Source organism: Gopherus flavomarginatus, chromosome 15 (genome assembly GCF_025201925.1).
Source record: "Gopherus flavomarginatus isolate rGopFla2 chromosome 15, rGopFla2.mat.asm, whole genome shotgun sequence".
NCBI lineage: Eukaryota > Metazoa > Chordata > Testudines > Testudinidae > Gopherus > Gopherus flavomarginatus.
In genome coordinates, this window is record NC_066631.1 from 4,246,663 (window position 1) to 4,505,359 (window position 258,697).

The 258,697-nt window shown below is 51.0% G+C and overlaps 3 protein-coding genes and 1 long non-coding RNA gene across 7 annotated transcripts; 3 read left to right on the top strand and 1 right to left on the bottom strand.

Annotated features, from left to right (window-relative positions):
• Nucleotides 1-4,175: 4,175 nt before the first annotated feature.
• On the top strand, nt 4,176-17,082 carry LOC127034947 (zinc finger protein 454-like). The gene is made up of 5 exons (XM_050924367.1): nt 4,176-4,215; nt 6,070-6,473; nt 11,027-11,153; nt 12,407-12,514; nt 15,512-17,082. The coding sequence occupies exons 1-5, from the start codon at nt 4,176-4,178 to the stop codon at nt 17,080-17,082; spliced, it is 2,250 nt and encodes a 749-aa protein (XP_050780324.1).
• A 65,438-nt stretch (nt 17,083-82,520) lies between these two features.
• On the top strand, nt 82,521-83,955 carry LOC127034692 (apelin receptor-like). The gene has a single exon (XM_050923851.1). The coding sequence runs from the start codon at nt 82,537-82,539 to the stop codon at nt 83,620-83,622; it is 1,086 nt and encodes a 361-aa protein (XP_050779808.1). The 5' UTR covers nt 82,521-82,536; the 3' UTR covers nt 83,623-83,955.
• A 14,816-nt stretch (nt 83,956-98,771) lies between these two features.
• MORC2 (MORC family CW-type zinc finger 2) lies at nt 98,772-206,232 on the bottom strand. 4 transcript variants are annotated; one of them, XM_050923703.1, is made up of 26 exons: nt 205,896-206,230; nt 196,908-196,961; nt 195,777-195,811; nt 193,180-193,248; nt 179,317-179,407; nt 171,747-171,855; nt 171,195-171,354; nt 170,979-171,090; nt 168,756-168,881; nt 145,990-146,069; nt 141,127-141,209; nt 140,016-140,101; nt 128,134-128,274; nt 126,993-127,147; nt 126,712-126,840; nt 125,701-125,806; nt 121,387-121,519; nt 120,445-120,519; nt 119,951-120,340; nt 119,244-119,387; nt 119,092-119,146; nt 111,034-111,175; nt 110,333-110,524; nt 110,137-110,230; nt 109,035-109,223; nt 98,772-99,203 (listed from the first exon to the last, which is right to left on the bottom strand). In XM_050923703.1, exons 1-26 carry the CDS (start codon nt 205,961-205,963, stop codon nt 99,135-99,137), a joined length of 3,087 nt encoding a protein of 1,028 aa, XP_050779660.1. In that variant the 5' UTR covers nt 205,964-206,230; the 3' UTR covers nt 98,772-99,134. The 4 variants fall into 4 exon arrangements, with proteins under 4 accessions (XP_050779660.1, XP_050779659.1, XP_050779661.1 ...); XM_050923702.1 differs by having other exon boundaries at nt 119,244-119,390; XM_050923705.1 differs by lacking the exons at nt 98,772-99,203; nt 109,035-109,223; nt 110,137-110,230 and having other exon boundaries at nt 110,381-110,474; nt 119,244-119,390; nt 205,896-206,232.
• A 384-nt stretch (nt 206,233-206,616) lies between these two features.
• LOC127034721 (uncharacterized) lies at nt 206,617-208,411 on the top strand. The gene is made up of 2 exons (XR_007769469.1): nt 206,617-206,758; nt 207,455-208,411. It is a non-coding gene; the product is annotated as an uncharacterized LOC127034721 (long non-coding RNA).
• Nucleotides 208,412-258,697: the final 50,286 nt, after the last annotated feature.

Genomic DNA, 258,697 nt, shown 5'->3' on the forward strand with positions numbered 1-258,697 from the left:
TATTCCACCAATTCTCCGAATCGGGCCCCGCGCCTAAGAAGGCCCCGAGCCCAGTGAGAATCCCTTCCCTGGCTAGAGGTGCCTTTTTAATCTTTACTCACCTGGCAGCCCTTTGGGTCTTCAGTGGCACTTCGGCGGCAGGTCCTTTGCTCGCTCTGGGTCTTCGGCAGCACTTTGGCGGTGGGTCCTTCAGTGCTGCCGAAGACCTGGAGTGAGTGAAGGACTCGCTGCCGAAGTGCCGCCAAAGACTCAGAGCACCGCCCGATGAGTACAAGCCCCAAGTGTTTTTTTACGTGTGTTTTTTTTTTTTAAGTCATCCCTACTGGGGCCCCATCGAAACTGTTCAAATTGGTCCCCGCACTTCCTAAAGCTGGCCCTGAGGGCAGGGAGAGCATTTCCCCTGTGCGTGAAGCCCACACCCAGAACACAGAGTCCAGCTGGTGCATCCGGGGTGGAAATCCCATCCTGACAGCTCACCCGTCACCACCAGGCAAACCTAATTTGGGATGTCCCTAGAGATTTCCCACCAAGATGAAACCAGTCCCACCTCCAGCCCTTTTACATGAACAACGTTTAAATGGTATGACTATTGTCTGACAGGTGAGGAGCCCCAGCCATTGAGCAGGACCTCACTGTGCACGGTGCTGGACAAACAGGGAACAAAGAGATGGGTCCCCATCCCCAGGGTCTTACAGTCTAGGTCAGTTCCCATATGTAGACCCATTCGACCTGATCCAGGCCTTAAGACAAGAGCGCGTTTACTACCTTTTTATTCCCACCATGACACAGCTCTGGGAGAGAACTGCTTTCTAGAGGTGTTCAAGCATCATCAGTAGAATTGTTAAGTAAGTTCCAAGTTCATTGCCGAGGATCACGTACTGGGTATCATATAAAGAGCCCAACCTAATGTTCAGCTCCCAGTGAGAGCCCAGCCTGACGCTCAGCTCCCAGGCAGTGTCTGCAGGCACGAACACAACATCTTTGTTCCATGTCAGTGGAGTGCGGAGCAGGGCGGGGAGTCATTATCAGCCAACACAGACGGACACCATGATGCACCGTTGCAGAGAGGAATGGACCTTGAACGGCATTTGTGTGAGAGAGGAAAGCTTTGCTTAGAGGCCCCGGAAAGGACCCATTCCTTCCCCCTTCTGCTCCTAATCAATAGGACCCCTGCCTCTCTCTCCACTCCTGATCTCCCCATCCCCCTTGCCGCATCATGGGACCCCTCTCATCTCCAAGAGCCAGCTCCTCATCAGCCGGGTGGTCTGATGGTCCCTATCCTCCAGACCTGCCTTCTTCTGGTTGAAGTTGCTTGTTGGCTATGCCCAGGCTGGGCTCCTAGTGCAACTCACCTGCCCCTGCTGGTTCCCAGTCTGAAGGCAATACCGGGGGGAAAGCAAGACTGGGGAGTGAGGCAGAAGGGACCACAGACCAGGGGAGGAGTGGAACATCCTGTGAGGGGAAAGGGCTGCATCATCCCAATTGGTCCCACCTCCAAATAGTGAGAAACTCTACCTCTTGTCCATCACAGGGTGCTCCACCAGTGACCTAGGAGCACATTGTCCCCAGTGTGACGCTGCTGAGATCAGGAAATTGCAACAGGGTAGGTGTGTCTCCTGGGGATGAACAGGTGTCTTACAGGTTAATGAAGACAGGCTCTGGGCTGAGAATATGTTACACTCCCTGCAGAAATCTGGTGAAGTTAAACTGTTGTTTGTAACTCTGTTGCCAACCCCCAGGGGTCAGAAAACATGAGTCTGACCCCGCAAGATTCTGAGACTAGCTTACAGATCCTGAATTTTTAGAAAATCAATTTTAGTTCCCTTTTAGCATTTAATTAATTATCATAATGTTTAGGAGTCCCAGTTATTAACCCATACCCCATGGTGTCAGATGCTGTACAATTTTATTCATCTTCTTGTTTCTGAATCTTTAGAGGACACTGGGGTCATGTTTTCAGCCTTTTCTCTGCAACCACAAAGGCTGAAACTTAAAATGCTAGCGGAGAGTCTCACATGATCACCTGACTCCAGGAGTTGGGGCTTTGCAGAAAACACCAACTGTCTTGAGGCTCATGATCAAATCACTAGCATTGGCAACATTGATTTGAGGAAAGGTGGGGTTTGTTCGTGTGAAGCATTATTGCTGTATAGCTCATGATAAACAGGGCCATGCTATTCAGTCTACCCACAGGCAAAAGCCTAAGAAATTCAGTGACAAAACCCGATGTGAGCAGACCCTGCTCCAGCATTGCTCTTTGTGATTGTCCTCAGCTTGTTCCTTAGCTGTAGCTCAATAGCCCTGGAGGAATCCATGCCTCTTGCTGGAACTGTCACAGTAGAACATGTTTCACACTGGTGTATCCCCTTCTTCAAGAAGCCATTTCTCTTCTAATGGATAACGCTCTAATTGTCCTAAATCTCACACACCTACACACTACCATTTGCACCTGTAGATTCGCCCACACGGGAGAAGCAAATAACCCCCTTTGGTGCTAATGCCAGCTGAGCTAAAGCAGTGTTAGCGCTGGGGGCAGAGCGACGGTAGCCAGCCCTTTTCTTGCCTCTTAGTTGACTGGACTTGTTTACCGCAGGTTTAACTAATAAAGTGGTAAAAATGAAGCCTCAGCTGAACCTACAATAGACCTCTTTGTAAATTCCTTAGTGTAGACAGGCCCTAAGTGAATATTTAAACTGGCACACAACATATGTTCAAAGTGTGTCTTACAAGAACGTGTCAGATCCTGGCAGAAATATGAATCCAGAAACTCAAATGACATTTAAAATAATGTTTGCCCAATTTCTATCCCAAGCAGCATGCACCTGTGCCTCAGTTTCCCCATCTAACAAAAGAGAATAATGGCACTGACCTCCTTTATAAAGCACTTGATGAACAGTGCTATGAAGGAAGTGGGTATTATTATTAGGTGTCTGACACTCACAAGCCAGGCTCCTGGTTCTCCAGGTGGCTTAGACCTGATTTGGATTGGAAGGATCATTTTATGATCCTCTAGTCAAGATGCTACAGCCAGTGACAAACTGATGTCTAGAAAGACAGTAGGTGTCTATGGTTCAGCTGACAAAATTCCCTACTCAGAGGGGAGAATTCCTGAGCCCAGCAGGACTTTATTCAGCATCTCACAGAAGCTTCCTCTCCCTTGATTGCTGGTTGGAGACTCTTACACTCTCTATATCTGAAATCGCACTAGGCAGTATGGAAAATGGCCTTTGTTTATCAGGCAGTCACTGAAATGATGGGAAGTCCTGCTAGCTCTTCCGCCACGAGGTTTAGTACTTTTGTCATTTGGGTGAGGCATCAAACCAAGGAAACAGCCACTGTGGTCATTATAAAATCCTATTGCACTTTTCACAAGAAGGAGAGTGTTAACCCTTGCGATCAATTCCAATTCTGCCGATCCTACAATAACTCCTCCTTCCCCCACAATTTCAGCTGGACATGGTATCTTCACTTCCTGTTGCCTACTGTATATAAGCCATTAATTAGCTATTGTATTTCATTCCAGTGGCTGGTGAAATTGATTCCTGTATAATTTGTAGTTTGTTAGTCAAATGAGTTTGAAGTCCATTTGGATGAAAGGAGCTATCTATTGAAATGTATGATCATTACATAGTTACAGACCTACTGGCAGGGCCGGCTCCAGCGTTTTAGCCACACCCCCCCCCACAAAAAAATAAAAAAAGCTGTGATTGACGGCACTTCAGTGGCAGGTCCTTCCCTCCAAGAGGGACTGAGGGACCCGCTGCTGAATTACCACCAAAGACCCAGACGTGCCGCCCCTTCCCGTTGGCCGCCCCAGGCAGCTGCTTGCTGCGCTAGTGCCTGGAGTTGGCCCTGCCTACTGGATCTTCCAGAGACAGGGCCTTACTCCTATGCATTCTCCTCCCTCCAGAAGATGGATCCTGCCACCAAGTGCAGGGGCTGTAATGAGGAAGAGAGGGACACAAAGAAGCAGTGCCAGGATTTATGTAGCATGAAGAATCCCAGGCTCTTTTCTGCTCAAGTAGCATGACAGAAAAATGCTGCTTTAGAAAACACAGAGGCCCAGCCCCATTGAGAAGTGGGAACAGCAGAACGTTCTGCGTTAACTTGTTCTGCTTAATATCATCAGCTTTCTCCTTCTCTTCCCTGGGCTCAAAGCTCAGCATTTACTTGGAATGGAGGCAAGTGTGGGGCAGACATCCACTAAGGACCCTGGTGAGCGGAAGACAAGTTCCAGCAGGGCTCTATTGTGCGTGGCTTTGTGGCACAAAGGGCTAAGAAACAGATTTCCATTTTAAATGAGAGTTCTGCAAAACCTGGTGGAAAAGATTCTACAGCTCTAGTCTGTGGGTGTTGGTGTTTGCCTTCTAATCTAGCAGCAGAATATACAGTACGGGAGTTGGTAACATTTAACTCTTATTGAACATGACAAAGTTATTCTCTGCCAGGTTTACTGATCAGTATAACTAGCAACAGTTTCACACGATAGATAGAGGGGGTGTATGGAGACAGATAGATAGATAGATACTGGGTATATGTATATATACACCTTTCCATGTCTGTATAAATAATTCTGTGTGTGCTTGTAAAGATATATTAAAGACTATCAGTCAGCTGTACAATTTGTCTCTGGCAAACCAACGATTCATTTAACTCTCTGCTCTCACATACACCACCACATTTCTTGCTCATCATGCACTCAGAACAGTTTTCCTCCCAACAAAGCAGTGCCACTATTTTATTGCCCCTTTAAAAGAGCAGATGCTACTTCACCCATGAATGCACTGCCCCTGTTCCACCCAGGATCCCTCCCATTCTGCCCCCCCCCTCCACAGCCCCCAAACTCATTTGCTCCTTTTTGCCCACCCCCATAGGCCCCAAGACCAGAACAGCTCTTCCCCCTCCCCCTCAGCCCTGAGACCTCAGCGGGGAGCAAAAGCCCCTCCTGTCCCAGGGCCGCAACAGGGGTCCAGGTGCTGGGTTTCCCCTGCCACCCCCAGCACTTCTGCGGGGGACCAGGGTCAGGGAGCTACGGCTTACCCTGCCCCTCCTGCCCAGCACTTCTCTTGGAAAGTGGGGTCAGGCACGGGGGCTTCCCCTGCCTCCTCACAGCTTCTGGCAGGGATGGGGTCAGGGTGCTGGGGCCTCCCCCATTCTGTAGCTTTTACCGGGTATGGGGTTGGAGGTTGCTGGGGCTTCTCCTGTCCTGCCCTGCCCACTTGGCGCTGCTACCTGGGAGCAGGATTTGGGTGTGGGGGCTTCCCCTGCCCCACCCAACAGTGGATTTTTTCCAGAGACTCCCAGCTGGCCGGGACCCCTGGATTCCATCCGCCACTGTGCACAGCACTGGAGATATCAGCCCATGGTTTCTGCCTCACTCTGGCTGCACTGAGATCCATGGGGCCCGGATTTCACCCTGTGCCTGACCGAGACCAGCTCAGAATGTCTTGTTTGGATGGTGGCCCAGGGCTGCCCTGCTGCATTAAACCCGGTTCCTCTCCCTCATCAGCATCACTAGGCCATGGGCTGCCCTCCCTGACCTGTGCTAGGCCAGCTGAGCGGCACTGCCGGGGCAATGCCCAAATCGCTCACTAGCCAGAGCACCGGGAAAGAGGGAGGCAGGGGCCTCAGGGGGCTCTGAGCTCAGGAGCAACTCCTGGGCGACAGAAGGGCAGGAAGATCCAGTGCTTACAGCGGTCTGAAGAAAGGGGGGGTCTCTCACTCTGTGCGGGGGGACTTAGCTGGGCGGGTGCTGCCAGTTCTGCCCTCAGTGACCCAGATCAGAATTTGGGTGTTTGCTTGTTGCCAGGTCCGCTCGCCCTTCCCCCCGCCATCCTCTTTAAGCACCGAGAAGGCCCCGGGAAGAGCTGTGCTAGGTGGAGCGAGCAGCCCCCCAGCAGCAGGTCCCCCGCCCCGCCCTGCCCAGCCCCCTGCCAGCTGGCGAGCTCCCCTAGACAGGTGCTCCCCCCCGGGCTCCGCAGCCGCCGGGCACCCCGTGAGCAAGGCCAGTCCCGCTCTGCGGCTCCCGCGCTCCCCGGGGCCCCTGGACCGGCGGTGACTCGCCCCCAGGCCACGTTCGCTCCCAACACACCCAGCGGCAGCTGGGCCCGCGGAGCCGGAGGGCGGCGCACCCCAGCGGGGGAAGGTGGCTCCGGCTGGGCGCCAGGACGCGGCTGGCAGAGGCGGGCGGGCTCCCGGGAAGACGCGCGGCCCGCGGAGGGGCGGAACTGCTGCCTCGGGAGCCTCCGGCGCGGCGGCTGCAAACGCGCCTCGCTCGCCTGAGCCCGGGGCAGCTGCGGCCTTTGTGCGTCTGCAGCGGGCTCGGCTCGGCTGGGCTAGTCCCTCCTGCGCGGCGGCCAGGCCGGGCCGGGCTCCGTGGCGAGGGGCCCGATAGCGGGGAGGCTGCAGCCGAGAGAGCGAAGCTGCCGCTGCCCGATGCCGGCCGGGGCATGGCTGGGGCGCGCTGCGCTCAGGTAGGGCTTTGCCATGGGACCTGCAGCGGGGCCGGGGCTGCGCGCCCCGCACTGGTTCTGGGGGCCATTTCCTGCCGTGCCACGGACTTTCCGGGTCCTGGGGCCGAGTCCCTACCTCGCTGGGCCTCAGTTGTTATCTGTACAATGGGCTCATCCACCACGCCGCACCACCAGCGGGCTCAGGGGCGGGGCTGGCTGTCAGGATAATACACTAACCTAGGGATTCTCACAGGTCTGTACCTGTGACCCCTTTCACATACCGAGCCATTGAGTCTGACCCCCTTATACAGTAAAACACTTTTAACTATATTTAACACCCTTATAAATGCTGGATGCAAAGCAGGGTCTGGGGTGGTGGCTGACAGCTCATGATCCCCCCATGTAATAACCTCACGGCCCCCAGAGGGGTCCTGACCCCCAGTTTGAGAACCTCCGCACTAACAGTTGTGAAGCGCTTGGAGATCTCCTTTTGAAAAGTGTTGTAGAGGAGGGAGGGTTATTAGTTATTATTAATGTGTCATCTCCTTATGTTCCCCATGCAGCATAGGCTCCTCTGCCAACGTTCCTTCTGTAAGTGCCCTCTGAGCCCCACGCCAGTCTTCCCCATCCCACCCCAGCTCATTCAAGGCATTATTCAGTGCTGGCTAAAATGCTCCCCCATTCCTCTCTCCCCCCCAAAAAATACTGGAGGATAGTTTGCACCTGAGTAGATGTTTGTACACCAATACAAGGAGCCTAGGTAACAAAATGGAGGCACTAGAACTACTGATGCAGGAAGTGAAACCAGATATTATTGGGATAACAGAAACATGGTGGAATAGTAGTCATGACTGGAGTACAGGTATTGAAGGTTATGTGCTGTTTAGGAAAGACAGAAATAAAGGCAAAGGTGGTGGAGTAGCATTGTATGTCAATGATGAGGTTAACTGTAAAGAAATAAGAAGTGATGGAATGGATAAGACAGAGTCTTGGGCAAAAATCACATTGGGGAAGAAAGCTACTAGAGCCTCCCCTGAGATACTGCTTGGGGTGTGCTACAGACCACTGGGATTTGATTTGGATATGGATAGAAACCTCTTTAATGTTTTTAATGAAGTAAACACTAATGGGAATTGTGTGATCATGGGAGACTTTAACTTCCCAGATATAGACTGGAGGAGAAATGCTAGTAACAATAATAGGGCTCAGATTTTCCTGGATGCGATAGCTGATGGATTTCTTCACCAAGTAGTTGAAGAACTAACAAGAGGGGATGCCATTTTAGATTTGGTTTTGGTGAGTAGAAGAAATGGTTGTAGGGGACAACCTTGGTTTGAGTGATCATGAGCTAATTCAGTTCAAACTAGGTGGAAGGATAAACTAAAATAGATCTGGGACTAGGGTTTTTTATTTCAAAAGGGCTAACTTTAAAGAATTAAGGAAATTAGTTAGGAAAGTGGATTGGACTGAAGAACTTGTGGATCTAGAGGCAGAGGAGGCCTGGAATTACTTCAAGTCAAAGTTGCCGAAACTATCAGAAGCCTGCATCCCAAGAAAGGGGGAAAAAATCATAGGCAGGAGTTGTAGACCAAGCTGGATGAGCAAGCATCTCAGAGAGGTGATTAAGAAAAAGCAGAAAGCCTACAAGGAGTGGAAGATGGACGGGATTAGCAAGAAAGGCTACCTTATTGAGATCAGAACATGTAGGGACAAAGTGAGAAAGGCCAAAAGCCATGTAGAGTTGGACCTTACAAAGGGAATTAAAACCAATAGTAAAAGGTTCTATAGCCATATAAATAAGAAGAAAACAAAGAAAGAAGAAGTGGGACTACTAAACACTGAGGATGGAAAGGAGGTTAAGGATAACCTAGGCATGGCCCAATATCTAAACAAATACTTTGCCTCAGTCTTTAATGAGGCTAATGAGGAGCTTAGGGATAATGGTAGGATGACAAATAGGAATGAGGCTATGGAGGTAGATATTACCACATCCGAGGTAGAAGCCAAACTCGAACAGCTTAATGGGACTCAATCAGGGGCCCAGATAATCTTCATCCAAGAATATTAAAGGAACTGGCACATGAAATTGCAAGCCCATTAGCAAGATTTTTTAAGGAATCTGTAAACCCCGTATGACTGGAGAATTTCTAACATAATTCCTATTTTTAAGAAAGGAAAAAAAAAGTGATCCAGGTAACTACTGGCCTGTTAGTTTGACATCTGTAGTATGCAAGGTCGTGAAAAAAATTTTGAAGGAGAAAGTGGTTAAGGACATTGAGATCAATGGTAATTGGGACAAAATACAACATGGTTTTACAAAAAGTAGATCATGCCAAACCAACCTGATCTCCTTCTTTGAGAAAGTAAAAGAATTTTTAGACAAAGGAAATGCAGTGGATCTCGATTTCAGTAAGGCATTTGATCTGGTTCCACACGGGGAATTATTAGTTAAGTTGGAAAAGATGGGGATCAATATGAAAACTGAAAGGTGGATAAGGAACTGGTTAAAGGGGAGACTACAACGGGTTGTACTGAAAGGTGAACTGTCAGGCTGGAAGGAGGTTACTAGTGGAGTTCCTCAGGGATCAGTTTTGGGACCAATCTTATTTAATCTTTTTATTACTGATCTTGGTACAAAAAGTGGGAATGTGCTAATAATGTTTGTGGATGACACAAAGCTGGGGGGTATTGCTAACACAGAGAAGGACCGGGATATCCTACAGGAAATCTGGATGACCTTGTAAACTGGAGTAATAGTAAAAGGATGAAATTTAATAGTGAAAAGTGCAAGGTCATACATTTAGGGATTAATAACAAGAATTTTTGTTATAAATTGGGGACTCATCAGTTAGAAGTAAGGAGAGGAAGAGAAGGACCTTGGAGTATTGGTTGATCACAGGATGACTATGAGCCACTAATGTGATATGGCCATGGAAAAAGCTAATGTGGTCTTGGGATGCATCAGGCAAGGTATTTCCAGTAGAGAGAAGGAGGTGTTAGTACTGTTACACAAGGCACTGGTGAGACCTCATCTGGAATACTGTGTGCAGTTCTGGTCTCCCATGTTTAAGAAGGATGAATTCAAACTGGAACAGGTACAGAGAAGGGCTACTAGGATGATCCGAGGAATGGAAAACCTGTCTTATGAAAGGAGACTCAAAGAGTTTGGCCTGTTTAGCATAACCAAAAGAAGGCTGAGGGGAGATATGATTGCTCTCTACAAATGTATCAGAGGGATAAATACCAGGGAGGGAGAGGAATTATTTAAGCTCAGTACCAATGTGGACACAAGAACAAATGGATATAAACTGGCCATCAGGAAATTTAGACTTGAAATTAGATGAGGGTTTCTAACCACCAAAGACTCAAGTTCTGGAACAGCCTTCCAAGGGGAGCAGTGGGGGCAAAAGACATATCTGGCTTCAAGACTAAGCTTGATAAGTTTATGGAGGGGATGGTATGATGATGAGCCTAATTTTGGCAATTAATTGATCTTTGATTACTAGCAGTAAATATGCCCACTGGCCTGTGATGGGATGTTAGATGGGGTGGGATCTGAGTTACTACAGAGAATTCTTTCCTGGGTGCTGGCTGATGAGTCTTGCCCACATGCTCAGGGTTTAGCTGATCGCCATATTTGGGGTCGGGAAGGAATTTTCCTCCAGGGCAGATTAGCAGAGGCCCTGGGGGGGGGGGTTCGCCTTCCTCTGCAGCATGGGGCATGGGTCACTTGCTGGAAGATTTTCTGCACTTTGAAGTCTTTACACCACAATTTGAGGACTTCAATAGCTCAGACATAGGTTAGGAGTTTGATACAGGAGTGGGTGGGCGAGTGAGATTCTATGACCTGCATTGTGCAGGAGGTCATACAAGATGATCATATTGGTCCCTTCTGATCTTAAAGTCTATTTATCTATGACACGACAGAAAATGCACTGAAGACTGAATTATAATGCAGGCTACGTGTATCATGAATGCTCTACACCTGCGTTAATGAATCACAGCATCTTTCATGTGAACAGCTCCCTGGCTGCTGGCTGTGAGGAGCTGTTGATGTTCCTAGCCAGACCTCATCCCATGAGTCACGGTGAAATGTTCCATCTTGGCCCTAACAAACGATGGGCCAGACCCAGCCGTATGCAACTTGCATTTTCCAGGCAAGTCTCTGGGACACGCTCGGGAGTGATGTAAACGCTGGTGTGAGTTACAGGTTGGATTTGCTGGTCAGTGGGGCCTAACAAACAGCTGACGTCTCTAATCCAAACACATGGCTACGGCAGCTAGGCGGGGAGGCACTGGGTACTGCTTCAGCAGGAAATCACCACCGAGACAAAGGCCAGGCTGCTGCTCCCCGTCCCTGCATCCACTGCACACTGTTCCCGTCAGAGCCCTGCGGTGACAAGTGTGAGCTGTCCCAGGGGATTCACATCCTGCAGGCACCAGCAGCAACGTGTGTTGTCAGCGTGTGTTACACACGCAGGAAACGCTCTCCCTGCCCTGCCAGACCCAGGGCTGCTGCTGTCAGGGTGTGACTGAAGCAGATGTTGCTGATCATGGTTTATTTGCTGTTTCAGGCTCCAGTCACATTTGACGACGTCGCTGTCTATTTCTCCGCGGAGGAGTGGGAGGAGCTAGTGGAGTGGCAGAAGGAGCTGTACAAGGACGTGATGAGGGACAACTACGAGGCTTTGATCTCCCTGGGTAATGATTAGTGGTCACTCATTCATTAGAACAGGGGTCCCCAACGCTGCGCCTGTGGGCGCCATGGCATCTTAATGCGCCCACGTCCTGGCCCCCGGGAGAGCACCTGCCGAAATGCCACCGAATTTCAGCAGCATTTCTGCAGGGATGCCTCTTGATGACAACCTTGTCACCAACACGTGATGTCATCGAGAGGCTTCGCCCCCGAAATTTGGGAGCGACACCTCTCACTGACACCGCTTTCCATTGACAGATGACGTCATCGAGAGGCGTCCCTCCCGATTTTTGGCGTCGACGCCTCTTGATTATGTCACTTGTTGACGGTAAGCGGCATAATCGAGAGGCGTCGCCACCGAAATTCGGCGGCATTTCGGCGGGTGCTCCACCGCTGCAGTGGTCCTTCCTCTGGCGCCTGACAGAGGAAAAGGTTGGGGACCACTGCATTAGAAGCTGCAGCCCCCAAATAAGAGAGCTTCAGGCCATGCTCTGTAGTGTGATTACATGAAACAAGGAGCCCTGCCTTAAGCACCAACCAGAGAACTCCCTGACTGGGAAGTTCTTCCATTTATTAAACTCCCCCTGCAACACATCCTGGTCCTCGCTGGCGACTGTGAAGGATCAGGGAGCCTATAACCACTGCACACGCTGTGCACGCTCTGCCCAAGGCAGGGCTCCATAGAGAGCGCTCCCTGCGTGCTCCGTGGTACCATTGTGGGAGCAGAATGGAGACGTTTCCTGTGTTTAGGGAGAAGTTCGGATGTAAGTGGGCTGGTGGCTGAGGCCATGGGGCACATCGTGTATCGTTCATGCCTCTACAGGAAGTGCAGGTACCTGAGTCTTGCAGGAGTTTTTCAGCTCATCTCAATCCATAAAGCTTTTTTGCCTCTGGAGCTTCACTCTCTTCCCGGGTAGTTCATACACTGAGCTGGGGTTAAATCAGGAGTGTCATTCTAAAATGCTGACAGGACAGTGAGTAATTGCTGAGCTACGCATTAGGTGGGATGGATGGTCCAGTGGTCAGAGCGCTCGTTAGAATGTGAGAGACTTGAGTTCAGTTCCCTGCTCCACCACAGATTGTCTGGGGGACCTTGGGCAAGTCACAGGGTGCTGTGGGCCTCAGTTCCCCACCTGTAAAATGAGGATAACTGCCTTGCGCGGCTGCACAGGGGCTCGTGAGGATAAACACATCAATGATTGTAAGGGGCCAGCTAAGTACCTAGGATCCATAGATCATTCTCTTCTCCCATTACCAGGACATGCTGCTGCTAAACCTGACATTATCTGGCTGATTGAACGTGGGGAAGAGCCATGTGTCAAGGGTCACAAGGACTCGGGGAGTGGAAAAGCTTTTAACTTCATCTGTGAGTAACAATTTCCAAAGCGTTCGGAAACAATGAGTGTGTGGGACCCAGCCGCCCCTTCCTGCGGCTGGCCATTGCCTCTTTGCTCCCAGTAACAAACGCAGTAACTGTTGTTACTGGCGCATCATTTTGGCCGGTGTCAGCCATGCATACCCACCGTTGTATTTCCAACAGGGGGTCTTCATTTTCCCTTGCTATGGGTGACCGGCTCTGGGGAGCAAAGTGGAGCAAAACAGAGGCTGCTAAGGTGGACTTTGAAGTGCAGTGGAGAGGGCATTCTCTTGCTGGGAGCAAAAGGTCACAGAGAACAGCCACCCCTTTCCCAAGCTGATCTAGAATTGACAGAATCGCCAGATTGGTACAGTCTGAGAGCTCCTCCCCTTCCTAGCAGAGGACAGAGGCTCTCAATCAGTGCCCTGTCTGACTGCTATTTATTTGCTGCAAGCAAATGGAAACCCTTTAACAAACCTCTGTCTGTCTCCTTCCACTTTGTTACACTGTATTGACTTTCTGATTAGCTATGACATAATATCAGAGGAATCCAATTAGCAGGTCGGCAGTGATATCTAGAATGAAATTCTGGCCTCACTGCAGTCAATAGCAAAATTCCTATTGACTTCCATAGGACCAAGACTTCACCCTTAAAGCTTAGCGAATGATTTCAGAAACATTTGTGAGCTGTATTGACCCAAGAAGGCCAAAGGCAGACCTTGTGTAAGCAGCTGAAGCTGCTTTAATGTTAATGAAGTTGACTCACATCCAGCAGATCTGATCTGGGCCCTCTGCTTGCAGGTTGCCAAGTAGGATGTAGTTCTAGGGTAAGAGCCTGACCCCTCTGAAGTCAATGGCAAAATTCTCATTGACTTTAATGGAACCAGGATTTTGCTCATAATTTCTACATAAAACTGGACAGGAGTTTTCCAGCTGGTGCGTGGCTGAAAGTCCAATCTCATGGGAATGCTATAGAAACAAAATGTTAATGTCATTGAAATAAACTGGGGCTGTCAAGCGATTAAAAAAAATAATCATGATAAATTGCACAATTAAAAAAATCGCGATTAATCACTCTGTTAAACAACAATAGAATACCATTTATTTAAATATTTAGGATGTTTTTTACATTTTCAAATATTGATTTCAATTGTAACACAGAATACAAAGTGTACAGTGCTCTCTTTATATTTATTTTTATTACAAATATTTGCACTGTAAAAACCAAGTATAGAAAATAGTATTTTTCAATTCACCTAATACAAGTACTGTAGTGCAATCTCTTTATCATGAAAGTTAAACTTACAAATGTAGAATTATGTAAAAAAACCCAAAACCCTGCATTCAACAAAAAAACAATATAAAACTTTAGCGCCTACAAGTCCACTCAGTCCTACTTCTTGTTCAGCTAGCTGCTCAGACAAACAAGTTCATTTACATTTGCAGGAGATAATGCTCCCACTTCTTGTTCACAGTGTCACCTGAAAGTGAGAACAGGTGTTCACATGGCACTTTTGTAGCCAGTGCCACAAGATATTTACATGCCAGATGCGCTAAAGATTCATATGGCCCTTCATGCTTCAACCACCATTCCAGAGGACATGCTTCCATGCTGATGATGGTTTCTGCTCGATAACAATCCAAAGCAGTGTGGACTGACCCATGTTCATTTTCATCATCTGAGTCAGATGGCACCAGCAGAAGGTTGATTTTCGTTTTTGGTGGTTTGGGTTCTGTAGTTTCCGCATGAGAGTATTGCTCTTAAGATTTCTGAAAGCATGCACCACACCTCATCCCTCTCAAGACTTTGGAAGGCACTTCAGATTCTTAAATCTTCATTCCAGTATTGTAGCTATTTTTAGAAATCTCACCTTGGTACCCTCTTTTGCGGTTTGTCAAATCTGCAGTGAAAGTGTTCTTAAAATAAACAACGTGCTAAGTCGTCATCTGAGACTGCTGTGACATGAAATATATGGCAGAATGCGTGTAAAATAGAGCCGGAGACATACAGTTCTCCCCCAAGGAGTTCAGCCACAAATGTAATTAACGCATTATTTTTGTAATGAGCGTCATCAACTTGGAAGCATGTCCTCCGGAATGGTGGCCGAAGCATGAAGGGACATACGAATGTTTAGCATATCTGGCACATAGATACCTTGCAATGATGGCTATAAAAGTCCCATGTGAATGCCCGTTCTCACTTTCTGGTGACATTGTAAATAAGAAGTGGGCAGCATTATCTCCTGTAAATGTAAACAAACTTGTTTGTCTTAGAGATTGGCTGAACAAGAAGTAGGACTGAGTGGACTTGTAGGCTCTAAAGTTTTACATTGTTTTGTTTTTGAGTGTAGTTATGTATAGCTCAGTGGTTTAAGCATTGGCCTGCTAAACCCAGGGTTGTGAGTTCAATCCTTGAGGGGACCATTTGGGGAACTGGGGAAAAAAATCTGTCTGGGGATTGGTCCTGCTTTTGAGCAGGGGGTTGGACTAGATGACTTCCTGAGGTCCCTTCCAACCCTATGAGTCTATGAACAAAAAAATCTACATTCGTAAATTGCACTTTCATGCTAAAGAGATTGCACTATAGTACTTGTATGAGGTGAACTGAAAAATACTATTTCTTTTGTTTATCATTTTTACAGTGCACATATTTGTAATCAAAAGTAATAATATAAAGTGGGCACTGTACACTTGGTATTCTGTGTTGTAATTGAAATCAGTATATTTGAAAATGTAGAAAAACATCCAAAATATTGAATACATTTAACTGGTATTCTCTTGTTGAACAGTGCAATTAAAACTGCGATTAATCACAATTAATGTTTTTGAGTTAATCGCGTGAGTTAACTGTGATTAATTGACAGCCCTAAAATAAACCCATGATGTCGTTGACTGCTGCTCTGTAATTATGTTAACTGCACTATAGGCTGAACGTATTCACAGAAGCTTTCCATTTTCTCCAGCCCATGCAATAAATAACATCTAGATTCTCTCTCTCCATTGCAGCAGTTGCTGAGATCAGGGCGAAGAAGGAGACTCATCCACAGGAGACTCTCAGGGAATTGGAAGTGCCCAGGCTGTTAGCAGGGGGAGCCACAGAACGTGGCCTCCAGAGCTCGGACAGGGAATTAGCCTGTCAGGTTCAGTCCAGCTCAGAAGATCATCGGGGAAACTCTGCCAGAAGTGGAGTGGAGCCACCTCCTCCTTGGCAAAGCGGGCTCACTGCAACCACCTGGCAACGCCGCTGCCTGGGATGTGAGCAGGCGGCTCCTTTTGAGCTCTCTGGGGGATGCCTGCGTGAGGCTGAGGACAGGTTCTGGCCCTTGGATGTCCTGGCTCCCCAGCCATTCACTCCTGCAGAGACTCTGTATAAATGCATCCAGTGTGAGAAATGGTTCACTCACCTGCCAGCTGCAGGCGGTCACAGCGGGAACCCCGTGGGAGCAGAGCCCTCCATGTTCCCCAAGTGCAAGGGGAGCCGTGGGGAGAGCTCTCATCTTAGTGCATGTCAGAGAATCCCCCTAGGAAAGACCCCCTGTCTGTGCGCTCGGTGTGAGCAAAGCCCAGCCCAGCCCCTGTCCCAGAGAATCCCCCCACGAGAGACCCCCTGTCTGTGCACTCGCTGTGAGCAAAGCCCAGCCCAGCCCCTGCCCCAGAGAATCCCCCCAGGAGAGACCCCTTGTCTATGCGCTCGCTGTGAGCAAAGCCCAACCCGGCCTGCACCCCAGGAAATCCCCCCAGGAGAGATCCTCTGTCTGTGCACTCGCTGTGAGCAAAGCCCAGTCCGGCCTGTGCCCCAGAGAATCCCCCCAGAAGAGCGACTGTATAGGTGCCCCGAGTGCGAAAAAAGCTTCTGCTACAAGCAGGAATACACGTGGCACCAGAGAGCCCACCTTGGTGGTAGGCTCCATAAATGTAGTGGGTGCGAGAAAAGCTTCCGCTCCAAGCAGGAGCTGGTTTGGCACCAGCGGGCCCACGCAGCGGAGAGGCCATACAAGTGCAGTGAGTGTGAGAAGAGCTTCCACTACAAGCAAGAATTTGCCTGGCACCAGAGAGCTCACCTGGGCAACAGGCCGTACAAATGCCCCACCTGCGATAAGCACTTCCGCTACCAGCAAGAGTTCACATGGCACCAGCGGAGCCATGCTGGGGAAAAGAGCTACAAGTGCCTGGGCTGTGAGAAGAGCTTCCGCTACAAGCAGGAATTCATGTGGCACCAGAGGATCCACGCGGGGGAGAACTCCTACCGATGCCTCACGTGCCAGAGGACCTTCCGCTGCAAGCAGCAGTATACGAGCCACCAGAGGGTCCACAGTGGGGAGAGGCCCCATAGATGCTCCGAGTGTGGTAAGAGCTTCAGCCGGAATTCAGCTCTTCTTAAGCACCAGCGACTCCACACCGGGGAGGGACCTTACCGCTGTCCTGACTGCGAGAAAAGCTTCAGCCAGAGCACAAACCTTCTCCAACACCAGAGATCCCACGCACGCAGGAGAGCCCGGCTGGATGAGCAGAAGCCTTCCGAGGGGAGGCAACCCCAGCAAGGCCCAAACAAGGCTGCGGGCAGAGAGACCCTGTAAGCCCCCCAAGCCTGCAGCACGTTTCAGGGGAGGCACTCGCATCTGGGAGCCCGAAGCAAGAGAGGTGCTCAGCTGATGAACCCAGCATGCGAGAGCCTCACACACAGGCTGAAGTTGTAGTGCCACGCAGGAAAGGCCTGGGAAGGAGCTGAACGGGTGGAAAGGGCTGTAGAGTCTGAGTCCCTTGGGGAGCCCAGGAAGGACACACACACGGCAACGAGTTTGCAGTAGGTCCAGTAGGACGTCTCTTCCTGAAGGTGCTCAGATACTTCAGTGATGGGCAGCAGGCTAGAACCCTGGAATCCAGTGCCCCGTCTGGCTGCTGACTCTGTGCCTTCTTATTGCTAAATGAGCAGCTGCTCCACTGCCTCTGGGACTAAGCTGCTCACGTGCTCTGGTCCTGCTCCCCTCACACTGCATTGTCAGACTTAAATATGCCAGGTGATCTCCATTGCCAGGGGGAAGCCAACATGTTCATGCAACATTGTGGTGGAGGATGTCAGTGCCATGGAGTCAGGACAGTTGAAGTGCTGGGACTCGCAGCAGCCCTTAGCTGAGCCCTCTGGACAGCGATAACTCACAGCTGCAGGTAGGGTACAGGAGTGATGATGCTCTTCTGGCTTTCACCCCTGCCCCAGATACTCAGATCAAACCAAACCAGTTTTGCTGCCACCCTGCATCACACAGAGTAAAGGAGGAGCTATGTGGATACCTTGCTTACTGGTACTTTGCACAAGCAAGGTAACAGCGCCACCTCTAGAGGGCGTTCTCATACTAACATCATGGGGCATTTCTGGTCGTTGCCGTTATTTGACCCACCTGTACCCACTGCTGCAAAGACCCCTGTGTGGGGAGGTCCTGAGCATTGCAGAGGGCTGTGAGAGCTCAAAGCACAGCTTCCCTTGTTCCTCAGAGTACAACTGCCTTTCTCACCAGCTCTCTCTGCAGCTTCGGCCCCGTGTTCCTGTGCAGACTGATCTGGGAGCTGCGCTTCCCTAAGCGCCACCCTTTCAGAGGGCACTGCATGCACACACTGTGCATCTCTGTCAGCTCGCAGGGGCTCGGCTGTGATCTCTCCCTTGGCCTACCCCCTTTGGGGAAATTGAGTGCTGGAGCTAGAGTCACAGTCCATCGGCTCGTTCCTGGAAGTGCGGCTGGTGCTGTGCAGAGGCGTTTTGGCTCCCTCTCACCATGCACAACCAGCCCCATCAGGCGTTTTTCTCTACGACCTCTCAAACCCTCTTTTCCTGCCATAGTCAGAATTTTTCCTGGAGCTAAGTTCTGTTACACGGATGTAAATCCAGAGCAACTCCATTGAATTCAGTGGTGTTTACGCTGCTGTAACTGGAAGCAGAATCTGGCCCTTGACTTCAGATCTCGTTCCTCCATAGTGTTGCTCCAGGGCAGTGGGAGCGGTAGCCACCTCCACTCCTCATTCTGTTTCCACCATCTTGCGGAGCATGAGAGATACCTGTAGGAAATGGGATCTGCCACATGTGGGGGGGTTGGACTGTCCCTTGTCCTGATATGGGCTGAAATCCATTTGATGTATCCAAATCACGGACCCAGTGGCTCCAGCTGCCCCATTGTGTGTTTCCCCCACACCCGGGCTCTAGAAGAGTGCTCCTCTCTTTGGCTTTATTAATTAGAGGACTGTGGGACGGTGAGTAGGGGTGGGGGGGGTCAAGGCACTGGCATGGGGGTCCATGAGACCTGGACTCAGTTCCTAGCTCTGCTGCAGACTCTGTGTGGGCCCTTGGGCCAGTGTCTGGCTGTAGGTCCCAGCTGCATAGGGGGATAAGGGCAGGGCCCTGCTGCGTGGGGTGGTTGTGAGGCCCAATCTGCGCACCGTTCTGAGGTACTTCGATTTTGCAGTGATGGGGGCAGGTCAGTACCTAGCCAGATATTCTCCGTGATTTGCTGGGCCGTTCCACTGTGCTTGCACGACACCAGCCACGGGACCTGCTGACTTTAGAGCATTTCATCTCCCCGTGCCCGGTAGGGTCTGCTGAATGGGGTTGCTCAGGGCAGAGGCCAGTCCGCTGGGCGGATCAATCACTGGGGTTACCTCAGGTATAAATACATGCGACAAGCATCCCTAATGCCACTTCTCTCACTGAAAGCATCGTTCCATTCTTAATGCTCCCTCCATGCTGCTCCTCTTGGAGCTGGGAGTGTCTGGCCTCTCCACTCCCCCCAAAAAAGACAGCTGGACTTCAGAAGTGCTTGACCCTGCTCCACGGCACCCACCTGCTGGCAGCGCCATGCTGTTGCTGCTGCCATGAGCAGGGGTGAAAGTAACTTAAAGGACTTACCGGACTCCTTAGGAGGGGGCAGGGCCTCAACCGGAAGAGGCGTGGCCTCTAGTGGAAGAGGTGGGTCCTTTAAATCATCAGGCACTTTAAATCAGGATTTAAAGGAGCCAGGACTGAGGCTGTGGTAGCAAATGCTGGGAGCCCCGGGCCCTTTAAATCATCCCCGAGTTACAGGCTGCAGAGGTGGCTGGGAGTCCCGGGGGTGATTTAAAGGGCCCGGGGCTCCAGCTGCTGCTACCACAGCCCCAGGCCCTTTAAATCACTATTGGAGGGGGCCTGGCCTCTGGCGGAGCTTTAAAGGGCCCAGGGCTCTGCTGCAGCAGCGGGGCTCAGGCGGTGATTTAAAGGGCCTGGGGCATGAAAGATTCCTGTAGGAAATGAGATCTGCCACATGGGGGGGGTACCACTACCACCTCGGACACTTTAAATCATCCCCAGAGCCCTGCTGCTGGAGCCCTGGGGAGGCGGCGGCGGGGCTTTGGCAGCTAGTTATGTACAGGTGTGACTACCTGCCCTTTCCTGGTTGCTCTAAGTGGCCAGTCCGCATCCAAATCCAGTGAAAAATAAAATAATTTGAAATAGGATATAGTCCATTTATTAAGTATTTATAGTAAGTATTTAAAACATTCTATAAGGGGACAGATAGTAAATAGCAATGAATATAGAGGTATTAAAAACCAACAATCCAAAGTTTAAAATATGGAAACAATAGCTGAAATTTAGTTTTAGTAAGATACACAGAATGGGAGCTCCAGGATCTTTACCGCTCACTGAACATAGCTATCATGTCGACTGTGGAATATAAAACAAATCTACAAATACTCTCCTTAAAATTTTTGCCTCTCTCAGTTCCTAATATTTTCAACAGATCAATGTTTCCATCGCTTCACTTGCCATACACCCCAAGCACAAAGCCAAAAGTGGATATTTTTACCACCTGTTAAGTTTTTGATCTCTTCCTCTAATTCGAGGTAATAAGCCACTTTCTCTCTATGGGCTTGCTCCAAATTCCCGGCATTATCCTTGCAGCGCACTGTTACATCTACCACCACTACCATATCACCCTTAGTAAATATAATATCTGGTTTTCTCAGCTCTCCCCTGCTATTTCTTAAATGGGGTTCTGCTAATGCTTTCCATACAGTTTAACAACCTTATCTATAACTGCAGATACTACTCTATTCTGTCTTTTAATTCTTGCACCCTTGGTTTTATAACATTGACCAGATATGTGGGGTATTATCTCTCGTACCTTACCACACTGCCTACAAAAACCATTTACTCCCCCTCTTCCTCTCACTAACGTTTCCCTTATGGGGTAAATATTTGCTCTGAGTTGAAGTGCTGCAATATCTGAAGACGACTTACTCTTATTAGAATTTTTAAAAATTGAATTGCTAATTGTGTCATTTTAAAAATACTTTTCCTACTCCCTGACACCAACTCACACCATCTTAAAAATTCTTCTTTCCATTTTTTAGGATGGGGTGTTGCTGCACTAATCATCAATATCTTATCAGTTAGATTTTTTCCGGCATATAAATAAGATAGCTCTATCCAATTATCTTTGGAGATAATGTCTCTTCCGTTTTCAAATTAACATATTTGGAATCTGTATACTAAACCTCGTGAGTGCAAGACCTCCATCCCTCCCTCTTGAATAAAATAATCCATCGGTGCATTGCAGTAGATGTAAAATTTGTTTGGCTATTTTTCTGACTGAAATATCCAAATCATTTAAAAGATAAAAAGGAGGTTCTATTAAAAGTAGATTATAAAATAGCCTTGGTAAAATGAATGTTTGTAAAATCAATAATTTCTGAGCCGGTTTCAAGGGGGCCTTAAACTCTCACTCCAATTTCTTCCTGAGTGACAACCCTCTTATCCCTATCCAGGGATCTATTCTTGCACCTAGATATTTTTCAAATTCCCCTGGTTGAAAGTACTCAATTTTCTCAGTCCCTATATTCCAATGATCTTTTGGATTCACTACAGAAGTTTTGTATTTTGATAAAATACAAACCTTTCATCTTCACATTAATATGAAGATTAGTATTGCGACAGAAGCACTCGAAAGTACCCACATTTTTAACCATCCCTTGATATGAATTACTTAAAATTGCCAAATCATCGGCAAATGTCAGCGATGTGACGCTACTACTCTGAGCATAAAATCCACTTCCTTCTAATTCTAACCTGGTTAAAAGGGGATCTATAGCAATATTAAATAAAATAGGAGACAAGAGGTCACCCTGTTTGACCCCACTCCTAATTAATTAAAATAGGCTCAGTACATTTATCACCCACCCATACCCTCGTGATACAATTATCATACAAGTCCCTTATACTTCCAATAAAATGCTCAGCTATTCCAAATCTAAGATCAGCCATAATATGTCCATGTCCCACGGAATTGAATGCTTTAGCGAAATCTACAAATACTATCGCTAATTTGTCCCCATTACGTTTTGCACCTTTTATCAAATGATCTAGAATAGCAATATTCGCCTCACAACCAGGGGCAGAAACAAATCCTTTTTGCCTATTGCATAGTTTAACTGTGGCCATTAAATCTTTTTGCTAAAATCTTGGTATATAATTTTATCTATACTGATCTAATTGTTAATGGTCTCCAAGAGGCTAACTTTTTCAATTCCTCCTCATTTTGCATTTTTGGAATTAAAATTGTTCTATTTTCTTTAAAATCATCAGGGACTTGTCCACTTCAAAACCATATGTTAAAAAATTTAGTGAGAATCAAGGAGTCTAAATTAAAAATATCCCATAGATCACTCACTTTCATTGTATCTGGGCCAGGGATACTATCTTAACGAATTTCCCTTAATGCTTCTCTAATTTCATCCACCGAGATTGGATTCATTAATAGATCAGTATCCACGTTCTCCATGGGTGAAGGCCGTCCTGCAGTATTGCCATGTCCAGTTTTACCCAATAGATCAGCTTAATGCCTCTTGATTTCTTTCATGGGGATTTTCCACTTAGCTCTGTCCAACTCCCCCATTATAATCTGGGTTAACCTTCTGTCCTAATCACATAACTGTTGATAAAACTTAAGTTTTGCCTTCTTGGTGGTGTATTTTCTAATAGCACTGGACTGTTTCTGTCTCCCTTTCCTATCTTCCCTCTCTCCCCCTTATTTCTCAGCTCTAGTTGTTCCTCATTCCTGCTAACGTTTTCCCCAACTGATGAATGACATGGCTTTTCTAACATAGCCTATCCAAGTGCTTTTGTTAGATTCTCCTTTAATAGTCTCCCCTAGGCTATTTACTATCTCCCGTTCCTTCCTACTTTAAAAAAATAAAATAAAATAAAACAGTACTTGTGGCACCTTAGAGACTAACAAATTTATTTGAGCATAAGCTTTCGTGGGCAACAGCCCACTTCATCAGACGCATAGACTGGGACATATAAGAAGAGTATGTTTCCCCTGCTTACAGATTTTTTCCACTTGATCCATATTTGGATCCTTTCAATGGTAAGATCCTTTCTCTTGGGGGAGGGGTTTCTAATATATTTTCTTTAAATTTCTCCACCTCTCTCACTTCATCCTTACACCCAACTATCACCACTTCCTTCTTTGCCAGTTCTCGTCTTTTATCTGAGATTTGTTTGTTAGTTTTAGTCCTTAACTCACTTTCTATACATTTATTTCTAATTGTATAAGCTGCTTGATCTCCTCATTAGTCCAGATACGAGATAGAGAAGATACCTCTCTATTCTTACTTTTTGCTGCTCTCTCTTCCTTCTTTTGTTTGTTACTAATGGCGGGGTGCCTGTGTCTGCAGTGTTGGCTTAATCCTGATTTGGTATGGAATGCCAGCCCACAGATAGAGCAGGTACAGCTTTTTACCATGGTATCTACCTCCCTGGGCTTGCACTTGGGGTAGTTGCAAGTTATGATATTGAGAGGACTTTCCACACTTTTGACATATTACTCTTATGGCCTGTAAATGGGCGGCCTCACCCCGTGGCACCTCCTACTGGTCGTCCTCGGGAATTAGCTCAAACTCCAATTCAGAGCGCCCTCTGCAGGCTGGTGATCCACCTTGTTCTCAGCTACTGGCCCCATGTCCCTCCCTGGACCCCAGTGCCCCTTTTACATGGGGTTCTGCTCCCCTGGCAGTGACCCCTTCCTCCTTGGGGTTTCCCCCTCCTGGGAACCCCCCCACCCTCTATCCCCACTTTGCTTCAGTATTGGCTACTGCCAGTCATTGTCTAGCCCCACGCCCTGGGGCAAACTGCAGTATCAGCCACTCATCATCAGCAAAGGGGTTTGGACCTGCTGCCTTGGCCTACCCCTGGGTTGCACCCTGCAACCCCAGTACCTCCTGGCCTAATCCTAGGCCGCAGCCTGGGGCTTTCCAGGCAGGAGCTCCCCAGCTCCATTGCCTTTCCCCAGCCCTGCTCCACGCTAGGTACCTTGTCTGGTTTCTCGGCAGCCAGGCCCTTCTCCCTCTACAGACAGAGGGAGACTGTCTGTGCTCCTGGCTTCTCTACCTTATAGAAGGGCCTGTTGCTCAGTTTGGGGCATGGCCCCAGCTGCTGCCACTTCCCCCAATCAGCCCAGCCTAAAAGGCTGCTTTCTTAGGCCCCAGCCCCTTATCCAGGGCTGTTTTAACCCCTTCAGAACCAGAGCAGAGATCCACTCTGCTACACACCTCCCCCCTTAAAACCCCCACCCTGGGGAATTAAGGGGCCTTCTGGCCTGTGTGACCCAGAGGTGTCCCGCCAGCTGCGCCCACTTCTCCTCACTGTCTCGCAGTTTGGAGGCCAGGGCTTCCTTCTCCTGGCAGGCTTTTTGGAGCCCTGCCTGTGCCGCCTGCCGGGTCTGCTCCGCAGCCTCTAGCCGTGCCCACAGATCCTAGTCCCCCAGGCAGTTTTCCTGACCCTTTACACTCAGGGTCTGGGTCCCACTGTCACCTTGTCCACCCCCACCTGGATCCCAGCCTCCTGCTGGGCCCAGTCCCTTTGGTTCTCCTTATCGATTACCTCCCTGGTGATGGTCTGGGTCCCACCCTCTCGCAGGGTCCCCACCATCCCAGTTACGGTCTTCACCACCTCCCCTGGGTGGCCCACTGGCCGGTCAGCCACTCCGTCGGCTGCCTCCGGCTGCGTTTCCCTCCCCACTAGGGGGCAATCTTTCCTCAGGTGGCCCCAGCTCCTGGCAATGCCAACAGGCTCCCCGCCTCCATGTTGCCCGGGCCTCCTGCTTCTTCCCATTGCCCCTCCATGGACCAACCCTTCCTGGGTTGCCCTGAGTTGTGTTCCTTGGGGCCAGGCAGTCCCACCAAAGATGGGCTCGCCTTCCACAGGCCCAACACGCTCGCTGCTGCCAGGGCTCCCTTACCCAGTGCACCCTCTGAGGGACTGGGTACTGTCCCAATCCGGGGTGAGGCACCCTGCCCCCAGCCCCATAGGGACAGTCCCGTTTTACATGCCCGCTCCTGGCACAAACATAACAAGTCCTTTGTTCTGCTCCAGGCCTCCTGGCCCTAGGGCCAGGCTCCTCCCTTGGCGGTTCTTCCTGAACACCTGCCACAGGAACTTCCTCCAGGCCCGCTGTTCCTCCACCAGCTGGGCCATCTGTCCTTGGAGGGCCCATTGCACCTCCCGCAGTCCTGGTGGGTTCTCAGTCCCCTTCCACTGGGGTGCTGACTCCAAACCCCATCCATGGGGTCTACGCCTGGAGTCTCCGCAAACAAGACCCCGGTATAACAGGGATCCGTCACCCCTTGCCTCAGTTTCTCCACCTTCTCCATTTCTCAGTCACTTAGTCTCACAACGTGGCACAATCTGCCTAGTCCTCGCTCTTGCCCCTTGTATAAGGGACGGACCGCATGTGCCCGCATTCTCCACCACGTGTAAATGGGCGGCCTCACCCCCACGGTGCCTCCTACTGGTTGTCCTCAGGAATTAGCTCCAACTCCAATTCGGAGCACCCTTTGCAGGCCGGTGATCCGCCTTGTTCTCAGCTACTGGCCCCATGTCCCTCCCTGGACCCCGGTGCCCCTTTTACATGGCATTCTGCCCCCCCAGCAGTGACCCCTTTCTCCTTGGGGTTTCCCCCTCCTGGGAACCCCCCCCCACCCTCTATCCCCACCTTGCTTCAGTATTGGCTACTGCCAGTCATTGTCTAGCCCCACGCCCTGGGGCAGACTGCAGTATCAGCCACTCATCATCAGCAAAGGGGTTTGGACCTGCTGCCTTGGCCTACCCCTGGGTTGCACCCTGCAACCTCAGTACCTCCTGGCCTAATCCTAGGCCGCAGCCTGGGGCTTTCCAGGCAGGAGCTCCCCAGCTCCACTGCCTTTCCCCAGCCCTGCTCCACACTAGGTACCTTGTCTGGTTTCTCAACAGCCAGGCCCTTCTCCCTCTACAGGCAGAGGGAGACTGTCTGTGCTCCTGGCTTCTCTACCTTATGTAAGAGCCTGTTGCTCAGTTTAGGGTGTGGCCCCAGCTGCTGCCACTTCACCCAATCAGCCCAGCCTAAAAGGCTGCTTTCTCGGGCCCCAGCCCCTTATCCAGGGCTGTTTTAACCCCTTCAGGGCCGGAGCAGAGATCCACTCTGCTACATGGCCTTATGTTTATGAACAATATTAATATGTTTCGCCCATTTACCAAATGCTGCTAAGATCTGAGGTCAAATGGGACAATTAAAACTATCAACAGGGTATTCCAAATAGAAAACCCCATCTTTCTATGAACTCCTTTTGATATATTTGAGTTATTTCCAGTACTGTCATTAAAATCCATATTGGAGGTAAGAGAAATTGATGAATCAATATTAATATTAAAATTAAAAATGATTAATTAATCTTAAAATGCCCAAGTTCTTTAAAATACAGATCGTCAAATGTACTTAAATACTCAAAATCTGGATTAAAATTGTCCTTAGATAAATTATTAGAAGTATCCTTTGTAAAAAACAAAGGTAAAATAGATCAAATCTCCTCACCTTGGTCCTTACCTATAATCTCATCTTCCTCAACTCCCTTTTTCTGTTCCATTGAGAGGTTTCAAATCTCATTCTCCCGAGGTATCGTTGTCACGGAGTGTGGGGGAGTCCGGCCCTGCACCCCTCTTCCTGGGACCCACAGTGACTCTCAGCCAGCCAGTAAAACAGAAGGTTTATTGGACAACAGGAACACCGGTTACAGCAGAGCTTGCAGGCACAGTCAGGACCCCTCCATCGAGTCCTTCTGGGCTTTCAGGGTGCTTGGATCCTAGCTAGGATACCCTGAATTCCCCCCACACAGCCCCAAGCCCAAACTCAAACTGCTTCCCTCCTGCCACTTCCTTCCTTTGTCCCCTTCCCGGGCAAAGGTGTTTGACCTTTCCCCTCCCTTACCTAGCTCAGGTTACAGGCCCTGGCATCGTCCATCCCCTAAAGTCCTCCCCTGCTCTCCCACTCCCACACAGACAGTCCCTACTGCATCACATCTCTCCCCCCTTTGAGACTGAACTGAGCGGGGTCACTCTGCCCAGTGACCTGGGGAAGTTCAGGGCCCCCTCTCCGGGACAACGCATCCGCTGTCAGGTTGGCACTTCCTTTCACATGGACCACGTCCATGTCATAGTCCTGCAGGAGCAGGCTCCACCTCAGGAGCTTGGCGTTGGCTCCTTTCATCTGGTGCAGCCAGGTCAGGGGAGAGTGGTCGGTGTACACGGTGAAGTGTCGCCCAAAGAGATATGGCTCTAGTTTCTTAAGGGCCCACACCATGGCCAGGCATTCCTTCTCGATGGCTGCGTAGCTTTGTTCCCGGGGTAGCAGCTTCTTACTCAGGTACACGATGGGGTGTCTCTCCCCCTTTTCATCCTCCTGCATTAACACTGCCCCCAGTCCCGTGTCTGAGGCATCAGTGAACACCATAAAGGGTTTGTCAAAATCTGGGTTTGCCAGAACTGGGCCACTAACCAGAGCCTCCTTCAGCGCCCGGAAAGCCTCCTGGCACTGCTCAGTCCAGATCACCTTGTCTGGCTTCCCCTTTTTGCATAGTTCAGTGATGGGGACGGCTATGGCACTAAAGTGGGGCACGAACCTTCGATAGTACCCCGCCATCCCAATAAAGGCCTGGACCTGCTTTTTGGTTTGGGGAGCAGGCCAGTCTCTGATCACCTCCACCTTGGCTGGTTCCGGCTTCAGGCAGCCGCTCCCCACCCGATGGCCCAGGTAAGATACTTCGGCCATCCCCACCTTGCACTTCTCAGCCTTTACGGTTAACCCAGCCTTTCGGAGTCGGTCTAGGACTTGTTTAACCTGGGACATGTGGTCCTCCCAGGTCTGGCTGAAGATGCAGATGTCGTCAATATACGCCACGGCAAAACTCTCCATCCCCCTCAGTAGCTGATCCACCAGGCGCTGGAAGGTGGCTGGCGCTCCCTTGAGGCCGAAGGGCAGGGTCAGAAACTCATAGAGCCCCAGAGGGGTGATAAAGGCTGATTTCAGCCTGGCATCTGCGTCCAGCGGCACTTGCCAGTAGCCTTTGGTAAGATCCATAGTGGTGAGGTACCGAGCACCTCCTAGCTTGTCTAGGAGCTCGTCAGGCCTGGGCATAGGGTAGGCATCAGATACGGTGATGGCATTGAGCTTTCGATAGTCCACACAGAACCGGATTGACCCATCCTTCTTGGGGACTAGCACCACTGGCGAGGCCCAAGGGCTGGAAGACGGCTGGATCACCCCCAAAGCCAGCATGTCCCTGACCTCTCTTTCAAGATCCTGGGCAGTTTTACCAGTGACCCGAAAAGGGGAGCATCTTATAGGGGGATGTGACCCAGTCTCCACCCGGTGGACAGTCAAATTAGTGCGTCCAGGCTGGTTGGAAAACAGCTGTCGGTACAGATGCAGCACCCCTCTGATCTCAGCGTGCTGGCCCGGGGTCAGTTGCTCAGAGAGGGGAATCGCCTCCAGGGGGGAACCAGCTTTTGTCCCAGGGAATAGATCCACTAAGGGGTCATCTCCCTGCCCCTCCCAATGTCCACACACGGCCAACACCACATTCCCCCTGTCATAGTATGGTTTCATCATGTTCACATGGTACACCCGACGGTGATGTGCCCGGTTTGACAGCTCCACCACATAGTTTACCTCATTCAGTTGCTTGATAACCTTGAAGGGCCCTTCCCAGGCGGCCTGGAGTTTGTTTCTCCTCACGGGGATAAGAACCATCACCTGATCCCCGGTGGCGAAGGTACGGGGTTCGTGCTGTGCGGTCATACCAGACCTTCTGCCTCCTCTGGGCTCGGGCCAGATTCTCCCTGGCCAGGCCCATGAGCTCGGCCAGTCTTTCCCGGAAGATCAGGACATACTCCACCACTGACTCTCCCTCGGGAGAGGCCTTCCCCTCCCATTCGTCCCTCATCAGGTCTAGGGGCCCCCTCACCTGCCTTCCATACAACAGTTCGAAAGGTGAAAACCCAGTAGATTCCTGGGGTACCTCCCTGTACGCAAACAGCAGGTGAGGTAAGTACTTGTCCCAATCTTGCGGATGCTGGTTCATAAATGTTTTTAGCATCATCTTCAGCGTCCCGTTGAACCTTTCTACCAGCCCGTTGGACTGGGGGTGATACGCTGAGGCCCAGTTGTGCTGGACCCCACATTTCTGCCATAAGGACCGGAGCAGGGCCGACATGAAGTTGGACCCCTGGTCCGTTAAGACCTCCTTGGGGAACCCCACCCGGCTGAAAATTGTCAGCAGCGCATCTGCCACTGTGTCTGCTTCGATAGAGGACAAGGCCACCGCCTCGGGGTAGCGAGTGGCAAAATCCACGACCACCAGGATGTATTTCTTCCCTGACCGGGTCGTCTTGCTGAGAGGTCCCACTATGTCCATGGCTACCTTCTGGAAAGGTTCTTCTATGATGGGTAAAGGCCTCAAAGCCGCTTTCCCCTTGTCCCGGGCCTTCCCCACCCTCTGGCAGGGGTCACAGGATTGGCAGTACTGTCGGACATGGGTAAAGACCCCAGGCCAGTAAAAGTTCTGTAGCAGCCTCTGCCTGGTGCGCCGGATTCCCTGGTGCCCTGCGAGAGGGATGTCATGGGCCAGGTACAACAGCTTGTGACGGAACTTCTGGGGAACCACCAGCTGCCTCCTGATCCCCCATGACTCTACTTCCCCTGGGGGAGCCCATTCTCGGTACAGGAACCCCTTCTCCCACAGGAACCTCTCCTTGCAACCTCTCCTCATGGTCTGTACCGCACTAAGGTCAGCCCGGTCCCTGTGCTTCCGCAAGGAGGGATCTTTCTGCAACTCGGCCTGGAACTCAGCAGCTGGGACAGGAATGGGGACCGGCTCTCTCTTGCTGGCTGGGTCTGAGGCCGCAGCCTCTCTGCACCGTGCCCCTGGGCGTTCCCCGCTCCCTGAGTTAGGGTCCTGCACCTCAGGTCGAGTACCTTCCCCGTTGTCGGGGAGCAGTGCCATTTGCCGACTCTGACTACGAGTCACGACCAGGGCACTCTGGGTGTTACTAGGCCAGTCCTCAAGGTCCCCTCCCATTAACACGTCAGTGGGCAAATATTGGTGTACCCCCACATCCTTGGGGCCCTCCTTGGCCCCCCATTTCAGGTGTACCCTTGCCACGGGTACCTTGAATGGGGTCCCGCCCACGCCCATCAGGGTCAGGTAGGTGTCGGGCACCATCCGATCTGAGGCCACCACCTCGGGCCGGGCCAGCGTCACCTCTGCGCCCGTGTCCCAGTACCCAGTGACCTTCCTCCCATCCACTTCCAGGGAAACAATGCACTCTTTCCGGAGGGGCAGCCCCGCGCCCACCCGGTAAACCAAAAACCCGGAACCGGGAGCATCAACAGGTGGTATGTTGCCAACCCCCCTTTCCTGGGAACGTAGCCCCTCCTCCGATTGGGTTTTTACCCAGTCCACCCTCTGCGGGTTGGGTCTGCTTGGTCTGTCCCTGAGCTTGGGGCACTGGGCCCGTATGTGACCTCGTTGGCCACAGCGATAGCAGCCCATATCTCGTGGGTCCCCTTGCGTGGGTCGGAGGGACCTGCCGCTGGATGTTCCCCTTTTGGGGGGGTTCTCCATAAGCCCCCTTTGGGAGGTCCCATGATGACTCTCTCTCTGCGTTGAGGCAGGCCTGCTCCTTCGAGACTCCTCCCTGCCATCCCCTGCCCGACTGTCCACAAATTGGTCGGCCAGCTGGCCTGCGTGCTGCGGGTTCTCCGGCTTCTGGTCCATCAACCACAGCCTCAGGTCGGACGGGCACTGCTCGTACAGGTGCTCCAGTATGAATAGGTCAAGCAGGTCCTCTTTAGTTTGGGCCCCAGCTGTCCACTTGCGGGCATACCCCTGCGCCCGGTTGACCAGTTGCAGGTATGTAACCTCACGGGTTTTACGCTGGCTCCGGAACTTTTTCCGGTACATCTCAGGAGTCAGCCCAAACTCGCGGAGCAGGGCCTGTTTGAACAGTTCGTAGTCCCCTGCCTCCGCCCCTTTCAGTCGGCTGTACACCTCCACGGCTGTGGAGTCCAGTAAGGGGGTGAGAACTGCGATCCTGTCTGCAGGGTCAACCCTGTGCAGCTCGCAGGCATTCTCAAAAGCCGTCAGGAAGGTATCTATGTCCTCCCCCTCCTTACGCCGGGGCAGCAAGTGCTTATCAAAGCTCTTTGTAGGCTTGGGTCCCCCCTCACTCACCGCAGCCGGGGCCTCACTGCTCCTCAGCCGGGCCAGGTCCAGCTCATGTTTACGCTGTTTCTCCTTCTCCTCCCACTCACGCTGGCGCTGGTTCTCCTCATGTTTACGCTGGTTCTCCTCATGTTCACGCTGTTTCGCCTTCTCCTCCAGCTCATGTTCACGTTGTTTCGCCTTCTCCTCCAGCTCTCGCCTCTTTAACTCGAGCTCCTCCCGTCTCAGCTCCCTTTCATATTCCAGCCGCATCCGCTCCACGGATGCCGAGCGTTGCCGGGAGGATCCCCTGCTGGGGGGTGAGCTTCGCCGTGAAGCTCCCCTGCTGGCCGGGGGTGTCACGGTGCCCTCGGTATACACTGGGCTCCTCCCCGCCCTTCCTCTACGCCTAGGAAGGGGGGGTCTCGGGAAGCCCTCGTCCGCTGGCTGACCACTCCCAGCAGGGACAGTCACTGGTGCCTGCGCTGCATCTGCTCGGCTGCTTCCCTCAGAGACAGGGCTCCGTTCATTCATGCGGTCTCCCTGCTCCAGCTGGGCAATCAGCTGGTCCTTGCTGAGCCTCCCTGGGGGCAGCCCCCTCTGCTTGCACAGCTCCACCAGGTCACACTTGCGCCGCTTGGCATACATCTTCCTGCTGGCCACTCACAGGCCGGGGTGCTCGCCGCTCCCCACGGTTTCCAGGGGGACCCCTAGTGCACCAGCCCTTCGTGAGGTCACCACCTCTCTGCCAGGGTCAAGCTGCAGACTCCTCCGCCCCTGGGACCGCTCGCTGCAATCCCCCGGGGGACCCTGTTACTGCAAAGTCCTTCTCACTGGGCGCACACTCCCAGGGGTTAACCACCCCTTCGTTAACCTGCTCCCCAGTCACTTACTGCAGGAAGCGCCGTCCACGGGGTGCAGTATCTCCCGCCGCTGCCACCAGTTGTCACGGAGTGTGGGGGAGTCTGGCCCTGCACCCCTCTTCCTGGGACCCACAGTGACTCTCAGCCAGCCAGTAAAACAGAAGGTTTATTGGACAACAGGAACACCGGTTACAGCAGAGCTTGCAGGCACAGTCAGGACCCCTCCATCGAGTCCTTCTGGGCTTTCAGGGTGCTTGGATCCTAGCTAGGATACCCTGAATTCCCCCCACACAGCCCCAAGCCCAAACTCAAACTGCTTTCCTCCTGCCACTTCCTTCCTTTGTCCCCTTCCCGGGCAAAGGTGTTTGACCTTTCCCCTCCCTTACCTAGCTCAGGTTACAGGCCCTGGCATCGTCCATCCCCTAAAGTCCTCCCCTGCTCTCCCACTCCCACACAGACAGTCCCTACTGCATCACAATCGTCTCATTCCAAACCATCTTATCCATGGGTCCAGCAACCCTAATCACACCCCTAATATATTGACACTGTCAGTCGGGGCATCGAAGCTGACAGACGGGGTGGTGTTAACCTGGTCCAGCGCTACTCTGGTATTAAAAATATAAATTACTTTTTTCCATATTTAAAAGATATACCCTTCTCAGGGGAAAATTAACCCTTGCTGGGGGAAGCTAACCCATACCTGGGGGAAAGCTAAACTTACCAGAGAGGCAGCTACGTTGGGGCTGCCCAACCCCATCCTCCACCCCAAAAGGGATGGGGATTTGCCCTCCACAATCTGCCTGGCTATTTAAGCCTATTACCGACTCTCACCACAAGGCTTTCTTCAGTGAGGGGTCCCAAACAGCATAAAGTCGAGCCCTAACGGGTGTGTGAGAAAGGGCTCAGATCTTGGTGGGGATTGCCCCTACTGGCCGGGCTCGCGCCCTTCCCTGCCTTACTGATAACTGTTCCCCCATGACCCTCAGGCAATGGAACTGGCTGGGCTCCAGAGACGCATGGAAAGCCATTAAGAGAATTGGGGTGGTAGCGGCTGCTGCAGCCCCAGACCCTTTAAATAGCTGCTGGAGCCCCACTGCCACTACTCCAGGGATGATTTAAAAGGCCCAGGGCTTCAGCCGCTGCTGGGAGCCCCAGGCCCTTTAAATTGGCACCAGGAGAAGCTGATCCGCCTTTGTACGGGGCACTGGCTCTTGCCAGTACATCATACTGGGGTGTACTGGCTTACTTTCACCTCTGGCCATGAGGTACTAGGGGCCTCCCACTTCGGTATCATAGCAACTCTTAATGAACGAGTGCCACGAAGCCTTGTGTGCCTGCCCCAGTGACAGGCAGAATAGGGTTATGCACTGGCCTTTGCCCAAGCATCGTGTACTGCGGACTCCTCTCAGGGGTGGAGCTGTGGCCTCTGCTGTGTGTTAGCTTGTACACTCGTGGGAGCAGGGGCCTTATCTTCTTGTTTGCCTGTAAAGTGCCTAGCACAGTGTGGAAGCTACAAAAATCAATCGTAATATGTAAAAAATGTGCCCACAGTATGAAATGTACTTGGGCACAAAGCTACTTCTCTCTGTCTCTTTAGCAAGCTCGCTGTGCTGGCAGGAGGAGTGGCAGGTGCATTTTCCTCTGTACGCAGCATTGGTGAGGCCGTGGCTGGGTGCTGTGTCAGTGCTGGAACCTGTATTTTCCCAGAGATGTTGGAAAATTGGAAAGGGTTGAGAGATAAGGCACTAGAATGATCCGAAGTCTGGAAATCCTGCCTTATAGTGAGAGACATAAGGAGCTTGATCAATGTAGTTTATTACTGAAGAGATTATTATTATTAAAGGTTAAGAGGTGACTTGATCATGGTCAGTAGGCAGAGTCATCCCTGGGCGGGGGGGGGGGGGGCAAGTGACGAATCCATCACTTCCAGGACTGACCGTGCCAGCCAATCGGATCGGTTCAGCCTGCAGCAGTTGCCCCAATTCACTGTACCTAAGGGACGGCTCTGTCAGTAGGTACATAGGTGGGGAGCAGATATCAGATTTTAGGGGGCTCTTTATTCGAGCAAGCAAAGGCAGAATGGAGAACCACTGACTGGAAGTTGTAGATCGTGTGACAAAGTTCCTCCTCTATCCTGCACTTATTGGCGGATTTGTTCACCTCAGAGCTTCACCATGCGGATCAGGGAACAGCCCAGAGACCTTCCCCTCTGGTAGAAGCCACTGTCCAGGTCAACTCCTCCTGTTCTGATCAGGAGTTGGGAGGTTTGGGGGGAACCAGGGCCCATCCTCTACTCCGGGTTCCTGCCCAGGGCCCTGTGAACTGCAGCTGTCCAGAGTGCCTCCTTGTATAGTTGTGCGACAGCTACAACTCCCTGGGCTACTGTTGTACAGACAAAACAACACAGGATCATTTTAGGGGTCAAGACAAAGATGCCACATTTATTATGATCTATGACTACTAGCAAATACCTTAATACTTACACACACACCCCCTAGATGTTCTGCAGCTGCTGGATAGTTACCAGTCCCGATTGTAGCTTGAGTTCATGGCTTAAGTTCGCAGCTGGGGATCGTAGCTCGTGGCAGCTAACTGGCCAGGAAAGCTGGGCACGAGAAGGAGCCGGGTCTCTGTCGGGGGCGCACCGATGCCCCTCGATGCTGATAGCAGAACGTTACCCAAAGGCCTTGGCTACACTGGCGCTTTACAGCGCTGCAACTTTCTCGCTCAGGGGTGTGAAAAAAACACCCCCCCGAGAGCTGTAAGATACAGTGCTGCAAAGCACCAGTGTAAACAATGCCCCAGCGCAGGGACCGCGGCTCCCAGTGCTGCAAGCTATTCCCCATGGGGAGGTGGAGTACCTGCAGCGCTGGGAGAGCTCTCTCCCAGCGCTGGCACCGCGACCACACTCGCACTTCAAAGTGCTGCCACGGGAGCGCTTTGAAGTTTTGAGTGTAGCCAAGCCCAAAGTCTCTCATCTCACCCTTCCTTTTTATAGGCTTTTAGTTTGGATTCAAAGTCTATAGGTCTTGCTGAGTCACGCTGCCTCTGAGTTTGGTGATTGATCACCCGTCAATTGCAGGTGTGACTTTCAGCCTTGAACCTGGCTTTGATCTTCCTTCTGTTGTTTCTTTTGTCCTTTTCCTTTTAGGGTGGATGCTTCTTACTCTGTTTAGGGCTGTTGTCTGCGTCTTCAGCCGTTGGTATTTGAACTTTATCTCATCAGGACAGGCTGGAGGTTGATTCTATCACCCATATATACCTCATTCACACATCTAAACTAAACTAATAAAATTACAGCAGGGCTTGCAAAAATGAAGGCTGCAGCACAAGCCTTCCACAAAATGGAGTAAGCATTTTAAAATGGGTTTTGAATTACAACAGTGCACAGAAGTTACAATGTAGGCAAAATGGCAAGTGTAATGAAATGGTGAACAGAAGTTACAATGATACAGTGAATAACTAAAAACAATTTCATTCACATCAGTTCTACACTACTTCCTCAGGGTCTCCTCCCAACATCTTCTTTATCCTCACCACCAGACCTTCCTCCTGGTGTCTGATAACGCTTGTACTTCTCAATCCTCCAGCAATACGCCTTCCCACTCTCAGCTCCCCGTGCCTCTTGCTCCCAGCTCTTCGCGGGCACACGACAAACTGAAGTGAGGTTCTTTTTAAACTTAAGTGCCCTGATTAGCCAGCTTGTCTTAATTGATTCTAGCAGTTTCTTCTTAATTGGCTCCAGGTGTCCTAATTAGCCTGCCTGCCTTAATTGGTTCCAGCAAGTTCCTGCTTGTTCTGGAACTGCCCCGTCATCGTACCCAGGGAAAAGGGATCTACTTAAACTGGGACTAATATATCTGCCTTCTAACACTCTCCTGTAGCCATCTGGCCTGATCCTGTCAGGATAGAAAACTTCAAACTGGAAGTAAGATGCAACTTTTTGACAGTGAGGGGAATTAACCTTTGGAACTGCTTAACCTGGAAGGTGGTAAAGTTCTCCATCACTTGGAGACTTTAAATCAAGACTGCATGACTCTAAGAGATGTGCTGTGGTTTGACCATCAATCATTGGGTGCTATCCAGTCACTTACAGAGTGGGGAAAAAGAGTTGCTTTAACTGCCAGAGTCCTTGGGTAAGAGTCTGCGGCTTGTGTATACAGAAAGTCAGACTAGAAAGATGATCATAATGGCGCCTTCTGGCCTTAAAATCTATCTAATCTATTGGCTTCCCCCTCTCATTAGCTAGTGACTGTGGTGTTTAGGTGCCAAGCACAGGAACGTTAACTCTAGTTTAGTTTTGGCAGGATTGTAGACTCTGCTCTCCCCTATGTGAGGTTGCATTTCATAAGCGACTTTCTTCATTAGAAGTTCAAGGGGGAAGGAGGGCTCCGAAGCCAAAATGCCATTGCCTTCATTGAGGCAAAGATATGTTCTTAAGAAGGCAAGACATGGTTTCCTCCTGATTTCATGTGGTAAGGCGTTCTACAGCCAGAAATAATCACATTGGGAGAAGTAGTGGCACTCACCTTGTCTACACATTTTCCTTTAATCTCGTAAGTATTGCAAGATACTTACAGAACTGTTCTCTTGGAACAAGATAGATCCATCATGAATACATTGTTTCACTGCTGCAATTCAGACATCTTCCATTTTACCTGATCTACCAGCTCCAGCTTCTCTTAGAGTCAGTTACAAGCCTCGCATCAATTCCAACACAGGTGAGATCAGGCCCTGTATAAATACCACAGTAGGAGTGCAGAGTAAGTGATCGGAAAAGCCAGGTCAAAGAGAGACGTTTAAAGAAAGAGGACAGGTGATTATTCCCTAAACTGTAACTAGGAAGTTGCAGCAGCAAAGAAAGAACTTGGAAAAGTCCAGCAGGAAAACTCTTAACGTGCCATTTCCAGCCAGTTCCCAGGAAGAAAAATGCAAATCAATTGGTAAAGTTGCAGGGACTCTGGTCAAGTGGGAGTTTCAAATGCTACAGTGGGGCAAAAAGATGCGCATCTATGTTTGATGCTTAGTATGATACATATTGGACGGGATTGTCATAAGAGCCTCAGGAAGTTAGCTGCCCATCTCCCGTTGAATTGCTGTGACCCAAAAGGAGAGCTGAGGGCTGAACCTATGGTGATTTCTTTGTTCATTTCACTTCATATCGGTCCACCTGCCAGGTGCTCTGGACACATGTGAGTATAAAAAAATGCATAAACCAAACTACAGCAACATGCCTGCAGTGGTCAAAAAATAATCCTGGCACTCTCCCAACCCTCCCGGGCCGGCTTTCCAGGAAAACTCCTTGATTGCCGGTTATCTCCTGGTCCATTTCCCTCGATCCCCATCTGAGGGAGAAATATGGGCCCTGTAGCACTGATAGATCACCGTAACCTTGGTGGGTCAGATTTCAGTCACGATGGAAGGTTTGGAGCTAGATAAGGTTGAGTTGTTCAGGACTTTTCAAAATCTTATTTCAGTGCCTAAATATGGACTTAGGAGGCTAGCGTTAGGCCTCCATTTTTTCTTGCACTTTGAGCATATCTGTGTGTATTTGCACATCTAGTAGATCAATACAACCTGCTGGGGGAAATCAGCTACACACATTTGCATGCACCAGTATAATTGGAATTTAATTTCCCGCAGCTCTCAGGTCCCACCAGTAGATGGTGGCCAAACACTCTCAGACTGCAGAATCGGCTCCTTTACATATCTGCTTCTTCACAATTTAACAACCAGGCCTTGGTTTCAACGTCTGAAGCAGCAGCAGCAGCTGCTTCCTGGGGTAGGGTGACCAGATGTCCTGATTTTATAGGCACAGTCCAGATATTTGGGGCTTTTTCTTATATAGGCTCCTATTACCCCCCACCCGTCCCGATTTTTCACACTTGCTATCTGGCCACCTGATCCTGGGGGGCCAGGAAAACCTCACCCCGCAGCTTGCGAGGCCCTTTGATCTCCTCCATTCCCAGAGGAAGAGAGCAGCCAAAAGCTGGAAGAGCACAGATGTTCTTGGTTTGGGGACTAAAGGCTCATGGTCTTCTCAGGGCTGGTTGGTGGCTAAACACAAAGCTAATAAACCACATAGCACCTTCTCCTCATTTGTGTCACCTTACGGGGCTCCAGGGGAGGCTGGTGGATGTTAGTGGAGAGATGACGATTGTTCTCTTTGCCAGGGGGTGGCCACACTTGGTCTCCCCATCTGGCGACCTCACTGAAAAGAGCTGTAACTTCAGACGTGTAGCCGGCACCAAGACCACAGCCCTCCACTGCCTGAGCTAAAGGCACAGCCCTTCCTAGTGTGAACCAGCAGCAGGCTGGTATTTATTTGGTGGATGCAATCTGGTCAAGCCAAGCCACCTCCAGGAAGTTGTCATTTTGCCACAGCCAGCCACTAGGGGGAGCCACAGCCACATGGACTAAGCCCATGTTTTCTATCCCCAGCTACCCATGACTCTGCTAGGGCCATGTAGTTCAAAGCAAAGCTCTGTAATTTCCACAGTAACTTGTATTGAAATTCTGCTGTTTGGTCCCTGGATTCTGCCGCGCTCCCTGTGGGGATTCTGGCCAGTCTGCTTAAAATTCTGTCTAAAACATTTAATTAAAATGATAGTGAATACTCCCAACCGTAGAGTTGTCCACGGGGACTGAGGAGTTTGAAGCATAGTTGCTGGATTTTTTTTTTGCTGGATAGTGGAAATACACCTCTACCCTGATATAACACAGTGCTCGGGAGCCAAAAAATCTCAGCGCCTTATAGGTGAAACTGTTATATCGGGTTTGGTCTGGTACGGCATACGGACTGGACCGGCTTCCCTGGAGGTGATTTAAAGGGCACAGCGCTCCGGCCGCTGTGGGGAGCCCCAGGCCCTTTAAATCACCGCTGGAGCTCTGGCAGCAGGGCTCAGGCACTGATTTAAAGGGCCCGGGGCTCCACATGAATTCGGATATAACGCAGTAAAGCAGCAGGGCTTGGGTGGCGCTTTAAAGGGCCAGGGGCTCCCCGCTGCTTTACTGCGTTATATCTGAATTCGTGTTATAGCGGGTCGCGTTCTATCAGGGTAGACGTGTAGTTCTCAGTGTTGCCACTGAAATTAGGTTTCAGAGTTGACTACCCATTGAGATGAATGGGCGGGTCCCAGCTCTTAGCTATTGTCTCAGCTGTCCACAGACTCATGTAGACACCAATTTATCGATTAGCAGTCGGGTCCCATTTTGAAAGCTCTCCTTGCTACCATAAGGGCTAGGTTTTTCTAGGGCCTGCTTAGCTCCCGGGGCACACCCCAGATCCGAAATTGCTGAATACACAGGGTCCCAATCCCAGGCCCTCGGGCAGGGGCAGCCTCTGGTGTGTGCAGTGTTGAGTGCATGGCTGGCACTTAACTAATCATAACACATCTGCAGTGGCTATCGGGGGACGGGGGGGTTACCTCATGCTGAAGAAAATGTGTTAATCAAAAAGAAAATACAACAGCTGTTCCCAGGATTGTTTATTTGCCCAATTAACTAGCAACTTTATCAGTGCTATTAAAACGCTAGGGCAGGACCCAGAACACTTCCTCTTCGATCTTGCATTTTGCTGCTACCGCTGGGCTCCTGGCTTTGCTGACAGCAGCTGGTCTGCCAGCACTGAGAGTGTTACTTGGCCAGGCGGGCTCATGGTAATGCGAGCTAATGATACTGCAGTACAATTCTGTTACTCAGGCACTTGGTTCTAATCAGAAAAGAAATGCCTTAAAAACAAACCCAGCGCACTCAAAACCCGTGTATCTCACTCTTACTGCAGTAGCTTCAGTCATGGCCCAGGACTCTATAGTGCTAGACGCTGTACATTATTGATTAGGTTCATTACGGTAGTGTCGAGGAGCCCCAGTCATGGCCCACAACCCCCTTGTGCTAGGGGCATAGGTCATGACCGGGGCTCCTCGGCACTACCGTGGGTACTGGGAGCACCCACAGGAAAAAATTGGTGGGTGCTAGCAGCTCCCTGTGGCCCCGCCCCTCCTCCCCTGCCCCTGCTTACCTCCGCTGCCACCGCCTCCTCTGCGAGTGCCGCTGTGTCCTACTTCTCCCCCTCCCTCCCAGCTTGCTCCATGACACAGCTGATTCACGGGGCAGGGAGGGAGGTGGGAGGGGGATGCGGCTGGGGGAAGAGGCGGGGCAGGGGCAGGGATTTGGGGAAGGGGTCCAATAGGGTCAGGGAGGGGCGGAGTTAGGGCGGGGACTTTGGGGATGGGGTTGGAATGGGGGTAGGGCCAGGGGTGGGGATGGGTGGAGTCAGGGTGGGGCCAGAGGCGGGGAGGCATGGGCACCCACCAGCGCTGGGAAAGTTGGCACCTATGGGTAGGGGCTGGACAAACAGAACAAAGCCAGTCCCTGCCCCAGTGTCAATACAGGGTTGTCAACTCTCTTGTCATGTTTGCAAGGCTCACAATATTTGGTGTTTCTCTTCAAACCCCAGCTCCTGGAGTCATGTGAATAGCTGAGAATCTCAGCTTTTGTTAAGGAAATACATTTCTAGCTCTCATAATTATGGAGAAAAGCCTGAAAATATGACCCTTAATGGCTCAGAAAGCAATTACACTGATCATTGTCTTAAAATCTCATGATTTTAAAGGCAATCTCCTAATTTGGGGCAGGGGTACTGACTCATGATTTCTGAACACTTGGCTTTATCCAACTGCAAATCTAGTTGTTTGTGGTACTGACAAACCCAAAATTCAATTCTTTCTGCCCTGCAGTGTCAATACAGTGACGGGAAAGGGAGCAGAAATCTGTTCTTTTTGGCCCAGTAGCAATGAAATTGTTCAATGGATCCTGTTTGCAGACCCTGTGCCTGAAGATGGCGTAGTTAGACTCATAGACTCTAGGACTGGAAGGGACCTCGAGAGGTCATCGAGTCCAGTCCCCTGCCCTCACGGCAGGACCAAATACTGTCTAGACCATCCCTAACAGACATTTATCTAACCTACTCTTAAATATCTCCAGAGATGGAGATTCCACAACTTCCCTAGGCAATCTATTCCAGTGTTTAACTACCCTGACAGTTAGGAACTTTTTCCTAATGTCCAACCTAAATCTCCCTTGCTGCAGTTTAAGCCCATTGCTTCTTGTTCTATCATTGGAGGCTAAGGTGAACAAGTTTTCTCCCTCCTCCCGATGACACCCTTTTAGATACCTGAAAACTGCTATCATGTCCCCTCTCAGTCTTCTCTTTTCCAAACTAAACAAACCCAATTCCTTCAGCCTTCCTTCATAGGTCATGTTCTCAAGACCTTTAATCATTCTTGTTGCTCTTATCTGGACCCTCTGCAATTTCTCCACATCTTTCTTGAAATGCGGTGCCCAGAACTGGACACAATACTCCAGTTGAGGCCTAACCAGTGCAGAGTAAAGCGGAAGAATCCAGCTAGATTTTCAGATCCCAGGTTAGCCTGCAGGGCTGGGATTTCAAAGTCCCTTTTAGTTTCTAACTGAACCAGTCTGACCGGCAGTGGAGAACATCACTTGCAGATGGTTTTCATTGTGGAATCGATGAGTTCTTGAGATGTACCAGCTCGTGGATGTTAAGGCAGGAAGGGACTGGCGCGATCAGCCTGACAAGACACAGGACACAAGCTAAATTTAATGCCAACAAAACAATGCCATGCACATTGGAAAAGGAGGGAAAGCTGTAAACTGCTTGTGCACCGTACAGAGTTCTAACTTGTACACAGCTCCATGCAAACCTCTGCTCAATGCCCAGCTGCTGTTGAAAAAGCTAATGAAGCCATACAAGGAATGGGATGGAGAAAATCTGGAGAATATTGCCATGCCTTAAGAAAAAACACTGCTGGATGCTGTGTGCAGTACTAGCCACCCCAGCTCGAGAAGGATAGCGCAGGTCTGGAGGGAGTTCAGAGAAAAGCGATGAAAATGATCAAAGGCCTGGAAAAACTCTCCTCTGAAGAGAGATTACCAACCCTGGGTTGTTTACCCTGGAGAGGAGACAGATAAGAAGGGAGGTGATGAAAAATCTATGAAGTAATGAATTGAATAGAGATGATAGATCGGGAGCTTCTGTTTTTCCTGTCTCATACCACAAGAACAAAGGGACAGTCAATGAAGTTAAACTGTGTAAGATTCAAACTAGATAAAGGAAATACTTTGTCACACAATGGGTAATTAGCCCATGGAACTCATTGCCACAGGAAGTCATTGAGACCAAGAGCATAACATGGTTCACAGAGGGACTGAACATGTATATAGCTATCAAGAATATCCAAAGTTGCCATAATTACTGATAACACATTTCAGAAGGGATATTAAACCTTCTGTTTCAGGGCTCCAGCCAATCTCTGACTAATCGAGGTCAGGCTGAGAACTAAAATGGCTGCAGATTGTCCTACATCTGCTGCTGCAGGGTTCTTCCCCCTTCCTTGGTTAGTGTCAGAGACAGGACGCTGGGCTATGTGGGCCTTGACTCTGCCTGGCAGTTCCCGTGTTTCTGTGCCAGAGGCGCTCACTCAGCGAACCCTACACCATGCCTGAGCGTCTGCTTCAGCTGGCTGATGGACTGTCTCATTAGCCCCATTGTACAGATAAGGCAGTTGAGACACACAGGGATGAAGCATCTTGCCCACGGTCGCACAGCAGATCAATGAGTAACCCAGGTCCAGCTCTCAGCTGTCCCCACACCTGGCCACACCCACAGGTCCAGCTGCCTCCCACCAGCTTTCACAAGTGCACTGAAGGCTTGGGTGGGATTTGAACCTGCCTGAAGTGGGCTCCATACCTGCGGGCCAACAAGAATGCCAGCAGCAGCACCTGTTCCATGGCCACAGGAGCTGTATTTTGCCTATGTATTTGCTAATCGACGGTAACTAACACAGGTGAACCTCCTCGTGGAGATGTTGTTTTAACACATGTGAACTAGCAGAGGTATAAACCCCAGTGGGGAACCTCAGGTTCACCTCGGTCAGCTCACGCTTGCTTAAACTACAGTTAGTCTCGTCCACACTAGGATTTTAACACCTGCGAGTTCCCTGTAAACATCCCAGTTTCTTACTGAGAGGTTCTTGCTTTACAGCCATTTATTATTTTTTATTCTCTTGATTAACGTGTTCCTCCCCCCTCCGCCCCCTTCAGTTTCAGCTCAAAATGAATTTCCTTCAGCGTGTGACCCCTCAAGGCTGGGCAGCCCCCAGAACAATGGGGCCATTTATAACACAAACAGTTTGCTGAACTCAGAAATCATTTGTTACAAAACAAAACACGAGGCCGGGTCAACAGCAAGTTCTGGGCCAGAGAGCTGCTCTGATAAGACACTTTGCTGGCTATTGGCAGCGTGAAATGCCAAGATCCGCGGAATTATAGGGCCCAATCCTGAGACATACTGAGCACCCCTCCACTCTCATTGCGTCAATTGGGAGTGAGGGAAACTCACAGCAGCAGGCCCATAGGCTTCATATAGGGCTGATCCAAACCTCATTGGAGTCAATGGAAATCTTTCCATTGATGCTGAATCAGCCCCAGAGGGTAGTAGGCTTGTGTCAGAAGGAAGGGCCAGTGCTTGAGACAGGCAGGGAATCCTTTGTGTTATGATGGGCTCAGGGAGCACCAACAATAATTATAAATGTTATTAAAATTAATGTTTAAAATTAAATAGACACAAGTGAAGAGGGAAAGTACTGTACATCTGGGGTCAGGCTTGAGTTCTGAGGGCATACGGGTATCAGTTGCAAGGATGAAAAGATACATACATATCACATAACCGGCATAGACCCAGATTGAGGTGCAGGAGTTTTTAAAGTGTCAGTGGATAAGTGAGCTTGGGTACCCACCCATGCAATGTATAAGGAGTCCAAGTCAGTATCGGTGGAGCAAATGAGTACATGGGGGCGGGTGCGTCCCTTGGTTCGTCAGGGAAGGAAGTGGGTTATTTCCCTGGTCGGTGGTCTCGATTACTCATTGTGGTATTGACAGTGTCCTGTGATGTGTTCCATATAAATGTCTCTGGACCACCTGATGGTGTCGGACACCATGAGCTGTCGCATGAGCTGGGCGTAGCGTCAACCAACTCCACACGCTCTCAGAACCGGGTCATTGTGGGGGGGTCCCACAAGCCCACGGCTCCCACGATCAAGGTGTGTATCTGGACCTCATAGCCTTGGGCTCTCAGGGTCTTGGCCAGTGGGGGGTGTGCTTGACTCCTTCTGGGCTCGGGCCTTGTGGAAGGCTGGTGACCTGTTTTCAAAGGGCACCGTGACATCTACCATGAGGACCTTCTTTTCTATGTCCATCACATTCTATCCATATATCCTATGTTCCAAAGGGTTCCGGGCTGGCTAAGTGACATCCCCTAGTGCAAATCCTACAAAGCAAGAAAAGGCCAAGTGATGGGATGTTGTCACAGCCCATTTCCCCCCATCAGCGACAGGCCTCACATCATCACGCGGCCCTGCGCTCTGCTGCCAGCTGATAAGGACACACAAGGCACACAACAGCTGAATCTCCCACATGGCATAACGCAACCCCGCAGTCAGGGTGCTCCCCCCACAGCCAACTGGCGCCCGCCCAGCCAACTCACTGGGGCTGAGGTTGTTTTCCACTGTGACTGTGCATGGGGACTGTGCTGCTTTCTGACTAGCAGGGAATCCCCCTTTCCCTTGGGATTAGCCCTGGGACATGGTGCTGGCATGCAGGAGGGGCAGGGACCCCAGATGGAGAGGGCACCTTTTCACCTGAGCAGCCCCCACCAGAAAGCAAGAATGAGTGAGGGGAGCAGAACCACAACTGTGTGGGGAGGAACTTGAGCCCCTTGGCCTGCTTTGGGGCTAGCCCCTTTGAGGGACATGCAGTAGACCAGTGCACAGGGTCCTAGCATGCTGGATCCCTGTATTCTCTTCCCGCTCGGCTGCTGGCCTTCAAAGAATTGGAAGGGACCTCAGGAGGTATCTAGTCCAACCCCCTGCTCAAAGCAGGACCAATCTCCAAACAGAATCTTACCCGAGTTCCCTAAATGGCTCCCTCAAGGATTGAGCTCACAACCCTGGGTTTAGCAGGCTAGTGCTCAAACCACTGAGCTAGCCCTCCTCCTCTGGTCTCTTTGCACTGCAAGCTCTCTGGGGCAGAGACCATCCCTGGCTACACAGCTGGGAGGTGTAATGCCCAGCTCTGGCAGCCAGTCACAGGCTAGCTCTGCTTGGGGTAATGGGCTAAAAATAGCAATGTGGCTGTGGCATCACAGGTGGCAGCTCTGGCTAACTCCCCAGGGGCAAACCTTCCCCCGCCCCGCCCGGGGTGCGTCCTCAGACATTAGCCACCTGCTGCCCGCCTCACCATGGCCACACTGCCTTGAGCAGAGCTAGTGCACGTCTGTCTGCCCAAGCCGGGAACCACGCTTCCCAGCTGCCATGTAGACAGATCGGAAGTGTCAATGTACATCTACGCTGCACCCAGCACAACGGGCCCCTGGTCTGCCCCGATGCCTCTAGGTGCTACTGAACGACAGATCATCATTTTCCGACTCCTATGCGGCTACCCCGGTCCATGTGGTATCCGCACATGGATGGATTCGGTGAGGCATTTTCTCATATAATTCGCAATGTTCGCACTCCTCCGTGGCCTGCACTTGCTGGGGATCTGTCTGTATTGCCCTGGACGCCAGGCTGAGCAGATGTGATCACAGCCTGGGATTCAGCTGGTGTCACTGGAGATGGGATGGGGGAACGCAGGCTCCGCTGTGGGGGGTTGGGGCACTTCTCTGGGACATGTTGCTGCCTGGGCAGTTCTAGGGGCACAGATGTTGCTCTTCAGAGGTATTTTTACAAGCCCCGGGGATAGGTCAGCTCTGGCAGGCATGAGATAGCAAGCTCCAGGGAGGGGGCGGGGGTTGTTATCAGGGAATTCTCCTCCCCCCATCCTTCTTCCTAATTGGCAGCGCACTGCAGCCATCTCCTGCCCGCTGCAGTGGGATGAAGGATGTGGGCAGACACAGTAACAAGCTCTCTGTGCTTTTTGGCCCTTTGTGGGAAGCTGAAGCTGTGGGCTTTTCAGAGGCACAAGGGGGTTTCAGGCTCCAGCCTGCCCCAGCGGTCACCCAGCCCAGCGCTCACACCTCTCCAAAGGCGTGTTCCCATCCAGCTGGCTCTGCACTGACTAGCCAAGAGCCTCCCGTGGGAATCCCAAGAATGTGCCGCTCTGCTCCTTAATCTGCTGGAGTGGGCTCAGCTCGGCTTTGGAATGCAGCCCCCTGGGAGGGGCTCTTTGCCCTTTGCAATGGGAGGGGTCCCCTGTGGCTTACGCGTCTCCCAGGACCCAAGGGCTCCCTGAAGAACAACAGTCCTCCCCGATCCCAAAGCACTTTACAGCGCACCATCCTCAGGTTCCAGCTGGGGAAACTGAGGCAGAAGGATTTACCCACACAGCGGGAAAGTGCTTCCATTACAGAATCCTCCATCTCCCCAGGGGCTAACTGGGAGCTCATCAGAGAAACTGCAGACTGTCTGAGTCATGGGGCCCAGATTCCTCTCTGAGCCCTGAGGGTGTCCGTTTCACCAGGGCTGAGACATGGGCAGGGAGCAGTAGGGGTGGGAAGCTTGTACCATGCTATCCCTGCTCTGTACCTCCACCTCCAGGGCCCCGTCCCCCAGCATTAGATAAACCTGAAAGCCCAGAAAATAGAAACCTGGGGGGAGCTGCCGTCCCAGGAACTCTGGCCAGGTGCTGCTGGCCTGTATCATTCTAGCTCCTGGCCTGATTGCATGTGGCAGCTCCCTGGCCCTGGCTGAGCAGAGCCCCCAGGCCAGATCCCGCTAAGCCCTCTGCCAGGGGATGGCCTGGGAGGCAGCGATCCCTTGGTTTATCTTCAGTAAATAAACCTTCTCTTCCAGGAATTGTTTTTTGCCCCCTCGAGCTCCCCCTCCCAGAGCCAAGGCTCCTCCACCCCTGTTTATAAACAGCCAGCTTCCCAGCCCCCACTCTCTCTGAGCGGAGCAGGGGAAAGGTTCTTTCTGGCTCCCTTAAATAGCTACGGTGGACCCTGGGAGCCAGGTTTATTCCTCATCCTCTGTTTAACTGACACTTTCCTCCCTCTGCTCCACCAGGAACGTGCACCCGCCAGACCGTTATCAAGCTGGCCAGCTCCATAGGCCTGGGAGAGTGGGTGGAGCACACGGGGATGGGGGCTGAATGAGCAGGCATGGGCGGGGGAAGGGCTGCAAATGGGGGACCTGGGACAGGCTGAAGAGGACTGGTGGGGGGGCGGAAATGCAAGGATGTTAAACCACAGAGACCGTAGCACAGCTAGCGGTGTTTAAATAGAGGGGCCCTGGCGCTGCAAGCCACATGTCACGGACATTAAACCAAGGAAAGTGTGGCTGGCACTGCCAGGAAGTTAAACCAGGGCCACTGGCACTGCCAGGAAGTTACACCAGGGGCACTGGCACTGGTGGGGCTGTGATACGGAAAGACACACTAGCACCTTTAGAGATGAAAATCAACAAATCAGTTGTGCTGCAATTTCCTTGATTTAGCAAAGCCAGATAAGATAATTGCAGAGCACACACCAACCTCCATCTGCATGTGCTTATCAGAAAAACATATGATCCCTCCCCACCCCTGAGCCTTGGCCTCAATTCACAGATATACTAGTAACCTCCCTTGGCTCGGGGTGTCACTTCCTTCCCATTGTGCTGTGTCTTTGTGGCAGAAGCTGGTTACTCTGGTCATTGAGCCAATCTAGGGCCTCACACTGGGTTGTTCCATGTCTAACTATCTGGACACTCTTCTGGTCACCCCATCTCAAAAAAGATGTGGTGGAACTGAAAAAGCTTCCGAGAATTACAAAGATAATCAAGGGTCTGGAACAGCTTCCCTAGGAGGAGAGACTAGAAAGGTGAGGATTGTTCATCTTAGAAAAGAACTGACTATGGGGAATCTGATAGAGGTCTATGCAATCAGGAATGGTGTGGAAAACATGGCTAGGGACATGTTATTTGCCCTTTCCCACAGTACGAAAACCAGGGGTCACCCAATGAAATTAAGAGGCAGCAGGTTTAATGCAGACAAGAGGAAGTACTTTTTCATACAACACAGAGTCAACCTGTGGAACTCATTGTCATGGGATGTTGTGATGGCCAAAAGTACAATGGAGTTCAAAAAAGAGCCAGATAAGCTAACAGAAGATAGACTAGCCTGGTCCTGATCTGGGAAAGACCTATCTCCATCCAGCCACAGAAGCTTAGGGAGCCAGTGGGTTTCTGTGATCTTCTTGTGCATTCTGAGTCGCACTTGACTTCCCCATGCAGCTGGGCTGCTGCCCGCCACACTAGCAGCTCTTAGAGGAGGCTCCCATTCTCCTTGCCATAACTTGGCCGTGTCTTGTGCCCACAGATCATCTTCGCTTAAGGAAGATCCTTAAGGGTCAGGGCAGCTGGCAGTGGAGACTGGAGATATCAAGGGAGTCATCTGAACTTTCATTGTCTTCTGCACAAGGTCTCCATGCAGCCTGAGAGCTTTGTTTCTATATGATGTAACTGCCTGTTATCCATCCATTGCAGATATATCGATCTAATCATCAAAACATCCCGGGGAAGATACAACAGTGATGTCTCAGCATTGCCCCAGTAGGACCATCTTCTCCATTCCCCCTTGGTGGGGGTTCTTACAGGGTCCTCCTGTGAGGGGATGTGTGTATAGGAGGAAGAAAGCTCCCCAGTTGACATGCTGCTTTGCCACCACTGTGGGACCAGGTAGATCTTGCATTATACTCTAAAAGACATGAGCTCATCCTGCTCTCCTGAGGCAGGGAGTTCCATAGCTAGGAATATTTCCCTGGAAATGCTTCGTGCACAAACCTATGGGTTTTGTCCTTGGGATGATGTTATTCTTGGAGATGTGCAGAGGGAGAGAGGCCACAGAAACTGTCCAGCAGAACTCATCAGGGTAGTGCCCCATCTGATTAGCATGGGCTGCCTCGCTACATTAGTAGTTCCTTCAAACGAGTGGCTCTGGCCTGGTCTTTCCAGTCTTTTACATGTGAGAATGGACTCCTGGCTGAACTCAGTGTGATTTCTCATCATAATGCCCATAGGCTTCTGGGTACCCTAGCTCCCCCAGCTGGCGAGAGCCAGTGGCACGACATTTGGGCCATTATTGGCAGGCATTAGTAGTGCCTTGCTTTTCTAAGGATGGTTCCAGCCGTCCTCTCACATGCTGAGGCCTGCGCATTCTCAGGTGCCAGAGTCCTCGCCATGAGCCCAACCTTCAGCTGCTAGGAGAAGTGGTGGCTCTGCAGCTCCAAAGCATTAGAGCACCAACCACAGCCTGGGCAGCTCCACTCTGGATCTGGGTTTTCTTTTGGGCTAGGGCCTGAGGTGGGACAGCACCAGGTATTGTTAGATGGGGTCCGCTGGCCATGCTCAGTGTCTCAGCAGGGGCTGTGGGTTTGACAGCCAGTGTGCCGGCTCTGGAAATACCTGCCTGTGGCTCCATGCATGCCTAGAAGACAGGATTTGATTTAACCACTCACTGGGGGACAGGCAAGCCAGCATCCCTGAGGGATGGAGCCTACTGGTCATATTGTTCAAGGGATGGGTGTGCCACAGCGTATCATTGCTGCGCTGATGGGATGTGATTGGGCAGGTTTGGCCAGCACACCCTGCTAGCTCACTCTTTTCCCTGGAGGGTGCTGGCATGAGATGGCTGTCCCAAGGCCTCTGAGCAGTCTCGTCCCAGCACTGGGGAGGCAGAAATGGAGTAGGCCTCTCCCCACTCACTGGCACATTTAGAAAGAGCAAGCCAGGCTAAGAACCATAGTGTTGTTTCTGATCCCCTGGATCAAGACAATATTTTCAGCCAGGCAGTTTGCACGCCCTGGGCAGCTATCACCACAGCCCAACAGCAACACGTGCCCTGGCAGCCATAATCATCCAGGGCCATCCCCTGGCAATGGGGCTATCGGCATATTGCTCCCTTGCTGGTCATGTTCAGGACACCGCATGTTTGTTCCCAGGATAGAGCAGCAGCCGCTATGGTCACAATGTGCATGCCCTGCCTTTAACGTTGTGGATCGATTTTAAGCAAGCCCCGTGTGTTGTTGTTAATTAGTATTATAAGAGTGTCATTGTGTTAGACCTTAAGTTGTTGCAGAACTCCCCGTGTGTGTGTGTGTATTTTAATTAAAATAAATGGTTATTAATTGCTACACAAGGCCCTCGAGTGCCCACAGCAGCAGCCCCAGGGCAGCGCACTGTGTCTCTGAGCTCAGGCAGTGTAAAAGCTAGCGAGAGAAGCAGGTAACCCTGGGGCCCAGCTGAGCAGCAGAGCTGCTGATGGGAGAAGAGCATCCTGTGCAGAGCCATATGGGTTATCACAAAATCCATCCTGATCAGGCCATGGTTAGAGGTGTTGAGCTTCAAAGCCATTTACAATGGCAAAGCATCTGAAAAGAACCAGGCCAACGCCAGAGCGAGTCTGTGTCAGTCTGATACCAGCTGCATCTCCCACTGAGGGTTCATATTCTGCCCTGAGCAAGGGGTGGCTCCTTAGCCTCGAAGGTAACTAATCTCTCCTATCTCGTACTATTGTGATCCAGCAGCCTCCACAACACTGGCAGAGAGAGAACTGTCTATTGGCTAACGCACTGCTTTTAGATGGTGCTTGGTCGTCTCAGAAACCACTAGAATAAATTACATTATGTTTAATTCCAGCATATATTGGGGGTCCAGAGTTCTGAGTCCTGTCCCATCTCTGGCACAGACTTCCTGTAACCATGTCATTGGGCAACTAATGTCACCACTCTGTGCCTTAGTTTCCCCATCTGCAAAAGACAATCACAACGAGTAGGGATGTGATGCTAGTGAATTGATGTTTGTCAAGTTAGCATCTGTAGGCTATTTAGGCAGTGAAACTGAGGCACGCCACAAAGAAGCCAGGTCCCCATGACTCCCTGCCCTGTGCGGCACTAGGAGGCACTCTGCCCATCCATGAACTAGCCGGTAAGGGTGTGCTGGGCTGGGCTGAGCCTTTCTGAAATGTGACCAGTGACACAGGGCACACACATAGGCACCAACTTTTCCTGGCACTGGTGGGTGCTAGCATCCTCCTGCCCCCAGCCCTGCCCTGACTCCACCCCAGCTCTGCCCCCATTCCAACCCCTTCCCCAAAGTCCCCAGCCCAACTCCACCCCCTCTCAGCCTCTATTGGACCCCCCCCCCAAATCCCCTCCCTGGCCCTGCCTCTTCCCCCGAGTGCGCCGCGTTCCCCCTCCCCTCCTCCCTTCTAGCGTTTGCTGCCATGAGACAGCTGTTTCGCAGCGCAAGCGCTGGGAGCCAGGGGGAAAAGGGGGCACGCGGCGCACTCAGGGGAGGAGGCGGCACAGAGGCAGAGGTGAGCTGGACAGGGGGATGGGGAGCTGCCGGTGGGTGCAGAGCACCAACCAATTTTTTCCTGGGGGTGCTCCAGCCCCGGAGCACCCACGGAGTCAGTGCCTATGCCGTTCATGCCTCTCCCGTTTGTCCAGCTCCAGCAGGCTGCAGTGCCAGAACAGTTCCTTTTCTGCACCTGCCTTGGCATCACTGCCCTGTTGCGACTGGATTTCAGTTCCCATGCCCTGCCCCATCTCCCAAAGCAACACAGAGACCGACCCTGGGGAACCTGAGCAAACAGGCCTGCTGCATGTTGACCAGAGCAGGAGAATGGCTCCCCAACAGCTCAATGTCAGGCCAGTTTGGGGGTCAGCAAGGTCTGGGGTCCCAAGTCCATCCCTCCCTCCTGCCTGGCTTTCCCCTGAGCATGCAACACATCCTGCTGATTTGCTGACTCTTGGAGCCTCTGAGCCAGATAATACACTGTTGCTTTCCTCAGAAAAGCCAGCTTCCCCTTCTCCTCCCTCTAGCATTTTCCTAACTTGAATCTCCAGTTTCAAGAACCATGTCAGCAAAATATTGGCAGTCCAAGTGGGGCTAGTGATGGAGAGATCCGGACAAATTTGGTTGAACTCTACGGTGCAGTAAAGTTAGGGGGAGGGATAGCTCAGTGGTTTGAGCATTGGCCTGCTAAACCCAGGATTGTGAGTTCAATCCTTGAAGTGGTCACCCAGGGATCTGGGGCAAAATCAGTACTTGGTCCTGCTAGTGAAAGCAGGGGGTTGGATGCAAGGTCCTTTCTAGAAGATAGGTGTATCTCCATTAATTTTAATTTAGGGTGATACCCCAAGCTATCCCCACCACATCTCTAAGGCTGGTCCTGGTGATGAAGGATCACGCTGCTGAGGTGGCCAAAATGAGGGGTTGTTCTCCCTTAAGCGTTAGCAGAGGGCCCCTCTCCCCCGCCTGGCTGGGGACTCACTGAGGGCAACCTCAGCCTGGCTGACCCAGTAGGAGCTCCACGAAGATGCTCCCTCCCTGCTAGGAGCCTCTTTCTCTTCATCATGGCTTGGACCTCAGGCAGCCTGCAACTCATGGTGCTGGGCTTTATTCCAGCAGCTGGGCCTAGAGCTCCTGCCCTGCCCAGCGTTCCACACACTGGAGTCCTCCACAGCCCAGAGGCAACATGGGCAGTGGGTGCATCTCTGGATCTGGATAGCCTGGACAGGCCGCCTTTAGGGGCAAGAGAGACGGCTCTGCCTCCAGGGCCCACTCACTCTCCAGCCTCGCGGCTGAGATGGCTCCCAGGGGCAATGGTGGGTTTCGGAAGTTGTTGACTTCCTCTCTGAGACCTGTGAACTCCATTCACAGAGGCCACAGTTTCTCTTGTGTGGAATCCTAGCGAGATCCCTAGATCTCTGCATACAAAGCAAGAGATGCTGGCAGTGGAGCCGTTAGACGCTGAGCACCATCAAACATGAAAGCTACAGGTCTTGTTCCATCCCCATCACACAGATCTCTGACCCATCTGTCTTCTTGAACATGTAACTGACGTCACAGAGAACTCTTGGGCCCAGCACTAACCCACTCTGGGACCCTGGGTCCCAAGACACTCCCCATATGAGCATTACCAGTTAGGGAACTAGTCTCCCCAGGCCTGGACTCGGCATAGGTCTCCTGCCCAGGTCCAACCTTCCCTCTCTAGTTCATGACACAAGTCGCCTGCTCAACCTTCACCCATCGGGTCTGGCCCAGTGCAAGTCTGGGCTTGCATTCTCTGCTGCCTTATTACCTTGTCCATAATGCTCATTGCCCCATCTAGTGCCATTCACACCAGCAGACTGTCCATTCTCAACTGCCTGCTGGGCATGCAGAGCAATTAGCATGATAAAGATCTCCCAGGGCTGAGGGTTACCAGGTGTGAAACCTCTTCTGCTGCCTTTGAAATGGTCTGTTTACATCTGGGATGGGTCCCTTTGAAGCCTGGGATCTCTCCAGAATAGCTGCATGTTGTTGAGGGGTTTTAATTAAAACAAGGCCAGGGGAAGGCAGTGATTTTGTCATTTCCCCTGCTGGAGCACTGCTGATGGGTCTCTCAGGTCAAGATGAGGATGCATCACCTTCAGGGGACAGGGAAGCTGTTTCTTGCTGCAAGGGGCACGCAGGTGTCTGCAGGGTGAAGTGAACTCGAGCCACTTAGACAGTGACCTCTGTAGGAAGAGGAGGCCTTGAGATATAAACCTTGGTATCAGAGGCCTGGTATGAGGCCTAAGGCCTGAACTAAAGTAATGGTCAAGACTTTGCTAACATAAAGTAAAGTGAAGCTGTGAGCCAGAGGCAGGACCTGCTCACAGGAGTTGGCAAGGAAAGGGCTGATGCTGCGAAAAGAGACATACCTAAGAGGTACTGGACACCAGATATCAGAACAGTCACATACTCATACACTCCCCATGGATAACAAGGAACAGGCTGACCCATCCCAATGACGGAGCCAAAAGGGTAATATGATGGATGGAATTGTTTTGTTTGAACCAACATGTACAAGGTGAGAGGCAGCACCTTGCTACGTAGAGGGGTTATACGTCAGGAGTGATGTGTAACGTGTTTGTACCTCTATATAAGACTGCACCTCTGAGTGATGTCTTTGTCCGGCCTAGGGGGCAGTGGAAAGTCCCGCCAATGATTGAGCTGAGTCCATTGTCAGGGAGCACATAAGTACTAGCTAGCTGCACCTCAGCAGCACCTTGGACTTCGTTTGCCAGGGAGCTGGAGACTGTGTTTCTCTTTGACAATAAGCCTGGCCGACGTGCCTTCGTACCTTACTAGAGTGTGTGGTCATTGGGGGTTCTCTCGGGGTCTGCTGCGTCAGTGAGCTGCGCAGAGCCAGGGCAGCATTCGGAGGGAACACACGTACGCAGCCAACTGTGAGCAACATTGAACAGAGCAGAGCACCACACTGGTAGTGTCTGACAACAACCTCAACGCAGCAACGGAGCCATACATCACACAGGCTGATCCACGGCTGTGCTACTCCAGAGTCACTCCGGTGTGACTCCAGTGGAGCGCCCAGTGCCTGGCACGTTCATGGCAGCTACTGTGAGTAGCCCAGAATCTTGTGCCCAGCTGAGGTGAGTCAGGAGCAGGGCATTGGTAGGTGCGGAGAGGGCTTTGTCCACACTGACTCGGGGGCCCTCTGCCCCATGTCTGCTACCCATGGAGATGCCAGCCTCCCCCCATGCCAGAACCCTGCAGGCTTGTCCCTGTCTCAAGGCCAATAAGAGGACAAATCCATGCTAAGTGTGATGCGCTTGTTGCCCAGTGGGAATTATGCAAAGTGCCCCAATTCCTTGCACAGAGACTGTGCTGGACACCAGATGGCAGCCACTAGAGCTGGGCACAGGGAAATTGACAGGCGTTTAAAACTTGTCCTGATGTTCTGGTACAAACCTGAAATTTCACTGCAGTTAGCAGCATTGTGACCAACTCCACAACATTCACTCGCCTCTGGCAGAGCTGGGCAGACCCCAGCTCCCCCAGTGTGGGTAGCAGTGCTTCCAGCTCTCAGTTTAACATGGTCAGCCCACCGTGTAGGGCCAGGCCCGACGTGATACAAGATGGAGTGTGGGTAGCCAGAGCCCAGCTTCCTCCCTGCCTCATGGAGATGGGAAAACCCTCCTTGCTGCCCGTAGGTCACATCAAGCAGGCGATATGGGCGCCTTGGTCACAGTGGGCCAGATCCTGACCTGATGTAAGGAGAGGAGGAGCAGATCCATAGGTGCTGCACCTGAACAGCAAACCCAGACACCGATGAACGGACCCTAAGGCTCGCGTCTCACACACGAGGCAGCTCTGCTGCAGGCCCGAGACTCGCAATGGCCCTAGATCACAGGGCATGCCTGCCGGAGGCATCATCAGCCCATATTTATCATGCTGAAAACAGCCCACAATCTGCCAGATTAACCCTCTGGTGCCTGAGGACTCATCCCAGCCCTCCCAGTAATGACCATGTGGCTTTTCCCGAATGTTAGGGCCTAGTGTATTGCAGTGTATTTGCCGCCCAGGGGATTTGAACTCTCAACGGAGAAGCGGGGCATTCAAATCACTTGGGTGCCTCTTTAAAAAAAAAAGGGGAGAGGAGAAGAGCCCACCCATAACTGCTGAACAACAACATTGATCTAAGAGCAACTGCTAGTCCAGATGGCGGTCCAGTGACTCGGGTGAGGCACAGGCATGCAGGAGCCCTGACTTCTATGCCTGGTGTGCTACGTCTCCTTTGTCTGCCTTATCTGTTTAGACTGGAAGCTCTGCAAGGTAGGGGCTGGCTCCTTCTGGGTCTGTGCAGGGCCTTGATTTCACTAAGCTAACGCAAACAAGAATTGTGTGACCACTAACGCTGGAATGGAAACGTGTTTGAAAAATCTCTTCTGCAAGTTGAGATCTGCTCTGGGAATGAAACCGTCCCTTCTACACAAAGCCCTGGTGAATAGCCCTGGCCTCTTGTTCGGGACCTGCCTGGCAAAGTTATGTGACTAATGATTTTTGAGAACGTCTCAACTCTTTTTCTCCTGATTAACTGAAACTAAGGTTTAAAATTAGGACGGAAACATGATTGAACAAGGAGGATCTAAGTGTTTAACAAAAGGAAGCAGACGCCGTCTGCTCTGGAGACAAGACAGAAATAGAGTGTGACGGACAGATGGATGAAGAAAGGGGGACAAACGGAAAGGCTGAGTTTTTTTAAAAGGTGGAAACAAGACAGGGCAGTGTCTACTGAACCCTTTTCTGAGGCCAGACCAGGCACTGGGGAAAGCTGCTGGATTTCAGTTTCACAGGAGGAGGAAGTGAGATCTGGCCTGATGTTTTCCCTTAAAAGGCATCTCCAGTTGGGCTGTCTTTGAAGTGGGATCCACACACATTCGGGAAGTTTGCTTGGCAGGGGAGAGACCTGCAGACAATTTGTTTTTGTTGCAGGATCTAATTCCAAACAGAGCCTGCCACGGTTGCCCATCTCTGGCTGGCATCCCTTCCTGCCTCTGGCCTGGGAGCTGTCCCTGGGACTAGGGTGACCAGATGTCCTGATTTTATAGGGACAGTCTCGATTTTTGTGTTGTTTTCTTATAAAGGCACCTATTACTCCCCACCCCCATCCTGATTTTTCACACTTGCTGTCTGGTCACCATACCTGGGACATAGCCCAAAGGAGGAATTGTGGTGGGGTTAGGAGCAGGGGCCTTCCTTGAATGCAGGGATGGGTTTAGGGAACTGCAGGCTGTCGGCTAAAGGAGTCAGAGCCATGAGAGGTGTATTCAATTGGGGGTAGATTGGGATTAAAGCCAGTCATGGAAGGGAAATCCCCAGCTCCTGGGGCTTTGCCATTATGATGGGATTTGGTTTAGGGAAGCCAGCATGAAAGCAAAGCAGGAATGCTGCACCCCAGGAGAGGGAGGTGAGAGTTCTCCTAGGGGCTACAACATAAGCCAGCAGCAGCAGCTGGGCAGCGTCAGTCAGTGGGAGCAGAGTGTCCCAGGGGAGTGGGGCTGCAGATCAAAGGGGGCTCAGATTGATCTGGTGCTGACTGGTGTTACACAGGTGGGAATGGGAGCAGGGGGTCATTAGGCCCAGGCTGCCCTGCAACTGGAGCTGTGTTGAAATAGCCCCTCATTTGGGATCTAATCAGAGGTGCGAGCTGAGCCTGGCAGGCCCTTCCTCTCCCCTGCAGGGCTCTGCAGGAGAGCAGCCTGCACTGCCGGGATCAGGGCAGCTTTGAGCCAGCCAGCCCACACATGGGAGAACTCTGGGGCTCAGTCTGGTGTAAATCCGGTGTGATGCCACTGCAGGCAATAGCTTTCGATGGTGTCAATCCAGGGTAAGCGAGATCACAGTCAGACTCAGGGCCCTGCCTGCACAGGGGATCTGCCCATCTGCATTGCTGATATCATTGATGGCAACTACTGGAGCACTCAGGAAACCCTTTTCTGGACCAGACCCCCACTGCGCTAGGTGCTGCACAAACACAGAACAAAGTGGCTGTGCCTGCCCCAGAAAGCGCTTGAGGGCTGTAGCCAGGCTGCTACTCTGCTGGGCTGACGGAAAAGGCACCATTACAACAATGACGGGCAAGACCCTGGGGAATGCAGACCAGGAGGATGGACCCAACGCTGCTCTCTAAGCCTCAAAATAAAGCTGCCCCAGGCCCTCCAGAGGCTGAAGGTCACACACATGCTGTGTTTTCCTAGTAGCCGGGGTCAGTTTATAGTCTGCGTTTCCTCCTCCACCTCCACAGAGAGTACAGTAATCGCCAAGTCTTCCTCTGCCTGAGTGCTCCCCTTTCCTACCCTGATTGCGCCTTTATGAGGGCGTCTTCCTGAAGACAGCCTGCGGAAGGCAAGGTAACAGAGCTGGTTCCTGTTTGCTGGCTGCAGCCGTGACCTCTGTGCTCCAGGACTATGGGCAGCCCCTGGGATGGCTCCACCACAGGCCCCAGAACAGTCCCCTGTGCTGCGAAACAGCCACAGCAAACCGGAGATGCTTTCCACTGACTCACAGTGTCCTGCCCTGACACCGACTGGAGAAAGAGCTCTTACCAGCTATCTATGGTACTTATCTGGCCCACGTCTCTGGGACACCGAGGGTATGTCCACACAGCAACCAGACACCCATTACTGGCCTGGCCCACGCCAGCCGACTCTGCTGTGTAGACATCTGGGCTCGAGCTGAGGCCCAGTTTCTAGGACCCTGAGAGGTGGGAGGGTCCCAGAGCCCAGACACGTACACAGCAGTGAAACAGTCCTGCAGCCTGAGCCCTGTGAGCCCAAGGCAGCTGGCGTGGGCCAGCCATGGGTTTCTGTTTGCTGTGAAGACTTACCGTGAGTGCCTCACAGTCTTTAGCATAACTAGCCTCAGTCAGAAGCCCCTTGTGAGGCAGAGCTGTGCCCTTACACCCATTGTACAGACAGAGAGCCCTGGCACGGAGAAGCTAAGTGATTTGCCCATGGTCACACATGAAGTCAATGGGAGTTGGGGGTGAGGAGGAGCAAATCTGGGTCTGCTACCCTAGGCTAGTGTCCTAACCACAGGGTCATCCTTCCGTCTCCTGCCCGGCTGGCTTTTTCCATCCATCCGCTGCCGTTGAGCCAGTGCCGCTGCCCATGGAATGAAGTGAGGCCAATACTGGGTAACAAAGCCCTAGGTTGGGTCAATTGCAGGGATTCAACTTGGGAGTCTCTGGAGCTAAAAAAATCCTGGAATCTGGTATCACAGGACTGTGTCCGCTAGTGCACAGACAACAGCCACCTCAGAAACCTCTCCCGAGCTGGGCTGCTTTGATATAGCTCAGACCCTGCCACAGGGAAACCCCCCCACTGTGTGCAGGGGTGATAGGAACACAAGTCAGCTGGGGACGGAGGCCAAGGCCCAGACGGGAGGGACAGCTGCCATAGCAGGGATTGAACAGGAGGTCTCCAGAACTAAAGCGTGAGCTGCTAAAGCTGTCTAGTTAGCCACTGTAACAAGCCATATCTGCTGTGGAGGGGGCTGTAACACACTCACCAGTGGGCTCCATGAGCACAACTTGTCAGCTGCTAACATGACCATCCTGTCGTGGGGACGCAGCCTAGTGCCATGTCACAGCCCTCGAGAGCCGTTAGTCCTCCCGGGCCTTCCCTCAGCTCCCCAGGGGCCATCCCACATTGCCATCTACCTCCCACCTGCTTCCGGAGCAGAAATCACCTACCAATTCATAGAGGCCAGTTCGGCATTTGAACCCCAGGTTCTGGTGGATCACTGCTGTGAGGCCAGCAGGGGCCATAGACTCATAGGTCAGAAGGGACCATCGTGATCATCTAGTCTGACCTCCTGCACACCGCAGGCCACAGAACCTCCCCTATCCACTCCTGTACTTAGACCCCTGAGCTCTGGCTGAGTCACTGAAGTCCTGGTTTAAAAACTTCAAGTTACAGAGAATTCATTTACATAGTTAAACCTGCAAGTGACCCCACCCTACGCTGCAGAGGAAGCAAAAAACCCAGGATCTCTGCCAATCTGACCCAGAGGAAAATTCCTTCCCAGTCAGTTAGACTCTGAACATGTGGGCAAGATCCACCAGGCAGATACGTGGGAGAGAATTAATTCTCTGTAGTAACTCAGAGCTCTCCCCATCTAGTGTCCCACCTCTGGTCATAGGAGATATTTGCTACTGGCCAATACGACTGATTTGGGGACAAACAGCCACACGCTGGGAGTCAGGGCTCCCGCTGCCCTCCATAGATGGCGGCTGGTTGGTGCATGGTGACAAAGACTGCACTGGGCCTGGACACCCGCAGGGCGCAAGTGGGATGAAGTGGTGCCTAGGCCTTGTGGAAGTGCCCCCTATAAACTGGATCTGTATTGTACCCAGAGGGTGAGACCCTAGGCGGGGGGTCACTGAGAAGGCAGTTCCCCCTCCACCCCCCAGTGTGCAGGGTCTCACAGGCTTTTTAACCAGATGCTTCCCCCACATTTGCCATTCAGGGTGCTCCATTCAACTTTGGTTTCCTGGCTCAGGTGGGCTCCTGCAGCCAGGCAATGGCAGGAGATAGAGCTCCCTGATATGCAAGTGCTGTTGCTGGGATGAGGGAGCAGCAGAGAGGCCTGCAGATTTTAGCCCCCCCAAAGAGGGACAGCACAAGGCCTTTGCACTACTGGCTTGTTATTTCTCTGAAGTGCAGTCGCGGGCCAGGACCCCATGGTACTAGGTGCCAACTCAGAACAGAAAGATGGGCCCTGCCCCAAAGAGCTGGCCCACTAAAGGTCATGTGTGTGATCCCTCAGGCCAGGGGTGAACCCCACACACTGGAAGTCTCTTCCTACCCTTGTGCTAGCACGGTCAGGCCCGTCTTCCACTCAGTGACACTTTCTTCCTGTACCATTTGCAGATTTTAAGCTCACAAGGGATCATGGGACCGTCCAGTCTGGCCCCGTGTGGAGTTCCAGAGCCCAGGCTCCAGCCAGTGGCCAGACATCTACACGGTGGTATTATAGGCCCACGAGCCCAAATCTGCTGGCACTGGCTGGCCACAGGTGTTTTATTGCAGTGTAGAGGTACACGGAGTCCCACCTCCCAGGACCAGTCTCCAAAGGGGTTTTCACCACCAGCTGTTCCAGAAACATTTGCCCCTAGTTCACACATTGAAAACGGACTCAGAACATGGCCTAGTTCAGCTCTGGGCTTTCTTCTCCAAGGGCCGTAGGAAAATCAGGGCTCCCGGTGTCTTCAGTCCCAGCCAGCAGAGAACCTAGGTGCCAGCCGGATTGTTGCCTAACCTTTGATTTTGTGATGAAATGCTTTATTGCCCCCCATTGTCTTCGCTGTGCCCTGCCCTGCCTCTGAGATCTCTGCTGTCTGCCCCTTCTCACGAGGCCCCATGCAGCCACACAGCCAGCTCTTTCCCTCCCCTTTATTGCCCCCTGCCCCATTGTTGTAGCAAGTTGGAGGATTTCTTAATCTGATCCGAGAGTCACAATGTGCTGCCTGCTCTGATGACTCACCCTGGGGCTCAGCCAAGGGGCAGTGGCGTCTGCCTGCCAAACGCTCCCGTTTCAGATAATATGCAGCAACGCAGTTATCAGGGGCACCCGTGAAGGGATCCAGCTGCCAAAGAGACACTCGCCTTCCCCTCTTAAGTTACCTGATCCTAAGGGCAAGTGAGGGGCTCCAGTGAAAACTTACCTAAACTTTCCTGAGATGATTAAAAAGAACCATGTCCTTTGAAGAACTAACCGAATAAGGGAACAATACCCAGATCACAGCCAGACCATCATCCTTAGGTTGAGCTAGCAATTAGTATTTACAGCTAATGGCACTGTCTGCTTAATACCACCCATCAGCTCAGACACGAGATACCTTCGGCCCCACACAAGCACCAATAGAGGAAGGTGATCACGAGATGGCTTCAGAGCGCCAGAAACGGAGCAATTCAGTTTTCAGTCCGTACGACAGCTGAAACCAACTGGAGAGGAAAATAGCTACAACGGGATTCACTAAAGTGGAATTTATCCTCACCTAAAATTACTACTGTTGGGCAGTTGTACAGTGTGTTGTCTGACAACACTTTGATTCATTATGAAATATACCCAAGAGCCCAACTAACCAGGGTCAGTCAGGTCGATTGCTCTAAGCCAGTAACGCTGTAGCACAGGACACAGGTTCTATCCGGTAGCAGTCTCTGGGAAGCTGTCTTGTGCAGCGTCCATTACACTGACCTTATGCAGAAGCTGGGTCCCTGCTAAGCTCCACCCCATAAGCCAGCTTTATATCCCCTGCCGGCTTACAAGTACCAGGTACTGGGTACGTCATCTGAAACCACTCCACTTTCTGCCTTGTATTTCTGGTACCATGGTGCACCCCTTCCCCCTTCGCTCTGGACACAGGCATTCCAGGTCCCATGATGGCACCTCCTAGGTTTGCACTAGGATAGAACAATCCTACGTCTTGTCATTTTCCTCTGGGACTTTCCAGTGCTGGCCTGTGAGAGCAGCTCCCCTTCTGCTGCTAGCTCTCATCTGGCCTGAGCGTGACAACTTCCCTATTTGCTCAAGCCCAAACTTACATCAGGAGGTCTGGGATACTTAGCACACGTGAGCTGGAGTATATAAAAACCATAGGCCTTTTAACTGCTATAATATTTGTGTTTAGTGTTTGCAACAGGGTGCTGTGCTCACCACCGGAGCGCCTCCTTGTGGTAGCATCTGGGGATTAGCTCTGCACGTCTGACACCTTTTCCTGTGGGCAGGGCTGGTGCAACATATTTGGCCACCTAGGTGGTCACCTAGGGCACTGAGATTTGGGGGGGGCGGCATTTTCTTTGGTGGCAACCGCAGCAGCTGGATCTTCGGCCGCCCCAGTCGCTGCCGGCATTTAGGCGGAGGAAGCTGGGGCAGGGGGGCGCGGGGAGGGCCGCTTGCAGCAAGTAAGGAGGCGGAGGCGGCACACAGGGGAACTCCCCACTTCAGCTCACCCCTGCCCCATCTCCTCCCTGAGCACGCTGTGGCTGCTTCACTTCTCCCGCCTCCCAGGCTTGCGGTACCTAAGCTGATTGGAGCCGCAAGCCTTGGAGGCGTGAGAAGTGAAGCGGCGATGGCGTGCTCCGGGAGGAGGCAGAGCAGGGGTGAGATGGGGCGGAGCTGCTACGGGGGGGGCGGGAGTGCCTCAGGGCGGACAGGGGGTGGGGAGCTGTCGCAGGGCTCGGGGAGGGGGTGGAGCAAAGGTGAGCTGGGGTGGGGAGCTGCTGCACGGCTCCCCGGAGGGGGGAGCTGCCATGGGGGGGGTGCCTCAGGATGGAGTGGGGAGCTGCTGCAAAGGGGGCACTTCAGGGCAGGGGGGGGCAGGGAGCTGCCGCAGGGCTCAGGGACAGGGGAGGGTGCAAGGTAGAAGTTTCGCCTAGGGCACAAAACATCCTTGCACCCGCCCTGGCTGCGGGTGCTCACTCTGTCTCTCTCAGGACTCGTGTGCTCCCTCTGCGGTATGGTTGCTCCCTCTGCGGTATGGTCTCCTGGCCAGTCACTGAGTTTTCCCCTTCCGGGGGTGGGGTCTGTGTGGGTACAAAAGTCTCTCCGTACCCACTCTTCCAATGCACCTCCCCTCAGTGGCTGGTAGGGGAACCCAGGCCTGCCCTCTACTCCGGGTTCCAGCCCAGGGACCCTGTGACCAGCAGCTAAGCTCTGCACTGTCCCACACCTTGCTGCTGTTTCTCTGGGCTGCTTCCTATGTTGCTGCTATCAGGCTCCTTCTCCACTGGGTATGTGCCCTTCCCTCTGGGCCAGCTCCCTTTTCTCCACAGCCTTTTAGAGAGGGACCCTGGACCTCCCCACTGCAGCCCCCTTCTGCTCCCAGCTACTGGGCTTTAGACAAGCCCCACCTGTTCCTGTCCAGGTGAACCTCAACCCTTATTTAGTCCTCAGTGCTCCCTGGCTTCTCCTCCAGGAGCAGCCTAGGCAGTTAACTGACCAGCCTAGCTACCTTCACCCCTCCAGGGCCTGGGGTGGGGTGGACATCCCATAACAATGCTATTTCTGCTTAATGCATGGGTGGATAATGCATCGTATTAATACGATATGTGCAAATACTAGCCAGCAAATATTAGTCAACAACTACCCAACTTTGCGCAGATTTTGCCTTACCAGTTCTCACAACAAAATGCAAAACTGCCCTTTGCAGCCTTCCAGCAGCTGCTGGCACATCCTTTCCTTCCCCACACACTGCTCCCCATGGCAGATCAGGGACACTCTTCATAGCACAAGAAGCCCGTTATTTTTACAAACCACACCTTTTCTTTGACCTCCAGTAACCCCATCATGTGCGTTTTCCCTCTTTCCCCAGGCAGTGCTGCTGGACAGAACGGCATTTACCTCTGGGCATCAGTCATCGAGAATTATTGCAAACAACAGTAACATTCAAAAATGGAGTTTTGACATATGTTGATTGCTCCCCCATGTCCCTGGGTGCCTGCTGCGGCAATGCCCATGCTCGGTGCGCCCGTAGGCAAGGAGCCAGCCCAGGGAGTGTTTGAAAAGAAAGCAAAGCATCACTTTCGGGGAGCTACCCGGTCATCCATGCTCAGAGAAAGGGCATGATCCTGAGATGCTGGGATCCCCCCATTTCCTGCTGGAGCCACAGCAAGGCAAGGGCTTCTCAGTATCTCATGAAGTGGGTAGAGGGAGGGCAGCAGCCAGTACGCAGCACTCGAATGAGGGGGAGGAGAAATTCTGGCCAAGGACACTGAAGCAAACCCCACTCTGAAATGCCAGGAGAGCGTTTGAGGTGGAGAGCAAGTGGGAGCTGGGTTTTTAAGAGCTCATCCTGCCTGGAGCACAATTTATTTCCCTTGGGAGGATGAGGGGCTCCCTAAACCAGCAACGCAGGGGGTTCTGGGTATTTCCTGCCTGCCTGGTGCTTAGCTCACTGGATCGCCCTGTGGCTGGAGAGGCTGGACAGAGACGAAGCTGGGGAGTCACAGATTTTACTGGCCAGAAAAGCCCTTTCGTGCACCACTTGAGCCAGATCCTCTTTCTTTGCTGAACGTCTGACTCCTGCTTCAGGCCTCTGGACCTTTCAGGCAGGAGCCGAGAGGGAAGTGCCCCGGGGTCTGGCGGAAGCGGCAGATCTCTGGACACCCCTCACCGCCCCAGGCGTGGTGCAGGGCCATCGCCTTCCTGCTCGTAAAACTGCCGCTCCTCAGATGCAATCTTCCTTTTGTCTCAAAACCTAAAATAAGCCCAAGCCCACATGGGCAGACAGGGGGGTTCCCAATTCCTGGGTCTGAACAGCCAGCCCTGGGGTGATCATGACTGTCACATGAGCCCAGAACAATATGGGGAGACGAGGGGCTACCACAGAGCTGCTAGGTCCCTGAGGCTTCTCCTATCAGACCACAGTGCCTGGGACACGGGCCTTCTGGATGGTGGCAGAGTGCGTCATGGAGGGATGCTTGTGATTCCTTTTGGGATGCATTGGGTGGAGCGGGGATAGAAACCAATATCTAGCTCGGTGCCCCATACTCATTCAGCAAGGGCGGCTCCTGTCCTGCAGGGCTGAGCCTGGCTCCCGGCCCTGTTGTTGCAAGGCTGCTCAGATTTAGCCCAGCCACCTCTAGCAGAGGAGAAATGCTTTTATCAGGAGACACTGCGCTAACCTGGCCTAAAAGAGAAGTCACCTATTTTGTTTGTTGATTTTCAAACCCCTATACCCTCCGGCAATAGGGAATGGTTAGACCAGGGACTTCAATAGCAAGAATGAATGTTGGGTCACACTATTATTATGCATTTTAATTGCAATAGGGCCTAGGAGACCTTTTCATGGTCCAGGTCCCTACAGTGCTAGGAGCTGTACAAATTCTCTCTCTGTAAATAAAGAATGGAGATAATCCCAAGCCATGACACTTGGATCCAGATCTGGGTGGGAAATGTTCCCATAATTCAAAGGGTGTTTGGATCAGAGGTGTTGGGACATTAATAAAGAACAATCTATTCAGCTGAATCTGGGACTTCATTAGTTGAGCGAGTTTGCTTTGCAGAGGCTATTTTTATTGATAATTTTTTGTGCTGTTCTGTTGCCTCTTACCCCCAAGAGCATTGGGCTGGGGAGCAGATGTGAGCAGGAACACGGGTCTGAGAACAGAGCAGTGCTGGATGACCCACAAAAAGTTCAGCGATTCTGTCTGAATAAGGACCCAGAAGTCTGGCTATTTATCTGGATCTTAGTCAAGCTCCTTGGGTCGGCAGGAATGTCATGAGAACAGGTTGAGAGCTGCAGTTCTTGGCTGCCACTAGCTGGGACCGAAGCTCCATGCGAATGGCCTTTCTCATGGTATTTTGGCTTTTCCTTTCCCAGTGGAACAGAATAGGGGGAGGAGGGGACAAGAGAAAGTGAACGGAACTATTCAGAACTGAAACAGTCAGAACTCAGGTAAGGGTCAGTCTGGGGGTCATAGGAAGGTTTGGGAGTGGGTGATGCTTATTTTATTCAAACCTGTTTTCCCACCAGTAGCAGCCTTACTGGTACATTTCCAGACTGAGATTTTCAGGTGGACTAAGGGATTTGAATGCCTAGTTGCCATTAAAATGAATGGGAACCAGGAATCCAAATCCCTCAGCAGCTTTGAAAACCTTCCCCTTAAAGCTGTTATTTCCAAAGAAGACCACCCAAGACACTTTAAAAGCCCAACACACAAGGGATGGTTCATTGATAGAAGACTAGGGTCAGAAGGTATCTAGTCCAACCCCCACACTCAAAGCAGGACCAATCCCTAGACAGATTTTCACCCTATTTCCGTAAATGGCTCCCTCAAGGATTAAACTCACAATGCTGGGTATAGTAGGCCAAATGCTTAAACCACTGAGCTATCTCTCCCTCCCCACACTTTGGCACTGAAATGCAACCACCTCTGGGGTGAAACATGGCAGCTGCTCAAAAGAGAGCAGACCCAGAGCAGTTTGGGGAAATGAGTGAAGCATGCGTTAAAGGAATTCTCTTTCCACAGAGATATGGCAGAGCCAGAGTTTTGCCACTTTTAGCAGGTGATGCATGATGGATCTCTAAATTCCAGCTTTCTCCTAAACAGGCCCTGTGCATTCCCCTTGGGGAATTAATGCATGTCCATTCACCCCCACCCCAGCAAAGAGCTGCTTGAGGTTACCAAGAGGAGTGGAATAAAGTTCCTTATTTTGGAGCATTCTCTTAACTGTATTAACTTTGCTATGGAAAGGTCACCCAGGATCTTCTCTGACGGGTGCTATTGCGTCCAGTTGAAACACCTGGGAAGGTACAAAGTAATTGCCCAAGTTAGCACCTGGCCAGGGTTAATACTGCTACACCTCTGAAAAGTGCCAGGGTCATGGGGGGCCAGGCCTTGGATTTACTCACATTCTGAAAGCTGTGGAGGATTTTTCCCCTTTGATGGACTCATCAGCAAAGAGAGCCGGCTTTCCCTTCTTCACAAGAGACCTCCCAGCCTTCAGCAGGCACCAGTGAGCCCCCAGCCAGCTCTGGGCTTGGAGTGAGGCAAGCGGGTGCGTGATAGCTGGTGGTGGTGTGCCTGGGGCATGTGCCTTTGGGCAGGGGATAGAGTGCGTTGGAGTCCATCAGGGCTGAGCCTGAACTGACTCAGACCCTGCTCCTGCAATGAGACCTGCTAGCATGGCCCCTTGGCACTAATGCAGAGCAGCTCTCTGGGAAGGTGCCATGCTGGAGAAGACCTCGGGGTGAGCAGGTACCGTGCAAGCTGGGCCTGGGAAAGCGGATGTGGTTTGGGGCTGCCAATGCAGAGGCATCAGATTCCAGGGGAGAGGTGGAGCAGCTCTGATGAAGCCGCAGCGAAGACACATCCCTCCTGTGTGCAGCGCAAGGGGTGCCCAAGCACAGTCACTGGCACTGGAGAAGAGCAGTACGTGGGAAAAAAGGGTTGACGGGCTGACTGATGAGGAAGCGTAAACAATGGCTGATGCAGGGCATGACAACCATCGACACATGTCTGCGGCCGTCAGTGCCAAGGAGGGAGAGGAGCTGTATAGGGTGGCCCTTAGGGACCAGGAGCAATGGGGCAATGCTCTGGCAGCCAGATCTACGAAGTTCCAAGCAGTGTCCAAGAGAAGCTCCCTTGTGTGGGACATTTGGCCAAAGCCCTGGAGATGAGATATCGGCCCCTGGTGCGTGTGTGTGACAGGTCCTCTCTGGGCTGGATCTGCGCAGAATGTGAGTCTGTTGCAGACTCTGGTGCAGGGTGTTAGCTCAAGCAACGCAGCTCACACTTCTGGCTTTGGGGCTGCCCCATCAGTCGCTGGTGTAGAGACAAGATGGCGGCCGTCACTTACACAGCAGAGAACAGTCCCGCACGGGCCAGCCAGGGGAGCTAACAGCACTTCTCGGGGGTACTTAGCGTAGGGCTGCCACCTGGCCGGGTTTTCCCAGGACTGTCCCTTGTTTGAGGTGACTGCTCAGTGCACGCTGCCAGCTGGCTGGTGTTACGGGCTTAGGATCAGCCCAGCTGTCCTGGGTTTTTGTACTTCGGCAGCAGCATCGCTTCTGTGGCTCCCATCCCGGCACTATCTGTGCACCTTCCAGCTTTCATTTCTGTTCCCAGACAAGTGCCTTTGGTAATGGAGAGAGCAGGGGCTGCTTCTCCCTTGGGCCTCCCTTCCGCAGAGTTATTTCAGTGCCTAGACTTGCTCCCATGGCAGCTGCCTTTTCAAGACCCTTTTAAATATCCAGGCTTTGCCCGTCATCCCATTTCCACTTTGTAACCTCAAAGGTAACATCACATGTAGGCGGGTTTTGTCATGGCACGGTCCCATAGCAACCTTACTGGGCACTAAACCCAGTTATTTGGCTGGGTGTGTCCTAATCGTTTGCAAATGAGAACTGTTCAGCAGTGTCGGCTGCCTGGGAAGATGCTGGAGACTAGATTGTGTCCTGCCCCTGGGCAGGTGGATACAGGGTCATAATGCAGATCTCTCGCCCTCCTTTGCTTTCCCTATTCGGAGGTCAGGCACAGCCACAGTCCTCACACCGGGCTGAGCACCAAGTCTGTGAAGTTAGGAGTGCTAACGGGAGCGGCTCTAGCCACCTATAGGGGGCAGGGAGAGATGCAGCCCGAGATGGGACCATGGCTCTGCCCTAACACACCCCCCACAATCACGGGCTAGCAAAGCGATTTCTCTATAGCCCAGGGGTGGTGCATGACCCCTGCGGAGCTGCTGGAAGTTTTGCACTGGAGTGTTACTCTGGCTGCGCACAAGCCTTCGTGTGGAGCAGTGCCCAGAGCCCCCTTGCTTAATGGAAAAACGCAGAGGAACCTTTCATGACAGACACCCCCCACCCCCACCAGTACCCCAGAGGCAGGACCCGGTGTTTCTATACACAGTTGGGGCGTGGCACCATGCTCCGCCAGAGCTGGTGCCTAGAATGGCTGCTTTGTCCATGTCAAACCAATCAACTCTTCTCTTCCCACGAATGCCCTTTCCTCCCACCTGGCCCTTCCTGGTCAGTGCATGAGAGGGAGGCCTTGTAAGCCCATGGCCAGGGGAGTCCCAGCTAATGGACTCTGAGACCAGAGCACACAGCCATTGCTGCCCATGGATAGCGGGGGATGGGATTATAGTGACATCTAATTGCAAAAACTTCGGCGGCGGGAAAGGGATGTCATTAAAACCCAAAAAAGGGCAAGACACAGATTAGATACAAAAAAATAACTTGGGGAAAACATCCCCTCTGGAGTTCATTGCTTCCTGCCATTGTGCTGCAGGAGGGTCGGGTGAGGCTAGCGCTGCACGGACACGTGGGCAAGCCCTTCGCCCCAGCCAACGCCAGCACCTTTTATAGAAGCAAGACGGGAGGTTTGCTCCAAGGAGCCGGGTTGCAGCCTCCTTGGTGAGCAGCCAGCCCCCTCACTTCATTGTCCTAATCTCCAGAGGCAGCCGCTGGCCTGGCCCAGCAGTGAGCTCAGTGCACTCACATCCCGTTGTGATGCAGTAGGGACTGTCTGTGGGGGGAGTGGGAGAGCAGGGGAGGACTTTAGGGGATGGACGATGCCAGGGCTGTAACCTGAGCTAGGTAAGGGAGGGGAAAGGTCAACACCTTTGCCCGGGAAGGGGACAAAGGAAGGGAGTGGCAGGAGGGAAGCAGTTTGAGTTTGGGCTTGGGGCTGTGTGGGCGGAATTCAGGGGATCCTAGCTGGGATCCAAGCACCCTGAAAGCCCAGAAGGACTCGGTGGAGGGGTCCTGACTGTGCCTGCAAGCTCTGCTGTAACCTGTGTTCCTATTGTCCAATAAATCTTCTGTTTTACTGGCTGGCTGAGAGTCACTGTGGGTCCCAGGAAGAGGGGTGCAGGGCCGGACTCCCCACACTCCGTGACAACTGGTGGCAGCGGTGGGAGATACTGCACCCCGTGGACGGCGCTTCCTGCAGTAAGTGACTGGGGAGCAGTAAAACGAAGGGGTGGTTAACCCCTGGGAGTGTGTGCCCAGTGAGAAGGACTTTGCAGTAACAGGGTCCCCCGGGGGATTGCAGCGAGCGGTCCCAGGGGCGGAGGAGTCTGCAGCTCGACCCTGGCAGAGAGGTGGTGACCTCAAGAAGGGCTGGTGCACTAGGGGTCCCCCTGGAAACCGTGGGGAGCGGCGAGCACCCCGGCCTGTGAGTGGTCAGCAGGAAGATGTATGCCAAGTGGCGCAAGTGTGACCTGCTAGAGCTGTGCAAGCAGAGGGGGCTGCACCCAGGGAGACGCACCAAGGACCAGCTGATTGCCCAGCTGGAGGAGGGAGACCGCATGAATGAACGGAGCCCTGTCTCTGAGGGAAGCAGCCGAGCAGATGCAGCGCAGGCACCAGTGTCTGTTCCCGCTGGGAGTGGTCAGCCGGCGGACGAGGGCTTCCCAAGACCCCCCCTTCCTAGGCGTAGAGGAAGGGCGGGGAGGAGCCCAGTGTATACCGAGGGCACCGTGACACCCCCGGCCAGCAGGGGAGCCTCACGGCGAAGCTCACCCCCCAGCAGGGGATCCTCCCGGCGACGCTCGGCATCCAGTGGAGCGGATGCGGCTGGAATATGAAAGGGAGCTGAGATGGGAGGAGCTCGAGTTAAAGAGGCGAGAGCTGGAGGAGAAGGCGAAACAGCGTGAACATGAGGAGAACCCGCAGCATGCAGGCCAGCTGGCCGACCAATTTGTGGACAGTCGGGCAGGGGATGGCAGGGAGGAGTCTCGAAGGAGCAGGCCTGCCTCAACGCAGAAAGAGAGTCAACATGGGACCTCCCAAAGGGGGCCTATGGAGAACCCCCCCAAAAGGGGAACATCCAGCGGCAGGTCCCTCCGACCCACTCAAGGGGACCCACGAGATATGGGCTGCTATCGCTGTGGCCAACGAGGTCACATACGGGCCCAGTGCCCCAAGCTCAGGGACAGACCAAGCAGACCCAACCCGCAGAGGGTGGACTGGGTAAAAACCCAATCGGAGGAGGGGCTACATTCCCAGGAAAGGGGGGTTGGCAACATACCACCTATGGATGCTCCCGGTTCCGGGTTTTTGGTTTACCGGGTGGGCGCGGGGCTGCCCCTCCGGAAAGAGTGCATTGTTTCCCTGGAAGTGGATGGGAGGAAGGTCACTGGGTACTGGGACACGGGCGCAGAGGTGACGCTGGCCCAGCCCGAGGTGGTGGCCTCAGATCGGATGGTGCCCGACACCTACCTGACCCTGATGGGCGTGGGCGGGACCCCATTCAAGGTACCCGTGGCAAGGGTACACCTGAAATGGGGGGCCAAGGAGGGCCCCAAAGATGTGGGGGTACACCAATATTTGCCCACTGACGTGTTAATGGGAGGGGACCTTGAGGACTGGCCTAGTAACACCCAGAGTGCCCTGGTCGTGACTCGTAGTCAGAGTCGGCAAATGGCACTGCACCCCGAAAACGGGGAAGGTACTCGACCTGAGGTGCAGGACCCTAACTCAGGGAGCGGGGAACGCCCAGGGGCACGGTGCAGAGAGGCTGCGGCCTCAGACCCAGCCAGCAAGAGAGAGCCGGTCCCCATTCCTGTCCCAGCTGCTGAGTTCCAGGCCGAGTTGCAGAAAGACCCCTCCTTGCGGAAGCACAGGGACCGGGCTGACCTTAGTGCGGTACAGACCATGAGGAGAGGTTGCAAGGAGAGGTTCCTGTGGGAGAAGGGGTTCCTGTACCGAGAATGGGCTCCCCCAGGGGAAGTAGAGTCATGGGGGATCAGGAGGCAGCTGGTGGTTCCCCAGAAGTTCCGTCACAAGCTGTTTGTACCTGGCCCATGACATCCCTCTCGCAGGGCACCAGGGAATCCGGCGCACCAGGCAGAGGCTGCTACAGAACTTTTACTGGCCTGGGGTCTTTACCCATGTCCGACAGTACTGCCAATCCTGTGACCCCTGCCAGAGGGTGGGGAAGGCCCGGGACAAGGGGAAAGCGGCTTTGAGGCCTTTACCCATCATAGAAGAACCTTTCCAGAAGGTGGCCATGGACATAGTGGGACCTCTCAGCAAGACGACCCGGTCAGGGAAGAAATACATCCTGGTGGTCGTGGATTTTGCCACTCGCTACCCCGAGGCGGTGGCCTTGTCCTCTATCGAAGCAGACACAGTGGCAGATGCGCTGCTGACAATTTTCAGCCGGGTGGGGTTCCCCAAGGAGGTCTTAACGGACCAGGGGTCCAACTTCATGTCGGCCCTGCTCCGGTCCTTATGGCAGAAATGTGGGGTCCAGCACAACTGGGCCTCAGCGTATCACCCCCAGTCCAACGGGCTGGTAGAAAGGTTCAACGGGACGCTGAAGATGATGCTAAAAACATTTATGAACCAGCATCCGCAAGATTGGGACAAGTACTTACCTCACCTGCTGTTTGCGTACAGGGAGGTACCCCAGGAATCTACCGGGTTTTCACCTTTCGAACTGTTGTATGGAAGGCGGGTGAGGGGGCCCCTAGACCTGATGAGGGACGAATGGGAGGGGAAGGCCTCTCCCGAGGGAGAGTCAGTGGTGGAGTATGTCCTGACCTTCCGGGAAAGACTGGCTGAGCTCATGGGCCTGGCCAGGGAGAATCTGGCCCGAGCCCAGAGGAGGCAGAAGGTCTGGTATGACCGCACAGCACGAGCCCGTGCCTTCGCCACCGGGGATCAGGTGATGGTTCTTATCCCCGTGAGGAGAAACAAACTCCAGGCCGCCTGGGAAGGGCCCTTCAAGGTTATCAAGCAACTGAATGAGGTAAACTATGTGGTGGAGCTGTCAAACCGGGCACATCACCGTCGGGTGTACCATGTGAACATGATGAAACCATACTATGACAGGGGGAATGTGGTGTTGGCCGTGTGTGGACATTGGGAGGGGCAGGGAGATGACCCCTTAGTGGATCTATTCCCTGGGACAAAAGCTGGTTCCCCCCTGGAGGCGATTCCCCTCTCTGAGCAACTGACCCCGGGCCAGCACGCTGAGATCAGAGGGGTGCTGCATCTGTACCGACAGCTGTTTTCCAACCAGCCTGGACGCACTAATTTGACTGTCCACCGGGTGGAGACGGGGTCACACCCCCCTATAAGATGCTCCCCTTTTCGGGACACTGGTAAAACTGCCCAGGATCTTGAAAGAGAGGTCAGGGACATGCTGGCTTTGGGGGTGATCCAGCCGTCTTCCAGCCCTTGGGCCTCGCCAGTAGTGCTGGTTCCCAAGAAGGATGGGTCAATCCGGTTCTGTGTGGACTATCGAAAGCTCAATGCCATCACCGTATCTGATGCCTACCCTATGCCCAGGCCTGACGAGCTCCTAGACAAGCTGGGAGGTGCACGGTACCTCACCACTATGGATCTTACCAAAGGCTACTGGCAAGTGCCGCTGGACGCAGATGCCAGGCTGAAATCGGCCTTTATCACCCCTCTGGGGCTCTATGAGTTTTTGACCCTGCCCTTCGGCCTCAAGGGAGCGCCGGCCACCTTCCAGCGCCTGGTGGATCAGCTACTGAGGGGGATGGAGAGTTTTGCCGTGGCGTATATTGACGACATCTGCGTCTTCAGCCAGACCTGGGAGGACCACGTGTCCCAGGTTAAACAAGTCCTGGACCGACTCCGAAAGGCTGGGTTAACAGTAAAGGCTGAGAAGTGCAAGGTGGGGATGGCTGAAGTATCTTACCTGGGCCATCGGGTGGGGAGCGGCTGCCTGAAGCCGGAACCAGCCAAGGTGGAGGTGATCAGAGACTGGCCTGCTCCCCAAACCAAAAAGCAGGTCCAGGCCTTTATTGGGATGGCGGGGTACTATCGAAGGTTCGTGCCCCACTTCAGTGCCATAGCCGGCCCCATCACTGAACTGTGCAAAAAGGGGAAGCCAGACAAGGTGATCTGGACTGAGCAGTGCCAGGAGGCTTTCCGGGCGCTGAAGGAGGCTCTGGTTAGCGACCCAGTTCTGGCAAACCCAGATTTTGACAAACCCTTTATGGTGTTCACCGATGCCTCAGACACGGGACTGGGGGCGGTGTTAATGCAGGAGGATGAAAAGGGGGAGAGACACCCCATCGTGTACCTGAGTAAGAAGCTGCTACCCCGGGAACAAAGCTTCGCGGCCATCGAGAAGGAATGCCTGGCCATGGTGTGGGCCCTTAAGAAGCTAGAGCCATATCTCTTTGGGCGACACTTCACCGTGTACACCGACCACTCTCCCCTGACCTGGCTGCACCAGATGAAAGGAGTCAACGCCAAGCTCCTGAGGTGGAGCCTGCTCCTGCAGGACTATGACATGGACGTGGTCCATGTGAAGGGAAGTGCCAACCTGACAGCGGATGCGTTGTCCTGGAGAGGGGACCCTGAACTTCCCCAGGTCACTGGGCAGAGTGACCCCGCTCAGTTCAGTCTCGAAGGGGGGAGAGATGTGATGCAGTAGGGACTGTCTGTGTGGGGAGTGGGAGAGCAGGGGAGGACTTTAGGGGATGGACGATGCCAGGGCTGTAACCTGAGCTAGGTAAGGGAGGGGAAAGGTCAACACCTTTGCCCGGGAAGGGGACAAAGGAAGGGAGTGGCAGGAGGGAAGCAGTTTGAGTTTGGGCTTGGGGCTGTGTGGGCGGAATTCAGGGGATCCTAGCTAGGATCCAAGCACCCTGAAAGCCCAGAAGGACTCGGTGGAGGGGTCCTGACTGTGCCTGCAAGCTCTGCTGTAACCTGTGTTCCTATTGTCCAATAAATCTTCTGTTTTACTGGCTGGCTGAGAGTCACTGTGGGTCCCAGGAAGAGGGGTGCAGGGCCGGACTCCCCACACTCCGTGACACCCGTGAGGCCTTGGTCTTTCTTTCCAGGACAGTCTCAGACCTTCACGGAGAGCCCCAGAGGCCCCCTGCCTGGGCGCAGCAGCTGGAGAAGCTGACAGGCCACTGGCTCATGTGCGCCTGAGTGTAGTCCCATGTCTGCCACTCGCTCAGCATGCGGCCTTGGCTACCACATGTTCTTCAGCTGGGAAAAGGGGGTGATGCGCCCCCGGGGCTGAAGGGGAAGGCCTACAGTGCCTCGCATAGGGGCTGACCCTATGGGTGTCCCACTCCCACTCTGTCCTGAGGCCCTGCCCCCTCTCCAGGCCCTGCCCCTGCTCCACTCCTCCCCCAATGCCTCTCCCATCCACCACTCGCTGTTCTCCACTCTCCTGCCCAGGGGCTCCCACCTGTGGCCGAACAGCTGTGGCTGACGGGTGCTAAACACCCACTATTTTTTTTCTGTGGGTGCTTGAGCCCCGGAGCACCCATGGAGTCAGCGCCTATGGTGCCTTGTGTTATGAATGATCCCTGAGCTCTCCTGCGCTGGGCGGGAGGCACGTCCCTGGGCCGTGCCTCTCCTAGCGAGCGCCTCCCAACTCAAACGCTCTCCCGTTGTGAGCTGGGACTGTACTGTCAGGGCGAGGGGGGGAAGTGCCTTTGGCGGGTGACTCGGTTTGATGTCTTTCTCCTTCTGCAGAGCATGGTGCTCTGGTGGCAGAACAGTCCCTACCCTGGAGGGAACCCAGGAGCCCAGCTCACACCCAGTGGGGCCCCTAAGGGAAGGGGCCGGAGCAGGAATCCATCCTCGTTCTCATGACTCTGCGTCTCCCCTCCCCCTAGCATAGGCTTGCTTGGAGGTGGTGACTGGAGCAACTTCCATTGTCCCATTGACCCCCTCTATGCCCTTCCTCTCCCTAAGCCCCTCAGCAACACCCAAAGGCTAGAGCTGGGGGATGAAGCCCCCTAGCACCCCCAGCCTGAATGGACACACGCTCCAGAGCCTCGCTGATGCTGAGCATCTAGAGTGGGTTAAAGCCACGGCCCACGGTGCACCATGAGGACACAGCCATGTGCAGTGTTCGCGTGTTAGCAGGTCCAGGGGAATGCGAGACTGCCCCATAGGCTGTAACAATCTTGGCTATTTGGAGGTAAGTGCAGCTTTGTCCTGGTGTCGGCAAGGCCATTGTGTGGCCAGGGGTGAGCAGCTCCCATGATACAAATGTGGTGTCCTCCTTGCTCCTGGGCTGACTCCCCTGTGAGCCGTGTGCCCATGGGTGATCCTCACCCCCCATTCTCCCTAAGGCCTGTATTCTGGATTTAAACATAGCTGCTCTGGTACTCTGCCCCCTTCCCTGAGGCATGGCTGCTTGGCTCCCCCGCCTGTGCCTGGGCACTTTATTTCTTCTTCCTGGACCTTTTATTAAGATGGAATTTCCCCTTTCTGCCCGCAGAGCCCTTTGCTCTGCCCCCTCTCCCTCCCCCCAGCCACTGGCAGCCTGGCTCAGCCCCTGAGCAGTTCCTATACCACCGCCAGCTGTGGCGTCCTCATTTGCTCGTAATTGAGTTTACACCAATGAAGCACCCAGCCAGTGGGCCTGAGCTGCTTCAGGGGACAGCAGAACTTTTGATGCCACAGCACAGGACAGATTTACAGTGGTTGTTACAGAGCAGCTGACGTTTCAAGGCAAACCTTCCAGCCCAGACTCTGCTCTCTGGTTTTACCTCATCCCTTCAGTGCAGTTACTCCTGGTTTACCCCAGCATGAGTAGAGAATCAGGCCTCGGTTTAGATAAATACCAACATCTCCTTGTTTACCATGTTTCCCACCCTTTCACACCATGTGCTTCATTGCTAATCACATTTGCATGAAAATAGTGTCATTGGCCATTAAGAGGTTCCCAGACGCCTCTGCTTGCTCCCTGCTTGACATCACGTTGCACTGACATCATCCTCTCCTGGAGATGTCCCAGCGAGTTGCTCTGTAGATGACCAAGCGATCAGCAGCCAAGGATTGTCACATGAGATGGGGAACAAGCCCTTAGCAGCGGGTGACACCTCCTCCTCCCCGACAGATCCATGGACGGTGAGGGACGGCGGAAAGAGCTGAGATTAAACAATAAGCTACAGCGCTCTCTTGCCACCCCCATGTCTGAGTCCCTTGCCCAAAAGGCGGCCAGGCCCTGCAGCCTGCCTATGGGAACAAGTCCTCAGGCAGCTGGGGAGTCATATGTCCCCCCTTCCACCTGGGATGGGCTGCAGAGCCAGCACAATGGAATAGACTCTGCAAACAGCCCACGCCTTCCCCTCTGGGCACGAAAGGATAGGAAAGGACCATCTTCCTGCAGACAGGCCTGATCCTGCTGCCCAGGAAGCAGGATCAGTGTCAGCCCACTTCCCCTGCAGGGTTGGGAGGTCACTGTTCCAGCCAGGCCCAGGCTTCCATGGGGAGTTGCCACTGGCCTGCAGCCCAGCATCCCTGATCCGTGTCATAGTCTCAGGGGAAGCCAGAGGACATGGCCCCAGGAGTGACAGCTGGCCCCAGGGAGGCACTGTTCACTGAGGGTCCTGCTGACTCCGGGGAGCCAGGGCTGTGATTGATTCGGGGCCCGGGTTATCTTTCCCCTTCAGACCTGGATAAAAAGTGCAGGCTCAGCAGGAGCGCAGCAGGGCTTCCTCCGAAGGGCAACACGTGATAAAATAAACCGCTCCCAGCCATGAGAGCAGGGAACATCTCAGCAAATAGCTAGAATCCTGCCAAGAGCCCGGCCCTCTCCCCCGGGCCCTCCCTGAGGAGCTGCAGCTGGGGACGCGCCACCTGGAGACTCAGGAAGGGAAGCATCTTTCGCAGGGCTGTCTTTGAACAAGCCTGGTTTTGTTGGGTGTATGGGAAAAAAACCACTGAGCCCATCATGTGTGCGAAACAAGCCCAAGGGAGGGAGACGCTGCTTCCGGAGGCCTCCGAGATCCTGCTGGCTTTGGGGTCCCAGACTATAATGCCCAGGGCTTCATGTCCATCAGAATGATGCTGGCTACAATGCTCAGCACTCAGCAGCCATTGCTGGGCGGGGGGCAGGTTTTCTAACGAGCTCAACTCCCGTGTGGGCATCTCAATAAGTGGCCTATGCTCAGGGCCTCCACTGGATAGAGGAGGAGAGATGGGTTTAAGGAAAGAGAGAGAAACTACAAGGAACTAAGGATGTCGGGTACTGAGCTCTGCTCCCATAGCTAGGTTGTGCACGGCGCTGCACGGACTCAAAAGGTCCTGCCCCCAGAATCCCCTAATCCAAGACAGATGGCAAACCACCCTGAGATGCCCATGATGGGCAGGGGTCCAGGAGGGAGGGAAGGGGCTCTCAGCCTTTCAGGGCGAATGTGTCAGTGAAGTCAACTTGTTTAGAGAAGGTTAGCAAAGCTCCTCCGAGCAGGAATAAAGGGGCCATAATAACCCCACGCTGTTCCGGTCGGCTCAAAGGCAGTAGGAGCATGTGGCTTTCACTCCAGGCTTGCTGCAGGCCTGGGCTGGAGTCTGGATTTTCATTGCTCCCTACAGCCGGGGTAAAAAAACACGAGTGTCTGCTTTTACACAGCAATGCATTCACTGAATTCAAAACTAGATGTGAAACGTTCCCCCAGGACAATTAATACATGGAGTGTGACAGCCGCACTGCGCTTGAGGAAACGGGATGCTAAGAATTGCTTGTGGGAGGGGGGGGGGCAGTGATAACACTAAATGACTCCAGGCCGTGCCCTGTTCTCAGACAAGGCAGCACATACAGGCCCCGGTCCTGCCAGCAGAGACACATGGCTGGCAGGATCATCCCACATGAATCCGATGGCAGGGTCGGGGCTGAGTTTCACAGGGGCTGAGCTCTGGCGGCTGCCCTTGGAAGTATAGAAAAGCCAGCAGTGCTGCGCATCAGGTCACATTTTGCACGAGTGCCTTCAAGGCTAATTCTCGACCCACTGCAAACCTCACAATTTAAAATTTACAACTAATTCAAATCTTGACTGCAAAGGCAATTACATCCACAGCCAGGTCAACCACCAACCCATCTCCTGCCCCTGCCCCCAGTGTCCCAAACCAACCTAGCCATTTGAACTCCAGCAGCCAGGTACAAGGCATACCAGATTCCTCTGCTCCAGGGCCACGCCTTGCAGAGCGCCCCCTAGGGCTGCCTAGCACAGTAACAAGGAGAAGGCTCCACCCAGCCTTCACTAACCATTGGCTCTAATCCTCAGGAGAAAGGCTCCAGAAAGAGATTTATCTTCTCGCCAGCCATCTTCCCCTTATCACCCGGATCCGGGGCTGCAGGCCCCAGCAAAACACTGACCCAGGAAGGAAAAACAAACGTGCTTCTCCTAGCACTGAGAAAACACATTAAGGCCTCAGGTCCCCGCAGCAGCCAGCTGAGGAGGGGCTAGACTATCTGCTCAGTCAGCGGGCACTCGGAAAGCAAGCGTGTGGGTGTGAGGAGTGTACGGGAAAGGGCTGGGCATGGGTTGTGTGTGGATGCACTAAGATGTGGGTGCGCTGTGTGTGCAGGGTTATGGCCTTGCTGTCACGAACCTTTTCCCTCTCAAACCCCTGTGCACAGCTGCCTTGGGTCAGATGGGAGCAGGGTTGGACGGGAAAGTGGCTGGAACCACGGCCCTGTCTGCAGTAATTCTCGCCAGCTCTGCTCCTGGCAGAGCTCAGAGTGGTGCCAAAGAGGGGAACCTGCGGGGCCAAAGGCTAGTTTAGATACAGTCTGTGTGTGTGATCAGGGGAATGTACATGTGGAACAGAATGGTGGGGGGGGGCATATCTGGGTGTCTGTGCCGTATGTACAGATGTTGTGTGTGTGTGAGATGGAGGGTGTTGGAGCCTATGTGGTGTGCTTTGGGTGGGTGTACACTGTATGTGTGCATGTGGGGAGCCGGAGAGTGTGTGTGTGGTGGGAGGGTGTATGCTACCTGCTGGGTGGGGGTGGGGGGGGGAATCAACAACCGGAATGAAAACGTGTGCAGAGGGAAGGTTGAATGCACCTGTGTGATTTGGGGGGGTAGGTTGTGTGAATGTATGTGTTGTGGGAGAGTGGAGAATGGGTGCACCTTGGAGTGTGTGTGTGGGAATGCGTGGGTGTGCTGTGAAGGATGGATTTGGTTGTGTTGGGAGATGAATGTGTGTGTTATAATCTGTGTGTGTGTGTTATATTGTGCAGGGATATCAGGGTATGTGCTGCATTTGAGTATGTGGGGGGATATGAGGGTATGTGGTGGGTGTGAGTGTGTTATCTCCATTTGTGTTATGTGTAGGTGTGTGATTTCCCAAGTTTGTGTATGTAAGACCTCCCCGTGGCAGAATGTGTGTGTGTGAGAAAGAGAGAGAGAAAGTGAGTCAGTCTAAAAGATTCTGTGTGTGTGTGACTCCCATGGCGGTGTGTGTGTGTGTGTGTATGTGTGTGTGACTCCCATGGCGGTGTGTGTGTGTGAAAGAGAGTTAGCCTAAAGGAGTGTGTGTGTGTGTGTGTGTGTGTGTGTGTGTGTGTTTGGGAGACTCCTATGGCAGTGTGTGTGTGTGTGTATGTGTTTGTGTGAGAGAGAGTCAATCTAAAGGACTCTGTGTGTGTGTGGGTATGTGTGTGTGACTCCCATGGCAGTGTGTGTGTATGTGTGTTTGTGTGAAAGAGAGTCAGTCTAAAGGTGTGTGTGTGTGTGTGTGTGTGTATGTGTGTGTGTGTGTGTGTCCCATGGCAATGTGTGCGTGTGTTGTGTGTGGATTCCAAAGGCACCCTGTTATTATGAGACTCAGAGATAAAGGTTCCCCACCCCCTGACCCCCATAGCAGGGGTGGCTGGGCCCATGAGGTGGCTCCTACCAATGCCAGCAGATCATCCCAAAGCTCCCCTCCTCTGCCAGTGGAATTTTAACCTGGGGCTCCTGGGAGCCCCCTCCAGCACCTCACGGGGGCCTAGGGGAGCCGGGTATGTGGGGCGTCTGAGCACAGGGAGTAAGGTTTTGGGGGGTGACAGTGTGTTGAGGGTGAGTGCATGTGGCTGTGTGTTGTCTGTGGAGGGAAGGAGTGCGTGTTGTTGCTTGTGTGCGTGTGTATGTGCTGTCATCCCTGGGGCATGTGTACCTGTGTGCTGTTGTTGCTGGTTTGTGTTTGTGCACTGTTGTTGCTGGGGGATGTGTGTGTGTGAGCATAGCATGCCATTATTGCTGGTGTGGGTACATGCACTGGTGTTAGTGTGTGTGTGTCTATGGATGTGCGCTGTTATTGCAGGGGTGTACAGTTCCATCTGCACGGAATGGGGCTCGCTCTCTCCCTCCCTCTGTCACCGGCCCCCGGCTGCCCGGTGTGGGGTCTGGAGTGATTCCACTTGCCCCCCAACCCAACCCAAGCAAACAAGAGCCTCCCTTGTTCCCTTTCTGTGTTTCGTCAAGCTTCGCTCTGCGCTGGGAGGCATGGGGTGGGGCATCTGGAGGGGTGAGAAGTGAGGTGCCTGGGGCAGGGCCAGGACTCTGGCTCAGGGTGGGCCAGGGGGAGGAGGGGCAGGACTCTGGCCCAGGATGTGCCTAGGGGGGCAGGGGCAGAACACTGGCCCGGGATGTGCCTGGTGCGGGGGCAGGATTCTGGCTCGGGTGGGCATTGCAGGGGCAGGATTCTGGCTCGGGGTGTGCGGCAGGGATTCTGGCTCGGGGTGGGAATGCGGGGGCAGGACTCTGGCCCGGGGTGTGCTGGGGGGGCAGGTATTCTGGCCCAGGGTGTGTGGAGGGCGGGGGCAGGACATTGCCCTGGGATGTGCCTGGAGGGGTGGGCATGATGCTGGATGTGTGGGGGTGGGGAAGGATTCTGGCCCGGGGTGTGTCTTGGGGGGGGCAGGGATTCTGGTCAGGTGTGTGGTGGGGGGGGAAGGATTCTGCCTCGGGGTGGGCCTGGCGGGGGCAGGATTCTGGCCCGGGGTGTGCCGGTGGGGGGGAGGGGAGCAGATATTCTGGCCCAGGGTGTGTGGAGGGCGGGTACAGGACACTGCTCCGGGATGTGCCGGGGGTGGGGGGCATGACACTGGCCCGGGATGTGTGGGGGTGGGGGGAAGGATTCTGGCCCGGGGTGTGCCGGGGGGGGGCAGGTATTCTGGCCCAGGGTGTGCGAGAGGCGGGGGCAGGACGCTGGCCTGGGGTGTGCGGGGGGGGGAAGGATTCTGGCCCGGGGTGTGCGGAGGGTGGGAGCAGGACGCTGGCCTGAGGTGTGCAGTGGGGGAAGGATTCTGGCCCGGGATGTGCCTGGGGTGGGGCAGGGATTCTGGCCCGGGGTGTGCGGTGGGGGAAGGATTCTGGCCCGGGATGTGCCTGGGGTGGGGGCAGGGATTCTGGCCCGTGGTGTGCCATTGGGGGGCAGGGATTCTGGCCTGGGGTGTGCCATGGGGGGGGGGGGCAGAGATTCTGGCCCGGGGTGTGCGGTGGGGAAAGGATTCTGGCCCAGGGTGTGCGGTGGGGAAAGGATTCTGGCCCGGGGTGTGCCTGGGGTGGGGTGGGTGCGCATGACGCTTGCCTGGGGTGTGCGGGGGGGGGGGGAGGGGAAGGATTCTGGCTTGGGATGTGCCGTTGGGAGGCAGGGATTCTGGCCCGGGGTGTGCCATGGGGGGGCAGGGATTCTGGCCTGGGGTGTGCCATGGGGGGGGCAGAGATTCTGGCCCAGGTTGTGCCATGCGGGGGCAGAGATTCTGGCCCAGGGTGTGCCATGGGGAGGCAGAGATTCTGGCCCGGGGTGTGCAGTGGGGGAAGGATTCTGGCCCGGGATGTGCCTGGGCGGGGGCAGGGATTCTGGCCCGGGGTGTGCGGTGGGGAAAGGATTCTGGCCCGGCATGTGCCTGGGGCGGGCGCAGGACGCTGGCCCGGGACGCCCGGCCCCCGGCGGGCTGGGCCGGGCCGGCAGAGCGGCAGCCGGGGGTGGGTCTCCGGCCGCGCCGCAGGGGGCGGGGGGCAGTGGCGGGAGCCCCCTTATAGGCAGCGGGAGAGCGGCGGGGCGCAGTGCGGGGCCATGGAGGACGAGCCCTACTATTACTACGGGGACGGGAACGAGAGCGGCCCGGGCGCGCAGTGCGAGTGGCCGGCGGACTGGGAAGTGTCCTTCTCGCTGCTACCCGTGCTCTACATGCTGGTCTTCGTGCTGGGGCTGTCGGGCAACGGGCTGGTGATCTTCACCGTGTGGCGCGGCCCGCGGGCCAAGCGCCGCTCCGCCGACACCTACATCGGCAACCTGGCGCTGGCCGACCTGGCCTTCGTGGTGACCCTGCCGCTGTGGGCCGCGTACACGGCGCTGCGCTTCCACTGGCCCTTCGGCTCGGCGCTGTGCAAGCTCAGCAGCTACCTGGTGCTGCTCAACATGTTCGCCTCCGCCTTCTGCCTGGGCTGCCTCAGCTTCCAGCGCTACTTGGCCATCGTGCGCTCCCTGCCGCGCTCCCGGCCCGTGCGCCCCCGCGCCTCGGCGCTGCTGCCGCTGGCCGCGCTCTGGCTGCTGGCCGGCCTGCTGGCCCTGCCCGCCCTGCTGCTGCGCGACACGCAGCCCGGCCCGGCCGACAACCTCACGGTCTGCGACATGGACTTCAGCGGCGTGGCCAGCGCGCAGAGCGAGCGCTACTGGAGGGGCGCGCTCAGCCTGGGCACCACGGCGCTGGGCTTCCTGCTGCCGCTGCTGCTCATGACCCTCTTCTACTGCTGCATCGGCGCCAGCCTCAGCCGCCACTTCCAGCACCTGCGCAAGGAGCAGGAGAAGCGGCGGCTGCTGCGCATCATCGCCACGCTGGTGGCGGTGTTCGCGCTCTGCTGGCTGCCCTTCCACCTGCTCAAAAGCCTCTACGTGCTCAGCGAGCTGGGGCTGCTGGACCTGCCCTGCGCCTTCCTCGGCCTCGTCGTGCTGCTGCACCCCTACGCCACCTGCCTGGCCTACATCAACAGCTGCCTCAACCCCTTCCTCTACGCCTTCTTCGACCTGCGCTTCCGCGCGCAGTGCCGCCTGCTGCTGGGGCTGCGCCCGGCGCTGCGCGGCCCGGCCGGCTCGGGCTCCTCCACGCTCAGCGCGCAGACCCAGAAATCCGAGCTGCACTCGCTGGCCACCAAGGTGTAGGGGCGCCCGGGGAGCCGCGGCCGGACGCACTGACGGGCTCGGAGCCCGCGGACGCTGGACAGGCGCCGCCGGGAGCTCGGCGCGGTCCGGCGGCGCTGGATCGCTCCTGCTCCGGGGTCCGCAGCAGCAGCCCCGGCTCTGGCTTCGGCTGCGCAGTGCGAGAGAGCTGCCTCTGCGCCCGCTCGGTCCCAGCCTTGGGCCCTGCTCAGGGGGTCCGGGTTCCCCGCCCGCTCGGCCCGATTAGCGCCCGGGCGGGCTCGGCTCCGCAGGCCGGGAGCCCCCGGAGCTGGGCTGGTCCCTGCGGGCGGCTCCCTCCCTGTAAACCAATAAAATAGTTTTTCAGGAACTCTGCAGCGCTGGTCGGATTCTTGGTGGGGACAGCGAGAGCCCTGGGTCCGGTCGGGGGCGCCGGCGGATGCTGAGTCCGGTTCCGGCTGTGAATGGTGGGTCCGGGGCCTGGGCGGGGTCCGCTTCGGGCTGTGCCGGGTCTGGGGGCTTTGCAGGGTCCGCTTTGGGCTGTGAATGGTGAGTCGGGGTCCGGTTCAGGGTGTGAATGGTGGTCTGGGAGCTGTGCGGGGTCCGGTTCAGGGTGTGAATGGTGGGTCCGGGGGCTGTACGGGGTCCGGTTCGGGCTGTGAATGCTGAGTCCGGAGGCTGTGCGGGGTCCGGTTCGGGCTGTGAATGGTGGGTCCGGGAGCTGTGCGGGGTCCGGTTCGGGCTGTGAATGGTGGGTCCGGGAGCTGTGCGGGGTCCGGTTCAGGGTGTGAATGGTGAGTCCGGGAGCTGTGCGGGGTCCGGTTCGGGCTGTGAATGGTGGGTCCGGGAGCTGTGCGGGGTCCGGTTCAGGGTGTGAATGGTGGGTCCGGGACCTGTGCGGGGTCCGGTTCAGGGTGTGAATGGTGAGTCCGGGAGCTGTGCGGGGTCCGGTTCAGGGTGTGAATGGTGAGTCCGGGGGCTGTGCGGGGTCTGGTTCAGGGTGTGAATGGTGGGTCTGGGGGCTGTGCGGGGTCCGGTTCGGGCTGTGAATGGTGGGTCCGGGAGCTGTGCGGGGTCCGGTTCGGGCTGTGAATGGTGGGTCCGGGAGCTGTGCGGGGTCCGGTTCAGGGTGTGAATGGTGGGTCCGGGACCTGTGCGGGGTCCGGTTCAGGGTGTGAATGGTGAGTCCGGGAGCTGTGCGGGGTCCGGTTCGGGCTGTGAATGGTGAGTCCGGGAGCTGTGCGGGGTCCGGTTCGGGCTGTGAATGGTGAGTCCGGGAGCTGTGCGGGGTCCGGTTCAGGGTGTGAATGGTGAGTCCGGGAGCTGTGCGGGGTCCGGTTCGGGCTGTGAATGGTGGGTCCGGGAGCTGTGCGGGGTCCGGTTCAGGGTGTGAATGGTGGGTCCGGGAGCTGTGCGGGGTCCGGTTTGGGCTGTGAATGGTGGGTCCGGGAGCTGTGCGGGGTCCGGTTCAGGGTGTGAATGGTGAGTCCCGGAGCTGTGCGGGGTCCGGTTCGGGCTGTGAATGGTGAGTCCGGGAGCTGTGCGGGGTCCGGTTCGGGCTGTGAATGGTGGGTCCGGGAGCTGTGCGGGGCCCGGTTCAGGGTGTGAATGGTGGGTCCGGGGGCTGTGCGGGGTCCGGTTCGGGCTGTGAATGGTGGGTCCGGGAGCTGTGCGGGGTCCGGTTCAGGGTGTGAATGGTGGGTCCGGGGGCTGTGCGGGGTCCGGTTCGGGCTGTGAATGGTGGGTCCGGGAGCTGTGCGGGGCCCGGTTCGGGCTGTGAATGGTGAGTCCGGGAGCTGTGCGGGGTCCGGTTTGGGCTGTGAATGGTGGGTCCGGGAGCTGTGCGGGGTCCGGTTCAGGGTGTGAATGGTGGGTCCGGGGGCTGTGCGGGGTCCGGTTCGGGCTGTGAATGGTGGGTCTGGGAGCTGTGCGGGGTCCGGTTCGGGCTGTGAATGGTGGGTCCGGGGGCTGTGCGGGGTCCGGTTCAGGGTGTGAATGGTGGTCCGGGAACTGTGCGGGGTCCGGGGGCTCTGCGGGGTCTGCACTTACACCAGAGCAAACCCCCCACCTGTGGAGACATGAGCCGACTCCTGCCTTGCCTGGGGCTGGAAGAATGAATGGTGACATGAACCATCCGCAGAAGCAGGAGGTGCCATGCAGTGTCAGAGACACGGTGTCTCTGTGATGTGCTGCCCGCCAGTACCAGTAGGTGCCATTCAAACACCGCATCTCCAGGCTGCAGCGAGCACCGGCACTGGGATCTTCACTGTATAAATTCCCTGGTCCTAGAGTGGGAACCACCACAAATCCTGGGCCAAATCTAGCCGCTGCTGGTGACAGACGCCTGGGTTATAACAGCACCCAGGGGCCCTCCGCTAGAGAGGCTGCTCTGCTGAGCTGCTGGGGGTGGGGGAGAGCTCGCTGGTGGTAAATGCACAGAGAAGAGAAGCTCAAACACATGGCCAGATTCCACCCTTCGCAGCGCTGGTGTAAATCCAGAGTAACTCTGCTGATGGCAGTAACTGGATTTACATCAGTGTGAGTGTGCCCCTGCTAATGTGTTCACACACACACACACACACACACACACACAATTCTGGCCCCCTTGGACACTAATGCCAGGATTCACCGTAAACCAGCTTCCTTTGCATGCCACCATATTCCCACTGGAGGAGGAGTTGGGGGTGGGGGACGGGGGAGGCAGCAGGCAGCTTACCACAAACCTATCTTGAGGGTGGCAGGGGGCCCTGCCCTGCATTTGCTCAGAGCCCATCCTCAGGGGAGAGGGCAGCAGCACCGGCATGGGCAGGGCTGAGCGTGCGGGTGCTCGCTGGGGGACCAGCCATGAGTGCCTGAGGCTGGGCAGAGGACAGCCTGGGGGAAGGTGGCCGGGGGAAGTGTTGAGGGGGAGAGGGCTGGTGACCCAGGTAAGGCAAGAGAGAGGCCTGGGAGTTGGTGGTTCTGGCCCAGGGATGGGGCGGTGTGGCAGGGGAAGATGTGGCAGAGCACCTGGGGATGGAGGAAGGGCCACCCAAAGGTGGGAACAGTGTGTGCTTCTGACACTGATGGACGCAATGCAGCTCTAGGGTTAAGAGAAGAGCTGTGTGGGGGATGGAGCACAGGCTAACCCTCACCCTCCACCCCCCCCCCCGGAAGAATGACATTATTATGCATTTTCTGTGGCGCACCAGGAGCGAGCTCCCCTTTGCAAACCAGAGCACGTCACAGACCCATCGTAAGGAACGTACCTTGCCAGGCAACCTGCAGGCCGAGTACTGCGCTTGCTCAGATAGTGCAGATGGGGGAGGATTCAGCAGGGCTTCCTCTCCACCCCTCTCCCCGGGGGGATTAACCCTCAGGTAGGGCTGGGAGGGGCCAGGCTCAGGCCAAGGCACACACATGGGTGTAGAGGGCAGCAATTCTTTCACATAACCAACACCCCCCTGCCATCTGCATCTGAGGAAGTGGGTATTCACCCACGAAAGCTCATGCTCCAAAACGTCTGTTAGTCTATAAGGTGCCACAGGATTCTTTGCTACCCCCCTGCCAGTGGGTCCCTACAAACGCCCTCGGTGCCGGTGCCCACTCAAGGGAACATGGTCCTCAGCATGCAGTAACGGGCAGGGCCAGTCACAAAGCCCAGCTCACTCTCCTTTTGTGCTTCTCCTCTGTGGGGCTTGGCCTGGCACGAATGACGACACAAGGGGGGGGCAGGCCCAGCACAGGGCAGGGGGAGTTGTGATGAAGGGTGTCAGACACCAGCGCTGCCTGTAACTGCTTTTCAGGAGGGCTGGGGCTGCTACCCCAGGGTGTGACGCCGAGGCCAGTTCTCAGCCTGATCGCTGACTCTGGCGGGAGGTTTCTGGCCACACGAAGGCAGGGTTTCTGTGAGGGGCCTTGACAGAGCTGAGTGCCTTAGCCACTGACTCTTGGCTTGCCCAGCCCCTGCTTTCCCAGGAACGGCTACCACTGCATTTTCAGCCAGTGCTAGGGGTTATCTTTTCACCAGGCCCCGTTCCTTGCGAAGGGGAAGCCCCCTCATGCTCAGGCTCTCACGTGTGACTTCCCTGGAGCTCTGGGAAGTTCCAGTTCTGCCACTTTGCTGCAGTGACGCCTGTTCTCAGCTCCCATTTCTCTGCTTGTGCCTTCAGGCTAACTCTGTGCTCTGCAGCCTGGCTGCTCCTGGGGCCACCTGACCTGTACCTGTGCGGCACTAGGCGCAGACCTGGGCGCCTTTTGGACTGGAATAGTCCTGGGCGAAGGCTGCGTGGTGATTCACTTCATGAGGCTGCGGTGGGAGTGATCGTGCTGCTTCTCCTACATCTTCCCCTCTAAGAATGTATTGTACCCAAATACCCTGGGGCCTGCCAGGGGTGCCACGGCCAAAGCCAGGGCCCAACCAGGCTAGTCTCCTCAGGCCCCAGTCTGACCAGTATCAACCCCCTTGTCCCTCCCCATCAGGCAGCCCAGTATCCCTCCTACTTCCCTCCAGATCAGATCAAGGGACACAACCAGTGGTATCTGTGGCTCCAGATCAGATCCATAGGCCCATCTACCCTGGTCTCAGGCCTTACTTGGCATGTTGCCCCGGATCAGTCCTGGGGGCTGAACTGGGCCTCAGGACCCAGGCTTTCAGAACCAAGGAATTTGTTTTTGAGGCTGGACTGAACCTCTAGGAGCAGTGAGCTCAGGGTGTCTGCGGGGGGCGGGGCAGAGAAGGGGGCTAGTAGGTTATAGGTCAGATCTGCTAGTTCCTCCTCCCCTGCACTATCTGTGAGCTGTAAACAGAATGAGCTCGTGTTAGCAGGACCGGCGCCAGGGTTTCTCGCGCCCTAGGTGCTCAGCCATTTCGCTGCCCCCCGCGCTGATCCCGCGGCTCCGGTTGACCTGCCGCGGGTATTTCTGCGGAGGGTCTGTTGGTCCGTGGCTCTGGTGGAGCTGCCGCAGGCATGCCTGTGGGAGGTCCACCGGAGCTGCGAGAGCAGCCAACCGTCCGCAGGCATGGCTGCGGGAGGTCCACTGGAGCCACCTGCCGCCCCCCTGGCAAAATGCCGCCCCCCCAATAATCCTGGCACCGTAGGGGATTGCCTAGGCTGCCTAAATAGTAGCGCCGACCCTGCATGTTAGCCATCTCCCAGGAAGCTCATGAGAGCTCACTAGCCACAGGGAACTCACTGCAATCCTCACCTCAACCACCACAGTAGGATGTCTGTGAGCCAAGACGCCTGGTTTCCACCCTCGACTCTAGGAGGTGAGTGGGATGTAAGGGGTTAAAGCAGGGAGAGTTGGGGGTGAGGCCTCCGGCAGTGTCCCTCTGCAGCTTGGACCCAGTGCACTGTCTCATCCCACAGCCTGATGCACCTCGCTGCCAGAGAGCCCAGCCTGAGCATCCCATGGCTTCGGTCCAACCCACGCTTCCCAGCTGTGCCTTGTGTCTCATGCCAAAAAACCTCCTTTCCCCTTGCAAGGTCACCCATCCCCTGGACCTGCAGACTCCTGCCCCCCGCCCATACCTATCGCTCAGCCAGGCTGCCCATTGCCTCGCTGCTTGCTGAGAGTGAGAGCCAGCAGACAGCTTGCCAAGGAAAGGCTAGCAAAGAGTATCATCATTTGTGGGTGTATTCACAGCCCAGTCGCTCCCTGCCTGCTCCCTGCGCTGCCTGGTTACTGGCCTGTTCCCTCGCAGCCCTGGGGCTTTTCACACATGGGACTGAGCACCAACACCTTCAAGGCAGGGTGCCCCTCGCACCTCCCTGCTTGCCTCAAAGGGGGGCAGCCTGGGAATGGCTGGAGCAGGCCAACAGGAGCCATTTGTGACCATTTAACAGAGCGTTGGAACTCCATTAGCAGGGGACCTCAAAGAGGAATTGAAGCAGCTGCTGCAGGGGGCTGGGAGCCGGCAGGAGTCCCCACAGCCCGGCCTTTCACAGCCTCCTCCCAGCATGCTGGGCAAAGCTAACAGAGCCAGGGCGGGGGAACACTGCAATCAGGGCAGCAGAGAAAAATCCTGGGGCTCCACTGCATTGTGGAAAGCCCAGAGGAAGGAAGGTGGCGGTGCCAGGCTTTCCCCTCTACATCCCCTGCCCCTCGGGGGCACTCCAGCCCCAGGGCCTGGCTGAGACTTTTCAAGGGAACAAAAACAAGAAGGCGTCCAGTGGCACCTTAAAGACTAACTGCCTGCATCTGTAGCTTTCACTCCATGCACCTGAAGAAGTGGGTTTTTTACCCACAAAAGCTTATGCCCAAATAAATCTGTTAGTCTTTAAGGTGCCACTGGACTCCTTCTTGGTTTTGTGGATACAGACTAACCTGGCCACTCCCAATACTTCAAGGGAGCAGAGATTTTAGGCCCTGGTTTTGAGGAAGAGCTTGGCACCTGCCCCCTGGATATCAGGCCCCCTTCAAGGCATCTCCAGTTGGGTGCCCAACATCACAGGCCTCTGCAGGAAATCCTGGCCCAGAGTGTATGGCTGGGGATTGGTGCTCCCTGCTGGGCCTGTCTCACCAGCCAGCTGTACAGAAGGTAAGCTTTCACAGTCTCTTGACAGCCTTTCCCCCTCCCCTGGCCTTGGATCAGCATCTGCCTCCATCTAACCACTGCCCAGTCAGCAGGGCCTCCCCGTCCATTTGTCACACCTCTGCCCTTCTTGGGGGCCCGAAGGACTCCTGCATATGCCAGAGGAATTGTGCCCAGGCCTAGCAGAGCACCTTTGATCCCAGCTTCTCCTCACACTCGGCCCTCTCTCGGTCTCCACTCACTGCTTCAGGACACCAGCGACAGCTCTGCCTTTCTGACCCCGAGGGAATGATATAAGCCAAACTCACCCCGTGGGAAATCAGTGCCAGCCCTCAGTGCCATTGGCCTGTACCTGCACTCATGGAGAAAGAGGCTGAAACGTGACTGTTCCCCTCTTCCCTTCTACTGCAGTGGTCCATCTGTTTGACTGTTTTAGCTGGAGCTGCTGCTCTCGGGAATTGAGGGGTGTGGGTGTCCCCTCCACACCCACAGATCGCCTGGCCCCCATGAGAAGGTGAAGAAAGCAGATTAGGGAGGAATTGTTCAGTGAGACTCTGCAAGCCAGTGACGCATTGGACTGTGGACAGGCGGCCTGGAATGTGAACAGAGCAGACTGCCTGGAGCAGGAAGGAGCAGACAGGAGAAAGACCCAGGAGTCCCAGCAGGAAAAGGAGATGGAGATGCACCAGGACATAATGGGGCTTCTCAGGTAGAAAACACAAGTGCTGCTGACTTTTGTTGACCAGCCCAACAGTCCTAGGCTGGCATCCCTTTGCAGTTAATGAAGAACTCAATTTCAGCAGCACCCTACCCCCCGCCCACATACATTCCACATGGCGTCAAGGGCCACATCCCTGCCTCTGCCCATTCTGTGCCAGGGGACAGTAAGGAAAAACGGAGCGTCACATGCACTGACCTGAGAGAGCCGTGGCTGGTGTGTGTTTGGCAGAAATGGGCACAGATGTTTTCTAGCAAGCTCACGTTAAAGTTCTGTTAATTTATACGTTTTCACTGTACTGGGTTTTAACGTCACATGCACGTTTTGCAGTGTTTCTGGTATGGAATACATTTTTAGATTTTGGAAATAAATTCCTCTTTATTACTTCATAACATATCCAACAGAATGCCTCATGCCACCAAAAGCACACCCTGCTTGTAATGGAGTAGGACCACAGAGCTCTCAGGTTCAGTTACAAACACACTGTGCAATAATTAGAAATGCACATGAAGCACTGCATAATTCCTAGGTTCATTAAAAGTCAATGCGACATTCATAAACATACACCAAGCACTACACAATTCCTAACAACCCCCAACGCTTCAGGGCCAGGTATGGCACTGTCCCACACAGCACGCCTCTGTGGCTGATGGTTAACGTGCCCTTCCAACACCTCTGTCAGCTGCATCACTCCATGTTGAGCTCTTCTAATGGCCCCTGTGTCTGGCTGTTCAAAGTCAGCAAACAGTGGCCTTACCACTGCCCTCCAACCCAGCGGCAACTTTGCCTCACAGATTTTGTGCAGGACATAACAGGCAGCTGTAACCACTGGGAAATGTTTCTCACTGAGATATAATCTAGTGAGTAAACAGCACCAGCGCCCCTTCAGTCTGATGAAAGCACATTCAGCTGGCAGGTGAATCTTTTCTTGGTGCTGTTAAGGTGGCCAGTGTATAGCTTCGTAAGCCAGCCCCACGATCATTATCTGCATTTCAATATCACAAATGGTAATCTGCCAATCAGGAAAGAAAGTCCCTGTTGACTGTTTCCTGAACAGTCCTGTGTTCTTAAAGATATGAGCATCATGCATCTTCCCCGACCAGGAACGCCCACTGGGACTGTCTGTGACCCCGGGGTAAGGCTGTTACAGCGCTTTGGGAGTTCACACTTGTTAGTGGGTTGGTGAAATCTAACTATAGAACATACAGCCAGTTTGGGGTCTCTGCCCTGCTCCTTGTCAGTCTGCCCCAAGGTTGGCATATACAGTCGTGAGCCACCCCAAGCAGCGTGACACATAGTTCAGCCCTAAACTGCTTCATCTGGCTCTAGTTAAGGTCCAATAACCAGCAATGGCACCTCTTGTTACAGGCTTTCTAGGGGTTTCTTTGTCAGAGCTTTTCCTTTCCCCTCTGGAGTCAGACCATAGTGAGAAGGTACCTCCTGGACCTGATCCTGGCATAAATATTTTGGCCAATGCCTATAAGTGTATTGTTGCTAAGATACAGAATCGAAGGGTGTATAGGCTTATGGTGGGGTTTGGATGTGACCAGCACCACGTGGCCTTGGGACTACTACAGGAATGCTTGTGTCAGGGAGTATGGGGAGTCTGGTCCTGCACCCCTCTTCCTGGGACTCACAGTGACTCTCAGCCAGCCAGTAAAACAGAAGGTGTATTGGACAACAGGAACGAAGGATACAGCAGAGCTTGTAGGCACAACCAGGACCCCTTAATCAAGTCCTTCTGGGGTTCAGGAAGCTTAGTCCCCAGCTTGGGATTCCCTGAATTCCAACCATCCAGCCCAAAACCGAAACTGAACTCACCCAACTTCCTCCAGCTGGTCCCTTTCTTTGTCCAGCTTCCCGGGCAAAGGTGCTGACACTCTCCCGCCCCGCCTAGCTCAGGTTACAGGCTGAGCACTTGTCCCTCATCTAAAGTCATCTCCTGCTCTCCCATCCCCCACACAGACAGTCCCTACTCCATCACAGCTTGTGGGGAAACTGAGTCATGGTTCACCTTCAGAAACTTATCATGAACAAAATATTTCTGGCACTCTGGCTGGGGAACGCAGGCCATGTTAACGTGAGGACGCCCCTGCCCTCCAGCTCCCCACTCTGTCAGGTTGCCACTGTGCCCCACATTTGGCATCTTCAGAGGTCAGTCACAGGTTTATGACAGCCCCTCACACACTGGCCCAGGACCCGGGGGGCCGTGATGGGGGGTAATTGGGGGCAGGAGGAGCTCCTCACATGCTGGCCCAGGACCAAGGGGGGAGGCATGATGGTGGTGATGTGGGGGCAGGAGGTGCTCCTCACACCCTGGCCCAGAGCCAAGGGAGGCCGTGATGGGGGGCAGGTGACCCCAGCAGGTTGGGTAGGTGGGCCAGGGAGATGCTCTCTGGACTAGGCAGGTGACTGCCCAGCATAGAGCAGAGCTCTCTGCTCTCAGCCCTCAGATAGAGCCTGAGATAGGGGCTCACTTCTCTTCCCTCAGTGCCGGCCCCCCAGGCAGGGCCCTGAGAGCGGAGAGAGGATGCCAGCAGCTCACAGCAGCACAACAAGGGCCCAGTGTGTGTGGCTTGGCAGCGCCTGGTCTGCTGCACCTTGGGCTGTGCGCTGGGCCTGGCTTGCTCCCTTCCTGGGGGCGGCACCAGCTGACCCTTTTCATTGCAGGGGAAGCGGGTGCTTCCAGGCAGCTGCAGCGGGGAGCTGTTGGCTGGCAGGAAGAGGAAGAGGCTCTGCTTATCTCCCCAAACAAACCCAGCGGAGCCAACAAAGGCAGGGTCAGCACCAGGCTGCCCTGGCAGGGGCTGGGGATGCCTCTCCCTCTGCAGGGTTTCCCCGGTGATGGGGCAGCACGTGGGGGCCAACACCTCCACCCACGCAGCTGACGATCCCACTGCCGGGACAATGGGGCTCTTCATTGGCCTGCTCCCTGGCTCCTTCAGAGGGGGCTTCTCTGCTCCGCTCAGCCCTGATCCTAGCAGCTGTACTGTGCCTCGCCCCCCTCCCTCCCCAGCAGCAGCAGTCACACACCAGGGCACAGAGGAGGCCGAATGGGGACAGTGACCGTGTCAAGGTTAGGACAGTTTCCAAAGACACTGGCTGGTTCGGGGGCGGGGTGGAAAGGGAGAGACCTTGGGCTGGACTCTCCAGGCTCCTGTGCCTTGTTCTATCATTCCCCTAGTACAGAGGCCTGAATGGGAACGAGGGGCCTTTAACCTCTAGGGCACCAAGTCAAACATCGTGCAGGCCAGTAATAGCCAACCATGGTCTCCAGCTGCTAACGGCTCAGTGGCCTGTGTCACCGTGCAATGAGTTTACCTGGTCTCAGCACAGCTCCCAGCAGGGTGGTGTTTGCTGCACGCAAGCCCCAGCTGTCACTATTTAGCTCCACTGCAAGAACTCAACGGGCTGTGGAGACTGCACTGCCCCTCAGCCCCCGATTGCTTGTGGTAGTGGGGGGCAGGGCTCAGTCTCGGTTTATGATTTATGACCCTAAAAGCTCATGCTTCAAGTCACCAACAAGGGTCAGGAAGCGATTCCCACCTCAGTGTATTCTGCTGCATCAGGGATGGTGGGTGGGCCAGGGCTCCGAGATGGCATGAGCATTCTCTCTCTCAGGTGCCTGGTGGCTGGTTCATGCTCAGGGTCCCACTGATCACCATATGTGGGGTCAGGCAGGAATTTCCCCCCAGGTCAGATTTTTTTTCTCCTCCCCCTGCAGCATGTGGGGCATTTGCCAGGATTATCTGGGTATCCCTCACTTAATCATTTCCCTGTCAGTGTGGGGGCCTCGGGACCTAGTGCACCTCGGACCCCTCTAGTCTCAGCCCGTGGCACCTACCCAGTCTCCTGTGGGCTGGAATACCTTGGTCTCGATTTGGATGCTGGGGCAGTGTGCGGGTGCTGGCTGAGGCTGGTGTCCTCTGCTACACAGGTCAGACTGGATGGTCCATTTCTTTCTTCCGCTCTTAAACTCTCTGACTCTTGAGGGAGGATGGGGAAACTCGCAGCAGTCCTGCTTCCCGGGGTGGTTCCTCTGGCTAAGCGTCCAGTCACCAGGGCTGCTAGGCTGAAATGTCCTCAGCACTATATTTACCTGAAAACTCCCACCCCCAGCCAGAGGCATTGGATCCTCACCCAACTGCCGGTCCCTTCCACTGAGCCCTCTAGAACAGCTGCCCGTGTCTTGCCTCTATGCTCAGGGTTTAACTGAGGGCCATATTTGGGGTCAGTAAGGAATCTTCTCCCAGGTCAGACTGGCAAAGACACTGGGTTTTTTGCCTTCCCCTGGAGCATGGGGCCCAGGTCACTTGCAGGTTTAGTGTAAATGACAGATTCTCTGTAACATGAACTCTTTAAAACAGGATTTGAGGCCTTTGGTAACTCCGGCAGAACTCAGGGGTCTATTATAGGAGCAGGTGGGTGAGATTCTGTGGCCTGCCAGGTGCAGTGGGTCAGACTAGATGATCGTGATGGTCCCTTCTGGCCTTAAAATCTGAGTCTCTATGAAAACAGCTAGTGCAGAAGTGTTCTGGGTAGAAGCTCAGTCCTGCACCTTCAGTAACTCCCTGGTCAGGGGGTCGAGTAATGCTACTTCTTGCCTTGGGCGCCACCTGCTGGCCGCTTTCTCACACCAGCTGCTTGGTGTTTTGGGTACCGTAGAACCCCTGTTAGGAACCCTGCGGGAATGGAAGTTGTTTGTAACTCTGAACAAAATACACTTTCAAAAGTTCACAACTGAACAATGACTTAATACAGCAGAAGAAAAATGCTTTTAATCATCTTAATTTAAATGAAACAAGCAGTTTCCTCAGCTTGTCAAATCCTTTTTATAACTTTCCCTATATTTTTCGGTAGTTTACAGGTAACACATTACTGCACTGTCCTTGCTTTCTTTGGCTCTGCTGCTGTCTGACTCTGCACTTCTGGTTCCAAATGAGGTGTGTGGTGGACCAGTCAGTTCATAACGCTGAGGTCCTACTGTAATGTTAGGTCTTTGGTAAGCCAGGGGGCTCAGCGCATTGCTGGTATGTCCAGGAGCTGAGAGAACAGTGACCAGAGAGGAGAGTGTGTGTGAGTTCCCTGTGCGACAGGGAGGGGGCAAACCTGACAGATGTCAGTCAGATTGCTCCATGCACGACTGGAAGGCGTGGGGATACGAGGCTGAAGGCGGTATAAGAACCTGTATAGGAGGGAGGCTGGAGGTTACAGTGCAGGGAGCTGAGATGCCCTCGGGAGCTCACCCACCCTCGCAGGCATAGTGCAGAATGTCCAGGGTGAGTACTTGTCTAGAGCACCCCCACGGTTAGTAGAGGCCCCACAATAATGACTGCTCTCTAGGAGCCGTCAGGGTTTGAAGGCTCCCCTATCTTTGCCAGTAGCAGCACTAGTCCCCCTACTCCAGAGCTTCCCGGCTATCCAGCATGCAGCATATTCACTCAGCTTTGACCTCTGAGCTAGTTTTCAACCTATCCGAAGGGCAGAGGATCCAGGCCACCAACAGTGAAAGCAATGGTTATGGACCCAGGAGACCAAAGCAGCACTCAGATGTTTCTTCCTTTCACCATAGGTCATCAGTTTACATGAGTTTAACTCTACAACTCTTTAGAAACGGGCTGGTGAGTGTTCAGGTTTTAGTGCGGTTTGAGTAGCCGACCCTATGGATGGATCTTTTGTTCCCTTTCTGGTTTGCCATCAGTTTGGCAGAACCTCCTCTACATCAGGGGAAAACTTTTTTCCTAGTATTTGCTTGGACATTTCTAACAGCTGTGGGGTCAGAGGGCTCTGGATCTCTTGAACATTTCTCTGTGCATTCCTCAGCAATCAGGCTGTGTTTGGTTGTGTGTCCAATTCCTCTCCCCACCAAACAAAAGCTTTAATTTTTTCCTAATGCAAAGGAGCCCTCAGATTCACAGAGCCACAGTGTTAGTCTCATATTATTTACAGGCCCTGTTAATATCTGCTGGCTCTGAGTACTTTCCCTGGGGAGGTTTCGGTTGCTGACATCCTACTGTCCAGCTGTTGGAACTGCTGGATGAGGGGCCTGTAGGCTTTATTACTGGAATCGCAGTGGAGAGTCTGAACAGGGCAGCACATCCTGCTCCTGTTTGCTACAGGACACGAGGCCATTAGAACAGTAGTTTGCTCGGCAGGAAGTAACTGGTAGTTAGGAAAGTTATGGCCCTCCACTTAGTAGGCACTGCTGCACTACAAATGAGGCCAAACAAGCTTTTGGAGACTGGGCACTTAATTGAAGCCTTTGGAAACCAGCTGCCCTCTGGTTAACTAGGGGAGGCAGAAAGTAGCATCTCTCCACCAAGAAGGACACCATCTTGGGAATGGCTAAGGGACAGGAGTCTATTGGCCACACTGTGCTAAGGAAGAGGCAGGGTTTCTGGCCAAGGGAGGCAAGGCTGCAGCAAGGTGTCTTGCCCATGATGCTCCTGAAAGCAGCAGCAGTTCAGAGGCAGACATGCTCGTCAGATGGGGGGCTGGACAGGGTGCCTGAGGCTTTTGGAGTAGAGTGAGGGTGCAGGAGAGGAAGGGAAGCTGAATGTGTTGGGAGTGGTCACACTTCTCAGTGATCTGAGGGTTATAATACAAGCTCCCTTCTTGAGTTTCTGCTTGCAGGAAAAAGTCACCTTGAGCATGCCACTCTTGCTAGAATGTTAGTGCCTTTGCCGAGAGCTTTTTCTGTTAACAATATTTGCATTTCTAGAGCAGTTCTGGCACAGCGAGAAGGGGAGTGATGAGGTTTAGTGAGCGCTGCTGGTGAGCACTGATGGCTATTGCATAAACACACTACCAGCGTGCCTGGGATGCCCCCTCTGTGACAGACCGTGGCCCGTAGCACAGGGCTTCTCAACCTTTTCCTTCCTGAGGCCCCCGAGAACATGCTATAAAAGCTCCAGGGCCCACCTGGGCCTATGAAGCTAAGATGCTAAGGTTTCAGCTTCAGCCCCAGTTGGCAGGGCTCAGAGCTTCAGCCCTATGAGATGGGGCTATAGCCTTCTGTTCCAGGCTTCAGTGCGGCTAACACTGGCCCTGCTTGGCAGACCCCCTGAAACCTTCTTGTGGTCGCCCAGGGGGGGATTAGACCTCTGGTTGAGAACCACTCCCCTATCACTTTTAAATACAGCCTCCAAACCCCACACTAGAGAGGCTAGCGCTCTTCCTTACTGCTGAGCTGGGGCTCGGTGCGATCCAGTGACTAAAAGGGGAACAGCTCCATTTCCAGTGCTCTATTTAAAAACAAGTGGAAGAGGCCAAGTGGAGCAAAGCAAGAAAGAGCAGAGGGAGTGGCACTTAGAACACAGGGTCAGTTTTATTTTGAGCTGGTCAGGGAGTCCATCTGCCCCTTGCAACTCACATCTCACAAAATGGCAGCACTGGTGACAAACGTGCAATAGGGGGCTGTAGAACTGCTAGGAATCTTGCACTTCAACCCTCGCACTTCCCTGCCCTGAGAAATCACAAGGTACCAGAACCCCAGCAGGCTCAGTCCCATCACTGTGAGCCTCTTCCGCTCACATCTACACACATTAAAACATCAGCAGGTCTAAGCTTCCTGGGTCTGCTAACAAAGCCTCATTCCCCATGTTTGATGCTATGGCTGTGTAATAAGGGCTCTGAAAATCTCACATCTACGCTCAGCTACAACATCCTTAAGGTTCAAACCCCACCCCCTCAATGGAGACTGTGTGCACTGATCCCTTGGTGTAGTTAGAAGCCCTGGCTCTGACCCTCCTTTGGCCCAGTTACCATAGTCCTGAGGTCCAAGTCCCATCCAGCTTCTGCTCAGACCCTCAAGGCCTCAGCGTAGGCTTTTCCATTAAGTTGCTGCTAGATTTTTCCCTTCTTTATCTGAAGAGGCATCAGCTACAAGGTGCTGGATAGGATGTTCTGGTGCCAAGAACTAGGCATAGATCTCCAGCATACTCCAAAAGGAAAAAGGTTCTTGCATTTTTACTGTACTAAAAAAACCCCAAACCTCACAACACAGCTGACCTCCCGTCATACCAGGCACAGTTCCTGTTTCTTTTAAAAAATAAATATTTATAAACAAAGGGAAGAGATTTGAAGAACTACAATGTTAAAAATTGTCCTGCCAACAGCACCAATGTCTTTTGCATGTAAAATCACAAGAACAGGTTGTACACAGACACATCAATATAATAAACAGTCTAATGGCCCTCCCCTTTCATGCGCTGCTTGGGTCCCCTCCACTGCAGGAATCCACATTTCAGAACACAGGGACCAACTCCTCCATGCTGCTCGCCGGTGCTGGGTCTGGAGTGCTCAGTCTCCCTTGGTGATCAGGTCCTCAATATATGCATCCAGCTCATCATCAGTATTAATATCGATGTCCTGAAACCAAAGGCGCAAGAGGAGGTTATTTACTTGTAATGGGAGGTTCTTCGAGATGTATGGTCTCTTATCTGTACTCCACTGAGGGTTTACACATGCGCCGTGTGTCCGGAGCCAAGAATTTGAAAGTAGTAGTATTTGCTAGAATGCACATGTGCTCTTGCTTCGCCTCATGGTTTTGTCCAAGGCAATAAAAGGCAGGGCGGACCGACCACAGCCTCAGTTCCTTCCCCACCACAAACTGAACAGATGTGCAGCAGAGGGAAAGGAGGGTGGGAAGTGGAATACAGATAGGGAGCCCACATCTCGAAGAACCTCCAGTTGCAGGTAAGTAATCTCCTCCTCTTCTTTGAGCGATGGTCCCTACTGTATTCCACTGAGTGATTAACAAGTAGTACCTAATTTGGAGGAGGATGCAAGGAAGAGGATGGAATGGTGGACTGGAAGACAGCTGCGCTGAACAAGGCATCCCTCCCAGAGTTTTGCACCAAGGTGTAATGAGCAAGGAAGATTCGTACTGACCTCCACATAGCTGCCCTGCATATATCTGAAAGTGGTACATTGTGAAGGGTGACTGTAGTAGATGCTTGAGCTCTTGTGGAATGGGCTCTCCCCACAAGGAGTGGAGGCTGTCCCAATAACCAACAACAGAGCATAATGCACCCTGAAATCCACTTAGACATCCTCTGTGTGGAGATTGCCTGCCCCCTTAATCCTTTCAGTAACAGCAACAAACAGTCTAGGGGACTTCCTGAATGGTCTCGTCCTCTGCAGGTAGAAGGCAAGGCCCTGAGGAGGTTGAGGGAGTGAAGACGCTGCTCCGCTGCTGAGGCATAAGGCTTTGGCAAGAAAGCGGGTAAGTGCATAGGTTGGTTGAGATGAAAGGCAAGAAACAACCTTAGTAGAAACTTGGGATGCTGACGCTGGGCAACTTTGTCACTACGGAACACAGTGAAAGGGGGGTCCGCCATCATTGCCCCAGTTCACTTATCCGTCTCATGGGAAGTAATAGCCCCAGGAAGGCAACCTTCACGGAAAGGAGGGACAGGTAACATGAAGCCAGTGGCTCGAACGGCAATTTCATTAAATGTCAAGAGAACAAGGTAGAGGTCCCATTGGGGAGCAATAAGTTAAATGGGTGGGGAAGGTTCTGAGGAGACCCTTTCAAAACCTGGTAGTCAATGGATGAGTAAATAGGGAGTGCTCTTCCACACGGGGAAGTGGGGGGGATGGAAGGCACTAAGAAGAGGAGGTAGTCCAGAAGACAGGGAAGTCCTCAGGGACAAGGCCCCTCTATTGGACCAGGAGGCGTAGCGCTTCCACGTGGCCCACTAGGAATACCTTGTGGGCTCTTTCATAGAATCACAGAGTAACAGGGTTGGAAGGGACCTCAGGAGGTATCTAGTCCAACCCGCGGCTCAAAGCAGGACCAATCCCCAACTATATCATCCCAGCCAGGGCTTTGTCAAGCCTGACCTTAAAAACCTCTAATGAAGGAGATTCCACCACCTCCCTAGGGAACCCATTCCAGTGCTTCACCACCCTCCTAGTGAAAAAGTTTTTCCTAATATCCAACCTAAACCTTCCCCACTGCAACTTGGGACCATTACTCCTTGTTCTGTCATCTGCTACCTCTGAGAACAGTCTAAATCCCTCCTCTTTGGAACCCCCTTTCAGGTAGTTGAAAGTAGCTATCAAATCCCCCTGCATTCTTCTCTTCTGCAAACTGAACAATCCCAGTTCCCTCAGCCTCTCCTCGTAAGTCATGTACTCCAGCCCTCTAATCATGTTTGTTGCCCTCCGCTGAACTCTTTCCAATTTTTCCACATTCTTCTTGTAGTGTGGGGCCCAAAACTGGACACAGTACTCCAGATGAGGCCTCACCAATGTCGAATAGAGGGGAACGATCATGTCCCTCGATCTGCTGGCAATGCCCCTACTTATACAGCCCAAAATGCCATTAGCCTTCCTGGCAACAAGGGCACACTGTTGACTCATATCCAACTTCTTGTCCACTGTAACCCCTAGGTCCTTTTCTGCAGAACTGCTGCCTAGCAACTTGGTCCCTTGTCTGTAGCAGTGCATGGGATTCTTCTGTCCTAAATGCAGGACTCTGCACTTGTCCTTGTTGAACCTCATCAGATTCCTTTTGGCTCAATCTTCTAATTTGTCTAGGTCCCTCTGTATCCTATCCCTACCCTCCAGCGTATCTACCACTCCTTCCAGTTTAGTGTCATTTGTAAACTTGCTGAGGGTGCAGTCCACACCATCCTCCAGATCATTAATGAAGATATTGAACAAAACCGGCCCCAGGACCGATCCTTGGGGCACTCCACTTGACACCGACTGCCAACTAGACATGGAGCCATTGATCATTACCCGTTGAGCCCGACGATCTAGCCAGTTTTCTATACACCTTATAGTCTATTCATCCAGTCTGTACTACTTTAACTTGCCATCAAGAATACCGTGGGAGACCATATCAAAAGCTTCGCTAAAGTCAAGGAATAACACATCCACTACTTTTTCCTCATCCACAGACTCAGTTATCTCCTCATAGAAGGCAATTAGGTTAGTCGGGCACGACTTGCCCTTGATGAATCCATGCTGACTGTTCCTGATCACTTTCCGCTCCTCTAAGTGCTTCAGAATTGATTCCTCGAGGACTTGCTCCATGATTTTTCCAGGGACTGAGGTGAGGCTGACTGGCCTGTAGTTCCCCGGATCCTCCTCCTTCCCTTTTTAAAGATGGGCACTACAGTAGCCTTTTCCCAGTTATCCAGGACCTCCCCCGATCGCCATGAATTTTGAAAGATAATGGCCAATGGCTCTGCAATCACATCCGCCAACACCTTTAGTACCCTCAGATGAAGCGCATCCGGCCCCATGGATTTGTGCTCATCCAGTTTTTCTAAATAGTCCTGAACCATTTCTTTCTCCACAGAGGGCTAGTCACCTCCTCCCCATGCTGTGCTGCCCAGTGCAGCAGTCTGGGAGCTGACCTTGTTCGTGAAGACAGAGGCAACAAAATTCATTGAGTACATTAGCTTTTTCCATATCCTCTGTCACTAGGTTGACTCCCTCATTCAGTAAGGGACCCACACTTTCCTTGACTTTCTTCTTGTTGCTAACATACCTGAAGAAACCCTTCTTGTTACTCTTAACATCTCTTGCTAGCTGCAATTCCAAGTGTGATTTGGCCTTCCTGATTTCACTCCTGCATGCCTGAGCAATATTTTTATACTCCTCCCTGGTCATTTGTCCAATCTTCCACTTCTTGTAAGCTTCTTTTTCGTGTTTAAGATCAGCAAGGATTTCACTGTTAAGCCAAGCTGGTCACCTGCCATATTTACTATTATTTCTACATATTGGAATGGTTTGTTCCTGCAACCTCAATAAGGATTCTTTAAAATACAGCCAGCTCTTCTGGACTCTTTTGCCTCTCATGTTATTCTCCCAGGGGATCCTGCCCATCAGCTCCATGAAGGAGTCTAAGTCTGCTTTTCTGAAGTGCAGGGTCCGTATTCTGCTGCTCTCCTTTCTTCCTTGTGTCAGGATCCTGAACTCAATCATCTCATGGTCACTGCCTCCCAGGTTCCCATCCACTTTTGCTTCCCCTACTAACTCTTCTCTGTTTGCGAGCAGCAGCTCAAGAAGAGCTATGCCCCTAGTTGGTTCCTCCAGCACTTGGACCAGGAAATTGTCCCCTACACTTTCCAAAAACTTCCTGGATTGTTTGTGCACTGCTCTATTGCTCTCTGCTCTCTCAGCAGATATCAGGGTGATTAAAGTCTCCCATGAGAACCAGGGCCTGCGATCTTGTAACTTTGGCTAGTTGCCGGAAGAAAGTCTCGTCCACCTCACCCCGCTGGTCTGGTGGTCTATAGCAAACTCCCATCACGACATCACCCTTGTTGCTCACACTTCTAAACTTAATCCAGAGACTCTTAGGTTTTTCTGCAGTTTCATACCAGAACTCTGGGCAGTCATACTGTTCTTACATACAATGCAACTCCCCTACCTTTTCTGTCCTACTGCTTGAGAGGATATCTTAGAATTATAGGACTGGAAGGGCCTTGAGAGATCTAGTCCAGTCTCCAGCACTCACAGCAGGAATAAGTATTAGCTTGAGAAGCACTGGTCTAGATATCTGATGTGGAGGACCAGCAATTTTTTTCCCTAATGTGCCAGGGACCGGTGGCATATTATTATCCTATTCGACGCTCTTATGAGGACATTTGCTGCAGACCAGCAGCCGATGTGCCGGTCCGTGGACCACCACTTTGAGAAGCACTGATCTAGACCATCCCTGACAGGTGTTTGTCTAACCTGCTCTTAAAAATCTCCAATGATGTACTGCCAACAAACATTCCCATTGTAGCAAAGATGCCCATCCAAAAACCAAGTTCTGAGGTGAAGCATCTGTGGATCAGGATGCCTGATCCTGCTGCCGTGTTGCGTGAGCAGCTCCAGGAAAGTTTGCAGAGGACGCAGGGGAGAAGCTGACAGGTAAAGAAGGTGGGGAAACCAGAACAGGCGTGGCCAGAAAGGGGAGATCAGAATAATTGTGGTCTTCTCACTTCTGATCTTGTGGGGGGACTTGTGGCAGCAGCAGTAGAAGGGGAAAAGTGTAATTGATCTGGTCTGACCAGTGGAGGACAAGGGCATCACCTTGAGAATGGGTTCAGATCTTTCCCCCGCAGAGCAGTATGTACTGAACTTGCTACTGGTGTGGGAGGCAAGGAAGTCCCTGGCTGGAGTCCCCCACAGGCTGAAAATGTCGTTAACTACAGTGTTGTGAAGCTCCCAATCGTGATCAACTACGTATTTTCTGCAGAGAGAGTCAACAGTCACATTCCGAGTCCCCAGAAGATAGGCTGCTGACAACAGGATCTTATGGGCAATGCACCAATCCCACAGATGAACTGCTTCCACTCAGAGTGAAGTTGACCTCATGCCCCCTTGTTAGATGATATAATAAATGGTGGTGGTGTAGTCAGACATGATGAGAGTGAATGGATGGAAAAATGCGAGACTCTTTCTATACCAGCTGAAGCCTAGTATATTGATGTGCATTCTAGATTCCCAAGGGGTTCGAGACCTTTGCATCATGTGCTCGCCCATGTGGGCACCCCATCTGGCGAGTGATGTGTTCGGGATGATCGTTGTGTCCAGGAAGGATGGGAGGAAAGGCATCCCGGTGCAGACCTGGCTCAGGTCCATCCACCACCAGAGGGAGGAAAGCACCTCTGTGGGGACTGACAGCAGAAAGTCCATAGTATGTCGCATGGGTGAATAGACCCTCTGGAGCCACAGCTAAAGACGGCCAAATCGAAGGTGAGTGAAGCTCACATATGTGCAAGCTGCCATGTGGCCAGGGGGATAGGCAATTCCTGTCTGGAACAGAAGGACCATTGACTACTCAGGCGACGAGTTCCTGCACAGTATGGAACCTGTCCCTCAGTAAGTAGGTTCATGTTGAGACCATGCTGATGGAGGCCCCTATGAAATCCAGTGACTGTGCAGGAACCAGAGTTGATTTTACACTCACCCTCAGGGAAGGAAAGTAATTTGAGTAACTTGGAGGTTGAGGCTCAAAGCTTGTCCCTGGACTGTGCTGTTAGCAGCCAGCCAGGTGCAGGTGTGTAGTTACCCAGAGATCGTAGCATAGGTCTGGAATCCTTGAGGGAATGGCGGGAATTGTTGGTCTTCCAGTTAATCAGGCGAGACTAATCGAAAGGGAGGTAATCTACGGTATTCTGTACCTCCCTGGGGAAACCAGATGAACGTTGCTGTGATTTTCCCTGCATGACGATTCCCACAAGCCATCATGTGCAAAGAGATATCTGCTGTGTCCACAGCACCATTCTCATGACCAGTTTGCCCTCCTCCAGGACAGCCTGGAAATGGGTTTGACCTTGCTGGTGGAGTTTGTCAGTAAAGTTGAGAAAGTCATATTTGTAGTTCGAGATCTTAAATTGGAGGCTAGCTGATGAGAAGACCTTGCAACCCAGAAGATCCAGTTGCTTCCCCCCTTGTCTGCCAGGGTGTAGTGTGGGTACTGCTGCCTGACCTATTCCATTGCCGCTTGGATCACAAGGAATTGGGTGAGGAGTGGGAAAATAGAAACGCAGACCCCGTAGCAATACGTATAGTAACTCCTCGCTTAACGTTGTAGTTATGTTCCTGAAAAATGCTACTTTAAGCAAAACGATGTTAAGCAAATCTAATTTCCCCATACGAATTAATGTAAAGGGGGGTGAGAGGTTAGGTTCTAGGTTTACACACAGAGAGAGAGAGAGAGAGAGAGAGAGAGAGAGAGAGAGACACATTGCCCCTTTAAGTACGCTGACCCCACTCCAAGTACACTGCCTTTTTAAGTAAATCAGAACGTTGAGACAGCAGCAGCTGCCAGCAAGCTCCCTCTGTCCTGAGCCCTGTCGTGTCTCCCCTGCTCTGTGGAGGTGGGGTACCGGAGCAGGGGGAAAAGCGATCCCCTGACATCAGTACCCCTCTTCCCCACCCACCCCCTGCACAGCAAGCAGGAGGCTCTCGGGAGCAGCTCAGAGGCAGAGGGCAGGAGTAGCACATGGCAGTGGGGGGAGGGACATCTGAACTGCCCGTTCCAGTTCCAGCCAGCTGAAGAATGGCATCATTGATTGGTAGAGCCACTCTGGTCGATACTGAGGCCTGAACGATGTTCAGAAATGGGTGCTGTTTGTCCTGTATTTCCTCCAATGGAATATGAAGGTCCTCAGCCATCCCGTGCAGGAGGTCTTAGAACTGGCGAAAGCCATTTGGATGCAAGGGAGAAGCCAAGATCACTGCTGTGTCTGGAGAAGACGATGGAAAAATTGTTCCTGCTGTGGAATCAGTACTAGTGGAACCAGACGGAGAGGCTCATCCTGAAAAACCAGTTCTGATCACCTACTCGAAGATGCCTGAAGTGGGGATAGGGTCAAACTCTCTCCTGCTGAACAGGAAGATTCTGAAGGTGGATATTGAGGCAAGGACCCCCAGTATGGCCAACAGAATCGATCCAGCACATGCTGCAGAGGGCCCCATGCAGTGGGTTACCAGTGGCTTCTCTGCTGGGGGAGAGGAGGGTACTGCTATGAAGCTGCAGGCCCTTTTGAGTAACTCACAGTGGCAGTAGCGGATGGGTGGCCCTTGTGCTCCATTCAAATCCTCTGATGATGAAAACTAGGATTTCGGTTCCAAAAGTGGTACTGTTGGAATCCTATAAACCAGTGGTTTTCAACCAAGGCCGGGGCTCCCTGGGGGGCCACAAGCTGGTTTGAGGGGGTCCAACAAGCATGGCTGGCGTTAGACTTGCTAGGGCCCAGGGCAGAAAGCTGAAGTCCCACTATGGAGGACTGCAGCCCGGGGCCCTGAGCTCCAGCACCTGGGGCTGAAGCTGAAGCCTGAGCAACTTAGTTTCGTGGTGCTGCTTGTGGCATGGGCCACTGGGCAATTATCCTGCTTCCTACCCCTTAATGCCAGCCATAGATTTTATATGGAGAAACATAGTTGTGGTACAAGTGGCCTGTGGAGATTTTGTAGCATGTTGTGGGGGCACCAGAAAGGAAAAGGTTGAGAACCCCCACTATAATCCACAGGGGAAAAGATAGAAGCACAATTCGACTGAGGTAAGTCCTGGGTTGGAGATTGTACCTCCCTAGGCAGACTGTAGAGGAAGGCTTAGGGACCTCGCTTCCCCTATAGCAAAGAGTTCATGAGGCCCAAGCACCATCTCCAACCTCTCCAGAGTCAGTGGCATGTGCTCTGTAGCTGGAAGCGGAGCTGGAGCAGAGCACTGTTTCAAAGCCACTAGTTCCCTTGACTTAGGGCAGGCTGACTCAGAAGGTGTGTGCGTCTCGGTACTCGGTATTGGCCGATCCACTGGCCTTCGTGATTTCTTGTCGTGCTTGTGAGCTTGGGAACATACTGCTTCTCCGTGGCTGGAACTCGTGGAGGGTGAATCATCGTCCTTGGACCTGGAGGAAGATTTACTGCCATGCACACGGCATATGCTTCCTTGCCTCTTGAGTAGGCCCCAGCATGGGGTCCGTAGTACTGGTACCAGCAGAACTGGACTCGATCTCCGTGGTCAGAGATGCATTCCTGGGTTTCTCAGGCTGATGTACAGCGGGGTGCCCTGGTCTGGATCTCACTGCAGCCGCATAGAGACCTCCATGAGGTGCTCCTTGAGGCAGAGAGCCTGCCTTCCTGGTTACGGCTTGGGAAGGACAAGCAGATACTACACCTGGATGAAACGTGGGCTTCTCCCAAGCAGTAGAGGCAGCGCTGTTGCTCGCTGCTGACTGAAAACAATCATGTTCAGGAGGTGCAGACCTTAAACCCTGGCATCGTCAGTATAATCCAGAACAGATATGGGTGCTGGGTTGGGATGGAGGGACAGGTAAATGGATTCCCCAAAGTCTCTTATTGCCTAAAAACTTCTACTAGACACTAAACTACAGTAAAAACAGCAAAAACTAGACAAACAAACTACGTAAAATTCTGACTTTCCTTTTTTAAGCAGGTATGAGTCAGACCAAGTGGTGGTGGTAAGGAACTGGAGATGCAGTCAGTCTGCCTTGCCCTTTGTCATTTCAGACAAAACCATAAGGCAAAGCAAGGACGTATGTGTGGGCCAACTGACACCACCACTTTCAAATTCTCTAGCTCTGGACGCATGGCACACACGTAAACCCTCAGTGGAATACAATTGGGACCATCACTTGACGAAGAAGAGATGTTATGGCAGATACATCGAAGCAGGGGATGGGAAGCAGGGAGAGAAATGCTGTGACTTCTCTTCAGACAACTCTGCAGCAACCCTTGCCATAACATTCCTGTCAATCTCCCTTAAGCCCGGGGGATTGCTATTTCAGGAGTGAAGAACTTCACACATTTACACTGCAGATGAATAGTTACTAGTAGCACTGCCAGCTTTCCTAGCTGTGGCCTCATTAATAGACAACCACGCCCCAAACCCTATTGAAGCCCTGATGCTCCCCTCCCACCTTACAATCCTACATTCAAGTTTCCACATTAGACACCATCCTGCTTTAGAACTGGGCAGAAATTACCACCAGAGCACATCACCACTTCTTAACCAGTCCCAGGGATTGCTACTGAGGCCACGTACAGACTACCCGCCGTATCGGCGGGTTAAAATCGATTGCTCGGGGATCGATATATCGCATCTAATCTAGACGCGATATATCGATCCCCGAGCGCGCTTATATCGATTCCGGAATTCCATCAACCCCAACGGAGTTCCAGAATCGACACGGAGAGCCGCGAACATCGATCCCGCGCGGTGTGGACGGGTGAGTAATCCGATCTTAGATATTCGACTTCAGCTACGTTATTCACGTAGCTGAAGTTGCGTATCTAAGATCGATTTCCCCCCCCTAGTGTGGACCAGCCCTGAGACATATGAAGTACTCCCTCTTCCCAGGAGCAGAGCACAGAGCTTCTTCTGCACACGTGGCCCCTGGTGGCAGAGAAGGCCAAAGCCAAGTGATGTTTCTCCTCTGCCTGGCTGTTGGTGTAATCATTGAAATCTGAGGACAGTGGGGTGTAAACCAGAACTCCCCAGTCACTCACGCGAGGGGCAGCATCACACACCCACACAAGTGAAAAATCAGGCTCTGGGAATTTAACCCCACCTGCAACACAGAACACTGAGTTACTGAGGACCAAAGACAAAGCTGGAATGTAATCAAGTTCTGGGCTAAGTGAAGTCCTAACTTTCCTCAGTGTCTCAGCTGGGCCCAATCCAGTGGCACTCAGTAATTCTGCACCTGGGGTCTCACCCACCTCCTGCACTTTCTGCAGAAGTGCCACAATATTAGTCCTCAGCTTCTGCAGTTTCTCCTCTGTCTCCTTAAGTTTTCTCTCTGAGCTGCGGAGGTTTTCCTCACAGACTTTGGCCCGAGCATCAGCACGAGTCTGATAGGAATTGCATAAGTTCTGCAGACCCATCTCGTACTGTTTGAAATATTCTTTCTGTAGGTAGACAAAAAAGTGAGTCAATATGCTGTGACAAGATCAAGCAATACCAAAGCCCCACCCCCAGCAGAATTTCCCCAGCAGCTGCAATCTGCCCATAGTAATGAAGGGGACTCCAGATGCCAACCTCTGATACTGCCTGGGAAACAACAGAAGGAGTCACTAGTTACATTGTTCATTTCTGGATTTTACCATAGCAAGTTAGCAAACAGGCTGCCCTGTTCCTCCAAGAGCAGAGCCCAAAGCTCAGAAATGGACTCTAACATGTATCCTTCCTCACTCTGAGGCCACAGAAGTACCACGCACCCTGCTCCCACCACTCCATTGTAGTTTCCTCCCTGATTTACCGGTAGAAGCATCCAGGCAGAGCTAATATGAAGTTATTTGCCTAGCAAAGGACATCACTCTTTTTATTTCAGTATCTGATCACCATCCATCCCATTTGTTTTACATTATAAAAATTGTCCCCTCATTTGCCTGATTAAATAAAGAAGATGGATGGAAAAACCCTGAGAAAATCCAGTAATAAAACCAGAAGCTTTGTTTCACAGGCTAGTTAAGGTTGCCTTGTGACAACAAAGTCCTGGCATTTCTAACACTGAGCAGCATGACACTCAGTGGATCAAAAGAGGCACTTGCTGGCTCACACTGCATCCATGGACAAAGGGATAAAGAGGGGGAGAAATCGGCAGAACTCTGATCATTCACCATTTGGCATCTCAACAGATCTTCTCTGAAGAGCGATGATTTGGTAAAATAAATGTTGCATTCACATTCCCTCAGGAGGATGAACACTCCAGAAACATCCATTTGACCCCTCTATTCCCAAAGCAGAGAAACGCAGGATCTGAAAATTTTCCATTTGTAGACCCAGCACAAGTTTAGTGTGAAAGAGAAGCACTGAACTCACCAGAGGAAAAGCCATCAATTCTTCTGAACTCATGGAACTCAGCTCCTTCTTGGAGATGGGGAAATTTGGAGGTAAGAAGTACCGCAAACAATTCCTACCCAAGAGAAAACAAGCACCCACAGGCAGAGTTTAAAGTCTTGTTTGGAGATCGAAATGCTTAGAAATGGTACCGGCTGTGAGCACCAAATAAACCCACCGGAGTGTCTGGACTAGCAAATCCACAGTTTCCTGGTTGCTGCTGGGACCGGTGGTGTCTGGCTCAATTCGGGCACAGTCTGAGGTAGAAGGCTCAGCTACAACCTCCTCTTCTTCCTGCTGTGTGTCTGGACTCTGATGCTCTGGAGAAGGAGGCTTCATCAACCGTACATCCTCACTGCCCTTCTCTACCCTAGGGGGGTAGCAGGGAGTCACATACAGCCTTCTCCAGACCAGCCAGACCCTGTCACTCTGACAACAGCTCCTAAATTACGCCGCTTCTTCCAGAGCCACCCCCTACATACAGATGCCAGGTAGAAACAGTGCTGCTTTCCTTCCTTTGGGGGGAGAGAGAGCTCAGTGGTTTGAACATTGGCCTGCTAAACCCAGGGTTGTGAGTTCAATCCTTGAGGGGGCCATTTAGGGATTTGGGGATTGGTCCTGCTTTGAGCAGGGGGGGTTGGACTGGATGATCTCCTGAGGTCCCTTCCAACCCTAATAATCTATGATTCTATGCCTGTTCCCTTCACAATCACAGAGCAGCTTTCTCCAAACATTCCTGTGTACACAACCTTCCCAACATAAGAATGGATTATTCCTCTCTTCAGCACCTGTGAAAATGTAACAGGGTTCCCCCCTCTCCTCCCTGTTGAAGGAGGAGCATCTCCAGAGCTCCTGCAGCCAAAGATAATGGTTAATTACCAGCGATCTCTTGGTGTGGTATCTGTAGGCACGTAATCAAATTTCACCTTCCAGCGTATGGCATGCTTGCCCATCTCCACAGCCGTGACACGGCCTGTGAACCATTCCTTGTTCACTCGTACCTCCACATGCAGTCCTTTGTCTGAGACATAGAAGGGTAGGCATTAGGGGGTTTGGACAGATGCTGAAAGCACATGTCACACAGCTTTTTCAGGAGGGAAGCTCATGTTTCCTCAGTCCTCTGCTGGGAATGAACTTAAGTTTACAGAGGTGAAGCTCTTCCCAGGTGTGGGGTGGGAAAGACCTACAGATGGAGCAACAAGCTACGATGTGGGCCTCGCTGAGGCTGTAAAGGCACCTCTGATGCTTGTCGCTCACAGAGAATGAGCACGGGCAGGAAACAGTTCTTAAACCCCAGAATGCGGGCATAGCCCAGGGGAAGAAAGGTCCCCAAACAGAGAGAAACTAATGCTTGCTAATTTACTAATTAATCAATCTATAACTACTAGATACATAAATGGACAAGGTCACACTCTTAGTCAAGCTAAAACTGCAAAAGGAGCAGGGGTTCCTACTCAGGCCATGTGGTGATAAGAGGGAATTGGAGAGGCGCCAACCTGCACAACCTATTATCCCCTCAGCTGTGAGCAGGGGCGGTAAGTTGTATGGGCTCATGGTGCCCGGACGCCATCAATATTCAGGGCCCAGGGGCTCGGCTCCACCAATGTTTTGCAGCTGGGACTCTCCCCCAGCCCTGCCTGATGTCCCCCTGCCCTCCCCCAAGTGTCCCCCAGCTCCCACGTGAGAGTCCCTGCCTCTCCCCTGCAGCTCCACACTGACTCTGATCTGCTGGCTCCCAGCATCAACTGCCCTAGTGCTCCCCATCCCCCAGTGGCAGGGCAGGCTGCCCTTACCCTGCCCTTCTGCCTCAGACCCTTCCCTCTTCCAGCGGGACTCTCCACCAGCACAGCGCCCCCTGCCCACAGTCACTGCTCCTGCCCCACGCTGGGCAAGAGGAAACCCCATCCCTCACACCCCCGTGAGGGGCAGCAGCAGGGGAGGAGGCGCACATGTGATGGAAGCCTCCCCATCGCCACCACTACAAGGGAGGTGAGGAGGCTTCTGTACCTGAGGGGGGGTGCAGTGACAATGGTGCAGGGTGAGTGTGCTGCTGGGAGGGAGAAGGGGGTCTCTCCCCCAGAGCTCACTGCTGCCAGCAGGGAGAGGGCTGGGGGAGTCCTCGTCTCTGGCCCCAGCCCTGGAGCAGCTTCCTACACCCCAACCTCATCCTCAGCCCTGCCCTACCCCAGAGCCCACACCCCCAGCCAGAGCCCTCATCCCCCCTGCACCCCTACCCTCTGCCCTAGCTTGAGCCCCTCATCCCCAGCCAGAGCCCTCATCCCCCTGCACCCCACCCTCTACCCTAGCCCTGAGCCCCTCCCAAACTCATCCCCAGCCCCACTCTCCAGCCCTCACCCCTGCACCCCCTCCCACTCCTAAACTCCCTCCCGGAGCCTGCATCCTAATTTGCTGCCCCAGCCCAGGGCCTGAACCCCAGACCTCCTCCCCCAACCCAAACTCCCTCCCAGAGCCCTAGGCAGGTGGGAGGTAGAGTTGGGGGTGGGGGGCAGGTTCTTGTCACCACCAAAATTTCTATAAACCTGCTGTCACGGAGTGTGGGGGAGTCCGGCCCTGCACCCCTCTTCCTGGGACCCACAGTGACTCTCAGCCAGCCAGTAAAACAGAAGGTTTATTGGACAACAGGAACACAGGTTACAGCAGAGCTTGCAGGCACAGTCAGGACCCCTCCACCGAGTCCTTCTGGGCTTTCAGGGTGCTTGGATCCTAGCTAGGATACCCTGAATTCCGCCCACACAGCCCCAAGCCCAAACTCAAACTGCTTCCCTCCTGCCACACCCTTCCTTTGTCCCCATCCCGGGCAAAGGTGTTGACCTTTCCCCTCCCTTACCTAGCTCAGGTTACAGGCTCTGGCATCGTCCATCTCCTAAAGTCCTCCCCTGCTCTCCCGCTCCCCACACAGACAGTCCCTACTGCATCACATCTCTCCCCCCTTCGAGACTGAACTGAGCGGGGTCACTCTGCCCAGTGACCTGGGGAAGTTCAGGGTCCCCTCTCCGGGACAACGCATCCGCTGTCAGGTTGGCACTTCCCTTCACATGGACCACGTCCATGTCATAGTCCTGCAGGAGCAGGCTCCACCTCAGGAGCTTGGCGTTGGCTCCTTTCATCTGGTGCAGCCAGGTCAGGGGAGAGTGGTCGGTGTACACGGTGAAGTGTCGCCCAAAGAGATATGGCTCTAGCTTCTTAAGGGCCCACACCATGGCCAGGAATTCCTTCTCGATGGCCGCGTAGCTTTGTTCCCGGGGTAGCAGCTTCTTACTCAGGTACACGATGGGGTGTCTCTCCCCCTTTTCATCCTCCTGCATTAACACCGCCCCCAGTCCCGTGTCTGAGGCATCGGTGAACACCATAAAGGGTTTGTCAAAATCTGGGTTTGCCAGAACTGGGTCGCTAACCAGAGCCTCCTTCAGCGCCCGGAAAGCCTCCTGGCACTGCTCAGTCCAGATCACCTTGTCTGGCTTCCCCTTTTTGCACAGTTCAGTGATGGGGCCGGCTATGGCACTGAAGTGGGGCACGAACCTTCGATAGTACCCCGCCATCCCAATAAAGGCCTGGACCTGCTTTTTGGTTTGGGGAGCAGGCCAGTCTCTGATCACCTCCACCTTGGCTGGTTCCGGCTTCAGGCAGCCGCTCCCCACCCGATGGCCCAGGTAAGATACTTCAGCCATCCCCACCTTGCACTTCTCAGCCTTTACTGTTAACCCAGCCTTTCGGAGTCGGTCCAGGACTTGTTTAACCTGGGACACGTGGTCCTCCCAGGTCTGGCTGAAGACGCAGATGTCGTCAATATACGCCACGGCAAAACTCTCCATCCCCCTCAGTAGCTGATCCACCAGGCGCTGGAAGGTGGCCGGCGCTCCCTTGAGGCCGAAGGGCAGGGTCAAAAACTCATAGAGCCCCAGAGGGGTGATAAAGGCCGATTTCAGCCTGGCATCTGCGTCCAGCGGCACTTGCCAGTAGCCTTTGGTAAGATCCATAGTGGTGAGGTACCGTGCACCTCCCAGCTTGTCTAGGAGCTCGTCAGGCCTGGGCATAGGGTAGGCATCAGATACGGTGATGGCATTGAGCTTTCGATAGTCCACACAGAACCGGATTGACCCATCCTTCTTGGGAACCAGCACTACTGGCGAGGCCCAAGGGCTGGAAGATGGCTGGATCACCCCCAAAGCCAGCATGTCCCTGACCTCTCTTTCAAGATCCTGGGCAGTTTTACCAGTGACCCGAAAAGGGGAGCATCTTATAGGGGGGTGTGACCCCGTCTCCACCCGGTGGACAGTCAAATTAGTGCGTCCAGGCTGGTTGGAAAACAGCTGTCGGTACAGATGCAGCACCCCTCTGATCTCAGCGTGCTGGCCCGGGGTCAGTTGCTCAGAGAGGGGAATCGCCTCCAGGGGGGAACCAGCTTTTGTCCCAGGGAATAGATCCACTAAGGGGTCATCTCCCTGCCCCTCCCAATGTCCACACACGGCCAACACCACATTCCCCCTGTCATAGTATGGTTTCATCATGTTCACATGGTACACCCGACGGTGATGTGCCCGGTTTGACAGCTCCACCACATAGTTTACCTCATTCAGTTGCTTGATAACCTTGAAGGGCCCTTCCCAGGCGGCCTGGAGTTTGTTTCTCCTCACGGGGATAAGAACCATCACCTGATCCCCGGTGGCGAAGGCACGGGCTCGTGCTGTGCGGTCATACCAGACCTTCTGCCTCCTCTGGGCTCTGGCCAGATTCTCCCTGGCCAGGCCCATGAGCTCGGCCAGTCTTTCCCGGAAGGTCAGGACATACTCCACCACTGACTCTCCCTCGGGAGAGGCCTTCCCCTCCCATTCGTCCCTCATCAGGTCTAGGGGCCCCCTCACCCACCTTCCATACAACAGTTCGAAAGGTGAAAACCCGGTAGATTCCTGGGGTACCTCCCTGTACGCAAACAGCAGATGAGGTAAGTACTTGTCCCAATCTTGCGGATGCTGGTTCATAAATGTTTTTAGCATCATCTTCAGCGTCCCGTTGAACCTTTCTACCAGCCCGTTGGACTGGGGGTGATACGCTGAGGCCCAGTTGTGCTGGACCCCACATTTCTGCCATAAGGACTGGAGCAGGGCCGACATGAAGTTGGACCCCTGGTCCGTTAAGACCTCCTTGGGGAACCCCACCCGGCTGAAAATTGTCAGCAGCGCATCTGCCACTGTGTCTGCTTCGATAGAGGACAAGGCCACCGCCTCGGGGTAGCGAGTGGCAAACTCCACCACCACCAGGATGTATTTCTTCCCTGACCGGGTCATCTTGCTGAGAGGTCCCACTATGTCCATGGCCACCTTCTGGAAAGGTTCTTCTATGATGGGTAAAGGCCTCAAAGCCGCTTTCCCCTTGTCCCGGGCCTTCCCCACCCTCTGGCAGGGGTCACAGGATTGGCAGTACTGTCGGACATGGGTAAAGACCCCAGGCCAGTAAAAGTTCTGTAGCAGCCTCTGCCTGGTGCGCCGGATTCCCTGGTGCCCTGCGAGAGGGATGTCATGGGCCAGGTACAACAGCTTGTGACGGAACTTCTGGGGAACCACCAGCTGCCTCCTGATCCCCCATGACTCTACTTCCCCTGGGGGAGCCCATTCTCGGTACAGGAACCCCTTCTCCCACAGGAACCTCTCCTTGCAACCTCTCCTCATGGTCTGTACCGCACTAAGGTCAGCCCGGTCCCTGTGCTTCCGCAAGGAGGGATCTTTCTGCAACTCGGCCTGGAACTCAGCAGCTGGGACAGGAATGGGGACCGGCTCTCTCTTGCTGGCTGGGTCTGAGGCCGCAGCCTCTCTGCACCGTGCCCCTGGGCGTTCCCCGCTCCCTGAGTTAGGGTCCTGCACCTCAGGTCGAGTACCTTCCCTGTTTTCGGGGTGCAGTGCCATTTGCCGACTCTGACTACGAGTCACGACCAGGGCACTCTGGGTGTTACTAGGCCAGTCCTCAAGGTCCCCTCCCATTAACACGTCAGTGGGCAAATATTGGTGTACCCCCACATCTTTGGGGCCCTCCTTGGCCCCCCATTTCAGGTGTACCCTTGCCACGGGTACCTTGAATGGGGTCCCGCCCACGCCCATCAGGGTCAGGTAGGTGTCGGGCACCATCCGATCTGAGGCCACCACCTCGGGCCGGGCCAGCGTCACCTCTGCGCCCGTGTCCCAGTACCCATTGACCTTCCTCCCATCCACTTCCAGGGAAACAATGCACTCTTTCCGGAGGGGCAGCCCCGCGCCCACCCGGTAAACCAAAAACCCGGAACCGGGAGCATCCATAGGTGGTATGTTGCCAACCCCCCTTTCCTGGGAATGTAGCCCCTCCTCCGATTGGGTTTTTACCCAGTCCACCCTCTGCGGGTTGGGTCTGCTTGGTCTGTCCCTGAGCTTGGGGCACTGGGCCTGTATGTGACCTCGTTGGCCACAGCGATAGCAGCCCATATCTCGTGGGTCCCCTTGAGTGGGTCGGAGGGACCTGCCGCTGGATGTTCCCCTTTTGGGGGGGGTTCTCCATAGGCCCCCTTTGGGAGGTCCCATGTTGACTCTCTCTCTGCGTTGAGGCAGGCCTGCTCCTTCGAGACTCCTCCCTGCCATCCCCTGCCCGACTGTCCACAAATTGGTCGGCCAGCTGGCCTGCATGCTGCGGGTTCTTCGGCTTCTGGTCCATCAACCACAGCCTCAGGTCGGACGGGCACTGCTCGTACAGGTGCTCCAGTATGAATAGGTCAAGCAGGTCCTCTTTAGTTTGGGCCCCAGCTGTCCACTTGCGGGCATACCCCTGCGCCCGGTTGACCAGTTGTAGGTATGTGACCTCACGGGTTTTACGCTGGCTCCGGAACTTTTTCCGGTACATCTCAGGAGTCAGCCCAAACTCGCGGAGCAGGGCCTGTTTGAACAGTTCGTAGTCCCCTGCCTCCGCCCCTTTCAGTCGGCTGTACACCTCCACGGCTGTGGAGTCCAGTAAGGGGGTGAGAACTGCGATCCTGTCTGCAGGGTCAACCCTGTGCAGCTCGCAGGCATTCTCAAAGGCCGTCAGGAAGGTATCTATGTCCTCCCCCTCCTTACGCCGGGGCAGCAAGTGCTTATCAAAGCTCTTTGTAGGCTTGGGTCCCCCCTCACTCACCGCAGCCGGAGCCTCACTGCTCCTCAGCCGGGCCAGGTCCAGCTCATGTTTACGCTGTTTCTCCTTCTCCTCCCACTCACGCTGGCGCTGGTTCTCCTCATGTTTACGCTGGTTCTCCTCATGTTCACGCTGTTTCGCCTTCTCCTCCAGCTCTCGCCTCTTTAACTCGAGCTCTTCCCGTCTCAGCTCCCTTTCATATTCCAGCCGCATCCGCTCCACGGATGCCGAGCGTCGCCGGGAGGATCCCCTGCTGGGGGGTGTCACGGTGCCCTCGGTATACACTGGGCTCCTCCCCGCCCTTCCTCTACGCCTAGGAAGGGGGGGGTCTCGGGAAGCCCTCGTCCGCCGGCTGACCACTCCCAGCGGGGACAGACACTGGTGCCTGCGCTGCATCTGCTCGGCTGCTTCCCTCAGAGACAGGGCTCCGTTCATTCATGCGGTCTCCCTCCTCCAGCTGGGCAATCAGCTGGTCCTTGGTGTGTCTCCCTGGGTGCAGCCCCCTCTGCTTGCACAGCTCTAGCAGGTCACACTTGCGCCGCTTGGCATACATCTTCCTGCTGACCACTCACAGGCCGGGGTGCTCGCCGCTCCCCACGGTTTCCAGGGGGACCCCTAGTGCACCAGCCCTTCTTGAGGTCACCACCTCTCTGCCAGGGTCGAGCTGCAGACTCCTCCGCCCCTGGGACCGCTCGCTGCAATCCCCCGGGGGACCCTGTTACTGCAAAGTCCTTCTCACTGGGCACACACTCCCAGGGGTTAACCACCTCTTCGTTTTACTGCTCCCCAGTCACTTACTGCAGGAAGCGCCGTCCACGGGGTGCAGTATATCCCACCGCTGCCACCAGTTGTCACGGAGTGTGGGGGAGTCCGGCCCTGCACCCCTCTTCCTGGGACCCACAGTGACTCTCAGCCAGCCAGTAAAACAGAAGGTTTATTGGACAACAGGAACACAGGTTACAGCAGAGCTTGCAGGCACAGTCAGGACCCCTCCACCGAGTCCTTCTGGGCTTTCAGGGTGCTTGGATCCTAGCTAGGATACCCTGAATTCCGCCCACACAGCCCCAAGCCCAAACTCAAACTGCTTCCCTCCTGCCACTCCCTTCCTTTGTCCCCTTCCCGGGCAAAGGTGTTGACCTTTCCCCTCCCTTACCTAGCTCAGGTTACAGGCTCTGGCATCGTCCATCTCCTAAAGTCCTCCCCTGCTCTCCCACTCCCCACACAGACAGTCCCTACTGCATCACACCTGCCATCCCTGGCTGTGAGCCCAAGGGGACACATGACGCATGTGCGGGTCAACGGACACTGCTAAGGAAAGCTTCTAGGCTCAGGTGCATGGCAGGCATGCACACCCACATATGGAATACATACAGGGACCATCACTCGAAGAAGAACCTAGAGTTTTCACCACCCTTTACGTGTCCTGGGAATGGGACATGAGTCACTCCCCTTTGTGGAAGTTTTTCTTGTAACCCACAACAGGGATGGAGGAACTGCCTGGGAACGAGTGAGGGGGCTACACTCCACAGACAGCCCTGCTGACTCTTTGTGGCAGTACACTACAAACAGGAGAGCTCACTGATTCATGCAATGAGGCCCAAATCCTCCTTCACCATTAATATAAATGTGCAGCCCAGAGATTACAGGTCCCAGCATGCCACGTTTCAGCATGGTCAAAGAAACCTTAGCCACAATCGGTTAAACCGTATGTAAATTCCTTGGGGTTGGGCAAACCCTGGTCACTTCTGGCACAAACATGGTAACTGAGTTTAATGGTTTGCTACTCACCTTTTTGGGCTCTTTTCAGATCTGCTAGTTCCTCCTCCCCTGCACTGTCTGTGAGCTGTAAGCATAAAGAGCTCATGTTAGCCATCTCCCAGGAAGCTCATGAGAGCTCACTACCTCCTTTCCTGCCAAAGGGAACTCACTGCAATCCTCACCTCAACCACCACCTCGTTTGAGTCCTTCTTCTCCTCTTTCACTACCACAAATTTGCCCCGTTTCGTTTTCTCCTTCTTCTGCTCCACTTCCTCCTCAGTTCCATCCTCCATGGTGTTAAATGTCCTCTTGCGGATGCTGGAGGCCTGCTGAGAGCAAGTGATTTCTGGCTGAATCTTAAGGTTGGTGGCACCCATTCATTTCAAGGGGGTAGGGTGGCAGGCTTTCAGACGAGCTCAGTGCCTCTACAGCCACTTAAACCAAGAGCTCCAGCAACCAACGGGTCCGGCTAAGAACAATGGGAGCAGCTGGGTGCCGAGCCGTTTTTAAAATCTGACCACTAGACTTTCTCCAGAAGGTCCTAGCACACATCATATCACACATATATCCATCCCATGCCACAAGGGATAGCCACAAACACCACCAGTATCCTTCATCACCATGCACCTGTTGCCATGTTTCTACCACATGCAGGGCAATCACTGGGGTCTCACAGGAAGCAGCTGGGGCAAGTGATCCTACTGAGGATATATTGTTGAGCTCTCATCTAGCACAGTACGGTTCTTCCATCCTATGCAATTAATATATAGTGTGGGGGGAGGGGTCTCTCACACCTGGAGGCGAGGAAGATGTTGGGTAAACACTGAGTTTGTCCAGGTTGAGGCGTAGGGCTTTGACGATCTCCCATCCTACCAAATAACGGACTCACCTGGGGAGGTTTGAGTGCTACAGGTTTTTTCAGCACCGGCGTCTTAATAATTTTTGGGCTAGGAGTCTCGCACTGGCTCATGGAGTTCTGCAGAAGCATGGGGGGTGGCCTCCCCACATGGATGGGTTTGGCAGGAGTCCTGACAACTGTGCTGTTTGACTTTCCCACAGTCACAATATGCTGCTGTGTCCTGGAAGTACTAGCTTCCTCCCTAGATAGCACACTTGCCAGTTTGGGGGCGTTGATGGCTGGCTGAGCCAGGGGGACCTTTCGCTGTTGGCTGATGGACTTTGGGGGAGGCGGCGGCGGCGGCCTGCTGGGAGCATTTTTAATTACATCGGGTAAAGGAGGAGATCGTGGGCGTTGAGGTCTGCTCAATGATTGGGAGTCCTGGGAGAAGAGAGTGCATAGGAGAGAGGAAGAGTAACAAGTCAGGAATGGCTCACAGAATGGTTCAGGATGGTACTGGAGTGTACAGGAGTTGGGGTACTTACCTCCACAGCAGGCCGGGTGGTCACTTCCAGAGGCAATTTCTTCAGGTCAGCTTGGGACCGGATTGGAGTTGTTTTCTGTGGTAAAAGAACAGGAACAAGGTCATTTAAAAAGGTGTCAGTGTTTTCCCGAAACCCACCCTGTTAGCAGATGGTGATGGTGCTGGGGAACGTTAAACGGGTACTGCTGGCTCGCTAAGGGAGGTGATACACCACCTCATCTAACCATAAAAAAATGGGGAGTGGCCCAATGAAGAGAGGACATAGGTTGGGGGCTGAGCAGTCCACAGGGAGGAGTCCAAAAAGAAGTGAAGCCTGAAGTCTGAGCAGAACTTTGTTTTACTGATGGTCATTTTTTTTACTAAAATAAAACCCAGGAGGTGTGAGGAACAGGATTTGGACTCTACACGGGATATGTTCTCCAGTTCGTCCATGATGCTGCCATCGTCCAATTATTAAATTTTCAAATAAGCACCTTCATGCGTTCTCCAATGCTGACCCTCACACGTGGGAAGAGCTCCCCATAAACCTCCACAAAATGAATGCACTAAGCTTCTTCAAAACACTCCTTAACATTCTCTTTTTCCATTATGCCTACAAAAAACTTTACAGTGGCTAGTCTGCTGGTATGCTGAGGCTACTGCCTATCATACTGACCAGTACTGTCCTTGTTTCCTTGTACTCTGTGGTCTAACTGCATCTATCTGATGTCTTGTCTTACACTTAGGTAGTTCCTCGGGAGAGTGAATGTCTTTTTGTTTGGTTTGTACAGAGCCTAGCACAAGGGGGGTCCTGATCCATGATTAGGGCTCCTAAGCACTACGGTAATACAAATAACAAAATGAGAGAGGGTTCAGAAAGACATTTAACTCAGCAAAATTCATTTGCCCAAGGAGGCCGCTCAGCTCCTCTCCACCACGCTCAGCTCTAGGTCTCTAGATTCACCTGCAGAGCCTCCAGTTTCTCCTGCTGCTGGCGAATTTTCTCCGTCAGCTGCTTCTGCTTCTCCTCTTGTGATCTGAAGTCCTTTTTCAGTGTTCCCAGGGGTACCTTTTGCTTCTGCTCTGAAGCTTCACACCTACAGTAGAGAAAAGGATAATAGACAAACTGAGCAAGAGACCAAAACGTGACTTACAACAAACTTTTACAGTTAGGGAGAGCGATATTGGCCTCAAGGAAACCTAGTTGTTTCCTTACTACTGCAATACCCTAATTTCAAGAACAAATCAGAAAGATTCACAGGTTTTAGCCAGGCAGAAATGCAAACACAGAAGCTTACCTGCTTTACAATTTAAGGGTTAAAAACAAACCAATTTATGCTGGGAGCTCCCTGGCATGAGACGCCCATTCAGAGAGCAGGGGCCACACAGGGAAATGCCACAGTCAGCTATTCCGGCCCATGGTGCCTCCAACTGTCAGTTCCTTCATTACTGCTGACAACTGAGGAGATCCCTTGGCTACCATCACAGAGTCCCTTTTAACTGGTTTTCCATCTGTTCCTGAATTTTCCCTGAATTTTAAGCTGACTGGCACCAATTTTCTTGCCCATCAGTTCTACTGCAGAGGGTGATACGTTGTGGGTTAATGACCTGGTATTGCCCTGTTTTCTGTAGAGAAACACTGCCATGGCTACCACAAACTCCATGAAAGGTCTCTCTGGTGATTCTGCTTGGCAGCCTCTTGAGGCAGGCGGCCTTGTTGACCTCAGACTGTCCTCAAACATACTCTACACTGATGGTTTTAGACTCCACACTTGGCCTGTTGTGCACATGCCAGACTCCAGTGGCTTAATTTTTACTGCAACCTGACTGGTGTAAATGTGTGTGTCGTGGTTTGTACTGGAGTTCACAAGCTGTGGAGACCGAGCTTCACCAAGAATACCTTAGAACAGCTGTCATGGGAGGACAGTGAGGACTCCTCTTCCCTACACCAGTACACTGAAGGAAGAGCCTTAAGAAAACACCTGTGCTGAGGCAGTCTCCCTTGAGGAGAGGGTGGTAGAAAGTGGTCGACGTGGTGGACAGATCAGAGTATGAGGGGGGACAAACAAACAAAGGGGAAGGGTGATGAGTAGCTTGAACCATACTATGAATGTTGTCCCATGGCCACAAATGCATTGGGAGTACCCAACACATGCATTAGAAAATCTCTGATCGAAGAGATCCTCGTGGAAGCAAGCAGCACTGGGACCTCTGCAGACAACATCTAGGCCTCTCTGATCAACAGGCTACGGTGAAGCTATTATAGCTTACTGGATCCTTCTCTTTCCTGAACTTCTGCCAGGGCCCTTCCTAATTTAGGTACTGTATTTAAAGCATATTGAAGTCTTCTTCCCCAGTGGATGCAAAAGGTGTTCCCCTAGGCAGTCCAGGGAAAATATCCAATTAGGAATGGGTTTACAAATGCTGCCCATTCAGATTACAGTGATCAGATGTATCCACCTGTGCTGCCGAGCCCACACAGACACATGCTATACTCAGGGATCCTGGCAGCTTTGCTTACGAGAACACACAATGTTTTGGAGAGCAGGACAGTCCCCGGTGCCCTAAGGACTTTCAGACATTGGGTAATCCAAAGAGTGATGCCCTCACTCACATGGACAATCAGTCCACTGCACTGTGTATAAGGAGAACATGGCTGCAGACAGCTGGAGTCCATTAATGATATAATCTCATGAGTAAATTCTTAATCAGAGAGTACTGGATCAAATCTTCCTCCAGTGGAAATACCAGACGTGGATCTCTTAGGCCAGGGGTCCTCAATGCAGTGCCCGTGGGTGACATGGCACCCACTGGGGCATCTAAGTGTGCCCGTGTACTGGCTGGCAGAGGAGCATCTGCCAAAATGCTGCCAACAAGCAGCGTCATCCAGAGCTGTCACCGCTGAAATGCCACCGATTTTTGGCAGCATTTCAGCGGTGATGCCTCTGGATGACGCTGCTTGTCAGCGGTATTTCAGCGGCGATGCCTATTGACATTGCTGGTATTTCGGCAGATGCTCGTCTGCTGCCACGGTCCTCCGTGACTCATCGTCTCGCACATGCCAGACGAAAGGTTGGGGACCACTGTCTTAGGCTGTCTGTGCAGTTTTTTATTCTTGGCTTTAGGAAGAGACTGTTTTAGCATGGAACACTTCTCTCCACTTGGGAAGGAGACTCCTCGCTGCCTTTCCACCTGTGACGTAGGTAGCAATGGTCCTGGAAAGAATTCAGGAGGAACGGAAGGATCCGATAACCCAACAGCCTCACCTGGGCCAAGGCAGTCTGGTTCCTAATTCTGTGGCAGATATCCAAAGATGAATTTATCAGGCAGAGTCTAGCCTCAGATCCTCAATCAAAGCCAGTGCACCTCACTGCCCCCAGCTTAGCAGCTCTGCCTCTGAGAACTCAGCTCATGAAAAGGCAAAGACCGCCAAATAAGTGAGATCAAGCTACAAGTCCCTCCACTGTGCATGTAAAAGGTTTATAGTGGGGTGCAAACAAGTGCACGAGATCTTTTCTTGTTCTACACAAAAGGACTGCAGCCTTGCTATTTTGTCACTTCTGAGTACAATTCAAAGCCCAACTCCGCCTGGTCTATATGGTAACCGTTTCAGCCTAGGTTAAAAATCATCTGACAAAGCTAATGACAACTGCTGAGCCACTCAGTACCTGCAAGTTCAAATTTCTTACATGGCAGATCTTATTCCTAGTGGCAGTGTCTTTAGCTCTAAGAGCTGCTAAGTTTCAGGTACTAATAATCCACCTTAGATGAGATTTTACAAGGATAAGTCTGATTCATCACAATGTTTAAGTTTTATTCACAAGGTGGTGTTAGTGTTCCAACTTTAATAAACCTATCATCCTGTCAACAAACTGTTCATGCCACAGGCCTCTCCCAGCGAGGCCCTCCTCCACACTCTCAGACACAGTTAAGTCTGAAGAATTCTACTTGAAACAGATTAGAAGCACCAGAGTTCATGCAACTCTTAGTTTACGGGATACCAATTCTTAGTGTATGAAGACTTCTATCGCATTCCTCACTATTATCACCTAACTCAGGTTTGCCTCATATCATAAGCATCCTTTCCTGTCAGCCCCAGGGATGCACCCTAGCGATGATTCACCCCTACAGAAAAGGAATAGGTCTCCATTTTAAGTTTTCATAAAACCTATTTTCAAAATAGGGAGCACAAGTTCTCCCACTTCCTCAAGTTTTTATTTAATTCAGAAACTTTCTTGTTCTGAGCTAGCCAAGACGGCTATTTTGTTCAACTCATCCTCAAATCTTCCTGGTTTTATACTTCATGCTTGTCTGGAGGTTTCTCTCCTTCCCCCAAACAAATCATCAACAAAGCTAAATTCTGGCTAACTTAATATGGCCTTTATCACTGCCTGTGTGGTTCTTTGTTTCCATTTGAAATACCCCTTGAGCTACGTATTTTCCAAGAGTGGGAATCCCATGATAATCACATATTTAAGGAAACAGAGTTACAGGTAAGTAATTTATCCTTCTTTTAAAGACATCTCAGAATTCTCTTACCCACCACCCTTCTCTAATAGGGATGCTGAATTTTCTCCCTCCTTGGAAGGTGAATCTGTCATTGAGACTGCATGTGTGCCAGTGTTTTTATGGAGGTGCTGAACAACTCCATAGTTAAGGCTGAGTTCCATTTTGCACTTAAAGCAGGGATTCAGACTTTTTGTTTTTTTGAAAAAATACAACCCATCCTCCACAAATTTACAGTGCTTACTTTGAGTACAGAATGAATTAATTGAAAACTAGTCCTTTAAGAAATTTAGCACCTATATCAGGCTTTTCTTTTCCTGGATATTAACAGAATTACGCAGACACTTCAAACTTTCCAGGTAGTTTACAATTAATTGTATTTATCCAGCATTTTGCAACCCTTAGCTTGTACCTCATCTCTGTTCTATGGGTGCCCCCAGTTATTAGCCCACCACCACTCTTTGCTTTAGACATCCAAACTAAAACCAACAAAGTGTGAGAGAGAGGAGGAAGCAGGAAGGTCCCCCCAGAGGAAGAGTGTCAAAGAAGATAATCCCCTCATTTGGGTTGCCTCAAACAAACGATGTCACTTAATGGCAACATTGTTACCTAGTTCACTGAGGCTCATTTTCAGTAGAAACATTCACTGGGATTGTGGACAGAATCTTGTGATGCAGGCAGAAAGCCATCACATACCCAGTCAAGTGCCCAGAACAGCACGGCAAAGGCACATTAATGCCAATTCCCTACCACGGCCCTCACTCATACTCACCTATCCTGCTCAGGGTCAGGGTTCATGGAGCACACCCAAGTATCCGGGTATTCCTTCTCCACGGAGCTCAGCTGGAATGGGAGAGTCCGCCATTTCAAACACATATCTGTTACACAAAACACACTACACAGTCAGCACACAGATTCTAAGCCATACACATAGCCTGTCCTCTGGGTCCACAGCAAGCCCATTTGGCCATTGAGGACCTCACAACTTCCCAGGGCATTAGTCTGGTGACAACAACCCTTTCCAGCTGCTGGAGCACTTGGCATCGGGGACCACCTTCCATCTCCCGCCAAGATACTCCACTGTGTTGAAAAGTTTTGTTCTCTTTTAAAAAACAAAAACAAAATCATAAAAATAATTGAAATGATGATCAGGAAGGCTGAGACCCGTCAATACCCAGGGTCTCCGTTAGTGGCAAGAAAGGCAATTGTGTGGGATGTTCCCATTTGATACTCAGGCTATTCCCACTCAATGTTCCAAAGGGAGGGAACACTCCCAAAAGTCCTAGAAAATGCAGCCCGGGGGGGTACAGGGACGGACGGACACCGGGGACAGACTGAAGTGCAGTTCTGTCCTAGTGAGGGATTGTAAAAATGGCCCTTGGAGACTTTATGTTCAGCCCCTTAGGGATGATTACTCAGTACTCCCAGCTTACAGATAAGACTATGTTTTTATTTTTTAATTTTTTTAAAATAAACTACCAGCCCCCAAACCTCTCTCTAGGCTCTGAATGTCTGGCTTGTGCATTGTCACCAGTAAGGTATTTGGCAATTAGAATTTAGATTACAATTTAACAATCTGGTTGATGAAGCATGAGTCAGAAAAGAATCCAGCTCCCAGAGCTGTATTGGCTTAGCTAGGTAGCACAAAAACTAAGATACTAAAACCCATCTCCTGCTCATGAGCTGCTTTGCCCTCTGAACAGTAGTTTCTACTCCCTAGCACACAGGGCAGAACCATCTCCTAATCCCAGCCACCCTGCTCCCTCTGCCTGGTCAGACGCACCGCACTGAATTGTGGTGGGGATCTCCATGGCTCGGCGGCGTTTGTAACGCAGGTCACTGGAGGGAGGCTGGTTCCAGTTTGCTGATAAATAGCCAAATTCATCCCAAAACTTGATTATACCTCTCTGGGCTGCAAAAAAAACAAAACAAGAACATTCATCATGCTGTCACTATCAAGCAGCATGAATACCAAGTCTTCCTTCTCTGGTAAGCTCAACCCTCTGTCCCACCAGCCACCCAGACTCCCCTCCCCATCCCTGTAAAGTTGTGAAGCCTCATTACCAATGGCAACATCCTTCCAGTACTGAGCCAAGTGCTCCCCCATCGCCCTCAGCAAGTGTCGATACTCTTTAGCATCCGCAAAGTCCTGTTTATTGTGGGTAGGCTCCAGAACCAAGTAGGGTATGTCCACCACTCCTACCACTCCACCACATGCCCTAGGGGTGAGAAACAACCTTAACACACTGTCCACTGCTAACATCCGCCAAGATACTTGTCCAAGGGAGCAGCACTGAACAGCAACCAGTTGGCTCACTGAGTACATCCTGCAGCAATATGCGTTTCAGACAGTGAAACTCTGGTGCTGTTTTTTCCTCATATTAATGTAGTATCAACAACTCCTTAACACCACAGATTTAGGACTGTATTCTGAAGAAAGTTTTCTAGTGTCAAATGTCTACTCCTGGGGGAATTCTGCACCAAAAAATTAGAAAATCTGCACACAGTATTTTAAATGTCTGCATATTTTATTTGTCAAAATAACACAGTATAATCATCGGGAGTCCCAGTCACCATGGGGCTAACAGCAGGAATATGGCTGGGCTGCCATTACTGTTTCCTGCACAGCTGGGTTGCCATTCTTTTTTCCCCCCACACAGAAATCACAAATTCTACAGGAAAAAATAAAATTATGTGGGGAACATTAATTCTGTGCAAATTCTGCATTGCGCAGTGGCACAGAATTCCAGCAGGAGTAAATGTCTTTGTTTTCCTCATTGTGCACAAAAAGGGAACTTTGCTTTCAAGTTCTGAATGCTCAATTAGCCCCAATAATCCTGCCTTGCCCCAAGGGTTAGTCTTGTTTGTGACACAGGAGTGGTTAGTAAGTAGTGAGGAATTGTCAACTTTCATTCGGCAGGCTTCTCTGGGGAGGGCCCAGTACCAAATGCTGGCACACAGCAGAAAAACCTTATGTCACTGCAGGGCAAACTCCCGTCTCTGGATGCAGAGCTTCATCTTCATTGGGAAATCTGGGGCTTTAAATTACATAATAAAAACAGAACGGACTATGACTGTGGCTGATACTGAGTGATTGTACTGATTGTATGGAGGGAATGGTTCATGCTGCCTCCCTAGTTCTGTTGTACACGACAATTTTGGTCCTAAGCAAAGGGAACTCTGAAGATTTCTGAAAGGAACTCACATGCCACCCTCCAACTGTGGGCCAACCTTCTCATACATCTTAATCAGCCGACTGCAGTTATAGATGAACATGCCATCCAAATCTCGCTGTTCAATATTCACCCCGAAGATGAAGTTCAACTCTTTAGGCTCCTTCAGTGCCCTGGGACAAAAGGCATCAAGAATCAGAAACCTCCATGGTATACAGAGAAACTGCCTCCCCACCCTCCCATAAAAAAACCCCCAAAACAAGCAAACAAACAGTGACCTAGACCAGCTCTTTGCCTCATCCAGAGACACGAAACCAACAGCCATAAAACCCCCACTATTTCTGTCCATTCAGAACTTACAGGAGTATTTAGATTTTTAAAAAAATATTTACTGAATGCAAATTACAAGTTAATTTTTGCAACACTGACATGTACATTTGTTGAGCTAACTACAGATCTGGCACTCCATAATTTTTGACATTTTAAGAAGGGGTCATGGTTCTGGCTTTTGGTTCAAGTATTTTTCTTTTAAGCTGTCAAGGAAAAGGAGTTAGAGTTGATCAAAGTCTGTCACTTGTGTACACGTTTTGTAGATTACGCCCTTTAATGGTAACACATTCATTGTTTCATGATTTGTGGGTTGCAAAACATGCTAACTATGCTTTGCAGGCAAAACCAGACTCAAAGGTTTCAATACATACCTAGCATTATGCCCGACAATTTCAGTACATAACCCTTGGATTTCCTGGGGATGAGGGTTTATATTATTATGGATACTTATTTTGCAATACTGTTCCAACACATTTCAAGCTGCAGACATACCCACACAGCACATACAGCAGAGCTCCTTTCTGGGCATTATGGGCCAATTTTTTAGAATTCCACTTCCATATAGGTACCTAAATAAAGTGCATGGATTTTCACCAAGCAGCTTCAGTGAAAATCTGTCTCCAGTTGTAATTGCCGAGCACTTTTGAAAACCTGACCGCACATCTTTGACTACTGGGGATTATACTTGGCATGTAGAAAAAAAACTCGTTACTCACCTTCTTGTAACTTGCTCTTCGAGACATGTTGTTCATGTCCATTCCAATCAGGTACGTGCACGCCGTGTGCACACCGGCCGGAAGAGTTTTCCCTGAGCAGCATCAATAGGGTCGGCCTGGGCACCCCCTGGAGTCGCGTCTTCATGGTGCCCAATATGGGGCCCTGCCGATCCACCACCCCTTTAGTTCCTTCTCGCTGGCTACTCCGACAGAGAGGTAGGAGGGTGGGTATTAGAATGGACATAACACCGCATCTTGAAGAACAACAGTTACAAGAAGGTGAGTAACCATTTTTTCTTCTTCCCGTGCTTGTTCATGTCCATGCCAATCAGGTGACTCACAAGCCCAAGTTTAGGAGGTGCAGTCGGATTCATCCACTGATTGTAGCACCACTCTCCCAAAGGCCGCATTGTCTCTGGCTTGCTGAGTGATTGCGTGATGAAAGTGTGTATGGAAGACCACATTTCTGCTCTGCAGATTTCCTGGGTGGGAACCTACACCAGGAATGCCGCTGAGGAGGGCTGGGCCCTGGTGGAGCGTGCAGTGATCAAAGGAGCGGGCACCTTTGCCAAGCGGTAGCACTCCTATATGCATGACATGATCCATGACAAGATATGTTGAGGACACAGTAAGACATTTCATTCTGTCCGCCACTACCACAAATAAATGCACCGATTTTCTGAATGGCTTCATTCTCTCGATATAGAAGGCTAGCGCTCTGCGGACACCCAATGAGCAAAGCCTTTGCTCCCTGGCGCTGGAGTGTGGCTTAGGGTAGAATACAGGGAGGAAAATGTCCTGACTGACATGAAATTGGAAGACAACCTTTGGGAGAAAAGTCGGGTGAGGCCTGAGCTGAAACTTGTCCTTATGGAATATAGTGTAAGGGGGCTCTGAGCTCAGGGCCCTAACATCAGACACCCTTCTAGCTGAGGTTATCGCTACCAGAAACGTCACCTTCTTTGAGAGACAGAGCAGGGAGCACATCGCCAAGTGCTCAAATGGTGATGCCATAAGTCTGGAAAGGACCAGATTGAGGTCCCAAGCAGGGACAGGCTGTTAGACCTGCTGGAATAGCCTGTCCAGACCTTTAAGGAAATGTCTGACCATTGGGTTAGCAAAGACTGAGCAGCCCTCTGCTCCTGGGTGGAAGGCGAAGATGGTGGCCAAGTGAACCCCTATTAACAACATGGACAGTCCCTGCTGCTTGAGGGGGAGAAGATAGGTAAGTGGCACTGAGGCAAGCGTTGGGTATGGAAGGTGCTGCAAAGACCAGACTGAAAATCTCCTCCGCTTGGCAAGGTAAGTAGCTCTCGTGGAGTGTTTCCTGCTGCCAGGGAGAACTTGTCTGACTTGAGACATTAGAGACAGAGAGCTCCACTGAGTTCAGCCATGGAGCTGTGAGGTGGAGCGACTCGAGGTTCGGATGTTGGATGCGGCTGTGATCCTGCATTATTAAGTCCGGGAAGAGCGGCAGGGTGACCAGGGCTTCCACAGACATTTCCAGGAGTAATGTGAACCAGTGCTGGCGGGGCCAGGCTGGAGCTATCAATATCACCAGAGCTCAGTCCCTCCGTATCTTGAGGAGCACCTTGTGAACGAGAGGACAGGCAGGAATGCGTATAGGAGACTGCCTCCCCATAGGAAGAGAAACATGTCCACGATGGAGTCCAGGCTGTGACTCAGGAAGCAGCAGAATCGCTGACACTTCCTGTTGTGTTGTGTAGCAAGCAGATCTATTTGGGGAAAGCCCCACTGATGGACGATTGAGTTTACTACGTCCAGGCAAAAGGACCAGTCGTGGTGGTGAAACGACCTGCTGAGATGGTCTGCCAGCTTGTTCTTTATTCCAGGGAGGTATGATGCTTGGAGGTGTATTGAGTGCTCTACACAGAAGACCCACAGCATCAAGGCTTCCTGGCACGGGGAGAGGAATGTGCACCCTCATTTGTTGATATAAAACATTGCCGTGGTGTTGTCTGTCAGGACTGATACACATCTCCCTGCTAGGTGGGCTCTGAAAGTCTGGCATGCCAGGCGCACCGCTCTCAGGTCCCTGACATTGATGTATAGGGCAAGATCCGCCTGAGACCAAAGGCCTTGTGTTCTGAGGTCTCCGAAACATGGCCCCCAGCCCAAATCTGATGCATCTGTCACTAGTCAGAGGGATGGCTGAGGGCTGGTGAAGGGGACCCCTGCACCTACCACCTGTGGGTTGAGCCACCACAGTAGGGAGTCGAGGACTGGGCGAGGCAGGGTTATAATCCTGTCCAAACTGGCCGATACACTGACACTAGCCACGACTGAAGAGGTCGAAGTCTGAGTCTGGCCTCTGTACTACGCAGGTACAAGGAGACATGTGTCCCAGGAGCTTCAGGCAATTCCTTGCTGTAGTGGGGAACTGCCTGAGATCTTGTATGATGTTGCCCAGCGACCGAAACCTCGCTTCTGGCTTGTGTCGAGTCCAATACTGCCCCTATAAACTCTATCCTCCGAACAGGGGACAGCGTTCATTTCCCTTCGTTTAGAAGGAGACCCAGTTCGCCAAATGTCCTTCTCATGAATTCCTTGCTGTAGTGGGGAACTGCCTGAGATCTTGTATGATGTTGCCCAGCGACCGAAACCTCGCTTCTGGCTTGTGTCGAGTCCAATACTGCCCCTATAAACTCTATCCTCCGAACAGGGGACAGCGTTCATTTCCCTTCGTTTAGAAGGAGACCCAGTTCGCCAAATGTCCTTCTCATGAAGCCGACCTGAGCCTCCACTTGAGACCTGGAGCAGCCCTTGACCAGCCAGTCGTCGAGGTACAGGAACACCCGTACCTGCCGCTTGTACAGGAACGTGGCCACGACTGCCAGGCACTTGGTGAACACTCAAGGAGCCGGTGACAGGCGAACGGGAGGACTGTGAACTGATAGTGGCCGTTGTTCACCACAAACCTGAAGTATTTTTTGTGGGGCGGAATTATTTGTATGTGGAAGTATGCGACCTTCAAGTCAAGGGTGGCATACCAGTCTCCTGGATCCAGTGAGGGGATAATGGACGCCAAAGAGCCACGAGAAACTTGAGTTTTTTCACAAACTTGTTGAGTTCTCGCAGGTGTAGGATGGGCCTGAGCCCACCCTTGGTTTTCGGTATTAGGGAATACTGGGAGTAAAAACCTTTGCCCCATCACTTCTGAGGAACCTCTTCCACTGCCCCTAGAGAGAGGAGTGAGTGCATCTCCTGTATAAGAATTTACTCATGAGAGGGATCCCTGAAGAGGGATGGGGAAGGGGGTTGGAAGGACGGGAGGGCACAGAATTGGATGGAGTATCACCTCTCTATCGTGTGGAGTATCCAGCAGTTCGAAGTGTTACAGGACCATGCATGGTAGAAAGGAGATAGTCGGGACAAAAAAGTAAGGCAGGGTAGATCCAGTTCTTGCACTGGTGCGCCGCCCTCAAATGGACCCTCAAAAGGCTGGTCCAGGGGCCAGGAGGTGGCTTGGGCTGGCCAGAGCCCTGGCCCAAGGACAGGTGCTGTCTTTTCCTGATGCTCCTATTCCTCCTCCAAGGAGAGTCCTGCTGGTTCTGCAGTTTGTAGAACCATGAGGGAGGCTGAGGCTGGAAGTGCCTGCACTGAGTGGCAGGTGTGTGGAGGCCCAAGGACTTGAGGGGGGCCCTTGAGTCCCTTAGACTGTGGAATCTTTTGTCCATTTTATCAGAAAATAGGGCCGGACCCTCAAAGGGGAGGTCCTGGATGGTTTGTTGTACCTCATATGGGAGACCAGAGACCTGCAATCAGGAACTCCTCCTCATTGCAACCCCTATGGCCATTGTGCGGGAGGCCATATCTGCCGCGTCCAATGCGGCCTGTAGGGAAGCTTGGGAAATTAGTTTCCCTGCCTCTACCAGTGCCGAGAAATCCGCACGCAAGTCCTGTGGCAGCAGTTCGGTAAATATGGCCACCACGCCACCGGTCTTATGCGAGTATCTGCTAACGGTAGCCTGCTAGTTCGAAATGTAGAGCTGCAACCAGCCAGTGGAGCAGACCTTCCTCCCCAAAAGGTCTAGTCTTTTAGCATTGTTATTTTTAGAGGAGGGCCCCTGGTACTCATGCTGGTTAGCTGCATCAACCACCAGGGAATGGTGGGCGGGGGGAAATATAGGTGCTCGTATGCCTTTGAAGGGATAAAGTACTGCCTCTCATTTCTCTTGGCCGTAGGGAACACATAGGCCAAGGTCTGCCACAAGGTCTTTGTGATCTCAGCTATAGTCTTTATTAATGGCAAGGCACTACAAGAGGGTCTGGAGGAGGTGAGGATGTCAACCATCTGGTCAGCATCATCTACCACCTCCTCTGCCTGGATTCCCAGGTTCTGGGCCACCTGTTGCAGCCGCTGTTGCAGGACCCTGTTGTCCTCCAAGGCCAGGGCCATCAATGTCCCCGCCATGGTTTCATCTGGGGAGGATGAGGAGGAAAGTCCTGGCAATGGGCTCTACTCACTCCCCTCAGCACCCAGGTACTGCTGTGCTGCCAGGTCCGTGGCCTGCGGTGCTGGCGCCACTGGAACCACGATCATCGGTGCCGATGCCGGTGGGGCCAAGACTGCAGCTGCCGGCGAAGGCAGGGGTGTTGGTGGCACCACTGCTGGCGGTGATTGCGGAGGGACGAAAGATGCCAAAGACACCGAGATGGACCTGGATCTTGACCCTTGGATCTTTCCCTAGCTCTTATGATATACCCAGGGCGTCCAGAAGGGCCAAGTCGAGGGTTGCCACTGCTGTGGCCACGGCACTGGATAAGGCTGGCCGTCACGGTGGGACCTGGACCATCTGTTCCCGGTCCTATCGGAACAGTACGATTCTGCCTCTGACTCCGAGAAGGATGACCACAGAGGAGTAGTGTTCCGTTGTGCCTGCGAACAGTGCCGAAAAACAGGGGACCAGTGTGGCTCCCCCACATGGGTGGACCGTGCTGGAGAGAGGCATGCTGGAGATGGGGATTGGTGCACCATCACTGCTGGCTTGCCCCTTGATGGAAACGGGGGCTGGGCGGTCAACAGCAATTTGTCTCTCCTCTGCGGGGAGGACGGTGCCGTGAGATGCATAAAATCCTGAGCTGCCTTGAACACCTCTGGCATTGAGGGGAGCTGTAGCTGCCTGCCGTGTCGGTCCAGAAAGCAATGAGGGTTCGGACTCAACTGGACCTCAGGGAGTGCAGAAGTCGATGAGACCCTAGGAGGTGGAGAAGCCAAGGTAATATGGCCCAAATCGGATCTCCCTGCTGCAGGATCCTTGGGCTTGCAGGGAGGAAAGCAACCCCGCTCCAGCCTCTTCTTTTTCTGTGGTACCGGGGATTGAGACTGGTGCATCACAGAAAACTGTCTATGGGCAGAGCTGTGGTGGTGCCCTGACTCCCTGGGGGTCCTTCCTCGTACCAGCTCGCACACTGTCGACACTGGAGAACTGTGCACCGACGAGGAGGTGCTGGGTGTGGATTCTGCTAACTCTGTGTCAGATTGCGGCCGGAGTGCTGTCTCCATTAGAAGGATCTTGAGTCTTTGATCTTGGTCCTTTAAGGTTTTAGGGAGGAACCCTTTGAAAATTCTGCACTTCTCCTTCTGGTGCCTCTCCCTGAGACACCACAGACCGGAAGAGTGCAGGTTGCTCTTAGGTCAAACTTTCTGCAGTCCTCACAGAGCTTGAACCCTGGAGACCAGGGCGTACCCCAGCACCAGGGAAGAATTGTGGGGGGGACCCCCCAAAAGGAAACTTAAGAACTACTAAGACTATTAACTAACACTACGAACTATGAACAGAAAGAGCGGACACTGCCCAAACGCGCTTGCAAAGTAAAAGCAACAGTTTGTTCCAGCTAGACGTCACCAGCAGTAAGAAGGAACTAAGGGGGTGGCAGGTCCCTATATTGGGAACCATGAAGTTGCGACTGCAGGGGGTGTCCAGGCCAACCCTACAGATGCTGCTAAGGGGAAAATCTTCTGGCTGGCAGGCATGCAGCATACACACACGTGACTGGAATGGACTCAAAGAAGAATCATGGTTGCACTGATGAACATTTGGTGCAAAATATTTAAAAGTACTCATCTACATTTTACATAAACTATGGTTCTCTAAATTAGATTGTAAATTGCTTAGGGCCCAATGACGCAGAGTGATGAGCACCTGTGCAATCCATACTTAGCACCTGTAGATTTTAGACTAGTAGATCCAGGATCAGGAAGAGATTGAATGTTCCTTTGGAGCTTGTACAGCACTGACTGCTATATCAGCACTTGCATCAGTAATAGCTACAGAGCATAATATATCCAATTTTTGCTTCCCAGTTTACATCAAGATTTGTAGCCCTCATGTACTTCACCCAGATGAATCATTTCATGACTCATCTGGTGAAAAGATGGAAGCCTTTTCTGGAGCTATTCAAATGTCTATTCATAAAATCATAATTCACGTTCTCATTTTTTCTAAGACTATGAAATGTGTCATGTATGTGTCAGTTCTGATGATTTGCATCTGTTAGATGGAAGGCTATCCTATGCAGCTGAAATATTTTAGAATAACTGCCTGACAAGTTGATTTATTCAATGTCCATCCTCTTATTATTTGCATTAATGTGATTCTATACTCCCGGTGTAGCCAGACTAGGAGATACAGAGATATTTTTAACTGCAGGGCTGTGCTTCATGGCCAAACAGATCAAAGACACAATATCTCCTAAAAAAACTGATCCATTAAATACTTTTTAAGTTCACTTTCTGGAACTTCTGGCCTGTCCCAGTTGGGAGGCTAAGGGTACATCTACACAACAACAAAATCTGCAGCGGGGAGTCTCAGAGCTTGGTCCACTGACTTGGGCTCATGAGGCTTGTGCTACAGTGCTAAGAATAGCCATGAAGATGCTCTGGTTCAGGCTGGAGCTAGGGTTCTGAAACCACTCTTTCCTGTCTTCAGAACCCAAGCTCCAGGCTGAGCTGCAACATCTACACATCTATTTTTAGCACTGTAGCACAAGCCTGGTGAACCTGAATCTGCAGACCTGGGCTCTGAGACTTGCTGCTGAGGGTTTGGGGTGTTTTGCTGTGTAGATGTACCCTAAGTAATAAAGGCAGAAGCTAGGGACAGCAATCTCTTCCTTCCTTCAGCTGCTGCGTGAGTGTGTTGCAGTCATCTCTTGGGACTCCACTGGCCCAGAGCAAAGCTGATATGGCAGCCTTTTAAAGGAATTCTTTGTTAATGAAACAGCAATATTTTCAAAGAGATAAGTGCACATTACTAGGATGAACATGTTTATTAACGTTAACTTTGGAGATAAGGAATATCAGAAGGAGTGCCCACTTGGCTAGCAGTTGACAGACTATCTAGTGTTAGGTGATCATTTATTTTGTAAATTAGATTGATCTCATCGCCACATTCATGCCCAGACATTTAAGAGACACAACATTCTTTAGTGGTGTAGGTTTTGATTGAACCAATTGCTGGGAGACTACCTGGAATATTTTTGTCCCAACTGATTTTTAATCCTCAGCATTTACTGAAGGAAGCCAACATTTTGAATACTGCAGGCAGAGAAGTCAGGGTTAGGACAACACAGAAACAGGTAATTCACACAAAGAGTGTTTTGGTGTTAAACTTTGCCAGTTGGACTCCTGTGACTTGAGAATTTATGCACCTGTGAGCTTCTGTGACAAAAGGAAGGGTGACAGTGCATCTCCATTGCCTGGTGCCCCTCTGGAGCTCAAAGGCAGGAGAGTTATTTCCAGTTTCTAAAAGGCTTCTGGACACGGTATGCAATAGTCACTGTACAAATTTAAGGGAAAGTTAATGGAAGCCTCTTTCAATGTGAACTCTCAATAGATCTTCTCCTCCTTACCTGTTACAAGGGGCCAGAGTAGATTGACTTATCTTGCCAGAGAGACAGTGGAGTTCATAATACAAAGCTTGTTATTAATTATTGTTGGTTTCAATTCTGTCCCATTTGGTACGTTTCTGTTGACATTTCATAAGGCTACGGGGGCTATCAGGACTTGCGTTAGAGAAGGTGCATTGGGTCTACTATATTAATGAAATCAGAACCAATGTAAGTTAACACAGCAGAAAGATGATTTAGAAGGTGTTGCAGAAGTCACCTATAATTCTCTTTTTTTAAGTGAAGAGTTTATTGGGAGTCTGGGAAAGGTGTTGTTTTGTACAAAAGGGCTCCCTTTATCTCCCGAGACCTTGTTCAATATCTTGCTTTCTAGACTTATATAGTTCTTCATTTAGGGAGAGTCCTGACAAAAAGTCTTTGCTTACATGGGAGCCTGGGGGGAGGAGAGAGAGCGAAACAGCACATAGGGTTTTATGCTCTATTATTTGCAGACCTGAAGTTATTTGACAATTCACTAATTCTAGCTCTGAAATAAATTTGGCCAAATCCGTGTGTCTGGTTAATCAGGCTGGGAGTTCTCAGTTTTTGTTGCACACGTGCATTTCCCCACTGTGTGAAACCTTTTCAGATATGTTTAGCCAGGGTTAGGCTATGTACTAGAGCTAAGTTTGTTTTTGCAATTGAGAGCTTTAATGTCTGCTTAGGTTTTACAGACTAGGTATATATTTTTTATTTCTGCAGTTGATTTCAATATTTCTTTTAAAAAAATGTAATATAGGGAAGTATGATCATGTATGTTAGCTTTAAAGGTTTCCCAACTACACTCGGGGGTAAGTGCAGTGGTGCTATTCCTAAAGCTTTCTTGAATTTTTGTTCTTATAGTTTCACATTTGCTGTTTAATAGTGGGATGTTGCATTTCCAAGAGGAGTTGTTTGTTGGGATGCACTAGGTGCTTTATATCTATTAATAAGGGAGACTAGAACATTCCCTTCGGCCCCATTCATAGGGCTCTATTTTATGCAGCACCTCCATCAGAACCAAGAATTAATTAATAAGGGAGAAGAAGTTATGTACATAGGAATAGGAGGAAAACGGTCTCCCACAGGGATTTCTGCATCCCTGAAGTCATAACTCTTCTAAGATCAATTTTAAATTCAAACTATTTTCTCTCCTTCTGCTGTCTGCGGGAGAGTCTATCTAGGTCCACATCTAGCAAAGAGTTTAGGTCAGTGCTTCCCATCGTGCAGTACCCTGGGGGGTGCAAGGGAATCTGTCTGGGAGGAGGGGCAGACAGACAGACCTCTCAATTGTTCTCAAAGTTTCAGCTTTTATTTTAAATCGCTGAGTCTCTAAGCTGTTATGGTTATGAAAAAACCCTTCAAAATGTGGAGTGAGTATAACCAATTCATAGACATTGCCTGAGTTTGCAGAAAGCCTGAAATCAACAGATTCTGGCATGGCCTACCCCAGTCATTTTATATGGGTGCTTACTCAATGACAATGATGACCATTAACAACAACGACATCTGAAGTATTTCACTGCTCATGAACGCATGTAAGAAAGGTATATTAAGATCTATACCTGCATTTCCCAAAGTGAGAAGGGAATTATCAGGATGTGTGTGCACAGAAAGTATACACATTAAGCAAGTCGGTTAAGTCTAACACCACCTTGTGGAGTCGCAGGGCGAATTCCATTTCCTTGAAGGAGGCTCAGCTTTTGATCTCGCCATACGAATTTGCAATGGAAAAAAAGGTCAACAAAGCTCTCACCAACATTCTATTGTTTTCTTCTATGAGCTCATCTACTGTAGCAAAACTATCAAGATGAATCATGTTATAAGTCACCCAATCCTGCCGTGACATGTTACTGAGGTCAGGTCTACACCTGTGAATTAAAACGCACATAGCTATATCGCTCACAGCTGTGAAAAATTTCATGTCCAGTACACTGTAGTTAGTTCACTAATTCCCACTGTAGATTCTGTTAGTTTGACAAAAGAATTCTTCAGTCAACCTAGTTACTGCCTCCCAAAAAAATGGATAAACTACACTAATGGAAAAATGCTTTCAGTCAAAGCAGGAAGCTTCTACACAATGGCACTATGATGGCATAATTGCAGTGCCTTACCTGTGCCATTGTAGTGTGGAGATAGCCTGAGTTCTATTACAAACCTAGTGCCACCACTGGGTAGCGTGGTTATAGTATGATTTGGTCCCATCCACTCAGGCAAAGCCAAATCATGCTGCAGTGGCTATTGCATTAGATTGCAACCCCCTGATCATGCTAGTGGAGCCCTAACCTCATTTTCTGGTAGTAAAGGAAGTCTTCAGGACATAATAGATGTATCATCTTTGTGATTTTCCAGCACACAATATCACCAAGAGAGCAGGAAACCCCCCATTTACCTCAATCGGAGAGAACTTGATTATGAACACTTAGGATGACCTCTCCGGTACTCATAATACTGAAAATGTCCAGCTAACGTGCTTATCCAGAATGGCTTTATGGACCCCTCAGGTCCTGACTTTGCATTCATTTGAAATGATGTTCTATGGGGATACGCAGGCCAGTGTTGTCTAAACAAAAACAGTCCACTATTCCTTTCACTGCTGGACAATTAAGTTGCTTGGTATCAACATTAAATTGCCCATCCCAAGAGATTACTATCTGGATTACAGAACAGTGTGGGTTTCTATAAAACTAGGCTCGTAAACCACAACAAATACATTTTAGCAAGTTCAGTAACGAAGATAGCTTGGGGCTCCCCATGCCCATCAGAACAGCAAACTCCTCTCAACAAGCTCAAAGGTGCAAAGCTCTGAATATCCTCACCTACATGGGCTTCAGAGTAGCACTGGATATGTTCCTCCAACAAGGCCAATTGGGTAGTCCCTTGGGATGAGGCAAGATAACAGAGGGACACCTGCTACAGCCTGAGAGGGCTATGGAGTAACACCTCGGGACAACTGAAGCCCCAAGTGGCTTTGCACTCACCGCTGCTTTGCCTCCTTGATCCGCCGCTTGACATCAGCCTCTCTACGCATGGTTATGGCTGTGTTCTGGACTTGCCGTAGAGTCACCTGCAGACATGAAACATCTCACAATAAAACCAAAATTAAACATTTCTGTAGCATCTCTCCTTCCAAGGATCCAGTAGCATTTTACAGACTTAGACACAGAAATCTTCTCACTAGCCAGAGTAAACAATGAAAACAGCTACCTCTGGGGTGAAGCACAATTATTTAACCACCTTCAGCAACATTACACAACAGATTAGAAGAGGAAACAAAGAATCCTGTATCCAACTGAAACAGTAGGGGGAATTTAGAAAGGCAAAATGGAATTTAGCTAACACTAATACGCCAACACAGTGCTGTGGATTAAGGAATTTCGTTTTACAGTACTTCTCATGAAAAATCAAAGCAACCTCTAGTAGTAGGTTGATGCATTTTTAATACTGAGTGCCACCTTACTGTTCGTCTGGTATTTCCTTGAAGCTCTCCCATCCAAGTACTGACTGGCCTAGCCTTGCTTAGCTTAGTTTTCAGAGCTGGCATGAGTGCGGCACAAGGTGCGGCTTCAGAGGAATACCGCTTATGAGAAAAGAACAAAAATTCTAGCTACGAAGTGGGGAAATTTAGGACCAAACTGCAAGCCCAACAGGAGAGTGGAAACCATAGAAACATCTGGAATTTTACCACTATTCAGGCTCTCTTTAGAGCAACGGCATTGAACAAAGCACCTTTACAATCAAGCTGACCAGCACCCTATACTGACACTCTGGCAGAGTCTCGCCTGTCCACTGCACATACATCCTGGGGTACTTCACACCATGCAGAAGCAATGCTCACATGGCTCCCTCAACTGAGTGGAAACAAGACACTGTCAAACCCTGCAAAATGTAGGCACATCTCTTGAGGAAAACAGACATTAAGGATGCCCGGGAAGACTGAGCAAAGAATCAACACAATAGCATCTCCAGCAGAAATGGCCACCTGTCCACACTGAAACACCGGTTAGTACTTGGTATTACGAACTCCACTTAGCTCAGGGAGGGGTGGCTCTGAACCCTCAGCAAACAGGCAGAGAAATGCAGACGTCTCACCCTGGAGTCTCGTGTGAGATCCCCGCCCAGGCGAAGTTCAAGTGCACGGGCTTTACTCTCTGCCTCTCGAGCCTTCTCCTCCGCTGGAAGATATACAAAGAAGTAATGTTAATACATAATACTCAAGAATATGCCACCAGCATGCATGGCACTTCCCAGAAATCTATATCCCAGAGAGCTTATAGTCTACATCTGACTAATAAAGGCAAGGGAGAGATGACAAGCTGACATAAGAAGGTACACAATAAAATCTTGGACATGAGAGGTCAGACTACCAAATGTGAGCCTAAGGTTGGGCAAATGAGGGGAAGCTAGTGCTCCAACTGAGGAGAGTGGAGAAAAGCCAGCCATCAGTGAGTCAGAAGGAGATCTCTAAGCAGACACAAGGGCGTTGTGGGCACTGGGGGTGAGGTCAAGAAGCAGAAAGAATAAAAGGCAAAACAGCACAAGTAGCAGTCAAAGGGAGCATCAAGGTGTGAAGGATGGGGGGGTGAGTAGGGAGAGAGAAGGGCTGAGAGGCAGAACTGTGCAATGCTGTGAAAGCAAAGACAGAGTTTAAACTTGATGTTGAAAGAGGCAAGAAGTTAGTGAAGGGACTTGAGTTGTGTGTGTGGGGAGGCATAGAATATTAGGGTTGCAAGGGACCTCAGAAGGTATCTAGTCCAACCCCCTGCTCAGTGCAGGACCAATCCCCAACTAAATCCCCAATGGCCCCCTCAAGAGTTGAACTCACAACCCTGGATTTAGCAGGCCAATGCTCAAACCACTGAGCTATCCCTCCCACCTATGGTTGGGTGGGAAAAGGTTACTGTAACAGTAATTTCTTAAAGAGACTGAAGAGGGGAGAATCCTGGAGGAATTAAGTGAATTTTGCCTGGAGAGGCTCACATTTGTGTTATGTACAACGCACAAGGAACCCAATATTATGAAGATTAATCTAAAATAGCAAGCCAAGCATATTTGTCCTTAATTGCCAGAGTCTTCATGCACACTCACATCTACATAAAAGCCCATTTGGTAGCTTGAGACACTCAATTGCGAGATGAGTGAAAGAGACAGGATGGTTCCTGACTCTAGCTGGTGGCATCAAAATTCAGACCACCCATTGGTCTATCTACGTGACACTCCAACCACATCCACAGCTGTCTCTATGCATACCTCAGTTAGAAAAATGAGAAGTTACTTACCTTGTACAATAGGAGGAGATCTTCAAGATGCGCTGTCCATATGCATATTCCACTAATGGATGCACATGCACTTCATGTGCTGCAGTTTGCAGTCTTTTGGCCAACAGTGTCTGTATGGTGCCAAAAGTCATCTCACGCTTCATGTCGAAGGGATTCAAGGGCAGAGCAAGCCAACTGCCACTCAGCTGCAGAATCCAGGTGTAAGGACTCTGAGGTAGAGTGAACGGAGGGCAGGCAGTTGAACATGCATACGAACAAAACATCCTGAAGAACTCAAATTATACAAGGTAAGTAACTTGTCATTCTCAGGTGCTTGCCCATATACACTTGCCACTAATGGTGACTTCCAAGCAGTGATCCTGTGCCACGGAGCTTGGAGTCTTCAATGAAACAAGAACTGCAGCACCACTTCACCAAAGGCAGTATCAGACCTGGAAGGATTCATCCCGTGCAGAATGTTTTGTGAATGTGTGAACCAACATCCAAGTTGCCCATGCAGATGTCAGAACACACACATTCTGTCCGTACCCTGAGTGTTTGTCATTGTGTCCCTGTCTTCAGGATATGGTATTGTAATACCCATTGTGGTTTTTCTCTGTTTTACATCCATAGGTTAAGGGGGTTTAAGGGCTCTGAGCTTCACGCTCTGGTAACTGTTAACAACCGAGTGTGTCCTGCTTATGTTGTTTATTGTCTGAAGGGGTCCTCGTTTAGTTTACTGACTAATGACATAATAAATATTTGTGTGTTGCATCTTATTCTGCCTCTGTCTTAATAAATCATCCGATGATAGATGCAGAAGAGGGTGGGAACTGCAGACAGCCCATCTTCTGATCTGTGTACACCATAGTTAAACTGTTTTGGGCTAACTCTACTGGCTCCAGATTGTGTTGGGCTGCCTAGAAGGACATTTCCCTCCCACCCACCCATTTTGATGAGTAGGTCTGTCTAGCAAAAAGTTTTATGTTTAGTCCGAGAATTTCCTGAACCTGCAGAGAGCAGTCTATCAGTAGTGCTCAACCAGCCAACATTCAAGGCATCAGGTGCAATGACTGCAGAACTGACCTTGCTTCTGAGACATTATGTCTGGGCAGAATGGGAGGTGTAAGTGAAGCCGCCTGGACATCTGCAATAGTCTGGTTAGTCAGTCAAACTGTCTCAGTCAGTTAGAGGTTATTGCGTAACAGAAGTTCATAGCCTTATCCAGTCAGACCTGTGGGGATCAAGGATATGAGTCCCTGAGCTCAACCAAAGAGAAAGGTATCTGGTAAAGACCCAGGGCTCAGACCCCTCCTGGAGCAGAAGTATGAGCATTTGGTGTTTTCCTCTGTGACAAAAACGTCTATTATGGGAGTCCCCACTGATGGAATACTGGCTCTAGGCCTGACTTCTTGAGCAGATTTGCAGTAACCAGCCATGAGTGGTTGCAGCAGAATTCTGCTAGGTCACTGCTGATCCCTGGAATATGTACAGCCAATGTGGCTTCCCTGTGTTCATGATAGCACATCCAAAGTCTGATGGCTTCCTAACAGAGAGGGGATGACCACTGGATAGGGACTGGATGACTCTGGAGCTCTTCTCCTCTGGGTCTGAAAAGACTTCCATGCATTGCTACAAGAGAAGGTGCTTCAACCTTGCATCTCACCGGTCCTTGCAGAGAACGATAAGCACACCAAACATATCTGTATATGAGACTCTCCTACACATCTGTATAAGAGACATCTACTGTGTTCATCTTTCAGAGGTATGAGTCCATCACGGATTGGATAGGGCTTGAAGCCTGCAGATTTTGAGACCACCATGTTAAGAAGCACTGTATGAGAGGGTCTAACCATCACTTCTCAGTCTAGATGAGTCAACATAGATCACAGTGGTCATGTCAAAGAATCAGAAGAGTTCTGTAGAAGATTTTTGAGACAATTTAGCCAAAACTAGGAATCATCGGGTTGGACACTCACTAGATTAAGACCTGCTGCCACAGGTGGTAAGAGGGAACTGAGGATGGGTCTTCGCCACCCCACCCTTTATGCACTTCCATGGGAGCATAAGGTGGTACAGGGCACCTACACAGCTCTGATGGACACTGCTAATCAAAAAAACCCTCATCTCACAAACATGGGCACTGCCAGTAGGATCTACACTGACACATACCTGAAGAACTCACTTTATTCATTTCTGTTAGTTTTCAAAGGAATCTTTGCATACATATAGAGAGGGGAGGTAAATGCTTCTCAACATAACATTATGAATTTGTTCAACTGACCAAACCTAAGGTCATCCTGTACTGTCAGATTCAAATGCAGATTCCTCCACTGGACATTTCACCTTCTTCATAGAGAGGAGCAAGAAATCTTTATTCTTATTTCTAGATTTGGTTTTGCTCTCCGTGAAGGAGGGAGAAGAGTGTATAGAACAGGGGTCCCCAACCTGGTGCCTGTGGTCACCATGGCGCCCGCCATGGCGTCTACGTATGCCCGGGTACTGGCCAGTGGACGAGCATCTGCCGAAATGCAGCTGACAAGCAGCGTCATCCAAAGGCATCGCCGCCAAAATACTGCTGATTTTCGATGGCATTTCAGCAGCGATGCCTCTGGATGACTCTGCTTGTCGGCGGTATTTTGGCAGGGATGCCTATTGACGTTGCCGCTTGTCGGCGGCATTTCAGCGGATGCTCGTCTACCGCCATAGTCTTCTGTGGCTTGTTGTCTGGTGCTCACCAGATGAAAAAGGATGGGGACCACTGGTATAGCATGACATGGTGGGGAGAACTAAGATGAGAGTCCCACTCTGTAAAGTAAGAATGGGACCCCTCTGCAGACACTTTCAGAGTAACTTCTAGAACCAGACTAGCTGAAACAATAAAAAGAAGTCTCCTTGTGAGTGACTGCTCCTTTAAGGTGGGGGACGTGAGGGAATAACAGAACCAAGAGGTTCCACGGTACTGAAAGAAGAGAGCAGCAGCATAGGGGAAACAAGGAGGAAGCTGCTACTTGGCTCCAAAAGGAGTAATGGAGGAGAGGGCAGAGATACATAAATGTTTGGCAATACAGAAAAGGGAGAGAAAACAAAAGATGGTGCCAGAGAAAATGAAAGAAGGATGAAAAGCAAACTAAAGTTCCAGTGGAAACATGATTGATTCATCGCCACCTCCATCTCCCCCTACTCTTAGACTTAGTGACTGATTGTCAGAGCCCCCTGCCCCACTCCCAATCTCTGCCAGATATGGGGGCACATTTACCCCTGTATGGAGACAAACTTCCTAGAAGGGAACAAAGTAATCAGCTCCAGGGAAAGGAGAAGCAAGTAAGGAAAACTAAGGTAATGATTTCTGTGTGGGCAGTTGGGGATAATGGTCCCTTGGGATAATACATGCACAGGTTAGACAATTAGTGTCAGAAAGAGAAGAATGTTTGTGTGCTTAAGGAAAGTGTTATTTTCTGGATCTCTGAGCTTCATATAGAATGCTCACAGAAGGAATCGTATGGGAAGCTAGTTCTGCGCAACAGAGGGAAAAGGCGAGGCTTATCCATATGACCATCAGACACATATAGGCAGGGCACCTGAGCAATCATGGCGTTCACCACAACTGTTGCCATTACAAGGCAAGTCAGAGGGGCAAGCCTGGCTTCACCATTCCTGCACTAATGCAGGACCCATGCACACACCCGGGACCCACCTATCCGAGCCATGTGCTCCGCTTTCTTCACCTCCTGCTCCGCACGGGTCTTGAAGCGGTTTGAAGTGTATTTATACATCCTGTGATGAACAGAATGTATTTATTAGTGATTCCATCAGCCAGCTCAGGCACAACTATACAAAGGCTGCATGTAGCAGGAATGGCAAAACAGTCCACAGATTATGCAATGTGCCAGAGGCCACCATCAGCCTTAATAACCATCTTGTCCAGAGACTAAAGGTCCCCACATTCCATTCTCCTCACCAAAAGGGAGACTCTTCATGCAGCCATTCCTTCACCCAACCCAGAGCCTCCTGACCAAGTTATGCTGATCTCTCAAGCAGTCCTCCCCCCAAAGTCTACATTGCATATGCTATCATATCATATATTTAAAGTAGAACTAGGCAAACGTTGTGAAGACGAAGGTTTGGGAACCTCAAACAAATTTCTGACCTGGCAAAAACAGAATTTGTGAGCATCATTTCTTGTCATTTAAATCCATCTCATTTGGGCACAGGACTGGGAAAAGGGTTCTATTCTTAGCTCTCCCACCAAGTCACGTTATGAGCTGCAAAAATCTCTTAGGAATCCATTTTCAAAATTAGTCACGGATTTTTGGCTTTTAACTTGATACCCCTTGGGTCTGGTTTTTAAGAGGTGCACAGAACCCACAACTCCAAAGCCCATGGGAACTAGGGTTTCTCAGATGGCACCAAGATCACCTTATTCTTAGCCCTGGTCTACACTGGAGGGGGAGGGGTGGAAATCGGTCTAAGTTACGCAATTTCAGCTACATGAATAACTTACCGCTGTGAGTCGACTGCTGCCGCTCCCCCATCAACTCTGCCTGTGCCTCTTGCGGTGCTGGAGTACAGGAGTCGATGGGAGAGCGCTTGGGGGTCAATTTATCGCATCTAGACTAGACTAGACGTGATAAATCGATCCCCGCTGGATCGATCGCTGCCCGCCGATCCAGCGGGTAGTGTAGACATACCTTTAGAAGCCTCCAACAACAGGGATTCCAGAACCTCCCTTGGAAGCCTATTACAGTGCTTAACTATCCTTATAGTTACAAAGTTTTCCATAATATCTAACTTAAATCTCCCTTGCTGCAGATTAAGTCAACTATTTCTTGTCCATTCTTCAGTGGACAGAGAATTGATCATTGTCCTCTTTATAACAGACCATAATATATCTGAAGATTTATCAGGTCCTCCCTCAGTCTTCTTCTTTCAAGACTAAACATGACCTATGAGGAAAGATTATTTTAAAAAATGGGCAAGTTTTGCAAGCCTTTTATCATTTTTGCTGCTGTCCGCTGGACTCTCTTCAATTTGTCCACGACTTTCCTGAAGTATGGTGTCCAGAACTGGACACAATACTCCAGCTGAGACCTCACCAGGGTCAAGTAGAGTAGAACAATTACCTCCCATGTCTTATATATGATACTCCTGTTAATATACCCCAGAAGGACACGAGCCTTTTTCGCAATTGCATCACATTGTTGGCTCGTATTCAATTTGTCATCTACTGTAGCCCCCAGATCCTTTTCATTGTTCCCCATGTTGTATTTGTGCATCTGATTTTTTCTTCCTAACTGCAGTACTTTGCACTTCACTGAATTTCATCTTGTGGCATTCACCATCAATGTCATTTTGAATTCTAATCATGCCCTTCCAACTGCAAGCAATCCCTCCCAGCTTGGTGTCATCTGTAAATTTTATAAAAACAAACACTCTCCACTCTATTATCTAAACCATTAATGAAAATATTGAATAGTACTGAACTCAGAACAGATTCCTGTGAAATCCCACTAGATATATCCCCCCATTTTGACAGTGAACCATTGATAACTACGGAGTACAATCTTTCAACAGTTTTACGCCCACCTTATAGCAAGTTTATGTAGACATTATTTCCCTAGTTTCCTTATGAGAATCAAGTATCAGAGGGGTAGCCGTGTTAGTCTGGATCTGTAAAAGCAGCAAAGAGTCCTGTGGCACTTTATAGACTAACAGACGTATTGGAGCATGAGCTTTCGTGGGTGAATACCCACTCTGTCGGATGCATGTCACTTATGAGAATGTCACTTAGAAGTGTATGACAAGTTTTATTAAAATCAAGATATATCACATCAACAGCTTTCTCCCCAGCCAACAGGCCAGTAACCCTGTCTAAGAAGGAAGTTAAACTGGTTGGGCATGATTTCTTCTTTGCCAAATCTGAACCAGTTATTTCTTTATAACCCTATTTTCATCTAGGTGCTTACAAAATGATTGGTCTTATAATTTGTTTCATAATCTTTCCAGGTATCAAAGTTAGGCTGTCTGGTCTAGAATTCCCCAGGTCCTTTTTATTCCCCCTTCTAAAGGCAGGGTGTTCATGTATCCTTCTCCAGCCATCTGAGACCTCATCCATCCTCCATGAGTTCTCAGAGATAACTGCTGACAGTTTTGAGATTGCTTCAGCTGGTTCCTTAAGTGTCCCAGATGTGTATTCCACTTGTGTGTGTGTGTGTGCCCAACGTGTTGGAACATTTTGTATAGCCATACCCATAGAGGGATGGCACTCAAGCGTCGGGGCTGTGGCTCTTCCCCTGGCTATATCAGGCAGTGCCACCCCAACCCCCATCAGTTTCTTTGCACCGAAAGTCTGATGCAGAGGGGATGGAGGGTGGGTTGTGGAATACATGCCTGCATTACTTCTCAAAGAGCCACAATGACAGTAAGTAACCATTTCTTCTTCTTTGCAGACATGTATACCACTTAGATGACTCACAAGCAGTACCCCAATCTGGAGGCAGGGCTTGGAGTCTGCTGGAATAAGGATCACAGGACCACCCCTCTGAGGCCTGTGCCCACTCTGGACGATGCAGTAATAACACAGTGGTCCGTAAACATATATGAGGCCAGCCTCCAAATGTCCGGTAGGGAAATGTCATTGAGGAATGCTATCAACGTCGCTTGCGCCCTCATGGAGTGAGCTCATATCCTCTGAGTAGGCATAGCCAAAGCTATTTCATACACAGTCTTGATATAAGATCAGTCTAGAGATGGTCTGAGCAGAGACCGCTTGTCCCTTCATGCAGTTCGCATAGGAGACAAAACAGGCAAGGTAAAGCACGAAATGGTTTAAGTCCTATCTAGATAAAATGCCTGACATCCAAGTTATGGAGACGCCATTCTTAAGGGGAAGAGGACCCGTGTTTTTCCCGAAGTAGCAAATTCATCTGAATCAGGGAGTGTAACTGAGATGCCACCTTGAACAAAAACTTTGGGTGCAGTCGAAGTGTCACTTTGTCCTTGGAGAACTGAGTGTAAGCCGGCTTTGCCATGAGGGCTTGCAACTCACACACCCTTCTTGTGCATCTGATAGCTATCAGGGACACAGTTTTCTGAGACAGAAGGAGCAGTGGACAGAACTTAAAAGGCTTGAATGACAGGCCCATGATAGCAGCCACAACCATATTTAGGTCCAAAGGGGCACTGGTTTTCGGACCGGAGAACGAAAGTGGAGAAACCCTTTCTGAAATTCGTCACCATGGCATTGGAAAAAATTGATTACTCTTGAATGGGGGATGAAACGATACTGCTGCAAAACACACTCTTAGCGAACTGACCACAAGGCCCAATTTCTGAAGATGTAACAGAATGTTGCAGTGAAATTGACAAGACAGCCAACAGCTAATGTAAGTAAATCAGCACCTACACTGCATGGCCCTAAGTGCACCAACATAAGCCCTATGTCTCTGGTGGAGGTGGAGTTATGAGGCTCGTGTAATAGGGCACTTACATCAGCGGAAGCAAGTCTCGAGCGTAGACACTGACATAATTAGGTTGATGTAAGCTGCCTTATATCGGCTTAACTGTGCAGTGTAGACCAGCCCTTTGTTTTCCTTTGTTGCAAACAGGCTGATGGTGCGGACACCCCCATGTGGCAAAGATGACCTGGAGGACACGCTCCTTCAGAAATCACTTGTGGTTCAGAGAGAAGACCCTGCTGAGATGGCCTGTGGGATGATTTTGCACTGTTGACTGCTACCAGAGTGATGTCTTCTTCGATGCAAAATTGCCACAGATTGATCACGTCCACACAGAGTAACCTGGAATGTGCTCCCCCTTGTCTGCTCACATAGTACATCATAGCGGTAATATGCAAACCACTGAGTGTCTTATGTGGTCCCCGAAGGCACAACATACATTGTGGATGGCCCAAAGTTCTAACACATTGATATGGAGCGAGGCTTCCTGTTCTGACTAGAGAATCCTGTGGCACCTTATAGACTAACAGACGTTTTGGAGCATGAGCTTTCGTGGGTGAATACCCACTTCGTCAGATGCGTGCATCTGACGAAGTGGGTATTCACCCACGAAAGCTCATGCTCCAAAACGTCTGTTAGTCTATAAGGTGCCACAGGATTCTTTGCTGCTTTTACAGATCCAGACTAACACGGCTACCCCTCTGATACTTGTTCTGACTAGATGTTCTGCAACCTTAAAGAGTCCAGATGTGCCCCCCACCCCCTACCCAGAAAGGAAGTGTCAGGTGGAGAGGGCCAAGCGAAGGGGACTCCTTGGCACACATTGTTGGGGACTCTCACCAAGGCAAAGAATCTAGGACTGGTGGACGCAGGTGAACCAAACTGTGCAGAGAATGCAGGGCAGAGGGGTAGACTGTCCTGAACCACATCGCCAGGTTGCGCCTTCTCCCTCTTCAGAACTGGACCACTTGTGTGCAAGTGGACATGCAACCCAATAGGCTCAGACACATGGGGACTGTCATGGAGGGCTGAGACTGCAGACTGAGGAAGAACCATTGCACTGCCTGGAAGCAGTCGGTCAGCAGGAAAGCCTCAACCTCGTGGAATTTAACAGGGCTCCAATGAACTCGATTTTTTAAGTGGGAGCTGAACAGGAGAACTATATACTGAAAGTGGCATTCTCCTGCCACAAAAACAAAAACTTTCTATGGCTCAAGAGAATTGCCATATGAAAGTAGGTCCAGAGCAGCAAACCAATCATTCTGAAACTGCACGGGGAAGATCACTGATAGAGTGATCTTGTGGAATTTCACATACTTGATAGATTTGCTGAGGCTGCGAAGATCAAGAATGGGTCTCCTCCCTCCCTTGGATTTCAGTATCAGGGAGCACCAGGAGTAAAAGCTGTGGCCAGAGTGTTCTGGCGGAACTTCCTCCACCGCTCCCAAAATCAGAGAGCTGACCTGCTCAATGAGAGTTTTGTGAGAGGGGTCCCTGAAGAGGGACGGGGAGGGCTGTGGAAAGGAACTGGATTATGTAGCCCAATATGACAGTGTCTAGGAACCAGCTATCACAAGTAATCGAGTCCCAAGCACTGTATAAGTGGGCCAGCCTGTCCCCAAAGGGATGGAGAAACAGAGAGGGTAGGGTAATGACTGGACCAGTGCTCTGCACTCAAGAGTCAAAATGGATACTCAGCCAGCGCCGGGGGGGGGAGAAGCATGGAGTGCCCTAAGCCTGAGCCTGACTGCATCCTCTTTTGGGATCTATCCCCTTTCTAGGGTATTCCCATTGTTTCGAGGGAAAGGATTGCACAAAGGAATGCTGTGGGCAATACTATTGCTCTACCCTATAGTGGTGGACAGCACATACAGCACATACACTCCCAAGGATCGCACAGTAGCCCAGGAATCCTTAAAGCAGTGCAAAAAAAAAGGCATGCCTGGGAATAAGACTCGGCTGTCAAAGGGCAAGTCCTCAATGGCTTTCTAGATATCCAAAGCAATCCCTGAGTTCTGCAACCAGGAAGCCATCCTCAGTTTCTGCCGAGGCCCTGACCTTGGCTGAGGAGTCCACAACATTGAGGGTGGACTGCAGGGGCATTTTGGCTATCAAGCAGTCTTCCACAACAAATACTAGAAACTCCTCATGTGAGGCCTTGAGCAACTGGTGATTGAATTTAGACATGGTTGACAAATTGAGGAAATCATATTTGGACAGTAAAGCTTGTTGATTTGTGATTCTCATCTGTAGGGATGGTGAGGTATAAATCTTCCTGCCTAGAAGAACCAATCACTTGGAGTCTCTGTCCTTGAGGATAAACTGGAACCTACCCTGCTGGAACCTCTTACCACCACCATCACCAGCACCAGGGAATTCAGGGCCCGATGGGAATAAAACCCCTCAAATCCTTGCATGGGAACAAAATACAAAATAGCAGTTTTCCATGCATTTATGTCACTAGTGGTACTGAGAACAGTGGTGTACTCCACAGGGCTTTCGCCAGCTCAAGGAGCACATCACTGTTCGGGAGGGCCAGTCTCCCAGGAATGGCGGGCTGTAAAATGTCCACCAGTTTGGTGTTTTCTCTTGGAGAAACTCCTGATGCCCAGGGATCCAACAGCATACTGTAAAAGATCCTAATACACCTTGAAGTCTTCTGGAATAGAAGGGGCGGATGAACAAGGAAGTATGGCATCATCTGGTGACAAGGATGAGGGGCTTGGCTGAGCCAAAACCAGCTCTCGCTCCCATGAAGACGTACCTGGGAGGACTCTGGCGGCTCAGCAAAGGGAAAGATCATTGATGTCTGGGTTTACGGCTAATCCAGGTGACTTCAGCTTTGAACAGGATGAAGAGCAGGATCTCTGAGAGCAAGGACCATCCTACTGAGTCCAAGGAGGCCACTGATATGGGTAGGGCATTGGTGGCCAGTAGTGGCCAGGACATGGACCACTGTCTCAGCCACAGGGCATATGACAACTCTGGGCGCCATATTAATCCACTAGCGGTCCCTGGAGTTCATTGGGTAATGCGGCGTGAGAGGATGACGACTCCAACTTGGAATCAGAGACCCAGGAGGAGCGACGCCTAAGGCATCGACAGGCGTTCTGATTCATCCATCGCCCAGAATGAGGTGTGGATTGGTGTCCCTGATGAAGGCAGTACTATTAGCACCAACCATGACAGGCAGCAGCACTCTCTGAACCCAAGGGTGATCTTCGGCCCGAGTAGGGCCTCAGTACCGAATCAGGCTGCATAGACTGTTCAATCAGGTGCTGCTTGAGACAAAGGTCCCTCGTCACCTGAGTCCACTTCTTGAACAACCTACAGAACAACCAATGCTTTTTAAGGTGGGTCTCACCAAGACAAAACAGGCACAGCGTGTGGGGGTCACTGTTGGGGATTACCCCTCCACAGGAGGGACCACAATGAGGGCATCAATGGGGAACACTATCTACTAACTATACAATAAACTAAATGCAAAGTTGTGCGACTACAACCATACAAAGCTCTGATTCCAACTACAGGTGGTGAGAAGGAACTGAGAGGGGTCAGGGTGGTGCCACCTCATATAGCCAGGGAGGGGCCACAGTCATGAGCATCACTCCTCAATAGTCACTGCTACACAAAACCCTCAAGCTCCAGCGTGCTGGGCATGCACACATCTGAGCTGAATAAACACATCTATGCGAAAAACTGCCAGCTCTACAGAACTCCTTTATCCCTTAGATTTTCTTTCCATGGATCTTACCTATCAGTTCTGAGTTCCTGAGGCCTGGTCTACACTACGCGTTTAAACTGATTTTAGCAGCATTAAACCGATTTAACGCTGTACCCGTCCACACTACGAGGCCCTTTATATCGATATAAAGGGCTCTTTTAATCGGTTTCTGTACTCCTCCCTGACGAGAGGAGTAGCACTAAAATCGGTATTACCATATCAGATTAGGGTTAGTGTGGCCGCAAATCGACGGTATTGGCCTCCGGGCGGTATCCCACAGTGCACCACTGTGACCGCTCTGGAAAGCAATCTCAACTCAGATGCAGTTGCCAGGTAAACAGGAAAAGCCCTGCGAAATTTTGATTTTCATTTCCTGTTTGCCCAGCGTGGAGCTCTGATCAGCACGGGTAGCAATGCAGTCCCAAATCCAAAAAGAGCTCCAGCACGGACCGTACGGGAGATACTGAATCGGATCACTGTATGGGGAAACAAATCTGTTCTATCGGAGCTTCGTTACAGAAGACGAAATGCCAAAGCGTTTGAAAAAAAAATCTACAGGCTACACAGTGCTGCGTGACAAGCGTAACAGGAAGCCAGAGACTCAAATGGACGCTCATGGAGGGAGGGAGTGGGTACTGAGGACTAAGCTATCTCATAGTCCCCAGCAGTCTCCGAAAAGTATTTGCATTCTTCGCTGAGCTCCCAATGCCTGTAGGTTCAAACACATTGTCTGGCATGGTTCAGGGAATAGCTCGTCAATTTACTCCCCCCTTGACATGAAAGAAAAGAGAAAGAAATCGTTTCTTGAATTCTTTCAATGTCACCCTATGTCTACTCAATGCTGCTGGTAGATGCGATGCTACAGCAGTGAAAAGCAGTATCCACTCCTCTCCCCTCCCTGGTGGCAGATGGTACATGCTTGATAACTGCTGAATACCCCGGCTGGCCTCAGGGGCGCCTGGGTAAAAATAGGAATGATTCCTGGTCATTCCCAGTAGATGGTACAGAACGGCTGGTAACCGTCTTCATCATAGCCACTGGGGGCTAAGCTCCATCAGCCCCCTTCCTTTCTGGTGTAAAGAAAAGTTTCTGTACTGCCTGGACTATCATAGCAGCGGGATGCTGGGCTCCTCTCCCCTGCACTGCTTAATGTCCTGTCTGGACTGTCATAGCACGGGGAGGCTGCCTCCTCCTCATTTTATCTCACTAACCAGTCACTGTTTCTTATTCCTGCACTCTTTATAACTTCATGACACAAATGGGGGGGACACTGCCACGGTAGCCCAGGAAGGTTGGGGGAGGAGGGAAGCAACGGGTGGGGTTGTTGCAGGGGCACCCCCCGTGAATGGCATGTAGCTCATCATTTCTGCAGGATCTGACACTGAGCAGCTGTGCTCTCTGATACACTGCTTCTCTAGTACACTTGCCCCAAATTCTAGGCAGGACTGACTCTATTTTTAGAAACCATAAAGGAGGGATTGACTCGGGGAATCATTCCCAGTTTTGCTTTTGTGCCCCCGGCAGATCTCAGCCAGGGGCACCCATGGTAGCAGCAGACAGCACAGAAGGACATATAACCATCATCTCATTGCCAAATTACACTGGCGGCAGACAGTACAGAACAACTGGTAACCATCTCTGCTATCATGCAAAAGCAAATGAATGCTGCTGTGTAGCGCTGGAGTATCGCCTCTGTCTGCGGCATTCAGTACACATACGGTGACTGTAAAAAAAAGGCTGAACGGGCTCCATGGTTGCTGTGCTATGGCATCTGCCAGGACAATCCAGGGAAAAAGGGCACAAAACGATTGTCTGACATTGCTTTCCCGGAGGAAGGAAAGAGTGATGACATTTACCCAGAACCACCCGTGACAATGATTTTTGCCCCATCAGCCACTGGGCTCTCAACCCAGAATTCTAAAGGGGCAGGGGAGACTGCGGGAACTATGGGATAGCTATGGAATAGCTACCCACAGTGCAATGCTCCAGAAATCGATGCTAGCCTCAGACCATGGACACACACCACCGAATTAATGTGCTTAGTGTGGCCGCGTGCACTTGACTTTATACAATCTGTTTTATAAAACTGGTTTATGTAAAATCGGAATTATCCCGTAGTGTAGATGTACCCTTAGAGTCTGCTTTTTTGAAGTCCTTATTCTGCTTCTCTCACTCCTTCCCCTTTCCTTAGAATTATGAAATCTATAATTTCACGATTATTTTCACACAAACTGACTTCAGCCTCCACATTTACAACCAATTCCTCTTGGTCAGAATTAAGTCTAAAATGGCTGTCCACCTGGCTACTTCCTCCATCTTCCAAAGGGGCTTTTCTCCCCTACCTTTGGTGCAAGAGGTTCATGGCCCTTAGAAACAGAGTACAGGATCTTGAGACTAGAGTGGCTGAACTGGAGGAACTAAGTCCAGGGTCTACACTATGAGTTTAGGTCTAATTTAGCAGCATTACACTGATTTAACCCTGTACCCATCCACACAACAAAGCCGGTTTTTTCAACGTAAAGGGCTCTTAAAATCGATTTCTGTACTTCTCCTCCGACAAGGGGATTAGCGCTGAAATCGACTTTGCCGGGTCGAATTTGGAGTAGTGTGGTCATAATTTCATGGTATTGGCCTCTGGGAGCTATCCCAGAGTGCTCCATTATGACCGCTCTGGACAGCGCTTTCATTTCAGATGCACTGGCCAGGTAGACAGGAAAAGGCCTGCGAACTTTTAAAAAGACGGTTACTCACCTTTGTAACTGTTGTTCTTCGAGATGTGTTGCTCATATCCATTCCAGTCAGGTGTGTGCGCGCTGCGTGCACGTTCGTTGGAGAAACTTTTACCCTAGCAACACTCGGCGGGTTGGCTGGGCACCCCCTGGAGCGGCGCCGCTATGGCGCCAGATATATACCCCAGCCGACCCGGCCACCCTTCAGTTCCTTCTTGCCAGCTACTCCGACAGTGGGGAAGGAGGGTGAGTTTGGAATGGATATGAGCAACACATCTCGAAGAACAACAGTTACAAAGGTGAGTAACTGTCTTTTCTTCTTCGAGTGATTGCTCATATCCATTCCAGTTAGGTGATTCCCAAGCCTTACATAGGTGGAGGGGTCGGAGTGAGATGTGGCAGTATGCAGAACCGCTGTGCCAAAGGCTGCATCATCTCTAGATTGCTGGACTAGCGCGTAGTGCGAGGTGAAGGTGTGGACCGATGACCAGGTCGCTGCACAGCATATCTCCTGAACAGGCACGTGCGCCAGGAAGACGGCTGATGACGCTTGAGCTCTGGTAGAATGTGCTGTGAGATGGCCCGAAGGGACATGAGCTAGGTCACAGCATGTGCAGATGCATGCTGTCACCCAGGAGGAGATTCCCTGGGAGGAGACTGGCAGACCTTTCATCCGTTCCGTGACCGCCACAAACAGCTGAGGAGACTTCCGGAAGGGCTTCATCCATTCAATATAGAAAGCGAGCACTCTGCGTACATCTAAGGCGTGTAGCTGCTGCTCCCGCCGAGAAGATTGGGGCTTCGGATAGAAGACCGGGAGGAAGATGTCCTGGTTGGTATGGAAGGCAGACACTACCTTAGGGAGGAACGCCGGATGAGGTCGCAGTTGTATCTTGTCCCTACGAAAGACAGTGTACAGCAGGTCCACAGTGAGCGCTCTCAGCTCGGAGACCCGCCTGGCTGATGTAATGGCCACCAGGAAGACTGTTTTCCACGATAGGTACAGGAGCGAACAAGTCGCTAGTGGCTCAAAGGGTGGGTGCATTAGTCTGTTTAGGACCAAATTGAGATCCCAGGTAGGGGCAGGGCGACGTACAGGGGGATAGAGGCGCTCTAGGCCCTTAGTGAACCGAGAGACCAAGGGGTGGGAGAACACAGAGTGACTACCCTCGCCTGGCTAGAAAGTGGATACAGCTGCTAAGTGCACCTTCAGAGAGGATGTCGCCAGGCCCTGCTGCTTAAGGTACCAGAGGTAGTCTAGGACCGTGGGAATCGAGGCCTCCAAGGGAGTAATGCCCTGTGTTGCGCATCAGCAAGAGAAGCGTTTCCACTTTGCCAAATACGTGGAGCAGATGGAAGGCTTCCTGTTACTGAGGAGAATATGCTGTACCGGAGCGGAACAGCGTAACTCCGCTGTGTTTAGCCATGCAGGAGCCACGCCGTGAGGTGGAGGGCTCGCAGGTCTGGGTGGCGAAGCCTGCCGTGGTCTTGCGTGATCAGGTCTGGAAGGAGAGGGAGGGGAACTGGGGTGACCATGGACAGATCTAGCAGGGTGGTGTACCAGTGCTGTCTGGGCCACGCAGGCGCAATCAGGATCAGATGCGCTTTGTCCCTGCGGAGCTTTAACAGGACCTTGTGCACCAGAGGAAACAGAGGGAAGGCATACAGCAGGTGGTGCCTCCACGACAGGAGGAATGCGTCTGCGATCGACCCCGGAGAGAGACTGTGAAAGGAGCAAAACTCTTGGCACTTCCTGTTCGAGCGGGAGGCGAACAGATCTATGAGGGGAAATCCCCACCTCCGGAAGATCGAATGGATGACGTCCAGCCTTATTGACCACTTGTGACAGAGGAAGGACCGGCTGAGCAGATCCGCCAGAGCATTCCGAACCCCCGAGAGAAAGGACGCCACCAGGTCTATCGAGTGGGCTATACAGAAGTCCCAGAGTCGAATGGCCTCTTGACACAGGGGAGACAAGCAGCTCCTCCCGTTTGTTGATATAGTACATGGCCGTTGTGTTGTCCGTGAACACAGAAACACAATGGCCGTGAAGATGTTGCTGGAACGCCTGGCACGCGAGGCGGACTGCTCTCAATTCCCGGACGTTTATATGGAGCGTCAGCTCCTGGGACGACCAAAGGCCCTGGGTACGAAGGTGACCTAGATGGGCCCCCCAACCGAGGGATGACGCATCTGTCGTTAAGGCCAGCGATGGTGGCTGTGGATGGAACGGCATCCCTGTGCATACCAGGGATGGAGTTAGCCACCAATAGAGGGAGCGGAGGGGGCTCGGGGGAACTGTCACCAGGACGTCTATAGGGTCCTTGTCCGGGCGGAAGACCGAATGGAGTCACGTTTGAAAGGGTCGCATGCGGAGTCTGGCATAGTTGGTCACATAAGTACATGCAGCCATATGCCCCAGGAGGCCAAGGCAGGTGCGAGCTGAGGTGATTGGGGAGGCCTGCAAACCTTGGATGATTGATACGATTGCCTGGAAGCGGGGCTGAGGCAAGCAGGCCCTGGCTTGAGTGGAATCCAGTGTTGCCCCTAGGAAGTCCAGCCTTTGTGTGGGGACAAGGGTGGATTTCTCGGTGTTGAGGAGTAGGCCGAACCAGGAGAATATGTCCGCGATTATGCCGACATACTGTCGGACCTGAGTTTGAGAGGTCCCCTTGATGAGCCAGTCATCCAGATACGGGAACACATGTATCTGTTGCTGGCGAGGTGGGCGGCGACGACGGCCATACACTTTGTGAACACCCTCGGGGCCGTGGAGAGGCCGAAGGGGAGGCCTGTGAATTGGAAGTGCTGGTGGTTGACCATAAAGCGAAGGTACTTCCTGTGCGGTGGGAAGATGGCAAGGTGGAAGTACGCGTCCTTCATGTCGAGGGCGGCACACCAGTCTCCAGGATCCAAGGACGGGATAATAGTTCCCAGGGAGACCATGCGGAACTTCAACTTGAGCATCCATTTGTTGAGTCCTCGCAGGTCTAGGATAGGTCTGAGGCCTCCCTTGGACTTGGGAATCAGAAAATAGCGGGAGTAAAACCCCTTCCCCCTCTCATCTAATGGTACCTCCTCTATGGCTCCCGCGGCGAGAAGAGACTGTACCTCTTGTAAGAGGACTTGCTCGTGAGAGGGGTCCCTGAAGAGGGACAGGGATGGGGGGCGGGAATGAAGCAAATTGGAGGTGGTATCCTTGCTTCACCGTGCGTAGAACCCAAAGATCCGAAGTCAGCTGGGACCACGCCGGGAGGAAGTAGGAGAGACGGCTGGAGAAAGGAGGGGAAGGATCCTGTCTTGAGACTGGTATGCCGTCCCGGGCGCACCCTCAAAAGTTGGACTTAGGCCCCGGTGGAGCCTTAGAGGGCCCGTGGTTTTGGCCCCCTTGGGGACCGGATTGGCGTCTATGGCCACCCCGCCCGCGCCTTCTACTGAGGTCCTGTCTGTGCCGAGGCGTAAAGTATGGGCGGTGTGTTTGGGGTCTGAAGGGTCTACGTTGGGTTACGGGGTTATGCATGCCCAACGAGTGCATGATGACCCTATTATCCTTCCGGCTCTGCAACCTGGGATCGGTCTTTTCTGAGAACAAACCCTTGCCATCAAAGTGTAAGTCCTGGATGGTGTACTGAAGCTCAGGAGGCAGGTTAAGACCTGGAGCCAGGAGATACGCCTCATGGTGATGCCCGAGGCCAAAGTTCTGGCCGCCGAGTCGGCCGCGTCTAGGGAGGCCTGGAGAGAGGTCCTGGCCACTTTCTTGTCTTCCCTTCCTTCAGGAACGCGCTAAATTCCTGGCGTGAGTCCAGGGGTAGCAGTTCAGTGAATCTACCCACCTCCGCCCAGGTGTTATAGTTATATCGACTCAGTAGAGCCTGCTGGTTGGCCACTCAGAGCTGTAAGGCCCCCGCTGAGTACACCTTCCGACCCAGGAGATCCATCCGCCTGGCCTCCTTGGACTTTGGGGCAGGCGCCTGCTGGCCATGGCGTTCCCTTTTGTTGACCAATTGGACAACTAAGGAGGAGGGAGGAGGATGAACGTACAAGTACTCATACACCTGAGAGGGTACCATGTACTTTCTCTCAACTCCCTTTGCCGTCGGTGGAATGGAGGCTGGAGACTGCCAGAGGGTGTCGGCAGTGGCCTGGATAGTCTTAATAAACGGCAGTGGCACCCAGATGGGGGCATCGGCAGTGAGGATGCTCACTATGGGGTCTTCGACTTCCGGGACTTCCTCCACTGGGAGGTTGATATTGAGAGCCACCCTGCGAAGGAGGTCCTGATGGGCCCTGAGGTCTATCGGCGGGGACCCTGATGATGAGGTCCCTGCCACAGCCTCATCCGGGGAGGAGGAGGATGATACCCCGGGAATGAGAGGGTCCTGGATGGCCTCTTGCTCCTGGGACGGTTCCTGCTCCAGCTGTCCCGGGGAGTCCGGAGGATGTGTCACGTGCTCCTCCGACTCAGCCGCAGGGGGGCGGGAAATGGTGGCCTCTGGTGCCCAATGTTCTGAGGCAGCAGAGCGGGTCTGGCCTAGGGGAGCACCCTGGGCTTGATGGTATGCCCAGGGTGTCCAAAAGGACCACCGTTGAGGTCCTACATCCTGAGGCCGTGAGTCCTGAAAACCCCCCGGAGGCACCTCCGTATCACGGTCCCAGTCATAACAGCTGTCAGCATGGGAGGATACGGACGTCTGTCTGGACGGCCATGTAGGAGCAGAGAAGCCTGGAGCCGAAGTCCCAACGGATCTCGCACCCCTCGACCGTGGGGACTGGTGCCGGTACACAGAGCGGTACAGAGAACGAGACCAGGACCTGCGACCGGACCGGTGCTGGGAGGTCGACCGGGATCTCGAGTCTCTACGTTGTGATCTGCTCTGAGAGGTACGGTGCCTGGGTCAGTGCTGGAGTACTGGAGCGGTACCGCGAGTAGCAGGTCGGTGAGCGAGAGACTGACTGGTGCCGCGAATCCGACCGGTGCCGCGAGTCCGACTGGTGCCGGGACTAGGAGCGGCGTCGAGAGTGGGAGCGACGTCTCAACCTAGAGCGTCTGCGGGATCGTGACCTTGAGCGGTGCTGGTCCGCTACGCTGACAGACGTCGGTCTGGTCAGGGTCGGCTTGCCCACGGATTGTAGTACCCGCACGGTGGTGCCGGGGGTAGGGGCGGTGCCGCATCGGTAATGGCGATCAAGTCTCTCGCCGCAGAAAACGTCTCCGGAGTAGACGGCAAAGTGAGCTCTACCATGGCAGGTGCCAGGGAGCTGTCAGGCGCCGGACTCAACGGCCCTCATGGGGCTGGAGTCGACGGTGCCGGTTTAGGCGGCGTCGCGGCAGGTATAGGTGCTGGGAGGTCCGACCTAGGCGCAGTCTCTGGCTGCGACGCGGGTGTTGTCGGGGCCGTCTGAGCCTTCGCCGTCTTCGACCTCAGGGAGAGGGAGCGGCGCGGAGTTGATTTCAGTGCTGGCGGTGGCCAGTGCCGGGAGTCCTTAGGCATACCGGCGATGCCCAGTGCCTTAGGGGTGCCTCTGCTCACCGACTGGCTCGTGCTCGATGCCGAAGGTGTCAGGGGCGCTTCCACGAGGAGCTGCTTTAACCTGATGTCCCGCTCCTTCTTAGTTCTCGGCTTAAAAGCCTTGCAAATTGAGCACTTAGCAGATACGTGTGATTCCCCGAGGCACTTCAAACAGGAGACGTGGGGATCTCCTGTTGGCATCGGCCTGTGACAGGTCGAGCACTGCTTGAAACCCGGTAAGCCAGGCATGAGCTCCAGCACCGGGTGTGGGGAAGGGGCTACCCCCGGAACCCCACAAACAATTACTAACTAACAACTATAACTAAATCTAACGAACTATACATAGAAGAACAATTAACTACAACTATGGATATAAAAACGAGAAGAAAAACTACAAGCAGCTAGGGAAGGTGGAGGTCAGCTAAGCCGCACTCCACTGTTCCAAAGACCGACACGGGCGGTAAGAAGGAACTGAAGGGTGGTCGGGTCGGCTGGGGTATATATCTGGTGCCATAGTGGTGCCACTCCAGGGGGCGTCCAGCCGACCCGCCGAGTGTTGCTAGGGTAAAAGTTTCTCCGACAAACGTGCACGCGGTGCGCACACACCTGACTGGAATGGATATGAGCAATCACTCGAAGAAGAATCTCATTTCCTGTTTGGCCAGTGTGGCAATCTGCAGGTGAGTGCAGATCTCATCAGCAAAGGTGACCATGATGGAGTCCCAGAATCACAAAAGAGTTCCAGCATAGACCGAACGGGAGGTACGGGATCTGATCGCTGTATGGGGAGACGAATCCATGCTATCAGAACTCCATTCCAAAAGACGACGTGCCCAAACATTTGAAAAAATCTCCAAGGGCCTGAAGGACAGAGGCTATAACAGGGACCCGCTGCAGTGAAACTTAAGGAGCTGAGGCAAGCCTATCAAAAACCAGAGAGGCAAACGGCCGTTCCAGGTCAGAGCCCCAGACATGCCGCTTCTATGATGAGCTGCATGCCATTCTAGGAGATGCCCCTACAACAACCCCACCCCTGTGCATTGATTTTGTCAATGGAGTAGCACACAACAGGGATGCGGGGTTTGGGGACAAGGAAGATGATGAGGAGGTTGAAGATGGCTCACAGCAAGCAAGCAGAGAAACCGTTTTCCCTGACAGCCAGGAACTGTTTCTCACTCTGGACCTGGAGTCAGTACCCCCTGAACCCACCCAAGGCTGCCTCCCGAACCCACCAGGCAGGGAAGGGACCTCTGTAAATATTAGACATGGTTTAAAAACAAGCATGTTTAATGTTTAATTTGCCCTGGCATTCGCGGCCAGTACGCCTACTCGAAAAGTCTGTTAATGTGTATGGGGATGGAGTGGAAATTCTCCAGGGACATCTCCATAAAGCTCTCCTGGATGTACTCCTCCATGGTAGGACAGTTTACCACGCCAGGCCAATAGCACATAGTCTGGAATCATTGCATAACAGAGTGTATGGTCCTGGTGTTTGCTGGCATTCAAACAACATCTGTTTTTTATCTCTGTTATTTTCAGGAGAATATCATCATTCCTGGTCACCCGGTTGAAATAGGGTGATTTTATTAAGGGGACATTCAGAGGTGCGCGTTCCTGCTGGGCTGTTTGCCTATGGCAGAACAGAAATGTTCCCCGCTGTTAGCCACGTGGTGGGGGGAGGGGTGAAGCGATCATCCCAGAGAATTGGGTGGGGGGGGGGGAGGTTAGTTGGGCTTGTGCTGCACATTAACCCAAAAACCACAGCCTCTCCTTTTAAATTGTCAACCCATTTTAAATGGCCAGCCCAATGGCTGCTTGGTATGGGAAATGAGGGCGCTCTTGTTTGAAACCATTCCCACATGTTATGAAGGTTAAAGAAGTCAAAACATTGTGTCTTACCATGGTTGCCTGCAAGTCGAATTTTGTTGCCCAGCCCTGCGTGAGTGATCTCTCACATCAAACCAGCATATCCTCAATAAGAGGCAAAATGCAACCTTGTACTGAAAGCACATGTGCTATGTAAAGTTAACAGCAAGGTTTACCATGAAAGAGTCTACCCATTCTCTAAAATGTGTCTTTTTAACTACCATTCTCCCCATTTTTAACTCCACCAGCTGCAAACATTTCAATGCTCACACTATCTTCTCCTTCCCAGAGGCTAGTGAAGATTACAAGGCGAAAAAAAACACACTCGCGATGAAATATTCTCTGAGCTCATGCAGTCCTCCCACACTGAAAGAGACCAGCAGAATGTGTGCAGGCAGACAATGTCAGAGTCCAGGAAAGCATAGTGAACACGAGGACAGGTGGCGGGCTGAAGATGATTGGTGACATCAGTTTGGTGACAGAAGGCAAGAGGCAATGCTGAGACTACTGGAGGAACAAACTGATATGCGCCAGCATATGGTTGAGGTTCAGGAAAGGCAGCAAGAGGTTCAGGAAAGGCAGCAAGAGCACAGACCACCGCTGCAGCCTCTGTGTAACCAACCGCCCTCCTCCCCAAGTTCCATAGTCTCCTCACCCAGACACCCAAGAATGCAGTGGGGGGGGGGCCTCCGGGCAATCAACAACTCCATCCCAGAGGACTGCTCAAGCAACAGAAAGCCTGCCGGGGCTACCTTGGCAGTTATCCCCCCATTTGTGTGATGAATTAATAAAGAATGCATGAATGTGAAGCAACAATGACTTTATTGCCTCTGCAAGTGCTGATCAAAGGGGGGAGGGGAGGGTGGTTAGCTTACAGGGAAGTAGAATGAACCAAGGGAGGTTGGGGGGCTCATCAAAGAGAAACAGAACTTTCACACCATAGCCTGGTCAGTCATGAAACTGGTTTTCAAAGCTTCTCTGATGTGCAGTGTGCTCTCCTGTACTCTGCTAACCCCCTTGGTTTGTGGCTGTGCATAATCAGCAGCCAGGCGATTTGCCTCAACCTCCCACCCCGCCATAAACATCTACCCCTTACTCTCACAGATATTGTGGAGCACACGAGCAAGCAGTAATAATAATGGGAATATTGGTTTCACTGAGGTCTACCCGAGTCAGTAAACTGCACCAGCGAGCTTTTAAATGTCCAAATGCACATTCTACCACCACTCTGTGCACTCGCTCTGCCTATAGTTGAACAGCTCCTGACTACTGTCCAGGGTGCCTGTGTACGGCTTCATGAGACTTGGCAATAAGGGGTAGGCTGGGTCCCCAAGGAGAACTATAGGCATTTCAACATCCCCAACAGTTATTTTTCTGGTCTGGGAAGAAAGTCCCTTCCTGCAGCTTTTGAAAAAGACCAGAGTTCCTGAAGATGCAACGTCAGGTACCTTTCTCGGCCATCCCACGTTGTTGTTGCTGAAACATCCCTTGTGATTCATCAGTGCTTGCGGCACTACTAAAAAGTACCCCTTTCGGTTTACATACTCGCTGCCTTGGTACTCTGGTGTCAAGATAGGGATAAAGGTTTTGTTTATTGCCCCACCACAGTTAGGGAATCCAATTGCAGCAAAGCCATCCACTATGACCTGCACATTTTCCAGAGTCACTATCCTTGATATCAGCAGCTCTTTGATTGTGTTGGCTACTTGGATCACAGCAGTCCCCACAGTAGATTTGCCCACTCCAAATTTATGCCCAACTGACTGGTAGCTGTCTGGCGTTGCAAGCTTCCACGGGGCTATCGCCACTCGCTTGTGAACTATGAAGGCTGCTCTCATCTTGGTATTCTTGCGCTTCAGTGCAGGGGAAAGCAAGTCACAAGGTTCCATGAAAGTGCCCCTATGCATGCAAAAGTTTTGCAGCCACTGGGAATCGTCCAAGACATGCAACACTATGCGGTTCCACCAGTCTGTGCTTGTTCCCCAGGCCCAGAATCGGCGTTCTACAGCATGAACCTGTCCCACTAACACCACGATGTCCATGTTGCCAGGGCCCGTACTTTTAGAGAAGTCTGTGTCCATGTCCTCAACACTCTCGTCACTGCGCTGCTGTCAGTCACTTCCTTACCTGGTTTTGCTTCTGCAGGTTCTGATTCTGCATATACTGTTGGATAATGCGTGTGGTATTTACAGTGCTCATAATTGCTGCGGTGATCTGAGCAGGCTCCATGCTTGCTGTGATATGGCGTCTGTGTTGAAAAAAGGCGCAAAATGATTGTCTGCCATTGCTCTGATAGAGGGAAGGGCGACTTGGCTTACAGGGAATTAAAATCAACAAAGGGGGTGGGTTTGCATCAAGGAGAAACATATACAACTGTCACACAGAATGCTCCCCCACCCCCCAAGGATTGAACTCAAAACCCTGGGTTTAGCAGGCCAATGCTCAAACCACTGAGCTATCCCTTCCCCCACTATTCACAGACGGAGGGGAGAGCAAATGAATACAAAACAAATCTGGTCTCTTTCTTGTTTTGATCCACTCCATCTCTCTTATATATCTTAGGCTGGCAGCAGATGGTGCAGTACGACTGCTAGCCATCGTCGTCTCCTGGCTACTCGTCAGAAGACGGTGCAATATAACTGCTAGGCATCGTCGTCTTCTGGATGCTCACCAGAACACGGCGCAGTACGACTGCAGGCAGGACTGAATCTCCATGAGATGAAACTTAAAAAAAAAAGAATGACCTGAAGTCACTCCCATTTATGTCCAGGCGCCCTGACAGATCTCACCAAGGTCTGCCAGGAGCACCCATGTCTGACCAGGCGCTCCTGACCGACCTCACTGAGGCTGGCTAAAAGAGCACCCTGGAGACGATGACGATGGCTACCACTCGTAATGCATCGCCTGCTGCCAAAAGGCGATGAGCTGCTGCTATGTAGCAATGCAGTGCCACATCTGCCAGCCCCCATGACGTACAGTGATGATGATCTGAGCGGGTTCCATGCTTGCCGTAGTATTGCGTTTGCATGGGTAACCCAGGAAATAAGGCTCGAAACAATTGTCTGCAGTTGCTTTCACGGAGGGAGGAAGGGAGGGCCTGATGACATGTACCCAGAACCACCCACGACAATATTTTTAACCCATCAGGCATTGGTATCTCAACCCAGAATTCCAATGGGCGGCAGAGACTGCGGGAACTGTGGGACAGCTACCACTGTGCAACACTCCGGAAGTCAATGCTAGCCTTGGTACTGTGGACGCACTCCACCGAGTTAATGGTCTTAATGGTCTTAAGTTGGGACACACACAATCAACTGTATAAAATCGATTTCTAAAAAAAAAATAGACTTCTATAAATTCAACCTAATTTTGTAGTGTAGACATATCCTAAGAGAGGCAGAAAAATACAGAGACAAGCACAGCAGAACAATCCAACCCACAGTCTGATAGCCTCTGTGCTGTTGAGGAGGAGGAGGAAAGTGTCTGGGAAGGAGGAACATCATGCAGCAGCAGTGAGAATTGATCCTATAGTTGGGACCATCCTTCCAGATGATGTCATGATATCCTCTCACACTGAGGATTTCTCTCCAGGGGAGGGAACACCTCTTATTAGGAAGAGACAAGCAATGGTAATTAGAGAATCATAGAACTAGAAGTTATCTCAAGAGGTCATCCAATCCAGTCCCCTGCACTCAAGGTAAGACTAAATATTATCTAGACCACCCCTGAAAGGTGTATGTCTAACCTGCTCTTAAAAATCTCCAATGGAGATTTCACAACCTCCCTAGGCAATTTACTCCAGTGTTAGGAAGTCAGGAAGTTTTTCCTAATGTACAACCTAAACGGCCCTTGCTGCAATTTAAGCATGTTGTATCTTGTCCTATCCTGAGGTTAAGGAGAACAACTTTTCTCCCTCCTTCTTGTACCAACCTTTTATGTACTTAGTTTTATGAAAATTGTTACGTCCCCTCTCAATCTTCTCTTCTCCAGACTAAACAGACCCAATTTCTTCAATCTTTCTGCATAGGTCATGTTTTCTAGACCTTTAGTAATTTCTGTTGCTCTTTTCTGGACTTTCTACAGTTTGTTCACATCTTTCATGAAATGTGGCACCCACAAATGGACACAATGCCCCAGCTGAGTCCTAATCAGTGCAGAGTAGAGCGGAAGAATTACTTCTTGTGTCTTGCTTACAGCACTGACATATGGCATATGGAATGACATAAGGAAAGTCTAGGAGGCCAAATTTAGGTTGCTAGGTAAGAGATTATAGTCCAGGACTGCCACGATAGCATTTTCCAAAATTATTCTAGTTCCATGGATAAATTGCCCTGTTCTGTTTGTTCCTTCTGATGCATCTAGCATCAGCCACTGTCGGAAGACAGGACTCAATATGGCCATTCTTATGTTCTCAAACAAAAAGTTGTACCCAATACACTCCAAGAACTTATTGGCTATTTTGTGTTTTGGAGTTTTACTTTTTCAACAGATGTCAGGATAAAGTTTCCTATTATTACCATGTCTTGAGTTTTGATATTTGTTTGTTTTAGAAATGCCTCATCTATGTCCTCCTTCTGATTTGCTGGTCTATAGTAGACCCCTACCATAAACATGACCTGGTTTTTTCCCCCACAATCTGACTCCATGGATTTGGAAGTTGATGTCTGAGTAGGTTTAAAATGAGGAAAAACCAACTTTGCCCAGACATCATATAAAGTTAAAACTGTTGTATCTAAAAAGATCACCACCACACACTTAGTGTTCTAGACACTCAGCCTACTTTCATTTCCACATGATGTAATTTTCATAATATCCCAGGTGGGAATTTCCCAGCCATACTCAACTGGTTATTGCTGTCTGAAACAAAGTTGTGACATGGCCAAGAACATGACCTTCACTCCTTTGTATGCCCTGAAAGGGAACTGAACCCCATCGGTTTCAAGTAGGATTTTCAGAATCCTTGGCCTTTTCCTTGACTTTAATGAGAGCAGAGGTAGGCAAACGCTGATCGCTATTGAAAATCTTGCTCTGTGAGTTCAAATTGGACACTGTCGCTTGATTTTTATGGCTTCTACATAGTCATATACATGGCAAACACACCCAGCAAGCTACCAGGGATATAACGGGACCACAGGGGCCTTGTGGCTCAACATGGTCCCCTAAGTCATGGCTCCTACCTGGGCTTGTAGAGGCAGCAGGAAAGTCGCTTTGTTTGCACTTTGTGTCCGTGGATGAAGATCCTCATTCTGGGATCAATATAAAGGACAGCAGCATAGGCACGGAAGGAGCGACGCTCTGGCTTCCTGCAAGAGGAGGGAGCTTACAGGAACCAGATAGTCTAGTCAAACCCAAGCAGTGCCCTCTACTCCACTTACCAGAGAAGACAGCCCATCCTATCCAACCTTGAGCAGCACCCCAACACACTCTCCATACCATAAGTCCGTCCCTTCCCCAATTTATTCCTGACTAATATCCATGGTCCAGGAAGCATCCCATGCCAATTCATCTGCCAAGCAATGTCCCACAACCCCTTAGTCAAGCAGAGATCTTGTCTTCATCCATCTTTCTTTCACACTGAGCACTTTCATTGAGGAGACAGCTTCCTTGCATGTAATCAGTCCACAAGTACCACCACATACTCCCTTCAGTGAAGAATCTTTTTCTCTATCTGTCCCAATGCTTCCAGATTCCCATTCATTAAAATGAAGACCCCCTCTTTTCATATGCACTGTCCACTACTCTGCTTTCCGAAGCAGAAAATCCCCTCATCTCTGTTCCCAACCACTGTCTTCCCTTGAGCACTGGACTCACTGTGGCAAATGAAGTTATGAGGCTCCACCAATCTTTCACCAGAGACAGAATTTTCATATACTTGAAAAAAGGGTGAAGTCAGGATGAATCAGCATGACACTGTGAGGAAGCTGAGGCAGCCAGAAAAGGCTTCAGCAGGCTTTGAAGGTGGGCTTCTGTGGGAGATGGGCAATCTAGGGAGGATGTATGCAGCCTGTTTGAGTAAAGGCCAAGGTTTGAGCCACAGCTGGAGGTTTTTGGTTTGGATCTATTTGGTTGGTTTAGGACCAGTTTATTTTCTTGCTATAAACCAGCTTGCGGGGTGGACAAAACTTCCTAGCCTGCTCATGTCTGCATTCCACCATGACGAGCCACTCTGAGCACTGTCCCAAGTTCCCCTTTACTGAGAAAGCCTTTGCCCATCCATATCAGTTTTCCCTTTACTAAGCAAAGGATTCTAACTGTGCATGTCTGACCAGTGCCCCAGGCTTCCCTACACTGAACAGATGGTTCCTATCCGAAAAAGGCCCCACACCCAATCCTTTGCACAGAGATCCCAACATTCAAATCCAGTCCTACTGCCCCCTCACCTTGGCTAGGCAGCTAGCCTCACCAGAACTCCATGTCTGGTCACAATGTGGATGTAGCCACCCAACTGAATCACACAAACGCAGTTTGAGGGGGTAGCCTAGAGATTTGCCTTCCATCCCAGTAACCTCTTCTTTCAAATGATTATAAACTCACTCTATATCCCAGGTCTCTCCCTCCCACTATCTGAATTAATCAAGTATCAGTGCCACGTTTGCTAATGTGCTATTGTCCTCTTTGGGCATCCAGAGCACAAGAACTTCCATGAGCTGTTAAGTGCATCAACGTGAGGGAGCAGGAGGTAAATTCCCTCTAAGCTGCATAGCCGCGCAGCAGCCTATTAAGTGCCATGCAGGCGCTCAGGGCTGCCAGAGAGAGATGCCTTTCTACCAGCCCTGGACCTGCCGCAGCCAGGGCAGAGGTATCCCTCCCCCAACTCAGCCCTGGCCAGGAGAGAGAGGCCCGTGCCCTAACCTGCCATGGCTAGGGGAGAGAGGTGCTCCTCCCCCAGCCCCAACCCAGCCCGTCCACAGCACCTCTCCTGCCCCAGCCCAGGTGCTGCTGCGCAGAGAGCTGGGGGTAGACCTCTCTCCCCGCTGTAGTCTCAGGGCTAGCCTGCACCCCAAACCCCTCATCCCTGGCCCCACCCCAGAGCCCACACTCCCAGCTGGAGCCCTCATCCCCCTGCATAGCAACCCTCAGTTCCAGCTCTGAGGCCCCTCCCACACTCCGAACCCTTCAGCCCCACTCTCCTCACATGGATTTTGTTAGATGAACCAATATGAAGGTCCTGTGTCACAGATCAGCTCCATATTGGTACATACAAAATTCATTCTGCACATGCATGGGAAAAATTAGAGGGAACACTGAGCAGGAGAGCCAAGGAACTTCAAAAATCCCAACCTGATGCACTCCAGAATGCAGAATTCTCATCGACTCACCTGCCTGGACAGGACATATCAACCTACAAACAAACACTACAAGCCATTCATAGGGACAACCCCAGCACCTGTTGCACTTACGTTCCTTCAGGGGGGGTTTCTGCCATCTGGATATCTCGGGGGTCGGAGGTCACATCCAGCTCTGGTTCCCCATTATCCATCAGTTTGAGATTAAAGATAATCACTAAGGTCCCTGAGTAAGTGACAAACTTGAGGTTAGCTCCATCTAATGCCATCCAAATGCCTTCGCCTGTTTCATCTCCAATTGCCCCATGCCCAGCATCAGTTGACACTTACCCTTCTCCCCAGGGATCTTCTTAAACTGCTCCATTACCTGTTGCTCTGACTTGAAGGGGGAATACTTGTAAATGAGCTCAGTCTCAATTACAAATTTTTCCATATTGTCTGTCATGGGCTCCTGGGTATGTGTGTTCCAGGTAGGCAGTGGGACAATCACCTGTGGAAAGGAATGGATGGGGGATTAAGATGAAGCTCCAACCCTTTCTCTTGAGAAGAGCACTTCACTGGCTCCCATGCTTGGGTTAAGTTATTTCTTCTGATGGCCTCTACATACTGCACTGATCCCCTTCTTACCCCTCCAATAACAGCTGAGTATTAATTCAGTGTCCAACACCTAAAAACCCTGGCTTCCCATCCCCTCAGAGTTACCTTTTTATACAGTTTATTTTCTCAAGCCAAGATATTTTACCCCAAGTACATTGTAAACCACAAGAAAAATCAACTTCAGAACAGGTTCTTTTCCTCTTGGATGAGGTACAGAGAACAACAGAAGGCTCATCTTAGCAAATACCTAGTATTGTATTTTAGAGTGACAAAGGGCATGCAAACCTCATCGATGCCTTCTTCCTCATGAAACGTGCGTGACAGGAAGAGGCAGGTCATGGTAGTGTCTTTCTTAGTGAACAGGATAAAATCCTTCCCAATCCGCATGGAACCCCTGGAGGCAGATTTTAGAGTGCGTGGAAAGTCAGTTTGAAAAAAACCTCACTTTCTACTACAAGTCCTGGGCTACCAGGGTCCCTTCCCCAGAACCATATTTTTTAAATTAATTTTGAAATGCCAACGAACATGAGATAATATTCGAATACTCAAAATGGTTTAAGAGAAAGATCTTGTCATGCTGTACAAACAAAAATCCCAAATCACTCATGCCCTAAATATCCTTATTCACTCCACATCTATGACAATCCAGAAAAGGACATATTTTCGTAGAATTAGATCAGAGGCAGGCAAACTGTGGCCCGTGGGCCACATCCAGCCCACAGGACCCTCCTGCCTGGCCCTTGAGCTCCCGGTCGGGGAAGCTATTGCTGGGCCCCCTCCCTACTGTTCCCCCTCCCCCGCAGACTCAGCTCACCATGCTGCCAGCACTCTGGGCGGCGAGCTCCTGCCAAGCAGTGTGGCTATGAGAACCGCCGGCCTGCCCTAGTGCTCTAGACTGCATGGCAGCGTGGCTGGCTCCAGCTGGGCGGCAAGGCTGCCAGTCCTGGTGCTCTCAGTAGCATGGTACAGGGGGGTGGGTTTGAATAAGCGGCAGGGGGTTCCAGGGGCAGGCAGGGGGCAGGGAGCTGTTAGATGGGGCGGACGTTTGAGGGGGGAGTGTCAGGAGATGGGGGGGTTGGAGAGGCGTGGGAGTCCTGGGGGCCTGACAGGCGGCAGGGTGTGGACAGGGGGCAGGGCAGTCAGGAGACTGGAGGGGGGGGGGGAGAGGATTTGGATGGTGGGAGGATCCCAGAAGGGGGTGGTCGGGGACAAGGAGCAGGAGGGGTTGGATGGGTCGGGGATGGGAAGTGGGGGGGGGGCAGATAGGGGACAAGGAGCAGGGGGCTTGGATAGGTCAGAGGTTCTGAGAGGGGCACTCAGGGGACGGGCGGGGGATTGGATGAGGGTGTGATTCTGGGGGGGCCATTAGGGGCTCAGGGGTCCCGGGAGGGTCAGGGGACAAGGAGCAGGGGGTTTGGATGGCTCAGAGGTTCTGAGGGGGGCAGTCAGGGTGGAAAGTGGGAGGGGGTGGATAGGGGGCAGGGGCAAGGCTGTTTGGAGATGCACAGCCTGCCTACCTGGCCCTCCATACAGTTTTGGAACCCTAACGTGACTCTCAGTACAGAAAGTTTGCCCTGGATTAGATGGAGGCCTCTGGGCGTGTTCCCCAAAACATCCAGCACCAGCCAGAGCCAAACGGTAGGATCGTCTAGCTCCGCAGAAAACCTGCTCCAGACTCAGCTGGATCCATATACAGTGCAAGGCCCAGTGGGCATCACTTCCTCCAGCCACATGGGGAGCAGCAGCAGCAGCAGCCGCCAGAAGAGCTCACAGGGCTCAAACTATGGAATCACTACAACCTTCAGAGCTCCTTGCCCACAGTGGCCAGCACTAGCTCCAGGGCACTGGACCCAGTGGCCTCCCGAACAGCCCTGCCCAACCTTACCCTCTCTGTCCATTATGCTTTTCTATCCTTTCCCATTTCTACCTCTCTGTCAGTTTCTTTCTCGCCCACTCTTCCCACCATTCCCATCCCCTCAAGCGCTCCCCCAACAAAGGAAAATGGAAGTTACTTACCTGACACTGGAGGTTCTTTGGGTACACATGCATGTCATGTACCTGAGTTTGGAGATTTTTAGTAAGCAGTGTCCCGTGGTCCGCACATGCACAATTGCTCTCTTTGTGCTCTGAACCGGGTAGAAGGGAAAGTGTGGAATGATGATGCTCCAGTTCCTCCTCTTACCATGAATCCAGTCATGATATGCAACAGAGGGGATGGCTGACAGGCAGTGGAATACAGATAGGGACCACACAGCTTGAAGAACCTCCAGTTACAGGTAAGTAACCTCCATTTCTTCTTTGAGAGATGGTCCCTATGTGCATACATAGGAGATTAGCAAACAGGAGTCAAACAGGAGGTGGATGCAAGGATGCAGATGGTATGGATATTTGCAGTACTGCCATTTCCACAGCTGTGTCTGCAGCAGAAGGTTGGCCCAATGCATAATGTTTTGTGAAGGTACGGAGAGAGCTCCAGGTAGCCACCCTACATATATCTAATAGAGGTACGTCTCGTAGAGATGAGGTAGAGGTTGGTTGTGCTCTAATGGACTGGATTCTCATGCCCTCCCAGGGTGGAGGGAGGATACCTGCTAGTTGGTAGAGAAGGATGATGCTGCCTGAGCTCCATTAAGAGAGTGTCTCTGGGTGGATAATGCTTGACCCTTGATCACTTTGTTGAGGCAACAAATAGTCTGTGTGTTTTCTTAATTGCTTCTGTTCTCTGCAGATAGAATGCCAATATCCCATTGGGCATCTAGAGAGAGTGAAGCCTTCTCTCCTCATCAGAAGCAGGAGATTTTTGGGGGGAAAATAGCAGTAAGTGGATGGTTTGATTTATGTGAAACTCAGGAATTACTCTAGGGATGAATTTTGATGGAGGCGAAGAAAGAACGTTTTATGAAAAATGCTATATAATGGATCTTCCATGAGTGCTCCCTGCTCACTCACCATTCTGGCTGATGTGATGGCAACTAGAAAGGCAACTGTCATCAACAGGTGGGACATGGAACAAGTGGCCATTGGTTCTAAAGGAGATGTGGTAAGCACTGAAAGGATGAGATTAAGATCCCATTGTAGTGTTGGTATAACCACTCATGTCCCTTCAGGATTCTAATTGTCGCTGGATGAGTGAAGATAGTTTGGCCTTCAATCAGAGGATGAAAGGCGCTCACTGCTTCGAGGTAGACTGAATTCCAGTAGGGGTTGATGATATGCATCCTGGCTTTTCAAGGGGTCCAGGTGCCTTGTGCAATGTGATTGTCCATGTGAACTCCCCAACCTAAGATGGAAGCATCCGTGACGATACACCCTCACCCGAAGTGACTGAGAAAAAGAACCCTCAAACTTTTTCTGGGTTTGCCCACCAGACAGGAGAAGCCATCACCTTGGAAGGGACTGTTATTCTGGCACTGTTGTCTGGGGAGTAGACAGACCAAAGTGGAGGTGGAGCCTGGCAAATAGTGTTACACAGGGGCATGAGGCCACATGGCCTAGAAGGGAAGGGCAGACCCATTTTATCAAATTGCTCATGGTGTGGAATCTCTCCATGAGGAGAGAGAGGCTCTTGCTGTAGTCAAGTCCAGAATCATTTCTATGAAATCTGTGGTCCTTGTGGGAATCAAAGTTGACTTTTCTTCGCTGATACACATTCCCGGGAGAGATAATAAGCAGACTAGGAATGAGGTTGCTGACTGGATCTCCATGCTGGATCTAGAAAGACAGTAAAGCTGTTTCTTCTCATCCAGGTCGCCACCACTGAAAAAGACTTTTGTCAAGGCCCCAGGTGCCATAACGAGTCTGAACAGGAGGACTGAATTGGTAATGGTCTTGTGGAGGAGACGCTCACATGCAGAGAAGATGGGGAAACCAGAATTGGCAAGGCCAGAATGGGGCTGTCAGAATAACCGTGGTGCTCTCCCACCTGATCTTGCGGAGGACACATAGCAGAGTACTAGCAGGGGAAAGGCATAATTGATCTGATGTGACTAGCAGATGACTAGGGCGTCGCCTTGGAAATGGGTGCTGAGATCCCCTCTGGAGCAGTATGTGATGCATCTGCTATTGCTGTAAGAGGCAAAGAGATCCCTGGTCGGAGTCTCCCACTGGTTGAAAACATCACTGACCTATGGTGTCATGCTATTCATGGTCGGGCATGAATTTCCTGCTGAGAGCGCCAGCAATCACGTTCTGAGCCTCTGGAAGATAGACTGCAGACAACAAGATCTGGTGGGCAAGGCACTAATTGCACAACTGAAGCACTTCTGCACAAAGCGCCAATGACCAGATGCCCGTTTGTTGATATAATAAATGGTAGCGTTATTGTCCAACATAACAAAAATATGATGGGACTGAACAGATGGTAGAAATGCATGACCCACCCTCTGTACCACTCAAAGCTCCAGAATGTTGATATGCACTCTGGATTCCCAAGTGGTCCAAGTCCCCTGGGTCATGCGCTCACTCACATGGGCCCCCATCTGGAAAATTATGGGTCTGATGAACTTCATGTCCCAGAAGGATGGAAGATCCCAGCCTGGATCCGACTGCAGCCTCAAGACATAGACAACCTCTATGAGGTGCTTCTTGAGGCGGAGAGCCCAGTCTTCCCAGATGCAGTTTGGGAAGGACAAGCAGACACTGCACTTGAATCAAATGTGGGCTTCTCCCAAGCAGTACAGGGCAGCGTTGCTCATCAATGATCGAGAACGAACGTGGACAGGAGGCACAGATCTTGAATCCTGATGTCATCAGCATAATCCAGGCATGGATGTTGGGGGGTGGAGAACTGGAGTCCTCAAGTCTCTTAATTCCTGAAAACTAACACTAAAACTACTGAAAAAACCACCACCAAAACTATGTACAATTCTAAAAAAAGGTGGTGGTGGTGGTTTTTTTAAAGTGCGTCAGAGAAAGATGAGAGGACACCAGCAGCTTTGACTCGGATCATGTGGTGGTGAGAAAATTGAGGGCGCAGTCAGTCTGCCCCATCCTTTGTTGCCCAAGATGAAACCATGAGATGGAGCAAGGGCACATGTGCGGACCAACAGACACTAATACTTTTAAATTCTAAGGTTCCAGTGGAATCTAGTGGAATCCAGTAGGGATCATCATTCAAAACTCCACACCTGTAGGTGGAATGAAGTAGCACTTCTCAAGTAGCACTTCTCCTGTGCATGAGGCAGGAGTGTGCCACACTCAGGCCTCACTGACTGGGAGGGTCACTTCACTGGCACTCGACAGGTGTAAGATGTGTCAGTCTATGATGAGGCTCTTGAAACCTCCTTGAGCTGGATTTGCAGCTCAGACGCCATTCTTTGTAAGAGTTCATGATATTGTCTGTGATCATCAGGTAGAGACGGTGAAGATGGGGTGACTACTTCATTTGGCAAGGATGATGAAATGGCCGCCGAAACTCCTGAATCTGGCACAACTTCCTACTCTTCACACTCTGATGAAGCCAGCTGGTGTCAGCTAGGAGAGGGTAGATAAAGGTTCATGCACAGATCTGGGGTGCCTAGATTAAGGGTCTCAGGGACTCCAGTAATCCCATGGCACTGGGAAGTCATATCTTGGTAGAGACAGGACCCAGATCTACTGGAGCTTCTGACCAGACTCATCTCCCTATGCAAGGGTAGAGGTTCATCTGGAACCTCTGACTCATCAGATCAGAAGACAGGTTCCCAACTGACAAGCAGAACCTTCGGTACTGACGGATGGGTACTCAGATTCACGGATGGTAGAGATCACTCCAGTGTCCTCGAGGTGGTTTCTTCCAGGTGTGATGTTATATCTAAATAAGAGGAGAGGAGATTGAGGACAGGGAGAGCAAAAATGTACTCCAGGGAGACACAAGTCTCAGGGCGCTAGGTGTATGGGTGGTTGGGCCGACAGATGTGAGACTTCTCTGGTTATAGTGGACATTGGAGTCAGATCTGGATGTCGAAGGTAATGGAATGCCTGTCCTTTGGTTTATACATCAGCACCACGATTGGCACCAACGGATCTATACTCTTGCATACCACATTCTCCTGTAGAGGCAGTTTACCTGGGCCTAAGTCCTTACAATCCATGTGCAAGGACTCACCTGACTTGGACGGAATCAGAGATGGATCTTTTCAGAGCATCTGTCCCGAAGCTTATGACAGTGCCCCTTACTCTAATTCATTCTCTAGGCTTGGAAGTTGTAGTCTCAGCTCTTAAGCGGCACTGCCCACTTATTGAAATCAGTGTGCAGAGGGGGCTCCTTGGCCCAGATCCAACTGGGGTCTCATGGCTTTTTCAGTCTGAGCTCTCCACCCCAATTCTGAGGAGGGAAGGAGTGACAGATGATGCAATTAGCAGAGACGTGAACCTCACTGAGACAGTAAAGGCAGTGCTGGTGTTAGTCACTCACTGAAAAGCAGTAGGGTCAGGAAACACAGAAACAGTTCTTAAATCCCAGGACACAAGGCATAGTCCTTGCCTTCCAGAGAATTTTCCCAAGGCAGGGAACAAATAGTGAAAATACTAAAATATTAATATTTATAATATATAATTACAGATTAAAGAAAATAATAGAAGCAGCAGTAGACCCAGAAGATTCTGACTCAGGCCACGTGATAGTAAAAAGGAATTGGAGCCGGGTTGGTCCACACTGCCCATTGTACTCTTGGTTCAGAACACGAGGAGAGTAACTGCACGTGTGAACCAACGGACACTTTTTACTAAAAATCTCTGGACTCAAGACGCATGGTGCACTTGTGTATCCATATGTGGAATATACATAGGGACCATCACTTGAAGAAAACTAGAATTTCTATAACTTGTCTTTGCATTAGAAACTGTTGAACTGTTGAGCCTGGGGAGGGAGGCTGCAGGAACACTTGGGGATGGGGGAGGAGGCTGCAGAGACCCATGGGGACAGGGAGGTGCGGGGACAGGGGCAGATGCATCTGACTGAATGGGAAAGGCTAGGGTGTAGCCAGAGTCTGCATGGGGGACACTTCCCAACTCTAACAATCCCTCCTCCCCACCCACACCCCAAAAAACCACCACCTTCTCTCGACCACATCCAATACCCTCCAGATTTACTCCCAGGCTCCTACCCTCCTCTCCCTCAGCTCCTCTGTTACCCTTGATATCCTCAAGTCTTTGAACTGCTTCTGACTGGTGCAGGAAATACAGTTCAGTATTGTAATTTAAATGAATTACTCAAAGTTCCGTATTAACGTTATTTGTCAAAAAAAATCACCAGAATCATTTTTTGGGGTCTGTATTATTAGACATACTTGACAGATATTTTAAAATAAATTACCAAAATAATTGAAACTGGCTTTATTATATAGTGTTATTTAAAGAACTAAAATATGCAGAATTTTTAATTTTTTGGCACAGAATTCTCCCAGGAGTAGTATGTGCCCCAAACCAAAAGAGCAAATTCTGAGCAAATCAGAACTTCATTCCCAATAAAGATTCGCAGTCATCCCAAAAGGTTCTTTAGGAATCCAGCACTGGTAGCCACATTGTATCTACAGGATTCACCTTTAGAGGTCACCGTAGCCTCCTATTTGCAAATGGTCATTCAAGCCTCTAGTATCATTATGATATTGCCATGGAGTGCAAGTTATTGTGATGTCATAGGACTAGGACCAGCTTCATTGCCTGAGGAAGAGTTACAAGGAAAGAGAGACAGACATACACAGAGTGTATCCAAAGCTGACAAGTAAAGCCACCCAGAACTCCCTTAAAGGTTGGTAGCTTTTTAAATGTGACTTAAAGTGTTTCTTTTTAATAGAAGTATACAAAGCTCAACATTTGCTGGCCTGCTATCAGCCAGACCCCAAGATCTCAGAAGGCTGGCTTCTGTTATACCTACGATTTCAAGCCGTTTCCATACTGCCCAATTTGAGTCGACTCTGGTGATCGTTTGGCCGATTTACCAAACTGAATCACACTTGCAGCATCACCTGGAACAACAGACAGAAAAAGTGAGATCTACTTATGAAGCATGTAAAAAATATTTTTTATATCTACACATATATACACACACACACACACACACACACACACACACACACACACACACACACGTTTTTTACAAGATTATCATGATTACATTACACAGTCCAAACACTGAAGGCCAGAAAAAAAGGTTGGTTATGGGTGTGATTTTTTTAAAAGATATTTTTATACCAGCAAAAGGAACAATATAGATGCAATCATAATGGCAAAAAGTACCTCTGCGAGTAACGCTTACTTCATTTGGGGCAACAGTATAAACGCTTTTGCTAGTTGAAGCTGCATTTATTTTAGAATGGTTTGCTCATATAGTTACACCAGCAAACCTTTTCTAGCGTAGACTACACCCAGGACCCTTCAGAATTCCACAAAGATACTGATCCTCTCGCACAAAATAGGGAAATCCTTCTTCTGCTCTTAGGTCCAAAACAATTCCAAATAGCTTCAGGTTACAAGTACCCAGCAAGACAACTACAGCACAGATTCTGCTGCAAACATTATTCAATAATATGCTTTTGTGTTTTACAAAATTTTGATAATACTCTACATAAGTCCATGCACCCAATTCCAAATCCTTCCTCCATGAAACTATGATCATTTTAACAAAACAGTACTACTAACTAGTATACCAATAAAACAATTGTAAATTCACTGGCAGGTTTCTAGAGCATGATATTAAAGTAGTATCATTCCAATATGTAAACACAATTGTAAGGTTTAATACTCTGTTAGCATTGGACACATGGTGCAATTACAATGGAAAGGATGTGACGTTATAACACAGAATATGGCTATTCTGAGGTTGTAGAGTTTGGGAACTATCTTTTTATTTGCTTTCCACCACATTAATTCAGGTCTTCCATTATATGTGAGATGGGAAGCCAGTATTTGAAACTACAAGCAAAGTGTTAAGCTTCTGTAAATCCAAGGGATAATGGCACAGCAAATGATTCTTTTGTGAGGTAACTGAATTCCCAATAAATTCTTTAGCCTTGGTCTACACTATGGGGGGAAATTGATCTAAGTTACGCAACTTCAGCTACATGAATAACGTAGCTGAAGTCGATGTACTTAAATCAACTTACCATGGTGTCTTCACCGCTGTGACTTGACAGCTGCCACTCCCCCGTCTATCCTGCCTGTACCTCTCGCGGTGCTGGAGTACAGGAGTTGATGGGAGAGGGCTCAGGGGTCGATTTATTGCGTCTAGACGTGATAAAATCAATCCCCGCTGGATTGATCGCTGCCTGCTGATCCGGCGCATAGTGTAGACATACCCTTAGTGAGATAAGAGGTGGTTACTTACCTGTAACAGGAGATTCTTCGAGATGCATGGTCCTTATTTGTATTCCAAACATGTGTGCACGTGCAGCATACTGATATAAAAATCTTGTCTCTGGTGTATCCACTGGCCCACACGTGCAGTGTATGTAGCCTTGTGCCACAGGCGAGGTTATATGAGGCTGTGTGGGACGACACCCCATCACAGTCACCCTCTTACCACCGAGCAAAGTGGACCACAACAGAGAGGAAAGAGGGTGAGAACTGGAATACAAAATAGGGACTATACATCTTGAAGGACCTTCAGTTACAGGTAAGTAACCACCTCCTCTTCTTTTTCGAATGATGGTCTCTATATATATTCCAAACGCAGGTAAGTACCAAGCAGTGAGCAGTGTGGAGAAGGTTGCGAGGATGCAAGAGGTATCACAGTCTGAAGGACAGCACAACCCATGGCTCCATCGGCTACTGTCCCCTAGCCTATAGCATAGCGGGCCATGAAGGTATGGACGAGACGCCATGTCACTACCCAGCAGATGTTATGCCAGGATACATCTGCCAAGGAGGTGAAAGTGGCTGCCTATGCCTGTGTGGAGTGTGCCATAATCCAGCCATGTGGCATGGCATTAGAGAGCTTGTAGCATGTATGGATACAGGCCAAGACCCACTTTGAGATACACTGGGAGGAGAAGGCCTGACCTCAGGATCTGTCTGCAAAGGCGTGGAGAAACACGGAAATCACGGGTCCTGTCAAGGTAGACGGTGAGGGTGCAACAAACATCAGTGAGTGCAGGTTCTGTCTTCCAGATTGGCATGTGGCTTAGATTGTAATACTGGGAGGTAAATCTACAAGCTGATGTGGCAGTCTGACACCACCTTCAGGAGAAATTTGTGGTGACGGCGTAAGGAGACCTTGTCCTTATGGAAGACTGTATATAGTGGGTCAACGATCTTGGCGGCCAATTCACTGATCCACTGAGCAGAAGTGATGGCCATGAGAAAAATGACCCTTATGGAGAAGTGGGAGAGGGAGCACATGGCCAGGAGCTCAAAGTGTGTGTGTGTTGAGGGGGGTCTAGTGAGGTGGAAAGGACAAGGTTGAGATCCCAGGATGATTCAAGAATGATCACCAGTGGGAAGGTGTTCAGCAGCCCCTTCAGGAAGCGTGTAGTGGTGAGATGGTTAAAAATTGAGCATCCATCCACGGGGGAGAAGAGGAGGAAGACACTGAGCACTGCCAGGTGGACCAGGACAGAACTAAGGGAAAGGCCCGAGGTCTTAGGTTCAAGGAGGTAGTCCAGGACAGTAGGGATGGAGACAGCTTCCAGGGAAAGGTTATGGTGCTGAGCACAGAAGATGAAACAGGCCTATTTCACTGTATAACACGCTCTGGTGGAGGCCCGCCTGCTGTGGGCAAGGATGAGGCACACTGGTGCCAAGCAGGTGTTATCTACGCATGAGCCTCATCCAAAAAACAGGCTATGAGATGAAGAGGGCCAGGAGTGGGGTGGAGGACAATGCTCTGGTCCAGGGTGAGGTCCAGCACCAGGCAGAGGTGGGGCGGGAGGTGGGCAGAAAGCCAGAGGAAGTCGCGAAACCACAACTGACTGGGCCAGAACGGAGTGATCAGCAGTATTGTGGCTTGTGTCCTGGCAGACTTTCTGTAGCACCTTAGGAAGGAGGGAAATGGGGCGGGAGACATAGGGGAGTTCACCACCCAAAGGGAGGAGGGAGTACCACCTTGGAAGTTGGGCTCCGTGGCCCCCCAGGAACAGTAGAGGAGGAACTTGTGGTTGTCACATATGGCAAAAAGATGCTAGCAAGGGGTATCCCAGGCATGGCAGAGCGAATGAAGAGGGGGGTTGTGGAGTTCCCACTTGTGATTGAGGTATCAGTGCCAGCTGAGCACACTGGCCATGGAGTTCTGCGTGCCCGGGAGATATACTGTGTGCTGCGTGACATGATGGCAGATGCACCAGTTCCAGAGGTGGATTGATTCTGTATAGAGAGACAGAGACTTGGCGCCCCCATGCCTGTTTATGTAAGCCACCATCGTGATATTATCAGAGAAGATTTGAACTGGCACATATGAGCAGCAGGAACAGGCAGCAAGACAAGCAGACGGCTCGGAGCTGGACATTGATGTACTGGTGGGTCTCATGCTGAGTTCAAAACCCCTGGGCAATGTGCTCACTCAGATGAACGCCCCAACCAGTGAGGGAGACATCTATGGTCAAGGTGACAGTTGGGACAGGTGTGGCGAAAGGGGTGCTGAAGAGCACCTTGGAGAGTTGATCCACCAGAGCAGGGAGGCCCAAAGCAAGCGTGGAACAAGCAGTGTGTCATCCAAGTGGGTGGCATGGGGCCAGGCAACTGACAGGAGCCACAGCTGTAGACAACACACATGTAATTGAGTATACAGCATTACGCAGATGCACCATGGTGCGGGGGTTGCGGTGAAGGGCCACCACTACAACCATCCAGGTGGCGAAGCGGTCTCCCAGGAGAAAGGCCCGAGCAGCCATGGAATCAAGGTGGGCACCAAGGAAATGGATTGTCTGTGTCAGGATGAGCACTGAATTCTCCTCATTGATGCAGACACAAAATGGCAAGGAGAGAGTGAAGACTGTGATGTGGCAGATGTTAGCTTTGTGCAGGAAGGCATGACGAGAAGCCAGTTGTCCAAATACAGGGAGTATCCCAGATGCCTGAGATGTGCTGCCACTACTGCAAACACTTTTGTGAAGACGGTGAGGGTTATCACAATGCCGAAGGGAAGGACCCTGAACTGGTAGTGGTTAGTGCCCATGCGGAAGCGAAGAAACTTGTGGTGGGCCAGGTGGATGTCGATATGAAAGTATGCATCTTCATGTTGAGAGCTGTGAACCAGACTCCCCATAGAAGGAAGGAAATAATCAAGGCAAGCATGACCATATAGAACTTGGTTTGCAGCTGATGGTGTTGAGAATGAGGACATCAAGTATAGGGCAGAGCCCGCTGCCCTTCTTTGGGATGAGAAATATGGAGAATAGAAATCCTAGCCGATGAAGGGGTCGAGCACCTGTTCTATCACGCCTTTAGTGAGGAGGGCATATGCTTCATTTTGTAGGAGCGCATGGTAGGAGGTATCCCCCGTGGGAGACCAGAGCAGTGGGGAGGTGAGAAACTTGATAGAGTAACAGTGCCATACGATCCCCAGCACCCAATGGTCCATGGTGATCTTGCCTCTGTTGTGGGCAAAAGGGGAAAGACAGCCCCAAAGAGGGGAGGACGAGGATGCTGATGCAGGGGACTCTCAGCTTGTGCATCAAAACTGGGCTTTGGGTGGTTGACGAGGCGAGGAGGAAGAGGTGGCTGTGGCAAGGGGCCGAGGCCCAGAGCCCTTGAGATCAGTGTCGCCAAGGTGGGACATCCTCACAGTAGAGACAGCGGTCTGGTATGGCGCACAGGACCAGGGCCGGGAGGGTTGTCGTTGCTGTCTCCACCAGGGTGCTGGGATGTAAATATCTAGAGACCAAAGCGTCACCCTCAAGTCCTTCACGGAGTGAAGGGACTTGGCAAAGACTGATGAGACCAGCTTGTCTTCGTCAAAGGGGAGGCCCTGAATGGTGGTCTTGACCTCCCGTTGGAAGCCAGAGGATGGCAGCAACAACTCCCTGTGCATGACTATGCCGGTCGTAAGAGAGCAGGATGGGTCTGTGACATCAACCAACCACCTCTTGGTGGCTCATCTGGTCAGTCAAGTGACTTTCTTCCACAAGGGCCTGGAAGGCTTGCCGTTTTTCCAACGGCAGGTCATCCAGGAACTCTGCTAGCCTGGCATAATTGTTAAAGTCCTCATTTGCTAGCAAAGCCTGGTAATTGGCCATGCGAAACTGCAATACCACGGAAAAAAGTAGAGCTTCCAGCCCAGAAGTCTGGCCACCCTGTGTGCTGGCCATGCGTACGCTGCCTCAAGCATTCAGTCACCGTGTGAACCACCAGAGAAGTGGGCGGGTGGGTGGGAGGGAGAAAAGAAAGTCTGTTTCCTTTGAGAAAACAAAGTACCCGCAATCTGCCTATCTGATCATAGGGGACACAGGAGGCAGGCATGTGCCAGACCACCCATGCTGGCCACAGGACAACATCACTTATGGGCAACACAGCGCAAGCCGGTCCTTGGGACTGGAAGATATCCATCAACTGGTGGTGGCAGTGGTCTGGACTTCGTCCAGGAGTATGCCCAAGTCACTAGCAACTGTCTGCAGCAGCTCCTGGTACTACTTATGATTGTCAGGAGGTGAGAGGGTGGGGGGAAAATCAAGGTATCATTCGGCAAGGAGGCAGTGATGGTAAGGTCTGCCGGAACCTATCGATACTGGCTCCACTTCTGAGTCTGAGCAGGGGCCTGGACTGAAGGGTGTGTGGCCTGAGGTGAATAAGGCCAGTGATAAGGGTCGCAGGATGGCCAATACTACCAAGAGGTTGGGTCCTCATGGTATGGTGGGACCCAAGGGTAGCAGTAACACGGCATCAGTGGCGGGGGAGGGGAGCATACCCGGACACATGCACCAGCTGTGCCTGAGAGTCTGAGCTGTGCTGGGACACAGGAGAGAAGGACAGGTTTTCCCCAGAGAGGACTTCAGAGTTGGAGGAGACACTCACTATCTGGGAAGCTGTTGGTATGGACAGTCTGCAGCCAAGGGCCAGTCAAGGTCTATTCCCCAGTAGGAACAATGCCTCTGCTGGAGAGGGGGGTTCCGGTCCCCAAGCAGCAGAAAAGATGGATAGGGCAGTTCCATGTGTGCCACCAGGAGGAGGGCGTAAATGCCACCAGGCATCCAGGGCATGTATCATCAGCACAGCATGATGGCATCTGCGGTATGGAGTGCAGAAACAGTTGTTGCACTGGTAGTGTGCGTGCCGGACAGCAGTGCTGGTGGTCAGCCAGTGCATTCAATGTTATTGTCACCTTTCGTTTCTTTTTAGATTTGCCCTCAGAATGGGGAAAACTAAGGTAGTGTCTGCACATAGTATCTCACCTGACCGGACGCCGCTCGGGGAGGGAACACTGAGCTTTGCAACTGTCCATGATGGGGACTTGCTACGATGCCCATAAGTGTGTTTGTGACTCACACCGGGACTTCTCCGACACTGGCTGCACCTTTGGATCTGAGGCGCAAGAAGTGCTAGGTGGGGGGCTCACTGCTGGTGAAAGGCACTGTCAGAACTGACAGTTCCTGGTCAGACTAGGCACGCAGCCAGGGAGCCTCTTCCATGAGGAACCTATGGAGGCGGAATAGGTGAGCCCCACAGCTCCACAGCAGAAGGGATTGGCAGATTTTGCAATGGGCAGATAGATGAGCTTCCTCGAGGCAATAAAGGCAGTGGTGATACTCATGTCTCATGGAGAATGAGCGAGGACATGACGCACGATTCTTGAACTCCGGAACGTGGGGCATAGTCCCCTGGAGAAACAGGGGGAGAGCCCGGCCCAGACAGGGAGAGGGTTACCGCTAACTACACTAATTATAATAAAAAAGGAAGAGAAATACTATGTACAACAGACAAGCATTCTTGCAGGCAAGTTACAAGTATGCAGTAACAAGGATTCCAATTCCAACCACGCAGCGGTATCAGGGAACTAAGGGAGCATCATCTCACACAGTCTTATATAAGCTTGCCTGCACCATGAGGCTATGTACAGCGCACGTGCGGGCCAACCGACACTGCTGAAAAAACCTTCCGGCTCCCGCATATATGTGCACCCATGTTTGGAATACATATAGGGACCACCACTCGAAGTACACTTATCTCAAAGAATCTATTGGGGAAAAACTGAATCTACAAATTCAAAGACTATGTGAAATTCCTTAGTTCAGACAAGAAGATTGGAGTGGCAGGGGGATCAATATGACTGGTTCTACAGGTCTAATTACGCATAGAAATTCCACCTTGTGTCAAGTCAAACTAAATAGGTGAGGACACTTCAGAGCAGCTTTTAAGAGCTGCAGCGATTCATCTCCTCTAGGAGAGGGGGCTAAAGAGTGCCTTCATCTCCCTGCCCCTAACAACCTGCCAGGAACCCTGAAATTTCTAAATCTGTGTCCAAAGAAAACAGACTGATGCTTTATTGTGGTAGTAGCAGTAGAGACCCTATCTATGTGTATGTTTCTTTGCCTGTCCTTTTAAATTCAGTTTCCAGCCTGCATGACCAATATCTTTAGTTAAGCTTTATGTTCATGTTCCTTGTCATATAAGTTTTTGGTGAATAAATGGTATAGCTGTATTGCTTTCTGACTGCACTGTATTCTAAAGGGAGTTTCTCAAGGATGTACCTCTAGAGACCAGCTAACAGTTCACTAATTGGTCCTCATTAGCCAAGACAAACAGTGTTTGAATCACATCTGCAAAACCTAACAAGGCTCCTTTTTTTGTCTACTAATCCTCAACAGGCTTCTTGATTCCATGAAGCTCTGAGGGAAAAGAGAGACCTACACATCACAGAGTGAGTGCTATAGCCTTGCCAATGAAGCACAAACCAGTTGGAGTGAGCAGTAACGATGGAACTTGTTTATAACTTTAGCCATATTATTTGTAGCTTAGTTGTTGTTTGATGTCCACAGGGCACAGAGCAAAGAACTACTGAACAAATATCCCAGTACCTAGAACCACAAAACAAGTGGTTGAGTTAGTGGACTTGCATTATTGAAGAAAGGAAAATTTTCAGATAGACACGTTTTCATGTTCTTAATATTCAGGTCCACTGATCCCAATCATTGGATTTTAATCAGAAATGCAGTTGTACAGGGAAGGTATTAGTTTGGAGCCAGAATTTACCCATTGATCCATGGTATTTCAAAGGCACATTGGTATCTATGAACAGAAAAAAAGATCTATGCACAACAGAGGCTTGAGTTCATGGTGATGCTATGGCATCCAGCGCTTTCCTGCCAAAGACCAAATTGGAACATACTTGTGTGTCTAATTTGAAGTGTAGCAAAGGTACAACCCAAGACCATGTAGTCACCTTGCATATTTCTTCATAAAGGTGATACAACCTCATGAATCATAAGATCAAAGATAAACAAATTAATCTTCAAAGGGAACTCTCTCTGCTTTACATGCTTCCAACACACAACACCATAGCCATGTGTTCATGAAGGATTTAGATGTCTAAACTCTTCCTTTAATGTTTGAATAAAAATCAGATCCATTCAAAATTTAAAGTACCACTTCTTTAGTGTCACAAGTGCATTGTTATCAGTATTCTATGACTAAAGCCTCAACATATAAGACATGAACATAACTTTAGATGACAGAACAGACATTTGGTAAAGTTAACAGTTTGATAAGCTGGTCAGAAACCTCCACAATAAACTCAAGTATGAATGATTCTAAACCTTCTGGATGACTGTATGGGAGTAAATCTTGCCTGGTCTACAAATTCTCAGGACATATGCCTATAGAGGAATTCAGGTCACTTGAGAGGCATACATTAGACTAAGGTTTGCTTATTTCTGCCTCAGTGTTTAAATTTCAAGCTATGTAGAGAAGTATTGTCTATTGGTAGTATGGTTCCTTGAGAAGAATGGAAATGAATCAGAATATTCTTTTCTGTAACCATTTCCTCTGAAATCTGAGCAGTGTTTCTCAAACTTTTGTATTGATGACCCCTGTCACACAGCAAGCCTCTGAGTGCAACCCCATCACCCCCTTACGAATATAAAAAAAAGTGTTTTTAACTCAACAGTACTATAAATGCTGGAGTCAAAGCAGGGTTTGGGGGTGGCAGCTGACAGCTTGCAACCCTCCACGTTGTAACCTCAAAACCCCCAGTTTGAGAACCCCTGACAGAGACTACTCAAGAATAGGCAACTTTCCCACCCAAACTATGAGGAAATGAGCTTCTTTGTGTAGAAGAGCTTGTCAGTTAATATGTGGATCAGCTGTTGTGGTGTGTTTTGTAATCATCTGCCAGGTGTTACAATGATGCAAGCTCACTGGATTCAAGAACTGTTTTCCAAGACCAATGCTTTGCCACAATGCCACTTGAAGCCAGAGCTCAAGCTGACAACAAGAGTACCATAGGGTTCTGTTCTGTTCCCCCTAATGTTCAATGGGTACGTGAAGCTACTAGGACACTATGAGTGTATCTGGGCTGCAATGCTGTAAGTATGGAGAGTTACGAAGGTATTTTTAATATGCTCATCTCTTCTGTACCAGCGAACTACGTGAACAGCCAGGGAAACCAAACATTTGTTCCCACACATCGTACGTTCCACCCTTCGTTTGAGTTCCATGTTTAAATGAGATTGTTCTGGTCTGTCTCCAGGGCAAACACTGCCAAGCCATTCTAAGACCACCTTTTTAAAGGGAAGGCTTGTACAGAGAAGTGTTTTACACTGAACACAGGACTCAGCCTGATTTCTGGTGGTAGGAAAGTCTGGTAGACAACCTGATAGACTCAGACTCTAGGACTGGAAGGGACCTCGAGAGGTCATCGAGTCCAGTCCCCTGCCCTCATGGCAGGACCAAATACTGTCTAGACCATCCCTGATAGACATTTATCTAACCTACTCTTAAATATCTCCAGAGATGGAGATTCCACAACTTCCCTAGGCAATCTATTCCAGTGTTTAACTACCCTGACAGTTAGGAACTTTTTCCTAATGTCCAACCTAAATCTCCCTTGCTGCAGTTTAAGCCCATTGCTTCTTGTTCTATCATTGGAGGCTAAGGTGAACAAGTTTTCTCCCTCCTCCTGATGACACTCTTTTAGACACCTGAAAACTGCTATCATGTCCCCTCTCAGTCTTTTCTCTTCCAAACTAAACAAACCCAATTCCTTCAGCCTTCCTTCATAGGTCATGTTCTCAAGACCTTTAATCATTCTTGTTGCTCTTCTCTGGACCCTCTCCAATTTCTCCACATCTTTCTTGAAATGCGGTGCCCAGAACTGGACACAATACTCCAGTTGAGGCCTAACCAGCGCAGAGTAAAGTGGAAGAATGACTTCTCGTGTCTTGTTTATAACACACCTGTTAATGCATCCCAGAATCACATTTGCTTTTTTTTGCAACAGTATCACACTGTTGACTCATATTTAGCTTGTGGTCCACTATGACCCCTAGATCTCTTTCTGCCATACTCCTTCCTAGACAGTCTCTTCCCATTCTGTATGTGTGAAACTGATTGTTCCTTCCTAAGTGGAGCACTTTGCATTTATCTTTATTGAACTTCATCCTGTTTACCTCAGACCATTTCTCCAACTTGTCCAGATCATTTTGAATTTTGACCCTGTCCTCCAAAGCAGTTGCAATCCCTCCCAGTTTGGTATCGTCCGCAAACTTAATATGCGTACTTTCTATGCCAACGTCTAAATCGTTGATGAAGATATTGAACAGAACCGGTCCCAAAACAGAACCCTGCGGAACCCCACTTGTTATACCTTTCCAGCAGGATTGGGAGCCATTAACAACTACTCTCTGAGTACGGTTATCCAGCCAGTTATGCACCCACCTTATAGTAGCCCCATCTAAATTGTACTTTCCTAGCTTATCTATAAGAATATCATGCGAGACTGTATCAAATGCCTTACTAAAGTCTAGGTATATCACATCCACCGCTTCTCCCTTATCCACAAGGCTCGTTATCCTATCAAAGAACGCTATCAGATTAGTTTGACACGATTTGTTCTTTACAAATCCATGCTGGCTATTCCCTATCACCTTACCACCTTCCAAGTGTTTGCAGATGATTTCTTTGATTACCTGCTCCATTATCTTCCCTGGCACAGAAGTTAAACTAACTGGTCTGTAGTTTCCTGGGTTGTTTTTATTTCCCTTTTTTATAGATGGGCACTATATTTGCCCCCTTCCAGTCTTCTGGAATCTCCCCCATCTCCCATGATTTCCCAAAGATAATAGCTAGAGGCTCAGATACCTCTTCCATTAACTCCTTGAGTATTCTAGGATGCATTTCATCAGGCCCTGGTGACTTGCAGGCATCTAACTTCTCTAAGTGATTTTTTACTTGCTCTTTCCTTATTTTCTCTTCTAAACCTACTCTCTTCCCGTAAGCATTCACTATACTAGACATTCCTTCAGTCTTCTCAGTGAAGACCGAAACAAAGAAGTCATTAAGCACCTCTGCCATTTCCAAGTCTCCCGTTACTGTTTCCCCCTCCTCATTGAGCAGTGGGCCTACCCTGTCCTTAGTCTTCCTCTTGCTTCTAATGTATTGATAAAAAGTCTTCTTGTTTCCCTTTATTCCCATAGCTAGTTTGAGTTCATTTTGTGCCTTTGCTTTTCTAATCTTTCCTCTGCATTCCTGTGTTATTTGCCTATATTCATCCTTTGTAATCTGACCTAGTTTCCATTTTTTATATGACGCCTTTTTATTTTGTAGGTCACGCAAGATCTCAAGGGTAAGCCAAGGTGGTCTTTTGCCACATTTTCTATCTTTCCTAACCATCGGAATAACTTGCTTTTGGGCCTTTAATAGCATTCCTTTGAAAAACTGCCAACTTTCCTCAGTTGTTTTTCCCCTCAGTCTTAATTCCCATGGGACCTTCTACTGGTCCTTGCAAGTTTCATCCTAAAGTCAGCTGGCTGCAACATCTGCCCTGAGCAGGTGTCAGAGAGAGATCATCTCTGAGATTGCTAGACCCTAAACCATCACATATAAGAGTTGAGACCTTCAGGTAGATCCAGAATTGGATGGGGAGGCAGTGCAGCATGCACAGCAACATGTTCTTTTCAGCAGTTCTGTTCAAGTTTGCTGCTGCATAATGAACGAGGTAGAGCTTCCACATGGCTCCTACGTAGCCTTCATTACTGGCAGAACCCATTGTGATCATCCAGCCTGGAAGCAATGAAGACACAGATCACTGTGATTAGGTCTGCATCACAAACAATCACACGCTTCTGGCCTGCTGAAGATAGGAAGAGGCATTTTCTGGCAACGTGGAGTTAGAGCTGCATATCAATTTAAATGGCAGATGCTCTCAAAGGGAAAAGACATGGCTCCATTCAATTCTTCAAAGCACTTCCCCCCTTCCTAGAAGCATCGTATTTATCCTTCCCAGACTGAGGTTGAACCAACACTTTCACTCAAGCACCAAGTCAGTTGGCAAAGGACATAATTCATTTCTGATGCACAATGTTGTCACGAACTGTTACTACTGAAGCCCATATCATCCTCTAATATCTTCTAGTAGTTCAATATACATGCTGAAAGACAGACAGGTCTCAATACTGCAAGATTCCACAGATGAGAGCGCTCAGGGAAGACTAGCAACCAACCACCATAATCCTCTCGGATATGCCCACAAGAAATGACACTTAGTCAACTTAGTGTGACTCCACCCATCCTGCCAGGTCACCCTGACAAAGCGGTAGTACAGAGAGGCAGTGTCAAAAGTTGCTGGTAAATCTTAAAATATTAACACAGATGTCTGACTTCTGTCCAAGACCAAAAGACGAACATGTGTTAACCTTAAGGACACACTAAGACCCAAATTGTCTCCCTGGCCCACAGGAAGTTGATGGAAAGGCTGAGGTTGGCACTTCAGAGGTAGTTTTGCTGATAGGTTGCTGCTGTAACTGTGCTCTCACTAAATCAACTGCTGAGTCTGCTGTTAATTGTATAGTTTGCCAAGAGCACCCAGAGCCTGGGATGGATGCCCTTATGTAGTTAGTACAAACCTCAATCAAATAAATGACTGAGAAACTTCTAGGTTACTGATATATCAGGTGCTCCTGGAATCTTTTTGCCCCACTTTCTTAATAACCTTACCCAAAGAAGGGAAATAAGACAGGGCTTTAATTGGTAAGATCTTCTGCAGCCCATGTTAAACTATTGCAAGTTTTATGGCAGCCAATACCTTATCCAAGAGTGGTATTGATATGCGATGGATCAGCAGATGATCTGGGTGGGTGTCACTCATCATGAGAGTAAAGGATTCATTTATGTGGTAGCATGGACTTCCCACAGTACTTAGAGGTCCTGTAGTGATGTGCCCGAGTCAAACTTGCGAAAGAAGGTCTTCAGAGTCCATTTGCTCGGTCCTGGAAAAACTTCTGAGTTTAGCTAGACTTTTTTACAAAGCAAGCAGAGAACTCCTCTCAGCAGGACATATTTGGGTCCAAGGCAGAATGAAGGAAGTCTAGTTTAATTATTCTCGTCCCAGTGTCGCCGATTCCATGGCAGAGGAAAAAGTGGCTCTTAGTCTCCCTTGAGATGAGACATGGATTTGCATGGACTCCTTACGACAATAGGATTCAATTTCTGTCTTGTGCCACTCCTGCTCTAATTGTTTTGTCTTAAGTTTTTATACCACATGCATCACCCATTAAGCCCATCAAAATCATAGGGATGTGACACTGATAGAATACTTGCAAGGATTCAAGTTATTTTTCTCAGTGTGACACTGCAAATACAACTTCCTGTAACTTACTTGAATCCATTCCTGCTCCATCATCCAAAAAACATAGCATGAATTGACCTCGCAGGTCCTCTCGCCGTTCTACAACAAGAGAAGAATTAACAGAACCATTACACTCAAATAGGAAGAGGAATTAAAAATTGTTTGAAAGTGTCCAAACAGTTTTCATGACTGGAGTAACACAGCAGGCTGGACTCAAACTTCTAGCTGATTTGTGTGTGGTACCACTACAAAATGATTAGTCACTATCAATAAGAACTCTTAGTAGGAAAAACAGGAGCCGATGAAATTGCAGGTGTTATTACCGAAAAATTATTATTCTCTTTCATAGAATATCAGGGTTAGAAGGGACCTCAGGAGGTATCTAGTCCAACCCCCTATTCGAAGCAGGACCAACCCCAACTAAATCATCCCAGCCAGGGCTTTGTCAAGCCTGAGCTTAAAAACCTCTAAGGATAGAGATTCCACCACCTCCCTAGGTAACCCATTCTAGTGCTTCACCACACTTCTAGCAAAACTGTGTTTCCTAATATCCAACCTAAACCTCCCTCACTGCAACTTGAGACCATTACTCCTTGTTCTGTCACCTGGTACCACTGAGAACAGCCGAGCTCCATCCCCTTTGGAGCCCCCCTTCACGTAGTTGACCACTACTATCAAATCTCCTCCACTCTTCTCTTCTGCAAACTAAATAACCCCAGTTCCCTCAGCCTCTCCTTGTAAGTCATGCGCTCTAGCCCCTTCATCATTTTTGTTGCCCTCCACTGGACTCTCTCCAATTTGTCCAATCCCTTCTGTAGTGGGGGGACCAAAACTGGACACAACACTCCAGGTGTGACCTCACCAGCGCCAAACAGAGAGGAATAATCATTTCCCTTGATCTGCTGGCAATGTTCCTACTAATAAAGCCCAATATGCCATTAGCCTTCTTGGCAACAAGGGCACACTGCTGACTCATATCCAGCTTCTCATCCACTGTAATCCCCAGGTCCTTTTCTGCAGAACTGCCGCTTAGCCAGTCGGTCCCCAGCCTGTAGCAGTGCATGGGATTCTTCCTCCTTAAGTGCAGGACTCTGCACTTGTGCTTGTTGAACCTCATCAGATTTCTTTTGGCCCAATCTTCCAATCTGTCTAGATCACTCTGGACCCTATCCCTCCCCCCAGCTTAGTGTCATCTGCTAACTTGCTGAGGCTGCAGTCCACGCCATCCTCCAGATCATTAATAAAGATGTTGAACAAAACTGACCCCAGGACCAACCCCTGGGGCACTCCTCTTGATACCAGCTGCCAACTAGACATCAAGCCATTGATCACTACTCATTGAGCCTGAAAACCTAGCCAGCTTTCTATCCACCTTATAGTCCATTCATCCAATCCATACTTCTTTAACTTGCTGGCAAGAATACTGTGGGACACCGTATCAAAAGCTTTCATCAGGAAAGGAAGGTAGTCTAAGCTCACTTGCTAAATCAAAGCAAGCAGAGGAAGCTTACGTTTTAAATTACTGAGAATAATCAAGCTGTGTACAATTGTGGTCACCTATGTTCCAAAAAGAAACTGAAACAGGTGCAAAGAAGATCTATTAGGATGATCAGGGGAATGAAGGGCCCAGAGCTTGGCTTGTTTAGTAAAGCAAACAGAAGGCTGCAGGAGGGTTTCTGCTCTCTGTAAATACATTAAGGGGATAAATACCAGGAAGGGTGAATAGCTACTTAAGCTACATGACAATGTAGGCAGAAGAACAAATGTATATAAACTAGCCATGAACAAATCCAGGCTGGAAATTAGAAGTAGGTATCTAACCATCAGAGGGCTGAGGTTCTGGAACAGTCTCCAAACAGAATGATGGGGGTAAACAACATTAAGAGATGGTCACAGCTGGAAATTAGACCTTGAGGGAGGCCCTGGGCTCAGAAGTGACACCCTGCATTCTCTCTCTCAGATGCTTGACTGGCTGGTTCTTGCTCATATGCTCAGAGTATAACTGATCACCACATGCAGGGTCAGGAGGAAATTTTACCCTATGTCAGAACCAGCAGTGACCTTGGAGGTTATTCACTTTCCTCTGCAGTATGTGGATGCGGGTCACTTGCCAGAATTATCTGGGTTTATCTCAAGGAATCATTTCGCTGCCACTGCAGAGGGCTCTGGCACTAGCGCACTGTGGTATCTCCTATTCTCTGCCTATATCACATAATAGTCTGGTCTCCTGTGGGTTGTAATACTTTGGTCTCATTCAGTAGTTGGGTTAGTGCACGGGTGCTGGTGCACTGTGCTACATGAGGTCAGACTGGATAATCTATTGGTCCCTTCTGGCCTTAAACGCTATAAGATTCCTTTAGTCTGGTACAGGATTCAGTAGATTCAATTCAAGACCCACTTAAAGACAATGCAAGACTCCCCTCACCACCCTCCTACACCTCTTCTTCTGAATGATTTTTTGATGTTAGAAACGTAATAGATTTGAAGGCATTGCTAATGAGACACTTGACCTTAGGGAGTTTGTGTCCAGTACCATTTTTTCAACTTGTAAATCCATAATTTGCTGAGTGTATTTTGCAATCCTCCTGACATTGCTGGCTTTGAAGCAAAAGACAAGTCTGACTTACCTGTATAAATATCTATTCTCGTGGCATCAGCATCTCTACAAAGTAACAAAAACACGATCAGCATCCAAAGCACGAATGAAGGTGAAAGACGCTAGGAGCCCAAGAGGATTCTGCATGTATGAGTGCAAATTTCAACAGGAGCTATCATTATCGATCAAAAACTGCATAAGTCGCTAAGTATACAGTGTTGTTGTGGCCACATCGGTTCCAAGATATTAAGAGAGACAAAGCAAATTAGGTAGTATCTTTTATTGGACCAACTTCTGTTGGTGAGAGACGAGCGTACACAAAACTTTTCTTCGAGAGCTGTGTGTAAGCTCGAAAGCTTGTCTCTCACCAACAGAAATTGGTCCAATAAAAGGTATTATCTCACCCACGTCTCTCTAAGGCGCTAAGTGTCAGCACCCCTCAAAGAAATCCAAGAGGCTTTTGTGTACCATTGCATTTTTGGCTTTCCCTTGTTTGGATACAAACTCCACCACAAGACACTGATGCTGCATACTAATTAAACCTGATTACAATGCAAATACCTATTCCATCACAGACACTCATTTCAGGAGGGAAACGAGTACATGAAGGAAAAATATCTTAGTACATCACGAAGGAATAAGCCTCCAACTTCAAGCTTCTTTCAGCTTTTGAAAGACATCAATACTTCCATTACATTACTTACCTTCTCCTCAAGCAAAAGTTCTTCAGAGTCTGTGCTCCCCTTCGTGTCTGGAACTTCCCTCTCTATCCCAATGCATCAGATGACCTAACTATTCTTCAAACAGCCATAAAATTCATTTTTGCAAAGCACAACAATGCAAAACCACATCAAAAGGCTAGGGAAAAAAGGATATAAAATTGACCCACCTTGGTCTCCCAACACACTGTGTGTTGTCTAGCTGTTTACACTATCAATTTTTCAAGATTGGACCCGTCTTCCTCTTGGGGAGGGCCTGTATCTTATGTAGGATACAGGTGCACCATCACCATTCAGCTATAATATAAGCTTCTGCATTACATTTTTCTTCTTAAGATCTACTGGTAGTGAAGGTCACTCAGCTGCTTACCCTAAATATGTGGGCTAATTAAACCACAGAAACTTAATTGGCTCCTAATACAAATACAATCTCAAATACATACCTGGCATTATCTACAAGCTCCGCAAGGGCACCAAACAAGAACTCATGAGTGGTTCTGAAATGTCAAACACTGAGAGTCAGGAAAGTTACTGCAATATTGAGAGAAACTGTCTCTCTCTCAATTTATTATGTATGTCAAGCTGATTTATTAAAAATTTTTAACTAATTTGTAACATACTTCCCGGCCAATCAATGTAACAAAACTAGAGATTAGTGGTGCACTATTCATAGAATCACAGACAATTAGAGTTGGAAGAGACCTCAAGAGGTCATCTAGTCCTGTCAAAAACAGGAGACCAATAAAACAGCTAATGATTAAATAATATTAGCAGTTTGACTCAAGAAAATCTAAACTAAGATCTTTGTGTAGTGGCATTAAGAGTATTAGCTAAGGGAAAAATTATATTAGTTCCCCCTATTACAAGGTGTCAAAACAGTGAATCACTGACTGGCACTCTTCTCTCAAGAAGTAATCAATACAAGTAATCAAGGATGCACATACTATACTGACTGGTTCTTTTTAAATGACAACTAAATTAAATCATTTTAACTAATAAAACACAACTTGGCAATGATTAAACTGCACAGGATTGGAGGTCTCTTTTCCTTAAAAGCAACTCTTCAAATTCCAAGATTTAAATTTCTGATAAATATGAACTTGGTATGCATTCATATGCTTACGACTATTGCGGAAATTAGGTGATATTTTCCAGAGAAATCAGTGGCTGCAGCTGTTGCTAATCCAGAAAAAGATGATCATGAACCAGCATGGTATGTTTCATCATGTGATCTGAGGAATTCAATGCCAAAATTTCTCTGACTAAATCCCAATTCACTATAATCCTGAAGACAAGAATATTTGAGTCCAAAGTTCTTAACTGTCCTCATTCGTAAGAGGTTCCCAATCCAAAACTGTAACATTCCACGCCATTGCTCTACTGCAGTCTTTTCCCACAAAACCTTTTACCTGGCTCTTGTTCCCTTTTCTTTAAAGCCTTCATTATTTTTTCGTTAAAGGCCAACAGATGTAAAATCTCCGCTGTGCATCCAACATGGTGATGCATCTTCAAAAGCTAATCAGTTTTCAAATGCAGACTATCTATGACCCTGTGATAACTTCAGCTAAACTATGGGAAACGCAGAAACTGGACAAATAGTGTTCCTCCCCGGATTAAATTAAATGACCAGTATAAATTGGGCTACATGTAGAGCATGTTTATTGACTCTGACTTTGAACTTTACAAGAACTTTTACTACGGCTGTCAAGTGATTAAAAAAATCAATCATATGATTAATCACACTGTTAAACAATAATAGAATACTATTTAAATATCTTGATTTGAATTATAACAGAATACGAAGTATATAGTGCTCACTTCATATTTATTTTTATTACAAATATTTGCACTATAAAAAACAGTATTTCAATTCCCCTCATACAAGTACTGTAGTGCAATCTACATCATGAAAGTTAAATTTACAGATGTAGAATTATGTACAAAAATAACTGCACTCAAAAATAAAACGTAAAACTTTAGAGCCTACAAGTCCACTCAGTCCTATTTTTTGTTCAAACAAGTTTGTTTACATTTGCAAGAGATAATGCTGCCTGCTTCTTGTTCACAATGTCACCTGAAAGTGAGAACAGATGTTTGCATAGCACTTCGTAGCCAGCCTCGCAAGATATTTACATGCGAAATGTGCTAAGTATTCATATGTCCCTTCACGCTTCAACCACATTCCAGAGGACGTGTCCATGCTGATGTCTGGTTCTGCCTGATAACAATCCAAAGCAGTGCAGAGCGACGCATGTTCATTTTCATCATCTGAGTCAGATGCCACCAGCAGAAGGTTGATTTTCCTTTTTGGTGGTTCCTTTCTGTAGTTCTCTGTTTGAGTGTTGCTCTTTTAAGACTTCTGAAAGCATGCTCCAAACTTTACTCCTCTCAGATTTTGGAAGATACTTCAGCTTCTTAAACCTTGGGTCAAGCACTGTAGCTATCTTTAGAAATCTCACATTGGTACCTTCTATGCGTTTTGTCAAATCTGCAGTGAAAGCGTTCTTAAAATGAACATGTGCTGAGTCATCATCCGAGACTACTAATACATGAAATATATGGCAGAATGCAGGTAAAATAGAGCCTGAGCTATATAATTCTCCCTCAAGGAATTCAGTCACCAATTTAATTAACATTTTCTTTTTTTTAAATGTGTGTCATCAGCATGGAAGCACGTCCTCTGGAATGGTGGCCAAAGCACGAAGGGGCATATGAATGTTTAGCATACCTGGCATGTGGATACCTTGCAATGCCAGTTACAAAAGTCTGATGTGAATGCTTGTTCTCACTTTCTGGTGACATTGTAAATAAGAAGTGGGCAGCATTATCTCCTGCACATGTAAACAAACTTGTTTGTCTTAACAGCAGAGAGTCCTGTGGCACCTTATAGACTATAAGGTGTCACAGGACTCTTTGCTGCTTTTACAGATCCAGACTAACACGGGTACCCCTCTGATTCTTGTTTGTCTTAGCGACTGGCTGAATGAGAAATAGGACTGAGTGGACTTGTAGGCTCTAAAGTTTTGCACTGTTTTGTTTTTGAGTGCAGCTATGTAACAAAAAAAAAAAATCTACATTTGTACATTGCACTTTCATGATAAAATAAATACTATTTTTAATTGACATCGTATAAGTACTGTAGTGCAATATCTTTATCATTTTAACAGTGCAAATATTTATAATAAAATATAATATAAAGTAAGCAGTGTACACTTTGTATTCTGTGTCGTAACTGAAATCAACATATTTAAAAATGTAGAAAAAGCCAAAAATAATTTAATAAATTTCAGTTGGCAGTCTATTGTTCAATAGTGTGATTAAAACTGCGATTAATCACAATTAATTTTTTTAATCGTGACTTTTTTTGAGTTAGTCGTGTGAGTTAACTGCAATTAATCGACAGCCCTAAGACTTAACACATAATTATAAAGGTACTTCGTCCAAACAAGCCCCTCAGACATAACTATGATTAAACTTTTATATCCACTACAAAAATCTTTAGAACTAACTCATTAGCTGAACTCTGATTAGAATAAAAGTAGTAGTATTCAGGCGAAGGATAGGATGTTTCTGTTAAAGCAATCAGCAATGAAGAAGCTGATATTAGCTTTCAGGAATCACAACATTTATATGAATGGAGCCCTTCATATCTTTCAGACTCTGTTTCAGTTTGCCTGCAGGCTAAGGATGCTCTGTATCAGTTTACATTTGGAAGGTTCTCTTCATAATCAGAAGAGCTAGAAACTTTTTATTTTCTTTTATAATGAAACCTTAAAATTTGCTCAGAACACACAAATACCAGTAGCACTGAAACGCTAAACCCACAGGAAGGGCAGAAATTCCCTCATGCACAGATTTCCAATACTCCTATCAGTTTAAGGACAATTACAAAAACCCACAAATATAGTCCACTGAAAATATATCTGGAGAATATTCCATATAGTGGATAGCCAGAAGCAGATGGATGAGTCAGAATTAATATACATTATACTTCTGCATCTTGGACACTACATCCCAAAACACTTCAAACTACAACTCAGTGAATCAAATATTTAAGAATATGCTTTGCTGTGTAATTAAAAAGATGTAAATATGGATTTAGAAACAAAAATTACAGGAAAGGGCTGAAAAAACAGATCACACCATAATCTAAGGAGCGCCAGAATGATTAATCCTTTTTTAAATAACTATGTTTTTCCCATTGCACTCATCACAGTGGTATCTGAATGCCTACCAACAATGTAATTCTCTCATACCAACTGAGGCAAAGAGATGAAACCTTGGTAAACCTGAGTGAAATGAAATCCAGAAATATTTATTACTAGCTAGGGCAGGGGTAGGCAACCTATGGCACGTGTGCTGAAGGCAGCATGTGAACTGATTTTCAGTGGCACTCACACTGCCTGGGGCCTGGCCACCAGACCGGGGGGCTCTGCATTTTAATTTAATTTTAAATGAAGCTGCTTAAACATTTAAAAAACCTTATTTACTTTACATACAACAATAGTTTAGTTATATATTATAGACTTATAGAAACAGATCTTCTAAAAATATTAAAATGTATGACTGGCACGCTAAACTGTAAATTAGAGTGAATAAATGAAGACTCGGCACACCACTTCTGAAAGGTTGCTGACCCCTGAGCTAGGGCATATAAACATGTAGGTTTCTTTGGCGTATGTATAAAAAAAATATATATATATACACACACTATTACTCTCAGAACAGGCATCTTCTCAAAATGACCTTAAACATTAACTTTAAAACCAAGCCAGGAGGCTGATCTGCATTGTTATTAATGAATCTCTTAATTCATAGCAACAACATGCCTACTTCCTCCATGTCAAAACTACCCGACAAATAAGTACTTAACTTCCATCTATCCTTGCATGTAATTGCAGCGTAATGGTTCTCTCCCGAGATGCCCTCTTGTTGTACAGAAATAAGCCCATGAACTGTTTCAGTTGCAAAGAACATGTCAAAAAACATGAAATCAAACCTAACTGATGCAGTAATATCTGCCCAAGTTTGCAAAGAGTCTGAAACAATAGCTCTGAGAGGTGTGAACTATCCCTTTCACCTCAGTGTATATTCGCTCAGATGTCTCTACTTTAAGTGTCTTCATTATTAAGCTATTTCACTGCTCAATCAAATCATGTAAGAAGAGATAATATATTGTGAAGAACTACAAAATCTACTCTGAGGAATGGTTCATTTTGAGAGTACGAATGGGTGGGCTTGGGAAAAATGAGCACCACCAACAGGGAGCCAAGCCCTAAGGAACCTAACAATGCCATGGGTGAGATGCATTCAGATCACGCTGAAAGGAAGCCATATTCAAGGAACCCGGAAAGCATGTGTGATCATATTCTGAACATCTGCACAGTCTATTGAAAGCAACATCTGAAGCGAACAGGACTTATTTTGTGAGTGGAGCTTGGAAGAGTACCCTATCCTCCCTAACAAACAATCTGATTCCTGATCCTACAGGTACACAGAAGCGATGGGCACGTAATTAATACCACAGACTGATAAGTCAACTTCTCTGTAGCAAAGGTGGTTCCCGCAATGCACCAAATTCTATTTTCGGAGTTTGGCATCCTGTTAGCAAACAGCTGTCTTCTCGTTATTACTGTAAGAAAACCTTCATACATCGGCTTATTGTATCCTTCACTTATAGGCAGAAAATATTTTTAATAGGTAAAGAAACCACATTTTTTTTTTAATTTCTCAAATTTAGTGAGCAGCTGTTGGAGAAAAAAATAAAACTTGCTCCACTTAAATATACATCTGCCATTCTAACTGTGTCTAACAGGTCAGTTCTAGTTAAAGGGCCAGCTTTCATTTTAACTTGGCCACAAATATTAACTCTTGACAGCAGGCTGTCATTAGAAGATTTATTTCCGAAGATAAATTTAGTGGTACAAATTTTAACAAATTGTTTCAAACAACTACGCATTACAAACACATTCAAGCATACATAGACAAGTTAACCAGGTCAATGTGCAAGTTTAAGCATTTTAAAATATAATTTTGTACCAAGTTACTCAATAGCTTTTAATAGTTAATCTATTAACTTTTTTTTAAAAAAAAGGAAAACACACCATTTAATTAAAGTTTTAAAGCATCTATTGTATTAGGGATCCATAATTAACTGTCAATTATAAAAACCATACTTTACCCTTACATTGATGGTTTCATGAAAGGATTGCAAAGGTCTTTTACAAGCCTTAATACAACTCTTAGGTTTGTCTACACTGGAAAAATGAGTTACGTTTTTAAATTTAAATGCTTTAATTTGCAAGCTGTCAAACACTCCAGGTGATGTTTAAAAACATGTCAGTCTATTAGCCATGACCCCTAAGGTTGACCTTTAGGGTCATGGCTAACGGTGACCAGCTAACCCTTTTAAAAAACATGAATCTACTTGAAATGGTAAGTAGTGTTTAGCAACGTGCTAACTAAAACGTACTAGTTCATGCCGGGTTGATAGTTTTTTTAAAAACGACTCATTTTCCTAGTAGACAAAACTTAAAAAGTAAACAGCTATAATCAGGAACTATGCATTTTTCAGTTCCGCAGCCAGAGATTGTGCTTCAAAATTTAAGTTGTCATTTTAAAAGTTTCTAACTCTTGTGACTCTGAAAACAACCTTGAAAACATGCAAGTGTCTTCCTCAGTCTGCAACTGCCTGAGACCATGGTTCTGAAAGATGAATGCTTCATTCATCTCAAAGAATTAATTCTGAAACAGATTAAAATTTAAAATGTATCTATTTAAATGATTTTACTATTGATCATTTTAGGAGAAACATCTAACTAAGGTACTTATCCCACAATATCAACATGCTTCTCATCCCTTGTTGGATGTCAAAAGCCCTAATTGTGCCTCACCTATTTTCCAAAACATCCATCTTCCCTCCTAACAACTTCCATGATGCAATTATGCACTGCAAAATCCATGGTATATTTAAGAACCGAAACTGTGATGATGGCATAAAATTATTTTAATATAAAAATAAACATGTATCACTGTAATGACTGTACTAGTCAATCTCATATTTATTAGAAGTCTCCATTTTGTAGCTGAAATGCAGATGCTGCAGACTTTCCAATCTGCTATACTCGAGCACTGCAAAATCTTGGGGCCTCACAGCACAATTTAGATCCAGTTTGCTATGGAGTTGGATATTTTAATCATTCCATGATTGGTAAGACTTGAGCCATAGAGGTAGAGGGACTTGCTGTCATTGACTGACCAAGTGACCATGACGTCACCAGGAACTGAACTCAGAAGTCTTAAGTCCCAGTCCTCATACACCAACCAGAAGACCTAGCACAACATTTAAAGTAACTAAACCAGTTATAGGGCAAAGCAATGAATGGAATCATAGCACCACTGTCCCTCAGATGACACAATGTCACTATTAGTCTTCTCCTGTGCCCAAGAGCTATAACTGCTACTTTTTTCATCCATGGGTTGAAAATAATTCCCATTTGCCAAGAGCAATCATTATAAATACTCAAAACTTTGCCAAGCAGTCCACCTCTCTTTCAGTACTATTAATAAAAAAGTCACAATTTAGAACTAAACAATGAAAAACTCAAAAGTTATGTGCTCTGGCTCTATCTGTAGAAGTCTAAAGGAGACAGATTATGCTACCATTGAGGTTCCCTCACTCCCATTTTGCCTCAGTATTTGAAAAAGGTACCAGAGGGGAGACACCATCAAAACCATTGCAGTATATTTCTCCTAGCAACACAAGCAGACATAGCCAATTCTTCTACTTGTTCCCTCTTCTACAAAGGGGTCATAAAGACAAAGAGGTACGGTTCCTCCAAAGGCCAACTGACCAGAATGCAGAGAATCCATCACTAGTTTGCATTGTTATCCTCAAACTTATTACTGTAAGGATAACAAATCTCATACTTTATGATGAAATTCCCTTCTCCCTAGACAGCATTATACAGCTGATTACTTGCAATCTGCAGGTTTCCGACAGGTGTCGCAATACCAGATTTGATTCTTCTAAAATACCAATGTCACTTTGACTCCAGGAGCAACACTGGGTATGTTCTAGACCAGTGGTTCTCAACTTGCAGCCCAGTCAGCACAGAGCTGCAACACATGTGACATCCTCAAGGCTATACAGGTAGTACTGGACGCAGCCCACAATGGTAAATAGATGAAAGTAGCCAAACTCAAAACAGCTGAATCTTCTTCGGCTCTATCAGAACATTTTCTTTTTCTGGACTTCAAATACACTGTACTAAAACACAACAATCCCCGACAGCCAATTGGGAGCAGAAAGAAAACATATTTAAAAATACAACTGAATAAAACATGCCAGTGTTAGCCAAACAAAACGTTATAAAGGAGAAACTGCCACTACCAAGAAAGAGGCAACAAGAGAATGATTTCTCATTTCAAATCACTCTACAGAAAAGCACATTCTATAAACTATAGGAAGTCCACTTTTTTCCATCTCTCTACACGTACTGCATTTTCCAACAGCTATTCTACAATATTAGATATTTAGGTAAAGTGTCTATATTTTTCTAAAACAACACATATATAAGCAAATACACAAAAAGAGTCCCTTTGTTAATGCTCCAGTGAGAGAGCACATATCGTATTTAAAGCGGGGCCCTAGGTGTTAAAACTCTTGGATTCTATTCCCAGTTTTGCTACTGATGTATGACCTCATACATGTCATGTCATCTCTCTGTGCCTCTGTATACCCATCTTTGCAATGGGTATAATACCTACCTACCTCTTAGAGGTGTTGTGATACTTAATATTTATAGGTGCTTTGTGATCCTTGAGTGAAAAGCACAATGTACGTGCAAAAATTATTCCATGTCTTCCTTACCCTGTGATCTACAGAACCTTCAGAGAAAAGACTAATATCAGTTTCCTCAGCAGACAAGTTATTTTTGGGAGAAAAAAATCAAACACAGAGGAATCAGACACAAAGAACATCCTTCTTGCAAATTGCTTTCAACTGTTCTGTTTTCTTTCTTGAAGACACCTCTAAAGAATTCTGCCTCTCTGTTGCTCTTGGATTGTTTTATCAAGAAGAGTAGCTGGCAGCAGCATAAATAATTGATTCCTGAAGATCCACCGTTGAGTTTCATCTGGTTTTGATATAAATGGCTGCAGCTGACTTGAATTATACTGAAGATACAAACCATACTCATGCCGCTGAAACCTCTGTTCAAACACTGTAGAGTAGCTTGGAGACGAAAGGCTCTGGGGACCCTTTCTGGATTAGCAAGGCAACTAGGTGTTGGTTCTTTGTAAAATGAGAATCCAAAGTTCAAGACTGGCCACGAGTGGCTGTGGGTGGGCTGCCACCAGGTGACAGAGGCGAAAAGAAACCTCCAGGCCCAGGCTAGAGGACTGCAGGCAGGGCTCGGCAGGATACTCACGAGTTGGTATGCAGGTACTCGAAGGTCAGCTGGGCACGGTTCAGGCTGCTGTAATTGGTAAAGGCCATGGCTGGCCCTGGCCACCCCCAACCCCCTGCCTCAGGCAGGCACTGGGCAGTGCCAGGCGGGCTCTCCTGTGTCCCCCCCTCCCCCGTCAGGTCCGATCTGCGGGGCTTCCCCGCGGCGCTGAGCCAATCCCCGCCCCCTCACGCCCCAGGGGAACCTCGAGGTCCCAGCCGCCCGTCACGGCCCGTCCCAGGAGGCGCCACCTGCCCCGGGCAGAGCCGCCATGCGGGAACGGGCCGCTCACGCCAACGCCACTGCGGGCCCCGAGCCCGCGCCTCGCCGCCGACTGGGGCCAACGCCCCGGCAGGCGCCGCCCGCCGCCGCGTAGGAGCCCCGCCCCCGCTCGCCGCCCCGGCAGCACGTGCCGGAGTCCCCTGCTGCCCCTCCCCGCGCCCCGCGGCCTCCGCCTGCTCCTCGCCGAGCCGGCCAGGCCCCGCCGCCGCTCCCGCTTTGTCTGCGCTGAGCTCGCCCGCGCGCGCCGCGCTCGCAGGCTGCACCCGCACCGACCCCGCCTCCCACTAGGGCGGGGCCTCGCCGCTCGCCAATGATTGGCCGGGCCCGGAAACACGTGACAGGTGAGGCATGGCGACAGTTGCAACGGCTTCGCTCTCGTCACGTGACGAGCCCGGCCTGTTGAGACGGCGCGGCGGCTGGGCTGGCGGCGTGGCGCGCGCACGGGGCTTTGCGGGGCAGCGGCAGCGGAGCCTCTGCGTGGGACGACGGCTGGGCCCCGCCCGCGAGCGCGAGTACCCGCTCCCGCACCTTGATTGGCTGGGATCACGCGCCAGCCGCTGCAGGTGCCCCCCCCCCCGCCCCAACGTCTCCCGCCTTGCGCCCCAGCGCGTGCACGTGCCCCTGCAGCCCCGCCCTGGGTCTGGCTGTCCCTGCAGCGCCCCCCCCCCGCAGCCCCTCCCCTCCCCTCGGGTCTGACTGCCCCCGCAGCGCCCCCCCCGCAGCTCCTCCCCTCCCCGCGGGTCTGACTGCCCCCGCAGCGCCCCCCCCGCAGCTCCTCCCCTCCCCTCGGGTCTGACTGCCCCCGCAGCGCGCCCTGCCCCCCGCTCCCCGCGGGTCTGGCTGTCCCTGCAGCCTCCCCTCCCCCGCAGCCCCCTCCCGACCGCGTGTCTGACTGCCCCCGCAGCCTGCCCCCACCCCTCTCCGCGGGTCTGGCTCCCCCCCCCCGCGTGTTTGGCTGCCTGCTGCTGACCCTGCAGCACCCCGGTTTGCATATGCTTAGCTAGGCTGTTGCCCCTGCAACCTCCGATGACGAGGCTGGCTGTATACTGGTATCCTGCAACACTCTCCCTCCACACACGTGTCGCTACTTGCTGCTGCCCTTGCTACCCCCCTTGTCCCCCCCGCATACACACACGCTTGGCGATGTGCTGCTGCCCCTCCACACACACCCCTATGTGCCTGGCTGTGTGCTGCTGCTTGTGCAAATGCCTCCCCCACCTGCTGGTATGCTGCCACCCTGACCACAGTAATTTCTGCAGGCTACAATGTGCAATCTTGATCCTAAAAACAGTGTCTCTTCTCTGTATGGATCTTACCCACTGTTGAAGTCCAGGACAAAGCTATCATGGATTTAATAGCAGTAGGTTCGGGCCTTATTGTTTAATGAACCTACTGCCTTAAAAACACATTTTTACATCGTCATTCAAATAAGAGAGAGATGCCAAAGGACAGACAAGAGCTTGGTCCAGACTAATCAAGGAACCAAGTTTTCAGGGCTTTATTTGTCATCTTTGATGGAAGAGATCAACTTTTGCTACAAAACATTTTCCCTTGCATCACCCCCTACTTCATTGCGCCTGTCATTCAGTCTGCAACAAAAAATGAAGAGTTTGGATAATTTAGGAAGTGAAAGATCCCTTTTATTAAAAAAAGCTGCTGAGAAAGAGATGGTAAGGACATAATTGAATAAATTAAGCATACGTGGACTAGCCCAGTGACAGGAATCTAAAGATATTAACACTACTGCCCACTAATAATTTTTTGAAAAGTGGTAGGAAACTAGAAAGGGACAAGAAGATAAAAGAAAGTCAAACTTACTGACCTTTGGCAGGGTGATTCTGGCCATTATCGTCCTGTAACTGCTTACTTCTAGTAAAATCATAGAAACAATCAATAAACCTTGAGCAAATAAAGGAACTCTGGCCAGCACAGATGTATAAAGAACTAATTTGCCGGACAAAGGTGACTCCTTATTGGTACCTGCACTGTAGTAAGGTTTGGAAGGGTTAGATTTTTTGGTCTCTAAATGTCAAATTCACTGTATGTACCAAATTGATGAAAAAATATTTCCACCAATAAATCATATTTTAAAGTAAGAAAAACACTGCTTGAGAACTTGTTAGCATTTGATGTAAAGATGTTTACTTTGTATATTTTGATGTGATATTGAGTTGACAATTTGTGTTTTAATGATTATAAAGCTTTTCCTTTTTGAATCTCCGTGTCTGCTGCTGCTAAATAATTGTCTGACCACCCATCATTTCTCACAACTAAAGATTTAAAAATTAAAAATGCTTAAAGCCCATAATTTTATGCAACTGAAAATGTAAAGTGGTAAAAATTGGGGGGAAAGCTTTAAAATAAACATCTTATCCATCAAAATTGTAAAAAAAAAAAAATTGGATTCTGCTAACTATAGTTAGGATTGTCACAAAGTTCAGTTTTAACAATCTCGTAAATATCTCACCAAAAGGGCAAAAAGCAAATTATACCATATGCTGAGCACTGTTTGAATTTTTCATGGTGGTTTGATAAATAAACCGATTCCAAGAAAAATAATAAGTTTTTAAAAGAAAAGGCTACTAACCTGGTGCAGTAACTGGAGTTTTGAGTTGTGTGGCTCTCTGAGTGCCCCACTTAAAGTGTGCGTGCATCCCATGTACTTTTGTTCAGAGACTTTCAGTTGCAATGCCTTTTCAGCCCACGTCTGTACTCCAGATATCCTCGTGTCCAGTACAGGTGCACAGGCATGGGATGAAACTCCAAAGCTGAGGGGAGTGAGGGCTGGTAGTGGAGCACCCGTAGAGACACGTGTTTCAAAGAACGCCAGTTACTGCACAAGATGATTAATTTGTCCTTCAAGCAGTGTTCCTGTGGGTGCTCCAATTTGGATGACTCCTGAGCAGTATCCCCAAGAGGAGGAGGGAGCTTCAGAGTTGGATCTAACACAGAAGAGAGAACTGAATTGCCAGCCACTGAATCTGATCTGGAAGTATGAATCAAGATATCATGTTTAGAGAAAGTATGTACTGAGGTCCAGGTTGCAGCTCTGCGACTTTCAACTACTGGAACATCTTTCAATAATGTCATTGAAGTAGACTGTGACCTTGCAGAATGGGCTCATGCTCTAGAAGAAGGCTGAACATTGTCAGCCTAATAATAAGAGGTATACAACTAGAGATCGACCTTGAGAGTCTTTGGGTGGAAATTGTAGCTCCTTTGGATCTGCCCACAAAGGAAACAATCTGGGAAACTTTCTAAAGCATTTGGTTGTAGCCACACAAAAGTCTAATGTCCTTCTGACATCCAGGGTATGGCAAGCAGCTTCCTCCCAGATCTGGGTGTGGCTTGGGGGTGGAAATGGAAGATGAATAACCTGGTTAATATGAAATTCAGAAGATACTTCAGGTAGACATTTAGGATGTGACTGCAATGAAATATCTTCCATGAAGCATACTGTTGTGGCTATGTCTACACTACAAAATTAAATTGATTTTATAGAAGTCGATTTTTAGAAATCAAATTTATACAGTCGATTGCGTATGATCCCACTAAGCACATTAATTCGGTGGAGTTCGTCCTCACTACCATGGCTAGCATTGATTTATGGAGCGGTGCACAGTGGGTAGCTATCCCACAGTTCCCACAGTCTCCACCACCCATTGGAATTCCCAAGCTCCCAGTGCCTGATGGGGCAAAAACATTGTCGTGGGTGGTTTTGGGTACATGTAATCAGTCGCACCCCCCACTCCATGAAAGCAACCTCTGTCAATCATTTTGCGCCTTTTTCCTGGGTTACCCATGCAGATGCCATACCATGGCAAGCATGGAGCCCACTCAGCTCACTGTCACGCACTTTAAAAGCTCACTGGCGCTGTTTGCTGACTAGGTCAGACCTCAGTGCAACCAGTATTCCCATTGTTATTGCTGCTTGCTGTGTGCTCCATAATATCTGTGAGAGTAAAAGGGAGATGTTTATGGCGGGTTGGGAGGTTGAGGCAAATCACCTGGCATCCAATTTTGAGCAGCCAGACACCAGGGCGATTAGAAGAGCACAGCAAGATGCGCCGCGCATCAACGAGGCTTTGAAAACCAGTTTCATGACTGGCCCGGCTACAGTGTGACAGTTGTGTGTGTTTCTCCTTGATGCAAACCCGCCCCCTTTGTTGATTTTAATTCCCTGTAAGCCAACCAGCCTCCCTCCTCCGAAATAAAGTAACTATTGTTTTGAAACCATGCATTCTTTCTTTATTAATTAAAAACAAATGAGATAACAGACAAGGTAGCCCAGGTGAGATAGGGGAGAAAGGAAGGACACGGCCACATTGCTTATTGTAGCCACACTAAAAATCAAACTGTTTGAATGACAGCCTTCTGCTGCTTTGGCCATCCTGCGGAGTGGAGTGGCTGGGTGCCTGGATCCTCCCCCCGCGTTCTGGGGCATCTGGGTGAGGAGGCTATGGAACGTGGGGAGGAGGGTAGGCGGTTATACAGTGGATGCAGTGGGGATCTGTGCTCTTGCTGGCTTTCCTCAGCATCACATCCTGCCTCCGCTCTTCGCGCTCACTTAATTCTTTCTTGGTCTCTGCCACTGAATGCTTCCATGCATTAAGCTGTGCCTTGTCAGTGTGGGAGGACTGCATGAGCTCAGAAAACGTCTTCATGAGTGCATTTTTTCTGCCTTCTAATCTGCAATAATCTCAGGGATTGAGATGATAGTAGGAGCATAGAAACATTCTACACTCTATGATTCTGGGGGCTCTGCATGGTCACCTGTGCTGCTGAGTTTGCCACACTGATCAAACAGGAAATTAAATTCAGAAGTTCCCAGAGCTTTTCCTATGTACCTGGCTAGTGCATCGGAGTTCAAAGTGCTGTCCAGAGCGGTCACTTTGGAGCAGTCTGGGATAGTTCCCAGAGGCTAATACCGTCGATTTGCATCCACACTACCCCAAATTTAACCCAGCAAGGTCGAATATAGTGCTAACCCCTTCGTCAGGGGAGGAATACAGAAATCAATTTTAAGAGCCCTTTAAGTCAACGGAACGGGGTTGGTTGTGTGGACGCATTCATTTTAAAATCGACCTAATGCGGCTAAATTCAAACTAACCCCGTAGTATAGACCAGGCCTCTAAAGGGAGAATATGCCATTAAAGCCCACATTTCTCCGTACAGAAATCATGGACATCCAGGAAGTTGTCATAGATAGGTGAAGTAGGGAATACATAGCCAATAGCTCAAAAGGAGGCAATTAAGAACCAAGTTTAAGTTCTATACAGACACTACCCTGTTTATGCAAGACCCGACTTATGCAAATTCGACCTTACACAAAAATTTCCATAAGGCATAAATAAAATTTTCGAGTTGTGGAAAATATTGTGTAACGTACGGAAACACAAAGTACTGTACCGTAGTGCAGTATACGGAGGAATACAGTAGTAGCATCTCCTACAAGGGAAGGCTTTGCATTCTCACGGCCTCTCAGTCTCATGTTATTTCAATGATACTGTATTTCTGTTATTTCACCCTATTATTTCATTCAAATCATGCCTGGAAAGTGACCAAGTGATAGCAAGAGTTCAGGACCAGTTCGTAAGTGAAAGAAGATTGATTTAGAGCAGAAAATGTTGTAATTCTTTGTTTTTTATGCTTGCACAATATACGATTCCAACTTACGTAAAATTCGGGTTATGTAAGGCTTTCCGGAGGGGAACAATTGCATAAGTTGAGGAGCATCTGTACTAGGGGAGGGTTAATTTGAGGAAAGACAGTTGTCATTCCCTTGACTAATCTTTCTGTCGTGGTGTGGGCAAACACTGAGAATCTTTCTACTGGTGAATGAAAAGCGTTGATAGTGGCCAGATGAACCTCGAAGGCACTCATGGAAAGACCTGACTTTTCAAATTCCAACATGTAATCAAGAGCAGCAGCAGAGAGAGAGAGGGAAATGAACAGGCAAAAACTGTTGCCGGACACACCAGTGGTGGAATTGCTTCCATTTTTTAGGGTATTTTGTATAGATATATTCCTGATGTTTAACTGTGCCTGTTACACTTCTACTGAATACGAAATCTGTATCCCTGACAATCGCTGAGGAGCCAACCTCTGAGCTGAAGAATTCTCAGGTTGGGGTGAAGAGTCTGACCAGAGTCCTAAGACAGGAGTTGGGGAATGGGTGGAAGTCTCAATAGTTGACAAGAAGTAGATGAATCAGGTAAGGATATCGTACGTCTTGATGAAGTTGGTACAACTAGAATGACCCTGGCTTTATCTTATTTGATCTTGTTCAACTCTGTAACCAATGATGTCAGTGGATATGAATAAAGAAGACTGTCCACAAAATGAGGAAGGCAGCCTCTATGGAATGATGATCCAGCTCTCCTCTCAAGTAGAATTTCCTGCATTTCCTATTGGTGGTGGTAGCAAAGAGGTTAACTTCTGGAAGCCCCCAGGTCAGGGAAATAGGTTTGAGAATTCAAGAATCCAGCTTCCACGTGTAATCTTGGGAGAAGCATCTGCTTACATCGTCAGCTATGCTGTTTTGTATGCCTGGAAGGTAAGAAACTGAGATGAGGCTGCAATGGGCAGTACACAAATTCCATAGTTGTATTGCTTCAGTATAAATGGAGGAGGATCTTGCCTGCCCTCTCCCTCCCTAAATGATTTATATAGAACATGCAGGCTATATTGTCTGTCATGACTTTGACAGATTTGCCCCTGATTAATGGAAGAAAGATACATGTGTTCCTGACTGCTCTTAGTTCCAGACTGCAGAACAGGCTCTTGGACAGACAACTTGCCCTGAACAGTGTGCATGGCTAGGTGTGCTCCCCATCCCATGTTATAGTAATGGTAGGAAGAGGTTGGCTGAAAGGAATGGGGCTGGGGTGTCTATGAAAGGCACAGACTTTAGACAAGTCTGTCCACTACTTGAGTGAGTCCAGCACTTAGCCTGAGACAGATAACAGCTTGTCTACTCTGTGTTTGTGATAGACGGTTCTGAGCCCTACCTGGAAGCAGCAAAGGTGTAACCTTGTATGTTGTGTTATGAAAGTACAAGCTGCTATATGTCCTAGGAGTTGAAGACAATTTATTGCCAACATCTGGGAGCTTACTTGAACCTTGGAAATGAAGTTTGTTAGGATCATAAACCTGTCCACAGGTACGTAAGCCTTGATTCCAGAGAAGCCCCTATGAAATCTATCCATTATGCTAACGTCAAAGTGGACTTTTCAATATTGAGTTGAAGACTTAATCTGTAGAATAGGAACATGGATGTCTTTACTGTGGAAGCAGCCAGTTGTCGAGGTAAGGGAAGATGATTATAGCTTGTATAAGTGAGGTGCTACCATTGCCGTGACCTTTGAGAACACTCTTAGGGGGCAGAGGAGATGCCAAAAGGCATCAATACTGAAAGTGATCTTGGTTGACAGTAAAGTGAAGAAACCTTTTGTAAGACCGGTAAATTGCAACATGAAAATACACATCTCAAAGGGCGAGGGTCATGAACCAATTTCCAGAATATACTGTAGGAATTACAGCTGCAAGAGTTACCATCCTAAATTTCTGTGATCTCACAAATGTGTTTAGGCATCTGAGCTCTAATAGCGGTCTCTATCCCCTGTTCTTTTGGAAGAACAGAAAATACTGGGAATAGAATCACTTCCCCTGGTGCTGTACTGGAACTGGGTCTATGGCCTTGAAGCGAGGTGAGACTCACTGACGCAGCACCTCCAGCTGGTCCTCTTAGGAATTAGCTCTTCAGCCTCAGAGCGCCTCCTTGTGGCTGGTGTCTCGCCTGCCACTGGCCCTATGTTCCCCTCAGACTCTGGTGCCCTTTACCTTGGGGTTCTGCCCCAGCAGTACGCACTTGCTCTGGGTCTCCCCTCCCAGGGGAACCCCCCAATCCTCTAAACCCACCCTGCCTCAGAGGGCTACTGCCAGTCATTATCTAGCCCCGCTCACTGCGGCAAACTGTTTGCCAGAAGCTGGAAATGGGCAACAAAGAATGGATCACTTGATAATTACCTGTTCTGTTCATTCCCTCCACCTTGCATTGGCCACTGTTAGAAGACAGGATACAGGACTCGATGGACCTTTGGTCTGACCCAGTATGGCCATTCTTATGTTTGTTCTTATGGACTGACTTTGCACTTGAGTGCTCTGCAGGGCTTTTGCATCCACCTCCAACAGATACCCAACAGAAATATGCACCCCAGCTTCATCCAACTTGCACTCTGAACACAAAATCTCAACAGTGTCCTCAGCAGCGTTAAGGCAAAATAACCTCCCAGATGTGTGGACTGTGGGACAGTAGGACATGTGGATCTGTTGAAATAACTGATATAATAGATAGCAAGTCCCTATTTCTGCAAGTTGCTTTTTTGAGTTATTTTTGGCTAGATGTGCTGGGTGGCTTGTCTGACCCATATGTATCTTGTCCACTCTTCAGTGTTTTGTCTGGTGACAATTGTCATTAACTGTACAGACAGAGATGGCCACTTGTCCGTAGGTCCTACTGTCCGCCTTTTACCCTCAACTTCCCCAGTGGCTGCACTTGAGGGAGTTCTCTGGAGCAATTGAATCCTGGCAAGAGCGGAGAGTCTGGCTGGAACAGGGAGAGGTCAGCCTCTCAGACAGCCCCTGGATAGGGTTTCATGGGCTCCATCTCTGAAAATCTAAGTTCCTTTGTGGGGTTTACCTCCTACCCCTCTTCCTGGTAAGTGTTGCTTGGCTGTCAGCCAGGGCAGCTCTGGAAGCAGTATGTTCCATGGCTGTCTCCTGCTTGATTGGCCTACCTCTGTCACTAGCAGTCTGTGTGGAGCAGTCTTCCGGGTCACCACCCTTTCTATGGTAAGCTTCCCTTTTTACGCCCCTCCAGGCTGAACAAGCTGTGAAGTGCACCTCATTAGTGCAGCACAGGCCCAGAGGAGCTCATTAGCCTCCCTCCTGGCCAGTGAGAGACCGTGCTCTTCACAGTAGCATTGGTGAGTGCCCCTCTTGGTTGCTATTTTTCTCATCCAAGATTTTTCCTTTCCACCCTTGACCCTGCTGGCTCTCTCATTCAGTCTCTTAGCTGGCTTGGGATCTTCTGAGCAGAAGGAGGGGAGAACATCAATGGAAGCAGTTTCATCAAAGGTTCTGACATTGGGCTCTCCCTGAACCCACATGGGCAGGACCTCATTTTCAAACTCTAGATGCTTCCAGTCCTTCAGAGGTGATCTCCCTTTTCGCTTTAGAGCATTCCTGAGTTCCTGGTTGGACATAGGCCTTGGCTACGCTGGCACTTTACAGCGCTGCAACTTTCTCACACCCCTGAGCGCAGCAAGTTACAGCGCTGCAAAGCGCCAGTGTAAACCCCACAGGGAGGTGGAGTACCTGCAGCGCTGGGGGAGCTCTCTCCCAGCGCTGGCACCACGACCACACTCGCACTTCAAAGTGCTTCCGCGGGAGTGCTCCCGTGGCAGCGCTTTGGAGTTTCGAGTGTGGCCAAGCCCTCAGGCTCCTTAAACCAGTGGGACTGGCTACTCTGCATCCCAGGTTGATGACCTCCGATTCGTCCTTGTTCACCAGGCTCAGCTCCCTTCATTTGTCACTAACTTGTTTTGGCATCTTGCCTTTGATTTCTTTTGAAATCAAGATACTCATGTTACTCTGGCGCTGCAGCCTTTTGTTCAGATCAGGGAACTTCCTCAGCTGACCACTTTGTGCATTCCACATTGCAGGTTTTGTTCAGGATGACTGGCTTCGATGTGCTCTGCCTCTGGATGGGCCATCTTTTATGTTGGGAAAGACCAGGTTTGGTACCAAATTGTTTGCATGTACCTCTCAGGTCCAGTTGCTGGCTGGCACCTGTGGTGTCACCTCATGGTGTTTTGGGATGTGATAGAGGGTGCTGTGAACATCTCTGTTAGTCAGCTCAATCAGGGAGCATTGATATTCCACATCCTCCTTACCGTGTTTACTTTGAAGTGGATGTTCAGAGCAGCTGCCTTTCCGTGTGATCTCCACAGAAGGGGCACACTCAGTTATGATCAGGCAAATGCGCCAGAACCTTTGGCTGTGCCCTTTTCTCATGTTCTTCTCCTGTCACTAGGAGGAATTTTTGGGGTACTTGTGATGAAGTGAGGTTTTTTTTTGGTTTATCTGTGTTTTCCAGTGGGTTGCATGCAGAGGGAGTGGGACTCAGTTTCCCTGGGTGTTATGGTTTTAACAAGGTGAGGGGAGAGGGAGTTTCTTGTTCCAGAGGACTGGAGAGGGAACTTGGGACCCTGGCTGATGGCTTGGAGGATGGAGACCCCAGTGACTGGTGACCTGGTGACCCAGAGACGCAGCTCAGGAGTCACAGCCAGTTCTGGCCAGTGGGAAGACAATGGGCTGCGAAGAGAGGACCCCGGTGACCTGACTAGCCGGTTCCAGCCAGAGGGGCCAGAGGAGGGCTGAGTGGAGAGGTGACCAAGGCCTTCCTGTTTACGACCCTGTTTACCTGGAGAGAAGACAATGGACAGAGGCAGGGTTGGGGCTAGGGATATCGGAGGCCCAGCTGGGAAGCAGGGGGGAGGGGGAGAGCAAGCAGAGCCCACCTGGATGCAGGGAGACTGGAATGTGCTGGGCTGAGGGAGGCCAGGCTTGAGGCCCTGAGAGTTTCCTGTGCTGTGTTCAACTCTCAATAAATCCTCCTGTTTCACGCTGGCTGAGTCACTCCAATCTAGAGAACAGGGTTGAATCAACCTCTTCAGGGGTGAGGAGGCCCAGGGGGTCCAGAGCAAGGGGACTCCCTGAGGGGGCCCACAGCAAGAGACAGACGTGCTAAGGCTCAGAGAGGTGCGGCTCCAGGAGGTGGAAGGGCCTGACCCCAAGAGAGAGTGGACCCCCAAGAAGGGCTATCTCACTGAAAGGGGCACCCCCCACGGACCGCACAGGGCCAGGAGTGGGCACAATCTATGAGTCCATGACAATACTGCCATCGATTCTGTCTGCCAGTTACAGGACAGCCCATAGCTCCCTACTTCTTCATGGCAGGAGTTTTTGGACAGAAGATTTAGGATATGTGCTGAGCCTTGCAGACTCACTGAACCCCAAGCTGTGAATCACCATGAAAGAGACTGGAATGAACTACACAGCCTTAGCCTGCATTACAGTAGCACTACTGCCTGGCCCTGCAGTGTTCATTGTCTGCCGGGTCCCCGTGGTAGGACACACCTCGCCTTTGGTAACGTCAGGGCACTCCATCTGAGTGCCACTGATATGAGTGACTTTGCCTAAGAAGTCAAGGGGATTGGTTGCGTGATGGAGGCCTCATTCCAAGGTCCAGTATTGGAGTAAGCAAGGTTGGCCACTGGACAAAGGCAATTTCAGGTACCAAAGACACCACCAGCACTTTAGTTTTACACCTTATTATACTATTTGTAGGCTTGTGAGTCAAACCAATGGGGGGTTGAACCTGTCAGTTGAGCCGCTGTTAGGTATCTCCCAGAGGAACTGTTTCAAGTGGGAATCCCATGGAGGTAGAAGTTTCAGCCTGCAAGTGAGTAACCAGACACTCTTAAGAGAGTCATATTTAATCCTGAGAAAAGTCTGTCCAACCCTGGTGCAATGTTTCCTGAGTTGCTTGCAAATGCTGTTGTGCTGTATATGTGCACAGAAAAACACACTAAAAAACCTGCAGCATGATTCGGAAAGTAAAAATGCTTTGGAACACCTCCCTGGCAAGTGACCCACAACTTCTCCGGAAAGAGAATGCAGTGTGGTCACAGCCCCAGGTATCCAATGTCCCGGGCTTGGGTAGCTGCTGCCACCACTAAACTTCGTATTTTGAAATTATATCATGTCCCTGCTTACTCTGTGTTCTTCTTCCAAGGAACTGGTCCCCAGAAGTGAGTGTTCACTAGTACATATGGTAAGTGCTCTTCAAAGGCCACTGCAGGAAAAGTAAGACTTGGTTAACAAACTCTTACTTTGTCACTTACAGATAACCCATGAATGACCTCAGTTATTGTTCATCTAGAGGTGCCCTCTTACCCTCTCAAGCACAGGAACATCTTATTACAGATCCCACTTCAGACTTCCTTTGCAGAAGTCGTTGAGTCCTACTTCCGCTGGATTCATCTCAAAGTCACTTTCCCAGTAGCCTGGACCCATACAGTCTCCAGTACCGCTGGATGATCTCCAGTGTCTTGAGACTCCATTCCTGGCACCTTCACTGAGATGCCAGAACAACCCACCTCCAGCCAGCTGGCTTCAACTCTCCCCTCCAACAGTCCTCACTCAGCTGTTGGCATTTGAACAAACATTCCATGGTGGTGCCTATCAACCAAATGGGCCTTTATAGAATCCCCGGTGTTAAATCAGCATCTCCTAGCCAACAACAAGTTTTACCTCCCACAGCCCCATGTGTAAAATAACATTAGGTAAACACATTACCTAACATTCTCCACAAGTGTGATTGTTGAGCTGAAGCTCTGCCTCTGGCTTTGGGTGTAAAAGCTCCTGGAAGAACCTGGGTAGGTGTTGCAAGAGTTACGGTCCCATACCATTTTTGTGCTGACCTCATTTACAAGGTCCTTCCCATGAGAAATTAAAGCACAGCCACAGGCAACTCAATAGCTCAGTAGTAGGGCCCTCAGTTTTTCCATTGCCCTGATTTTTTACAAGGAACTTCAAAGGGTCTCCTGTAACGAACATAATTAAAGGCTGAGAGCCTTGTGCTGGTTCACAGCGCTCTGGCTGTACTTGTTCCTGTGATGTCATGCCACACTCCAGGCTCTTCACTGAAAGATCCCCTCCGGGTCTTTTCCTCCTGGAATCTGACTTTTCTCTAAAGTGGAACATGCAGCTCAGCTGTGTGTACTCCACAAAGCACCTCAGATTGCCTTGTATTACACCTCTACCTCGATATAATGCTGTCCTCGGGGGCCAAAAAATCTTACCACATTATAGATGAAACCGCATTATATTGAATTTGCTTTGATCCACTGGAGTATGCAGCCCCACCCCACCCCAGAGCACTGCTTTACCGCATTATATCCAAATTCATGTTATATTGGGTTGCGTTATATCAAAGTAGAGGTGTATTTAAATGGGCAGTGCCCATCCCGCCTCCCCATAGAAATGAATAACAGCATTCAGTGAAAATACTCTGTAGTTTACATGACGTGTGTGGGATCTCTGAGGATTTGTTTGATTTGCTGCATATGAGCTCAGAAATTTAGAAGAGCCAAGTGTTTTCCCCCTAATTGCTGCTAATCGGGTGTTTTGCACCAGCTGGGTGAATGTGGGCCTATTCCTTTTATTTATAGGCATGTCTGCCCAACCACTCCTAAAGAACATTGCTCATTGCTGCCTTTACCTGCCTCAGGTAGCAGTAGGGTGACCAGACAGCAAATGTGAAAAAATCGGGTCGGAGGTGGGGGTAATAGGAGCCTATATAAGAAAAAGACCCCAAAATTGGGACTGTCCCTATAAAATCGGGACATCTGGTCACCCTAGGTAGCAGTTTATATTTGCAGATTAGTTCAAAGGGAAAATACCATGAACCCCTTTTTATGGAAATGTCTTCTTTTCTCTTACTTAGGAGGCTTCATTCCTGCGCTTTGCTCCTCTCTAGAGCAGCCTCCTGTAACAAACAGGTCGGTGAACCTCTCTCTATGAAACACTTAGCTCAAAATGTACAAACTTGATGCCTAAATCCATACCTGGGCAGCTAAATAAAAGCCTGGGGGCCTTTCCCACAGTGCTGAATGTGGACTTTGTTGGGCGCTAGAGGTGCTCAGTTCCTCTGAAAGTCAGGTCACTGATTTTGGTACCTAAAAATGTATGTAAGTGCCTAACTTTATTCAGCCATGTTGGAAAATGTTGGTCTAGGAATGGAAAAGTGAGATACTGGCTGCCAAAAGTGAATGTTAGAAAATACGGAATATTCTGAAGTTCATATGGAAGTCAACAGGGGAATGCAAATAGGAGCTGTTGGTGTGGAGTAGAACCTGGACACTAAGGGCTTGTCTTCACAAGGGAGTTAGTGCAGAGCAGACTAGGGCGTGACTTTACAGCACACTAGCTTCTCTGCATGAAGTCTTGTGATGGGGTGAACCAGGCCCTCTGAGGCCATCTGCTGAAAGCTTTGTGTTCCTACCACACCTGTCCCAGAAAGTAGCAATGGAGATAAGTCCTCCAAGCTGCATAGAGAGGTTGCAGGAGAAGCAGCCAATCAGAGAGAGGCTGCAGGGAGCAGCCAGTCAGGGCCCAGCAGGCTCACATAAAAGGAGCTGTCGAGCCAGAGACAATGAGTTGCTGCCTAGAGCCTGAGGAGCTAGGATGGTGTTCCTGGCTGGCTGGCTGAAGAAGAAGCAGCAGGACTGTGAATAGAGCAGTTGCTGGCAGGGACCAGGGGAGCAAGAAGGAGCTCCTGGCTGGCTGCTGGGACTCAGTACAAGACATCAGCCCTACGGTAAGGGTGAAGTATGTGTGAAGGTGCTGGGGCTGTGAGGAAGGGGACCTAAGCTATTTAATGGCCTTCCTGGAGAGCTGGGGCCAGAAAGAGTGAAGAGTCTCCAAGGAGGAAGCCCTGTGGGCATGGCCTCATACCAGAGTCAAGGGACTGCTGGAAGGCTAGCCCAGAAGGGGCTGCAGGACTGAATAAGGACTGAGACAAGGGAGGGCTGCAGGAAGACACCAATGGAAAAGGGGTACTGGGATAGGCCATTGTTGGACTGTTTATCCCAGAAGGGGTGTTTTGGTTTGTGCTTCACATGCACACTGTGTGAGACTTGGCTGGAGGGCTGAGTCACTGAAGACCTACTGCAATCCCAGAGAGAGAGAGTGCAGGCACACGCACTCGGACAGTTGGGGCTTGCAAGAGGTGAGTGCCACCCTGTTACAAGTCCCTGTGTGGACATTATTGCACAGTAAAAGTGCCTTTAGACAGGTTAGCTTAATACACTTTATAGAGGCCAATAAGCAAAGCAGCATCATGTAGTAAGAGACAAGAAGTGTGTCACTGGCTGGCCCTTTAAGGGGAATGAGGCTCAGCTTTGCCAGTGACCATTGATCTCCAGCTAATCTGAACTGGCTGAGAGAGTGAGAGGGTTGCCCAAAAGGCTGAGAGAGCGCCATTAGGACACCTGGTGGCACTTAGATAGGGTTGCCAACCCCCAGGATTGTCCTAGAGTCTCCAGGAATTGAAGATTAAGCTTTACTTAAAGATTATGCAATGTGATGAAACCTCCAGGAATACATCCAGCCAAAACTGGCAACTCTACACCTAGAGGATAAGGCCCAATTAAAGATGAATCCCAGCTGTGGGAGGAGCTGGGTGGTTGCTATAAAGAGAGGAAGCCCAGAACAGAAAGGAGCTGCAGGGAGAGAGGGAAAGAACTCTCCATGCCTCTCTTGGCAGTAGAGAGTGGAGCCAGGGCAGACATGGAGAAGCCACTAAGATGAAGCAGCCTTTGGTGGTGAACCCTGATAAAAGGGCAGAGACCAGGCCTCCAGCCAGGAATCCATGGGAGGGGTTCATCCGAGGAACAGAGTATGGGGGAAACTCGAGGGATGAAGGTTCAAGACTGAGGAGGGTAGTCATGGTTTAAAATTTATATTTTCATTTGGGATTGATTGGGGTATTACAGGGTCCCTGAAAGAAGGGTGACCCTGGGAGGATAGTCATGAAGCCCTGAGACAAAAGGGTATCTGAGACGTTAACACAATGTCATTAAACTGTTAGTTGGATTTCTGTTTATTGGAGTCTATTGTTACATCAGAAGGGCTGAGATTTTCCAGTAACCTGATGGGAGGGCTGAGTCACAAGAAGAGAGAGACCACTGTTGTCAGGGGAGTGCTAGATGAATCTGCTACACCACATCCTGCCATAAGTGGACACACCAGCAGGGAGTTCACTCTTCTGCAAAGTGCTATATGGAACGGCCCTCTGTGATGACCTTGAGCTAAGGTTACCTGGGACAAATCAGACTCACGCTCCCTTCCCTTTCCTGGGCCTATCTGTCCAATTTATGGGCCAGGCAATAAAGTGTTAAAGGCCTGGAAAATCAAGGCAGCTGGAATATGTCAGTCTACCAGGCCCAGCTGCTTCATGTGCTGAAGAGGAAGACAGCAGCAGAGTGAGGAAGACGCTACCCTGGCCAGAGGGGAGAGTGGGCTATTCAGACTGAAAAGACCTTTTGGTATTTTGAGCTTCTTTGTTTCCTAGAAGGGCAGCTCTTTATTTTGGGTATGTAAGAGCTCACAATGTGACACTCCTGAAGAAACCCAAGGCCATCTCATTGGGTGGAACATGTGTAGTATCCTGTTTATGAGCAAAGATCATGAGGGCTTCATAAATACAACATGTGAGTGGTATTTGTTCTGGAGGAAAGGTGGAAGGGAAGTTGAAGTCACTGAAAGATTCAGGAACCCTAATCAGATTGTGACCAAAGGGAATGATCACTAGAAGACTCTTTTGATGGGAGAGAGGTGGAAAATGAAGGAAGATGGAAGGATGTGAATGAGCAACCTTAATTCTGGTATTAACTAATTTTTGAGTGCTTGATTTTGAAACCTTAATGCTCTTTTAATGTAAATTTTTGGATGCAGTTTTCTAAGGTTTTTACAAAACTTTAAAATTTAAAATAAAAAAAATTATCACATGGGAACAGATTGATCGCTGCCACGGGGTCCACTCATCACAGGTGGTGCTGCCTCTTTGCTGCTCTGAGGAGTAGTTCTTCCCATACCCAAGGCCCTCTTCTGCTGCTCACTGCACACCCAGCTACCGCTCCCTCTCTCACTCTCTGTGGCTCAGGGTGCTCCCTCTCTGTGACTTGGCCCTCCAGCCAGGTCACTGTGCATGTTTCCCCCTTCCAGGTATTGGAGTCTTTCCTTACCAGAAGTTTCAGGCAGTCTTCCCATTCGCTGCCCTATGGTGCCGCTTCCCCAATGGCTGGTAGAGGAATCCAGGCCCACCCTCTACTCTGGGTTTTGGCTCAGGGACTCTCTAATCGGTAGACAAGGTCTGCACCATCCTGAACCTTGCTGCCTTTTCCCTGAGCCTTTCCTACACCACCTAGTTCCCCCACTCTGGGTTTACCAGGCCAAACTCCCTCCTCTCAGGGAGTAACTGCAGACTAATTTCTGTAGCCCCAAACATACCTCCCTTCCCCCAGGGAGTAACTGCAGATGACTTCCCTGCAGCCTCTTTCTGCCACCAGCTCCCTGGCTTTATAGATGCCTCATCTGTTTCTACATAGGTGAGCTTCCCCTAATTAGAGCTTTCCTTTCAGCCTAATAAGTGAATTGGCCCCTCTGTTAACCCCTTCAAGGTGAGTGTGGGGGGCACACCCTGTCACAATCCCCCACATGGCTCATGAGCAAGGGTGAGACCTTTAGATTCACAGCCCCGTCTTCTGCCATTTGAGCTAACAGAGTAACGGGGCAGTAGAAGGCTGTTATCTATCTACCATGTGGACCTGCCATCACATTTGGGTTTCATGCCTATTTGCTGACAACAAAGGAATGCCAAGGCTCAGGAATCCAGGTTTAATTCTAGATTTTTTTTGAGGGGGGGGTAATGTGCAGTGGTGGCAGACCATTCTGCCTCTCGCCTCACTTTTTCCTGTCCCATTCTGCTCCTGTCTTTCCCTCTGACCAGCTCTAGCCACCCCTTTTTCGTCCCCAGCTCCTGTCCATGGTTCCCCTAACCTCTGTCTCTATCTTTCCCCCAGTCTTCTCCTTCCCCTTTTCCTCACTCTTGCTTCTATCCCCCTTCTGGTCTTCTTCCCTCCTCTGTCTCTGACTCTTCCCCCTTGTTCTTGCCTCTATCCCCCATTCTGGTTCCTGCTCCCACCCTTATCACTCCCCCACCTCAGCTCGCCTCATTTGAATAAGGGGCTTTCCTTCCCCTCTTCCTCCTCACTGTCTGGACACCAGCAGGGAGGCATTGAGAGCACAGGAGAGATGGTCTCCTTGATTTCCCTCTGGTCCAGTGTCTGACATCACAACAATCTCTGGAAACCAGGACAGGAAATCACAGGGAAAGCCCTGCTCAGCCTGTGCAGGCCAGGGTGGAGCACACTCCATCACTTTGTGGGAATGTGTGTGTACATAGGAGCAGGGAGGGGATGGAGCATGCTCAGTGCAGATTGAATCTTTGGAGAATTTAGCTGCAAAACTCTAACAGGTCTCAACTGAGTATGTGCAAACTGAGATTTTCAAAGACTTAAAATTTGACCAAATTTGTGTGGTTTGTGACAGCAGCGGCAAAAGACACACCCTTGCCACCAGGGTATTTCCTCCTGCCAATTTTATGTCCCTTCTCCAAAGCATAGTGGCACTAAAGTTTCTCGGCCAAATAATTGTAAAAAAACCAATTAACATGGACAAAACAATGCACTTCCCCCCTCATTAGCTGAAATGCCTGAACTACTTTATCTGAAATTTTAAATTAGCCTGAGACACAGACCTGGTACGGGAGATTTCAGCCCAAATGGTTTACTTCTGGCAAAGTTATAAGCAACTCAAACATAGTCTTATAATAGAAAATGGTGGGCAACCTTCAGCATAGGTGCCAACTTCCTCCTCTGCCCTGTGTGTGCTCGACCCCACCCTGGCCCCACCCTTGCCTGCCCGTGCACCACCGTCACCTTGCCCCAATTCCACCCCCTTCCCCCAAGTCCCTGTCCCTGCTCCACCTCTTTACCACCTCCTCCCCATCCCGGAAAGTCCTAAGCACTGCCAAACACCTGTTAGGTGATGGGTGGGAAGCACTGGGAGGGGGAGGAGCGGGGACACGGCACGCTCAGGGAAGGAAGGGGGGCAGGAGGATCTTGGCTGCTGGTGGGTGTGGAGCACCCACTAATTTTTCCCCATGGGTGCTCCAGGCCTGCAGCACCCATGGAGTCGAGGCCTATGACCTTCAGTGTAGTGTCACTACCTGCACCACCCATAGTATTAATAAATTCATAGAGTTTAAGGCCAGAAAGCACCATTAGAACAACTAGTCTGACCTCTGGTACAGCACAGGCCATTAATTTTTTTTAATTTCACCCAGTTATTCCTGTGTTGAGCCCAATAACTCGTGAGCATATCTCCCAGAGAGGCATCAGCCAGTCTTGATTTGAAACATCAAGAGCTGGGGAATGTCCCACTTCCCTAGAGAGTTTGTTCCACTGGTTGATCACCCTCACTGGCACAAGTTTGCACCTTCGTTCTAATTTGAATTGATCTGGCTTCAGATTCCAGCCATTTGTTCTGCCTTTCTCTACTAGAGCCCTCCCCCCTTTCTAGTGTGTGAAGATGGCATCAAACCTTTTTTTGTTTTCCCTTAAAAAAAAAAAAGGGCAGGGGGGATTTTTTTACTAGTTTTTTAAATTAAAAACATCAAACCTGATTGTCACTTCCACTTCTCCCTTCCCTTTTGGTCTTTTTGCCCTAACACTGAGCAGGGTAAATGAGAATCAGGCCTGTTAGGACAGGCAGCGTGAAGTGGGATAATGACCTCACAGTAACTTGAAAGCTGAGCTGCGGGGTTGCCAACCCGTTTGTGATGTCATGTCCCACAGGTGTGCTAATCCTCCTGCAGAAATTAGCACCTACTGACTAACATAGGAAGTCCATTTCCCAAGCACTGATCAGACCAAGGGGTATAATCCACATGTTGGGTTTTGCACCAGGAATAAAACAGTGCAGGGAATTGTCCTTGAAAAACAGACCCTGCCTCAGAGTCCTCATACTGTAGTGAGGGGGTGTCCCCTCCTCTGAGACTGACCGGGAGGGATTGGTGGGCAGAGCCAGGACACCCCTGCGAAAACAGAGGAGTGGGACAGGAAGTATAAAAGTCAGGCCCAGCTGATCAGTCAGGCCAGAGCTGCCAAAGGTGACAGATGCCTCCCACCCACCATGGGGCTGGAGCCTGAGGAGGACGCCTGCAGTGCTGAGGACTGGTCAGAGCTACCTGAACTGCCTGCCACCAGAGAAGCTAGTCGCTGCTAGGACTGCTGCTGGCGGTGTACCCCGAGGAGACAGAGGACAATCCTGAGAAACAGGCACATCCTGAGGGGCAGCATAGGAAGTAGCCCGGGGATACCAGATGATAGTCTGGTTGTGTTGTTGCCTGAATATAGGTCAGCGTGTTTTGGGCAGATCCCTGCTGAGCCAGTGGTGGAACACTCCACCACTGTTTGGGCCCTGGTCCGGGACCCAGTGGAGTAGGTTGGGCCCCCTACCTTCTGCTTCCAACTCCACCCCTTAGGCCAGGAGGCCTGCATTTGTCTGCCATCAGGACTTCGATAACTCAGACATAGGTTAGGGGTTTGTTACAGGAGTGGGTGGGTGAGATTCTGTGGCCTGCATTGTGCAGGAGGTCGGACTAGATGATCATAATGGTTCCTTCTGACCTTAAAGTCTATGAGCCTATGAGAGTCAGGACGTCAGACTGGTGCTGTGCCCTGCCTGAGGGCCTGAGCCCCCTATACTGTTTGTTGCTCTGCCCTGCCTGCAGTCAGCGTCCTGGACTACCTGCTGCATGGCCCTGCGTAGAGGGCCCAAGGCCTTAGAGACTGCTCATCCTTTCTCTAATCTTTGCCTAGAGAGGGATCTGAGAATGAACGGAGGTGGCCACCCTCTGAGATTGATGAGGAGGAATGACCACGCACTCCTACCATGTGTCTGTTTTCTTGAAATGTAAGGGTCTCCCTGCCACCCCCTCCTTTGGGTGAGGAAAGAGGGTGCTCAGGAGCCACCAGCTCACCTTGGCAGTGGGATTACGTAGTCTGGCTTCTCTCTCCCACATTCTGCCTGTTGTTAGTTGCTACCAATGCCTCTGATGGGGTGTGTAAGCCCCACACTGGGGAACCAAGAGTTAATAAGCAGCTCTGTGCCCAGAATGCACCTCCTCAGAGAAGCTGAAGCTGCAGAGAGGCTGTGGGAGCTCCACACCGCCTGGACTGGACTCTGCTGCTGAGCCACCAGAGACCCCGTGGAAACTGGGAATAGAGAGCCTCAACTGGAGGAGAAGAACCTCTGGATGATGGCCAGGAGGACACCTGACCAGGAGGACACCTGCCCAAGACTCCAGAAACTGGCTCCTGCTGTGACTTTGGAGGGGGAGAGGCTGTGGTAGGAAGTGCCCAAGGAGCAGGCATTTTGGCTTCCACCCCAGGCCACATATGCAACCTCCTACTCATAGGCCCTGGGTCTGAACCCCTGGAGCAAGGAAGGTTGGGTTCCCCTACTACCAGCCCCACAGGCTTTTGCCACTGAGCAGTGCAGCCATAGACCCTCACCACTGGGCAACACTCAGTTCACAGCAGCAGTCAAAGAGGCTAGCAGTTTGTTAGAAACTATTAGGAAAGGGATCGAAAATAAAAAATATCGTAATGCTGCTATATGAACCCATGGTGGACCCACACTTTGGATATGTAGTATTAGGATTTTATGTTTTATGTATTTTATATAATTTAGAATGAAGTATAAAGTATAATAATGTAGCATGTATTAAATGTATTAATGTATGATATGATTTGACCATATTCTACCAGCCACCCTTTCTGAAAGCAGAAAGGAATGGCCTAGTGTGCCAGAATCTTGTGTCTGAAGCTGATTTCAAGGCAGTAACCGCTTTGTTGTAGGTTTAACATTTTGAAATAAGTAAAAGAACGCCATGATTGTTTTCTCCTGCATTGCAATTTGATGTTCCTGTTCAAATGCTTTGTGTAAATCAATCCTGTTTTGTGTGTGACTGAGAAATGTGTGTGTTAGAAGATAATTGTGAAGGCCATCACCGGAACAGATGTTCTAGGGAGGAATCGAGGACAGACGTAAAGGCACCAGGAGATTGCAACACGCCCCTATTGAGATGTTAGAGGAGGGCAGATTGATAACTCTAAAAGATGTGGCTGGGACAAGACAGCTGTGATCAAAACCAGCATGGGGTTTCTCCCTGAGAGACTGATAAAATAACAAGATAAAAGGATGAGAAGAACAATTTAAGAAAACAAGCACTCGTCAAACGACAATTGATTACAGCACAGCAGTGCAAAACTCATTGGTCCCAGTGAAGGAAAATCACTATATGAACAGGGGGCCTTGCCATGAAACTTTGGATTTGTCTTGGCTCGCTGGGCACTAGATTGATCCAGACTCTGGACTGGTAACTATAACGTGTGTGTGTGTGTGTGTGTGTGTGTGTTGTGATTGAATGCATATGCTAATTGTTGTATCTCCAATAAACACGGCCTATGCCTTTTCCCCTGAAAAAGATTCCATCTGTTTCTTATAAGCCTAATAGATATGGTATCTTTCTCTGGTTGCCTGTAGCGGGGTGGTCTCCCCGCTCCAGCCCAGAGGGGGTTAAAGCAGCCCTGGAGAGGGCTGTGGCAGAGAGAGCCTGGGCTGATTGGCAAAGCAGCCACAGCTGTAGCCAGAGCTATCAGGGCCCAGCTGGCCCTTATAAGAGGATGGTGGGCCAGAAGGAAAGGACAGACACTCTCTCTAGCTTCCTTGAGAGAGAAGGACCTGGCTGCCTGTGAGCTGAGCAGGGTACCTGAGGGGGAGCAGTGCTGGGGAAGGGCAGAGGGAGCTGGGGAGCTCCAGCCTGACAAACCCCCAGGCTGCAGACCGAGTTAAGGGCCCACAAAGGTACTGGGGCTGCAGAGGGCAGCCCAGAGGTAGGCAGAGGCAGCTGGTCCAACCCCCCTTGCCGATGATGAGTGGTTTACAGACTGCAGTCTGCCCCAGGGAGAGTTGGCTAGACGATGACTGGCAGTAGCCACTGAGGCAAGGTGGGGACAGAGGGTTGGGGGTTCCCCTAGGTGGGGAGACCCAAATTGTAGATTACTGTAGGGGGTTAGAACTCAGAAATAGAAGGGCACCGGGTCCAGGAGGGACACGGGGGCCAGTGGCAGGTGAGATACTGGCCTGCAGAGGGCACTCTGGGCTGGAAGGAGCTAATTCCTGAGATGACCAGCAGGAGGCGCTGTGCTGGTGAGTCATCACCCCCCACATTGCCCCATCCCAAAAATGGAACACACTGATACAGGATGTTGTGATGGCTGAAAGTACAAAGGGTTTAAGAAAGCCTGGATCAGTTCATGGAGGACAGGTCCATTAAGGGCCAAGATGAGCAAGGATGCAACACCATGCTCCAAGAGACTCTAAACCTCTGACTGCCAGAAGCTGGGACTGGAAGCCAGGGAGGGCTCACTCCATAAGTGCCCTCTTCTGCACACTCCCCTTGAAGCTCAGAGACAGGATACTGGGCTGGGTGGACCATGGTCTGACCCAGTATCGCAGCCCATATGACCTGACGTCCCACTGCCTGTTAAAAGGTCTCTCTTCCCCCTGCCCCCCTTCCTATTGCTGTTTGAGCAGGATTTTTTGTGCATCTGCACCTGGAGGGAATGTGCTCCTTCCGGGCCCCTCAGGACTGTGTTAAAGCACTGCTGAGGCTATGTGATGGGACATTCACCCCACACACACACACACACCAACCCTGAAAGGGTTAAGGAAGCTCAGGTCAATGTGCTAGGTCCCACATGTGGGGATTAGACTGGAGGCAGGACCCCTGATTGGAGGATGAAGCTCAGCTGAGCAGGTGTGGGCTGGGCTAGTATAAAGCCGGGAAGCTGGCAACAGAAAGGGCTGCAGTGAGGAAGGCTGCAGCCACCCTCTGTGCATTAGAGAGCGAAGGAGGGAACCCAGGGAAAGAGGCCCCTGGGAGCCTGGCCCTGAGGGAAGGGTGGACCCTGAAGAGCAGGGTGGAGAAAGAGGGCCTGTCGGAGGTGAGTAGGAAACAGCCCAGAGAGTGAGCAGACCTTGGCTGCATGTTGTAGGGTCCCTGGGCGGGAACCCAGAGACATGGGTGGGCGCGGGGTCCTCTCCCAGCCGCTGAAGGAGTGGCATTGCCTGGTCAGCAGGTCCAATGTGACTCTACCCTGGAAGGGGAACCCCATAGTGAGCTGGCCAGGGGGCTGAGTCGTGAAGAGGAAGCTGCATCTCCTGGAGGAGTAGGGAGGGCTGCAGAGTGAGAGAGAGGACAGCAGGGGAAGAGACCACAAGGGGAGGTGTCGGACCTGGACGAGCGCCAATCCCCAGAACCGCCAGGAGGAGTGAGAACCCTGAGACAGGCTAGCGTGGCACAGGGATCCTCATGTGGGCTGGACCAAGCCATGGTAGAGCTGGCTCAGCAAAACAAAGCAAACGTGCCCCAGCCCTTTCCCTGGCTTAAGGAAAGGTTGGTCCTGCCCGGTGCTAATCCGGCTGCGGCTGGTGTCCAGAAGTGCTCCAACCCAGGTGGTGCCATATGGTGGAGGGAGCCCTATGAGTCTCATGGAGCAGGGGGGGGGGCGGATTACAGGGTGCAGTAGCTTATCCACAGCTAGTCCCTGCCTCGCCACTGCTCCTAACTTTGCCCGGAGGTGGGGGGTGGGTTTATAAACCTGAGGCATAACCCTAAGTATTAGAAATATACACACTGCCACTGAAAGGTTGGCCGACCCCCTGCAGGCTTCCCCTGCTGCATTCCCCCCTCCCCCCACCCCCAGCCCCAGCAATGCAGAGTGGGTTTCATTCTGGAGCTCTGGTGCCCAAGGCACACAATACATTCAGACCTTACAGCAGCCATGGCCGTATTGCCGATTAACCACAGCATCATTTGACATATGAAGGAAAAAACCCATTCTAATGACCCTGTATTTCCCCAATAAGTCCAGGTTAAATCACTGTCTCGGGCTGTCCTGATCCATACATTCACCCTCTGGAGGGTGACAAACCCAGCCTGCCTTTGGCCCTTCGATGAATTGCCTTGAGGCCTCACTCCAGGAGAGAGATTCCCACTGGAGCTACTGGCCCTTCAGCTGCGAGCTGCTGCTGGAAGTGCCCCCTAGGGCTCTAGCTGGCTTTAAATATGCAGCCCCAACAGGGCAGGAAGGCCACCGCTCCACTCCTTGAACTGAGGGGCCTTTCTGCTTGTGTTCAGTCCCACTGGTTTCACTCAAATTGCTTTCAGAAGGGGGATGCCTGACTGAAATCTATTTCCTGGAAAGAAAGTCTGTGTCTCAACGGTTTGTCTGCTTTTCATAATGCCTCTTTTCTCTCCCTGCTCAGCTGCAAGGGCAGCATCTCTATGCTAGGATCCACCCCGTGGGAGCTGAGTGGGCTGTCTCTCTGCTGGTGGCAGCCTCTCCTTTTCTATCTTCTCCCATCCTCTTTCTCTTGAATTCTCAGCGGTCCTACTTTCCCATCACCAGCTGTTCCCTCCTGCTGGGACCTTCCCCCCACTACCCAATTATACAAGGAGCGAGCTGGTGCTTGTTTCCCCCTTGGCTGAATCCCTCTAAATTCTGGCTCTTTAGCTTCTTAGAGCAGAGAACAGATCTTCTGTGACTTGTGCAGAGTTGAGCTCATTGGCAGTGCTAATAACGCTGCTCAGGATGCCGGCTCTGTAACTGAAAATCACTGGGCAGTGCTGTTCACTGATTAGCCCTGCAGTCGGTATTGCTTTCACAGAGCTCACAGAAAACAGGAAATTGGCCACATGCTGTAAAAGCCACCAAAGCTCCCCAGAAAAACATGAAATCCCTGTGTTTCGCTTGCTGCCTATGCACAGAGCTAGGCCGAGGGAATGTGCACGCATGGCAGTGCCTGTCTTGCAGAGGAAGGGCTGGAGTCAGGTGGGACTGGCGCTCTCATGCTAAGATTACAGACTAGACTACTGAGAGCAGGAGAAGAAGGCAGCCACAGCCCTTCCCCACAAGCCCTAGTGGAACTGCACTATTGTTATTTATTGATGGGTCCCTGTCTCCTGGCCATCACAGGAGAACACTGGGCAAGGACATAGGGAGAGAGAAGAACAGGGGTAGGCAACCTATGGCACGTATGCCGAAGGCGGCACGCGAGCTGATTTTCAATGGCACTCACACTGCCCGGGGCCTGGCCACCGGTCCAGGAGGTTCTGCATTTTAATTTAATTTTAAATGAAGCTTCTTACTTATAGACTCCTAGACTTTAAGGTCAGAAGAGACCATTATGATCACCTAGTCTGACCTCTTGCACAATGCAGGCCACAGGATCTCACCCACCCACTCCTGTAACAAACCCCTAACCTATGTCTGAGTTATTGAAGTCCTCAGATTGTGGTTTGAAGACCTCAAGCTGCAGAGAATCCTCCAGCAAGTGCCCCGTGCTGCAGAGGAAGGCGAAACACCTCCAGGGCCTTTGCCAATCTGCTCTGGAGGAAAATTCCTTCCCGACCCCAGATATGGCGATCAGTTAAACCCTGAGCATGTGGGCAAGACTCACCAGCCAGCACCCATTTTAAAAACCTTATTTACTTTACATACAACAATAGTTTAGTTATATATTATAGACTTATAGAAAGAGCCCTTCTAAAAACGTTAAGATGTATTACTGGCACGTGAAACCTTAAATGAGAGTGAATAAATGAAGACTCGGCACAGCACTTCTGAAAGGTTGCCAACCTCTAGAGAAGAATCTGTGGTAACAGCTTAGACAGACTTCACTTATTTTTATTTCCTCCATCTCCAGTGGTGATGTGCTGCACAGTGGTGATGTGCTGCACTGAAGGACTCCCCAGAATCCAGCCGGCCACCTCCTCATCAGTCTGGTGCTTCTCTGGCTGCTCTGTGCATCTGTGCAGGGCTCTTTGTGCACTAGAATGTCTCCCAGGCTTACAATGTTACAAAGCACCTGGACTACTTCCTGTGGATTTCCACGGCAGCCCTGCTCTGGCTGCCCAAAGCAGGAGATGCTCCCTGCTGGGTTGAGCCACAGCGTTGCCATGCAGCTTGGATGCACGTCACTCAAGCAACCTGTGATCTGTGAATGTACTTTGGATCCAGCGTCATTACCGAGTAGCTCATTAACTGCAGATCCCTTTTCCAAACCGTAAATGGGGAAGCTGCTTGCCTGGTGGATGGGGATGGAAAATGGGCAAAAACTTTAGAGCTGCAAGTGACTCAGTGCATTGGTATATTGTATTTTCAAATATTTATTTTTATGTGCTTGTAAATTTTTTCTATAAAGAAACATATTGTAATTGGCCAATACTCCACTGAATCTAAATATTTAGCTCATTGCTTTCGGCCACTGCTTTCAGAGATTTGATGCTTTGCTGATTGCACAGCTCTCTCCCTGAACTCCACAAGGTTCCCCCACCCACACTGCACTCGCCAGTGTTTACTGATGACTCAGGCCTTAAAATGAACAACCTCCAAACAAGCAAGCGGCAAGAGAATGAGGAGACAATTTGTCCCTGGCTAATCCTCAGAAATGTTTCTGCATCTGGCAATCCCTTCTAATGAGAGTGGTGGAGATGTGGGGCTTGTGCATGGGAAATGGCTGGGACAAAGAGATTGTGTGTTGGTTATGGAGAATTACACCGTAAATCTATACCAGATACCCGCTACCCAGAATCCAACCAATACCAGATGGATTTTGGGAGGCAGTAGACTTGCTCAAGGTAAAGCTTATCCCCAAGGGTTCATGAGTGAGGCTGCCCAGAGGCTGACTGCATTTGTGACACTGTGGGGACACCTGAGTGCACTTGCATTCCCTTTGGGTTGTCAGATACACCAGCAGTTTTCTAGTGTTGCTGGGATGAGTGCCTGAGGGCTTGCTGGAATGAAATGTTATTTTCATTTTTAAATGGCATTCTGGTACATAACAAGGAGTTGGACAAATGCATGGAAGATGTAAGAACAGCACTTGAGAGATTGCAAGGCTATGGGGTCAAATGAAATCTTGGTACGTCTGATGACTTCCACACAGACCCTGACTGCTGGGGAGTTTATATAGAGTGGAGCAGTTGGAGCTGACCCTTGAGATATGATGGCCATTCAAAGTGTGCAGCGAGAGACGCGGAAGAGCCCAAGAGATACAGTCACTAATAGATGTCCTGGGCTACGCCCATGATGCCAGAACATCTATGTATTGCATTGGTAAACCTTTTTGTGAGCTTTTGAAAGGACCTAATGAATAGAAGAAGAGTCAGAAGACAGGAAACGGAGACATTTACACTTACGTGTGGTCCAGAATGTCCATGGGACAGAAACCCAGTAAGAGACCTTGGGCCATCTGGTGAACAGTTTACATGCACACACAACTTCCCATCGCTGCCTATCACCACTTCAACCAGCCATTTATTTTGCACACCAGAGCTTCCTCCAAGGGGCTAGTGCAATGTTGTGTTAGTGGCCAGGAGATAGCTTGTAACAGTCTACAGGTGATGATCACTTACCCATGCTATAGCTAGCAGTCAGGGCACTTAGAAGCCTGCCTTTGAAATGGGCTGTTTCTGGACAATTTAGGGTGTGTTTCTCTACCCTCTTTTGTCTACAGAGACAACAGCCCCATCACATATGTCATCACTATGGCAAAGCTCAATGGCCCAGACTAATAGTGGGTGCCAGAACTAGCACATTTTGGTTTGCAGAAAGAGGCCTGGGAAAGCCAACATCAGTGCAGACTTCCTTCCCTAGACATTCCTGAATATAGAGGGACAGATCTTGCAGAGCACCCAGGAGTGTTCAGGGGATACTCATGATTGATATATACAAGCCCAGCCAGAGGGGAACGTTCACTGGGTCCCTGAAAAGGAAGAAGGAAGGGATGATGCCTCTCACTCTATTCCCCCCGCCCATTAGCCAGTTGGTAGGATACAGAGGGAGAAGCCCTAACCTGAGGGAGGAGTTTAGCTGAGGAGCTGAGCAGGACATTGAGCTATGAGGAGAACCCGGCTATGAGACACCTGGTACAAGACTAGGGCAGAGTTAGGATTAGGAAGGGAGAACTCCCATACAGACTGGTAGGATTCAAACCCCAGGGTGTGCTACATGAACCACATGGACCATTGGACTGACACTGTTTACATGAGAACAGGGCTTACTTCAGGAGTGACCGTGGATTGCATTCAACAAGAGAGAGGGTCTCTTGGCTCTGGGGGAGGAGGAAGAAGGAGATCGTTATGTTAGCAATGTGTGTGCACATTAAATGGAAAACACCCTCTGGTCAAGAAAAGTGCCCATGCAAAGCATTCCCACAGACCCCCTTGCTGCTCTTCCACATGTCGCCAGGATGCGGGTGGGGAGTGACTCCACTTCCGTGATAACAGCCCAACTCAGCTAACAAAGGCCTGCCCAACAGCCAATAAATCAGGCAGAACAGCTGCTTATAAAACATACTGAGGCTTTCTCCTTCACATGAAAAAGTCCCACTGAGACCAGGGGAAGGCATTTGAGGATTAGCTGTCCAGGAGGCTGTGTGCGTATGGTGACATACACAGCTCCCTGTCACCCACTGTCTACAAGGCAATCCAGCTGAAAGCTACAGTAGGGCACTGTTAGCAAAGCAACTGGCTGGCGCTGAGGAGCAGCAGTCGCCGTGGAAGAACTATCTAAACCAAGCGGTGCAAATTATTCTCCACTTCTCTGGCTGCATGGCAGGTCTCCATCCAGAACTCTGTTTTACTTGGAGGAGAACAGGCATGTCAGCTACACAGCCTGATGGCCAGAACGCCTGTCAAGAGCCTAGGAAACGACTAGGGGAAAATAGCAGGAAATCAGCATCAAGAAGAAAAGTGTCTTAGGAGCGGGAAGCTCTTTTGCCCCCAGGAGATAGAGGCCTGCTAAGAAACCTGCCTGACCCTGGTGGCCTGGGGAAATTCAGCTCGTGCCGGGAGGGCACAATTTATGTTGTGGATGAGAGAAGGGGAGAGGATCCTGTCTATAAGGTGAAGCCTGAAAGATGAACGGGTGCAAACTAAAGTGAAGTCCTTCACCAGCATCTTCTAATTCTTTGTGAGTGCTCCCAGCTAGGAACCGAGCCAGAATCCCAGCCCACAGGGGCAAAGCAGCAGAGAGGCAAAGAAGATCTCAGGCTTTAGGAATCCAACAAGATGAATCAGATGGAGATGCCAGTCGCTGGATACAGACATGGCTATTAGGGTATTAGCCTGAAAATCAATGATAGCGGCCACCAGAGAGCAGCACAGCCACTAGGCCAGTGCCTGAAAGATGGAATTACACTTCTCGGGCCCTAATCAGCTATTGATGAGGAGTTAGCACTGGAAGAAATGGGGTCCAGAGACAAATGCCAACCCCTGTGCCAATTCAACAGTCCCAGGGAGCAGCTGCCCAAGGGAAACCCTCATGCCCACTGCCCATACCCACTCCCCAAACACGGACAGTAGCGACAGGACCCTGAAGCCAGGGCTTTTTCCAACAGCACATGGGAATTTTGCCTGTGACTGGAACCCTCCCCCCCGCCCCCATGGCAATCACACAAGTGCTGAGATTCCAGGACCAGAATCAAAACGTTAGAGATTTTCCATAAAATCACAGGTTTAAAAAAGTATCTGAACGCACTGTCATGGGAAGTGCTGAGGGTCCTGGCTGCACAAGGAAGTGATGTGGGGCCATGGAGGCGTGAGGTCAGACATTCAATGCTGGTATTTATTCATGCAGAGTCTGGAAATCTTCAGATCCCAGAGGCCACGCAAAAGCAGTGTGGTGTCTTTGTTAGAACAGGAGGTGTCGTTCCAACCTCGGCCATGTGGGGAGCTGCTCATTGGGGCAAGAGCCCCCCAGTACTTGACAGGGGCGTGGAGGAATCAACTGAACCTTTCCCTGGAAGCTGTTGGTGAGTCAGAGGAGCCCAGTGCAAGGTGGGATGTATGTGTGTGTCTTTGTTCTACCTTCATATTGCACTTATCACCGCTGTGTCTGAGCACTGCCCAGCCATGCATTAAACAAGTGACTTAACATCTGTCGTGGGCTTGATCTCTGTGCCTCTTCCCGGGGAGAGACGTGTGTGCAGGGGAGTGCTGGGGTTTGGATTGTATACACACACACACCCTATATGTATATTAGAGGAGACAAAGTCAAGGAATGCCTCCGGCACGTGGAGCAGGAGGTGTAGGATTGTCCTTAGTCCCCGGGGGAGTTTGCTCCACAGGCTAGGGCTCGCCCCAGAGGAAGTTCTGTTTCTCACACAGATGAGCTTTGCCTTTATTCCATGGGGCCAGAGGAGCGAAGTTGTCCACCAAAGCCTTCCTCCTGGAGCCTTGGTCAGTCTTCTTGATTCTCTGGGCCTAGGCTTGGAGGTAATTCTGAGACCATGAACTTGACTCTGTTCTATGGGACAGCCGCATGTGTGGGGGAGGACGGGGTCAGTGTGCTCGCGGTAGCCTGGGTTCCTGAGAAGACGAACTGCAGTGTTCTGAACTCGCTGGAGTTTCCTAAGTGCTGAAGGCTTTGTGCCCAGATGGACGGCATTGCCGTGGTTCAGCGGAGAGGGGCTGACAGGCAATGTGGGTGAGCTCTGTGCAGAGAGGAGAGCCCTACCCACTCAGGCTAAGGCGACAACTGGGGAAGTGCCTGCATGTGATGGCTTTAGTCCAACCACAGTAAATCTCCGTTCACCCTCCCAAGCAGCAAGTATTTCTGGGCCTGCCCATCCCTCCCACTCCCCCCCTATGTGCTGAATGCAGCATGTTGACGGGACAACACAGGAACCTGGGGGCCTATCACCCTTCCCCAGGAATCTCCAAGCCCAGCTGGGGAGGGCCAGCCGAGTGGGTGCAGGAGGGGGCTGAGACCAGGTGCAGGGTAGCCATGTCCCTGAACAGCAGTTTGTCACCAGGTTTGGTGAGCCAAGGCGGGAGGGGAACAGGGGCAGCTGCTTCCTGCAGAGACTAGGCTCTTGCATCACGATTATGGGCAGATCTGGAGGCTGGGCGTCTTCGCAATGAGCCTCCTTTCAAATACCCCCCTCGCACCCGTTGCCTCATGGTTCTCAAACGTATTTGCTCGTGACCCCCTTGTGTCTGTAGTAGCTTACTGCCCTCTGCCACACAAGTAGATATGCCGATAAAAAAATAGTCAACGTGCAACTCTCAGTAAATATTAAAAACACTAAGGCATTGAGTCAAACAGCACCATTTAAATATATAGTGATGTCCATGTTCAATGAGATACTGCTTCCTGCCATCACACTGTAGTTACTAGTGGGATGGGTGCATCTGTGTTTTGAAGTAGAGTAATTCCATTCTGGGTTGGATGCTTGAGACAGCTATCCGGAGATCCCCTGGTACCTGAAGACAAGATCATTGGTTGTTTTTTATGTAAACCAGCATTTCTCAAACTGGGGGGCCCAACCCGAAAGGGAGTCACAAATCTATTGTGGGGGGGGGGGTTAGTGGTATTGCCACCCTCACTTCGGTGCTGCCTTCAGATCTGGCAGCTGGAGAGCAGCAGCTGCTGGCCGGGCGCCCACCTCTGCAGGCACCAGCATAGCGCAGCCAGCACAGCGCAGAAGGAAGGGTGGCACCTTTGAACGCATCCACAACATTTGCTCTTTATGCCCTGACCAACCATGAAAAATGTGGGATTTCTCAATTTAAGGCGACCCCTACTGACGTGTCTGGAGGAATCAGCTTTGCCGGTTATTCATTGCTGTGAGTAAAAGGTGCACAGTACATGTTTTTATTCCTAAAGCTTCTCATGCCCCACCACCCCCAAATACATTCTGCATCCCCCACAACGGGGCACCCCCCCCCCAGTTTGAGAACCTCTGCTCTAATACTAGAGCGGAGAGGAGCTACCCAGCCTATTGCTTGGCCACCGTGCTGCTGGCAGAGATGGTCTCTCCAATCAGTTCAGGGGTGAGTGAGTCTCCCAGCCTTTTATCACTGGATGATTCGCCTGCCCCAGCATAGGAGCCATTAGCAGAGCCATGTCAGGGCCGCGGCTGTCCTTGTGGCTGAGCAGGGCTTTGGCCAGCTGACAAAGCCATGGGGCTGTGTTGCCTGTGCCTTGCAGGTGGGACAGCAGGTCTGCCACTAGCTGCTGGCCCTCCAACAGCTGCTATACACAGCTGAGGCTGTTCCAGTGGAAGTCCAGGTGCGTCAGTGGTAGAACACTGCTTTGGTTTTTCTATGGCAGAGTTATTTCCCCTTTCTTTCTCATCTGCCCTCCATGTGACTCTGGCGATTTCCCCTCCTCGACCCCCTCCCTTTTCCCCTCCTCTGAATTCAGCCAGATTTATTACAAAACGCCACGCTCTGGCTAACAAGCCTATTGCTTGGCAGCATCCTGAGAGCAGAAAACGCAATCTGAAGCCTCTGCGTCATTAACAGAGGGCTGCTTCCTATGGAAAGGTCACCCGCAGAGCGCAGGCTAATGAGGAGAAGCCTGGGAACATGTGAGATCCTTCTAGATTAGCAGTCAGGCACTCTATCCTCCCTTAATCCCTCTCCCCCCCATACTTCCCTTCCAGCCCTTCCTTGGGCATCGCAGAGTTCTGGGATTGATGTGCTCTGAGATCCAGGAGATAAGTTGAGAGCCAAAAGGTAACCTGAAAAGGAGAACTAACTGTGTGCACCCCCCAGGGCGAAGGACACGTTGGGGGAGTCTCCTATAAGGAACGTCAGGTCTATGAAAAATAACTTGGCAGCTAAAGCGAAAGGCATTTGAGGCTAAAGTCTCGTTAGTACTTGGGGGAACAAGAGGAGTTTCCCTGCCAGAGACTGCAGCCCAGCTGGAACTAAAGTGAGAGCTGGAAGCTGGTCCTGGGCTGAGACGACGACACGCTCCGGTTTAGTTCAGGCACCAAGAGCCACCCCTGGGTGGGCCATTCCAATGGGTTGAGAGCTAGGGCTCAGAGGGGGAGTGGGCAGGGCAAGGGGGAAAGCGACAGTATTCTACTCAAGCGCTGTCCACAATCCCAGAGCCACTGGGTGTTTTGGTGAAACTGACCAGAAGTGATAGTTAACATGTTGCCGTTGCGTCGTCACTAGGCTCCAGAGATAACGTGCCGCTGCTGTGAATGGAGCAACTGCTGCCTTTCAGAGCTACTGTTCCAGTCTGTCTGCAGACTTAGGCCTGCGTTGGGTCCCATGCGGGAGGTTTTCTTGCAATTGGGAGTGCTAATCCGTAGAAACTCATGGGTCTCCCACAGAAATTGTGGGACCACCAAGCCCCAGCTCCATCCACCTCTTGTGGGAAGTGTGAGCTCCTTGGAGCACAAGGTGAGAATGACATCCCTGTGACTGTGTATGCACAGCCCTGTACTAAGGCACAATTCAGATCTAAGGAGCTTGGGTCTGTACCTCCCCCCTCCTTGAGGTCAATAGGAGATCTGAATGCTGAGCAACTGCAGGATTGGCCCCTACTAGCCAGTCACCCCTATGAAATGACTGTACATGCCCCCACTGCCTGCCCCTCTTCTGGGGCTGGGCTGACTCTATGGAAAGGAGTGAAAGGCAGAGGAAGAGATGGGCCTTCCTGGGAGCAAGCCAGAGCCATGCAGGTAGGACGTGAGGCAGGAGCAGCGTAGGGTCCAGAACTCATCGGAGGACATGACTTGGACACAATACATCGGAAACTCAACAGTACAACTCTGTCTGCAAGTGGGGCAGCTCAGCGCATCTAAGCTGACCACACTGTGACCTGGAGGCAGTGGTGTTGTACCCATGTCAGTCCCAGGGTCTGAGCGGAGAAGGTGGGGGAGGTAAGATCGTTTCTTGGAACGTGAGAGAGAGACACGCTTTTGAGCTTGCACAAAGCTCTTCTTCAGGTCTTCAGAACACTCAGCATACCTGACCCAGCCCTGCAGAGCTCTGCGTAAGCTTGTCTCTTGTACAATAAAAGGTATTACCTCCCCCATCCTGTCACCTGCAGTTGTACAGCCCTGGGCATTTGGTCCATGCGTATGTGTCAGTATTTGGATGCCAATGAACAGCCAGCACTGGAGGAAGGGGTGTTCATTAGCCAGTAGGTGGCGCTCTGACCTCTGCGTCGGCAAGGCCCAATGGTGGTAGGTGTCTCTGGGCTGTTGCAGATGCTAGAGGCTGTTTCGGGGTTACCTGAGGTGTCGAGGGTGAATCAGTACTGCCTGCTCACAGTGGGAGGGACCCCGTCTGTGCCCCACCCGAGGAAACTCTCCGCAGCCGCTGGCTGCCGGTAACAGGAACTATCTACATGGGGAACAGATACTGGATAACAGTGAAGGGTCTAACACAATCCAAGGGCTGGAATTTGAAGCTAGACAAATTCACACTGGAACTGAGGAGGAGAGTTATTAGCCCCTGGAACAATTTCCCAGGGGTCGTGGTGGATTCTCCATCACTGGCAATGTTTAGAACAAGGTCGGATGTGTTTCTAAAAGCTCTGCAGGTCAGACATGATCACAATGGTCCCTTCGGGCCTTGGGATCTCTGAAGACAAGCGCGCTGCTCTAGGCTCCCCGAGCCCCATCCTGTCCCTCTGCAGGCTAGTAACCTGTACACCCCACTTCGTTACACTCGAGTGCCCAGTGCCTGATCTCACGGACACCTGCAATGTACACCTGTCTGCTGCCTCCATGGAAACAGGGCACCCCAGTTCACTGGGTACACCTCCAGGCAACAGACGCCTTAGCACAAGGCATTTAGACAGCTTTATAGTAAAACCAATGCGAAGTTCATTTAACAGAGCATGAGATAGAGATTCAAATACCAGCAATGAGAAGGGTTTGGAAACATGAGGTTACAGTAAAGGTAAAACCTAAGGTGCAATCTACTGTCTGTACTTATTGACAAGCTTCTCCCGCACTGGTGAGTTCTTGCAGAGCTTATCACTGGGCACCGGCCATGCAGCAAAGTGGGGGTGTAACTTGCATTGGAAAAGAGTGGGGCTCCCAGAGCCGAGTGCCTGGGTTGCTTGTAGCCTATGGCTGGGGCGTGTTTCCCCTGGTGGGCACAGCCAGAGCTCCCTCCCGCTGTAAGCAGGTGGTAGTGAATCATCCGACACCTTGGGTAACCCCCAAAAGGGTCAGAGATGCCATCTCCCCAATGAGCAGTAAAACCAAAGGTCCTGCCCCCTCATGGTCATTAAAGAGCCCCTGGTGCATTTTGTAGGGGAATGGGCCCAAACCCTGGTGACTGTGTCCTGAGCAAAGTCCAGCTCCATTCCAGTCACCTCCCTAAATTCCCCACCCTTTCCAATGGATGGTGTGTTCTTCTCTGCTTCCTGCTCATTGCCTAGTGCTGCTGTGCGCTGCTAACAGCATTCCAGCCCAGAGGTGGCTGCATTCCAGTGCTGCAGGAAGTGAGTGGTGTTTGTCTCTTTTCTGCTCGCAGGCATGTTGGGAAGATGACTTAATGGCTGTGAGGCACTCTGAGTGCATCCCTGGCCTGCTCTGGGAGTCTGACAGATTACGGTGACAGGCTGCTTGCTTCTTGGAGGGAGGGTCCAAGGCACACCAGCAGTGAGGGATGCAGCGCTGTCTGGGGAAAATACACGTAGCCAACTCAGTGCGTCACCATCCCCCCAGGCAGCTTGTGAAAAATGAGAGGCTCTGGATATTTCACAGAGTCCCAGCATCACTGCCTGCACAGGATAAGAGCCAGAGGTGTGATTGGGGACAGATTGGGCTCCTCTCAGCTTACCTGGGGCCGGGTAAGACTGGAGGCTTGAGGAGCCCGGCACATGGAACAATGGCCTGTCCTAATCCCTCCCTGCCAGTGGTGAGTAAGGAGCAGGTCAGCACAGATGGCAGCCGCACGTGGGGGTGGAGCTGATACAGCAAAGCTGCCAGCCTGCAGGATGTGAGCCAGACCTGCCCACTGGGAGCCAGCCCGTGTGAAAGGCTCACGGGCCATATTATGAGTGCTCCACAGAGCAATGTCATTAGAGCAGCTCAGGACAGGCCCTGACTAATCCAGCATGAGTCATTCACTCTGTATACAAGGGGACCGCGCACCTCTGAGAAACCTCGTGTTAGAGCCAGACACAAGACCAGGGAGAAACTCAGCACAGGTAACAGCAAAACAGGATGAGCCACTGGATCTCCCACCGTGTCAGTGCTCAGCACACGCTCATCCACAGGAGAGGAGTCCATCAGGAGCACAGATGGCAACCGCTCACGGAATGGCATTTAGAGGGAGCCATTTGCGCGCTGTGTCCCAGCTGTACGCACTCGGGGTTGGACGTGGGCCAGGCGAAGGGGACTGGGAACCTTAGGGCAGGTGCCTCGGGCTCAGATAAATCACTGTGTAGAGACCAGGGAACCGCAGAGCATTCAACTCAGTCGGCACCTTTAACATGTACAGCTCCTGTGCTGGACACTCCCTGTGTGCAGGATGGGAGCCAGCTAGAGCCCTGGGACCCTCAGGGCATGGAACGGCATTGCAGCCGCACTCCCTGTGTGCCACATGGAGGCCAGAGACGTGGGCAGTGAGAATCTCCCACTCTCTAGTATTGCTCCTTTGCTCACCGCCTGGGAGAGCATCACAAGCCCCAGCATGACGCTGCACAGCATCATGCCAAGTCAAAGACGTGGAAATGAACCTCACGTAATAGTTCCCCCAGGCTCTTGGCAAGCAGGACGTGATTCAGGCCTAAGAAATGAGAAGCTCCCCCATGGAACAGCATCTCGGCCCCACTTCCTTTGGCCGGGGTGTGAGCCGGACACGGGGCCTGAGAAGTTCAGCACGTGAAATGGCGTCAGACGCTAACTCTGGGCAGGCATGAGTCAGAACCTTGTGGCCAGTGCCCAGAACAGCTTCCCTGTGTGGAGACGGAGCCCGGCCCCGATGGCCGTGTCACAGCTCAGCGCAAGGCCTGGCAGCTGGAGTCAGCGAGATGGGAGACACCGCCCATGCATATCACTCCGTACCAGGGGAAAAGGCTCACATTGGTTTCCAGCCAGGAGAGAGTTAACTCCTTCTGGAGCTCTCACACAGATGCCCAGAGTAACTTTAATGGGGCAAGATGCCCACCTATGGGATCTAGCGTCCAGCATCTACTGAGATTGTTCCCAAGCTGGGGGTGGGGAGGAGGGTAAAGTTATTTCATTGACCCAGTGATCACAGTTAATTAATGCTCCCCCACCCCAGCAGAAGAGGGTGCAGTGCAGCAAGCAGACCCAACAACGTGGCACTTTAAGCAGATGACCCCACGGCTCTTCCGAAGGGTCTGAGTCTCTCCCCTCATCTTTGCACTGCTGTGCCATTCTCACGGGGGTCCCTGGCTGCTGCTGCCCCTGCACTCAGGAATTTCCTCTTGAGTCCCCCAGCGAGTCGCCCGCACCAAGCGGAAACGTATCCATGCCAAGGTCAGGTACTCGAGCTGGGCCCTGATCTGGTGAGAGGCCTCTAGTCCCAGGCTCCTCTCTCAGTGTTGGCTGCAGCATTTAAACCTTTACAAAATGCATTTTAAAAACAACATAGTGGCTGCACAGCAAAGCTTCCCACTGTGCATATGCTTCGGCAGCTGCCTGTGTGCAGCCAGACCAGAACGGAGCCCCAGAGACCCGGGAATAGCCTTCAGCCAGCTCCGGGGTGTTGGCTCTGAAGCCTAATGAGAGCTGTAATGGAAATATCATTACCTAGTGCACTGAATATTTTGTCAGGAACAGCCAGGCATGGTGCCCACATCAGGTGCCATTTCTGGTCGTGTCCTTCCCCCAGGCCAGACAGGCCCTGGCTTGAGACTGGCCCAAACTGTGTGCACCACTGGATCAGCTCAGAGCAGTGTATCATAGAATATCAGGGTTGGAAGGGACCTCAGGAGGTATCTAGTCCAACCCCTTGCTCAAAGCAGGACCAACCCCAACTAAATCATCCCAGCCAGGGCTTTGTGAAGCCTGACCTTAAAAACCTCTAAGGAAGGAGATTCCACCACCTCCCTAGGGAACCCATTCCAGTGCTTCACCACCCTCCCAGTGAAAAAGTTTTTCCTAATATCCAACCTAAACCTCCCCCACTGCAACTTGAGACCATTACTCCTTGTTCTGTCATCTGCTACCACTGAGAAAAGTCTAGATCCATCCTCTTTGGAACCCCCCTTCAGGTAGTTGAAAGCAGCTATCAAATCCCCCCTCATTCTTCTCTTCTGCAGACTAAACAATCCCAGTTCCCTCAGCCTCTCCTCACACGTCATGTGCTGCAGTGCGCTGTCACAGAGTCCCCAGGCAATGCTCTGGAACTGCTCCCCACAAAGCCAGGCAGGACTTTGGGGAGCCTCCTCTCCCATGGAGCAGACTATCTTCAAGGCAAGAAGCTCACACGGCTTCACCTCCTGGGTCTCTCCTTGGAGCATTCAGCACGTGCCCCTCCATGCACTTCCCACAGCGAGTCTGCCCAGGTGGGGTCCTGGGGGAGCCAGAGGGTCCTGCACCTCCACTTTGCAGTCAGACGTGACTCTCAGCCAGCCAGTAAAACAGAGGTTTATTTAGATGACAGGGACACAGTCCAAAACAGGTCTTGCCGGTACAGACAACAGGACCCCCTTTAGTTAGGGCCATCTGGGGCCCCATGGAGGCCACTGCCCTGCTGGGAGGCCCGAGCCTCCTCAGGCTCCTCTCCATTTTCCAGCCAGCTTCCAAAAACTACCAAACCCCCTCCAGCCCCTCCTCTCTGGGCTTTGTCTCTTTCCCTGGCCAGGAGGTCACCTGATCTCTTTGTTCTCCCACACCTTTAGCATCTCCTTGCACGAGGGAAAGGCCCTGGCCATTAGTTGCTAGGTGGCAGAGGGTCGTCCAGAGCTGAGGTACCAACACAGGATTCAGAGGAGACATTAAAACCAGTCCCACTTCATCACACCATCTCCAGGCTGGGCAGGTGCAGAGCAGCTCTTGGCCCTGCCCCTGGGGGACTCAGAGCTGTACCAGCTCCTGCAATAGCAACACCAGCCCCTCGGGTGTCAGCCCCAGGGAGTGGGGATATGACGGCAGCAGGGAGCAGGGTCTCGGGGCAGAGGCCTACAGCTGTTCCCAGCCTGGAGGCAGTCTACAGGAAGATGCTGAGGGCGTGTGGAAGGAGCCCAAAGGCCAGGCACAGAGCTAGCATCAGTGGGTGCATCCCTGTTGGCCCAGGGCAGGGTTTGGTCCCAGAAGGGTGTAAGGCTGGAGGGCTGGGAGGAGGCCAAAGCAGGCAGCAGGAAAGGAGCGGAGACAGAGCCAGGGGGCAGTGCCTCATATCCTGAAGGTCCTCAAACATTTTGAGGGGTGCAAAGAACCTGACCTCTGTGCAGGAGGGGGGGAGCCCATGATGGGGGAGCAGGGGCAGAAGATCTCAGCAGCAGTGCCGGTGGACTGAGTGGGCTCTGCTAGGAGAGGATGGGGAGTGTGTGTGTTAGTGGTTACAGGTGGGACACAGGGGCTGGACTCCCGAGTTCTGTTCCTGTGTGACCTGGGGAAATGGCGGCTCAGAGAGGAGTGGAGGCTTGCTTCTCTCCGCGCACCGACATGCCCTGCCTGGCCAGGGGAGGACGCCTGAGGAGGGCTCAGAGTTGTCACGTTTGCAAAGCGCCGAGCAGCCCCGCTGGAAGGGGCAGGAGGGGCCTGAGTGCCTAGCACCAGGACAGCTGTGGGGGGACGGGTGAAGCAGGGGCACAGGGTCCGTCTCACCCATCCCCTTCCAGGCCCTGACTCCTCTCCGCCCTGGGGCAGCTCTCAAACCAATGGGGCAGCACAGTGGGGAAGTGAGAGGAGACCCAGCCCTGGGTCCTGTATGTGGAGCTGCATCCCAACAATGCCTAGCGCAGTGGGAATTCCCCCAGTTTCTCCAGGCTGGGTCACCCCCAGAACAGGCAGCGGGCGCCGGCAGCACCCCAGGGACAAGCTCTGCTCCTAGCTCCACTGAGCTGAGCTCGCTGCCACAGGCCAGGCAGGGCACTGCCCCGGCCCCGGGCACAGGAGAGCCAGCATGCTGTGGAGCCAGAGGATATGCTCAGAACCCACCCCACAACCCCACCAGGGAGCGGCTCTGACCTCCAGCCCTGCCTCCCCCTCTTCCCTGGGGCACGACTTGGGCCAAGCCACGCGTCCCCCAGGACAGGCTCCATGGGCCACAGCTGGGGTGCTGCCAACCCATGGAGCGTTAACCCTCTCCCTGCTGGACAGCGGACAGAACCTGCATATCCATCACAAGCCCCATCCCGCTTCTCCTGCTCATCCTGCTGGGGAGGCTGCTTCATACGGCCACCGTGAAGGAGAACAGACATCTCCAAGGCCTCCATGCCCAGCTGATGTGCCAGCCAGTGTCCCTTCTACATGGCCTGCTGGAAAGCCCCACAGATGCCCCCATGCGCTCAGTCCCCTGGTGAGCTGGCGGCCGGATCTGCCACCGGGAACGCCATGGGGCTGGGACTCGGTGTTGCTCCAAGAGGTAGACATGAGGCCTGAAATGTGGAAGCAGGGGACTTCCTGGTCTCAGTTGCCCCCCCATCAGCCATTTGGGTCTTGTCTATCCCACTTTGCTGGGCAGTTTCTGTAGCCAACCAGACTCAAGCGAGCGAACCCAAGTGCTCACACAGGCACAGGACTTTGACTCCAGCCATTGGCAGCTTTGGGTTCCATTTGCTTTGCTTGCACCCCTTCATCCTCAGCACCCACCGGGGGCAGAGGAGAGCCCTGGGTGAAGGTGCAGCATCCTCACGGTCCCTTCAGCTCAGGTGAGGGTGGAGAAAGTGCCCTACTCCTCCCAGGAGACCTCTGGCAAAGCCGGAGCTGACCATGCTCCATAGGGGAAAGCCCCTCTAATGCCTTGTAGGGACCCCCCCTTTCCACATCAGAGAAAATCAGAGAGCCCAGCAGTGCAGGATGCTCTTTGGCCGATGCTGGGCTGCAGGTCAGCCCAGACCATTCCAGTGGCCCCTTCTGGCCTCAGAAGCTCTGACCGCAGCTCTGTGTATTGCACTGAGGGGCCAGTGGATTTGTTTGGGTGTGAGCGGGTTGAACGAGCCCCAGGGCACAGTGCAGGGCTGTGAAGAAGCCAGGAAGTTGGCTCTTTGTGTGCCACCTTTCCCCAAGGGTGGGGAGGGTTTCTCCTTCCCCAGCCCCTGGCTTTCTGTGCCCACAGCTGGGCTATGTTCAGTCTGTGAACTCTGGACCATGGTACGCTTCTCTCAGGCCTGGGGCCCCCTGAAACAAGAGTGAGAGTTGGGCTGGGGGAGGGGCTGTGCCACATGCCGTGACTTCTCAGGAGGGCGGGATGCAGTCTTTGTGGGCATTTCACTGGCCAGCTCAGGAGTGGGCTGACTTGCCCCTCAGCATCATGGGTTCAAATCTTACCCAAGACATTCATGGCTCTGCGTGAGCTCAGGTTCAGTCTAAGCCCCAATGGCCAGGTGGCCACAAGCTACATCCCATTTGACGCTAGGGACCCATCTATGCTAGAGCTGGAGCCACGGTCAACGTCACCAGGCTTTGGCTGCCCATTGACCCTGGGATGCCACTGGCAGAAAGGCCAAGGAACGAGGAGAGGGACTGAATTCCCTCTCAACTCTTGAGCTGGACACTGGGGAAGCCCTCTGGCCAGGATGAGTGAGGACGCCTAGCCTGCTGCAGCTGCCCGTGTGTGCCAGCCTAGGGTCAGGTGGGGCTCCCCATGGGCCTTGGAGATTCCAAGCCAGCAACAGCTGAACCCAGGCCAGGAGTAAAAGTGCACTGCGGATTATTCTGCAGCATTTGCGGTGGTGGGGGGTGGGGAATCCCCTCGCCCCACACAGGGGCGGGATCCTTATTCCCAGCCCACTCTCCTGTGTGCAGGGGCACATCCAGCATCCTTCCCCCACCACTGCCCCACCCAGCAGCACCTCTCCAACCTGATGTGCTCCCGACAGGCAGATGTGTGCCATCTGCTGGGGCAACCTGGGTTGACGCTGAGGGCCCTGTTATTTCTTGTTATAGAGTGAGGTCATCCGCCAACGTTCCCAGCTCAGATGTTCCCATCACCAGCCCCCAAGCCCTTCTCCGCGCTCTCCTGAGCCAAGAATGTACGGTGCGTCTCCTTACCCAACTGAGGGGGGCCCCCATAAATATCTCCCAGCTGAGTCTGTGCCAGAATAAGGAGAGCTGCACAATTAGCTAGCAAGACAGCCGCCGCCTCCTTCGGAAAGTCTGAACTGAACTCAGTAACCACTGACACTCGCTGCCAGGGGGAGGGCCAACCCCCTCCCCTCCCAGCGAGGGGAGTCGCTGAGCATCACAAGGGGATCAGAACTGTGAGCCGTTGGCTGCATTAGCCGCTTATACAGGGATTTATAAAGGAGGATGCTTGCCAGACAAAGAGGATTGCTTTTTTTGGTAGAATCACAGCCCTAGAAGAGGGGGAAGGCAGTAGATGGAGTGCATCGGATTGCACTGAAGCATTTGATATGGTGTCTCGTGAAGTCTTAATTAAAAAACTAATTCCAATTGTGGTGGGTCAGAAGAGAGCCACCTGGGCCAAACGCTGGCTGGCAGGAACAAGGAAGCCCATTGTGTCTGCAGGGCACTAAGTGATCAAAATTACATGCAGCCTTATTCAACGGCAGTCCTGGTCCAGAAAAGAGAGAGCAGTGAAGTGTATGGATGGTCCTTGCCATGCTGGGAGTTGTTGTGATAGGGAAACAAGCCCCACATGAGCAAGCCACACCACGTGGCCCAGAACACCCTGAGCAAGGGGATCAGAGAGAGGACCAGTTTAATTATTAATGTGGTTATGCTGGAAGGCACTAATGGCCACCTGGGGAATCCTGGATCTACACACCTCCTTAAAGCCAAGGGATGTGGCCAAGTCCCCTCCTTCAGGCTCAACAGGAGGAACACGCAAGCCCCTTTATGTAACAAAGACAGCTGCAGACAAGGGAGGTGGCTGCCCAAGGCTATGGGCTGCATGGCCAGTCAGAGCTACCCCACGTAGATTAACAGGGGTTTCCTTGGCTGCAAACACAGGGGCTGGGATTTAGGTTGCAGGCTGTGTGTGTTAGAGGCAGAAAGCCAGCAGAAGCGTGACCTTGCGTCAAAGCAGAGGCACTGGGCTCCTTGGGCACAGAGCTTGCTGGAGAGGCAGGCGTGGGGATTTCTGAGCAAGGACACTGCCCGCTGCTTGTTTCTTCTGTGATCAAACAGGACTTTGTGGCCGTTCTGTGTCAATAAATAGAATTGCACGAAGGCTAGAACTGACTGGGATCATTTGTTCCTCACCTAACAGAAACAACCCTGCAAGGCCCTGAGTACGGGTGAACCACCCGGCCCGAAGGGGCAGTAAGGTCGTAGCATTGCCAAGGGACCATGTGCGAGGGGCTGCACGGGTGCATAGCAAGGGACAGCTCTGCCCAAAGAACTTACTGTCTTGGGTCCTGATGCTGCTAACACTGGTGCACATGCTTCACTTTAGCACGGCGCATTCGAGGTCCTAAAGCTAAATATATCCAAGACTTATAGGACAAGACAGGCCAAGGGGAGGGAAAATAACTTGTCCACGGTCACCCAACTGGCCCATGGCAGTACCAGGTCTGGAACCCAGGTCTCCTCTGAGTCCCCACACAGCAGCCTTAGCCTGAGGTTACCCTCGCCAGGCTTGGGAGGAGCGAGTTAGCAGCTTGGCAAACTTCACCCAGGAGTGAACGTGCAAGGAGGAGATGTGAATACCCAGGAGGACAGACAAATGATCCAAAGAGAGCTAGCAAGGTTAGAACCCTGGTTGGGGAATGCCAAAAGGAGAGTCAGCTGATACATAGGAGGGAGTGAACATTTCCTCAGAGTGAGGAGCCCCTTGGGACATGGTCCTGGTTAAGGTAATGCAGTAACCCCCACTGGGCACCTGGAGCATGTAAGGGGGATACTGCAGCTGGCCCATCCTGTGAGCAGGTGCTGGAACCCTGCAGGGGCTGCTAATTGGCTCCTGGCCACAGATGGCAGTTGTTGGCTAAGCAAAGGAAGTGGGCACTAGGGAAGGGTCTATCTTGGATCTGAAGCCCTAGGAAACAGCCATGCCTGGGCAGATGACTTGGGCTGCAGTTTCTTGATAAAGCCAGGAAGAAGGGGGAGTGGGGGCACATCCTCGTTACTTGGGACATTAAACTACCTAGCACAAGTGACTAGAGAACAGATGAGGAATGCTGTTGCAGGGAGAGGGACTTGGGTTTTCATGGATCTTTCCTGTCTCTAACGTCTCTTTGGGCCGGTCTGTAGACCAGTTAGGTCAGCTTAATTATGTTGCTCAGGACTGTGAAAAATGTCATGCCCTGGGTGATAGTTAAGCTGATCTCAGCCCCGCTGTAGACACCATTAAATGCAGCAATCGCTCAGGGGCGGCTCCAAGCACCAGCGCACCAAGTGTGTGCCTGGGGCGGCAAGCCGCGGGGGACGCGGGCCGGTCACTGCAAGGGCAGCAGTCAGGCTGCCTTCGGGGGAATGCCTGGAGGAGGTCCCCGGTCCCGCGGCTTTGGGTGTAATTCGGTGGCAGCTACGCCGAAGGCACAGGACCGGCGGACCTTCCACAGGCATACCACCAAAAGCCGCCTGACTGTCGTGCTTGGAGTGGCAAAAACCATAGAGCAGCCCCTGTGATTGCCTCTCAGAGATGTGGGTTTACTACAGTGAGGAAGGAACCGCTCCAGCCACGGTAATGTCTACACTACAGCCACAGCATATCTAGCATAGACAGCCTGAGGCCATGCAAGAGGATGCATTAAGCGAGCTGCGTCTGCTGGGGAGCAGCAGGGTAATGGTTAACAATAACAGCACTTAAAGGGACACTCACAGGTCCAATTTACACCCAGATGTGGGATTTCACAAAAAGCTGTCACAAACACAGCGCGGGACAGCAAAGTTTCCATGATGTGTTCAGTGTTTGTTTCTCTTTCCATTGGAAAGTGTTTCTTTTTAAACAAACCAGTCATCCCCCGTGGCATTGGCTGGGCCAGCGCACAATGAGCCGGGAAGGAAAATATGCTGAAGAGTGCAAGGACAGTGACAAACGTGTTTGTGCACCTGAGTCGAGGGAGAGGCACGAAGTAATGGAATCTCATGAACCAGGAGTAGTTTTTTGGATGGCAAAGAGCCAGGTTTATTCATCTCTGGGAGCGTTAAAGCGAGAGGGCCAGATCCAGGGCTGCATACAAAGTGCAGCTCTGGTGTAGGGGCTGCGGGGCATTTCAGCTACCCCAGTGGATGCCCCCACCCTGGGGCTGGCAGCCTCTAGGCAGCTCTACTCTAGGCCAGCTGCCAAAGGGGCTCAGTGGTTATATGCAGAGGGCATGCCCCCTCCGCTGAGGGCAGATGGATGAGTCCCATTGTGCAAAGGCAGATTTGTGGGTCAGTGCTGTGACTGCCATGCACTGGAGAACCTGGGCCTGGCTTTTAACCTGGGAGCATCCCTGGACAGGGATGCTGAGCCACACCCCCCAGCAGGCAGGGAGGGAGCAAGATGCTGTCAGCTGATGCCACGTGTGGACTCCTAACCTGGTCTCTAGGCCCTCAGGTCATGAGTCACTGAATTCATCAGTGGAATGAACTTGACAGCTCTGCCTGAGGCAGCCCCCCTGTTGTGTCTCCCCCCAGCACCCCTTTAGGAGATCAGACCCTACTTGTGGGGAGCCTATTATCGCCAAAGGGCCATGCTGCCCACCGGGGGAGAGACCTCTTAGATCTGGTGAATGAAGGTGAAAAGCTGATGGAGAAGCAGTCACCCAGCCCCAGGCAGATACCAGACACCTGGGACATGACTCCCCAGGCAAGGCCACTGCAGCCGTCCAAAGGGGTTCTGCCAGCACTGGCTTCAGGCCCCTCTCTCATACAAGTTTCATCCATTGCCATAGAAGCGGGCACAGAGCAAGACCCTCTGTCTGCTCCCTCTCCCAGGCCACTCACTCCAGAAGAAGGCGTGAATGAAGCCAAGAGCACTGTGCTCCCAGCACAGGCAGCTCGTGGGTTGTGGTCTCAGATGTATGAACCCCCACCACATACTGGCAGGGTTGTGATCTCTAGGTGCAGATGAGGGAGAGGGCAGCAAAAGGGTGAAAGTCACGGTGATGGAGTTCAGAACAAAGTCTGGAATCTGGGGCATGTCTGGTGCTCAAAATAAAGGGCTGACTTGCCATATTTAGTCCAAATAAACACAGGCCAGGCTGGGAGCAGGGAGCTGCCAGGCTACAGCCTCCCAGGGCAGGCCCAGCCCAGTTCCCCACATGGGAGGCAAGGCTGAGCCAAGAGACCCTGCCCAGCACTCAGCTCATCCCAGCCGCTGCCCTTGGGTAGCTTCTGCTGACCCAGAGCCCCAGGTCCTGCCCTGCCCCTGAGCAGGGGGAAGAGAGATGGCAAGTGCTGCTAGGAGGGGGCAGCATCCTCCCAGGCCACGCAAGCAGTTGGCAGGTTGCCACGGGGACAGTGACACCTGCAGCTCAGAGCACATTCCCTTCCCACGGCATTGAGGGACCTAGGGAGCTGCCCTCTCTGCGCAGCCTGACCTCGATACAGAGATGGAGATGGAAGCAGCCCTGGACCAAGCTCCCCACCCCTAGCCCCAGCCCCAGAGGGTAACCTCAGTCTTTCTCCCGAAGATCTCCCCATCCTCTCACAGCCCCCCAATCCCCAGATACACAGCTGGCCCAGCCTGGTCTGCTCGGATGCCTGCCCAGTCATGGGCACTAGCCCCCACTCTGCTGCCGGTCTGCTTCCTTACCCCCCACTACTTACCTGGCCCAGAACAAGAACTTGGAAGAGGGCCCCTTGTTCAGCCTGACTGTGGCAGGGACAGTTCCACCCCACTCCCTAGCAGGGCAGCCCCCCAGCCTAGCACTGGAGAGGCTGCTGGGGCTTGCTCGCCCTCTCACAAGAGCAAGGCATGGAGGGGTGCAGGAGGGAATGTAAAGACCAGCTGGCTGTTACTGCCATTCCCCTTGGGCCCCCGGGATCTGGGAATGCCCTCAGGGCAGGGCTGCTATGGGAACGGCAGCAGGACGGGTGTCACGGAGTCCCCGGGCGATGCTCTGGAACTGCTCCCCACCAAGCCAGGCAGGACTTTGGGGAGCCTCCTCTCCCTTGGAGCAGACTTGTTCAGGGCAAGAAGCTCACACGGCTTCACCTCCTGGGTCTCTCCTTGGAGCATTCAGCATCCTCTGCCCCTCCGTGCGCTTCCCACAGCGAGTCCACCCCAGCGGGGGTCCTGGGGAAGCCACCGGGTTCTGCACCCCCACTTCGCAGTCAGACGTGACTCTCAGCCAGCCAGTAAAACAGAGCTTTATTCGATGACAGGAACAGGGTCTAAAACAGAGCTTGTAGATACAGCGAACCGGACCCCTCAGCTGGGTCCATTCTGGGGGGCAGTGAGCCAGACCCCCAGGTCTGCCCTCCACCCTTGACCCCAGCCAGCTCCAGACTAACAACCCCCCTTAGCCCCTCCTCTCTGCTCAGCCCCTTTCCCGGGCCAGGAGGTCACCTGATCTCTTTGTCTCCAACACCTTCAGCTGGCACCTTTGCAGAGGAGGGGCTTAGGCCATCAGTTGCTAGGAGACAGAGGGTCAGGCATTTAGGTTCACTGGCCTTTGCTCTGCCAGATACTTAAGAACTGCCATGGGGACACTGAGGCACCAACACAGTATTCAGAGAAAACATTAAGAACTTTCCCAGTTCGTCACATCTCTCCCCCCTTCGAGACCGAACTGAGCGAGGTCACTCCTGCCAGTGACCTGGGGAAGTTCGAACCCACCAACGTTCCCATGGATGTCCCAGCATCTCTCCCATTCCTTGGTGTGAGTTACACCAGGACAGTACAGTCTCACGCCCTCCCTTAGGTCGGGTGTGCTTGATGGCACTCGCAGGCCGCATGTGGGAAGGTTTATGCGGCTTGAACCCTTTTGCTACCCCAATACCTCTGGGGTCCAAACTGGGACGGGGTCTTCTCCCAGCACTTAAGAGCCCTCATCTTGGCCTTGGCCAGCCACTTCCCACTTTGTGGCCCAGACACAACACCTCTGCCGTCCCCCCTTACACTTTCCAGCTTTTAAGGTCAGTCCCACCTCCTTGAGGCAGCCCAGCCCCCTCTTCACCTGGGACACCTGTTCCTCCCAGGTCTGGCTAAACATGCACATGTTATCAGTGTCTGCCAGGGCCAAGTTCTCCATCGCCCTCTGCTTGTCTAGAATCTCCCCAGGCCTAGGCATGGGGTCGGCACTGGACACTGTGATGGCTTTAAGCTTCTGATAGCCCCCATAAAACCAGATCATCCTGTCTCCCTTGGGGATCAGCCCCATGGGTGAGGCCCATGGGCTGTAAAACGGCTGGATCCCATCTAAAGCCAGCATGTTCCTGACCTCTCTCTCCAGGTTCTGGGCTGCTTTCCCAGTGACTCTGAATGGGAAACACCTGATGGGGAGATTGTCTACCACCTCAGGGAAGAGATCCCCCCGGGGGTCTTCCCCCTTCTTCATCCAATCCTCCCTCTTCAGGTTCAGGGGTCCCCTCACTCTCCTCCCATCCAGCAGCTCGAACGGGAAGAACCCTGTGGATTCCTGGGGCACCACCAGCTGCCTCCCGATTCCCCCCAGTTCTACTTCCCCTTGGGGAGCCCATTCCCAGTACAGGAATCCCTCCTCCTGCAGGACTCTGTCCCTGCAGCCTTCCCCAAGGGGGTTTGCAGCGCTGTGGCCAGCAAGTTCCCGCAGCTTCTTCAAGGAGGGATCCCTCTGCAGCTTGGTCTGGGATTCAGCGGCTGGGGCAGGGAGTGGGACCTGCTCCCTCTCGCTGGCTGGGCCTGGGGTCGCAGCCCCCCTGAGCCCTGTCCCTGGTAGCTCCCTCCCTGCTGTGTAATCACTTCCCAGCAGCACGTCTGGACCAGGCAAACCTGTTTGGCAGCTGACCTGCCCTGCCCGGGTGTCCCCCCACTCAGATGGGATCTCAGCTCCCCCCGTGCTCAGCGCTGCCCTTGCTGTCCCAGTGGGGCCAGGCAGCGAGCTCTCTGCTCTGGTCACAGCATCAGAGCCAGTGTGAGCCCCCTCTCCGGTGTGCAGGGGGGCGGGGAGCATCTCTCCCTCCCACTCAGCCCCAGGGGGCTGGTTACAGGTAGGCAGGTATCCTGAGCCCTGCAGCCCCTCCCCCCTGCCAGCCAGGTTATTTGCATTTTCACTGACCATTTCAATCCTAGCCAATTGGTTCCCTGGATTTGAATTCAAACCCTCGGCCGTTACAGGAGCAGGGCCTGGATCCTGTCCCATGGGGAGACAGTCACCCCCCAACAGGGCCTCCCAGCTGATATCCTGGAGAACCCCAACTACCAGCCAGCCAGACCCCTCCTGGGTCTGCACAGGGATCTGGGCCATAGGCAGGGCGAGGGGCTTCACCCCAGGGAACTTCACCCAGGTTCCACAGTCCCTCAGCATCTAGGGCTGCACCACCACAGTTCTCTCTGTCCCAGGGTCTCGCCCCCGCAGGCGTGTTTTCCCACTGACCCCTGGGCAGCCCCCTATGTCTCTCTGCTCCACCATCACCAGTCCACGCTGCTGCTGCTTCTCATGCAGCTTTTCCTCGAGCTCTTGCTTTCTCTCACGGTCCTCTTGCTCTCTCGGGCTCTGCTCCCATCCCATCCGTCTCCAATCTCCTGATGGGGAACCCAATCCTGAAGACCCTCGTCTGATTGGGGACCAGACTCCCGGGGATGCCTGGCTGATGCTCCAGCTGCTGTCAGATCCTCTTGTAGCCCCATCTGGGTCAGGAATCTGCTCCTCAGAGCGGTCCTTCTCCTCCAACTGCACGATTAACTGTGCCTTGGTGAATTTCCCCATGCGTAACCCTCTCTTTGTGCACAGGATCACAATGTGCTTCTCAAGGAGATGGTGATAGGCCATCACTTCACCGTTCCCAAGTGGCTCTGGACTCACAGGCCTGTGTGGTCTTGGCTCCCCCACGGTTTCCAGGAAGAACCCCTGGTGTGCCAGCCCTTCTCGTGATCACCACCTCTTTGCCAAGGTCGAGCTGCAGACTCCTCCGCCCCTGGGACTGCTCCTGCAATCCCCCGGGGAACCCTGCTACTGCAAAAATCCTTCTCTCTCCCAGGGTCGAGCGGCAAGCTCCTCCACCCCTGAGACTGCTCGCTGCAGTCCTCAGGGGGACCCCGTTACTCCAACAGTCCTTCTCGCTGGTCACACACTCCCAGAGGTTAACTGCCCCCTGAAACCGTCCCACTCTGAGCCTTCAGCATGCCTGGCCCTCATTATCCCTCCTCTGTTTTACTGCTCCCCAGTCACTTACTGCAAGCAGCGCCATTCACGGGGTGCAGTACATCCCACCGCTACCACCAGTTGTCACGGAGTCACCGGGCGATGCTCTGGAACTGCTCCCCACAAAGCCAGTCAGGACTTTGGGGAGCCTCCTCTCCCTTGGAGCAGACTTGTTCAGGGCAAGAAGCTCACACGGCTTCACCTCCTGGGTCTCTCCTTGGAGCATTTAGCATCCTCTGCCCCTCCGTGCGCTTCCCACAGCGAGTCCACCCCAGCGGGGGTCCTGGGGAAGCCACCGGGTTCTGCACCCCCACTTCGCAGTCAGACGTGACTCTCAGCCAGCCAGTAAAACAGAGCTTTATTCGATGACAGGAACAGGGTCTAAAACAGAGCTTGTAGATACAGCGAACCGGACCCCTCGGCTGGGTCTATTCTGGGGGGCAGTGAGCCAGACCCCCAGGTCTGCCCTCCACCCTTGACCCCAGCCAGCTCCAGACTAACAACCCCCCTTAGCCCCTCCTCTCTGCTCAGCCCCTTTCCCGGGCCAGGAGGTCACCTGATCTCTTTGTCTCCAACACCTTCAGCTGGCACCTTTGCAGAGGAGGGGCTTAGGCCATCAGTTGCTAGGAGACAGAGGGTCAGGCATTTAGGTTCACTGGCCTTTGCTCTGCCAGATACTTAAGAACTGCCATGGGGACACTGAGGCACCAACACAGTATTCAGAGAAAACATTAAGAACTTTCCCAGTTCGTCACAACGGGGTAGCCCAAGCATAAGCTGTACTTGCCTCATGCCCCCAGCTCAGCACATGACTCTTAGTGAATCACTGATATCCCCAGACCTCTGCTTCCTCTTCTGACACTGTGACCTCACTGCATTAATTAGTGTTTTTAAACACACCGAACACCTGATGAGCTACTAAAGTGCTATAATTACCCAGTTAGCCAAGGAATGCACCTTCCCCCTCCCCTCCCCCTCCCTTCTATTGGTAGAATCAGAGCTCCCCAGCTGTGTGTCATGATCCCTGTTTTACTAACAGCTGCTGGAGATTCTCCTTTAGCTCACACAGAAGGGGTAGAAGGAGCAGAGTTCTATACCCGGCTGTAGTTCTGTGATTTCAAATGGCCAGTGCAGCACAATGAAGTCTTGAGGGAACACAGATTTGTTGCAGCATTTCTCATTGTCTTTTGGCATCTTCCATAGCATCCACCCGTGCTGGGCCAGTAATAACCCCCTTCTTCTCCTGCTGCCTTTGAACCTGCTCCTCTTTGGTTCTGTCCTTGGCTGGCTGTTTGGATTCTCGCAATTTGTACTACTCACATCACTGTGGTATCCAGGCCCCAACACAACACCATGCTCACCAGACAGAAGGGCTGGCTCTTCTCCCCCTTAGTGGGCTGTGATGTGGTGTGGCAGCCCAGCACAAAAACTACTGGTTCCACCCCATCGGGCCTCTTCTCCTGGGAGGGCATCAACACCTGGTCACGCACACAGAAACCATCAAACGGGAGCCTACGCACAGTCATTCCCCAGTGCTCC

Excerpts from the sequence above, each read along its gene's own strand:
- LOC127034947 (XM_050924367.1), top strand. The coding sequence starts at position 4,176 with ATGGAGGCAAGTGTGGGGCAGACATCCACTAAGGACCCTG. Across the intron at positions 6,474-11,026 it reads CTGGGGCGCGCTGCGCTCAG|GCTCCAGTCACATTTGACGA; the intron begins GTAGGGCTTTGC and ends TTGCTGTTTCAG. Across the intron at positions 12,515-15,511 it reads AAAAGCTTTTAACTTCATCT|CAGTTGCTGAGATCAGGGCG; the intron begins GTGAGTAACAAT and ends TCTCCATTGCAG.
- LOC127034692 (XM_050923851.1), top strand. The coding sequence starts at position 82,537 with ATGGAGGACGAGCCCTACTATTACTACGGGGACGGGAACGAGAGCGGC.
- MORC2 (XM_050923702.1), bottom strand. The coding sequence starts at position 205,963 with ATGGCCTTTACCAATTACAGCAGCCTGAACCGTGCCCAGCTGACCTTC. Across the intron at positions 127,148-128,133 it reads CCACAGTTGGAGGGTGGCAT|GGCATGTGGTGGAGTGGTAG; the intron begins GTGAGTTCCTTT and ends TCTCACCCCTAG. Across the intron at positions 121,520-125,700 it reads CCTGACCCTGAGCAGGATAG|GTGTGAAGCTTCAGAGCAGA; the intron begins GTGAGTATGAGT and ends TCTCTACTGTAG.